This window comes from Myotis nattereri, assembly GCF_964212035.1.
Source record: "Myotis nattereri genome assembly, chromosome: 7".
NCBI lineage: Eukaryota > Metazoa > Chordata > Mammalia > Chiroptera > Vespertilionidae > Myotis > Myotis nattereri.
Window position 1 is genome coordinate 20,563,964 of NC_138082.1, and position 288,358 is coordinate 20,852,321.

Consider the following 288,358-nt stretch of genomic DNA (forward strand, 5'->3'; position numbering starts at 1 on the left):
AGCACACATCAGCGGGTCAGTGAAAACCCAGGATAGAGGGAGTGAAATCTGTTTGAAGGTCAAGACCATGCCTTTTGTCCTTTGCATTTCCCCAGCAGCCCAGTGCCGGCCACACGGGGAGCGTGCAAATTAACTCGCGAACTGAACCGAAAAAGAGACAAAAGCGCCCACTCTTCATTTCCGCGCCAATCCTACTGAAGCCCCCAAGGGTTTCTTACTCTCCGGGAGGCTGAGCCCAGGGTGGAAGGATGTGGTGGGACAGAGCGGACCTACAGAGCGGGACGAAATGGGGGTGGGCCCGCGCGCGGGAGCGTCGGGGGAAAGGGGGTGGTCTCCAGAAGGGGGAGGGGAGAAAGCAGGGGGCGGGGAGAAGCAGGGCCCTTTAGGACGCGGCTGCAGCGCCCCGGACAGAAGCCCAGGAGTCGGTTCCTGTGCTCACGCCCCGCCACCTGCCCGCTCTCTCGCCCCGTCGCGCTCCCCGTGGCCAACATGCTGCCGAAACTGGGTGGCCCCGCGCTGCCGCTGCTCCTGCTCCTGCCGCCGCTGCTGCTGCTGCTGCTGGGCGCCGGCGCGCACGCCGAGGTGCTGTTCCGCTGCCCGCCCTGCTCGCCCGAGCGCCTGGCCGCCTGCAGGACCCCGTCGGCCGGGACCGGGCGTTCCTGCGTCGAGCTGGTCCGCGAGCCGGGCTGCGGCTGCTGCTCCGTGTGCGCCCGTCTGGAAGGCGAGACATGCGGCGTCTACACCCCGCGCTGCGCCCAGGGGCTGCGCTGCTATCCCCACCCCGGCTCCGAGCTGCCCCTGCAGGCGCTGGTCCAGGGCGCCGGCACTTGCGAGAAGGGCCGCGACTCCGAGGGCCCCGAGCAGGGTGCAGGTAACGCGGGGGAGGAGCACTAGTTGGGAGAAGCCAGGAGGGCAGCGTGGGGCCGGGCTGGTGGCTGCTCCGCAGGGCAGGACCTCAGAGACCATGTTAGCGGAGGTAGCGCGGGGTCCTTGGCCAGCTTCGGGGAACTGTTGGGAGCGGGACCTGAAAGCCAAGCCCGCGAGGGGACTGGAGTTGGAGCGCAGGGAGGAGCCTGGCTAGTTATCTGTGGGGAGGAAAGGCACCTCTGTTATAGTGGTTTCCCCGGGTGGAAAGTACCCTGACTTCTATGGGGGGGGGGGGGGGTTACTGGGATGGAGGGGGTTGGTCAGATCCGTAGGAGTAGGGCCTGAGGGTTCTGGAAGGGTCCCGGTGGAAGGCGCTGCTGGGGGGTGGAGGTGGCGGGTGCCCGTGACACAGGGGACCTCACGTGAAAGAGGGGACCTCCCGTGAAAGGGGTGCAAGGAGAAGGCAGTGCAAGGAGAAGGCAGTGCAAGGAGAAGGCAGTGCGCGTGCAGGAACTCCTGCCACTGGAAGTGTGAGGTGGGAAGAAAGGACTTGTTGGTACTTGGCAAAGTGGGCTTCTTAGAGGTAAAAAAAAAAAACCCCGGATGCCGCTGTTTTCTCACATAAACAACGAAAAGGCTCCTACTACTGCTACGTTGGATGGAAAAATACAAGAGGGGCAGGCATTTGGGGGGCGAGGAAGAGACCTCAGCAGTTGAGTCACTGTAACTGAAGCCGGGTCGCCAGGTGCAGTCCTGGCCGGGCAGCCATACTGCCGGGTGTAGCACCTGGGCCCCCACTTGGAAGCTGGAGGCTGCGCGCCTGGGCGGTGGGCGCAGCTGCTCTAACCGGAGGGACGCGTATCCATCGCCCCCCTCCCCACCGCCCCTCATTCTAATTTGACAAGACTTCCTATCCGATAGAATGGGAACCCTGAGATTCTTTGCAAGGGGCCCTCATCTCCCCAAAATGTTTTTGAGGGACACAACCAAACTATAAGGACCTCATTTGTTTTTTGTATGTTTTTAACATTACAACAGCCTCCTGCCACAGTGGTCTGGAGGAAGCTGTAATTATTTTCTTTCCTCTTGGAGACAGTGGTAAAGTGTGTCCACTGCCTGTTGTTTAAAAAGCCAGGGAGTCTGACCAAGTTTCTGAAACTTGAAAAAAGAAAAAAAGAAAAGAAAAAGTGAAAACATTCTTGCTTCGCAGTTTCTGGTCATTGTACAACTGTTCCCCACCCCCACTCAGGCTCACACACACCCTCTCTCCCACCTCCCCCCACTGCCCCTCTAGCCCACTATTGTTTCCCCGTGTTGTCCTTGAGAATGGACTTAGGGGTCAGAGTTGAAATCTTTTCCTATTTCTCTGGCGCTTTTTGACCTTGAGTGCAGAGCAAGTGCGGGCTTCCTCCGAGCAGACTCCAAAGGAAACACCTCGGTCCCTTCCTTCTGCCTCTGGCTCACTTCCCTCGCAGCCTGCTCAGAGTGAGCCCTCCCATCCTGCTTCTCTTAGAAAGTAATACTAAACGGAAAGAGGCTTGGCGAAGCCCCTCTCACTGTGGGCGCCTATCCCTCAGTCCTGCGTTTCTCCCCCATCACCCCCTCGCACCTCGGGGTCCACCGGGGAGATACTGCGGTTTCTGACCTGACTCGGACAAACTGAGCATCTTTCTCAGCAGGGTCAGCTTTGCAAAAGGCCTTCAAGCTTATAGAATCTTTTGGATTTTGACTGTTTTTAATAAAGTGCGTGGCACATGTCCTTCCTAAACGTTTTACTATTTTTCTTTCACGCTTCATACCTCTTACTCTCAGCCTGAAAGCCACCCTCCAGCAGCAGGTTAGGGTCTTCAGAAGGGAACAGATGCAGAGCCTCTCCTGTCCGGCCTCCCTGGAGCCTGGAGCCCGAGGGGGGAGTAGTCAGAGGAGCCGGGGGACAATGAGGTCAGTGAGTTCATGGGAAGAATGCCCCTCTGGATTTTCATCCTGGATATGGTACTCCTCCCCCCGCCCCCCCCCCCATTAGCCCCAGCTGCCTCCTCAGCATGTGCTCCCGACTGGTAAGGGGACAGACGCCATCGTGGGGGTAGAAGCCCAGTGGGCACATTGGGAAGAAATGACAAGAGCAGGGTGCCTGAGGCCTGAGTAGGGCTGGGGGTGATGAGGGCACTGCGGGGAGAAGCCTGGGCCTGCAGGGTGTCAGGAGGAGAGAGGGGCACGTTTTGAGGCTTCTGTGCTCAAGAGGGTCTTGGGCTGGGGCAGGAAGTGGGCACTGCATAGAGAGCGCTGGGGTCTGACTTGGGTGGGGCCGGTGACTGAGCTTGGCCCAGAAGAGACCTGAACGTTGAAGGCTGCTGCCTCCTACTCTCCCCGATCCTTTCTCCTCCCCCATCTGAAGAGTGAGCCTCCCCCTCCCCCACCCCAGCCTGCATTCCTCTTTTGAGCAGGTTGCTTTTGAGAATTTTAAACATACCCTCTCGGTTTTGAGGCAGCAAACCCCAGCAGTTCCGGCTTCACGCTTAGCTCTTTTGTCTTTGTTCCCAGGGCTCAGGGGCTGTGTCGCTGGCTTTCTGGGAGTGGGAGGGATGCAAGGGGGTGGGAGAGGGGAGAGGCACTTCAGCGGGTGCTGAGCCTGCATCCCCTGGGGGTAATGGGCTGGGACTTGATGAGTCAAAGAAACCAGAAGTCAGATTGGGGTATTGGAGTGGGTGATCTGGAAGAAAGATGAGAGAGAGGGACCGTGAGGTCTGTGTGAACCCTGCACTTAAAGGTGTGGGGGGGGGGGTTGGCGGTGGACTGGGCAGAAGTGCCTGCAAACGTTGGAGAAGAGGGTTTGCACCAGGCCAGGTCCTTTCAGAATTCAAGGCCTCCCTCAGCAGCTCCCTGCCTCCTTCCCGACCCTGTACAATGCTGGGGATTATGCCCAGGGGCAGAGCCGCCCAAGTGGCTACATATAAAGGTGCTATAGAACTGAGCAGCCATTCACAGTCCTGGTCTAGGTGAGCAGGCAGGCCTGGGGGGGCGGGGGCGCCACACAGACTCTGCTTCTGCAGTTGCTAGGGGAGGAGAAAGGGGGCAGAGGCAGATACAGATTTACAGTGAGTGGTTCAGTGCAGTTCAAAAAAAGGGACAAAAGCAACGGGACTTCTGGTTCAAAGCACTGCTTTGCATCTTGTCTTGCATAAATTTGCATACTGAGTTCAACATGGTAAAATAAAATAGACTTAGGGAAGGAGTGAGACCCACTGTCACTGATTGCTAACACCACTATCTGCCCCTCCCGCCACCTCCCCCACCCCCACCCCCCTTCTGGACAGGGCACGCAGAACTAACTCTGCTAAAGCTGCTCCCCCTGAGTCACCGCCCCATTGAGGGGAGATGGGGGAGTGAGGGGGCTATTCCTGGATCCCTTTTCTTGGTTATGGGGATCAAGCAGGGGTTGCTCTGTGCTCTCTGGCCTTGGAGGTGGGGCTGGCCTGGAGGCCGTGGTTTGATAGGTCCTGAACCTGCTAGTCTTGGTCTGCCAATTGTGCTAGGCAGTGGTTCTCAACCTTCCTAATGCCGCGACCCTTTAATACAGTTACTCATGTTGTGGTGACCCCCAACCATAAAATTATTTTCGTTGCTACTTCATAACTATAATTTTGCTACTGTTATGAATCGTAATGTAAATATCCGATATGCAGGATGTATCTTCATTGTTACAGATTGAACACAAGTAAAGCCTAGTGATTAATCACAAAAACAATATGTAATTATATATGTGTTTTCCGATGGTCTTAGGCGACCCCTGTGAAAGGGTCATTCGACCCCCAAAGGAGTCGCGACCCACAGGTTGGCGACCCACAGGTTGAGAATGCTGCTCTAGACCCTTCTCCGTGCCTCTCCCAACTGGGACCTGGTCTAAGCCACCTGCCTGAACTTGAGAAAATGGCATGGAAAACATATTGGCCCAGCCTTTCTTGGGATCCAATTAGAGGGAGACCATGTAGGTGATTGGGGACTGGGATGTTTGAAACAAATCGAATCCTTACATGAGGTGGGTGGTTGGCTGGCAGTGCAGGGCCAGGCTTTGTGGGTGCAGGGAGTGACCATTTCCCCCCAAGAGGGTTAGGTCTAGGACTGCTTCTGCTGAAACCAAGCACAGAGGAGTGAGGTTAGTTATCCTTCCAGTCCACCAGGGGAGCTGGCGATCTGTTGGCAGATGCCCCGGGCCCCTCCGCTTCTTCTTGCTATTTCTGGCCAGCATTTTGCTGAGGTGGCAGGCAGCCGCCAGGAGATGGGTTATCCTCCCATCTGTTCTTATCTTGTTATAAACTGGCTTCTTTGCCTGCTTTGCCAACTTCTGTCTCTGGCATCCTTTTGAGGGAGGCTTTTTGCCTCCACTTCGTAGGTGTGGGACTTGAGCTTCGTCAAGAGCACCTTAGCAGGTAAGTAATAGGATGAGAGATAAACCTGGCTGGATACCTTTCCTCTGACTAAGGGGAACTGTTGGCAAAAAAAAAAAAAAAAAAAAAAAGCCTTTGACCCTGTCAGCTAAAAGGTTTGTTCCTGGACACCTGCAGGTGCAGGTGAGTACGAGTCTCGCTTCATCACGGCAGGTTCAGGTTCAGTTATTTGCATGCCCTTGCCTCCTTCACCTGGCCCGAATCCTGGAGCTTGGGGACTTCAGAAATGGAAGTGGCCAGTGTGCAGCTGTCGGGAGAGAAAAAAGGGTCCAAGGTGGGCTCCTGAAGTGAAGAACTGGAGGGCAGGAGGGACCGAGAGAGATGAGGGTGGGAGCATCCTAGCCTGTGCAGGCCTGTCCCTGAGAACCCGAGTGGGGATGGGCGAGGGCCTTCCCCGTTAGTGAAATAGGCATGATTGCATGTCTTTTCTTTCCATTTTAAAATCTATTTGAAACATTTACACTGAGGTATATTTGTAGTACTTGCTTACCCCATCTTTTTTTTTTTTCAATTACAGTTTATATTCAATATTATTTTGTGTTGGTTTCAGGTGTATAGTGGTTAGACAATCATATACTTTATAAAGTGTTCCCCCCAATATTTCCAGGACCCAGCTGGCCCTGTGCATAGTTTTTACAATATTATTGACTATGTTGTGTCTCTTGCATGGAATGCATGTGAGGGCAACTGTGTTAGTGGACAGTGTCTGGCGCATAGCTTCTCACACACGTTGTGCCTTGGTCTTGGCAAGTGACGTCTCCTTTCTGATGCTCAGCTAGTGGGCCTTGAACATGAAGGCCAACTGGCTGTGTCAGGCAGGCCACTCATCACTAAGGTTTTACCATGACATGTATGGGCCCAGTCAGAGATATATTTTCTCTGAGCTTCAGTTTCCTTATCTGTAAATCAGGAATTGATAGAACCAGCTCCATTGGGTCATGCCTGCACATGAGTGTGCGTGTGTGTGTGTGTGTGTGTGTGTGTAAAGAGAAATCATACATAAAAAGCTTAAGCACTTGGTTTTTTTTAAATTTTCTTTTGTAATGAGTCACTTGATTTCTACTTCTTCACCTAGAAAATAGAAACATCCATATCTCTGACCTACTTCACAGGCAGTAGTGAAGCCCTATGCAGAGAGGGTAAGGAAATGATACTCTAAATGAGGATAAACCCAGGCGACCATAAACAATGGTTTGAAGTCAGCAGCCTTGCACTTTTTATGGACCAGTTAGGCAATGCTCTTTGGGGCCCATACGCTAATGTCTGGGACTGACCATTCTTGGTATGGGAGCTTCGCTCAGTAGTGCCCAGATGGGGTGGAGGGACGGTGGGGGGACAGAGTTGGGGATCCTGGGTACTTGTGCTGGCCTTGCTGCTCAGAAACAGGTGACACAGGGCTGGGCCTTGCCTTCCCTGCCAGCCAACCTATAGGATCAGGCCCCCGGCTGCTGTGATCTGGCGACTGGAGGCCACATCTGGGGTGGGAAGCTGCCTTTTCCACAGGAAACCTGCAAGGACTCGGGCTTCGGAACAATGGGGTCATGCTCAGCCGGCCCTAGCACACTTAGGATGTAGGGCACGTGCGAAGGGGGCATTTTATTGAGGTGTCAGAACCAGCGAAGACCCCATGGTGCCCGTTTCCTGCTTCAGGAAAAGGGGCTTTCCGGTCCATCCTGACTGAGCCAAGGGTGCCGGAAAGTTGAACGTGATCCTGGCAAAGAAACTGGATGTTCCCTCCAAAAAAGTGACGTTTTCTTACTAGGAGCCTCCAGAGTTTACCTCACTTTTGGGGGAGGGGGGGCTTAAGGGGGGTTGTTGGGGTGGTAAATGGTCTCAGCGGGGCTGTCGAGAGCAGGAGTGCTTTTGGGATGCTGGAGTTTGTCCGAATGTTTGCTGCATCTGTGTCCCGGGAGCCCTGGGAGGGGCAGCCTGTCTGGGAACAGTGATGGCTGTTCTCAGGCATCGATGGAGGTGAGGCCTCAGGAAGCAGAGGAGATGGATGCTGAGCCTTCATGGGCCAGCGTGTGCTCGTGGGGAGGCCCAGCACAGCGGGGACAAAGCACAGCATTGCGGCTGGGAATCGGGGGTGGCCGGTCCCCTTAGACTCTGGGTCCACTTTGCAGGTGGGTAGTCCATCCAGAGAAATGTCTTTGCTTTCAGGTTCCAGAGTAACTGCCCTCCCCCCACTCCCCTCCCCAAAGAGCAGAGTGTATGGACTATAGGACTCGTTTTTCCACGGACATCCCCCTAGGCCTCTCCCCCACTTGGCTCCTAACCATCGGCCCAGGCCTGTTCCTGAACAAAGCCTGGCTGGGCTCCTGGTGCCAGTCAGGACGCAGGGAAACCTTGCTTAGAAAGCTGCTCCCCCGGAAAGAAGTACAGAGTGGACTGTAGTCCGGAATTGTTTCTCTTTGCTCTTTTTTGTAGGGGGAGGGGGACATTTGGCCGTCTTTCAGGCCCCTCTGGCCGCCAGCCCCACATCTCTTCCTGGCTGTTGGGAGGGAGCAGGAGAGAGATTGGGGAGGGGGGGCTGGCAGGCCTCCAGCTGGGTCCAGGAGAGCTGGCCCACAGGCTCTGGTTAAGTTGGCCAGAGAAGAGCCTGGGGAGGTTTCTAATTAGTGGATGGGTATAGGTGTGTCAGCCTGTGTTCATTCAAGGAACTGAGCTCAGGGAGCCAGGAGGCTGGGGAGGGGAGGGCGCTGAGCCCAGGAAGGCCTATTAATTTGGGGAGGTGGGGGTGGAGATGAGGCATGAGGAGCTTGCTCAGCGTGTCCATTTTGATAGGAGTGAGGAGAGGGGGACCTTCCAGCTGGAGGAATCTGAGTTGGATTGTGGGGGTGCAGTGAGCACAGGGGCAACCTCAAAGGGTAAACGGCAAAGCAATGATAATTAATTTTTTTTTTCTTAGACAAGTCCATTTCTACCAACGTGTCCGTAGGTTTTGTTTTGTTTTTTTTTTCTTTTTCATTTCTGTTTTAGCCTCAGGAATCTCCCCACTTGACAGATGAAGAAATTATGTATGGCTGCATTCAGGTTCAAAGCCAAGGCAAGCACAGACCATCACGTATGGACCAGAATGGAGTCCAGGTCTCCAGCTTCTCATTCCAGGGCTCTGTTCCATCAGAGGCTCACAGGCAAAGAAGCAGTGGATTATATACTGCTGCCTGGAAAAGCTCCCTTTCCCCGGGAGGTAGTAATTAAGGCATAACTTCTCAAAGATGTCCCTCTCTGCAGCTCCCCAGGATATTGCTTTTAGGTCTATTGTCTTGACTTCTGGGTGGAGGTGCCAAGTTGCCTCTGGTTGGTGAGTGCCTGAGGCCAAGATAAAATGTAAATGACAATTCCCTGGTGCCCTGCCCCAGCCACCGATAAGGCTGGGTAGTTTCTATAGCAACAGTGCAGCAGTGGAAGGGGGTGTGTCAGGCAGGATAAAGCTGGAAGGGGATGGAATGGGTTTACTGGAGGCTGTTGAGGAGGGGTTCCTTCACTGGGAAGAGAGGTCCTGTGGAGATGGGGAGCGGGTGAGGTGCTGGGGAACAGGAAATGAAGTGCTGGGGTTAAAAGGTCTGGTTGAAAGTCTGCCTTTAGGTGATGCCAAGTGACCAGAGGCCATTCTGGTTGGTTAAGAGCTATGACGCTAAACAGCCTGGGTTTGGTTTTTGGCTCTGCCATTGCCTACGTGACTTTGTACTGTTGGCCTCAAACCATATGACTTTTTTTTTTTTTTTGTCAAATGTGAGAGCGGATGGAAGTTATCGGCCTCATGCAGTTGATAACACCAAGTTATGTCCACAAACCACTTAACACAAACTCACTGTTAGAGGCTCAGATGTGGTCATGCATGTTCTGATCCCTCCTTCCTTCCCCCTCTGGACTCCACACACAGAGCAGAAGGGGAATCCACATGCCTGGCTTTGGATGTTTTCTGATTGGCCAAGTTTATAAAGAAGAGATACTTAAGAATCCTGGTCCGCAGTGTGGCTTCTCCCACAGATGTGGCTTACGTGGGCGCTGCCTTTTGCCTGGAAAATCCAGAATGGAGTCAGTGGTGGAGGGTTTTCCAGTGGGCAGTCGTGGCCTTCAATGCCACTGTCCCTCGTTACGGTTCTACCAGTGGCTGACGGCTGGCCATGGCCCACGTATGCCCCAGAGGAGAGGACTCTCACTTGGCTCTGCTGGTTGCCTCTGGTTCCGTTTGCTGCCTCGAGACCGGCTGAGCACTACCCAGGGAGACAGCTAATGTGATGCAGTCTTTCATCAGACAAAATCCATGAACTTGTGGTTGAAGAGAAAGGAAAGCATGGTGACCTATTTAAAGGTACTTATTTATATTCAAGATGCTTCTTGTGCTGGCTTAAGAGTGTGGCCGGACATCCTGGACATCTCTGCAGGTTTTTAGTTCCTTTTTGCATCCTCCGGGTTCAATTTGTCAGGCCTGGAGTATCTGACAACAGCCTTATTGGGATGGAGAAGAGGCAGTCGGAAGGGGGAGGGTGGTAGCAGAGAGGTGAGTAGGAGCCAGTTTTTATTCCTCTATGAGAGCTGGTCTGCCAGGTCACACCATTGGAACTGAGCATAGAGACGATTGTTTGGGTCCTGGGAGAGGGAAGTCTCTTTCCTCCCCCATCTCATGCTTCTGTTTGCTCTTTGCCTTTCTGTACTCCTAACCACTCCTGCTGCTCTGGGGCCTAGATGGTCAGGGGAGGGGCCAGGAAAGTGAGCCATGGTGGTACTCTAGGTGGGAGAGTGGTACTCTAGCTAAGATGCTCTCTGGATAGTCAGCTTTCCTGATGTTGAAACATTGATTGAGCACATACTATGTGCAAATTCTGAGACTAACTGCACAAAAATGCAGCTGTCCTTGCACTTGCCTTGTGATCCTGGAGGGCAGTGAGAAAAGCATTTGAAAAAGTTGAATACTATCTAAGAAGAAACCAAGTCAGTGGAGATGTACACAAAGCTAATGCAAGTAAAAGGAAGTTCTTTTTGCCGTTTGACCCAGGCTCTTGGGAAGAGCCTGATGTGAAAAAATGAGAGTCCTTTTTGGAGAATAAAGTCACAGAAGTAAGAGAAGCACATCTAATGGACATTTGCTTCTTTAGTCTGGGAAGAGGAAAAGCACATCCTCCTCCTTCCAAAAAAGGAAATTGAGCGCACAGAACGGCTCCCTTCCTGTACTCCTTTCATTCTCATTCTCATTCTCATTCTCTCTCTCTCTCTCTCTCTCTCTCTCTCTCTCTCTCTCTCTCTCGATCTCTGGAAGTTAAGTCCAAGTTTGTGTCTTCAAGAAGTTTCCATTCTTTGGAGGAGGAAGGAAAAGCATGGACCCACGGCTTTTTGCCAGTGCACTCAGGCTAGGGAGCTGGGAAGGGAGTTGGGTCCAAATACAAGAGTGCTTGGCCCAGGGAGGCCCCTCCTCAACTCAGTCAAGGGCCTTCAGACACTTGGAGTTCCTATTGTCCATCTTCCTTCTTCCTCCAAATGTTCCTCCTAAACTGAACCAGAGGAAGAATGTGCAAATTGTCACTTGTTTTAATTCTTTCCCATGAAACTCTTGGATGGCTTCTAACCTGGATCTCTCCTGTTTCAGTGTAAGGCTGTTTCCTCTTTTGTCCTCAAGGAGCCAGAACAGGTGTCTCCCTTCTACTGGGCATGGCTGGCCCTTCGGCATCCACCTACTGAAAGACTTTTGGGTCCAGTTGCTAGTAGTTTGCTCTAATGAACATTGTTGTGCGTGTGCCCTTGCACACATGTTCAGAGGAGCAGAATTGCTGGGTCAGGCACATTCCCCCTGCTCCCGTAGCCTCCGATCCAGGTTTGCACCGAAGCACACTCTGTCCTCACTTGGGCCTTCAGCAGGTGGGTCACCGTGCCAGGTTCTTGGGTGGCTTTATTTGAACCAGAGGAGCAGTGTTTGGGAACCATGGGAAGGAGTAAGCTGATAGTACTGTTTGCCGTCTTGATATCAATTTCTCTGGCTCTTCAAGGACAGCCTGGCTCGCGGAGTCCTGGAGGACCTTGGCTGAATTTGAGCTTGTTTTTGTTTTCTCAAACTGTCTGTCTTCGCCCTGACCCTCCCCGGGTCTTGGTGATTCCAGGAATGACCCTGGTGTTTATAAAGCAGCCCTGGGGGAGTGCACAGGCAGGGAGGCTCTGCAGAGGCTGCGCTATTTCTGCTCACTCAGGAGACGGCGCTGTGAGGGCATGCCCCAGGAATCCCCACGATGCCTGGCCAAGAAGGGCTCCTCTGCGTGCATCCACGCACACACGTGTGCCTGTTTATGAACCTGCGGGTGAGAGGAACGAGCTTACTTGACTGTGTCTTTGCAAAGTGTGTATGTGAAGCCATGTCTCTGGAAAAGAAGAGGCATCTTTCTCCCATCGCCAAGCAGTTCTTCAGGAAATGGAGGCAGGAGAGAGAATCACAGAGGAACGGGGCCCTGCAAAGCCAGAGTTTGATCTTGGTCTAGGCTGCTGTCTGAAATTCTGAGGCTGGAGTCTAGGACGCCATTTTTAGATAGCTCTTCAGTGGATTTCTGATGAACAGCTATGTTTGGGAACCAGTCAGCTCATCAAGCTCCCGGAATTTGTAGATGAGCACACTGAAGCTCACACATCTTAAATTCCTTGCTGGCATCACTCAGAGTCCAGGCTAGGTAACATCACAAACACAGCCAGCACCGTTCTTCCTACCATACTAGATCCATTGGCCAAGGCTTTGAGTTGGGAACCATTTTTCAGACGTGAGAAGTTAGAGCTCAGGAAAGTTACAGAGCCTGGCCAAAATGATGGTTGGGTCCTAAGTGGCAAATCTAGGACTGGAAGGAATTCAGGGCTCTTGACTCCCAGAGTTCTTTGTCCAGTTGGGCTTATTAATGAATTATCCACTGCCATGGATGTTAATAGAGAAGTTTTCCAGGGGGGAGGGAGATTACAGTATTTATTAATTTGCCCAACATACGTTAAGGTTAAGTGCTTTTTGGGAGAAATCATCAAAGAAGGATGGAGCCGGGAAGGCAGCCAGCATCCTCTTGGCCTGTTAGCCGGAATCCACTGGTGAAGGGCTATGACCTGTTGAAGGAGGTAAACCCATTGGAGGGAACAGCAGATTCATGGCTGCATTAGATCATCTCTATGGTATCACCTGCTCTCAGATGTTCACATAACCATGAGACGGTCTAAGGAGAAAGTTGGGAGATGACTAGGTTTTTTCAGAAGAAAGACAAGAAAGGAGATCTGTTGTGAAGATGTGTGATGGTTCTGGAAAAAGGTCTCCTTTTCTCACCACGCCTCACACTTGAAGCAGGAGGGACTAGGGGTTGGTTGTAGATCCTAAGGTCTCCCATAGATCTGGAGTTGCCCACTGTCCAATGGAGCGCTGAGGTCAGAGCGTCACACTAGGAGAAAATGAGGTTTCCTGAGTGCAAGGATCTGCTGGACACAGGTTCTCATTCATTGAATAAGGCCATCAGCGCTATAAAACCAGGGTATGAAATCTTCAAAGCTCTTTATCCTGGAGCGTCAGCTCCCAGCTCTCCCTCCTTGGCTGGCTTAGTGAGGCTGGGGCAGGGGATAGTGTATGGACCCCTGCCAATAGTGAAGCCCCTCTGATGAGGGCAGAGAGGTTGAGCATGCTCTTATAGACTCAGATGGTAGTCCTGGGTGTGCTATCTGTAAAATGGGGACAACTTGTCCATCTCTACCTATTCCACCAGCCTTTCTCATCTCCAGCTGTCCTCTAGGCGCCTAAGGTGGGAAGGTGTGGCCACACACCTGAAGCAGGATGGGACTTCTCCAGGCTCTGACAGCCCTCCCCAAACAAGACTGGGACTCTGCTCTGCCTCTGTGTCTCCCCCACTTCTCTCTGGAAAAGCTTGACCTTCCGTATATAATCAGTGTTGACCTATTTCCTGGGAATCTGTGTAGAGAACAGCCAATGCTTACTAATCCCCTGGGGACAACCTCTGCACGGGCCTTGGGTGGGGTCCCTCTATGTCATCTCCAAGCCCAAAGCCTTTTCCAGCTATGTGACTTGGCTCACTAAGAACTTTTTTTTGGAGTAACCTTTGCACTGTAGCCCACGGAGCTGCATACATAAGTGGTTACTTAATAAATATTATTCTGACCCTAACTCTCTTAGGCAGAAAAAATGCAACTTGATATTTTTGTGTTGAGCAAATTCCATCTCTAGCTGGAGTTCTGCATCTGGAATGTTTTCCTGAGGACGGCTTCTGTCACCCGTGCGAGTGCATGGGAAGAACTTGGTGATGTGCGGTAATGGCCTTGTCTGCCCGAGTGTGGGAGGCGGTGTGGGCACTCCCTCCCTCAGGGTGGCAGGGAGGGGGGGATGGAAGCAGCTCAGAGCTAGCCTCAGTGCACTGTAAATGCACGCAGCATCTCGGAAGCCTCCTGGCCACCCACTGAAGGTGGCTGCTCTTTGTCTGCATTTTACTGATGAGCGACAGAGGCACAGAGAGCTTAAGCAACTTACCTGGGGCTGCACAGCTAAGTGGTGAAACAGGGACTCAGGCGATTAGAGTTGGAAGTCTGAATTCTTGAACCTCTTTGGCTGGGGATAGCAACAGTCAAGGAATGAGGCTTTCCCAGTCCACAGTGCGTTCTGGTCTCCACCCAGTCAGTTAGTTTATTCCCCTTCCCAGGGCTTTATTTCAAATGTGGAGTGTCAGCATGTGCGGCAGCAAACCAGGCCCGTGGATGTCCTCATCTGATTGGCATGTTCGTTGGCAGGGGTGAGATCAATACAGGAATGGGAGGAAACATGCCTTTGAATCCAGGTGGCCTCTGTGTGGGTGGACAAGCTGATCTTCACCTCAGAGAGGTGGGGGCATCTCGGGACAGCTCCTCCGGGGAGAAGCCTGTCCGAGAGACCCCGTCTTCTGTACCTGGATCCGAGCTTCCTTACTGACTTTTGTGGGCCCGAGACATTTTTGCCTTTGGGGACCCCTTCCTCCATAAGAAATACTCTAAAATCATATTTTATAACTGTGTCTTATGGCTACAAACGTGTCAGTGTTATATATGAAGACATTTTCTTGGAACTAAAAGCTTTTTCCTTCTGATTTTAAAAGATATCGAAACACTCGCTAGACATCTGGGCACTGTGCCTGCTGTGCCTAATGAATGAGCCAGCCCTGCGTAGAGACTGCAGCACACACACTCATCTGGGGCCTCTCTTCATCAAACTTGTTTCCAGGCTCACGGAGGGCCTGGCCTTGTCCTGAGCGCTGACCCCTAGGACTTGTCCGAGGGATGCATCTTCGGCCCCTGCAGTGGTTTGAGCACTGGAGCTGGGCACACAATAGGAGCTTTTCTCTGTTGTTGACTGATGGGCAGTTTAAGAAAGTTGAAAGGGACTTAATGGATGTTCCTTGGACAGATGTCAGGATGCGATAAGGTGAAACATCAAAGTTGAGCAGGTCGTCGTTCCTGTTCTTGGGGCTCCTGGTGCAATGGGGAACAAATCAGGGTACTGGGGTACGACTGTAGCAGCCTCAGGGGACCAACAGGAGGGGCAAACAGGCAAAGAAAGAGTCACAGCAGGGGGTGTTGGAAACTGTAAGTTCTGGTAGTGATGGTTCCACCTCCATGTTTTAAAATTTCACCCAATCCGTGCCCTTTCAGACCACAAATGATGAATTCCCTTATGGGTTAGTGACAGGTGACTCCGGGAGGTCTTTCTACCGGAGAATGATGGACCCCAGGAGGGACTCAAACCCCTTCCACGGTGAGGGCCTTGAAGACGCAGTCCTCCTTCTGTGCTCCACCTCCCAGGATGGAGGCAGAACAGAGCAGGCGTTTAAGGGAGGTGCTCATAGGGCCCACCTAAGAGTTGCTGTGAAGCGGAAATTGATCATCCATGAAGTCATTCAGCACAATTGCTTAGCTGTTAGTTCTCTTCGTCTCCCTTATTGTCAGGGCTCCAGACAGTCCCTGGAGGGCCCATCTCTCTGGAACTTCCTTGCTTCTCTGCAGATGATGACCACCCTGAGGTTGAGGACGGAACCATCGTGGGAGGTGGAGGCAGCGCCGGCCGGAAGGCCTTCACCTCAGGCATGAAGGAGATGGCTGTGCTGCGGGAGAAGGCCAACGACCAGCATCGCCAAATGGGCAAGGCTGGCAAGCACCCACCCGGCCCGGAGGACTCCAAGAAGCTCCGGCCTCCATCTCCCAGGGTCAGAGGGGGTCGGGTCTAGTTGGAGGGGTGGGAGGACATGTAGAGGGAGTCTCACAGTGGGGAGGGCACCCCAATAAGATCCGTGTTGTCAGCAGGCAAACAGGACTTCCCTGTTCTTCCCTTAACACATTCAGTGACTTTGAGGGCAAACAGCAGATCAGCATCTCTTTTGAGGGGCCTTAGTGTCTTTGGCTGTGAAATGGACGGGGCCTATGGTTTCTTGAAATCCCTTCCTTCTGAAACCTCCACATCTCTGCATGGCTTTGGAACATAGGTAGGAACGTGGATGCTAGAGGTGGTGATGGAGCCACCTGAGATTGCTCACTCGTGTTGTGATGTGCTCCCCTCCCTCGGCTTCACCTCCTCCTCTCTCCAGCCCAGCTCTACCTTCTTGGGTCTTGGCCCCCGATGGTTTATGGAAAAGAATGGAGCTTGGGCCATTCCTACTGGGCTAGGGTAGATGGATCCAGAGACAACCACCTGAATTCAGTCTTTGCAAGTAGATTCCATCTTGACCCCTGAGAGTCATTGACGCAGATGGAGGAGAGGAGTGAAAGCTCACAGCCATGCGACTTTCTTTCAGGGGTGGATGGGGCACACAATATGGTAGTGAGCTCACTGGGCCGGGGGTCAGAAGTCCCTCGTTCCACCAACTACCCGTGTGGCCTTGGGGAAGTCCCTTCCCATGCATGAGCTTCTTCCTGGGGTCGCTCCGAGGGCCATCTCTAAGCCTCCTCTGTGCCCGCCTGCACCCACAGACCCCCTGCCAGCAGGAACTGGACCAGGTCCTGGAGCGTATTTCCACCATGCGCCTTCCGGATGAGCGGGGCCCTCTGGAGCACCTCTATTCCCTGCACATCCCCAACTGTGACAAGAACGGCCTGTACAACCTCAAACAGGTGAGAAAGGATCTCCCCAAGCCTCTGATGTGCCTCGGTCCTGCCCCACACACCTGGAACCCTATGAGGTCTGAGAGCTGAGCTCCTAGAGCCAGGCCTCCCTCCCTGGCCTCCAGCCTGGCAGAGGCTGATTCCACTTACCCAGCTACCTGCCAGCCGTGCTCGGTGTCCAGGTTGGGAGGGAGCCTCTTGGAGAAGAGAGGTGGCTTGCACAGTGCTTCTCAGCCTTTATTGAGCATTCCTTACCTGGAGGTCATTCCCGGGCCAGACACCCAGAGACCGCCATTCAGAAGGTTGGGTGGGGACCAAGAGCTTGCATTTCTAGCAAGGTGCTAGGGCCTGCTGATGGCGCATAGACCACACTTCCAGAATCGTCGATTTAAACCGCTGACCAAGTAGCCTCTCTGATTGTTAAGGATCTCAGGGATGGAGGATCAGGATGGAGAAACGCCACTCAAAATATTTCTAAAAACCAGGAATTAGAGAACATTGGGGAAGTGTAAGTAAACCACCGGAAACCTTCTCCTAACCTCCCGCTTCGTTCTGGTGGCTTCTGATCACCGATGTGCACAGTATTTCCCCTGGACATTGTCAGTGTTGTTCACATAGCCACACAGTCTGTAGCGATGACTGTTAGTGGCTGTTCAATATTTGTCACTTGCCTTTTTTCCAGTCCACTCCTTTCCTCTTCCAGCTCATCGCCTGGATGGGGAGAACCAGCACATAGATGTGCTTCTCACTCCAGACAGAGCGAAGGCATGGGGGGGGGGGGGGTGGTTGGGAGGAAGGGGTGAGGAGTGTGGGCTCCACTGGACATCCTATTTTCAAGCAGCGGCAGCTCTGAGCCCTGGTCGCACACGCAGACCTGCTGGGCAGCTTTATAAACACCGGTGCCTGGGCCATACCTCCAGAGTTTCAGATTTTGTGAGTCTGGGTAGTTGCTGGGCACTGGGATTTTCAAAGGTCCCCTGGAGATCCTAGTGGACAGTCAGGACTGAGGGAGAGGTGGATGTGCAGAGCCAGGAGATGGGGTGTGGGGTTCTGCTGATCCTCAGTGGGGGTGTCTCACTTCCCCACCTCCTTGACAGGGCAGGCTCCTTGCCCCTCTCAGTGTCAGTCTAGCGTTTACCGCTATTTGTGCAGGTGCCCTCTGAATGTAAGCCAGCCACCTCATGGGGAGCTCAAGAAGAAATAGTGATCTCTTCTAAGCAAACAAACACACAGGCAGTGTGGGTAACTAAAAGGGTTTGTAAGAGTCATTCGTTTATGGCTAGAGCAGGGACCCCAGGGAGAATGCTAGGGTGGGTATGTCAGCGATGGCTCTGACTAGCTGTGTGATGATGGGCAAGTTCCTTACCCCGCCTGTGCCCCTGTATCATCATCTATAACAGCAGTTCTCAACCTGTGGGTCGCAACCCCTTTGGTGGTCGAACAACCCTTTCACAGGGGTCGCCTAAGACCATCCTGCATATCAGATATTTACATTACGATTCATAACAGTAGCAACTTTACAGTTATGAAGTAGCCGCAAAAATAATTTTATGGTTGGGTCACAACATGAGGAACTGTATTTAAAGGGCCAGAAGGTTGAGAACCACTGATCTATAAAGTGGTGACATAAAGAGCACTCACACAGTGGCTGTGAGAATTACATGAATATACGTGTTAGATATAAATTGTAACGAGCAGCATATAGATTGCTGACATGGTACCTGGCGCCTGGGAACACCTGTGCTAGTGTTGCCTTTGACCATTCAGTGGTTCTCAACCTTCCTAATGCTGCGACCCTTTAATACAGTTCCTCATGTTGTGGTGACCCCCAACCATAAAATTATTTTCATTGCTACTTCATAACTGTAATTTTGCTACTGTTATGGATCGTAATGTAAATATCTGATATGCAGGATGTATTTTCAGGGGTCGCGACCCACAGGTTGAGAACCGCTGTTACGAGCATCTTCATCTCATACTCTGATTAAACTCCATACTGGACCCCCAAGGAGGGACCTCCCTGCCACTAGGGGCTGAGTCCTTTCACCACTGAGTGTCCCCAGCAGCCTTGCACATCCAGTGCAGTGCCAGGGCCAGCAGCTTTAGGGTTAGCTATGCCCAACATGAGACTCATCCCTGCCCCCCTGAACAGGAAGCTGCATTTTAGCAAGTCCCCCTGGCGCACAGTGAAGCGGAGACACACCATGCTGCAGCCTGCTCAGTGCACAGGCTTGAGCGACATAATGAAAGCTGGCAGCTGCAGGGTGTCCTCCATGGCCTCTTCTCTCTCTTCAGTGCAAGATGGCTGTGAATGGGCAGCGTGGGGAGTGCTGGTGCGTGAACCCCAACACCGGGAAGCTGCTTCAGGGATCCCCTACAGTCCGTGGGGACCCGGAGTGTCATCGCTACTACAGTGAGCGGATGCAGTAAACCAGCCGGTGCCTGGCACCCCCCCGCCCCCTCTCCAAACACAGGCAGAGAGGAGAATGCTTGGGTGGTGGGTGGGGGAAGGCTTCCCAGGAGTTAACACATGTATTTATACTGGGAAAGAGACCGGCACAGCCTGGCACACCTGCTGCCTTGCCCCTCCCAGTAGGAGAGGCTGCAGCCCTTCTCCAGCCCCTGCTGGGAGGAAGGGTGCCTGCAGAGCAGAGCTGGGGTCCAGGTTTGGGAGGGGGAAGAAGAAATTTTTATTTTTGAACCCCTGAGTCTCTTTTACTTAAGAATAAAGAAAGGAAAAATAAATTGTGTGTCTTTTGCCTGAGTCTTTGGGGGCCCTCCGACATCTGGGGAAGTGGGAAAGGCCCAGCCTTGGTTTCTCATGAGACTGGAAGGAGAAGGATGGGGCAGGAGGAAGGCAGATCTCCCTCCAATGGTCTCGGCCTGTGGGAATTCAAGGTGTGGAGCCCTCACTTGTAACCCCAGGACCCAGTGTCTGCCTGGACCCCCAGCTGAGTCCCTGGCCCCCCACCTCCCCTGGGGTGGGCACTGGGGGAGGAGAGGTGGAGCAGGCGTCTGTCTTCCTCACGCACATTCAGATGATACTCCAAAGGGAGAAACACTGGAACTGGGGGCCTCTGGCCCCTCACATGAGAGCTCCCTTTTGCGAGGGGAGATGTCTGTTCAGCCCCCAGGGACGGAGTGGGCTGCTGTGGGCCAGTGCTTTCACAGACGTGCTGCCTCCGAATCCAGGGGTGGCTCCCTGAGGGGCCCACGTCACTGGACCCAGAACATCAAATATTAAAGAGCCCAGAAGACTGAGACGCCCCCTTTCTGAAGCAGAATTCCATGCAGGAGCTCTACACACTTCGTTCTGTGGGGCTCAACCCCTGGGTAACTACAGGGGCCTGCTGACTGCAGTGGGCCATGGGGGAAGGCAGACACTGCCCAGCCCTCCTCCCTCCCCCAGCACGTGCAGAGCCCCACTTCCATGTGACCCCCTCTTCTGGGTCAGGGTCTGAGTCCTTCCTGCCACAGGAGGTGACGGGCAGCTCCGGAGAGGCAGAGGACACCTGGTCCTTACCTGGGCGAGATGAGCAGAAAACCAGGTCCCCCAAAGCGACACATCCCCGCCCACCTTTGGTCTCTTAGCTAGTGGCTGGCCACCTGGGAAGTACATTCATTCAGTTAATCTTCATGAATCCACAAATGAGGTGCTATCACTAGCTCTACTTTATAGGTGAGGAAAAGGTCCCTAGCGGTGTCCAAACTCCAGCCCCAGACCTGGAAGTCCCTGACTCCAGAGTGTGCATGCTGCTCAGCCTGGAGTTATACCGCCCCCTGTGGGATAATTGGGGGGCCTGCAGTGCTCTGGGCTCCTGGTTGGATCTTGGGGTCTGGTTTTCTTTTATCCACTTCTGGGTGCTGGCCACCCCTCTCCTGTCCCCTCAGCTACAGTCAGCAGCTCCTGGCTTGGGGTTGGGCACCCCCTGTTGGCTCTCTGGGGAAGTGCAGCGCTTAACCTCGGCTAACGTTTGAATGACTGAGGGTGCCTCACATCAAAGATTTTGATCTGCTTGGTCTGAAGTGAAGCCCAGGCAGGTGTTTTATTTTTTAAAGGTTTCCTGGGTGATTCTAATGCATAGCCAGGAATGAGGCAAGAAAAATGCTGGCGTCAGGAGGCCTGGGTTTGAATCCAGTCACATTGCTTATTATGCCACTGCTCCGGAGCTATGTCACTTGCCTTCTCTGAGCCTCAGCTTTCTTCATCTCTCTAATGGGGACCATTTCCACCTCAAATAACAGGGTGGAATCAACGTGAGATGGCAGATGTGAACGTGCTTTGAAAACTATAGAACTGCCCTAACCGGTTTGGCTCAGTGGATAGAGCGTCGGCCTGCAGACTGAAAGGTCCCAGGTTCGATGCCGGTCAAGGGCATGTACCTTGGTTGCGGGCACATCCCCAGTAGGAGGTGTGCCGGAGGCAGCTGACCGATGTTTCTAACTCTCTATCTCTCTCCCTTCCTTTCTGTAAAAAAATCAATAAAATATATTTTAAAAAAAGAGAAAACTATAGAACTGTATGAAACGGGAGGGATATCATGGGATTATGGCTGGGGTCAGCCCTCGTGTCAGCCCTCATGCCCCATGGTTGCCAGCTTGCTTGGGTCATTTCTGGAACATTTTTGTGAAATGCTCCTGAGGATGCCACCGTCTTCTGCCCAGTTCCATGTCACTTGCCACAGTTTCCTTGTTTGTGCTCTAAGCCCTCTGAAGGGGTGGATTTAGGGGTGGGGTGGGCTGTGGGTGGGGGTGAGCAGCACCACCACGGTGGCCGTAGCTACCAGAACCACACTGATGTATAAATGACCTAGAGACCTTTGCGGAGGGAGGCACAACTGCGCCCGTGTATGAAGATGGTTGGCTGGGCAGGATCTTGGCGATGTCAAGCTATTGCTCACCTTCCAGAACCAGCCTCCTTGTTCAAGTTTAAAAACCTGGCAGTTGAGAGACGCTGGGGTTATACTGTCACCGTGTGGTAGAACAGGGAACTGCAGCTGACTTTACAGGGCCTCCAAGAGTATTTTGCTTAAGAGGGGGTCCCCAGGAGCCCACAATGAGTTAACTGGGAATGCTTGTTACACTTGGGGGATCACAAAACTTATTCCAGAGCTAGAACCTCAGGAAGGGCCTGGCAATAAGCATTAAAACATACCTCTTGGGCTAGTCTAATTTGTAGAATCACCTGATTTCTAGGTGACCTGATTTGTAGGATTCAGGGTAAAATGAAAACACAGAGCTCCTGCTTCAGAAATTATTAAGAATTTTAAGACAGCAGCAGCAGAGCATTAAGCCAAGCACGGGGCCCTGCGTGACTACATAGGTTACACGTCCACAAAGCAGGCCCCGAGCTTGTGCCTCTGAATTTGGAGAATCACCCTGCCGTGACCACATCTGCCAGGTGTGTCTTGAATACTAGCTAACTGTGATGTGGTAGTTGAGAGCATGGGCTTGGAGGGGAGGCAGCCGTTGAGCAGAATTTGGACTCTCCTACTTAATGGCTTATGTGACTGCGGACACCCTTCTGACCTCTGGACCTCATTTATTTCATCGTTAAGTAAGCTTACAGGATGCGCTCAATTTGGGCATGTTGAATTCAAGCTGCCTGGGGGATTTTGGGTGGAGAAGACACCCTTGACTTTCCCGCATCCTCTTCTCAACATCCAATTCATGAACAAGTCCCATTGATTCTAGCTCCAAGACATTGTTCATATCTACCCTTGTCACACCCCTCCTCTGTCACCTGTAGAGAGAGGGGGGGGGGGGTTGGTTGATGGAGGAGGTGGAGCAGCAGGTGGGGGCAGGGAGCAAAGGAAGGGGGCTGATTGGAATCAGGGGGACTGATTGGGGAGGGAGGACGCGCGTCATGGCGCTTTTGTGGCTAACTCCGTAGGATCTGAGATGGGAAGATGAGGATGGTCGCATAAGTGGTGTTGGTTTTCTCTGACAGGGAGAAGGCAGTGTGGGGAGAAGCGTGCCAGAGTGCTTACACCTGAGGGGAATGTGGGAGGGCAACAACTCAGGTAGGAGTCCCTAATAGTTCCCAGGCAGGACTGGAAGCTCACAGGATGTGGGACTTTCTCCCTCAGGGCTCAGCAGGGCTGTGCAGGAGTGAGGAGATTGCCTGGTGAGGTTTCTCCAGGGCAGGCGAAACCCCCCATAAGTGGAAGCTGTCAGTGGAACCACAGGCTTCAGGGTCCTCAGAGAAGGAAGCAGAGCCAGATGGTCGATGGATCAAACAAATAAACAAACAAACAAAACCACAGACCAGAGATTCCATTGTCCCTTAAGTAAAATGCTAACACTGTCTCCTTGCCCCCCATCCCATTCCTCTCACCGTAATAGCAGAGTGTGATTGGAATGGGAGGGTGGGCTTGTCAGATTTTCCATGTGGAACGCTTTAGGTGTCGAGGCTCAGCTCAGAGTGTGGCTTCAGTGGATGGAGGGGAGACCTGGTAGAGGTGAGGAGTGAAATAGAACCATGTTTCTAGAAAAGTCCTATTATAGACACGAGACTCCAGCCCAATCTTCCTGGATCATAGGACCCCAGGTGGATGTGCGATCACCAAGGTGCTTTGTGGGTTGTCCAGGGTGGGGTGGGAGAAGGGGTGGCAGCTGGGAGCCAGAACTCTAGGATTTCCTAGATGAGGGTGTAAGGAGGGGGGGGGGGGCGGACACAGCAATTGAAGAAGAGTCCTGCCCACGCCTCCTTCAGGCAGAATGTGGGTGACAGCAGGGTGAGCAGCTGCTGGTGAAGAGGCCAGTAGACAGTCCCAGGGCAAGTCCTGTGGGGTGACCCAGTCCAGCATGGCCTTCCTGCACCCTACTCTTCCTGTCTCCCCATGGGTCAACACCCATGCAAAGGAAAGTGGGCCAGGCACCAGCCCCTCTCTGCCTCCCAGCCCAGCTTTCACACTCTCACCTTTGCCTTCACTGCTGGGCCTTGGCCGAAGACCGCACGTTTGCAAAGCTGTGTGTGGGTGGAGAGGTCTCAGGGACACAGTGGCGCTTGGGAAGGTGTGGGCCCAATGACCAGCAAACCGCCTGGTCGGGCAGGGGCACTCCCAGTTAGTTCACTTGACATGTGATTCACAAGGGGCAGAGCACAGGGTTCAGGTGGAGTGGAGAGGCCCCTGTAGGGGGCGGTCAGGGACACCCACAGAAGTGTGCTGCTATGGGCTCCACAAAGGAAGAGGGCACCTGGGGCTGGGAGAAGAGCCGAGAGGAGAGGGGTCTAGGGGGACCGCAGCAGGGTGCCTGCGGCAGCAGGACAGGTGGAAACGATGCTCTTTAAACCCCTGAGAGGCTGAAATCAGTCACCAGCCATTTCATAGCTTCTCTCTCCACTGGGCAGAAACAGCAGTGGGCTGGGTAGGAGCGGGAGGTGGGATTTGCCTTGGCCAGAGGTTCCCAGGAGTAAGTGACTGAGGAACATTCTAGAAATGCCTTCCTTAAAATCCTCTCCAAAGAGAAGAGACTCATCATTTGCTTAAGGATAGATTAAGGTCACTTTATGTAATAGCAGGGGCTGAGATTAAATAATAAGAATATCATAGTAATAGCAGTAGCTGAACATGCATTGATTTTGGTATGCATGAACTCATTGAGACAGATTTGAAGGGATGGAGAAGGGGGCCCCCAAGTTCTAGATGGGCCTGGGGTCCCCTGGGTCCTGCCTCTGCCTGGTCATTTGTCCTTCCCTCTGGATGTGGCCCGAGGAGAGTCCTGGGACCCTGAGGAAGCTGACGCAGGCTAACTGAATGCATCACTTTATTAAATAAATGCTTCGTCACGACAAACGACAACGATCAGGAGTAACATAAATTATAAGATGAATAAATAGTATACAGCAATCTTCACCTTTTTAAGAAAACGTGAGATCCTCTGTTGTTGTTTTTTTTCTCATTTTTATTTCCTTAGGTACAAAATGCTAAACAGGAGGCGAGTTCTTCCACATTCAGGCGAATTATTTTTCCTGCATTTTTTTTTTTTCACCACGAAGTGGTTTTGTTTGTTGGTTTGTTTATTCATCCTTTTCACCAGTAAAGATTATGAGCATTTGTTTTCTTAAAAAAAAGTTGAAGACAAAAAATAGGAGAAAATAGAGCTATGGTATGTATGTATGTATGTATCTATGTATGTATGTAAAACTATCGAGAACTACAGTAATATGTGCTGTGGTTACTGCTGTCTAAAAAAAAACAAAACCAAAAACCAAAAACACAAACCGGTAGGCAACTCGGAAGCTGAAGGATCTTGTCTGACAACTGTCTATCCGTGTGGGCTACTGTGTGACGGCGCTGGTGGCGGCAGGCGGGACTCAGGCTGGTGTCCGGGGACCAGAGGAGTGGAGGGAACTCATCCTCCCACCTCCCCTTCCCATTCAGGAGGAGCTGAAGAGAGGAGGCCAGGGTCTGTGGAGATGGCTAAGCCATGTACTCCACTAGGAAACCAAGGAAGTATGTTCCAAAAAAGACACAAAAACCTAAGAGAAAAACAAAGTGGAGGAAAGTGCAAAATACGTCTTGCACTTTAGTGGTTTCAAAAATAAAGACAGTACAACGCCCAGGTTGCTGGCAGGTCAAACCCTCTTCCCTAAGTCCCACCACTTCTTAAAACGTAGCCTCCTTTCTCTTGGAAGCCACAAAAGTCCTCTCTGAGAGCAGAAGGTCCTGCCTCTCCTCGGCCCACTCCTCTCTGAACCCCCATGCTGAGCTGGAGCCCTCTGGGGGCTGAGCCCATGGACAGGGAGATCATTGCCTCTTCGTGAGGGGGCCTGGCGGTTGCCATGGCAGCTGGGTGGCTGCTAGAGAGTTAGGTGGTGGGAGAAGGGAGCGCGTGGTGTACATGGCCCACCTCTCCCAGACCCCAGAGGAGGCTGACCCTGCAGGGGCCCAGTGGAGACCACCAAAGTGGTTATGGGGACATGGGCGAGGGGAGAAGAGGTGGGACCTCCCAGCCTCCGGGCCTCCCTTCCTCCCCGGGTGAGGGTTGAAGTCTCCGGGCCTGTCCAGGCCTGGCTGTCTGAGAAACTTCCTCCCCAGATGCCCTGCCTTGCCAGGGTGGGGAGGGCTCTGGGGGAAGGAGGATTAGTCCTGGCTAGGCCTCCCTCCATCACTGGGACATCAGGTATGGTCTGCACTGCTGGAGTGAGGCCCGAGTCAAAAGGAAGCTGGGGTGAGACCTCCTGTTGAGGAAGGTCAACACTTAGACTTGAGGCCATTGAGAAGCTGGCGCTTCAGGCTGCCAGGAGAGCAGAGGCCAGTAGGCAGCCTGGGATCAAGGAGAAGCCTGCGGTGGGCAGCGCTCCACACCTGCCTCCCCTCCCACATGCCGGGGGATGGCTCTATCGTCCCCAGTGACTTTCTCCTGTGACCTCCCCTGGGAGAGGCTAAGTTCCATCCATCAAGAAGGTCCAGGGTCCTCTAGGGATTGACCAGCTGACCAGGATCACTCCCTGCAAACACTGGGGACTCACAGGTGTGTAGTTGTCATGAATGTTGGAGACCTGAAGAGACTGGTGGAGTTGAGCCAGGACATGGTCCTCACCTTGGGCTGACAGCAAAGAGCTGATGTCAGGAGCCCATTCAAAGTCCAGTAAACAGTGGTGGGGGGCGGTGCAAGGGGAGAGCCCCTCTCAGGAACCAGGTCCAGGCCTAGGGAGGGGTGGGAGTAGGGCATGCAGTTCCTGGCTCAGTCTTTTCTTAGGGGGAATGGCACCCCAGTATCCACTTGGCAGAACCCAGTTAGATGACTGCTCAAGATCCAAAGGAAGGATGGGCAGAAAGAAGAGGGAGGTGGGGAAAGTTCAGGATACTGGCCTACGGCATAGAAATGTGAATTGGGGGTTTGGGGACAGTGGCACAGGGAGATGGGGAACGCTGACACAGCAGGTCAAGTAAGTCCTTGCGGCTGCCATTCCCGTCAGGCCCTTTGTCCTATGAAGATCGACCATCTCTCCCAGCTCCAGCCAACTGTCCTGTCCGGGGGAGCAGGAGACATCCCCCACGTGGCACAGCTGCAAGTTTTCCGCCAGCTGGACTAGATTGGCTTCTTTGCTGTCCCTCTTCATTGCCCTACGTTCGATGTTGGAGTGTCTCCACGGTGTCATGCCATCGGGAAAGAGTGGAGAGGGCTGTGCTCACAGTGAGAAAGGGTGTCCTTGCCATTGTCCAAGCCCCCTTTCCTGGCAGGCTAGCTCCAGCCTCAGGGGACAGCCCCCAGACCACCCACTTATTGGGGAAGTCAGTGGAGAATGGGAGTGTCCTTGGTTCAGAATGTGTCTGCCAAGCGACAGCACCCCAAGCATCCATTCCCTGGCTGTCCTAGGCCTTTTTCTTCCACCCTCACCCCAGGGAGGGAAGCCGAACTGGCCAGAGTGAATGAAAACTCTCTGGCCTCAGTGCCTCACTGCTGGGTGAAGATGGGCATCTGAACACAAAGTCTTGTCCCTTCAAAACATGGCCAGTCTCTACTGCTCCTTGCTGTGGTCTAGCTGCTACATCGAGAACCCTACGGTTACCCACCCTCCCTGGCTCTAAGGCTGAGAGTTAGCTCATTTCTCATTTGTAACCTGTACCCCATCTTCCTCTTGAATCCCAGAGGGCTTATCGGGTGGGGTGCCAGGGAAGTTTCTCTGGCTTTGTCGCCTTTTCTGTTGCTTTGTTTCAAAGCTAGAATGGGGCCATCAGCCCCTTTCCCTTCACTCCATCTATCTGGCCTGAACCACCACTTTACAAGCTTCCCTGTATTGAAACGTGTTCACCTCTACCTCCCTCTTTGCCATCTCTCATTTCCATCTCTCTCCTGCTCTGCCAGCGTGAAGAGTGAGAGAGGCTTTTCAAAATGCAGGCTCTGCCTAGATGGAATGGAAAGGCCCGGTGGGACCAGTAGGTCAAACTTGGGCCTGTTGGGCTCGCTCAGTGTGCGGTTGGAGGTGGTTGCTTCTGGAGGGTCTGAGGAGCGTGGTGGGTGCACACAGAGTGCTCTCATCCACCTGGCTGGGTGGTACGTGTGAAGACGTGTGCACGTGGGAAATCATGAAAAAAATCCAACACTGTCCCACAAAAGGTTGAGTTTGCTGCTCATGGGAGGCAGGCAAGACTGGTGTTATGGGTTGTGTTAGAAGAATATGAGTTGTCTTGGTTTTCCCAGAATGAGGAAGCTCCTCAATGCCCCCATGGAAACTACGTTGAAAAGTTAATAATGCAAATTTTTGAAAGAAAGGAAGGAAGGAAAAAAAAAAAAGAAAGAAAGTAGATTTATATGCCTATATGTGACTACATGGAGCCTTGTAGATAAATACAAGGCCACTTTTTTTTCAGCCTATCCTCCCCCACAGAGACTGTACCAGTTGTGAATCAAATTCATTGAGGGGCTGAAACCACATGCTTCAGCTCGGAGTTCTGGTCAACTGGGAGGAACAAGTCTTCCCACTGTTGAGTGTGTATTAATTTCCAAAAGTTTGCACAGGGAAATGTGCACACATATGTAATACTTATGTATCTGCTTAGGAAAAATCTATCTATCTAATATCACTCGGCTGTTAATTTGTTTTGTTTTGAGGGGAGTGGAATGCCTTTTAGCTTTTATAAATTTGGGGGGAGAGAACATCTAGTGGGGCCAGCAGAGGAAGGAGGGTTCGAGCCGCCCACATTGCTGGCTGCAGGAGGAGTTCGACCCGGGAGAGGCGCTGACACCTTGTCTTTGCCTTGCTCCCTCTGTGACCAACCAAACTGGGAAAGCTCCAAGTGTGTCATCAAATACTACTTCTTGGGCCAAAACTCTAGCGCCCAAACGTCTCCCCAGCCTGGGCCAGGGTTGCACACGAAAGGTGGGACCAGCGGTGAGACCTGGGATCTTTCCTTCCTGCCCACATTCTCCCTTCCTTTCCTAACTCTGTTCAACTTGCCCTCTCTTGTACACATATGCCTTCTTCCCTTCTCTTCCTCTCGTTCTTCCTCTCTTCCCTTCCCTATTCATTCAACTTGCCTCAAAAAGAAAACCATTTGAAAGGGGGGGATCTCCTTAACTTTTTTCATCTCCATTGTTGCCGTTTTCAAAGTTGAGACCTTGCTAGAGATTCTGAGGTCCTCAGTTTCCTCAATTAGATAGATATATGTATGTTTTCCCCTTAAATGAGATGAAATGAGTGGCGTCCTGGGGTGGAGGGAGGCACTGGCTGGAGTTGGGGCTGGGGGTGGAGTGGGGTGGGGAGAGGGGAGGAGGAGGAGGAGGGGACGCATCACTCAACGTTGCTGCTGTCGAAGGTGTGGCACTGGAAGTCCCCCTCGACATACTCCATGCTTGGCAGCTTCATCCCGTACTTGTCCACGCACCAGCAGATGCCACGTTTGCGGCCACGGGAAGGCTTGCACTGGGGGTGCGGACAGGGACAGGCAGTGAGGATGGCTGTGCCCGCAGGAGGCTGCACCCTCTCCTGGCCCTTCGTCTTCCCGCCCCAATATAGACTTTCACCCCCAGAGTTGAGGGGGCTGTACCCCTCCCCGGGGAGGGTCTGGGGAAATGATAGTTTAGGCAGTCTGACCTATAACCTCTGTTTTATGTGACCCTTTTAGGATCCTCCAGAGAGCTACATGGACTGATGATCTGATACTGATGATGGTGATGATAATAATAGTGATAATGTTAATAGGAGGTATCACTTCTGCAGGTTTTTACCATGTACCGGCACTGCTATTTAACACTTACTACATGGTAGGTACTGTTCTAAGTGCTTTACAGAGATGAATCCGTTATTTCTCATAATCGTGTGAAAATAATAAGCACAACTATTCTCCATTTACATGAGGAACCGGAGGCAGAGACTTAAAAAATAACTGGAGTAAGAGGACACAGTTAGTGAGTGGGACAGCCAGGAACGGACCCAAGGCTGCCTGGCCCTGACCCCTCACTTAGATGAGGGTATGCTTAGAGCATCAGGGTCGCACGGGAGGGAACTTGTTAGAAAAATAAAGTTCTCAGAGTCTTTCCAGACCCACCGATCAGACACTGGGCGGGTGGGGGGTGGGGGGGGGGGGTTATTCATTAATGTTTTATCAAACCTGCCCAGTGATGCTGATGCCCAAGGAAGGCTGAGCACTGTTGCCTTAAGGGAATGCAGACCCAATTTAATATGCTAAGCACACTGGTTAGCCAACAGTGGGGCAGCTCAAAGGGCAGCCTGGCTGTGAAGGGGACACGCAGAGATTTCAGGTGGTACATGGTGAAAATATGCTTTAAAGTCATATATAAGCATATATTTATGTGTGTGTAGCAGAAAATAACATACAACATATGATGAGCCACATTGATGTCAAATTTTCTTTTAAAATTCATGTAGCCCTGGCTGGGAAGCTCCGTTGGTTAGTGCATCGTCCCAGGGTTGATCCTCGGTCAGGGCACATAGAATCAACCAATGGATGCATAAGTAAGTGGAACAATGTATCATTGTTTCTCTCTCTCTCTCTCCCTTCCTAATAAAATTCATGTAAATAGGGCGAGTCATTAAAACTTAAGTAGATTGTAGCACAGGGAGGAATGGGAAAAATCACAATTGTGTTATGGATATTTGAGGTTTGAAAAACACATACATTTTAAGCATTTGGAGGTAGAGGTTTCCTGGTGAGTGTCTGTTCAGGAGTCCTTTGAACTTGGGGGCATGGGACGGGGCATACCTGCTTTCTCTTGTAGAATCCCTTGCGGTCACAGTTGGGCAGGTACACGGCACGGGGCACCATCCGAGGGCTGGCTTTGAGCTCCTGCAGGGAAGCCTCCATGTGTCTGCGGCAGGGGCCCTGTGTGTGGACAGGAGGGATGAGAGGCATGGCAGGACCAGGCGGAAACCACCTACATGTGCAGAACACGTGGCCTGGGCGGGGGTGGGAAGGGGTGGGTGGGGGGCGGGGGCTCACAAAGATTCTGTGGGAAAAGCCACCGCCTTTTGTTCCAATTAGCTGCTACCCAAGACCTTTCCTCCCTCCCACCTGTTATGCACCGGGTGTATAAAGTGTGCAAAGCCTGCATTTGACTGGGCACAGAGGCACACTGTCCCATCTGTTCGCTGCTCCCCACCCTCGGCTCTTCCCTGCCTCTGAGTGGTGATGTCTGGAGGTGTTCCTCTGTGGATGCTCTAGGGGAATGGCCGCATCTGCCTAGGTGAGGACACAGCCTCCAGCCGATCACACTCCTGGCACTTGCTCTGTGCTCACGGTGGCTGGCTGGCACTTTCCCTGCATACTGCCTCTGTGTACTGCCTCTACGCCTGCTCACTCAGACAAACCCTGGGTCCTGGTGAATGTAAGCTCGAAAAGCTCTCTATTGTAAATGGCAGGTCCTGCACTAGGTCTAGCATCTCCTCCTGCCACGAATGCTCATTTAGACGCAAGGCAGGGCGGTGGCAGAGGCCGCGGGGTGCGGATGCCGACGCAATCGTGGGGATCCTTGAGACTCACCTGCTCGGATTCCTGTCTCATCTCAGGGGCAGCGTTGGCCCGGGTCTGAGCAGTGTTCTCAGCTCCCCCCACAAACTTGGCCTGGGTCAGCTTCTTTCTGCGGTCCTTCTTCACGGCCTCGGCCTTCAGCTCGGAGATGCGGGAGTGTTTGGGGGGCCGGAAGGTCTTGGGGGCGTAGGTCTCCTCGGCCACCTCAGCGGTGGTTGGGTCCTCGTGCTCCTGGGATTCTCGATCTGCAGGGAGAAGGAAGCGGAGGGTCAGCTTCTGGGGCCGAGACACAGACGTGCAGAGCCCAAGACTCTGAAGCTCCTGTGAAGAGAGGGGGTCTCTGCCCTCCTGGAGCCTAAATGAGAACCAGGGCGTAAGAGTCAGCACTCAGGTACATGGAGGGCAGTTGCCGGCAGGGCTGGAGTCCCATAGCGCGAATCTAGGAAGACTTCATTGAGTTGGGGGTGTGTTGAAAAAGTCAAGCTGATTAGCGAGGGAAGTTTGACAGGAGGGAGAGGACATTCTGGGGGCAGGAAAGAGGAAGAGGAGGGAAGTGGCCTTTGGGAGGGCTCAGGCCTGGTTAGGGGCTTGTTTATGGGGCTAAGGAGATGGTGTGGTGGCTGGAGGTGTGGCTTTGATGTAAGAGCACAACCTGGAGATCTTGGCTGTCGGAGGAAATAGGGAGCAACCAGGGCGTGGACAGGAAAGGCCACATGTAACCGCCTGTGGGGTCTTTATGCTTTCAGAGCTGCTTGGATTTGGGGAACGGGGGGTGGGGGGTGGGGGGCGGGCAGGGGACTCCTGGGGGCCTGGACTAGCAGGAGAAGGGGACCTGGGAAGCCAGAGATGTGGGGCTTGGAGGGGAACAGTGCCGGCGGGTCCAGGGGACGCAGAACCCTGAGGCCTCCCTCCCTGCACTGGCTCAGAGCTGGCTAGGTGCTCTGGGCCCTGGATGGGCTGGAACATAACACAGCTCCAGGCCAAGAGAGGCCGACAGCTGGCTGGGCTGGTGCAGTTATATATAGGGGTGACTTGGTGACAGTCTATACTTAGCTGACTTATGACCTTTAAAGAAGTAGGACTTTGTTCATTTGTTTGTTGACCTGTTAATCCCCCCGCCCCCCCACCAGCCTTTTCTCGGCCCACAGATTTCCATTTAATTCTTATCTTACAGGCACCCTCCTCTGGGTCCCTGTTTCTCATCTCAGTTCCTTAACCCCACCAGCCTATGCAGATGGTGGGGGGAGGGGGGCAGGATGTAGTCAAGAGGCCCAGTGCAGGGGGGCCCTAATCTCCATTGCCCTCTTTTCAAATTCAGAAAAAGAACAAAGGGCTTTGAGGAGACCCTAAAGGACTCAACTTAAGGGCAAGGCACTGCGATGGGAAACAGGAGAGGAATCCGAGCCGGTGGGATGGTGGGATGAGGGGAGGAGTTGGGGGAGAGAAGGTGGGCCGGAAGGCACTGCGTGTGTCCCCAGGGCAGGACTCTCTGCCCAGGGGAAGTTACAGGTGTGTGTTAAGAAAGGCATTTGGAGGCCGGGCCAAACTTGGTCAGGATGGCAGGTGGCAGGAAGCACCTGTTGGCTCGGATTTGTCACATTTAATTGGACAGGTATCCTGTCCTAAAGGCCCTGCAGGGAAGTTCCCCGCCTGCAAGAAGCCTCCGCAGGTTGTCAGGGTTCTGGGCGGTTAGTTGATTTGGGCTACTTATCCCAGGAGAGGAAGAGGACGAGCAGAAAGCAAACAACAAACACAGGGGCAGACTCTCCCTGAACCAAATTCAGCACCAGGATCCCTGACCCCTACTTTTGGCCTTTCAGTCCGACTTCCCACCTCGTCTTGACTTAGTGCTAGAAGTCTACTGTAGCCAAACCTGCTGTGATGATTCATCAACACATGATGCGCCGGGTGGGTGGAATGCAGCCTTCCAGGAATTAGCTGATAGAGTGATGCTCTGGGGTAGACCTACTTTTCTTGGCTGTGGGAGAGCTAGAAAGGGGGTGGGATACAGAGAGGAGCACTGGTGATTTGGAGGACTCTGTACAAATAGAAAGGCTAGGGCTCTCTTATCTAGTAATTAAGGCCCATGCCTGAGGCTCAGGTCTTAGGGAAAGGTGGGGGGTGGGGGAGGGAGAGGAAAAGCCTACTATGGCATGGACGGGTCACTGAGCCAGTCTTACTGGAGACACTTCCTTCAACCTCTCTGGGCAAAACTAAGCATTCTAATCCTCAAAACGCATTTGACCACTGGGGTAGGGGAGAGGGCAAGAGATGTTGCCATTGAAAGGCTGGGGCATTCTGGGGTGCATGGCCACACCCCTCCTCCAATTAAGATTGTAACTAGATGAAGTGAGGGGAGGAGGGAGAGGGGGCTGGGTGCTGACCATGGGAGAGAGAGGAGTGTTTCCTTCAGGGGCTGCTCTGACCTGGCCTGGAGGACCGGCAAATTGTTTCAGGGATGCGTGTGGGATACCTGCGAAGCCAAGCTCAGGGGTCACCTCTCTAATGGGAGAGGCCCCAGGAAGCTGCTCACCACCAGGGGTTTGGACCAGCGCCTGGGATCCTCCCCATAGGCCATCTAGTTTCTCTGAACGTGTTCAAGTTGCTTTGGGCTAAGCAGTGATGACACTGGCAAACAAACTGTATCCACTTTAAGGAGCTCAAAACACTTTTGCAAACCCTCTCTCCTTCCTTCCACTGGCCTCACCAGGGCGGGCCTCCTGGGAGCACCCTCCCCACGATGCTGACTCTTTTGCTGCTCTGAAAGGCAGGCTTAGAGCTTTGATGTGCCTCCTGGTTTTGGGTGCCACTTAACCCCATGGGACCTATTACTTAGGCACCGGGAGAGTCGAGTATCAAAGATACTCATCAGGGTCTTGTGGTCACCGGTAGGCTCCAGAGAGACAGTGGAAAGTTGGAGCGGAGCCAGGGCAACAGCAGGGAGATGAAAGGGCTGGAACGCAGACCCAGAGCTGGAATGCCAGAGCCAGCAGGCCTCACTCAGCTGCTTTGAGTCATAAATAGGCTTTCGATTTGGGAAGGCTTGAAGTCTGAGATAAAGCAGGAAGGCACAAGTAGACTGGCAGCTCCTGAGCTATTTCATCAAGAGAAAGCGGACTGAGGTTGTGGAAGGGATTTAGGTGAGATAGAAGAGGACTTCCTGGTGAGGTGGCCCTGTGCCTGAACAGCAAGGAACAGAAGAGGGCAGTGGGTTCTGGAACCTGCTGGACAAACATGTCAATACCTCCACATGGCCAGTAGGTGGCGACGGAGACTGAAGACCACACAGCATGCCTGGGTGCTTATTGCTAGGGACTGTAAGTGATGTTTAAAATCTGGAATTTGTGTGCCTGTTTCTCTGACAACCACCAAACCCTCTCCTCCTCTGTGTGTGTCTTCAGCACGTATTTAAAGTGTCAGGGAGTTGGACAAGCGAGGACTGGAGAGGACTCACGGCGGGAGGGTGGAGAAGGCAGGTGTGGGAACTGGAGGGGGAGGTGGGCAAGGCTCTATCTGTGCATAACCCTCAGCTGTTTCTTTCATCTGCAATTGAAAAGTGATCAGTGAGACATATCTGGCACCTCCCTTCCCATCTCTAGATGTCATTTCAAAAGGATTCTGCAGAGGATGGGAGATGTGGAATGCTCAGTATTGTTTCCTTCTCTTTTAGTTCCATGATTTTGCCAATGACAGAGCGAGTGAGAGCTATCGTATTGTCCTGATATTTACCTTTGGGGTGGGTTGTGATTCTGCTCTACCCCCAGTCCTGCCAACCAACCAGCTCTCTGATAGCCCAGGCCCTGCCATGTAATGCTGGCCATTGCTACCCATCCACACGGGTGCAGTACCATTCACGGAGGCACAGACGGGTACATGGGCCCTCCCTGTGCTCACATGAACACCTGTCTGAGGAACACCATTCTCATGTCCCAGCAAACACAGAGGCGTCTGGGTGCAGGCCTGGCCACTATGCACCCAGCGGCACCCTAGGGTGGGCAGATCTACTCACAGCACAGGTGCCCAAAGCATACTCCCCATCCAGGCTCCACCACCGTCTCCAATGTGCCCTCTTGCTGCCGCTGTTATCAGGTAGGGACAGGATGCTTTAGCAACATTGACAGGCCTGTGTTCTTAAGAAACGTTTTCATACCACCCCGCTCCCTGGCTACAGAGATGGATGGGTCCAGCCGGGGACCTGCTGCTCCCTGCAATCTGACCCCCCACCCTGGGGCTCTCAGGCCCTCCGTGATGGTAGTTCCCATTCTATCTTAACCTCACAATCTAACTTCAGAGAAAACTGGGTGGCCCAGACCTTGTGACTTTGTTTCGGAAACGGAAGAAACTGAGGCGTACTTGGAATTCACAGCTCAGGAGGAATGTAGGGCCTTGCCAGGCCACCTGGACCTGGAGAGAGGAAAGTCTTTTTCCAGCCAGAAGACAAGATGGGTTCGCCCAGAATCTCTCTACGAGGGATGAAAAGGGAGCCGGGTTTCCACTGGCTCTCATCCTGGTTCCCTCTGTGGAGTTTAAACAATAATTTCAGGGCAGAGGCTCGTCATTTATCTTTGTCTTGCTGGTGAATGGTACTCCATAAATAATCTTTAAATGGAGAGATGCATCGATCTATGCAAGAGAAAGAGTGAAATGGGCCTAGAGGCCTTTCTGTTTGTAAGCGGGGATACCTCAGAGCTCAGTGGATGCCCTGAGAGGCCATCTCACTGGGCCCACTGTCTTTAAGCACAATAACTGCCACAGAGGGAGTGAGGGGGCAGAGCAATGAGCCTCACAGGACAGGGACAGGTGGAGGGGTCCCCTGGATTGGCTGGGCTTCTCTCTGGTCTCAGGCTTCACTGTCCAATACAGCAGCCACTAGCCACATGTGGCTATTTAAATGAATAAAGAGGAAATCAAAGTATAAAGTCAGCTCTGTAGTTGCCCTAGCCACATTTCAAGTACTCAATAGCCACACCTATCACTGCAGAAAATTCTACTGGACAGCTGGCCAGAGGGCACAGATCTATGGCTGGGTATGGCTAGATGCTTCATATCCCCTCCCCTCCGCAACCTGCTCTGTTTCCTAGCCAATGGCAGCCTCCTGCTCTTTGCTATGACCCGAGGCCATAGGAAAATGATGGGCCTGCTGCTCACTGTTTAAAAAACCATAAGGCATGCCTCAGTCTCCGGAAGTCTGTTTCCCAGCTGCAGATGCCAAATGACTCAATTACACTGCATGTGGGTGCCTCTGCATAGAGAGAAAGGGGCGGGGTGCAAGGGAGCGGCTGGGAGCCTTCCAGGGGAGCTGCAGCATCCCCCACCCCCCTCCTGCCCATTCCACCTCTAACCAATGTCTGCCTTGTCCAGTCCCTCTGGAAAGACACTGTTTTCTTTTCCTCTGTGGTCAGTCACAGACGTGTATGTTCTGGGCTCCTTTTAACGAGAATTATGAGCTGAGAAGGAAAAAAGCACTGACTTTCCAAGAGGAAAGCAAACCCAAACAGCCGCCATCCTCAGGCCAGATGGGAGGAGCTGCAAGCGGACGCAGAGGGGAGTCCTGCTGACTTGGGGTGAATGGCAGCTGTGGGAGCAGGTTCCGAGTCATGACTGGACAGTGGGGGCAAAAGGCTTGCCCTGCTGAGCTCCTTTCCAGCCCCCACCCCATTTCAGGCCAGAGACCCAACGTGGGCAGGCACCTGAACCAACAGCAAAGTTGACCAGCGCGGGTGTGTCACATCTCTCTCCTGCGCGGAGAAATAAGGACATCATATAGCAAAGCGGATAAACATAGCCGGGCTACCCATCCTTAACACCCAGCTACCCTCCTGGGGAGGAAGGCAAGGCTGCTGCTGATAGTTCAAAAGCCTCAGTGCAGGTTTACTTTGACCACTCTTAGTCTCTCTCTCTCCTCTCTTTGCCTTGGTTTTCTCATCTGAGTTATGGGAAGTATGTCAACAGCCCCTTCTCCACAGGGCTCTTATGGGGAATAAGTGAGCTGGTATGTGCTAATTACCTCCCAGCACAGGTCTCTGTTGCCTCTCACCTCCCCAGTTCCAATCATCAACTAAAAACGTGGTTGCTTGGCACCTGGCTGACTGGTATCTCCTTGGCTCCCTGGATGCAGACAGCTCTGTATCCAGAAAGTGATGGCTCTATCCTTGTCTCTGGGGAATCGATGGCCAACCCCAGGTGAGAGGGACTTTGCACAAGTGCTTCTGGGAACCAGCCCCCACACAGAGAACTCACCCTGGGAGTTCCTGCCTCTGTCTAATCCCATTCCTTCACGCTGCACTAAGGCACTGGACTTTCCCTGCAGATGGAGAGAGGAAAGGTGGCCAGCCACTCTCCACAGGGTAGAGGTGGCAGCTGTCAAGTTGGTGACACTTCCCCAGATCGAAAGGTGGGGTTGCACTCACATCCAGGGACCAGAGGTAAAGAAAGGATCCTCTTCACACCCCCCCCCCCTCATCCCCCCGGGGCCAAGCCAGGATTCAGGACTGTGGTACACATTTTTTGATCCCTGGGAGACAATTGGTAATAAATTGACACATAAGAAATGCACCTCTAACCAATTACTAATGCACAACTCCCAAGATGAGTGTCTCCAGGCAGGTTTCTCTAGGAGCGGGAAGGTGGAGCATGCTCAGTAGAAACGTCTATCTTTTCCCTACACACCCCACACCGGAAGGAGTGGAAGGGCTAGGTCGGGAGCAGCCTCTCAATGGAAGAATGGGTGATGAGGAGGGGGAGGAAGCTCCGGCTCATTTCTCTGACCTGGCAACACTCCCACTCATGACTCAGCACAGCCCACTCAGAACAGTACAATTAGGCAGCCACATTCCCTGCATGACCTACTTGACCAGAAGGGGGCGGCAGGGAGCAGGTAGTTTGAACTCTCCCTGGTCCCCCTGAGGAGACAGGCTTTGGTATGAGTCAAACAAGGGAATCATTTCCTGTCCATTAATCAAAGCTCAGACTCTTTTCTTCTCTCTTTGCGGGGAGGAGAGTGTGGAGAGAGCAGTTCCCCCTCAGGTGCGGGAGGGGCTTGCTGGTGGCCACCTGTATCTATTAGAAAATGTGACAGATGTGGCTTGTTTTATATTTCAATTGAAAGTGCTGTCCTAAAGGGTCTGGAATGAGGGCCATCTTCGCTGGGGTCAGAGAGACATTACAGGTGTGGTGGGACAATCCAGGTTCGGAATACCAGGAGCCCACATTAAACACCTCTGAGCGCCAGCAGAGGTCAGATGGGGCACCCTCAAGTCTGAGCTCTTATTTCATCTTCACAACCCTCACTATGGGATGATGTCATCAGGTGATATTTGCCAAAGGCCTCATTGCAGGTTAGGCTGGGCCCAGGCCAGAGTGCGCAGCGAAGAAAGCCAGGAATAGCAAAATGGGACCCCCCAAATCACTAGGGAAGAGCTGAATTCTAGTCCTCATTCTACCACTAACCCTGCACCGAGTTGTGGGCAAGTGACTCCGTACACTGGGCCTCAGCGTCCCCATCTGTAAAATGAGGGCCTTGACGTCAAGGATTGTGTGGGTTCCTTGAGCGTTAGCATTCTTTGGCTAATACCCAGACAATTCCTGGAGAGACGCTAGGACCTTGCTAAGCCAAGTGGTTAGGCAGGAAAGGGCACTTTGTCCTGTATAGAGATTTCCACTCACCCCTTTGGATTTATATTTTAAAAAAAGAGACATTGTAACAGAAATCATGGAAAAAATGGAACTTGAAGAAAAAATGTGGGGGATTCTCTGGATATAGGGCAAAGTGGAGTAGATGCTTAGAACTGGCTTCCTTGTTTATTTACTTATTTATTTTCACAAGTATCGAATTAATCGTTGTCTTAGAAAACATATACAGCTGGCAATTTAAGGCTGATCTCTGGGGGTTTGCAACTTTTGGAGCAACTGTAGTAAAACTGCGAAACAAAAATCAAACAAACCCCCTTCAAGTTGCCTCCTTGTCTCTTACCACAGCCATTCCTTCTCCTGGCTGGTTCCTCCTTGGTGCCTGGACGCTTTATGGTGTTCTTCCGGCTTCTGGATGCAGTGGGCTTGGCGTATGGTGATCCTTCTTTAAAGTTTTATTTTTCACACATGAAATAACTCAAAGTTTCAAAGGCATTGCTCAGGTAAAAAGTAAAATCTTTAGACAAGAATCACCTTTTCTTCTCCATAGCTCCTCCCTCCCCTATCAAAGGGACCAGGGCTTCTGTTGGGATTCTTGCTCCCATGCCCTTCGCTGTAACCCTCACGGTGACCTCTGGCTCCTGGGATCAGCCCCTTCTCCCCCTACAGCTGCAAGCCCACCTGCCGGCTCAAATGCAGCCCAAGCCCTGGGACTGACTCACAGCTGCTCTGACTTAAAACTCAGGCCCTTAGGGCAGTGGTTCTCAACCTTGGCTGCACATTAGAATCACCTGGGAACCTTTTTAAAATCCTGATTTCTGGGCCTCATCCTCCGGAAATTCTGTTTCTTTGTTATGGGGTGTGGCCACAACATTAGTAACCAAGAAACAGAATTTCCGGAGGATGAGGCCCAGAAATCAGGATTTTAAAAAGGTTCCCAGGTGATTCTAATGTGCAGCCAAGGTTGAGAACCACTGCCTTAGCGGATCCCTTGGCCGTTGGGGGATGGAGAAAGGGAGGGAGGAGTTGGAGGGAGGGATGTGGAAGGGAAAATTGAAATGGAAAGAAAATGTGGCCAAGTGTGCTGGCTCCTCCAGCCCGCAGAGAGGGGTGGGGGTGGGGCAGGGGAAAGTAAGAAAAGTCAAGTGAAAAGCAGCATCTCTTGTGTTCCCAACCCCGTTTTCCTCGGCGCGGGGTGCAGTCAGCCTCTCACAGACTTGTTTCAAAGGGAGGGGGTGTGGGTGGGAAAGGAATCTGCCTGCATCAGTTTTTCATGATCTTGTTCAACCCAGACACAAATTTGGCCACGAAACCTAACTCTGGAACTGGCCTTCCGCGTGGCATTTGGGCCAGGTTTGGAGTGGAAGCTAGGGTGATGGAGGCCAAACCCCTAAAAGAAGCAAAGGCTTAATTCATTTTTATTGAGGTGTTTTTTTCTTCTTCAGGAGCCTATTTTCTTTCTTTCGCTCTCATTTCTCAATGACGGTACTGAAACCCAGAATCAACTTCTTCCCGCACCCCCAATTTAATGTCTCCCTGGCACAGCAGAGCTCTCCCAGACCAGGGCAAAGATGCGTGCAGCCCTCCCGCCCACAAAGCCACAAGTCCTGCAAACAATGCCCAAGCCAAGCCCGGCCCTTCCTCGACTCCATCGATCCAGCTCACCGATATTACTGAGCTTGGCCCACCCAATAAATAACTCGTCTCCCGCCTCAGACACTCTGCCCTGTGTTTCTATATGTATCTTTGCCCCTCCATTGGGCGAAATAAAATGCAGGGCCCCGCGCGCTCCCAGCCCGGGGCTCGCGGGGCCCACTCCCTCTCGCGTTGCACAGCAACGCGCGGAGCAAACACTGCTTCTCAGCCCGCCCGCCTCCCGCCCTCCGCTCCTCCTCCCAGAAGCTCTGGCCGCCTGCCAGCTCGCTCTCCTCAGCTCCCCATTACTAATGCAAAGATGCGTTCTTTTGGAGGGATTGAAAAAAGACATAGATCTATCTCTCTATATGCATACGTTTTTGGTGTGTGTGCATGTACGTGTGATTGATACCTTTATTTATATTTATATGGAAACCGCGGAAGGGAGGGGCGCACCCACGTTCGCACTGCTGGTGTAGGGGTGGTGGTGTGGTAGTGTGTGTTGGGGAACAGGAATTCTGCTCAAAGGAATGGACACTTTCCTCCATCTCTCTGTTCATTTTCCACTCCTTAAGAAGTGCCTCTGTGTCATCTCCAACTTTTGGGGGATCCATCCAACTGTTTACGAGCCGAAAAGCTACCCACTCCCATTCCATCCGTCTGGGTAGAGTGCAGCTCCCCCCGCTCCGTCCCCCACCCCTCAGCAACTACAGTCCATTAGGCACCTGACTAGGGCGAGGTGGAGTCGTGAGATACGCTGGGGCGGGTGGTGGGGTGGAGGGTGGGGAGAGGGCGGAGAGGCAGCTAGCATTGGCCCAGAGGTACCTTGAAGGTAGGAGTTGGGGAAGGGGATGCAGAGAAATCTAAAGGGCATCTTGCTTGGGACTAAAGCTGGCCTCCTCCTCCTCCCCTCTGTGCGCGCGCGTGTGTGTAGTGGGTTGAACTGGAAAGTTGGATGCTCCTATTTGCTCTCTCAGCAATTGCGCGTCTACACCTCCCACACCGCTACAGCCACACTGTTGGACAAATAAAAGTGGGGCCAGCATGTGGCTGAATGATACCTGGCATACTTTCGATGTTAACCAGGTTGTTAACCGGAGCGCTCCCTTCCAAGCCAGGAAATAGATTCATCTCTTACCCGTCTCTCCTCCAACCCAAGCATTTTTCAAATCTATAACCCCCACGATGAAGGCAGGCGGGACCGCCTTTTAAAAGTGGTTCTTAATAAAAATAACCCCACAAGTTGGCCTGTGGGGCCTCCGGGGTCTGCACGTTGCCTTCCGTCTCTTTTTCGCAGGCAGCTGTACGGAGTGAGACTACCTCTTGCCACGCTGGAGGGGCGACTGCCTGTAACGCAAAGCCTGCAGGGTTTTGGAAGATGTAGGCTGAACCTAGGAAAACTCTCCTGCCTCTCCCCAAGCACCGGCGCACTTCTTTCCGATATGCTAGTGTCTGTATTTGCAGTTTAAGAAAACTCATGTTGGGGTGCTCATAGCGGAAGGGGATAGGAGGGGAGAAGGGCACTGTCCCAGGAAGTAACGACGTAGAATAAGCGTTATTTAGCCAAATCTTAACCCCTTTGGGAGAGAATCAATAACCAGTGTGACGTCTCAGAATGCAGATTTTTGTGTACAGTTCATTAAAATATTAAAAAAACCCTTAAGATCAGGTAGCTCTTTCCATAAAGAAACTCGGATCTAAAGGGAGCAGAACTGTTCTCATTAAACAAGTAGCTTAGTCAACCTTTTAAATCCTAGACTCCGAGCGCTAAGAACTTGGGGGCAGGGCAGTCCGGGGGCGGGGCTACTTGGAGGCGGAGGGGAGCCAACGGGGCGTGGCCGTTCCAGTCTCCGCCCCCTCATTTGGCATTCAATGATTTCAGGGCCCCTCCTATATTTACACCACACCCACTTGTGATCAAGTTTGAGAGATGGGGCGGAGGGGATTAGTACTGACAGGGGAGTTGTGAGTTCTAAATTTGACATCCCCTCTTGCCTCCTGGCTCCACCTTTCGTCCTAGGTAAATCTGAATTGGGGCGGGGAAAAGTAATTAGATTCCGGGACGAACATCCAGCACAGCAACACCACCCCGTTGCTTCTTACTCCTCCCGCCCCCCAGACCACCCGCCCCCCGCCCCCCTGACGCTAACCCACTGACCTCCCCGCCTCCGCCGTGCCTAAAGTAATCTTACCTTTCCTGGGAGGAAAAAAAGGTATTTTGCATTTTAATCTATTTACCAGCAACCGCAATCAATCATGTCGAGTCAAAAGTAATGGGTGTGCACCTGGGAGAGGCATCACAGTCCTCACCCCAAAGGCATTAACCACAAACGGTGCGTGCGAGCGTGTGTGTGTGTGTGTGTGTGTGTGTGTGCGCGCGCGCGCACTCGTGCGTGTGCGTGTGCGTCGGGGTAGAAGGAAAGACACGTCAGAAAGGACTGGTAGGGGGGCAGGGGCTGAGAGAAGGATAAAGATAGAATGAGCACAGAACGCCTCTCTTTCCAGGTCCTCAGTTAAGGCAATATTTTAACGAAGAGATTTTTTTTTTTTTCCAAGTTCAGAAAAGACACACCAACAAACCAGAACGTGTTGAGTGGCTAGCAGGTGGTGGAGGAGGGAGTTGATAATGTACCCGTTCAGACTGGAGACTGAGTACCTGGGGATTTGGACCCTGAGACAGTATTTGGACCTCAGAGTCAGTATTCAGGCGAGGGGGTGGGGTGGAGTGGAGTAGGGTGGGGGCAGGGTGTGGAGCAAGAGCGAAGACCGCCTGAGGCTGGGATGGACAGCAGCCTGGGATAGCTGGATCAGTCAGGACTCCAATTCCTAGGTGCAAAGACCCCCCCTCCCCAACCCCCGCCCTCCTCCTGGGCTGCGCCCCGGCTCTAAGCCACTTTCTGGGCAAAGCGCGCGTGGCCGGCCCGTCCCCTGTCCCCGCTCGTGCGCCGTGTCACTGGCTGGCACACTGAGCGCGCTCACCGATCTTGACTTGCTCGCGGTAGGTCTTTTCGTTCAGGCAAACCCCGCGGCCGTGCAGCAGGGCGTGCAGGGGCTTCTCCTCGTCCTGCCGGGGGAGGCAGCGCAGCCCCTGGGCGCAGCGCTCAGTGTAGACGCCGCACGACTGCCCCTCGGCCAGGGCGCAAGTCATGCAGCAGCCGCAGCCCGGCTCCTTGACCAGCTCGCAGCCCAGGGGGCTGGGGGGACACATGGAGAGGGCTTTCTCATCGCAGGGCTCGCAGTGCACGAAGGAGCCCAGGCCCTGGGCCGGCCCCGCAAAAGCGGCCAACAGCACTAGGACTGCGGTGAGCACCATCTTCAAGTCTCCCTTTGCCTTGGGGCGGGGCAGGAGAGCGAGAGTGCGGGGAGAAAGGGGCTAGGAGGGCGCCGAGGAAATTGAAAAAAAAATTCTGGCAGGTAGAGCAGGCGCCCTCCCCCAGACAACTGCAAAATGTGGGGAGAGTGAGAGGGCTGGGGTGCCTGCAAGCAAGTCCCGATCACAGGGATTCAAGACTTGCAACAGGTTGAGGGCAAAAGAGCAGCGCCAGGTGCACGCACCGGACGAACAGCCCCCAAGCCCGACCTGGTCAGAACTGCAGGGGGAAAAGCCAAAAATTGTTCGCCCCAAAGCAACCACCGGAATAAAGAGCTCGGAGGCTGTGGAGGAGAGGGGTGGGGTGGAGAAAAATAGGTTTGTCTTAAAAAATGTTGTTTAAAATCTAAAGTACACCGCAGCTGCTAGCGGCGCGCGGCTGCCCCGGAACAGGTAGAAGGTGGCGGCTGCAGCTGCAAGGGCAGGGGAAAATATTGAAATCAAGAAAGAAAGAAAGAAAGAAAAAAAAACCCCAACCCTAACCCCTCTTTTCTCCCACTCTGCAACCACCCCTTCGAAATTCGCAGGTTCGGCGCGAATCCCGGAGAAGGGTGCAAACGGAGGAGAGGGAAATTAGAAGGAGCAAAAAAAGAGGAAAAACCCCAAACCGCTTTGCAGCTTTTCCTAGCTCTTTTACCCCCGCAGAAGTTTCCAAAGAGACTACCGACTCCGGTGGAGCAGGCGCTTTTAAACACACGGCCCTGGCTGCCAGCCAGTTTGTAGCTGCAATTTGAGCTCCCCAACACCCAACCCAGGCAAGGATGCCAAAGAGCTTTGCAGTGCGAACTCACACGGAGTGGGGGTGGGGAGAGGCCTTCGAGACACACAGGGGCTCCCCTTCGCTGCACGAACAGCACCCTCCTCCCCCCGGAATGTAAGAAAGGGGCACCGGGGACCAGGCAGGGGCTGTGTGAGGGAGGAGGAGGTGTGTGTGTGTGTGTGTGTGTGTGTGTGTGTGTGTGTGTCTCTCGGGCGGGGGGGTGGGGGGCGAGGAGTTGTGGGGATGAGAGTTCTTCTGTGCAAGGTGGACACAATGAGGAGTAACTCAGTTTCCCCTCCCCTCCCGCCCCTTAACTAGCCCAGACCCAGGCCGGAGGAGAAGTAATTTTTTTTTTTATTATTAGCTAACTGGATATATACAGTGCCCAAGAAATTCTTCCCAAGCTTTGGTAAATGGCTGTCTGCTAGTGTCTAAGTTTGCTGGTGTCTAAGTTACCATGTAAGGTGTGTGTGTGTGTGTGTGTGTGTGTGTGTGTGTGTGTGTGTGTTGTGTGTGTGTGTGTTGGGGTTATTAATATAGGATGGCCAGTGATGGGTGGTGATCTGAATTAAAAAGAAAAAGAAGAAAAACTGGATTTCTCCCCTAAAAGCCTGGGGAAGGGGAATTTAATCAAGAGTTTCTGTTGTTGGTGGAGTGACTGTCTTCAGCCATATGGTCAAGCAAGACCCGGCTACTTTCCTTCTGCTACATTGTTGGCCCAGGGAAGGTGTGTGCGCACGTGTGTGTGTGTGTGTGTGTGTGTGTGTGTGTGTGTGTGTTGTGTGCACCTGCAGAGGCAGTCAGACCACAGCAGTGAGTTACAGAGATGGGCACTTGGAGGAAACGCTCAGTCTGAAAATCTTGCCTGGCCATCTAAAGTGTCCTGGGTGGGATTTTTAGATGGAAGGCAGATTGGAATAATGCTTTCCCTCCACCTCTTTTTAAAGGGGCACTTCTATTGAGCAGGGCCTCATCTTTGGAGGGGATGGGGGACAGTCCAGAAAGACACCCTGTTCTCAGGTTAATTAGCACACACATGAATGTCCCAAGAATATGAGCTGACAGGCCACAGGACTTAATCTGGAGAGATTCTGACCAGGAACATTATTATCCCATTTGAAACACCAGATAGTCTATTCAGACACTGTGGACTCCCTCTCTCCTTCGCAAAATGAAAGAAAGCTAAAGTCTTCAAAGAAGGAACGTGGCAACTTTATTTATTTTTTTTCTGAAATTGACATGAACAGGTTATGGCCCTCACTGCCAGGTCAAAGGAAATCACCCGTCTTTGCAGCCCCATTTGGGAGAAACTGGGGTGGGAGTGTTGCTTCTTACATTTCCCTTGTTCCTTTGGAAGGGGCTGCATTTCATGAAGTTTGCCACTAGACTGCACTCTGATCTATGATAAGAATTCTTTCTGCAGGACTGCTTTTAAGAAAATATTTTTCTTGCTGGTTTGGGTCAGGAACAACTCTCTCTCTAGGCTGTTAACACTCCCAGATTCTGATCTCTCTTCTCACTATCTACTTGCCTAAAGGCACAGCTTAAAAAATGAGGCTAAAGTTTAAAGTCCTGCTTTTGCTTGTATTGCCAGAGGGGTTTTAGATGTTGGCTGGGAGAAGGAGGAGGGTCTATATGTGTAATGATTAAAAAAAAAAGGAGAAAAAAAAAAGGAAAAGAAAAGAAAAAGAAACCCAGTGAGGCTCTTCATCATTTCTTCTCCCCGCTGTCTGGGCGCTTGGTAAGTTAGGAGGGAAAAATTTGGTTGAAATATTTGAGGAGTGAGGGTGGTCATGTGTTATTTTCTTTTTTGTGTCAAGTTCAGACTAGAACAGCGGCCGAACAGTGTGCTGTGTGTTCCACCCCCTGCTCCTATTTCTGCACCCACTCGGCAGCGAAGCCGACCCCAGGCACACTGGTAGCATTTAAGATGAATGGGGAAATTGTGGTGCTCCTTCCAGAGAAACATGAGTTGCCTGGTTCCAACCACCCTCTGTTCTGAGAGAGAAGGCCTCCAGTGACATGTCTTTTTGTCTAGCCAACTTCCAGTGGCTGGAAAATAAAATGTGTGAGGACAGGTAAAAGGAAGAGGGGATGATTCATAGAGAAGACGACAAGGATAGGGAGACAGAAGGGTTGTGGCAGGTCCTTGGGGTAGGGCCGCAGAGGGGGCCATGGAGAGAGGGGACCCTGCAGAAATGTAAATGTTAAGTGCCCACGCCGTGTCCAGACTTCGATGTGGGCTTAGTCATGAGGGGTGAGAGCTGATGGGACATGAACTGCTGTCCAGGGGACCCTCAGGTAGGCTCCCTGGGAGGGCATGAGAAAGAAATTGCAGTAGCCTGGGATTGTCTAAAGTAATTTTGTCCAAAGGTGGGATACTGGTCAGATGGGTTTGCTTTTACAAGTCCATAATTAATGGATGACAGTGGAATGGGAGGTCCTGTTATGGGAAGTTGGGTTTGGGGAATGCCCACGAGCCCTTCTTGATTTCATTCCCCTTGCCCTCCATTCTGAAGACCTAGATCTGCTCACAATCACCTTCAGAAGATTGATTGTGGAAAAAATAGTTTGCACCGATGAATTTCATTGGGAGGGGCTCATTTTTCCTGCCAGATGCACATGTCAGGGGCATGGTTCACTGCCCCCGTGCACGGCCAGTTGCTTCTCAACTCTCTGCTTCCGGACTCTGGCATATTTGAGTTTTGATGCCTTTCAACCACATCTTTCTTGGAGAAGGAAGAAGTCAAATATCATCCACTTGTGGCTGTTCCTCAGAGATCACCCCTCCCCATTCCTTTAAAAAATTAACTGGGTATCAAAACCAAACTCCAACACATGCAACCAAGTAAAAGATTTGTGCTTTTACATGTATTACTTTTCAAAGGGTGCGTAGCACTTCTGTTCTATAAAGTGTGAGTCCTTTCCTCTGGTCATTTTTGAGGCAAGGGTGATGCCTGATAGCTTGGATTGGGAATGCTGGACTTCTAATAGTACATACATATCTTGGGCTTCTCTGTTTGGAAAGGAAAAATGTCTGCTAAGGGCCTTGTCTTCATTCTCTCTTGTCTTCATTGCTCTCACCACTCTCTCAGGCAGATTTGACCACCCTTTTCCACAGTGAGTAATTGTTCTGTTTTAAAGATCTATGTGATGGAATCAGTTTCTTTCCAAGTCCAACGCACAGCAGGCATACTAATGCTGCCGCCTCATCCTGGCCCAGAACCAAGGTGTGGTGACCTTCAAGAAATAAAGTACCTAGCTTCTCGGGTCCCTCCCCAAACAAGGGAAATTCAGCAAGATTGGGAGAAGAGCTGTTTGAGGCAGCTTTGTTGTAATGACCTGGATGAAGGCTAGGTGGCAGAATGGATACATCATTGAATGCACACCTCTCCAGAAGGCTAGAGGCTGAGACTGGTGGAAGTCTTTAACAACCTATGGGATGTGGGAAGCAAAAGCTGGGATGGAGGGCCACACCCACCCTGTGGGCCCACTGTGTGCTGCCCAGCCTCGGCACTGCCCTTTGCCTCCAAGGCTCACCAGAGGCGTTATTCACTTTACCTTATAGTCCAGGTCCACCAGGTTCTGGTAGATCCAGATCTAGGAGGACAGAACATGATCACTTTGGGTTCATAGAATGCCCTAAAGCTTCTCTCATGAATAATTAGGATATAGTCTTTGTCAAAGTGCATAAAAATGTCCTTTTTACATTTTAAAATGTAAATTATGGAATATTTCAAACGTTCAAAGAGCAGGAGATGACATAACAGATATCCTCTACTCACCACACACATTCAACACATGTTAACATTTCACCATTCTCATTTGAGATTTTGTTCAAAAGAAATACAGTGGTATAGAGAACAGCCTACTTCCTGCTCTCGTCCCTGCTTTGCACGCCCGCCCCCCGCCCCCCAGCAACCCCAGAGGTAGTCACATTCCTGAAATAGATTTGTATCTTTTTTGCACAATGCTTTTTTCAGGTTTTCCATGAAGTTTCTTATAGAACAGAGTGAGAACCATTTTTGAGGGCGAAACGACGTGCTACTTTAGAGTTAATTTTGTAGAGGTATTTGCTATGGGTGGCAATTTAATTAGAGTCTGCATTGACCCTCTGGCTGACTTTTGAAGGAGCTGAAGCCAAGTATGACTCAGAGTGATTTATATTTCTGTGAGCAATATATAAGTTAATCGTTTTAAGAATTGATGTTTAGGAGGCTTCTGGAGCCATTCCAGAGAGATATGGCAGAAAAGGGAGGCTCCCTACATAGTTTCTGGTTGGAGGCCTCCTATCTTCTTGAACGATGGGATTCTGGGGTTTCTATAGTGGACAATCCCAGAACTGTGTTTGAATTTTGGAAAAATAAGATGAACCAGGAAAAGTGATCTGTTGTGAATTAGAAGAAGTGTTGGTAGAACCAGATCTAGGGGGATAGAGATGGGCTAGGTAGGAAAGATGGAATCACATGGGATAGGAAAAAAGAGAAAGTGTTAGCCGCTTGAAGCAAGTTTGATAGAATGCATCTGAGCCATGAAAAAGCCAAGCACAATCACAGTGCTTGGAATCTAGGTTTTATTACAGTTCAAGAGGGAGAAGAGATAAGAGTTAGCTTACCACCACTAGCCCATGGGGAAAATTTGTGTGAATTAGGAAATGGGGCCTTCCCTCAAGATACTTTACTTCTATTTGTTAGAATATTGTTATAAAATACAGATTTTGTTAGAACAAGGAACTCTACTAGCCCTTCCAGGAAATTGTCATCATGAGCATACGTATCTATGGTGTCTGCTACATGAACATGGCCACTCGGAGGAGGCTGTTATTGTGCAGGGCACAACCTGCACTGCTGTGGGCCCTGTTTGAGAGAGTTGAGCCTCATTTCCAAGCCATCAGGAAACACTACTTTTCTATGAATGGAAAGGATGGCTCCAGTGACATGGTTTTATCCATTACCAGGGTTCAGAGATGGGCTTAACCCCCTTCAAAACAGCTGACTCTGCCATGTTCTCAGAGGGGCCAACCTATGTCTTGTGTCATTCTTTAGAGAAACCCGGCTTTTCCATGCCCCCAGGTCTTTGCACAAGTTGTTCAATCTGATAGTCATAGTTAAGGACCCAGATGAAATCACATCTACTTTGGATGTTTTTTCCCCTGAAGGCATCTAGGTGGGTAGCAGCATTTACCCCATGTAGTCCTCTGTGTATCATCAATAAAATGGGGGGATGAATTGCCTACCACACTGCATTGTTGTGAACCTTGAATGAGGCAGTCTATGTGAACCTCATTGGTGCATAATCAATCTTACCTATTGTTTCCCTGTCTTCCCCTTCCATTGAAAGTCTTGAAAGACCCAAGATCTTACTCATCTTGGTATCGTATTTCCACTTTTCCTTCTTTCCCTACTGCTTGGTCATGAGCCCCCTAGTTCAGTTCCTAGCACAGAAGGCACTTAAAATTATTTTTGAGTGAAAAATATTTACCATCCCCTAATCATCCCAACATCTTCCTAAACCCCTATTTCTATTTCTGTATTCTTCTGACTGGTGGTAATGTCCATAGTGATGTGTTTCTATTTTATCCCTTTATATACTAGTCTGGTCACCCATTTATGTCTCAAATAAATATTTGTGGACTCTTTTAAGAGAAAATTAAATTACAATATACTCCTATAGTTGAACTTAAAATACATTAATTGGCGTGTAACCTAAATATCTACAAACATATTAAGGTATAAGCTCTGTAAGCTTATCTCAGTGTAAAATCCAAATATGTAAATAAATTCAATCAAAACTACAAATCCAACAAAATGGAAATGACAATAATTAGTTTAGTGTGTTGATTGATGTTTGGTTGATGTGTTGCTGGAAAAAAAATCACTACTCATTGTAATTATGGTTTAACTGTTACAGTGTGAGTTCTTTGAGCTGGCATGCACATGTTTCATGTTCTGCGTGATGATTTAATTCTCCCACTATTTTTTTTAACAAAACTGCAGTGGAGTCATGGCTTATATAGTGGTGAAAGTCAGCGAGAAATACGAACATTTAGGATAATCAAAATTACCCATGAAAACCCCTTAAGTCACTTGCAAAACAAAACAGTACTGCAAAACCTTCACTTTTGTAACATAGCATCATGTCAGCCAGCCTTCACTCAGCAGCTGCATGTTGTCTCAGGACCAAGTCCCTGTCTGCTTTTTAGCCCATTAGCAAATAACAATGAAAATGCTGTTACCTGGCTCTGGTGCCTTTGAAAATGAAAAAATACCTTTTAGAGCTGGATAGAAGGCTGAGATCAGGAACCTGCATCCAACTGAATGACAAGCCTTGGAGAAAACCACAAATTAACAAACAAATAACATGAACAATCTGCACCATATGCCTGGTGTCTGTATGTATGTGTGATTGTGTATGGGTGTGTTCGTTTGTGTGTTTGGGGAGTATATTGGAGGTTGCATGCAGAGATGGCACGAGGCCAGGAGAGTTGGCTACCAATTTTTTGGTAAATGAGGAGGTAGGGGATACTACGTGCAGCATAAACAGCACAACTCACTGGTCTTGCTGCTTGTGTAGACTTAACAGGAAAGGGCACCTATCTGACCACCAAGCAGACAATGGAAGCATCTTAACCATAAGCCAACCAAAGAGACAACCTTTGAAAGATTTAAAACCCTGAGTGGAGAGAGATGTGGTATTTACCCAATGAGGGCAGATTGGGTTTGGAGGCAGGTGTCCCTGAGTCCCAAGCTTTGAGTAGCACTGTTCTTTTCCATTGAAGCAGCTCAACCTTGAGCAAGTGAGTTAACCTGCCTTGGGTTCAATTTATTCTTCTGTAACTTGGGCTGTGGTACTTTTCAATGGGTTTTGTGAGAGTTAAATGAGATAATTTATGTAAATCACTTAGCACACGACCTAGTACATAGTGTATTACTGTGCTAAGGCTGCTATAACAAAGAACCACAAACTGAGAGGCTTAAACAGCAGAAATTTATTGTTTCATAGTTTGGGAGGCTAGAAGTCTGAGCTCAAGGTGTTGGCAAGCTCTAGGGAAGGATCTGTTCCAGGCCTCTCTCCCAGCTTCTGGTAGCTCCCTGGGCTGTGGCAGCATAACTCCAGTCTTCACATGGCACTCTCCCTGAGTGTGTCTGTCTCCAATTTTTCCCTTTTTTGTAAGGGTGCCAGTCATACTGGATTCAAGGTACACTTCACTCCAGTATGACTTCATTTTAACTAATTAATCTGCAATGACCCTATTTTCAAATAAGGTCACATCCTGGGGGTTAGGACTTCAACTTATGAATTTTGGGAGGGGACACACAATTCAATCCAAAGACACTCAAGTGGTAGCTATTATTATTCACAATAGCTTCTTCAACTACCTTTAAATGGGGGTATTTACCATATATAGCCAGAATGTTCAGGTCTCTATTCTATTGTCTTTGCAGACCTGTTTATGTCTAGAGAAAGCCATGAGAGCAAACGATTTCGTGTTGTGAGCCCATTATCTTGCCCAGTGCCTAGAACAGCAGTGGGCACACAGCAGACACTCCATAAATGAACAAAGTCTGTTACTTTCCTCCATTCTCCTTTCCATTTTTTCTTTTTGCTTTCTCAGTAGCCAGCTTCTCTCCTCTCTCAATCTAGTTATCTTCTCTAGATTGCCAAAATATTAAAGGCAAAAGCAATAAAACCAAACACATTTTAATTTCCTTTGTTGATAATTATTACATCCTCCCTAATCACCTGCTTTCCGCAGCCAGTTAGAAACCCAGCCAGATGGCAAAGCGGTTGGGGGGGCGGGGGGTGGAGGGAGGAGGTGCCGGTGGGGGTTGGGGTGAAGATGTGTGTTGGAGACATGTAGAGCGCACTCTGAGCATTTCTGGGGCTTGGCCAGAGCTGGGACTTTGGAGTGAATGGGACCCAATTTTACTCTGAGAGTCTGGGAAGAAACCAGTGAGATCAATATTGCTCTAGAGCAGTGGTTCTCAACCTTCCTAATGCCGCAACCCTTTAATACAGTTCCTCATGTTGTGGTGACCCCCAACCATAAAATTATTTTCGTTGCTACTTCATAATTGTAATTTTGCTACTGTTATGAATCGTAATGTAAATATCTGATATGCAGGATGTATTTTCATTGTTACAAATTGAACATAATTAAAGCATAGTTATTAATCACAAAAGCAATATATATAGTTATATATGTGTTTTCCGGTGGTCTTAGGCGACCCCTGTGAAAGGTTCATTTGACCCCCAAAGGGGTCGTGACCCACAGGTTGGTGACCCAGGTTGAGAACTGCTGCTCTAGAGGTTGAAAGACAAGTCTAAATGAGGAGCCACAGATCTGGAAAGATATCAGGATTTTATTAGGTCCTCAGAAAAGTGTGATGCATGCCTCCTTCATCTGGTATGACAATCCCTTGTCCACAGACCTCCAGTCCAGGCCCAAAAGATGTGACTACCTTTATTATATAGCTCCTGGTTTGAAAACATGCCCCAAGTTGTATAGATCTTGGACTTGGGCAGGAATTGGAGTGTGAAATGTAGGGAGACAATGCTCTGTATTCTAGGGACCCAGAGATGAATTGTTATTGGCTAAAAAGAAATGGCTGCAAACAGAAACACACTCATAATTTAATGATTGATGGCATCATTTATGTACGTATGTATCTATCCATCTACTTAGCTATTTTCTCACAGCTGGAGAACAGATGTCACACATACACACAGCCCCTGGCAAAACACAGGAAGGATGTAGGCCCGGTGGGGACTGGGGAGAAACATGGGTTCAGGAGGGGCAATAGCATTTACTTTCAGCCTATTGTTACCTTTTGTGATGGTGAAAACAGCTTTGGCTCACCCTCATCTGACCCTTTTTCCCCTCTCTTTTCTTCTTCTTCTTTTAAAAAGATTTAATTGGATACTTAATTTTATTTAAAAACCCTTTTTTATTTGTATTGTGGAGAAGAATCTCAAGCATATATAAAAGTAGGTAGAATAGTGTCATAACCTCCTATACGTCCATCCTTCAGCCTGAACAACCATTACTTCAAGGCCATCCTGCCCCATATACATAGCTCTTTCCACTTCCTCCATTTCCACGGATTACATTTTAATATATAATAAAAACATAACTCTTCAGTTTCAGGTACACTATTATGTTTATGGACCTTCTTTCTAACCACACTCTGAAAAGTCACTCAAACATTTCCAAATAATAAGTAGGAAGGTAGATATTTTCTTTCATGTTATGAAGGAAGAATTTGGTGACCAATAAAGAATATTTGAGGAAAGTAGAAGGTAAAGGCCTATGAGTTTTCAGAGTCTGGACACCTGGGAGGATGGGGAGGGAGGTAGATTACTGAGGCAGACAAAGGACTGAAGAGAGGTGGCACAGGGGAGTTGGACATCTGGAGAAGCTATCTCGAGCACAGAGAATACGGGAGGTCTGTGATGAGCAAGACTCGGGGTAGAGATCTGGAGATCACCCACAAACACATGGCTCTATAGTATAGAGTCTATACCCATGAAACCGCAGAGGGAAGGCACTATGCAGAGATTACCTCTGTTACTCAAGTTATTGCCAGAAACCATACTCAGTTTCTCAGGAAGGCAGCGAAATGGTGCTGGGAGGGGATAGAGAGCACCTGTTTGATTTGATCTTGGTAAAAAAGGTCAAGAGCTGGTCCTCATGTTGCGGTGGCAAGAAATTGGGTTGTGTGGAGAGAAATGAGTATTTGAAACAGCTGGAATGGACTGGATGGGAGAGAGGACTCCTAGGAAAGAGGAGGTGGCTGCCTTCTACCCAGAAACCAAGCCCCTCTACCCACACCAAAAGTATCTCTACCTTCAGGGAACACGTAGATCTTTTAAAAAACAGCTCACCTGATAAGGTTAGGACCACCCAGGGTCATTTACCTTTGATTGACTCAAAGTCAACTTCAAACTAATTACGTCTTCAAAAATCCCTTCACCTTTTCCATATAAGGTAACATAATCACAGGAGTGATATTCTATCACCTTTGCCATATACTAGTGGTTAAAAGCAAATTACAGGTCTCACCAACATGGATCATTGGGGGTCATCTTAGGATTCTGTCTACCGTGATGCTTGACAGGTTGATGCCGTTCTTTTTTTTTTTTTTTTTTTAAATATATTTTATTGATTTTTTACAGAGAGGAAGGGAGAGAGATAGAGAGTTAGAAACATCGATGAGAGAGAAACATCGATCAGCTGCCTCCTGCACATCTCCCACTGGGGACGTGCCCGCAACCCAGGTACATGCCCTTGACCGGAATCGAACCTGGGACCCTTCAGTCCGCAGGCCGACGCTCTATCCACTGAGCCAAACCGGTTTTGGCAGGTTGATGCCGTTCTTGTCACAGGTTCCCCACCAGTGAAATAATAGGACTCTGAGTCCTTGGACTCATGGATAGACCCAATTGTCAAGAGAGAAAGGACTTGAGAGGAAGAAACATGAATAGAACTGACAGTTAAGAGAGAAAGGACTTAAGAGAGGAAGAAACATTAGGTTGTTTTTATTCTTCTCAAGTTCTGCAGTGTTTTGAAGAAGTCAGAGGAGGCTACCAGCAAGTGAACTCAAGGCAGCAGACATTGAATGACAGAACTTCAGCACTAGGCATTGTCCTTCACTTTGAGTTATTAGGGTCACAAAGAGGAGTGTGTTTGATGATTGCAGAGAACTTTACAGTTTTCTATGGGAGAAAAGATGCATATGGTTGGTAGAAAATGGCCAAAGGCCATGTCTGAAGAGATGTAGGCAACCAACCTGAGGACCGTAGGACCCACACCTAGGGCATCCCTATAATACACACACCTTCATGGATGTCCTGTGGTTTCTGGTCTTTCTGAGTGCTCTCAGGAGTATGACCAAGTCCAGAGAAGAACATACAAACTCTGTTATTGCCAGGCTGTGCTTCAGCATTGGCTGACATCTGGTTAACCCCAGAGTAATAAAGCTGTACAGACCTGCAGTGCAGAAGGGACTGACAGCCCCAGTGAAAAATTGGGTTTTCCAGTTCTAACTTCCAGAGGTTACTAAAAGTGTCAGGGATGTGAGAAGAGGGGAAGACATGCAAGAAAAAATTGACAAGGAGTGTTTGGGCTGGGAGTGGAATCTGGTTCCATCCTGAGGCTGGCCCACCCCATCCCAGCTCACCCCCAAGTCTTTGAAGTGTGTTACCTGGATGGTGAGCAAAGCCATGCTTGGCAGGAAGGGGAGGGAGGCTGTGTGGTCTGGCAAAGTGCAGAGCAGAGGGCCAGAGGGACTGAGTTTGAGTCTGCAGCTGACTCACAGCACCTCTCATGCCAGGCATTTCACCACTCAGTCCAGCCGGAAAATGAGGAAAAGACCCAAGTCAGGATCTCACAGAGAAATCCAGATGCCTTTCATGAGAATAAACACGGCGGCCGTCCTCTCGCTCTGGTCTCTGTTTCTCTGTTGCTGTGTGAGTGTGTGTATGTATCTGTTTCTGGGTCTGTGTGTGTGTGTTTTTTCTCTTTAATCACTTCTCTCTGTTCCCTGTCCTCCTACTTTCTCTGCAGATTAGCTTTAGGACTTGATTTTGGTCTCAACTTCTATCACTGTCTTCAGGTATAATTGGGCAAAGCTCATAGTACCCCATTCCCCCCCCCCCCACCCCCATGCCTTCCTTGAGCTTTCTTTCTAGTTCAAATGAGGTCTGGGTTTCTGCCACATCTCCTGAGTGGTGTGTCTTGGCAAGCCTCTGTCCTTCCTCTGACAATGGCAATGTTGGGGGTAGGGGCAATAAGAAAAGCTCTTGACCTGGCAAAGGCCTTGCAAGGCTTTGGTTCTGCCTGTTGCTGCAGCAACGGCAGGGATTTTCTTTTATAGCCACTTCTGGTACAAGAACAAAGAACAGCAACAAAAAAATCACTTCTTTAAAGTGAGTTCTTTTCTATGGCCTTGGATTTCATTTTTCTCTGCTACCCCCTGCCTTCCTCCCAGGGTCCTCAGACAGGCCAAACATTTTCTACCTTTCTACCATTTCATCCTTCCTGTTTACTCAGGAAATGCAAATCCATCCTCCTCCCCTCCCTCCCCCCCCCCCTTCCTGTCCTTCCTCTCCCTTCCCATTCTTCCCCATTTAGGGTGATTTTTGAGAATAGATCGCCTTTTATTGTCTGAATTTCATTTGACTCAATGTGCAGAGGGAAAACCTTGTTTGGTGGCTCATTGAATCTGAAAACATACTAGTTAGGAGTCACAGGACAGACCTAAGTTGGACCACAGTGTTTCCACCAATCAGCTGAATACTCTGAGCTTCAGTTTGCCTTACCTGGAATATGGAGATAATTTAGCCTACTGTGCAGGGCTTATGGGAATTCTAAACAGGGTAAAATATGTAAAATTCTTAGCATTAGCCCATTACATGGATGGTTGTTTTTTTTTTTTATTATTAGTTAAGGTATTACACATGTGTCCTCATCCCCCCCATTAACCCCCAACCCCCCCCCCCCCACACACACACAAACTACATGGATGGGTTTTTGACCCGAAGTTCTCATTCTTCATACTCATTGTGGATAGTGGAGAGTGTTTCCTCTGTTAAAGGTGGCTTTTGCTTCCCTTCTCAATGTATTTCTTTTCCCCTTCTGTACCAAGTGTAATAATGATTGTCCCGATTCTGCTCATGGGTAACGAGGCTTGAACCCTCCCTGCCTCATCACAGTGACTGGCTCAGGGTAGGATACCTGACACTATCAGGGCTCCCTCATGGGTAAACCTGAGCCCATTAGATTATCTTTCTTTTAAAAAAATTTATTGAATTTATTAGGGTGACATTGGTTAATAAAATTACATGTTTCAAGTGTACAATTTTATAATACACCATCTGTTTACTGTATTGTGTGTTCACCACCTAAAGTCAAGTCTCTTTCCATCACCATTTTATAAATGTGAATGAACGACAGAAGGAAGAACCATTTGGTGGGGATAGTGGTTGCTGAAAAATCTTAGGAGGCTGGGCTATTCAGACAACAAGATGAACACGTATTCAGTAGCAAGTGAACCAATAAGCTAGAGATGAGTGAATAGCCTTGAACCACCAAGGCTGGCTGGTTTTCTTGTTCCAAGATCCCATGATAATTTCCCCACAATTCCATGACATTCCTGATACCCTTTTAATAACCCCTATTTTCCCTTGAACTAGTTAGAGAGGGTTTCTGTTCTTTGCAAACCAGAGAGCTTTTATTAAAACATCTTCTTGGATATTTAAATTTGGGTGGTCCTAGGCTATCCCTGAAGTTCTCTTCTTCTCCAGTCTTTTTTTTTTTTTAATTTTTTTTTATTGCTAAAGTATCACAAAGAGTATTACATATGTCTCTTTTCCCTCCCGCCCCCTTGACATTCCCCTGGCCCCCCCCCCGCCCAGTGTCTTGTGTTCATTGGTTATGCTTATATGCACGCATACAAGTTCTTCAGTTGATCTCTTATCCCCCCTCCCCCCAAACCCTCCCCGGGCTTCCCGCTGTAGTTTGACAGTCTGTTCAATGCTGCTCTGCCTCTATATCTATTTTTGTTCATCAGTTTATAATGGTTTTTGTTATCCATAAATGAGTGAGATTATGTGGTATTTTTCTTTCATTGACTGGCTTATTTCACTTAGCATAATGCTCTCCAGTTCCATCCATGCTGTTGCAAATGGTAAGAATTCCTTCTTTTTTACAGCAGCATAATATTCCATCGTGTAGATGTACCACAGTTTTCTAATGTAATAAAGGCTTCTGCTGATGGGCACTTAGGCTGTTTCCAAATCTTAGGTATGGTAAATTGTGCTGCTATGAACATAGGGATGCATGTATCCTTTCTGATTGGTGTTTCTGGTTTCTTGGGATATATTCCTAGAAGTGAGATCACTGGGTCAAATGGGAGTTCCATTTTTTAACTTTTTGAGGAAACTCCCTACTGTCTTCCATAGTGGCTGCACCAGTCTGCATTCCCACCAGCAGTGCACGAGTGTTCCCTTTTCTCTGCATCCTCTCCAGCACTTGTCATTTGTTGATTTGTTGATGATAGCCATTCTGACAGGTGTGAGATGGTACCACATTGTTGTTTTGATTTGCATCTCTCAGATGATTAGTGACTTTGAGCATGTTTTCATATGTCTCGTGGCTTTCTGAATGTCCTCTTTTGAAAAGTGTCTATTTAGGTCCTTTGCCCATTTTTTGATTGGATTGTTTATCTTCCTTTTGTTAAGTTGTATGAATTCCCTATAAATGTTGGAGATTAAACCCTTATTGGTGATAACATTGGCAAATATGTTTTCCCATGCAGTGGGCTTTCTTGCTGTTTTGTTGGTGGTTTCTTTTGCTGTGAGAAGCTTTTTATTTTGATGTAGTCCCATTTGTTTATTTTCTCTTTAGTTTCCAATGCCCTAGGAGCTGTATCAGTGAAGAAATTGCTTCGGCATATGTCTGAGATTTTGTTCTTCTCCAGTCTTGAAGAGTGTTGGGATCGAATGCCAACTCTGCAAGATGCTGCATGGTAAGAGTTGACTATTATGTCAATTTTCACATGGAAATCTTTTACTCTTAGGAAACTCCTGAGGTGTCAAACCCTGGTCCTCTTGCTGAAGTTTGAATTTTTCTTCCCATGATTCTCTTTATTCCCTTTGGGAGTCTTGTAGCTCTTTTCCCCCCTCCAAATTATTTGTGTTTCAGGAAACTGTAGATCTTTTATCTGCATCCTAAAGATTCTGAGCTTCTTAGGGGAGGGGTCCTGGAGAAATAAAATCTCTCTCTCTTTTTTTTGAAGGTTGAGAAATTTATTTATTAATTAATATAATGATTGAGTATTTTTCTTTATTTTTATTGTTGACACTATTACAGATGTCCCCCATCACCACCCCTCTCCCCCAGCCCTTTGCTCTGGCGCTCACCACACTGTTGTCCGTGTCTGTGGACTATGCATGTATATTCTTTGGCTAATCCCTTTATCTTCTTTCATCTAGTCCCCACCTCCCCTCTCCTCTCTGACCTCTATCAGTCTGTTCCATGTATCCATGATTCTGTTTCAATTTTGCTTGTCAGTTTATTTTGTTCATTAGAGTCCATATATAAGTGAGATCGTATGGTATTTGTCTTTCTCTGACTGGCTTATTTCACTTAGCATGATAATCTCCAGGTCCCTCCATGCTGTCACAAAAGGTAAGATTTCCTTATTTTTTGAAAGCTTTAAAACATATCTTACCCTTGAAAGATGCCTATGTTTCAGATCTTGACCCTATCCTTCTGAAAAATTTATAAATTCACAGACATCATCTCTTTGGTCCTTCTGACAATATCTGGCTGGTTAAGTGAACCCATTCTACCAACCTGGAAATAGAAGCTCAGAGGAAGGCTGGTAGTATGTGTCTCTGAAGCAAGTCAACCTTGGAAACCTAGGGAGAATGCCTCTTTCCCTCACTCTCCCAGACACACAGCCAAGCTGCCAGCTAGAGACCTGAGCCTTGGGCAGAGCTCATTTCAGGTTGAATCAAAAGCATAAGGGGGCCTTGTCCACACAGGCCCAGCAACAGAAAGGCCCTGATGGAGATATTTCAAGGAGCCTCAAGAGGAGCTTGAGAGATCTTTGCTCTTCTCTACTAGGAGAGAGAGCCCATCTACCTGGGAATTAAACTCTTTACATGAGCCAATACTTTCAGCCTTTTCTCAACTCAGACCAGCACTGTTGTGGAGGGAAAATTTAGAATGAGTGAGTGAATGGCTTTCTGGGATACCACAGATCTTGACATTGGGTGAATTTGGACACCTCTGTCTCTCTACACATTCCCAAGTGAGATCAGGAGTAAGGCAAATTGTAAAGGCCCTGCAAAGAGCCCTCCACTCCCTAGAGCCTCAGCCTTGGTATTTTCAGATGACTATATAAAAATAAGAAAAATTCACAGTGGATCCAGGTTCATGTTCATGGTAGAGTGTCTGTATGGGGCTAGGTGAGAGTACTTCCATGGGGGACTTAGAGGTACATGCCTTAAAGTTAGAGATGCCAGCAAAAATACAAGATGGCTAGTTAAATTGTAATTTCAGATAAACAATGAATAAAGTTAGTATATCTCATGCAGTATTTGAGACATACTTATATTAAAATTTGTCATTTATCTGAAATTTAAATTTAACTGGTTGTTCTGTATTTTTATTTACAAACTCTAAGAACTCTTCCTGGGGTGGTTCCAGGCATCTTCAGGGATTGTGTGGAGATGGTATGTGCATACGTTTGCATGAAGGACGCATGGGTACCAAAGCAAATAGTGCGGGTATATGTGTTAAAAGTGTATTTGTATCTTTGGAAGAAATAATATCTAGGTCAGAGATCATCTTAGTGTTTTTGTGTTTTGAATGATTCCAAAATTAATTTTTTATTTCTAAACATTCCCTAAGAACTTGGAGATCTTGGAGAATTCTAAAGGCTCTACTGAAATTTGAGTGATTGACCTTCTAAATTAAATGGTCCCAGTAGATCATCTTCTATAATAATAAAAGCATAATATGCTAATTAGACCGGACGTCCTTCTGGACATCCTTCCGGATGACCTTCCGGATGAAGCCGGGGCTGTGAGGGAAACCCAGGTTCCGGGTGCCTGCCAGTGACCAGAGGGAAGCCTGGATCCTGGGTGCCAGAGGGAAGCTGGTGCTGGCAGCCGGGGGAAGGAAGGCCTACTCTTGCACAAATTTCATGCATTGGGCCTCTAGTTTGGAATAATGAGCTAGCTAGGATTTGCAGAGTGGTATGTAAATCTTTCTCACTTCTTTTTATTATTATTTAGAATTGCTTTCATCACACTCCTCTTCTCTTTGATGAGCCACTGAGGAGATAAAATATGAAGACAGAAGCTGTAGAACTTAGATATGGTTGGGGAAAAATAAACTCTTCGAGGTTCCAGTATAAGAGAGAGGGGCATCCAGTGAGGGCTCTGTGGGTGGGGTGAGAACATGCCCTGGGCTAGGTCTCTGGGAAATCTGGCAGCGGATGAGTCACTCATGGGGCCTGTCTAGCAGTGGAAGACTCCACACAGCTGGCTTCAGGCTGTACAAAGGGTGTGGCAAGTTAGGCCTTTTAACTCCAGGCTAAATCCTGGAGGAGGAAGGGGAGGGTCGGCCAGCATTACAGGTTGCAACAAACTCCAAAGCATTGCCCAGAGTTGCTTGGTTGCCCTGGAATGGAGGTGTAAGCTCAACTGCCAGTCTGGGTGTCTGGATATTTTTGTTCAAGGCAGAGTTGTCACAGCTCGATGCTGGTCATCAGAGGAGTTGACCAGGATTAAGCAGTGTTAAGTGCAGGGCAGGGGTGAAGAGGTGGGTTTTCAGCTCTGGTGAGCTCTCCACCTTTGCCTGGGTGGGATGCACACTGGAACCAAATGTTCCTGCGCCATCCAGGGTGAGCATCTGCTCCTCTCCTTGGAGATTTTCTCTGGGGATACATTGGTCCCAGCTCTAATACCTGGGAGCACACACCTGTCTCAGTGAGGGGCCACCTGGGCCAGGGGGAGGCTGTTCAGCCCCATCAGTGTCTCATTGCCCAGAACCAGAAAATATACCTGGCTGCAGATCCTGGAAAACTTGGGTTTGGTCAAACTGGACACTCAACCCGTTAGTGTAAGAGGGAGGACAGGATTTCTGCTGGCTTCCTTGTGCCTCCAACTTCCTGGCCAATGCAGGCACCAGTGTCTGACCTACCCAGGCAAACGGGTAAAATGGGTGGCACTTTATCCATCCCCAGCCTCAAATTAGGACAACCGTTTTTTAAGCCTATGATGATGTAGATTAGATATTGAGGTAAGACTCTCTTTGTAAAGGCTATGAGAGTTGCCCCTAACATTTCCATATTCTTAAATTTGGAGATTCATGATCTTGAGAGAGATAATTGTAGGGAATGTATAGGGTTTTCTGCACATCAAAATGTTGATAGTGTGTTATCTCTGGTAGATCTTAAGTATCTTCTTTGTACCTTACCCATGTATTACTTGTAAAGAAGAAATAAACGTAACTTTTAAAGGCTGTCTTGAGAGAGAGAAGTCCAGTTCATTTGTTAACTTTTTTTTGGAGGATGCTGGCAGGTGAGCAGTGATTTTTGTGTAGAAAGGCAGTGATTCCATTCTATGACCCCAGGAAAGTTCTTCCAGCACGTGAGTCTGTGCTCAGTGCCCACAGCCAACTCACATCTATCTGCAGAAACAGAGAAGGAGGAAGATAGAATGGGGATAGGAAAGTGGAGGAGGAGAGAAAAGGGAGAGTAAAAGATAAAACTGCACTGTCACGAAAGCTTGAAACTTCCCTTTCAACCTTTCCCTTATAATTAGTTGGTGTGGCTGGAGGGAAGAACTCTTGGTGAGTTGCAACTTGTTGGGCTCCAGTCCTCAGGATTTTTCAGGCTTGCTCAGTGTTTGGGGAAAGCTTAGCCTTCTCCCTCTCTATCTTTTTATTTTAATTCCCCGCCTGGAGGGGATGGTGTGAAGGGTCCTGGCCAAGAAGTACTCCTCCCTTCTCCTCCCCCCACCCGTCCAGGGCTAGCCTGAAAATACTGGTGAGAACTTGGTTGAAACAGGTTTTTCTCCACCAGTGTTTTAGGGACCAACTCCACAAAGGTCTTGTGGGGAGGAGTGCAGAAGGAAGAAGGGGGTCCAGGGTCCTGCAAGGGCAAGTGCAGTCTAGTTGGTTTCCACCAGACAGGGAGCCTCTTGTGATCCCAGAAATGCCGTGGGAGCCCCAGCCTCTTCTCCTCATTACAGAGACCATGGTCATCATCAAGGCCAATTTTCATGCCTGGGTCCCCAAGGCAGCGTGCCTGCACAGCCTAGTGGAGAAGAGAAGGGCCTCCAAAGTCAGATGACTGCATTTGAATCCTGATTCTATTCTCTACTTACCACTTGAGTAACCTGCAGCCAGTTAGTTACTTAATTACTCTGTGTCTCAGTTTCCTCATCTGTCAAGTGTGTCTAATGGTAATATACTTCCCTAAGAAGGTTGCTTAGCACAGCCCCTGGCACACGATCAGCATAGATATAAGCTATGTCTAATATGTCTACTCTTGCAGGAGACTACATGGGCACATCTGCCTTCTTGTTCTACCCAGTGCCTGATCTCAGCAGGAAGGACTGAGATTTTGTACAACTTCATGAGAGACCCAGAGTCTAAACCACCCAGCTAGGACATGCTCAGAAACTTTGAGATCACACATGTTTATTTTTATCCACTACTTCTTGAAATAGTTTGTTATGCAGCTATATACGACTAATACAAGGCCCAAGTTCTAGAAAGCTGGGTTTTTGCTCTGAGCTCTAGCTACGTCAAAGGAGAAGGTAGTCTGGCTTTGACCCCCTGAAGTCTGTGTTCCATTCCAGCAGGTTAGCTGACCAGCCCTGGACTTGAGGACCCAACAATTCCAAAATGTTCCCCATTCTTGAGCCACTTTCCACAAAGAACAGAAATACTTTTCATCTATTATTCCCCTACTCTAAATCAATGACTCTTTAATGTCCATAAATGCTTCTCTCAAGTCCAGAATCCTTAGTCTGGCACCTTCCCCACTTCACAGCCCTCCAGTCTCATTTCTCCTTGCTCCTCAGGCTGGCCCTTCAAGCCTGGTCAGACCAAGGTGTTCACTGCTGCTATATCTCTTCTTGGTCTGTTTGCTTGCACTGCTCTCTCCTTGTCCGCTGCAAGTGAATGAATGAGTACACACTAAGCATCTGCTAGGAACCAGGAGCCAACGATGATGCTTCTAGCACAACAGTCATTTTTACAGAGAAGGAAACAGGTTAGATGACCTGTGCAAAGTCCCAGGGGAAGTGAGTGATGAAGTCAGGCCCGTCAGCCCTTTGGCTGGAAGTTCAGTGATTTTCCACTACACTGTATTGCATCTGACTCACATTTCTATGGAATTTTACAGTTTATAAAGACCCTGCTTATATTAGATTTTTTATTGAGTTTCACAACAACCCAGTGTGATAGATGGAGCAAGAATTGCTTGCCCCATGTCACAGACAATAAGCCCAACTTGAGGAAGAAAATTTGTCCTCATGGGGACAAGTGTCAGAGTGTTTCCAACTTAATATCTGTCTCCAGACCCACTACTCTTTCTTGCGCTTTCTCTTTGTACCTCTCTCTAAGCCTACAATTGAGTTTTGCATATAATTGATGCCTAGTACATTAATTTGTTGACTGGCTGATTTTTAAATGTATTCTTTAGTAAATGGTGCAAAAGAGGGTTTGGTATCTGGAGAATTATCTATGATGACAGAGACTAACTTTAAAAAAGAACTTAAAAAAAGTGTAGTAGCAAGGTCTGAGGACAGACTTCAGAAAGAACTTTCTGATGAAAAGGGCTGGTAGTAGTCACTGACTATAAACAAAGTGGCTGTGGAATTAACTGTGCTGGGGAATCTTCAAGAATGATCCACCCCTTCCTGGGTCCAAGGAAGTACTGTTTATTTTTAGGGGTGAGGGAAGGACAAAATGAGGCATGGGGGACCCAGGTAGTCAGCATCAGCAGCCATGACTCTGTGATGTGGGTGTCATTGTTATCTGAGTTGCTGGAACAGCTCGAGGAGGAAGAAGACTGGAAATTTCTCATCCCCAATGAAGAAACTGTTCTTCAAAGAAGTCCTTTGAGGATTAAGTCATACAGATTCAGTCTCCCCGGGCTTGTGAGGTCTCACAGGTCATCCTACCTGTTCTTAGATATCCTGAAATACTCCAGTAGGCACCCAGTCAACATTTGCTGAATGATTGAATGAATGTTATATAAATTGATAGCTGTGGCTTTCTCCTGACTCTGCAGGGTTCTTTTTTCTTTTTTTAAAAAATATGTTTTTATTGATTTTTAGAGAGGAAGGAAGAAGGATAGAGAGATAGAAATATCATCATCGATCGGGTGCCTCCTGCACACCCCCTACTGGAGATTGAGCTCACTGTCTGGGCATGGGCCCTGACCAGGAATCAAACTGGCATCTCCTGGTTCATGGGTTGATACTCAATCACTGAACTATACTGGCCGGGCTGAAGGATTCTAATAATATTTCACCTTGACTTGGAAACCCATTCCAGTTCTGATTGTCCTTTATTGTTAGGGATTCCTTTTGCCTCTAACCCTACTCCAAACAATTCCAGTGGACTATTGTTCTGAGGACATAGTCCGTGACTGGTCATCCCCAGATAGTGATCACCTTGACTAGGGTTCTTAAAGCAACTTTACATTCAGATTAAGAATCTATTTGGAATAAGGGATACGGAGAGACTCAAGTACAGCCAGGAATCAAGCTGGCTGCCTTTCCTCGAGCACCGAGCTCTCTGTGGCTAAGCCTCCTCTCAGAGCCTACCCTGGGGTGTGTGCATGGATGAATGGTGGGGGTGAGGGAGCCATTGCCCAGATCACGTGTGCAGTGGCACTAAAGCCTCCATCCAGGAGCCAGGAGAAGTGGGGTGAATTCAGAATCTGCCACACACAAGCTGGTGAGTGTGACCTTGAACACGTTCTTCCTGCTCTGGGTCCTGGGTTCCTCACATGAATGAGAGGGTTGGAGTCCTTCATTCTGTCATCTACTCAAAAATTGTTTCCTGAGCACCTATTATATGCCAGGCACTTTGATGATATAGCAGTGAACAAAATGCAGTTTCTGCAATTACGGGGCATGTGTAGAGGGGGAGGCAGACGAAAACCAAATAAAGCAGCAAGTAGGTAACAGTTGTCAGGTCAGATAAGATCAGAGTGATGGAGGGATGGACCGCAAAGTAAGTGGGGGCAAATGAAGGGGGCCTGCCTTAGATAAGGTGGTCATGGAAGGTGTCCCCCAAGTGGTGACTTTGAGCTGACCCGAATGAAAGGAGGGGGTAGCCCGTGGATGTATCTGGAGCAGTGGAACCTCAGAAAAAGAACAGTAAATGCAAAGGCCTTTAGAGGGAACCCATTTGATGTTTTACAGAAAGAGCAAGGAGGCCAAGTGGGAACAGAGGGCAGAGAAGTAGCCAGGAGCTGGGCATGGTAAGGACCTTGGATTGTATGCCGAGTAACTGGGGAAGCCATGGACACAGAGAATGAGGGACAGGCATGGTCTGACTTGTGTGTTAAAATTCTGATTCATAAGTCATCCCAAGGAATATGGAATTGGGCTTCTTCCAGCCCCAGGCTAAGCAGATCTGGTTTGGTAAGGTAGGGGGCGGGATAGTCCCAAAGCCAGGTCCAGCCCCAGAGGCAGACTTTGTGAGCGGTGCCAGCCCAAACCCATGGTACCTGCCTGCTCATGTCTGATCCTGCTGCTGCACCCAAGCCACAGCCCAGCCCTCGCTGGTGTGCAGGAGCACGGGGCTCACTGACAACACAACCCTCACCCCCAAACGAAAGGGCATGGGAGACTAACTTAGGGGTTATGGTATGTTCTTTTCTCATTAGAAAAGTCCTTCCTCTTTTCCTGCCTCTTCCCTCTACCTTCCCCAGTCTCCATCTTTATTTATTATTTATTATCCTTGTCTTCCTTATCTATCCGTAACCCCAAGGACTGCATAGCATCTCCCAGAGGCCAGCAGCTCATCAAGCAGAACCTGGCCCATAGAATAGCTAAGACACTGAACTTGTGTCTCAGAATTAGAGCTTCATAGAGGCTGTATGAGAAGTCAGAGAGCGAGACTACAACCATGCTGGTACATCTCCATCTTATTGTCTCCCAGGAGGCCCCAGAGAATCACATGCTGTGATAAGACCAATGATGCAGGAAAGTAGGGGAGGGCGGGGGTAAGGGGAAGAGATCAACCGAAGGACTTGTATTCATGTATATAAGCCAGACCAATGGACATGGACAACAGGGGGATGGGAGCATGAGTTTGTGTGTGGGGGGGAGGTTGGGGGTTAATGGGGGGGATGAGGACACATTTGTAATACCTTAACTAATAATAATAATAAAAAGACCAACGATGAAGGCTCTCTGGGGTCAGAGAGGGGAGCAGCGGCCCTGCTCTCAGGGGAGTCTCAGGAGTGGGAGGGGCTCTCAGGGGAGTATTCCTGGGGGAGGGGGTATTTGAAATAGCTTTTGGAAGATGAGTTGGGTTTTTTAAAAAATTACTTTTCAATTACTGTTGACATTTAATATTGTTTTGTATTAGTTTTAGGTGCACAGCATATATTTTACAAAGTGATCCCCACTCTGATGGTTTTAGTACAACTGACACCATACATAGTTATTACAATATTATTGACTATATTCCCTATGCTGCACTTTTCCATCCTAATGACTATTTTGTAACTGCCAAGTTGTACTTCTCAATCTATTCACATTTTTCACTCAACCTCTCAACGCCCCCTCCTCTCTGGCAACCATCATCTGTTCTCTGCATCTATGAGTCTGTTTCTGTTTTGCTTGTTTCTTTTTTGTTCTTTAGCATCCACTATGGAAAACAGTATGAAGGTTCCTCAAAAAATTAAAAATGGGCCCTGCCTGTGTGGCTCAGTGGTTGAGTGTGGACCTATGAACCAGAAAGTCACAATTTGATTCCTGGTCAGGGCACATGCCAGGTTTTGGCTAGATCCCCAGTGTGGGGCACGCAGGAGGCAGCCAATCAATGATTCTGTTGGATCATTGATGTTTCTATCTCTCTCTCCCTTTCTCTCTGAAACCAATAAAAATATTAAAAAAATTAAAAATGGAACTTATAGACATGGTGATTCCCCTCCTGGGTATATATACTCAAAGAAATCCAAAGCACTAATTTGAAAGGATATATGCACCCTTATGTTCATTGCAGCATTATTTACAATAGCCCGAGTGCCCATCAATAAACAAGTGGATAAAAAAGCAGTAGTGCATATATGCAATGGAATATTGCTCAGCTATATATAAAAAAATGAAATCTTACCATTTGCGACAGCATGGATGGACCTAGAGGGTATTATGCTCAATGAAATCAGTCAGAGAAAGACAAATACCATAGGATTTCACTGATATATGGAATCTAAAGATGAGTGGAATTTTTCCTGGCAGAGAAGAGCTTTGGGAGAGGGGGTGGGGGAGTGTGAGGAAGGGCTGAAAGCAAGAGGGCTGGGAAAATCCATGTTTTTTTTTTTTTTTTTTTTGGGAAGCAATCAATGATTATCTAGATTAAATACTAAAAGGGATTACCTCAGTGGAAAAGTCAGGCATGACAGATGGTTGTTTGACTCAATCCTGTAGTTTTTGTTTTATTTTTATGTAACTGTCACTAAATAGAATAAACACAGATAATTTTCAGGTAATAAATGAGATTAAATATTTATATTATGTTCAGGTCAAAGGGTAAATAAGATGTGGGGGGAGACGGAAGGAGAAAGTTGGGGTCAGGGTTGGGAATTTCCTGTTTAGACAGCGTGGTGTCTGGTCAGTGGTGACATTCGATCCTGAGAAGTAGAAAAGATTGTGAAGCTTGGCTGGAAGCATCCAAAACCCTCCGCTCAACAGGAAAACCACCTCTCAAGTCTCCTACTCTCTTTTCCTAGAAATGGCTCATTGCTAGATATTAAGTAAAGGTATTAAGGGTATTACATAAAAAGGGATTTAAAGAGAAGAAATTCTGATTCATAATAATAGTAATAATAATAATAATAATAATAATAATACCTGCTATTTATGCCACACCTTTCTCCCAAGATGCTCAGATCATTATAGGGAATTTACATCATTTATTCCTCACAACCTCATCCCTGCCTCCCTTGCCCCTAAACCTGCCCAACCTGGAGAGAAAGAGGTAGCCCTGAGTACAGTTTCTGTGGCCCTCATTGAGCTCCAATGGGATGTTCCTGGATGTTTAGGCCTTGCCTTCCAGAACTTGGGTCCCAAGGTTCTGCTGTCTTAGCTCCTTTCACTCAAAAACACTAGACATCGGCCCACTTATCCACAGTGATCTCCTCATGCCAGCCATGCTAGAAATCAAGCGGTGTCCACCTTTTCTAAAAAAAACTCCAGAAAAGAAAACACCACAACCTTCTTTGAAAGTGCAACTGAGTCCCAGTAGAGTGAGGAAGCTCTTCTTGATACTTCACTCTCCTCAGTGGTAGTGCAGCCCCATCCCTTTTGGACTCATTGGCAGTTGGCACAAAGGACAGGTATCTTGTCCCCACCACTTTGAGGAGCTTCTTGTGTGCAGATGTGAGATCAATGCTATTTCAGTGAATAAATGTGGCCACCACGCTGCAAAACCTGTAAATAGTGTTGAAACACACAGGTATAAAGGGTATTTCTAATAGTAACATAGAAAAAGAAGATTGGGTTTAACCTTTCTGCTTTACTCCTTACCAGCTACATCATCTTCAAAATGTCTTTATTTCTCTATTACTGTTTTCTTACCTTTGAAGTAAAATAAGGCCAGTCCTTCCTATTTCACAGGGCATTTGTGACAACCAGATGGGATTGCATTAGCTAAAATGCTTTACAATCTGATCAGGATGATGTACATAAAAACAATAGCTGGTATTTCTTCTTCTTTTTTTAAAGTATGTTTTTATTGATTTCAGAGAGGAAGGGAGAAGGAGAGAGAGATAGAAACATCAATGATGAGAGAGAATCATTGATTGGCTGCCTCCTGCATGCCACAAACTGGGGATCAAGCCCCTAGCCTGGGTATGTGCCCTTGACTGGAATCAAACCAGAGACCCTTCAGTCTGCAGGCCGATGCTCTATTCACTGAGCCAAACAGGCTAGGGCAAGCTGCTATTTCTTTTAAACCATGGGGACAACTGTCTGTGGGCTGTAACATCTTCAGTTATTATTATGTGAGTCTCCTTTAGATTTTAAATAGGAAACTGAGGAATGGAAAGTGGAAGGGCAATTTTGAAAGGTCATGAAAAGATCCTTGAGCTTTAAAAATTAGGAGAAAGGTAATTGGTATCACAGTTGGAGAATAGAATTTCTTGTCTAAAACAATAATCTCAAAAAGGAAAGTTGTCCTAGTTTCTTACTAATGTGCAAGATCACTTCTTGGCCTTCCCCATGAGGTCTCTGCCTGGTTATCTCCCTTGCCCATTAACACTCTGCTTCTCTCCCCCTAAGTCCCCCACTCCCCTCCAAGAATTCTTAAGCTGTTCCTACTATTTCTGCAATCACTTCCCTTGTATCTTGGAAAGAATCACCCATTGGTCCTTGATAGTTGTGGATAAAAAGAATGGAACTAAGTTCCAACAGGTTCCCAGAGCTCAGGCCTCTCATTTAAGCCTTTCTTCTACCTGAGATTTCAGCATCCATCATTCTTGACAGTTACTTGCATGGGGAGGCTTTTTCCAAATCTATAAATCCCAGGTGCTCCAACAGGGAGGGCAACTTGCCTGCAGCATCTCAACATGTCTAGATGTCTATCTTGACATATATGCCTGCAACACTGAAGCTACACATAAATTAGACATTACCTATCTAACCTGAAGTTGGTTATTCCAGCAACTCACTCATCATGTCCTTCGCCACCCCCATCCCTATCATCACCACACCAAAAATGAAACACCACAATTTCATACTATGTCACATAGGAAAGATACACTAATAGATGATACCAAACCTTCCAGGCTCCCTCAGTTGTCCTAAAATGTTGATTCTTGTAGGTCTGAAAACAACTAAAGATGTTGCCTCTCTTATTCTATTTCCAGTCAATGCTCCATTCAGATAATCTCAGGAAGGGGTTGGTATATTACTTTTCTTAGAAGTTACCACAGAAGGAGACTTTGTAGTATCCCTGGGTCATTTCTGCAAATGCTTTTCATTCTTAGGAGGCTGAGCCTTTGGGTCCTAAAGGACACCTACTACACAAGGCCACTCTACCAATTCTAGGAGACATTGCAGCTCTAACTAATACATAGAAACAAACACAGGGAAATAACCAAAATGCGAAGACAAAGAAACATGTCACAAATGAAAGAAGAAAAGAAATCTCCAGAAAAAGTACCAAATGAAATGGAATCAAGCAAACAACTAGATACAGAGTTCAAAATGATGGTTATAAGTTTCTTGAAGATCTTAATGAGAGCTTCAAGGAACTTAGTGAGACGTTCAAGGATTTTAGTGAGAATTTCAAAGACATGAAAAAGGACCAATCAGAAAATAAGCATACACTAACTGAAATAAAGAATATTTTATAGGGATTCAATAGTAGAGTAGAGTATTCTGAGAATCAAATCAATAATCTGGAGTATGAGGAAGCAAAACACACCTAATCAGAAGAGCAAAAAGAAAAAATCAATACAAAAATATGAAGATAGTGTAAGGAGCCTCTGAGACAACTTCAAGTATACTAACATCACATTATGGGGTTGCCAGAAGGAGAAAAGAGAGAGAGCAAGATATTGAAAACCTATTTGAAGAAATAATGACAGAAAACTTCCCCTACCTGGCGAAAGAAATAGACTTATAAGTCCAGGAAACCCAGAGAGTCCCAAACAAGAGGAACCCAAAGAGGCCCACACCAAGACACATCATAATTAAAATGCCAAAGGTTAAAGACTAAGAGAGAATCTTAAAAGCAGCAAGAGAAAAGCAGTTAGTAGGAAGAAGAAGAAGAAAAAACCCGATAAAAATATGAACAATAAAATGGCAATAAATACATATCTATCAACAATTGAATCTAAAAATCAAAATAAATAAACAAGGAATCTAATGAACAAATAAACTAATGAATAAAATAGAACCAGAGGCATGGAAACATAGAACAGACTGATGAATCTCAGGGGAATGGGGGAAGGTAGGAAGAGATTAACCAAAGAAGTTATATGCATACTAGAGGCCCAATGCATGAAATTTATACAAGAGTAAGCCTTCTTTCCCTCAGCTGCTGGCACTGGCTTCCCTCTGGCATCCGGGACCTGGTCTTCCCTCACAGCCATGGCTTCATCTGGAAGGTCTTCCGGAAGCATGTCCAGTCTAATTAGCATATTATGCTTTTATTATTATAGATATGCATTACCTATGGAAACAGACAATAGGGTAGTGAAGGCTTGGGATGAGGTGGGACCAGGTGGAGGGGAAAAGTGGGGAGGGGGGAAAAGAGACATCTGTAATATTCTCAACAATAAGATTTAAGAAAAAAGGAATTTTGAAAGCCTCACCTGAAAAAGTCCTGCCTCCCTCCCCGCTCCCCCCCCACCGCCCCCTTAGGGGCCCAGAGCCATGCTTGGTGATGTGCTCCCTGAAGATGTAGCTTGAGTGGGATCTGCACACCTCTCCCTAAGCCACACAGCTGTTGAGAAGGTGGGATCCTCCTCTTAGGGGTCTTGGAACCCTGGCCTTGTTCTGTGTACCTGAAGCCCTGGGCAGCCATCTAGATCTTAATTGCAAATACACCCACTTTTCATGTTTTCAGCATTCGCTAATTGCCAAGGCTATTTTGACCTGGCGCTCAGGTTTGATTCCCACATAAATCCTGAGTATCTTCTCCCTCCCCACATGCAAGAGTAATCATAGGACCATAGGGGTTGCCTCAGAGTTGATATCAGGCAGAGATTGTCTGAATTATTTTCTCATTTTCCAGATGAGGAAATGGAGGGCTAGGAAAGGTTAGAGATTTAATCAAGCCCATGGAGTTAGTAGTGATTCGTCTTATTTGGAAATATGGCTTGAAGAAATGAATCAAGCATCTCAGAGAGCATTGGCTGGTAGGTTTGGGTTATTCTGATGACAGGCTGTGACCCCAGTGGACATTGGGGAGGTCAGGGTTGAGTCTCATGAACTTAATGACTTGGATATCAACCAAGCTCTATATATTAGGATAATTCAGGGTATCTGTCTCTTATGTGATTGATATTTCAGAGAGGTTTACTTATCATCTGACTGAGGATGATTCTGAGAATGGGCTCTTTGGGGTACCAGGGAGATGTGATCAGATGGAGGTTGGAGGGTGGCCAGATGATGAGACTGTAGAAAGGTTTTGCACGTGCACTGGGGAGGGTGATGGGGAGAACCCCCCAAATCCCATAAAATGCCCAGATTCTTGAAACCTCTGTAAGCAGGGACTCAAATCCAGGTCCCTAGTGGTGTTTTGTTACTTGCTTGTTTGTTTTCAATTGGGGCCTTCTGCCTCTGCTCAGGCCGAGAGGGTCATGAAAAGTCGTTGTCATCCCTCCCCTCTTAACCCCTCCAATCTGACCAAGTCCATCACAATGGGAAATAACCTCCAGGGAAGCCAATTCAGTCTCTCTGGAACCCGGAGCTCTGGTTTAACATGCTTTGGAGTTTGGGGCAGTTTTCCTTCTTTGTTGGTGACTTTTGAAAATGAAAATCATATGATCAGTTACTTGAACATTTACTGAGCACTTACCATGTCGCACCGTGCCAAATTAAGGGGGTGCCGAGATGGATAAGCCAGAGACTCACATTCTTTAAGCTCCAACTGTCCACAGGCTGCCAGGCATGATGCTCCGTCTCTGACTCAGCAGGTCCCTAGGCCCCACCTTCTCTCACCCGACACAGGATTCAGTCACAGCTCTGGGCCCCTGACAGAGTTTGTACATTTGGAGGGTAGCATCCCCCCAATTCCCTTCATTCCAGAGGGCTGTTCTTGGGGCCACAGTTGTTGGTGGGCAGTGGGATGACTTCAGAGTACAAAGACGAATTTCCCGTTCCTTGTAACAATTCCCAGCCCGCTTGCTGATGAAAAATCTCCCTCCTTCTGCTCAGGGATTTGGTACTTATTAAAATGGAAGTTCTTTAAAATAGGTCTCATTTATGCTCTGATCAGCTGTAACCATGTTTTTGTCATTGATGATGTAATAAGATCCTTTTATTACTTTCATACAAGTATAAAAGTCACTGCAGAAAATGTGGAACATATAGAAAGTGCATAAGAAACAAAACTGACCATGTTCTTATAACCCAGGGACAACTGTGGGTGAGGTTTTGTTCTAGTTTCTAACAGGCATATTGCTTAATTTACTGAAAAGCATAGTGGCATATGGAGCTAAAAGCCAAATCTCTGAGGCAGGTGCTAAGCCAGTTACTGGCTCTGTGACCTTATACAAGTGACTACTCTCTGCCTCACGGGCTTCATCTGTAAAATGGGGATAACCACGGTGCCTGGGCTTTGAGGCTGCTGTGAAGATTTAGTGAGTTAACACAGGAAAAGTGCCTCAAGTGCTGCCTGGCTCCAGAAATGACAGGTGTTAGTACTGTCATTGTTGTTGTTATTGTTTGTAGCTCACAAATAATGAAGCCCCCTGGGCTGCCTCAGTGGTACTTGTTCCGTTCTATCTGGAGACCAATCATAGTAGTCTCCAATCCTATCCAGTTCCAATTCCCAAAGCACTGTGTGCTTTCGCAAAAGTTTTACTCCTGGTGGAAATTGTCTCATTCTGTCCTCTTCTTTCTCAAGAAATCCTTCCTTGGCCTCTTCAGCCACCTGGCTCTTAAATTGTCCCTTCTACTCCCTGAAAACTCATCAGCTTACGAAGCTATCAGCTGAACTCAGAAAGAACCAAAGAGCCTAGCCCTGGCCAAGCACACCCTGGGACTTCATTTTATCTAGCCATGTATGGGTCAGTTTACACATGTGCATATACTCATGTTAATGCGCATACTGGAACAGTATGTGAACACTTCATATGCTATTTGGTGTCTTGCTTTTTCACTTGCCAATATATGTGATCGCTTACCATTACATTGTGGCACAGCCACATGTAGAGTACTACACAGTCATTAACAATATTTTAATTAATTCTTTTCTGAATGAAGGTTTGTTTTGTGTTTTAATAGAAAGGAAGCTTGAGGTTGCAGGCACTGGAGGCAGGATGACAACATGAAGGCTTCCAGGAAGTCAGCTCCTGTGCCCACTCACAGCCCTCTAGAATCTGGCTTACACACATCTGCTTCGCCATCACTACTCCCTTCCTGAATGCTCTCAAGACCATCGATTGGAACAAGCCTTCTAGGCTTTCTGACAATTCCTCTTCATTGTCCTCTGCCTGTCTTTCCTCTTCTACCACCCCCACCCCCACCTTAAATATGGGTGCCCTTCAGGGTTCTCCCTAGTCCATCTCTTATCTCCTGTCTGTAGAGTCCCCCAGGCCTCCCCCTCAACTGCAGTCATGACTCCCATGCCTAAGACTCCCCAAGCTTTCCTCTCCCGACCTCTCCACTTGGCTGTTTCCCAGGCCCAGTCAAGCTCAACATGTCCAAAGTGGGATTCATTGTTTCTGACCCAAACCTGCTCCCCCGTCTAGGTCTCTATTTCAGTAAACGCCATCCTCCTCCACTAACTTCTCAAGTCAGAGACCATCATGTTTTCTCTCCCTTCTCCTTCAGTATCCAATTAGTGTAGTAAGTTGTTCATAAAAGTTTATGTATTCAATCACAACTACTCCCCTTTATTTTGAAATTGTGTCCATCCAGTGTCTTTGGTATCAAAATGCTTTTTTCTTTAAAGATATGTGGGAGATGGTAGATGACAGTTGTTCTTGGCTATGTGTATGTTTTTAGTATCAGTGAAGGGAGGAGACACTGTTGATTGCTACCAAAACCCAGGCCCTTTTTCCTCCTCCAACAGGATTCAGTTTTGTTCAGATGTTCACTCCCTTCCCCCACCCCCAACCTCAGAGGGTAATTTTGATTAGTCTAAGCCAGCAGTTTGTGTCCAGGAAACCCTTCCATGGCATCTGGGAGGTCAAAACTATTTTCATACTAAACCATTATTTGCCTTTTTCACTTTTATTCTTTTATGAGTATACACTGGGTTTTTCCAGAGGCTAACTGTCATGTGATACTGTAACAGACTGAATGCAGAAGCAGATATGAGAACCCAGCTGTCTTCTATTAAACTAGAAATTAAAGAGATTTGCAAAAACAGGCAACAGTGCCACACTTCTCACTAAACTTTAAAAGATAGTTATTTTTCACAACAAATAGGTTATTTATGCTAACGTGCAACGAGTTCACTATTATTATTTTAAAATAAATTGATAAATAAATATTTAAAAACATCACATATTAATTTATAATGTAATATATACCAATAGATATAACCCACCTAAACAAAAGCTCTCTGGGGTCTTCAAAAAATTTTTAAATCATTTTAAAGGGGTCTCAAGTTGGAAAAGTTTGAGAACTACCGGTTTACTCTGGTGTCAGCTCTTGGTTATTATGTAAGTGACCCAAATTAGTCCAATCAGATTAGATCATGGAAAGATTTATACTCCATGCCTGGGAAAGAGATTTCTCTGCTTTCTCTTGTTAAATGTGGGAGCTCTTAGTCTCCAGTGCCACTGGTAGCCTCTTTCAACCATGAGGAAAAATACAGATCCATGGATAGTAGTTTGGAGAGAAGGAAAGGCTTTGGGACCTTGGTGATGTCATTAGGCTGCTAATGTGACCCTTGTGTGAAGCCACCCTCTGCTCTTCTAGTGACATGAGAAGATTAATCTTTTCATTGATGGATCCAGTTTGCATTGGCTCTCCATCACTTGCCTCTGAAAGCCCCCTTAACTGATATAACTCTTGGAAAATGAGGCATTGGCATTCCCATGTTGACCCCAAGTGTTGGAGGCATTTTATTCTTCTGTACAATCTACAAGCCACCACATTAGATGATCCTCAGAGATTTCTCCAAGCATGAGGAGCCGCCAAGAAAGGGGCTGAGAGGAGGGAGGTAAGGCTGCGCCACATAGAAGCTTCACCATGCACAGACTATCTCGTGCAGAGAGTGAGAGACAGTTTAGAAAGAGAAACCCCATGGAATTGGTAGTGCTGTGCCCTTTGAGAGCCAGGCTCCCTGAGTGGCATCCCTTTCCTTTGCCCCCACTGCTGCCCATCTCTAGCTCTCTTCTTTGTAAACCAAACTGTCAACATCTGTTTGGGTGAATTGACTTAGGAAGACAGCTGGGAAAATTTGCTCCACTGCTTGACAAATGGTGGATTAAACCTCAGAGCCCTGGGACAGAGGAGAGGCTCCTATCCTGATATTCATGCCACCAAATGGAGAACAAAGGAAAGAGGTGGGTGGAGAAGCACCTGTGGCACTTGAGTGACTGTCCCCTATCCTATCCTTCCATTGGCAATTGTGCTAGTCTCTATTAGTCACTTTGTTCAGGACTTTCAACGTGTCTTGTAGATAAATTTGGCTGCAATGAGTGGGATGCAAATATGGTAGAGAAACAGAATTCTTGCCTGTTTCAACAGTGTTCTTTTTAAAAAATATATATATTTTATTGATTTTTTACAGAGAGAAAGGGAGAGGGATAGAGAGTTAGAAACATCTATGAGAGAGAAACATTGATCAGCTGCCTCCTGCACACTCCCTACTGGGGATGTGCCCGCAACCAAGGTACATGCCCTTGACCAGAATCGAACCCGGGACCATTCAGTCTGCAGGCTGACGCTCTATCCACTGAGCCAAACTGGTTAGAGCTCAATAGTGTTCTTACCTGCTTAAAATGAGTTTGGTGTTAAGGGCAATAACTGATGTCTTTCTTTATAGGACAGTCTCTATTCACGGTGGACATTTTCTGGGAGTGCTAAAGCGACTCTATGCAAATTATAGGCATCTTGGGTTGGAAATCTCAAAGTGAGTTTGTAATGAAGCTGAAAAACATTTGTCTGATTTTTGCTTTCTTTTTGGTGGGTAGCAAAGTGGGGGAGGAAGCAGGAAAAAAGCTTGGGGACTTAAAAGGACAAATTAGATTTTTCTTTAATTGCAAGTAGTTATTAAAGGTCTTTCTTGTTAGGAAGAGATCAAAGTGAGATAGAAGCCTTTTGCACTATTTTTTAAAACAAGGAACTGCTATAAAGACACAAAGCACACTAGCCTTGGGATAAGCCCTGGGGAGACATTATGTCCAAGTTAAGATAATCAAAAAGAGTTTAATTTACTCAGTTTTGGAATAAAACCAAGGCTGCATTCAGCAATATTTGAAACCAGTTAAAGATTAGTGAATGGGATGTCCAGTTGTATTTAAATGTTTGCATTTATTTATTCATGTTTGACATTGTAATCTAAATTACATAGCTTCTTTTTAAAACATTTATCTTTATTGTTGAAAGTATTACAGATGTCTCCTTTCCCCCCATTGACTCCCTCCATCCCGTACCCACCAATTGTTGTGGCTAATCATTCTAGCATAATTTTTAATTGTAAAATAAACATAAGAAGTGAAAAAAGAATTTTCTAATCTTCATGATTTACTTCTTCACTCTCAAGGGTTCTCAAAACCAAAGAGAGTGTCTGTTAGTGAATTAGAATAAAACCACAGGGTAATTACTTTCTGGGCTACCAACGTAACATGAGTTACTTTCTGTTGTAAGAATGCTGAAAAGTTGCCATAAAATTAAATCAATTAGGATAATAAGGGGGAAGGAGAAGATTACATTTATTTCCATCTGATTTAACTTATTAATTTCTCAGAGGAGAAGGATTTCCTCACGTTGACCTCCAGTTTAACCCTGGAGCCCCTTCTCTCTTTACAATGTACTTGGGATTTAATTCATACTCAAAAGGCTGAGTCTCTTTGTTTGACTTAAAAGCCTCCAAGAAGGAATGAGAGTCAGTGAACAAGTTAGTTGGAAGAATGAGAGTCAGTGAACAAGTTAGTTAGTACACAAATTTGTTTGGAGATCCTACTATGTGCCAGGCAAGTTTTGCAGTCTGGGGAGTCAATATGAACAAGTCAGGACTCCTGACCTCCAAAAGTTTATGCTCTAAAGGGGGAAAACAAATAATAAATACAGAAACAAAGAAATCAATAAAATAACTGATAAGCGCTGCAAAGATGATAGGATAGGGCGATGTAATAGAAAGTCATGTCCCAGCAGGTCAGTCAGCATGGGCAAAGGCCCTGGGGCAGGAACACAGTTTGGTGTGTATGTGAGAGAGAGAAAGAGAGGAGAGAGAGGAGAGAGAGGAGAGAGAGAAGAGAGAAGAGAGAGAGAGAGAGAGAGAGAGAGAGAGAGAAAGTCCTACATGACTGAGGCTAGGGAGGGAAAACACAGACTTAAATTCATCTCCTCTTCCTTCACTACTTACTTTATCTTGGCCTTGCAGCCAAAACCTTCCAAACATTTCTCTGCTTGGTGAGTGGGAAGGCTCACTATAAAGAAAAACTCCCAGGAAGGAATTTTTTGAATCTCAGAGCTGGCCCTGCTATTGGTGCTGGCTAAGTGATAACGACACTGGTGTCTCCTCCTTCCCAGTACCTTAGAGAACATAGTTTTCCCATAGATGTAAGCTTTGGTTCGGCCATATTTACATTGTTAGGGAGGGTCAGCTCCAGATAGGCTCTTTCACTTCTAGTTTCAGACAATGGAATCCACTCCAGCTGGTGTAGGCCGAAAGGGATCTATTTAAAGCAGTGGTTCTCAGCCTTGGCTGCACATTAGAATCACCTGGGAATCTTTTTAAAATCCTGATTTCTGGGCGTCATCCTCTGGAAATTCTGTTTCTTTGTTACTAATGTTGTGGCCCCACCCCATAACAAAGAAACAGAATTTCCGGAGGATGAGGCCCAGAAATCAGGATTTTAAAAAGATTCCCAGGTGATTCTAATGTGCAGCCAAGGTTGAGAACCACTGATTTAGAGGCATAAATAGAAGGACCTGCTGGGATGGCTGGAGAAATAGATTCTAGGCAGAGCTTCCAGAATGACTTCCCAAAGCTCGCTGCAGAATTGGGCCTCCATGGAAACTTTTGCCTTTGCCATGATCAGAAAGCTATCTGGGAATCAGGAGGCCAAGGCCACTGCTCCAGGCCTGCCTGCCTGTGCTCCAGTCTACTCCAGTTGGATGGACATCCCATACTGGCTTTCTCTTCCTTCATAACTTATTGCAAATCAAAGTATTGAATGAGTGTATCTGCTTCATAGGTCCCAAGTTGCATCCAAAACCTTAACTTTGTGGGTGTCTGAGAAATGTAGTTTTGGGGGTTCCAGCCTCTGCAGTAGAGCTAGAGCTGGAATTGGTGCTGAGCAAGGCAACTGACTGAACCTGTCACCCCGATGACTAAGCTGGATTCATATCATCTGCCTTGTGAACATTGGGGCTCATTCCCGCAACTCTGGCAGCTTTCTCTTCTGTACACAAGGCCAGGACAGTTGGAAAACCGCAAGCAATTTTCCTTTGCAGATCCTACATTCAGGGGCGTGTTGCCCTAGGCGAGACCTGATCTAGGCTGGGCCGGTTTAACCTGATAGAGGCCTGGAGGTGCTTGGAGGAAAAGTTCATCAAAAGAGCTGACTTGTGGACTCCAAGCCCCTAAAGTGTCAGGCCATGGTTGTTTTTGCTCATTTTCACAGCTGCAGTATCAACACAGAGCTTGCCATGGGGTAGGCACCCAATAAATATTTATTAAATAAATAAATGAATGAAAAACAGAATAGGGCGAGGAGCCCTTTGGCATTAAACACTGGACAGATTCATTTGAGCCTCTGTGTGTTTAACAAATACTAATAATACTTGCTATGTGCCAGGTGCTGTTCTAAGTGCTTCACAAATATTAACTTACTTAATTCCCATAACTAACCTAGTATAAACTACAATTAATCCTATCTTTAAACTGAGGTACAGAGAAGTCATGTTACATGCCCAAGGTCACACAGATAAGAAGTGGTGGGCCAAGGAGTCCACTGGACTGGGTTGCCCCAAACATCTGTTGTTATAGGACTTATCTATTATTGATTTGGCCCATATAGACAGTCATACTTGCTTACATGTGATGATATGAAAGTGTATGTGTACCATGAGGTACATAGGTTTTGTTATGAGTATACTGAAACACACCTGCCCATATTCCTCTCTATACTGCCTTCCAGCCTCTTCCAGTCTCCTCCAAGCCATACCTGCTCATGTCTTCTTCCCCATGTCTCTCTGCCAGCCATGTGCAATTACTCTGGGTTTCAGTGCAATTTTGGCTCCCAGATGAGCCTCTCAGGTGCCCCACTGAACCACCAGGAGGCTGTGCTCTCTTGAAGGAATACCAACACAGCCATGGCATCTGGGGCAGCACACACCATCCTTCTGGTTCAGTTCAGAGTTGGAGACCTCTGATTGCCCTGCTTGTGGTGACATCCCAGAACTCTGTGGTTTCTTCTGGAAATGCTGGGGAGTCCACGACAGCAACACAGAGCATCCTGTCTCCTACTGCCGACTCAGTCCAGCTGCCAACCTTTTCCTTGGCTGGTTTATTTTAAGGTAATGGATGTCCAGGAAAGGCAGAGATGGAGCGCTGTCAAAAGTCTTCTGGTGATATTTGCAAAGGATCTGGAGAGCTGGTTCTTCTCACAGGGGCAGCATGGAATATTTGCAAAAATAACAGAGTCCAATGACATTCTCACAGATGACACGGGGCATGGGGAAAGCACCCTCTTTGCCAGCACAAACAATAGGGTGGGCGAGTCAGGGGAAGAAGGGAGGGTGTGCTGTTTCTTCAGAGTTCATTCCATCCATCCCCTGCCTGCCATCAAGACAGCTGTTCCCCAGCTTAGATGGACCTCTTGAGACACCTTCCTTCCATGAAGGCACCTGGCAATGGAGAAGCCCTTTTGATAGCTAACTGCTAGCCCACCTTTCTGCGTCAGGATTACCAGCTCTGTTTTCCATGGAGGTCTAACCCAAAATACTTCAGATGTGAAGGGAAAAGCCAACCATGCATGGATCACTGCACCTGACAAAGGACTTCCCCCATCATGAGGGGATTGAGGCTCCCTGTGCCCCAGTTTGGAAGAGGCCCTCTGCAGACCTAGTGGGTTCTGAGCTGGTTAACTCTTGACCTTCCTCTCTTTGAGTCACAAAACTACATATCCTGCTCCATCCCTTCGCAGCATATTTTTCCCCTTGAATTTTTTTCTCCCTTTGGTGTTTACATGAACTGGTTGAACCCATCATGTGGTGAGTCCGTGTTTGTATTTGCAGAAGTGCTGCCCAGGGAAGTTTTGTTTGTATAGAGGTCACCCCATCTCTTGGGCTTGGCTGCAGTAGCCCAGCACATAGCAAGGCCATCCTCCCCTTTTCTCACTGCTCTCTTCACCTCAGGTTCCAGGCTCTTGGTCTCAATGGCTCCAGGCCTCCTGGAAGAGGAGGAGGAGGTAGACTCTTGGGCAGAATGAGGCCATTTTCCTCCCCCCTCATCCTCAACCTAATCCAGAATTTTTCCAGGACTTGTCTGTCTCCTTTCTTAGAACTTAACTGTCCTCCATGGTCTCAGAGGCAGACGTGGGCTAGTAGAGTAGATGGTAGAGTTTAGAGATGGGCTGCTCTGGGAAAGAGCTCCCTTCTACTGGACTGACTATACAGCCACACAGGACTGGGCTGGAATCATGCCTTTGCCAGTTACTAGCTGTGTGGCCTTGGACAGCACCTCTACAGCTATTTCATCATCTTAAATGAATATAATAGTACTTACCCTTAAGGTTGTTAGGAGGATTAATTTAGGTGATGCATACAAAATGTTTTAAGTGATGACGATAATGATAATAATAATAATAACAATAATAGCAGCCATCTTAGCAGTTAGAATTGGCAACTTCCCCCATCCCTGTTTCTCTCCTCTATTAGAGCAGTGCTTCTTATTTTTTTCCCCACTATCATTCCTCTGAGGCAGTGGTTCTCAACCTTGGCCGCACATTAGAATCACCTGGGAATCTTTTTAAAATCCTGATTTCTGGGCCTCATCCTCCAGAAATTCTGTTTCTTTGTTATGGGGTGGGGCAATAACATTAGTAACAAAGAAACAGAATTTCCGGAGGATGAGGCCCAGAAATCAGGATTTTAAAAAGATTCCCAGGTGATTCTAATGTGCAGCCAAGGTTGAGAACCACTGCTCTAAGGAGCCTTCCTGTGCTGTGTGTCAGGGATGGGGAATATTGGTGAGTCTGGGAGGGCTCACATGCTGGTGCTGTGAATATGGGTCATGCAAAGAACCATAGCTGGATTTAAGACACTGGCTGCAGTCTTGGTTCTGGCCTAACTCGACTTTGGGCAGGCTATTTAGGCTGACTGAACTTGGATGCCTTCATCTGCAGAAGGAAGTCTTTTATTTTATTTTTTTATTTTATTGCTTAAAGTATTACAAAGGGTATTACATATGTGTCCATTTTCCCCCCCCCCCGCCCTAGACAGTCCCCTAGCCTCCCCTATCCCCCAGTGTCTTATGTCCATTGGTTATGCTTATATGCATGCATACAGGTCCTTTGGTTGATCTCTTACCCCCCTACCTCCTGCCCCCCAACCCTCCCCGGCCTAGCAGAAGGAAGTCTTTTTGAGATGATCTTTGAGGTCCTTTTACCAGCTATTGATCTGTTAGGACTTTTAAAAAATTAGTTGAAAGAATCATCAACTCCCTACCCCAACAGTGTCTGTGCCTCAGTTATCAACCATTTAGAATCACAATAGCATCTTTCCAAGTGAGGACTTTAGTTGTCCTGTGAGCTAGAGATGACAAAGGCTTTTCTCTTTCACTTTGGCATGGGCTTTTATTGTAATCACCAGTAGCCCTGCGCATGAATCTGTGTGCCAGTAGCTCGCCAGTAGCTCACTGCCGCCCTCCAGTAGCTCTCCGCCCACTGCCCCACCCTTCTGTAGCTCCCCCCCCCCCCCCCCCGCCCCTGCTCATAACTTGCTGCCCTGCCCCCTCCTGTAGCTCTCCCTTGCCTGCTTATAGCTTGCTGCCCCACCTTCCTGCTGATCGGTGATCTGGTCATTACATGGTCGGTCGTTACACTTCACAGTGTAACAACCATTTGCATATTACACCTTTATTATATAGGATTGGTTGAACGGATGACTGGACACTTAGCTTATTAGGCTTTTATTATATAGATTCTATCCTGCTTCACCCCCTCTCCCCACCTCCTGCCCACTCTTAGTTATGAGGGTACTTCCCCATGAGCAGCTGGGTGAGGGGCCTGAGAACTCAGACATGAAAGGCTGAAGCTGAGTTAGGAATGAGTTCTCTGAAGAAGGCAAGGAGGAGACAATGATCATTAATGGTATCAGAGAGTTCCTGGAACCTCCAAAGATAACTGCATAAGCATGAAAAACTTCTCCATTCTCTTCCCATCCCAGACCTTTGGCAACTAACCTTGGAAAACAAAAAGAATATCTTTTCTTCCAAACTGTGACCACTCATTTTTTCTTTTTTTTTCTTTTTTGTCCATTCAAATATTGAGCCTTCGCTGAGCTCTGTGGGCCATGGCAAAACATCCAAACTGGAGGGTTGCTCCATGAGGACTCCACCGAGTGGGGTCTGTTGTCTTTTTGAACCCAGCTGAAGGTAGCTGATGGCTCTTTGGAAACTGGAGAGAGAGGAAGCGTGGGCTTCTCTCTTGATCTTAGTACGGCCTCCCTGCTCTATGGACCAGAGAAGGAAGTCAAGTGGCAGGATGCATCAACCCTCCAAGCTAAGGTTGGCAGCTTCTCTGCTCCTCCTGCTATGCCGTTTCTCCCACCCCCAAAATCTGAACTGTCACCTCTTGATGGTTATTCTCTCAACAAAGCAATATCTACTCCACCTTTCCTTGTTTATACTTCTGCTTATAATATACTTCTGCTTCAGAAATTGCATCTAATCACTTTCTGGTTATGTCTAGAGAATAAGAAAGTACAGGATATGCAGCCCTTGCTAAAAGTTACATTTGCCAACAAGTCCCCAATTCTATAAGAAAAGCAATTTTGAAAAGTTAAATTTATTGGGGTTAACATTTGTTAATAACACTATATAAATTCCAGGTGTACATCATCTGTATATCACATTATGTGTTCACCACCCAAAGTCGAGTCATCATATATTTAATTCCTTTGACCCTCTTCACCTTCTCCCACCCACTTCCCCTCTGGTAACCACCATACTGTTGTCTGTGTCTATGAGTTTGCTTTGTTTGCTTGTTTGTTGCTAACTTGATATTTTTAGGAGTCCCTCAATACCACCTGTTTGAAACATGCCTAGTCTAGAGAAAGTGAGGAAGAGGCTGTGTAGGTTTAGCAGATGGGAGGGTTTGGTTCTAGGAAATGAGAATGTATGTGAATATATTTTACAGAGGAAAGCAGGAACTGAAGAAAAGATTCATTAGGAATGATTGAATAGCCATGGCAGTGTGCTAAGTGGTTACAGCATTGGTCCAAGCACCTATGGGTCTCAGGTTCTATTCCCAGTCAAGGGCATGTGCCCGGGTTGCAGGCTCGATCTTTGATGAGAGTCATGCAGGAGGCAGCCAATCAATGTTTCAGTCTCACACATGGATGTTTCCCTCTCTTAGTAAAAATCAGTAACAATATTAAAAAAAAGAATCAAATACCCTTTGGTAAGAGGAGTCACATTTTGTGCATCTCTTGGCATGTAGGATGGATTGACCACAAGTTACCCTTGAACAGAAAAATCCAGGGAATTGAAATCCACTTTGGAGTATAATTATCTTAACAGTCAGCAAAATTTCCCTTACAGCTTCAATTTTCATTGCTTCCCTCTTATTTTATTTGGACCATATTGTATTTGGAAGTTGCCTGCTTGAGCTTAAACATGTTAACTCAGGATCACCTTTAGTCTTCGCTTCCCTGTTGTGAATGACTTTGAACCCCTTCAACAATCAGTGCTCCAATGGCCTCCATTCCATAAGAAGGCTGGATGGAAAGAACATGGCAACATGGAAAAATACTTGTGGTATAATATTAGGAAAAAGACATTACAGGACCCAAGAAAGTATGAATTGGCTGATATTATATTTATTTTAAAAGATATGTAGGGGAGGAATTGGCTGATATTATATTTATTTTAAAAGATATGTAGGGGAGGAAACTAGAAGAAATATACCAAAATGCTACCCATGATGAAATTGTGGGTAAGTTTTATTCTCCTCCAATTTCCCCAAAGTTTCAAAATGTACCCTTTTGCAGCGTGTGTATCTGTTGGAGGTGGGGTTGAGTTCTATCAGTCATATAGCTGCCATCTGCTCAGGGTTTGCCTTCTGGATTTAAGAAAGCTGAGTGGGAACCAGGCATTTTTTTCTGAATAGAAGATCTGTGGGGGGTTTTCTGGTTCAATACCTGTCTCCTTTCCTCTGATTTTTCTCTAAGCAACTTGCGTGCGCGCGCGCAAACCACACACACACACACACACACACACACACACACACACACACACACTCCCTTCCACCCCAGGCTACGTGCGCAGAGCACATTGAAGTGTCCCTGGGAGAGGCATTGGTGCACACTCTGTTTAAGGCTAGCCAGCTGGTCTCAGCCTCTCTAGCCACTTGAGATGGTGGGAACTCGGCGGTTGCTGAGTTGGACGTGGGAGAATTGCAGAATCTACTGGGTGAATTGCTCCTTTGTTCTCCTTCTAATCTCCTAATCCTGGGGAACAGAGAAAGGTGTTTTCCTGCGATTTGGGGCTTGGTCTTTCAAATCCTTCTGTTTCTGACCCCACCCTGAGGGTTGGGATCGGGAGGGCAGGTGGGAAGACACCAAGGAGAGGGTGGTGTCCAGACGGTGAAACATTTAGCAATGGCCCACCCCTCACCTTTCTCAAGGAGCTAGGGTTACACTGACCTCCTCTTAGGATCCCTGCCTTTTCTGGTTCTGGGCCATAGCACTATCTCAGAAGTTTCCCCGTGACTCCTTTCCCGCCTCACCTGTCCTCCGCCCCACAGCAAGGCAATGGCTGAGAGCCAGGGAGCAGGAGCAGATCTTTCAAGTGTATGTTTGAATCTGAATTCTCCTCACTTACTGGCCAATCACCATTCCAATTATCAATTTATCCCCTGGTCTATGCATGTTATAAGCACTTGATTTTTTGTATTTATCTGGTTAAAGCCCCAATCCAAGGGGGCCAAATCCATGGTCTAGTAATAAAAACCATTTAGCTTTGCTCAGGTCTGTGGCCGTTGGCTGCTTCTTCCTTAAGCTCGGCAGTGACTTTTGTTAATATGTGCGGCCAGCTGCAATGATAACAATGGCTAATGTTTATTGAGCGCTTGATGTGTGTCAGACACTGTGTTAAGAGCATTGCGTGTGTTAACTCATTCAGTCCACATCTCCACTCTGTGAGGGAGTCTGTTGTTAGCTCCATTTTGCAGTGAGGAAGCTGAGGCATGGAGATGAGAAACTTGCCCAAGATCCCCACGCTGGGGAGCAGCCGAGCCTCCTTAGAATGGAGCAGCGTGGCTCCAGACTCCACTTGCTCCCCTGAGCTACTGGGCCTGCTGCTGCCCTGGTAAAGGAGCAGGATGACTCAGGGAAACCCATCCCTGACCCCTGGAAAGCAGTCACCATGTATGGCAGAAAGGAAAGGGGCTTGCTGGCCTCACTGGCTATGAAGTCACCATCTTGGAGAGGCCACATCTTTCTTTTGTCTGTCCCCAGCTATTACCATGGTGCCAGACACATAGTAAGCATGATACATGTTACTGAATGAATGACTTGTTGAATTATCAAATATGTGTCTGAGTCAGGGATGGTGCTTTACATTTCGTAGAGGCGGAAGCAGAAATGTCTAATAGATTCTACACATACGAGACCCTTTTTGGATAATGTGGAACATGGGAGTTGTGTTCTGTTTGCTGTTTTTTTATACGTCTTCCTGCCTATCTTGCACACACACATTTGTCACCATACTTTACGATTATTTTATCAGATACTGTCTCACTGCTGATCTCTGACTCTCTTCTCCCCGACCTGGGGAAGCTGGCTTTTCCTGAGTTGTTCTCTGGAACTCTGGACCGATCCTTCTGATGTAGCAGCTTGGGGGAACTCTGAGATATTGCTGAGGGCTCATCATACCTGTGTGGTTTTTGGCAAGTTGCTCTTTCTGGGCGCAAGGAGGAAGTTGCTGCACTCTGGAGTTATGAAGGAGGTAGAAAAACTCCCCAAATCTGGATTTTTGAGAAAGTTATCTTGCAGCCCATGGTGGCCATCGGATGCCCTCTTGGGCTGAGGACTGCTGAGCTGGAATGTGAGGGGGCTGTGTTGGTGGATGGACTTGGTGAGCAGCAGCACAGGGACTTTAAACCTGGTCAAATGGCTTTAAAATGATTTCTTAGTGCATCTGCGTTTCTTTTTGCCTTGTGCCAACTTGAACGATGCTAGCAGAAGCCTGTCAGGATATGAGGCTGCAGGTGATGCCACTCATTCCCAATGTTAGCTGGCATGGAAGTAAACGCCTTGCCCTCCGAGGGACATCAGCTCTGCCAACTCCAGGCTTCAAACGCTGGCAACAGCTGTCCACAGTGTCTAATGGCTGTGGCATGGGCCAGCAGGGCATTCTGGGTATTGACATGTAAATGAGTGGGGCAGAATGTGTGTGGGTGGGCAGAGGGATGCCTGCTTGCAGGTTTGGGGAGTTTTTGCCCTAGTGGGATTGTCAATTTCTCTCGAATGAAGTGACTGAAGAGCAGGAGGCGGTGGCAGGAAGAGTTCAAAGAAAAAGGAGAAAGAGGGAGAGTAGGCAGTGGGAAACCAGCTGCAGGGACACAATGCCAGCTCATGTTTCAGAGGCTGCTTGAGAAAGGACTGGGCCAGATCTCAGATGGAGCCTCTGGCTGCCCAGGCTGCCAGCCACGCAGGCCATGCAGGCCACGCAGGCCGCACAGGCTTCCTCTCACCCCTGGCTAGTCCTTCCTTGTTGGGAGCCTAAATCCTTCCATCTTTGTAGCTGCTCTCAGCTGCTCCAGTTGGTCCTTGAATACATAAGTAGCCCTTCTTTGAGGACTCTGAGGCACATCTCCTGTCTCTCTCTGCTCCCAGGTACCAAGATCAACCATCTCTGGCTTCCCCTTCGGCTCCTTGTCAGCTTCCTGTCCTCAAAGTGCAGACTAGTCAGCACCCTACCCTCAGGGTGCATCCAGTCAATGAATGAATGGATGTTGTCTTCTCTGAGCATGCCTGGGAACCACCTCCTGCTGACAGTAAATGTTCCTGCAATATCATTGTTGCTCCAAATATCGCTTTTAAATCAACCATCTATTGAGCACTGTTTTAGTCAGGGTAGGTTAACTGTTTCAGCAGTCTGTACTCAGATCTCGATGGCTTAGCACAACAAGCGTTGATTTCTTGCTCACATATTCAGGGGGAGGAGGGTGAAGTTGTCTGGGGTTGGAGCAGGGTCTCTGTTCTATGAAATCACTCTTCCATCTGGTGGTTCTCTTCATCTATAGCTCCAGCTCCTCCATGAAGCCTCACAGCCACATGGTGTTAGAAGGGAGGGGAGTGGAGGGAAAGACCTTGTAGGTTCCCATGGGAAGTTGTTATTTTGCCTTTAATTTTAAAAAAATCTTTATTGTTGAGATTATTACAGATGTCCTTCTTCCCCCCCCCGCCCCCTCTTCCCTCTGAGAATCGATAGTCTGTTCCATTTCTATACCTCTGATTCTATTTTATTCACCAGTTTATTCTGTTCATTAGATTTCTTATTTGTTTGATTTTTAGATTCAGTTGTTGATAGATATGTATTTGTTGCCATTTTGTTGTTCATATTTCTGATCTTTTTCTTCTTCTTCCTCTTCTTAAAGAATACCCTTCAGCATTTCAAATAATACTGTTTTGGTGGTGATGAACTCCTTTAGCTTTTTTTTTTTTTTTTTTTTTGTCTGTAAGCTCTTTTTCTGACCTTCAATTCTAAATGATAGCTTTGCTGGGTAGAGTAATGTTAGTTGTAGGTCCTTGCTATTCATCACTTTGAATATTTCTTGCCACCCCCTTCTGGCCTGCATAGTTCCTGTTGAGAAATCAGCTGACAGTCATATGGGCACTCCCTTGTAGGTAACAAAATGCTTTCCTGTTGTTGCTTTTAAGATTCTCTCTTTGTCTTTAGCCCTTGGCATTTTAATTATGATGTATCTTGGTGTGGTCCTCTTTGGGTTCCTCTTGTTTGGGGTTTTCTGTGCTTCCTGGACTTGTAAGTCTATTTCTTTCACCAGGTAGGGGAAGTTTTCTGTCATTATTTCTTCAAATAGGCTTTCAATATCTTGCTTTCTCTCTTCTTCTGGCACCCCCATAATTTGGATGTTGGTACGCTTGAAGTCGTCCCAGAGGCTCCTTACACTATTTTCAAATTCTTTTTTTCTTTTTCCTCTTCTGGTTGGGAGTTTTTGCTTCCTCATATTTCAAATCATTGATTTGATTCTTGGGATCCTCTACTCTACTGTTGAATCCCTGTATATTATTTAAAAAATATTTTTATTGATTTCAGAGAGGGAAAGTGAGGGGGAGAGAGATAGAAACATCAATGCTGAGAGAGAATCATTGATTGGCTGCTTCCTCCATGCCCCCTACTGGGGATTGAGCACACAACCCAGGCATGTGCCCTTGACTGGCATCGAACCTGGTTACCCTTCAGTCCACAGGCTGACACTCTATCTACTGAGCCAAACTGGCTAGGGTGTTGTATATTCTTTTTTTTTTTAAATTTTGTTTTATTGCTTAAAGTATTACAAAGAGTATTACATATGTCTCTTGTTGCTTTCCCCCTTGACATTCCCCCAGCCTCCCCAACCCCCCAGTGTCTTGTGTCCATTGGTTATGCTTATATGCATGCATATAATACCTTCAGTTGATCTCTTACCCCTCTCCCCCCCCCCCGCCCCCCAACTCTCCCTGGCCTTCCCTCTGTAGTTTGACAGTCTGTTCGATGCTGCTCTGCTTCTGTATCTATTTTTGTTCATCAGTTTATAATGGTCTCTATTATCCATAAATGAGTGAGATCATGTGGTATTTTTCTTTCATTGACTGGCTTATTTCACTTAGCGTAATGCTCTCCAGTTCCATCCATGCTGTTACAAATGGTAAGAATTCCTTCTTTTTTACAGCAGCGTAGTATTCCATTGTGTAGATGTACCATAGTTTTCTAATCCATTCATCTGCTGATGGGCACTTAGGCTGTGTATATTATTCTTTATTTCAGTCAGTGTATCTTTAATTTCTGACTGATCCTTTAACATTTTTTTTTTTTCATTTTCACTAATATCCTTGAAGTCTCACTAAGTCCCTTGGAGGTTTCTGGAAGATTCTTGAGTAACCTTATAACCATGTTTTTGAACTCTATATCCAGTAGTTTGCTTTCTTCCATTTCTGACATGCTTCTTTGTCTTCACATTTTGGCTGCTTCCCTGTATTTGTTTCTATTGGATAGAGCTGCTAAGTCTCCTTGAGTTGATATGGTGGCCTTGTGTAGTAGGTGTCCTGTAGGGCCCAGTGGCTCAGCCTCCCCAATCACTGAGGTGGACACTCTAGGTGCATCCCTTTGTGGGCTGTGTGCACAGTCTTGTTGTAGTTGATCCTTGATTGTTGTTGGTGTCACTAGGAGGAACTGACCTCCAGGCCAATTGGCTGTGGGGACCAGCTTCGACTACAGTGGGAGAGCTGCTGTGCAGGAGACACCCTTATGGAGCAGGACTTGCTTCAGTGGGGCATTGGTGCTCACTGAGGCTCTTCCTTGAGTGTGTTATTTATGGATGTGTAGAGTTGTAATCTGGTATGGTCTGACACTGACTACTAGGTACACTGGCTCTTGGGTCTCCAGTGAGGTGCAAAGTCAGCTGCTGCCAGGGGCCACCCAGCAGGAGCTACAGGGAGATCTGCAAATTCCTCCTCTATGTATCAGATTTGGAAGTGCCCAGATGAAGCCCAGCTGTGAAGCAAGGTAGGCTGGTGCTGGTGCTTGGTCTTGGGCCTTTTATTGATAGGTTTGAGGCTCCCTGAGTCAGCTGAAGCTTGTTTGGCAGGTTTTATCCTGAGCAAGGACAGGCCATTCATATGAAAAAGCTGCTGCACACAGCTTGAGTGAGGTTATAAATTGGATGGGGCAAAGTCTCAGGGAATCACCAGGGTGGAACAAACAGAAATGGCTGCCAGTCAGCCCTGCGATCCTGGAAGGTCCCAGCACAGGAACAAGGATCCTTGTGAGCACCTTCGTGTGGGAAAAAGCTGTCCCCAAGTTCCTGCTCTGATGTCAGACAGTCCAGTTTCTCCTTGTATGTATCGGTGTCTGCCCAGCACTGGAGCTTAGAGGAAACAGGACCTTGTAAGTTCAGTTCGTGGTACCAGCCTTTTAAGAGGAGCAGTTGGGTCTCCAGCTGCCTCTGTTTTACCGAGCCCCAATTTGCACTGGTTTTTACAGCCCTTAGTTTTTACTGCCTGTAGGGACTTCTTTTCCCAGCTCTGGGATCCTAGGCTGGGCGTCTGGTGTGGGGCTGGGACTACTTGCTCCTCCAGGCAGCCTTCCCAGAGATAATCTACCTCTCAATTAAAAAAGTGGCTTATGTTGGTGCAGGACCAGCCTGTTCTGTGCCTCTGCACCCCCTACCAGTCTCAGTGTGGTTTCTTATTGTCTAGTTGTAGGACTTCTATTCAGCCAGCTTTCTGGTGGTTCTGGATGATGGTTGTTCTGTATTTTAGTTGTAATTTGATGTGGTTGTGGGAGGTGGTGAGTACAGGTATTTGCCTATGCCACCATCTTGGTTCTTCTCTCCTATGGGAAGTGTTTATTTTATTTTTAAAATTTTGTTTTATTGCTTAAAGTATTACAAAGAGTATTACATATGTCTCCTTTTTTTCCTTCTCCCTTTTTTTTTCTCCTCCTATGGGAAGTTTTTAATGGTTAGGGTCTGTAAGTGGTGTTCAAACTCACACCAACACGTGTTAGACTGGACATGTAATACCTGGAGGTCAAGGCCGGTGATTTGGTGAACAGCTTAATGGTCTCTGCCACAAACAGCCAAATGATTCTTAACATCAGAAAGACTTCAGCAGAAAGTTGAGCCCCACCACTGAGTGTGTGTTCAAAAATTTGGAAAAGTGATTAACCACTGGAGTCAAGTGAGGAGGAAGGCGCTCAAACTGAGGCCATTCTGACACCAGAGCTGTGTGACTCTGGTCTGGTTGTTTATTCTCTTTGGGCCTCCATGTCTTTGTTTTTCATCTATAAAGTGAAGCTAATAAGATTCACCAGGGTGGTTGTACATATAAAAAGATGATGTACTTAGGCCCTTAGCATAGGGCCAAACCCATAAAAGCTTGGTAAATGTCATCTGTTACTATTACTAGTACTCAGTGTCATTATAGTTGTTACTCCATAGTCAATCTTGTAATAGGAACTGGGAACAAGAGTTAGGATTTTTTCCCTGCCCTCAAGGATCTCACGGTCTCTTAGGAGTGATAGTAATTTCAGTACATGACATTCCTTTGTGGAGGGGGTGGCCTTGACGTGGAGAGGGACAAGAACCTTATCTTAGTGATTCAAGGGAATTGGTGGCCTTTGAGATGTAGAAAGGATTTTGAGAGGTGGAGAAGTGGACATTTGAAACTGGGGCTTAGGAGGTGGGCAGGACAATGAGAAGGAAGGCACAGGGTGAGGCAGTGCCGAGCAGCCCAAGTTGGGTGATGGAGAAGAGCATAGCCTATGCCCCTGGAGAGGTGCTGGGTCATGATGGAGGATGAAGGATAGGTTAATTGGAGCTGGGTTAGGAAAATGAAACAAAATAATACTTGACTTTGGCCTGTATAGTAATTGGACCTCCTTGGGAGGCTCTGGCCTCCTTGCCTTGTATTTGCCTTGCGACCAGCCTCAGCATGCTGTCACTTTCAAAACTCACAAATCATGCTTCTAGAACAGGGGAGATGCCCAAATAACAGAACTTTTTAAACATCTCCTTTAACCATTTCCAATCTCCCTCTGGTATCTCCCATATGCTCTTTACTTTTCTGAAAACTCTTCCCTTTAGTTTCTATTTCCCTGCCCCAAAGAGGGTTCAAGCCTTTTCCAGCCACTCAGGACTCCCAGACTTCCCCTGAGTCTATTCTTCTCTTACATGGAGAAACTTAGCTGTCATTTGCCTTCTCACGATGAATATCCATGCTCCACTCCCTTTCTGTGAAGCAAGGGTCTTCTTACCCTTATCCTAGCGGGCAAGTAAATGGGGTTTTCCTCCCTGTCAAACAGATTAATTGAGACCAACTTCATGGAAGACACAGTGTATGGTAGTGCTGTTTACACACACAGAGAAGAGTTACTCTTCTCTACCCACTGGAATCAGATGTGGCCAATGGACTGTGAGTGGAAGTGATTTGTCTCACTTCCTGTTACAGGCCTTAGGAGCTACTGTGGGATTGATATTCACCATGCTCTTTCCCCTTTGCCCACTGCCACTGACGGTGACAATGTTTGAAATGATGGCAGCCAGGATTATTTCAGACTGGATCCTGGAGGGAGGAGACTTGGGGCATTGTAGCAGATCTGCAGGGAACATGTGGTATAGAGCAAACCTGTGTTGTTTTAAGCCTCTGAGATTTGGGGGTTATTTGTTACAGAGTATAACTTACCTGTCTGTCCTGACTGATAAGCCTAGTGATTGGCTTGGATACATCATAGACACAAGTTGTCTACTCTCAGAGGATAAAACCCTAGATCACTGTGTCCACGAAATGCTTTCTAATGAAAAGAAGGAAGACTATGAGGGTGATAGTGAGAAACTTCTCCAGCCCCTCATCAGAGAAGACTCCCTAATGTGGGCTCCAGATTGGGGGTTGCTGACAGAGGAAATGAGGTCATGGGCAGCCGAGAATGAGCTGCTCTCCAAAGACCTCAATGTGGAGACCTTTGCCTTTCCTCTGTTTATTACCTTCATTCCTGTAATGTCTGCACAATCTCTCTTCAGCTATTTAACTGTGCTAAGCAACTTTATTAGGGAGCGAAGCCATCTCAGAAACAAACTTTATGTAGTTATGTGGTTTGCTAGGTTAAACCTTTTGTGCTTGGTGGTGGTGGTGGTGGGGGGATGCTGAGGAGAGGATGGGAATTATAAATAACAACTAAAGGGAACAGAGAAAGAAAGAAACCAATGGACAGAGAAGCATCTTGGGGGATAGGTGGCCCCATGAGGTACACAGTGGAGGGGGTAGTGTGGGAGTCTGATTAACTCAAACTTTAGTGTCCCAGAGCTCTCTGAGAGATGATAAATTATATCTAGTTTGAATTGATCTAAGTGCTCATTCATTAATTCAAATGAATACCTATTAAGAGTTGCAGGCACTGTGCATTCAAAGGCAATCAAGACATTCCTCGAAAGGTACATAAATTTTTGATTAAAACACAGTGGATTAGGACTGCTGGTGTGCACAGTTGAGTGAGTATAATAAAGCTCTCAAATTGCTATGGGTCCTGAGAACGGAACAACTGATCCATTTCTCTTCAAGTCTCCAAGTAGTAACTTCTCTTTCCTGTAAAAAGCTATTTGAAATGATCCCCCCATCCGGGTACAGATGACACTGGGACTCTGAGATCTTAATTCTCTGATTAGAGAGAAAACTCCTGCACTGCTTAAGCAGGCCCAGGCTATTCCCAACCCTTGCTACTAAGACAGGGTTTACTTAAAAAAAACCCCCAAACTTAGCAATTTGAGCTTCAGTAAGTAAAAACTGAGGATATAGAGAAAGCTGTGGGATGTGCTGATGAGGACGATGGAACTGTGAGCATGTCTTGGAGGAAAGGACAAGACTGAACAGCCTGCTCCCTAAAGTTTATGGGAGGGGAGACTGGTAGATGCCACAAACACCCTCTGAGCCTGCATTGCATTGGATAGGATAAAGTTACATTTATAGTAAAATGAAGGCAGAACGTATTGCAGAGTTTGGGCTCTATCTGTCTCATCATCCTTTTAGCATGTTAAAAAAAGCTGAGAGTTAAATTATTTCAGGTTTTCAGACTGAGAACCTGCCTTGACAATCCGGCAAGATTCTGGCTCTTAGGGTCGCAACAGCACCCTAAGAAGTGCCCTTTTGGGGGGTTCAGCCTGGGCCCAGCTTGTTTGGATCTGAGAGGGCCGTAGCTGACCCAGGAACTGGAGGGTAAAGTCAGGGGTGGGTCTGAGAATGGGCTGGTTTTCTCCTAGGGGAGGTCAGGGAAGGTCCTCAGGAAAACGAGGCTTGAGTTATATTTTCTGGGTGAATATGGATATTTAAGGCAGAAGAGACTGCTTTTGAAAAGGCAAAGTGGGATGAAACTGCTTGGAGAAGTCAGGAAGCTGGGTTAAACCTTATGTGCTTGGTGGTGGTGGTGGTGGTGGTGATGGGGGGGATGCTGGGGAGAGGATGGGAATTATAAATAACAACTAAAGGGAACAGAGAAAGAAAGTGGATGAGAAAGTGGTTGAGAATGACTAAAGCACCGTGTGCTAAGGCTGAAGGCTTATTTTATCATTTCAAGATAACATGCAGTCTAATAAAATGATCACAATTTGGCAGCCCCAGCCTGCTTTTCCCCAGGGAGGTCAGCTTGATTTTCATCATAGTCATGGGATGTCTATTTTCAATGTTCTAAGTATAGCCCTTGGTTTTAGGGTGAAACTGCCTTACACTCAGCCGCTCACTGATTCCTTCCAACCCAGATCCTATTCCTTCTCAGCATCTCTATAGCAAGACTTTCTTCCTTGGGCCTTTGCTCTCCTGAACCACCTGAGTGCTGGTCATAAGTGATGGCATCATCTGATTATTGGCAGCTTTTTTTTCTTCCTCAGTGGAAGCTAAACTAAGTGGTGCATCTTTCAATAAATGCATTTTTAGGTTTGGTGAATTATTTTTTCATTGGTTGATGTGCTTACTTCTCTAAATCCGCTGAAGCAACACTGTCCTCAGGCTTTAATTTGACTTTTTCTAATTTCCCTTGGTTTCTATTCTTTTTTTTTAAAAAAATTAAATCTTTATTGTTCAGATTATTACAGTTGTTCCTCTTTCCCCCCGCCCCCCATAGCTCCCCTCCATCCAGTTCCCACCCCAACCTCTGCCCTTACCCCCCTGCACTGTCCTCATCCATAGGTGTACAATTTTTGTCCAGTCTCTTCCCGCACCCCCGACACCCCTTTCCCCCTGAGAATTGTCAGTCCACTCCCTTTCTATGCCCCTGATTCTATTGTATTCACCAGTTTATTCTGTTCATCAGATTATTTATTCACTTGATTTTTAGATTCACTTGTTGATAGATATATATTTGTTGTTCATAATTTGTATCTTTACCTTTTTCTTCTTCTTCCTCTTCTTAAAGGACACCTTTCAGCATTTCATATAATACTGGTTTGGTGGTGATGAACTCCTTTAGCTTTTTCTTATCTGTAAAGCTCTTTATCTGACCTTCAATTCTTAATGATAGCTTTGCTGGGTAAAGTAATCTTGGTTGTAGTTTCTTGCTATTCATCACTTTGAATATTTCTTGCCACTCCCTTCTGGCCTGCATAGTTTCTATTGAGAAATCAGCTGACAGTCGTATGGGTACTCCCTTGTAGGTAACTGATTGTTTTTCTCTTGCTGCTTTTAAGATTCTCTCTTTGTCTTTTGCTCTTGGCATTTTAATTATGATGTGTCTTGGTGTGGTCCGCTTTGGATTCCTTTTGTTTGGGGTTCTCTGCGCTTCCTGGACTTGTAAGTCTATTTCTTTCACCAGGTGGGGGAAGTTTTCTGTCATTATTTCTTCAAATAGGTTTTTAATATCTTGCTCTCTCTCTTCTTCTGGTGCCCCTATAATTCGGATGTTGGTTCACTTGAAGTTGTCCCAGAGGCTCCTTACACTATCTTCATATTTTTGAATTCTTTTTTCTTTTTGTTTTTCTGGTTGGTTGTTTTTTGCTTCTTTGTATTTCAAATCTTTGACTTGATTCTTGGGATCTTCTAATCTGCTGTTGGATTTCTATATAATATTCTTTATTTCAGTCAGTGTATGCTTAATTTCTAGTTGGTCCTTCTTCATATCCTTGAGGTTCTCACTAGATTTATGGAGGGTCTCGCTAAATTTATTGGTGGTTTCTAGAAGATTCTTGAGTAACCTCATAACTGTGGTTTTGAACTCTATATCCAGTCATTTGCTTTCCTCCATTTCTTTAATTTGTGACCTGTTTTTTTTGTCTCCTCATTTTGGCTGCTTCCCTGTGTTGATAGAGTGACTTTCTGTGCTAGGTGTCCTATAGGGCCCAGTGGCTCAGCCTCCGCAGTTACCTGAGGTGGACACTCTTGGTGCACCCCTTTGTGGGCTGTGTGAAAAGTCTTGTTATAGTTAAGCCTTGATTGTAGTTGGTATCACTGGGAGGAATTGACCTCCAGGCCAATTGGCTGTGAGAATCAGCTGTGTCTATGGTGGGAGAACTTCTGTGCTGCAGACACCCTTCTGGGGCAAGACTTGCTTCAGTGGGGCTTTGGTGCTCACTGAGTCTGCCCACTGAGTTGTGTCCCTTATGGATCTGAGGAGTTGTAATCTGGATGGTCCCACTCTGATCACTGGGTACACTGGCACTTGGATCTCTAAGGAGGTGCTAATTTAGCCTCTGCCTGAGGCTACCCAGCAGGAGCTATGGAGAGATATGCAGATTCCTCTTCTTTGTTTGGGGTTTGGAGGTGCCCAGATGAGGCCCAGCTGTGAAGCAATGCAAGCTGCTATGGGGCCTTGGGCCTTCTTTTGGATGTTCTGGGTCTTTATGACCCAGCTGAAGTTTGTTAGGTAATTTTTGATTGCAAAGGGCCAGGTCATTCATATGCAAACGCCTCTGCGCACAGCTTGGGTGGGGCGGCGTCTTTGGGAAGCAACAGGGCAGAGCAAACAGCTATGGCTGATCCTCAGCCCTGCCCTAAGAGGCCCCAGGTCTCAGTGTCCTGAGGTAATCGCTGCCAGCACCTCTGAGAGAAAGCTGCCCTCATGTTCTGCCTGATGCCAGACAGTCCAGTTTCTCCCCGTATGAGTCTGGGGCCCCAGAGACTCACCCGGAACTGGAGTCCAGAGCCATCAGGAGCTTGAGACTCCCTCCTGATCGAAAAAGACAACCGCATCCTCAGTTGCCAGCCCTTTCTGAGTGCACCTCCGTACCTCTGCACTTTACTTCCGCACCTCCTCTGAGTCTCAGTGTGCTTTTCTCTTTCCTTCTAGTTGTAGAATTTCCACTCAGCCAGCCTTCCTGTGGTTCTGGATGATGTCCATTTTGTCTTTTAGTTGTATTTTAGTTGTATTTTTGAAGTGGTTGTGCGAGGCAGCAATTTCCGGTGTTTACCTATGCCACCCTCTTGGTTTCTCCTGGTTTCTATTCTTGCTCTGATCACAGTTATCAGCTTAAATAGATTTAAATTAGCTACTTGTCAATAATCATGAAATTAATGCACTAAAGTCTCATTTTTCTTTTGATAACCCTTTGCTTCCTAGTGATTTATAGATTGGGATTCAACAAGCAATAATTTTTAAGAGGATATTTCAAAATAGTGAAAAGATAGAAACAGACTAAATAACCAACAATAAGGGATTTTTAATAAATCATGATATAATAGTCATGCTAGAATTCCACCTACCATGAAAAATTATGTTGGCTAATATCTACACACATGACAGGAGAAAATGTTCATGGCTTATTACTCTATCAAAATAGCAATGAGAAACATGTTAGGTAAATGATTCTGCTAATGTTAAAATATTTACATACAGATACATGCACAAAATATGAGTTTTGTTTTTTGTGTGCTTTTCTCTATTTTCTAAATTAATACAATGAACTGCTATTGTTTTTATAATAGAGAATATGTTAAATTCACTACACATATTTGAGAGGTGGGAAATTCTTTGCCGTGACTTTTTAGGGTCAGTAAGAATTTCATCAACTTTTACTGGGATTTTTTTGGCCCTAAAACCAGAAACTAAGAGTCTTTGCAGACTGTTTCCTGAAGACAGGGCAAGAGCTGTGGCCGAGGAAAGCCAAAATGATGCTGAGCTTTGCAAAAACAGTATTGAAACCAGAAGTCACTGCTCTGCCCTCTTCAAACTGTAGTGCCAACACATTCTACTCACCGGCTCTCAAATAAAAATAATAGAGAGGCTCAGTCACTCATGGACGACATTCTGTCTGTCTTTATAGAGGGTTCCTCCTGCTGAAATATGGAGGCTGAGGAGTTACATGCTACCTAGTTATGAAGTGTCCAGGGGTGAATTGGCTAAACATGGATATGATATTCAACTCCTTCCCCATGAGAAGCAGAGAACTTCCCTAGAAGCACGAAATGGGTAATTTTAGAAAAGAATTTAAAAGGACACACTCTACAGAGCCATTAATTCCTTCTGTAGAGAGTATTATCTTCTGAAGGTGGTACAGGTGGGTCACACAAAAGCTTATGTCAAGTTAGTGGAGTTGGGAGTATGTCTCTAACCTGGTGGCTTCCAACCTTTTTGCCCTTGTGGCAGAATATTGGAAACACACTAGAAATGATTGAAGAGCTCAAGATAGCCCTTACCGAGCCAGCAGTTATTACAATGCAGCCAACAATAGCAGTATGTTGTCTTTTAGATTCTTTCACTGAATATGTGCTCCTTCTTTGAAACTCACCTCTGCTCCTGTTATGGACTGAATGTTTGTGTCTACCCCAAAAGTATACGTCAAAACACTAACCTCTAATGAAGTGTTATTCAGTGGTGGGGACTTTAGTAGGTCCTTAGGTGTAGATGAGATCAGAGAGCTCACAGCCCTGGGCTATGTGCACCTTCGGTCTGACCTGAAGTAACATCTCATATTTTTGCAGAACAAATATTTGTAAAGCAAATGAGTGAAATATTCTTGTCATATCAGAGGTCTCATTGTCAGTAGGATATTTTCTTTGGTTGTATATCTGGAAGTCTCTGGGACTGTGACAATCCATCCATTCTCCTTTCCTATTCCCACTGCCTAACCCCCTGTATAAAATGAGAAAACAGCGGAGGGTGAAGAATGTCACGTTCAGCTGAGAGAGGACATGAGGGGATACCACCAATTAGAGGAGTCTTCAGGTTAGACCAGTGACTTAGGGTTGGCTGCATGCTGAAGCCTAACTAGATACTAAAAACAGTTGATCAAATGCAAAGTGTGTGTGTATGTGTGTATTTGCATCTAGGTTAGGTTTTATATTGATGCCCTCACAGATTATGCTCTCCAGGCTATGGTCCTCATAAAATTATGACAATTCTAATGGAGTAGAATGTGTCTGCTGTGTGTGAGGGTGAGGGTAGAATACATGTATAGGTTGAAAAAAATTCCCTGGGCGATTCTGATTCATGTGTTGCGTGAGAATTACTCCTTTAGAGAATTGTCACCTCACTTTTGCTTCCTCATGAAAGGCTCATTTTGATATCATTTCTCTGGATCTCTTTCATCACGTCCTAGACTCATCACCTTCTGAGATCATTATCAGAGGGAACAAAGCCCAGTTCATTAATATGCTAATGATTCACCAATTACCTGATTTTGCAGAGCAATCTCTGGCTATAAGAGAGGCTGGCAAACATGGGTTTCTGTTAATTAAGTGCTAAATCCCAGTGGACAGACAAGTTCCAAATCTCTAAGCTTCTTTAAGTCTTTTTCATCAATTGGGCTGAGGTTTGGTTTTGTTGGCTGGAGGTTCCCAGAGTCCTTGATGCTCATGGTACAGCCTGAGGAGGGCAGGACAAGACCTAGAGGACCTGGGAAGGGTTCATTGGAAAGGAGCAATAGGCAACTCATTCAAGGAGAAGCTTGAACCTATGGCTGATCAGAAAGTGTGTAGATATATAAAGGAAGACTAGGGGTCTTGGATCAAGCCTGAGAGAAGTCCCATATTCTCTGTTCACTTCATGAGACAAGCCAGTGGACTCTATTCAGGAGCAGGAGTGGTAAACGCTGAAGGTTGAAACCCCCGTAGAGGTCACTTGGTGTGTCAGCTTTCTGTTTGCTACGATAACAAGTTTTCCCCAACTTGGCGGTTTAGCACAAGATGAACTTACTATTTTACAGTTGTGTAGTCAGAGGTCTGACACAGGAGTCACTGGCCTACAAAGACCAGCCCTGTGTATCATTTTTCAGGATATGGGGGAGAACTTATTTCCTTTATTTTCTAGCCTCCAGAAGCCACCCATGTTCCTTGATTCAGAGATGCCTTCCCCCATCTTCAAAACTAGCAACATCAAATCTTTTGGGGTCTTTCTTCCACAGTCACATCATTCTCTGATTCTACTCTTCTGCCTCCCTTTTCTACTTTTAAGGATCCTGCGTTACACAGGGCCACCTGGATCATCCAGGATGCTCTTTTCATCTCAAGGTCAATTGATGAGCAACCATACTTCTACGTGCAACCTTCATTCCTCTTCAGTATGTAACTTAATGTGTTCATAGGCTCTGGGGCTTAGAGCCTGTGCATCTTTGGGGGGTCATTATTCTGCCCACCTTAGTTGGTTTTGCTCTTGGTGCCCCTTCACTATCTGGTGCAGGCACAGGGTGTGTGTTTTGGCAGCAACTCAGCTCTATGAATTGAGGTCTCAAAGCCTCTTCCTTCTCCTTCTGGCTTCTCCTTCTACTTACCTCTCAGCCTGAAACACCTCTACAAGTGTGTAAGGAATAGTTTTAGAGGAGAATTTTAAAAGGTGCACTACTAAACATGCAATTATCGTAGGACCCAGCAATTGACTTCTAGGCATTTACCTCAGGTAAATCAAGGCTTAACTTCACAAAAAAATGACTGTTTATAACAACTTTATTTGTAATAACCCCAAACTGGAAACAACCCAAGTTTTTCAACAGGGGAATGTTTAAACCAATTGTGATATAGCCATTCCATTAAATACTACTTAGCAACAAAAAGGAGCAAGCTATTGATACATAAACTATTTGGATCAATTTCTAGAGAATTTTCAGATTGAAAAATGGCAATCTCAGAAGATTACACACTGTATGATTCTATTTATATAACATTCTTGAAAAACAAAAAGATAGAAATAGCAGAGTGGTGGTTGCAGCAGTTAAGGAGGGGTTTGGGTGGGAAGGAAGTGGGTGTGACTATAGAAGGGCAAGATGAGGGACCCTGTTGGTGATAGGAATATTCTGTATCTTGACTGTATAAATATCAAGATTCTAGTTGTGATTTCATACTACAGTTTTGCAAGAAATTGCCCTGGGGGAATTGAGAAAATACAAGGGATCTCTGTATTATTTCTTACAAATGCATGCGAATCTACAGTTATCTCAAAATAGAAAGTTTAATTAAAAACAAATACAAAAACAAAGGCTTTGACCTATAGAGCCAGCCACAGACTCCAAGCAGCTGGTACCTTCCAAGGAGTGCAGGGGAGTCATGAAAAGCATCCTGTGTGCCGTGAAGGGCAGTGGGTGCATTGAGGGCATGCCTCTAACTCAACTGTGTGACTTTGGAAACATTCCTTTTGCTCAGTTTTGAATATGGGCAACTAATTAATTTCCTCCAATGCCAAGATGTTATTTTTTTATACATAGCACCAAGTGTATGGGGCCACTGAGGCCTGCAGCCAGCAAGAAGGTACATCCCTTGGTAAGGTGTCACCTCCTCTGTATCCTCTGTCCCCTCACCTTCTCTTCTTCCAGGCTTCTCAAATCCTAAACTGGAGATTCACATGCATTTGTAAGAAATAATACAGAGAGATCCCTTGTATTTTCTCAATTCCCCCAGGGCAGAGTGTGCCTGGGTACTGGGGGTCTGTTGGAGGAGTTTGAGAGAAGAGGGGAGGGAGCAGGTAGGTGGGGCTCTTTTTCTTTTTTTCTTGGAAATGTGGATCTCCCTCTCCTCTCCCCACCACCCCCATCCCCACTGGACCAGACACAGCCACGTGCAGGCTGAGGGTGGGACAGCTATGGGGAGATCTGGGAGCTGGGTCAGCAGCCCAAGGCTGCTCCTGGCTGGCTCCCTGGTTGGCTTTGCTCAAGGCCAGAGCTGTCAACTCTGCCCTTTTGAAAAAGAGCAACAAAGGGGAAAAGAAAAGAGAAAGGGAAGTGGGGGAAGCACAGGGTGGGAGTGGGGCAGGCAAGGGCTGAGAGAACAGGTGGGGACTATTTAAACAGAACGCCTGACTCAGCCCTTTCCTTTCACTGAATTTCCAAAGGACTGTTTGTTTTAGTCCTCCAGGCGGATGACAGGAGGGAGACTGGGGGCCCACCCCTGGGGGAGAAGAAGCCTAGGGCTTGGGGGCTGGGAGTGGGAAGCAGTCGTCATCTGGGCTCACAGCAGCTGTCCTTTTTAAGGGACTGGGTTAGGGGTTCCATTTTGCTTACTTTCTGGTTTCTGAGCTCCAGGGCAACAATTTTGTCAAAGGGCTTTCACTTAGGGAAACGGTGGGCCCCGCAGAGCCTGGGGAAGTGGGGATGAGAAGCTTAGGGAAGAGCTATGACTGCCCCCCACCCCTAAAGTGGAAAAGAGAAAATAAATGCCATAAATTGGAGAATCTAGGCATTGATCTAGAAAATGTATAGATGAAAAGAATGATAGAAGATGAGGAAAACAGAATTCTCAATGTCTCCGTCTATTGTTCACTAGAAAGTTACTTTTCTCTTCCCAGAAGAATGCCAACACTTTCTCAGTTCTTAGTTCCACAATTATATTCACAAATAAGACAGAGCTTGGGACTCACAATTAGCTCTTGACAAATGACACCTCCTACAGGAAGGTCTCAGGTCACCTTCACGGGAGTTACATTTGTATTCTGTCTCCTCAAGCTTTCTTTCTCTCAGTGAATTCACCCTGGACCTGCATATGTAAGCTTGGAGATTTGTGACCTGGTCTATCGCAGAGAAGCACAGTTGTATATCCAGGGAGGTGTGCTTTTGGTTAAGCAACCATTTTGGTAGCTACTGGCTTTTAAAAGGTTCAGCCTTATTGAGTCACCATCAGTGCCTATGAATAAATGAAGCAGTTTCAGGATTTGATAACTTTCTCCTGGGGAGTCAAGCTCAACCTGAATTCACGCTTGAAATACATTTGGTAGAGCAAAAAGCTTCACTTAACCCAACAAATAATTAGCATTAAAGGAGACAAACAGGACTCTAATTCACGAATTTGCTAACTCACCTTCACCCCTTGGTGTATTTGGCTTGCTGGCTTGATTGATTTTCAGTCTTTCCTACACCCTCAGACAAGAGGCTCTTTCATTGGGGCTGGGCTCTGCCCTCCATCCCTGACATTCTATCAGGATGTGAGGATGATAAAACTGGGAATTTGGAAGCAGCATATATTCCTGGAAGGAACTCAAGCATTTACATGTAATCCCGCCTTCCAGGGTTGTACCTGATTAGGGAAAAATTGGGTCAGAGCAAGTCCCCAAACATTATTTCTCTGCTCTGGCTGATGTCTTTGGGACCTCTATCCTGTCCTCCCTCTAATTTGTCTCAGATAGTTTTGCAACCCTTGCCTCCTATGTGCTGCACAAATCAGTTTACTTCACCATCTCCCCTGGAAGCCACCAACTTTCAGCTGCCTGTCCAGGCTCCCTGCCAGGGTGCCTCTGACTTTGCAAATGCCACAGGAGACAGTTACATTTTGGATGGCTACCAAAAGAGGCCGCCACCACTGGTGCCTGCCTGCTGTGCACTGGGGGAGATAAGTGTCTTCCAAGAGCTCTGAGCAAAGTGCTTAGAGAGGGCACTTCGAGGTGGGAGAGAAACTTTGGATCTGGGCGTTGGGGACTTCTCACAGGGATACCTTTGATCTGGAGACTGTGTCCTTGGGCGTGGGCAGACACTACTCTGGATAAGACCATCATGGACTTGATGATCCACAAATCTGTCATCTGAGACTATTGAGCTGTGCTTTGTGCAGAGCCCCGAACACAGCAGGGGCTGACCCTGGTTTGTCACCAATTCCAATCTTACCTGAGTGTGCAGGGCTCAGGTGAAGCTCTGCCTCCTCCCACTCTAGCCTGTCTTGGACTTCAGCAACACTTATCATTCACCATCCTGGGAAAATCAGCAAGTGTTTGTTGAGTGCCAGCTGCTTGCCTAGCACTGGCTTCCATTCAATACATAGCAAGAAGCTCTGTCCCAGGCCCCTTGCTTCACTGGAATTGGGTGAGGTGGGGAGGTGAGACAGGACCCTTCTAACCTCCCGAGTCTCCCCTCCTCCCCTCCTCATCACAGGTTGTCAAGGTATTTTCATTTCTTAACATCCTTCCAGGGAAAGGCTGCCATGTCCATCCAACACATGGCCTGAAGCTGGTTTTCTGGGAGCCCAATTTAGATCAGGCGCTTGGAGGTGATGAGACAGAGCATCCGTCTGGCAGCATCCAAATCTCTTCCATCTCAAGGTCCTGAGAGGTATTTGGATTTTTGTGGATGCATATCCGAGTTACTGGCCAAGTTCTTTGGAGGTAAACAAAAAGGAAAAGAAGGAAGAGAGGAGAGACTACTCTCAGACTATAAAGGAGAGAAATCGGAGCAGTTTAACAGCTTCTCCAAAAAGACAGGCAGAGTGAAGGTGGGACTAGACAGAGACCCCAATAACCTGGGACACAGACTCAAGTTCTTATCATGACATATGCTGCTTCTTAGAGTCTGAGATTTCTCTATGCCGCTTACTTGGAATTCTTCAAGAGGACCTGGAGCTCTCCACACACCCGGAGGAGGCCTGCTCACAGGTTTTTAGGCTATGTGACTTCTCACTAGACTAGCAACAAAGGAAACCACATCACAGCCTCATAAACATGGCCACAACCTCAGAGGTGGGACTGTCTGCCTTGAGAGAGATGGTAGGAGCTCCTTAGTATTTGAGAACAAGAGTCAGTTCTTATTTTCTTAAAAGAAGGGTAGAAATAAAGAAAATCAGCTCAGGAATTGGGTGTTTGGAGGGGTAGAATTCCCATCCCATGAGCTTTTGCAAAGGATACGAGTTGTAGCACCTTTAGAGATTTTGGGGAATTCTACATTTTACTGGAAGTGCATGGAAGCTGAGCGGGAGGGGCAGTGAAGCGGTGCCTAAAAATACTCCACGGAGGAAGGGCCCATGAGGTCATCTCCCCAGGGTACTCCATCCACCCTGGCAAGAGTCTGGCTCCAGACCTTTGTCCGGCTCTAAGTACAGTCATTTGAACAGAGCTGGAAGTTAGTAACAGTGTTGATTGACAGGCAGCTTGAAAGGGACATGGGGAACCTGGAGAGGGTTCAGAGGAGAGACCGGGAGGTGATGAAATGGCTGGAGACTAGAGCTCAGCAGCAAGGTCAAGGGAATGGGACGGACTCCACCTGGGCAGGAGCAGGATGGGAGTGAGGGCTGGGGGAAGAGCCATTTTTAGCACCCAGGGTCAGGCAGTGGCTCTGCAGGGCTGAAATCAGAGTCACAGTGTGGCTTTGCTCTTGGGGTGGACTGTGCATTTTCAGAGCATCTGAAACCCTACAGCAAAAGGCAGAGCTGCATTTTCAGGTTATCAGCACAACTGCTCCTTCCGTAAATGAGAGTGACTGAGACTTATAGCCATTGTGGCTAACAGACTCCCCAAGCCCTCCTACCCAGAAAAATGTCTTGTGTGTGGTGTGTTTCAGACAGCTGGCATGGGTGGTGGAGACAGTTTTGAACAGGTGGGGAGCCTGCCTGGTACCCATCAATCATCCTTGGTAAAAGTCCACTCTTACCCTGGCCCCTGAAAGGCAGGACTGAAGTGAGGTCCAAGTGGGTGGGGAAAGACTCTTTTCTCTGGGGGAAGGGAACAAATTCACATTTATGGAGCCCCTACTATGTGCCAAGAGCCTTACATGGGTTTCTCATGTCATTTTTCAATAATCCTATGGGAGAGGAAGGAGAGGGATTATCTTTCATTTTACAGATTGGCAGATGAAGGCAGAAAGAAGTTAAGCAATTTACCCAAACTCATATAATTATAGTGTGAACCAGGTCTAACCCCAGAGCCCATCTGCTGTTGATGAGGGCGATCTGGAGAATGTAGTCAGATGTTCATTTGGCTCCTGTGCTCTTCATTGGTCCACAGGAGAACATCCCCAGGGCAAGCTCACTTCTGACTGAGTCCAGGCCCAAATGATGAGTAGGCCAGTTGAGAGGTTCTTTAGCATCCCCTCCCCATCCCTTAGCTTTGGATCTGCTATAAGTGGAGGGTCCAACTTGGGACATCCTGAGGTCCGTCCTAGGTGTGGGAAGAAAGCTGCGTGGGGCAGAGGAAGGACACAGTTTATGTACCTGGAAGCGATGAAAGAGATACAATCCCCAAGCTTGGATTTACAGTGGGTGTCTGGTTTGCCTCAAACTGGAACCTGAACGGAATCATTTTCCATGGGCAAATTAGCTAAACAATCCAGCCCACAAAAGGAGCAGCTCTGATATGTCAGTTAACAAACTCAGAGGGGTAGGGGCGGGAGGAGGGTGCACCATGTTAGGAAGGGAGGGAGGAGACTGCTGGCGAGAACTTGACCTTCTCTTGTCTTGCTGCCTGGAGTCCAGCCTTTCTGCTTGGGAACCTGGGAGGGAGGCTGGTCTGATTTCCCTGTGGTCTCAACGGTGGGAATTTTTTTTTTTTTTTTTGGTGGCAGATTATATTTTCCTGGGGCGGTTTGAATTACACCTGCCCCATTTCATTTAATTAGGGCTGGTGCTGCTGTCTATTGTGTCCAGTGGGCCTTCCTGCATGAATAAATAGTAGCATGTTTGTTTTCTTTTGGGTGGGGTGTTTGTTAATGATAGGGTTGGCAAAAGAGGGGAGAGCAGAAGCAGTGATGATGATGAAATCATCAGGAAAGAGGATGTCAGAGGGCAAATTCTCACCCCTCACTTCTTCTTGGACCCACTTTTACACAATGTATTCAGAGCCTCCTGTTTTCACTTCTATTCTCTGGCCAGCCTTTCTTTCTTTTTGAGATTTACCTGGGAATCAGGCATTTCCTCCCTGAGGACTATTTGTCTCCCCTGTCTCTTCTCATTTTACTGTAGTTTTCCATCCAATCTCTCTCTCTCTCTCTCTCTCTCTCTCTCTCTCTCTCTCTCTCTCTCTCTCTAATAGCTACTACAAAATCACTAACAAGAAACTTGTTGATAAGCTATGAGACAGCCTTGCCATGGAATGTTATGAAGTGCGGATAAAGAATATAAGAAACTCTAGATAGGCTGACTTGGAATGGTTGTCAAGAGTCATTGTAAAGGAAAAAAGTGTTGTGAATAGTATGTTCCTTTTGTACAATAGAAAGATGCTTATAGGTACACATAATAGTTCTGGAAATATACAAAAGAACCGTGGTTGCTTCTGGAGAAGGAGAATGGAGCCTGGATTTGGATAGAGATCTACTCTTACATTGCATGGCTTTTTGTGCTATTTTATATTTTTTATGATCATGTGCATGTATTACTTTTTCAATAAGGAATTGGTTTATAAAAGGAAAATGTAAAATATGAAAATATAAGACAGTACATGCTTAATCGCCCGGTGAAGCAGTAATTGAGTCATGGCTTAGAGGATCCAGTTTAAATCCCAGTTCCACTAAATATCAAGTGTATGATTGTAGGCAATTTACTTAATCTTTTTAAACCTCAGTTCCATCATTTGTAAAATGGGGATAATAATAATTTTAAATCATATTTTTCAAGGAAAGCTTTTGGTTAAATATATAAGTAAATGGATTTAAGTTTCAATTTCTTTATATAATTTTTCATGTAAGTAAATGCACGAATCACAAAAAAGTTGACCATGATCTTGATTTTCCATTTAGAAGATGATATTGCTAGATTATGAAAGCTTTAAATTCTAAGGAGTGTGACAACATTGTTTACCTCCATGGTGAGGCCATTCCAGTTACAGATAACTGTAAGGTCAAAGGGACCAAGGAAATAATAATGTTGGTGAAACAGTGAGTAAACCAACTTGGCAGGCATAGAAGTTTTCTCTAGAGCACAATACATGGAGACAAGAGGTTGAAATCAGATGGTTGAGGTCCTTGAACGCCAAGCCAAGGATCTCTCACTGTATCTTAGAGGCAGCCGGAGGCATTGGAGGTGTGAATAAGGGAGTGCTCAGGTTGATTATCTCTTGTGTAAGAGATCATCCCCAGACATGGTGGGTAAAATAACCACTTATAGTCATAGAGTCAATGTGTCAAGGATTTGTCCTGGGCATAACAGGTTAGCTCTGCTTCCTAATGTCTGGGGCTTCAGTTGGAAGCTGAAAATTGGTGGTGACTTCATGGCTGAGGCTGGAATCATAGGAAAGTTTGTTTATTCATATGTCTGCAGTGGATACTGGCTGTCAGCTAAGATCTTAGCTGTGTCTGTCTGCCAGAACACATACTCATGGCCTCTCTGTAGGCTGGGCTTCCTCATAACTTGGAGGCTGGGTTCCAAGGATTAGTGTCCCAAGAGGGCCAGGAAGCCTTTTCTATCATAGCTTTAAAAGTCCCACAGCATCCCTCTGAAGAGTCTATTCATCAAGGTAGTTGCAAAGTGTTGTCCGAGTAGAAGGGGAGTGCAAGTAGTGTCTATGTCTTGAAAGAGGAGCAGCTTATGGGACCAGAAATATTGTTGGGGCCATTTTTGCAAAATACAATCTGTTGTAGAGAGTGACTTGGAAAACACCATTTATTCAAAGTAAATATTTATTGAGTATCTGTTATGTCTTAGGTGCCATGCCAGAGGCTAGGAAATAGACTAATGAGCAAAGGCAGACATGATTCCAACCTCCGGGGGGGAGGGGGGATCAGGACATTAGTATAATGCTCTACAAGGAGATATGAAGACAGAGGAGATGGCTAGGGAGAGATACCCAGATGGAGAACAAGAAGGCAGGTTCTGGAAGGATCTGAGAATCCCATTAGGCTTGGCAGCTGAGAGGACTTAACTTTCTCTTGAGCTAGAAAGATGAGCAGCTTGGCCTAATATTCTACCTGGGTCACTGGTGAGCCTGGGCGGTGGGAACTGACTGCCCTGTGTCTGGTCTTGCATGATGTGATGATAGAGTTGTGGGCCATGTGACCTGCCTGCTTCTATGCTTCAACCTTGGCTTCTTTTTCCCCTTGACAAAAGTTACTTTTGCACATTTCAATGTTTCTTGGCTGACCTACAGGGAAAAGGAATTGTGGATGGTGAGGCCGGTTGGGGTGGGATGGTTAGAAGGCTTCACGTGGCTAAGCAGTAGCCAGCCTAGCTTGAGAGGAGACAGATAGATAGACAAAGACTCAGGAGAGGGCAGACCCAGTCAGCTGATCACCAAGTTTTTCCTATTTCAGGCTTTAATTCACAGGATACAGAAGCAGAATAAAATAGCTCATCCTTGACTTCCTGCTGATGTAATGTCACTGGACCAACAAAGCCGTTGCACACATACAGCCACACAATCACAGACTCAGCATGTAGGGCAAAGGAACCTTAATTCAGTTCAAGAAGCAATTATTGATCACCAACCAGCAGAGAAGATACCTTGGGGATACAGAGATAAGTGAAGCAACCAGGTGGAGGAGACAGGAATGTAAATAAAAGTTCAGTGCAATAGGGAAAGTGTCAAATGAGATACAAAGGTTGCCTGTACTAGTTTCCTAGGTTTGCTATTAACTAAGAACCCCAAACTGGGGGCTTAAACAATAGAAATTATTGTCTCACTATTCTGGAGGCCAGAAGTTCAAAATCAAGAACCATGTTCTCTGCAAAGGCTCTAAAGGAAAATCATTCCTTGCCTCTTCTAGCATTTGATGTTCGCCAGCAGTCTTTGGTTTTGCTTGGCTTGTAGATGCGTCACTCCAGTTACATGGCTGTCTCATCCCTATGCCTTCATGTCATCTTTCCTCTGCTTGTGTCTGTCTCTGTTTCCAAATTTCCCCTTTTTAAAAAGAACACCAGTCATACTGGATTAGGGCCCACTCTAATGACCTCATTTTGACATGATTACCTTAGCAAAAACCCTATTTCCAATAAGATCACATTCTGAGTAATGGGAGTTAGATCTTCAACATATTTTTTTTTTGAGGGGTGTGTGTGTGCAAAATTCAACCCTTAACATTGCACTTAGGTGAGAGCCTACTCCACACTGACCTCCCAGGAAGGTCTTGGGCTGACCTCTGAATCTCCAGGAGAACTGACTAACCTCCTAGAGCAGCGGTTCTCAACCTGTGGGTTGCAACCCCTTTGGTGGTCGAACGACCCTTTCACAGGGGTCGCCTAAGACCATCCTGCATATCAGATATTTACATTACGATTCATAACAGTAGCAACATTACAGTTATGAAGTAGCAATGAAAATAATTTTATGTTTGGGTCACAACATGAGGAACTGTATTTAAAGAGCCAGAAAGTTGAGAACCACTGTCCTAGAGGGTTATGGATCCAAGCAACAGCCATGGTGATGGGGCTGAGAGATCACACCCCATTTGCAGAACTTGGCTTGAGTAGCACAAGCCTGGCTCCTGAGGAAAGAACTAACTATCCACTTCCTGTGAGTCTATGGACTTAAGGAAAACAAGAAACAGCCAGGAGGTCTCAATTCTCCTGCCTCTGTGCCTTTCCCAGGTGCTTACCCCCACCGGCTGCCTCTAAAGTCCTAATAAATACTTGGTGAATTGCACTGGACAATCCTAGCTCCCCCAAGATGTAGTGGGGAAATCTCTGCATTTGGAGGTGGAATACTGTGTTTGAACTTGGGTCCTCTCACTTACTGTCCCCTCTTGTCTGTGTCAGGTCTGACCCTCAGTTTCCCCTTCCACACATTGGCATGGTACTGCCTAGCTCACAGGGTTGCAGTGGGTATTGAATAAGACTACGCACATTCTGTTAACATTAAAGTGCTGTGTTTATGCAAGCTATTAGGACTCATCATAGAGCTAAATCAGACAATCTCCCCTGTAATTCTCTCTCCAATAGGACCCTCTAAAACAGGGGTCTACAACTCTGGCCCATGGACCAAATCTGTCTTGTCACCTGTTTTTGAACAGTCCATGAGCTGAGAATGATTTTTACATTTTTAAGTGGTTCATAAAAATAATCAAAAGAAGAGTAATATTTCATGACATGTGAAAACTTTATGAAGTTCAAATTTCCATGTCCATTAATAAAGCTTTATCAGAATATGGCCATACCAATTTGTTTATACCTGTGACAGCTTTCATGCTATAACTGCAGAGGTGAGCAGCTGTGACAGAGACTGCATTGCCTGCAAAGTTCAAAATATTTACCACCTGGCCCTTTCCATAAAAAATATGCAGACCCCATTCTAGAATAACAAAACTAAGCAAATAAAGACTGAGCTAAGCCCCAAAACTGAAGCATTCAAATCTGCTGTGTTCACAGTCCTCAAATCTTTGGGTCCTTGAGATATTCAAGCATACTTGACATTTAAGGGTCTGGGACTGTCGACCTGACTTGCTCATGGCTTGTGCAGGCTTGACAAAGTCCCCCAGGAGAGCCCTTGCTCAGGTGGCTTCTCAGCCTTACTCAGATCTGAGGGACCGAGGAGGAAGGCCTGTCCCTTAGCAGATACACAGCTACCTGAGTCCACAGCCACACAAATCCTATCCTGCCTGCTGCAGTCTAACCATGGAAGTGGCCTCCTGTCAGCTGGTGGAGTGCTTTGCCTGGTGACAGGTCTCCCATGTAGATATAATCACCTTTTTATATCCATGTCACTCCGCACCCGAGCTTTCCCTGATGATTGAAAAGAGCTAAACCAACAATGGCATTATCTCCTTTGAATGGCCTCAGTTTATCACCTGGATAAGCCCAGAAACTTCCACCCTGAGCTTCTCTTTGTTGTAGTTACAGGTGCTCAGGAAGCGGGCGGGGGTGGGCAAGGGGGAGGATGGGTTTAAACAGGGGAATGGGGCCAGAGGAGGAAGGCTGTGGAATGCTCTCAGGGGGAGATCTTTAGAAACAGGCTCATCATCACTGCTCTGGAATGGGCTGGGACAGAATCCTCCAGGACTCAGGAGTGCCAGGTGACACCATAATCTTTCAGGGTTCTGAAAAAGGTCCTATGACAAGTTTGGGCACTCTATAAAAAGTGGGAGTCTAAAGAATTTTCTTAAAATATTATAAAGGGGAAATGATGCCAGGAGAAGATTTGTTTTTCTTGATATTTTTTAGTTCTATATAATAATAAAGACCACATTGTCGAATTGTCCTATCTGACCAGGGCCCAGGTGGGCCCCATACTTCCCCAATGCCAATTTTTTAGAGGTATTAAAATGTTTAAACATACTGTAAAATTTGGTATTGGGGAGTCTGGAGCTAAACTTCAGAGGAAGCAGTAGAGTGTAAGGCAGGGGCCAGCAAACTTCTGGAAAGAGGTAGATAGTAAGTAGTATATGGGGTTGGGAGTCACAAAGTCTTGGCTGCAACTACTGGACTCTGTCACAGTGCAAAAGTAGCCATAGAAAATATGTAAGTGAATGCATGTGGCTGTGCCCCAATAAAGCTTTATTTATAAAAACAGGTAGTGGGTCAGATTTGACTATGGGCTGCAGTTTGCAGATCCCTGGTAAGGCGTTTTAGCCAGCTCTGTATTGGCACTCTCTGCTTTTACCTGTCAGGCCCTAAAGCACAGAGGATGTGCCAATTTATGGTAGGAGAAGTCCCAATAGGCCCTACATGAACTGAAGTTATGAGTAAGTGGAATGCAGCAGAAGAGGGACAAGATGTTGAGAGGGCGGGTGAGATGGTGGGCTGAAGCAAAAAGAGAGTGGGAGCCAGGCAGGGAGGAACGAGGTCCAGCTAAGGGCAGAGCATCAGAATATAGATGCTGAGATTGGGGTGGGCAGTAGGGTGAGACATCTGGTTCCTTGCCCTGCCTCGGACCCTAAACAACCTCCCTCTTCCGGGCCCCACAAAGTTCACTTCCAGCATGGCTCCTGCTCCTTTCGGCCATCTCTGAGGTCTCCTGAGATTTCTGTTTCTTTTATCCCACCTACATTCTTCTTATAAACTCCCAATTTCTGTTCTCACAGAATCCTTCAAAGTTCTCTCATAATAACCTACCTTCCCAGACTCTTTATATTTAGACTGAATTAACCCTCCTCTAAGCTTCCCTGGTCCTGCCTGCTATATACCTTTACCAGGTGTAAACTCCATCACAGTGCAAGTTACATTATGGCTTCCTCATTGCTCAATTGTCAGTTTTTCATGTGTATGCTTTACTACCTTACATTTTGAGTGACTAGTGGGGGAAAAATGCTTATGAGAGAAAGAAGTAGGTGCAAGGAGGAGTTAATTCAAAACGACTCAATGTGGTGCTACCTCACATGACTTTCCAATTGCTTTGTTTATGATGTCTTCTATCCCAGGGATTTATACTGTTTTTGAAAAGGGGGACAGGGTTGTAGTACACAACCAATCCCCGCTAGAAGGGGATTTGTTGGTTCCTGTAACCAAAGCAAGGGAGAGCTGAGTGCAGCTGGCCTCAGGGATATCTAGGAACAGGGAAAAGAGTAGGGGACAGGACTCACTGACCCTCACCTTGGTTACTGCCCATGTGACAGTCATGTTCACTTATACTGGCTCCCTTTTTGAGGGTGTCAGAACCCCTCAAGTTTCACACCTGCCATTATCCCAAGGAGGAACTGCCTCTTTTGCTGAGGTCTAATTAAAAATGTCTTGAGAGAAGCATTGGTCTACTTTGGATCATGTGCCCAACCTGTGATCAGGGAGACAGATGCTCATAATTGGTAGTTTCTAGTGGAATATAACTGGCCTGGGTGGGAGGAAGACACCCCCAAAGGAAGGGGGTGCATTTCATAGAACTAGGGAGGAGTTGTGCCAGGCAGACAAAATAAGAAATGCCACTTCCGTGTCTCCCCTTCCTCAGAGCTTGGGCCCAAACTGGACCTTAACACATGTGGACCCATGGAGTCACTCTTCTCCCTAGGTGCCGCCTCTCACCTCTTGTTCAAAGTTTACTTCCAGTCTGGGACTGCCAGAAATCTTTTCTAGGGTAAACGCATGCCCTCACCCTAATGGGTTAAAAACTCACCTTTTTACAGACTTTGTAGGAAATGCCGTCGACTTTCCTTTTTTTCCCTCTTGTCTTTAAGCATTGAAAAAATGAGTCCCAACCATCTAGCATCCATTCAACACACATTTGTCCAAAATTTTCTTTTTTTAAAAAATTATTTTATTTTTTTAAATTAAAATTTTTTATTGATTTCAGAGAGGAAGGGAGAGATAGAAACATCAATAAGAAAGAATTGTTGATGTGCTGCCTCCTGCATACTCCCCACTAGGGATTGAGCCAGCAATCTGGGCATGTGACCTGACCAGGAATCAAACCATGACTTCCTAGTTCATAGGTAGATGCTTAACCACTGAGCAGCACTGGCCTGGCTCCAACACTTTCTTTTTAAATCCTCATCGGAGGATATTTTTTTTTTTATTGATTTGAGAGAGAGAGAAAGAGAGAGAGAGAGAGAGAAAGAAAGAGAGGAACCTTGATATTGATGTATGAGAGAAACATCAATCGGTTACACTGACTGGGGATTGAACCTGCAACCTAGGTATGTGTCCTGACCAGGAATCAAACCAGCAAACTTTTGGATGTATTGTTTGACATTCCAATCCACTGAGACACCTGGCCAGGGCTATCCAACACTTTAAAAAATAATTAATAAACTTACTATTCTAAGAGCAGTTTTGGGTTCACAGCAAAACTGAGCAGAAAGTTCAGATTCCTTATTTTTCATAAGCTATTGTGTGATGAGCTTTTATTGACTTCATTTCATTTTTTCTACTCAAAAATTCTGTGAAGTAGAAATTTATTCCCATCTTCATTTTCCAGGCAGGAAAACTGAGTCCAAGAAAGGTAAAGGGGTTTGTCCAAGACCTCTCAGCTTTCGAGGGGCCAATCTGGGGTGTTGCTGTGTGTTTTGTTGGGCACTTTCAAAGAGCAGAGGGTTGCAGGCAGGAGGACTGGTTCTTTAATGGCAGACTTCTCCACACTCATCTTAGACATTGGCAGAAATAGTATAGGTCTTGAAAAGTTTCAGAAACCCTGAACTCAGCAAATAGACCAGATTCTGTCAGCCCAAACCTATTCGATTCATCCACCTCGAGTCTCCATTGTGTCCCCAGAAGTAAGTCTGGCAATTCAGTTAAGTGATGGGATCATGGCACTCTGACCCCTCAATGCCCATTTCAATGGCACCAAATGACAAAGTCCCTGGAGCAGAGGGTGCCAGGGATGAGGGGGAGGGTGGCTGGCAGGTTCTCCAGGTGCCTCTAGTTTGTCTCTTCCAGGGCTAGTTCTCATGCCCAAAGTAGTCTGGTGGCTCAGCCCATGAGGCTCACAGGGCTACAGTTCCAGTTTCTTCTTTCTTTGGCTTTAGTACTTCCCAGTTCTGGTCTCTGGGGTTAGGGTGTATATGGCTCAGAAGTGGAGACTGGGGCAAGGGAGGGGGCATTTGAGTGGAGTGGGTGGCTGGTAATATTTTCCAGTTCTTTCTAAAGCGTCTGTCTTCCCTTAATGGATACGGAAGTGAGCCAGCCGACTGCTGCTCCGACTGCAAGATTGGTTACTACTTACATCATCTGGGCAGCCAGACTGGGGACAGGAGTGGGGGGAGATGGGGGAGAAACTGAGTAGGGATTAGTCCAGCCCCAAGGGAATTGATAGACAAAGGCGGTGGTGATCAGGTAACCCTTTTCCCAAGCACAGGCCTTGGGGAGGTGGAGAGGAGCCAGGTAGTCACATTAGAGCATGCCTGGGGTGCTTCGTGGCTGCTCCGCCCTTTACCAACATTTCAGTTCTATTTTGTTCCACTCTATGCTGCTCCATCCTACAAGCTTTGTTGAGAATCTGGAATGTCCCAGGAATATACTCATGGAGGAGTGATAGAGATCTAAGATTGACAGCCCTCTAGGGAGGGAATCATGTGTATCAGTTAGCTTCTGCTGCCTGATAAACCACCCCCAAAGTTAGTGATTTGTGATACCATCCCTTTATTGCTGCTTCTGAGTCTGTAGAAAAGCTGGGCAGTGCTGCTGAATTGGACTGTGCTTCGTGCATCTCCATTGGGCTTGCTCATGTGCTTGGGGGCTGGCCAGTGATGGCCTGAACTCCTGGAACCTTTCTCTACATGCTCTCTCATCCTCTCCTAGGCTTACCTGAGCTTGTTCATGTGCAGGGCAGCCTTCCAAGAAAGCAGGGGTCATCATGCAAAGCCTTTGAAGCCCAGGCTTGGAACACACATGAAGTGGCTTCTGGCCACCTTCTGCTGGCCAAAGCAAGTTCCAGGGCCAGTCTGGATTAGAGGGGTTGGAGAGGAGGCTCCATATCTTGATGTGAGGAGGGGCTGTGTACATTTACACCATGGAATACTATGCAGCTATAAAAAAGAAGGATCTCTTACCCTTTGAGACATCATGGAGGGATCTAGAGATTATGCTAAGTGAAATAAGCTAGTCAGAGAAAGATAAAATTCACACAATCTCAGTTATGTGTGGAATCTAATGAACAAAATAAACTGACAAACAAAATAGATTCAGAGATGAGGAAGCATGCAACCAATAGGATCCTCAGAGGGAGTGGGTGGGGAGGGAACAGATCAACCAAAGAACTTATATATGCATAACCCATGGACACAGATAATAGTGGGATGAAGGCCTGGGGAGGGGATGAGAGTGGGGAAGAGGGGTGTCAATGAGGAAAAAAAGAGGACATCTATAATACTCTAAACAATAAAGGTAAATAAAAGAAGTATAAAAATAAAATCCCAAAAGGAGTAAACTCAGTCTGGGGTGGGTCTCTGGTGAAATCTACTCTTGGCCAGGACTACTTCCTACAGAGCAAGGGGTGGTGCCCTCTAATTATAGATTGTCTTTTCTTTGCCTCTGCTCTGCCTGCAAAGTTCTCAGGGGCCTTGTGCTTAGCTGGATACTGATAACAGAGTGGGATGGGGTGTTTGGTGGGTCTTCTGTTCCCAGTCTGAAAGGTGTGGCCAAGAGTGGGTGTGGGAAATGGGAGCCAGGAAGCCCTAGCTACCTCCATTCATACAGGATGTCAGATCTTCCTCTCTGCAGTTCGTGACATAAGTAATCTGCAAGGAGCAGAAATGTAACTAATTAGCATAGACAAATGAGACATTTGTTCCACACCTGGGCAGGACACTGAAGTGCCTCAGACATAAAGGAAGAGCTGCAGGAATCAGGGCCCCTCCTCATTCCTACCTGCCCACCGCTGCTTCTCTGCGCTTCTCCCTGACTGTTAGTTCATTTTGATCACTTCCTAGAGGCTTTGGTCTCCAGTCTCTGCTCAGCAACCTCTGCAGAAAGAGGTACCCCCCCCCTTTTTCTGCAATATTCTTAGCTTTATCCCATTGAGGGAATCTGAGTTTCCCTACTTGGGTTATGAGTCACTGTTGTCTTTACATGGACCTCAGGCTTCGTGGGCTCTTGGTCATGTGCCCGTCCCTCTAAGTAGGGCTTCGGGGTCTGTCATCGGGAGAGGGTGCTGATGCTTGCTGAACAGACAACAGCCAGTGGATGCCTATAAAACCTAAGGCGAAAGACTCCCTTTCATTGTTGGCAGAGCCCATTGGTGTGGTTGCTGTAAGCTCTTCCTTCTGGGACTCATTAACAAGGAGGCAAGAATTAGTGCTCTGTGAAGTTTAGAGAAAAACAACAACAACACAATTTATTTGGAAAAACTGACAGAAGTGGAAATTTTAGTGATGTTTAAGTTGTGGGAAAAAGATGGTTTGATGCTGTGGGGAGGTGAAGGGATTCCTTGTTTATATCCCTGCTTAGAAGATAGCTAGAGATGTCAGCAGGATGAAAGCATGAAAGGTGTGCATACAACAGGTACTTAAGAGGAATGGAGAAACATGGTGGGGAGAGGTGGGGATTGGGGAACTACTATATTACCTAAGGTAGGACTTCCACATAATTGCACATTTCTGGCATTGTGTTCAATCAATAATAGGATCACTGCTGTGCCAGGCAGGACCCTAACCATCCCATGTACTGACAGATGAGGACAATCCCATAAGGCATCCTCAAAGCCTTGGGGAGTTCTGTTCCCCAGAAAGATGACAGAGTGTTGGGGTCAGTTCTGTGCTGATGAAGGGACCCAGGGCTCAGAGGACAGATGGTGGGCTGGATGAATTAGAGGGACCTAAACATGGCCTGGGTTCATTGTCCCAGAGGAACAGGGTTTGGGCACAGGACCCATCACAGCCTCTGGATGTCTTCTCTGTGCCTTAGGACAATGGAAGAATGAGGCTCCCTCTATCTTGAAGAGACTTTGAAAAGAATGACTAATGGTAAATAAACAGAGGGAAGTAAATAAATAACAGCTACCAGTAATTTACCAAATTACACAAAATTATCTAATTACAAATCAGGAAAGACCAAGAAGAGGCCAGGGAGGTGGGAGGTATAGAAAACATGCCAGTGTGGGCTACAGAGCAAGATTTTATTAGCAGGAGAGACAACCTGCTCTTCTCTCTCTTCTTCTCAACTCCTTCCCAGATAATTGGAGGGAAGGCTGTTTGAGTGGCTCCTTCACTGTGACTTGTGAGGATTTGGCTGACAAACTGTTCTCAAGGGTGTGACCTGCTCTTGTCTATGGGACCTCTCCCTGCACCATCTAAGGCACAAGCAATATCAACAATGCAGAGGCAAGGTCTGAAAAGAAATAACAATTTGGCAGTCACTTGCCAAATGCTCCTGAGCCAGAGAGGAAGGCACTTGACCCCTGGAGGGCCCTGCAGCCTGAAGTCCTTCTCGGGTGCTGCATGTTCCACCCTGAGCAGAGGCTGCATCAGCAATGTGTAGAGAACTGCTGGGGTCACAGTAGTTTGCATTTGGTGTGTGTGTGTTTGTGTGTGTGTGAGGGTGTGTATGTCTCTGAATGTATCTGTGTGCCTGCACATGATGCTGGGCCAGCCAGAGTGGATACCCTCTCAAGCACAAGGCGGGGCCTCGCCTGGCAGCAGGGGATGCACATGTGGGTGAGTCTGAGCTGACCCAGAATCGGGCCCAGGGCCTCCGGGGGGCCTGTCACCGGCAGGGCTCATTATAGAGACCAGGTGCTTGGAGTGTCCCCAAAGTGATACAGAGTGCACTGTCATGAGTTTGAAAAATATTTCTGAGAGAGATATAAATAAAGACTCCAAGCCCAAAGCCAAAGTTTTAGAAAGCCATCCTTAAACACAAGATAATTTATAGCCACTGCTCTCCTGTCCCGTGGATGACTCAGCTCTCCTGGCCCTGGCAGGCCCTGCCTGCTCCAGTAACCTCTGGGTTTGGCTGACAGGGATGAGCTAAAGCTGCTCCAAGGGACCCAGCGAGCTAACCACCATACTACCTGCTCACCATCCTCCTCTTTTCCTTTTGGGCAAACTCCAATGACAAAGTGGATGACCAGGTCCTGGGATCTGAGAAGCAGGATGCTTGAGTCTTCCCAGCTGTCTGGCCCTTCAGGAGCCTGTTAAACTGATCCTGGGCACCTCTGGGGTCTGATGGGCTTTTTGACCCACAAAATGGGCCTGTCTTCCAGCTTCACACTCACCTTTGGGAGGCAGCTGGCTGAGAACACAGACCCACTTAAAGCTACAGAGCTGTTCTTAGCCTCAGAGATCCCGGAGCTCCATAGAAATAATAGAAATGAGAATATTTTTCTCTTTTACTTAAAAAATAATTTACCCAAGTCAAGAGTCAAAAAAGGGCTGAGAGCACTGTGATAAGTTTGCGGTGGGAGGCGGTCTAAAATGGGCAGGATTAGTTTTGTAATCCTCTCTCCCTCTTACCTCCTCCCCCACTTCTTTCATTATATTTTTAGCAGACTCTCTGGCCAACCACATCTAAAAAGATAAATACAAGTACAGTGAGTGCTTATCAAAACCAAAGGATGTTTCTCTTTCTTCTTCTTTCCCCCCTAAAAACTGTCCAGGAGCGTGGAGAGGAGTGGAAGGGCTGGTCGGTCTTTTAAGCCACATGCCTCACCCGAGCTTGGATCTCAGGAACATTTTCATGCCAAGGCCCATGTGTCGGACTGTCCAAGTGTCAGGGAAAAAAAGCACAAACATTGCTCAGGGCTATTTTAAAAATAGTTTAGCTCTTTGATTAAATTGTCAAATAGCCCTGAATCATGTTTTCTCTGCTCTAGCAGATGAATTTGTGCAATTGGCCTAATTTTAACACAGGCCCCTGTACATTATAGCTACTCAACAATTGTTGAATAGCTGAGCAATTCCTTAACTCTGTATCTATCTTCATTTAACATGCATTTATTAAGCTCCTCTCTCTCTCTCTCTCTCTCTCTCTCTCTCTCTCTCTCTCTCTCTTTCTTTCTCTCTCTGTGTGTGTGTGTGTGTGCTCATGCTTCTACAAGTGTGTGTCCACAAAGGGGGTTGTTAAATATTTAAGTGAGGAGGAGCTGGGGTTTGGATGTGAAGTGAAGTCCAGGGTACTCCACACCTCAAAGTAGGGCAGATAAGGGCCCTGACCCCGGGGCAGGGCAGTGACCTTGGTGCCCACTGCTGCCCTGTGCAGGAATTATTGCTAAATTATATTGTCCAGCAGGGGAGGCACTGGGTCGGGCCGACAGGTACCTATTGTTGTGCAAAGAATATGTTTGTGATACATATGTTTGTTTTGTATGTGATAAACACCTTTTAAAGAGAAGAAAATTTCTTCCAAGCAGGAAGTTTCAAGTGAGCCAACTGAAAACACACACACACACACACACACACACACACACACACACACACACCCCAAAGCTGCACAAAGCCACTTCATAAAGGATGGAAAGTAGAGTATCCCGGTAACTGCAGAAATGAAAGCACAAATCCAGCCTGGCCTCACTGGAAGCACATGGGCTCCTTCATCCCTAGAGCTCAGTCTTTGGAAGTCTGTCTTCTGTCTCTGCCTCCTCTTCTTTCTCATCTTTCTCTCCGGGAGTTGTTTCCTGCCTGACATCAGTTTCTAGAGCACCCTGCTCTTCCAGTCACCTGTCTTTTCACATTATCAGAACAAAAAAGGTTGCTACAATTTATTCATTTGCATGGTCTGATCAGCACATATACATTGATTAGACACATGCAAATTGATTCGACCCTGGCATTTTATGGGAAGGAAACAGATGAGTGGAGACGTGACTCTTAAGATCATACAGCTATTGCCCTAACCGGTTTGGCTCAGTGGATAGAGTGTCAGCCTGCAAACTGAAAGGTCCCAGGTTCAATTCCGGCCAAGGGCATGTACCTTGGTTGTGGGCACATCCCCAGTGGGAAGTGTGCAAGAGGCAGCTGATCGATGTTTCTAACTCTCTATCCCTCTCCCTTCCTCTCTGTAAAAAATCAATAAAATATATTTTTTAAAAAACGATCACACAGCTATTGAATAGCAGCAACCTAGCCCTTGATACTGATTGAGAATTGATCTATAATATTTGTTATATCAGAGCTACAGGGAAGATTCCACAAACCCGCCAATCAGAAACTTGAGGTGGAACTGAGGCTGAGTCAAGCCAAGCTTTCTGTCCTTTCGATAGCTGATCAGTCTGCTTGGATCAATACTGTTTGTTTCGGCTTCCAGTGATTTCTTCTACACAGACTGTATGCGGAATTTGTAGACCTAGCTGGGTCCCCGGTGTCATCTGCTCTCTGAGTTCTCAGCCACCAGAGGCAGTCCTGACTGAAGAATATGGGAGCCTTTCGGTAAGAAGACTAGCCTTTTGAAAAGATTTTTTTAAAAATTGATTTTTAGAGAGAGAGGAAGGGAGAGGAAGAGGGAGAGAGAAACATCTATGTGAGAGCAGAACATCCATTGGCTGCCTCCTGCACACCCCTTACCAGGGACCAAGCCTGCAAATCAGGAATCAAACTAGCAACCTTTTGGTGCACGAGGTGATGCCCAACCAAATGAGCTACTACATCCACCAAGGCAAGACCAGGATTTCTGGTTTGCCTGTCACTGAGAAAGGAGAGAGAGAGAGAGAGAGAGAGAGAGAGAGAGAGAGAGAGAGAGAGAGAGAGAGAGAAAGTCAAACTGGAAACCCCTGCTGTTCACAATGACCTCCATCACCCACATTTCTTGGTAAAGATACAGGACATCATTTTGGGTGCAAGAGGAGACTCATAGAGCCACAAATATACAGACTTTCTGTTTTATCTATTAGGGTTGGAAGGAAGAGAAATACAAATGAGTATTTGTTGCTCAAATGCAAGGGACTGTGTATGCACATGGATGACATGGTTGTCTTTGGCCAAAAGCAACACAGTTCTGACCAGAAGGACTTGTAAGATGGTGTGCCCATACTGAGGTCACGGGGTTCTGTACACATGACTACCTTTGGAAAGGAACATCTGTGGTCTCTGGAGAAAATCCAGATGAGTGTAGAAGGAGAGAAGAAGGTAGAGAGCAGAGAGAGAGCTGCCCACCTTTCAAATCCCACCTCCAACCCTCTCCCCGCCTCCCCACCTCCCTCCCCAAGTCAGAATAGCCACAGGCATGCGCCAGACCCAACCCAGCTGCTTCTGTGACCTGTTTATATGCTGTAACCAGAGCCTGCTCTTGCCTAGGCGGCCTAACAGCTGCAGAGATAAGGAGATGGGCCTTTGCTTCCAGAGATTGGATGACCTGTGCTAGCGTCCATCTCGGGGGCAGGTTATCCTGATCGTTTTCCCAAGCCCAGGGTGGGATTGGGAAGAGGTAGGCTAACAACAGCTGCTGTTCAGGTGGCAGGGGTGATCTTCCTGAATCCAAGGTGAAGCTCAGAGCCCTGTACTGCACTTGCTCCTGTGGTCTCTCCAGCACCCCTCTCCCCTCATTGTAGAAAGCAGTGGGGTTGCTTTCTACAGGGTCAAGGAAGGTGAGAGAGGAGTTCTGCATATTTCATTAGTTTGTTTTCCTCCCTCTTTATCTCTGTCATCACAGAAACAGAAAAGAACACGTGGTAAAGCTTTGGGTCAGGCCGAATTCTAGATTCTGCTGCCAAACTCATTTTTCAGGCTAAGCACTTCTTGCCTCTGCCCTACCCGAACCTCCCCTCAGAGTCAGCCTCATCTTCCTTCTCATCTTGCTCCCCTCAGCCTTTCTGAGGTGTGGGAGGGAACCCCTCCACCCAGGCCAGTCTGTACTCCCTGCAAGAAAGCAGGGGTAGTGAGCCCTCCCTGCCAACGGTGAAAGTTCTTCACACCAGGCTCACCCCTGGTCTCTCAGTGAGCTGTGTCCTGACCCCTCACTTTCACATCTATATCGTCCTCACACCCTCCAGACTTCCTTTTTTCCTTCCCATTAGTTGCCTCTCTAGCAGGTTCCTCTGACTGTGAGCAGCCCCTGGTCCAGTGAGTGCACACTGTGCCCTGGCTCTTTGTGTTCACACCTCTCAAGTCCGACTAACAGGTGGTTAGTATGTTCCTTCCTTTGGTCTCCTACTTCTCTGTCACTTTGGCCAGAGGTGGGGGCACAGATGGGACTCTTCCTGGAGCCCAGGACTGACATGACCCATGACCTGGGACATTGAGCTGTCTGCCAAAGAGTTCTGTACTGTCCTGACCTGTCCCTCCTTTAATGGTGATCTTGGCAGGGGTGGGGATGGAGATCATGGCATTGGCAGAGTTGAACAGCTGCCTCAAAGGTGAAGGTATGGGAAAAACAGCAGCAGCAGCAGCAGCAGCAACAATAACAACAACAACAATAACAACAACAACAAAAAAACACACACACACAAGCAAACAAGGCATTTAGTCTTAGATCTGGATTCAAGTCCACACATGGGCAGTGACCAGCTGTGAGACCTCAGACAATTTTCTCATCACTTAAAGTGGGAAATGTGAAACTTCACACTTATTGGGGTAGATGGCAGGTTCAGGGAAACTAATGGAAGGGAATATCCTTGGGAAATTGTTTTCTTAGTTTCTGGCTCATAGTGGGTCAGCAATATTTGCTGCATGAAAAGAAAGAAAAGCAGACACATCAAACTATAAAGCTTAAAACAATCACCAAAGTAAAAAGGCAACCTGTGGCATGAAAGAAAATATTTGCAAGCCATATATTGGATAGAGGGTTAATATCCAAAATATATAAAGAACTCATATAACCCAATAACAAAAAAATCTACACTAATAAAAGAGAAAAATGGTAATTGGCGTACGGCGATACCGTTTTCATTGGCTAATCAGGGCTATATGCAAATTAACTGCCAACTAAGATTGGCAGTTAACTGCCAACTAAGATTGGCAGTTAACTGCCAACAAGATGGCAGCTAATTTGCATATGTAGGCACAATGCAGGGAGGCGAAAGGGAAAGCAGGAAGAAGCCCCCTGCTACTGACAGTGATCAGAAACCCAGGGGGAAGGTAAGAGCTGGGGGGCAGGGCAAAGGTGGCCCTGGGGCCGCCTTTGCCCTGCCCCCCTGCCCCCCAGCCATGATCGGAGAATCAGGCACCTTTGACGCCCTGGCCAGTGATAGCAGGAAGTAGGGGTGGAGCCAGCGATGGGAGCTGGGCACGGTCGAAGCTGGCAGTCCCAGGAGCTAGGGGTCCCTTGCCTGGGCCTAAAGCGAAGCCCACAATCGTGGCGCCCCCCGCTGCCACTGCAGGTCCCCGCTGCCTGGGCCGGACGCCTAGGCCAGAGGCGTTAGGCCTGGGCAGGGGCGGAGCCTGCAACCGCGGGGAGCTGGGGAACCCCTGCCCAGGCCTGACACCTCTGCCAGAGGCCTCAGGCCTGGTCAAGGGGCCGATCCAGTGATTGGTGATCGGAGGGTGATGAGGGTCAACTCCTCTGGCTGAGGCATCAGGCCTGGGTGGGGGGCGGGGCCGGGGGTTGGGGGGATATGATGGTCCCCTTGCCCAGGCCTGAAGCCTGGGCCAGAGGCCTCAGGCCTGGGCGGGGGCCAGAGCCAGTGATCGGGGGGAGGTGGGGGTCCCCTGTCCAAGCCTGACACCTCTGGCGGAGGCGTCAGGCCTGGGCAAGGGGCCGATCAGGCAATCGGAGGGTGATGGGGGTCAACGCCTGAGGGCTCCCAGTATGTGAGAGGGGACAGGCTGGGCTGAGGGACACTCTCCACCCCCCCACCCAGTGCACGAATTTCGTGCACCGGGCCCCTAGTAAATAAATAAACAACTTAATTTGAAAAGCGGCAAAAAAAAGGGAGGGAGGCAGAGGAACTGAATAGACATTTTCCCAAAGAAGACATACAAATGTCTGGCAGGTACATGAGAAGATGCTTACCATCCCTAATAATCAGGGAAAATGCAAATCAAAATCACAATATTATCACCTCACACCTGTCAGAATAGATATCATCGAAAGGACAGGAGATAAGTATTGACAAAAATTTAGAGGAACGGGAACCCTTGTGCACTGTCGGTGGAAATGTAGATTGGTACAGCCGCTAGGGAAAACAGTATGAAAGTTTTTCAAAAAATTCAAAGTAGAACTACCATATGACCCACCAATGTCACTTTTGGTTATATATCTAAATAAAATGAAAACAGGATATAAAGAGATATTTGCACTCCCACATTCATTGCAGCCTTATTCATAATAGCTCATGGAAAAAACCTAAATGTCTGTAAATGAGTAGGTAAAGAAGTGTGCTGTCTACGTATTAGAATGTTATTCAGCCATGAGAAAAAAGGAGCTCCTGCCATTGGTAGACAATATGGATGGACATTGAGGGTGTTACGCTTAGTGAGATAAGTCAGACAGAGAAAGACAAATACTGTATGAAACCACTTTAATGTGGAGTCAGAAAAGCTAAATGGTAGAAACACAGAGAATGATGGTTTCCAGGGGCTTGGGGTAGAGTAAAGGACAGATGTTAAAGGGGATAAACACACAACTGTAAGATGAATAAGTTCTGGGGCTTTAATGCACAGCATGGTGATTATACACAACAATACTGTATTATGTACTTCAGAGTTGATAAGAGACTAGAACTTAAATATTGCCACTGCAAAACAGAAATGATAATTTTGTGACCTGATAGAGGTATTAGCTAAAGCTACAGTGGCAATCACATTGCAATGCATAAATGTATCAAAGCAACATGGTGCATATCTCAAACTTATCCAATGTTTTATGTTGATTATAGCTCAATTAAAAAAAAAACATGAATAAAGGAAGGAGGGAATATGGAGCTTCCTGGAACCCTTGCTTTTTAAAGCGTTGAACTCTAAAGCAAACTGGACTTAGAGGCTGCTGAGCTTGCAGGTTCTGGCTCCAATTTGCTGTGTCTCAACTTTGTAACTGGGCGCTCACTGACGAGGCTTTTTTATCCTTCCCCTTGATCAGAGGCTAAGGGAGCAGGGAGAGCGCCTATTAATATAACTGTTGGTTCATGTTCAGGAGGACTTCCTGGCAAGGAAGGGCTGCCTCACCTACCAAGTCTTACTGCTCCCCAGGAACCCCCGCGCTCTGTCCTCCGATCTCATCGTTCCCCCTTGGTTATCGAACTTCTGCACCCTCCCTCTTTGAGGCCTTTGCAATGTCTCCCCTGTGTCTGGACCACTTTCTGATGTAGGTCACTTCCAGAACTCTCACTTTCCAAGTGAGTGACCTGGTAGGCCAGGTAGGCCTCTGGGTTTCAGTTTCCTTATCTGTACACAGAAAAACTAGACACAACCTTTGGCTTCTTGGGAGAACTAAATGGGATCAAGTAAGGGAAGCTCCTAGCCCAGGGGTGGGCAAACTTTTTGACTCGAGGGCCACAATGGGTTCTTAAACTGGGCCGGAGGGCCGGAACAAAAGCATGGATGGAGTGTTTGTGTGAACTAATATAAATTCAAAGTAAACATCATTACATAAAAGGGTACGGCCTTTTTTTTTTTTTTTTTTTTTTTTTAGTTTTATTCATTTCAAACAGGCCGGATCCGGCCCGCGGGCCATAGTGTGCCCACAGCTGTCCTAGCCCAAGGCCTGGCTCAGGTCCTGGCACTGGTGATGGCAGTTCCTATGATTTTTGTTCATTAGAGTAACTCCCTCCTCTCTCTGTTTGGAGAGCTGTCACCCTCATTCTGTTTCTTGTTCTGCTTTTGCCGCAACAAAGACTGGCTTTAGCCCATTTCCTTACTGTCACCACAGATAAACCCATCACCTCCCACCCTACCTGCCTGCATCTTCGTTTTACTGAATGTGGAAGAAATTATAAAGATTTTAGAACTTCACAAAGTCCTATAAGCAACACCTGTATAATAACTCTCCTGTTGGGATAATAGCTAGAAGCTTGGGTGGGTGCTTGTCTCCTGCTTGACTTCTTTTTCTCCTTCTCCTTCTCCTTCTCCTTCTCCTTCTCCTTCTCCTTCTCCTTCTCCTTCTCCTTCTCCTTCTCCTTCTCCTTCTCCTTCTCCTTCTCCTTCTCCTTCTCCTCCTTCTCCTTCTCCTTCTCCTTCTCCTTCTCCTTCTCCTTCTCCTCCTCCTCCTCCTCCTCCTCCTCCTCCTCCTCCTCCTCCTCCTCCTCCTTCCTCCTCCTCCTCCTCCTCCTCCTCCTCCTCCTCCTCCTCCTCCTCCTTCTCCTTCTCCTCCTCCTCCTCCTCCTCCTCCTCCTCCTCCTCCTCCTCCTCCTCCTTCTCCTCCTCCTCCTCCTTCTTCTCCTCCTCCTCCTCCTCCTCCTCCTCCTCCTCCTCCTCCTTCTCCTTCTCCTTCTTCTTCTTCATAGGTTTATTTACTAACAAAAACACTGATCCTAATTAAACCAACACTTTGAAATAGTGCATGCAAAATGTGGTGGTAAAGATAATTGAATACAATAATGGAAAAAAAAACAGTATGGAGGCTTGAACTGAGCTTGTTTATTCTCACAGCTAATTGCCATAGAAAGTGAGGAGGAAAGTTTCATTCTGCTTTTTCATAGATCTGAGTACAGGTGACATTGTTCATTATGCATCTCACCACTAATTTCCCATCTCCCACTGTTCTTGTTATTTCCCATCCCATTCCTGAAGTTGAACCAGTGCATTGTTTGTGAAGTTGCAGATCTGAGTGTTTCTGCTATCATCTGCAGTTTCTTCAAACTTTTGATCATTGTACCCATTTCTCGCACAGCCATTCCCACTACTATTGCCTTCATGAGTCCATCCAAGCCTATGCTCTCTACCAGGTGTCTTTCCCCAGCTGCTGAATGGTGGCCATGGTGGGCACTTGGACTTTCAGGATGGGCAGACCAGGGTCTGGCTTAGGTAGTGGGCACCAAGTGGCCAATGGGAGGTGCACACTCCTACTTGAATTTTTAATAATGGAATTCACAACCTCTAGCCCCCCCCCCCCTTTCTGACAACTTCTGGATGGCTCTCTCCTCATCAAAAGTAGCCCTAGAGATACAATCAAGCAAAAACTTGCAGATTCACCAACTAGCTATGAACTTTGACCTTGGGGGTGAGGATGGGGAACTGAGAAGAAATTTCCTTAGCATTGGTCCTCAAATTTCAGTGTGCAGAAATCACTGGGGTGCTTTCTAAAAAGTGCCTATTGCCAGCCCCTCCCAATTGATTATGTTTCAGTAGATCTTGGGAGGGGATCAGGAATTTACTCTTTAACAAGCTCATTGGGAAATCTGAGGTCGGTGGTCTAAGAAACCCCACCCACAACTGTGAACACCTGAAGATAACTTTTGCTTACCCTACCGTAACTGTGTTACTCCCAGGTTGTCCTCCCCATCACAGCCAACCTGAGCTCATCTGCTCAAGCACAACTCTTGAGTTCTTTTCGGTGGTTAATGGTAGAGCCAAGGATGCTTGAGTTGGGGGAGGTTAGCTGTTCCTTCTCATTTCTGCCACCACGTTCTAATGAAAGCAAGTCTCAGACCAGATTCACACCTACATTTATCAAATAAGCATTCATGGTCAAGCAGGCAAGATGGCACATCTTCTCTGTTAACTTATATGCCTCCTTCTAGATGCTCTGACTTCCCACGGAAAGTTTATTCAAGGAAGAAACCCCACAGTTCCAAAGGCAGGTTCATGATATGCTGATAATTCAGCATCAGACCATTAGAAACCCTTTTGACCAATGGCTAGACACAGACTTGCTTAGGGGCCAAGTTGCAGAAGCCATTCTAGGCACAGGCCTAGGTCTCCTTGGGTTTTTATACCTCCTCATGCAAGGCAGGGAATGTTCTAAATGACTTTAGCTAAACTATATCTTGTGAATATAAAATTTTACAAAAAGGACCCATTTCCATCATTCTCCATGCTAAATATATGTCACTCATTTCACCAGTAAAAACCCAGCTTGACCAGCAAATTATCAAAGTCTTAGATGTGCTCAAGGTCTTGATATTCGAAAAACTTGGGGTGGCTGACCCTGGGATCATGACTCTGGAGTCTACAGAAGGCCAGGCAGAAGCTACCCTTTGCAGGACTTCTTCTGAGCCCACCCTTTCTCTGTTCCTCCCTTTCTTTCCTGCTCCCCATTTCCTTATTGGTCCTTCCGGGGCACTTACATAATAAATCATTGTGTTAGAGCCCTCCTCTTAGGGTCTGCTTCTGGGGCACCTGATCTAAGGCAGCCAGCTGTGTATTTCTGAAGCTTTGAGATCAAATCGAATCATCAGAGGAGCTTGTGAAAAATGCAGATCTCAAGATCACTCCCCAGAGAATGGCTCTGAAGGGTGGGGACCAGGAATCTGTAATTTAGTGAGTTCTCTGGGGTATCTTGCTGACTGTGGCCCTTGGGCCTCTGGAAGTGCTCCTTCCACCGGACATGGGTTGATTGCTAGCTCAGGCCTCTGCAGACCCCCACTGCCCTGACATCTGCTGACTCCACAACTTCAAGTGACTTGACTTCAACCAGGGATAAGGTGCTGCTGCCTACAATCCAACTGGCAGTCCCCTGGTGTCGAGGCCCCGGGTCATTTACACTCAGCTCCAATCCAGCCAGTTTTTGCATCCTGGTTACTGAGTCATACACACACACACACACACACACACACACACACACACACACACACACTTTTTATCTCAGATCTCAGCAAAATGGGGTGGGACAGAACTCTGAAATAGACATTTCTGGCAGTAAATATAACAGTTACACAAGTGTTATTGTCATACTTGCTGGGTTGTACCTGAGCTCCTTCACTTACTTGATGTGTGACTTTGGGCAACTTATTTAACTGCTCTGTGCCTTAGGTTTTTCTTTTTTATTTGAAAAATGGAAATAACACCAGTAACTACCTCTGACAGTTTATTTGTTGCTGATAAGTCAACTGCTTGGCACATAGCAAGTGCTCATTAAACATCTATTTATTATGCAAGAAGAACAAACTCCCCAAATTCCTAACCTGATGAGTCACCAGGAGATGACAACGTTTTTTATACCCTCAGTACAATGGGCATGTGTCATTCATGAGCCCTTGGGAGGCTCTCACTTCTCTTCAGCCCTTGTGCTCTCTGCAGGGGAGCGCTGGGGAAGTGGCAGGTGAAACAAGTTGAACAGAAGTTTTGTATCTTTGCATGGTTCTATTTTGACTGTTGATAGACACACAGAATTCCGACTGTAAGGATAACCAAGGGGTCAGGAAACTACAAGGTTCATACTGGAAAGCAGCGGTGTCCAACACACATTCACACACTCATGTATACATTCTCACACACTCATATGCACACTCACGATATATTCTCACATACACATTCTCTCACACATTCTTACACTTATACATGCTGACATATATTTGCTTTCACACACACAACATAACCCACATTCTCACACCTACATGCTTACAAATATCTCACACCCTCACACACGTATCCTCACCCACATTTTCACACTGACATGCTCACAAATATCTCATACCTTCACACACATTTGCCATACACTCACACAGGTTTCACACCGACATGCTCACACATTCTCACAGTCTCACACTTACACACAAAACTTCTGCGGAGTCAGCATTTAATGAAGGCTTTGCTGGTGGAGGTGCCGGATCTGAGAGGGTCAGGAAGAATTCAACAGACTGTCACGGGGCCTATTCTGTGCTGGGCCTGGGGAGATGACTGATAATTCAGACTTGATTCCTATGTTTTCTGAGTGAGGTGGCCATGGGCAAAACCAAACCTATAACAGAGTCAAAGAACTGAGCCCCATTCTAGACATTCAGGCAAGATGTGGTTGGAGGCTGCCTGGTAGAGAATAGCACCACCACCAACAACAGTAGAAAGAAACATTTACCTGCCAGGTGCTGTGCTATGTACTTTAATGAAGTATCTTACTCAATCTGCTCAACAACTAGTAGGCAACACTATAAACCCCCTCTGCAGATGAAGAAACTGAGGCACAATGAGGTTCAATAACATTTATGTCCTGCAGCTCGTATGTGTGGGATTTGGCTGTGAACTCTAGTAGCCTGGGTGAGGATAGTAGCCTGCCCCTGGGTTACACGGAAGGGGCAATGATTGAGCTGAACTCTGAAGCCTGTGTGTAGGGTGGGGACATGGGAGGTGGAGAAAATACACAGAAGGGAAAGTGGATGGCGTGTTCCCGGAAAGGGAAGGCAGCTGGGGGGTCAGATTGGGAGTGACTTGAATCCTTGTTTAAAGAGTTTGGCGTTTGTTTTTCCCCTGTGGGCCATGAGGTCTGGAGGAGAGCGATTTGTCTTTTAGGAAGTCGATTCTGATAGGGCAGGGTCAGAGATGGCAGAAAGCAAGCCCGGCTAGGATGCTATGACAGTGAAGGGTCCACGTGAGAAAGATGGGGGTTTGATGAGTCCAGTGGCAGAGTTCAGGCCATGCATGACAAGGGTCTGGGGGCAGGGCTTTCTGATTGATGGCTAAAGGCTGTCTTGGGGGAGAAGGAAAGGAGAGGCCACATTTGACAGGGATGTTTCTAGTGAGAAAGCAGGAAAGGTGTTGGGGCTGGTGACAGTTCCAGGAACGCAGGAGAGAGAACAGACTCCAGCGGGACAGGTGGTGAGGAATATGGTGTGGATATGCTCAGGGAAGTGGGTTCGGGAGTAGACAAGGGAGACACTCAGCCCCAGGCATGTGGGGCAGTGCCCTGAGGAGAATGCCAGCGTGGGAGGCTGGGGAAGCTGCCAGTGCTGGCCACCACAGAGGTCAAGCAGAGAGTATTGCACTGGGAAAGAATGGTCAGTGTGTGGTTCTAGGATTGCCCTTCCTCTTCCCCTCCCTCCTGGGAGTCAGCTCTCCCCCTCAGGGCCTGCTTTTTCCACTTGACCTCTTTCCCATGGTCACTGACAATGCTCCTGTTCTCAACTTGCTCTCTGCACATCTTCCTTGGCTTGGGAGGAAGCCAGTCATCTGTGGGTAAACCCCTCACTTAAGTGTGAACAACTATGACTGAGCCAGAGCCGGGAACCACTCTGACGAGGAAGAGATGGCCTTGACATGGATGAAGGTCTCCACTCTGCCAAGCACTGGATAGAACCCTTGGGGTACAAAGATGAATGAGATCTGCCCCTGCCTTCAAGGGCCTCCAAGATCAGCAAGAAAAAGCCATGCATACCCTGACATACTGAGGGTATAGGTGCTATTATAGAGACTGCAGTGATGGGACCAGAGTAAAGGGACTGGTGGATTCTTTCTGAGAGTGTCATGGAGCATTGCCCCAAAGAAGGAACTTTTGCACTGGACCTTGATTGGTGAGCAGGGTTTTCTAGGTAGAAAAGAGCAGGCAGTAGGATGGATTACAGGGTAGGGAGGGCATTCTTGACAAGGAGACCATACCAACAAAGTCACAAGCCAGTGGAAGTACCAGCCAGAAGAACATGTGGTTTGATGTAGAATATAAGGGAGCAGATGAATGGGTGTGGCAGAAGATGAACCTGCACAGGTAGGTTGGGACCTTGTAACTTAGGAGAGTTTTGAGTATCCTCTTGCAACAGTGTGCAATCAGATTTTCTGTAATGGTGTAAATGTTCTATGTTTGCATTGTTCAATATGGTAGCCACTAGCCTCACATGGCTATTGAGCATTTGAAATGTGGCTTGTGTGGTTAAATAATTGAATTTTTCTTTACTTTATGTATATTTCAACCTAACTAGTCACATGTAGCTAGTGCCTACTGTATGGGACACTATATCTCTAGGTACTGGAAAGCTTAAATGAGGGAAATAGGGGCCAGTGCAGGAGTGTGGTTGATGTGGTGACAAGCATATAGCCAATAACTAACCTTGTACAGTATATAAGGTCATTCATACATAATATAGTCAGAAAGTTTGCAAAATCAACATTTTTTTTTCACAATACCCTCTACCACAATGATAACTTGTATATATACCTTTCTGCACTGTCACATCTGGGAAATGTCATGTGCTCCTCACAATAGTTCTATGAATTTGGCAGGGATCATCTGTTCCTTTTTCAGGCAAGTTGGGGTTCTCTAAGATTATGTGACCTCCCTGCCTCTTCCCTTCCTCCTCCCTTCCCTCCTCCCCTCTTCCTTCCTTTTTACTTCCCTTGCCCTGTTCCTGTTTCCTGGGATAATTTAAAAACTAAGGTTCCCTCCTCCTCCCCCCCTCCCCCCCCGCCTACATTCAAGCCCTTGGCTCAGGCTCTACTCTCAGAAGAGAATCTCAGGTTAAGAGAGGCTTAGGAACTGTCCTGGGGCTTCAGCTGGAAGAAAAAAACTCGATTTCAGAGCTGCAAAGAATTTTAACAAATTTCCACTGAAGTGTCCTGAGAGATCAAATAGCACACCCACTCATTTTACAGATCTGGAAAAAGGCCAGAGACCATCTAAGACCATCCCCCAAACCTATCAGTTCAGGGATAATCTGGAATTTCTGCTCTTCATGAGATGAACTAATCTATATAAAAAGCAGAGTGCTTAACACAGCAGGTGCATGGTAAATGTGAAAATGGAATGACACGGGGAAGGGAGTGGATAAAGGTCCTCTGTGAGATGTACAAAATGTTTCCATATGTCTCTGTGACAAGCCTCTGCCTTTAGGATCATGGCTCTCTCCACCTGTTGCTGCTCCTCTGGGCAGGAGACTGAAGAGGCAAGGATCTGTTGCATCTAGAATTTATATGTATTTTTACCAGGGTTTCTAGTTCACATAATTGTCTGGCAATTTATAGCTCAGGTCTTTGAGGAAGTAAACCCCCAGCATATTTGAGATGCTGAAGTATTTTCTCAGGGCCTCAGTGCAATCACAACGAGAAATGAATAGACACCTGGGTTTGGCTTAAAAACAGGAAGATTCAGAAATCATAGAAACACCCAGGTTTAGGTCCCTGGATTAAACATCTTAATTTGAATCATATAAAATTGCTCCCTTTTTTTAGGTCAGAAATGGTTGAATGTTGGCAATTTTATATAGGTCAGCCTATAACTGACAAATACATATTGCATATTTGTGGGAGAGCCAGAGAATATAAATATCATGGGTGTTACTGAAAAGTGAGTCTAAATGTACCAGAAACAGTCTCCCTGCTGATAAAAATGTGGAAGAAGAAAGCTCTCTTGGGCATCTTTCCAGAGGCTGAACAACAAGATTAGGAGTTCATGGCAGGTCTAGACTCAAGAAGATAAAGGTGGAGGTTGTAGGGACTGGCTCTTAGGATTAGGTGTGTAAGCACACTAGGCACACTGTTGGTCTCTGGAAGTGAGGCACTGGGACCTGGGTTTGATAGTGAGTCACAAGCATTAACTGACTTGGACATGGGTAAAAAGTAAAATAAAAGAGTCAATATTAGGAGAAATTGAACCCAACCTCTTGGGTGGTGGCTTATTCCTTACTCTTTGGCTTGTCTCTTCATTTGTCTTCCCATTATACCTGAAATTCAAAGTGGTAGATGGTAGAGTAGGACTGAGAGACAGGTGTATAGAAAGACATGATTAACATAGGAGAATATGATCAGCTCTGGGAGGTGACATTAGGAGTCTTCACCCCGATCACCTCAGCTAGTCCTTTTCGAAGACAAATACAGCTATAATAATGATGTTTTCTAATTTTCATAATATTTTACAATTTATTAAGCAGTCCACAGATATTATCTCATTTATTTTGATTTTCAAACAACCTGTGAAAAAGGTATTGCAATTTCACTTTTCCAGATTGATTATGGTTCAGAGAGTAATTCTTCAATGATGACAATTGACAGAATCAGGTTCAAATCTGTGTTTTTGGACTCCATATTGATTTTGTTTGATCTTATGGATGGTGGCTAAGACCATCACATAACCAGGAACTCCAAATAAAAGCAATTGTTCAGATATTCATGGAGTCCAGTCAGGTAATAGGCATGAATGAAGCTTGTTAGATATAGGACATTAGGGAGTGGTGGGGACTGTGGCCCAGGAATGGGGAGCCCATACGCTACTGAAGGGGGCAATCATTACTCAGGTCCAGGTGATTCTTGCCAAGAAATGCTGGCCTTATTGTTTTTGAGAAAAGTTGGAAATTCAATTAAATATTTAATGAGTGCCTGCTATGGCATCAGATAACGCAGTGAATTAAATGGATAAAAAAAATTTCTACATTTTAATGTGAACTTGTCCAATTTTTACGTGTTGGGAACTAATAGAAAATTTAGAAAACATTGTATAGGCCAAACAAAACACATTTATGGGCTATGTTTGGCCTGTTGGCTGCCAGTTTGTGACTTCAGTTCAAAGACTTCGATGGACCAAGTGTTCTCCAAAGAGGAGACAGTGAAGAATGGCCCACTAGGACCAGGGAAGAAATTATTAGCACTTTTATTTTTATTGTTTTTTTAAAATCTCATCCTTTAAACGTTCTTACCTTTGTGAATACTGTATCATATACATAATTGATTTATATATAGCACATGTATATTCTAATCAATATTTCAATAAGTATTTTATTGAAATAATATATATTAAAATAACAATATTATTTTAATATTTATTAACTATTTAAATACCTATTGAAATATTTGAATAAATAGTAGCTCAATGTCTATTGATTAATTAAAGTAATATTTAATTATTATTTTAATATATTTAAATGTTGATTAATATTTAAGTATTTGATAGATATTAAGTATTTTAATAGGTATATTGGGAAGACATGATTCAGGTACTCTTATTGATAGGGATGTGGATCAGGAAAGGTTTAAGACCACTGGGATAGTCCTTAAAAAGTAGATATTTGTACACCCCCTGCCTGCCTGAAACATGGCTAAGTGCTCAGAGGGCTTCAGGGAACTGGGTTTGGGCAGAGTATCTACAGTAAGATTGACTCAAGCCAACCCATTTCCCTGTTTCTTCTGCCAGAGCCCTGCAGGTCCTGCTGAGTGACGGAAGAAACAATTGGACGATGGTGCCAGTTCAGCGTAGACCAACATTTCAACCATTCCAGCCAAGCTTATGGGGCTGTTATGGTCATGATTGTTTTTATTTCTTATAAAATGGGGCATGCTGTGACACTATAGCTGTCCTGGAGAAGTAAAGACTAAGGGATAATTTGATCCTTACCCTTTAGTGTCAGGAAGGTTGTTATAGGAAGGCAGGTGATCAGACACTCTTCAACTTTCCTGAGGACAGAACATGAGTAGGTAGATGTAAACTGCTAATAGGAGATTCGGGTTACTGTTACAGAAGACATCTTTGACAGTGAGCTTTGTCTGAGTCCTGTTCTAAAGCCTGTCTTGGACACTGTACTCACCATCTGTCAGTAGAATGGCAAGATGATGTCCCAAAAAGAGCATTGAGCAAGGAGCCAGGAAATCAGTGCTCTAGTCTTACAGGGACCTTTTGGTTGTCATGACCTTGGAGAATTGCTTCAACAATTGCTTTTACTCGGAGTTCCTGGTTATGTGATGGTCTTAGCCACCATCCATAAGATCAAACAAAATCAATATGGAGTCCAAAAACAGATTTGAACCTGATTCTGTCAATTGTCATCATTGAAGAATTACTCTCTGAACCATAATCAATCTGGAAAAGTGAGATTTATTCTTCTCTGGACCTCATTTTCTCCTCTTGAATAAAGAAGGACATGGTCTATGGTCTCTGAGCTTTCTTCTTTAACTTCAACCATTAGTCTCTTGTGAAGAGTCTAAGTGTTGGAAAGTTAATACCATGTGTTGGCAAGTATTTTTCTGGTTTAAAGCAAGTTGTCTCTTTAACCTAGGTCAATGTACTAGCTGCTGTAGCAAACAAATCTCATAATGTATAATGGCCCAGACATAGTAGAAGTTTATCTGTTGTTCACAAAAACTATAAAATGGGTTTTCCTGATTGACAGGCCATTTTCCTCTAAGTGGTGATAAAAAGATCTAGAAGCTTTTGATCTTGAGGCTCCGCCATCTTCAATACATGGCTCCATGCTGGCCATGCTCAATTACATTTAGCTGATAGAAGGGGGAAAAACATGGACAACTGAGCCTGGGATACTTTTGTGGGCCATTCTGGGAAGGATGTGCATTAATCCTGCTCAAATTATATTGACTAGAAATCAGTCTCATAGAAATGCTGATCTATAAGGGAGGCTGGGAAATGTAATTTAACTGTTTTTTTCTCCACAGGGAAAAAGAAGCAATGGACTTGGCTAATAGGAAACAATATATACCATAGAAAAGAGAGCTAAAAAGAGAAAAGATTGTATGGCGTGGAAAAGAATAGGATGAGGATGATATTAATTATCTTCTTAATTATTATCTTCTAAAAAGCTTGGAGCAGTCCTCAGCTGATGAAGAATGGCAGGACCTGGGCTTTAAAAGATTTCCTGACCCACATGGAAGAGCCCTGAGCTAAGACTCAAGATACCCTAGGTTCTAGTTTTGGCTGTGTCTTGACCTCACTATGGGACTGAATAGAATTTACTCAACTATTATGCTTCAGCTTCCTCATCTTTTTCCCTGGTTCCATTCGGATCTTAACTCAGATGTCTCCTTTCTGAGGGGGCTTAGTGCTTCCCCTTTCCACTCCTTTCTAGCCCCTGACCCACTGATCTCTTCCCCTCACCCTTATTATTTCTCTTTAATGCACTTATCACTTTTTGAAACTATTTTCTTGATTTGATTGCTTGTGTATTTTCTGTCTCTACACTAGAATGTTAACTCCATAAGTGAAAGGATTTTTGTGTGTGTGTGTGTTTTTGTACAATCTGTTCCCCATGGCATATATAGTAAGCATTAAATCAATATGAGTTGAATGAATGAATGAATCAATGAAGATAAATTGACCACAGGACCTTTATAGAGACAGCTGCTGCCAGTGGCTAATATTCTTCAGCAAAGGGAGGAGCGCTGAGGTCTTGGGTTGGGGTGAACCTGAGTCAACCTCCCTCAGCCTATGGTGGTGGCACTTGAGCAGGGCACAGGGCAAGAATCTCTGATACTGGAGGCCAGCTGTCTTTGCCCCGTGACCCTGATAAGATCCTGGCCCTCAGAGTTCTTTGCCACCCTCTCCTTTTCTCTTTTTAGGTGGCAATTGGCTGACCTCCCATGGGGTATCTTTGGCTTCTTCTTCAAGCTACTTGCTCTTGCTATTGAGAAATGACTAAGCAAATTCTCCATCTCACAATGGCCAGCTTCCAGCCTGCGAGAGTTGATGCTGCCTGCTCAGACTGGTTTGGAAGGACAGGTCCTCCTCATAAAAAAGCCTTCCCCCCATTTCCTTTGCTCTATGTTCAGAAAAAAAACACTAAACAGATACCATCATCATTGCCTTCTTTGAAATGGCCTTACTCACCTCCTCTTGATGGAGTTCTAGGTTGACTTCCACAAGGAAGAGGAAAGCAGAGATTAAGGATTCCTACTCTCTGGGCTCAATGTCCAAGATTTGCAAAATGACTGGTAGAGATGGTGGTATAATAATAATGACTCCCATTTTCTGCTTACTGAGTGCTTTCTATGTACCAAGCCTGGTGCTAACCTCTTCAGGTACGTTAGCTCATTTGATTCTCGCAGTGAAATTATCGGGTAAGTGTTTCGACTTTATAGAGAAGAAGTTGGAGGTAAAGGAAGCTTAAGTAACTTGCCCAAGGCAACGTGGCACATAAATGGAGAGACTGCATTTAAGCTTTGGTCTCTATATTTCCAAATATGGGTGCTTGCTCATCCCAGCTGATCTACATCATTGGACAGATCATTCCTAGAGCTGAGTACAGTGAGAACACAAGTAATTTTTCCAAATTTCTCTGCTGCCATCCCCTTAGTTCACATCAGAAAAGCCCCTTCTGAGTTCCATGGGAGGTTAACAGGTTTAATGTGGAAAACTGGTTTAGAAGTGAATTAAATTTGGGAACTACTGGGTGAAAATAAAGTTAGAAAAGACGTTGCAGAATCATTAATGTCTTCACATTGATAGCACATCTTCAAGAGAGGGATATCATGCTCCTATTCCTAAATTAATTGACTAAGACACTCTCCCTCTTAGAGTATCTTGGGGTTCTAGATGAACATGGAGTTCTAGATGAAATTTCTGAGCTCTACTAATATACTCACTGATCTATAAAGGTGCTTGGAAATTCTTCTTTTCATCCCCACTTTCCTCATCAGAAATCCATAAATCCATAGAAAACCTACCACTTTCTAGGCACATTGCAAGATGTTCTCTCCCACATCACCTTATTCATTCCTACCACAACCTAATTTTATAGAAAAAGAAGCAGAGAATCAGCAAGACAACTGGGCAGTAAGAGAGCTGACATTAAAACCCAAATTTTCCAATCCAGATTTACTGATTTTCCTCCTATACTTTAGGATTTATTCTTTCAGTTGCTTATCCAAATTCTGGGCATTTATAATGATCCCAACTCAAATCCTACTTCCTTCAGAAGGTCATATGTCCATTGCACCCTACTTGACCTGTGCATAGCTATCTCTCCCTTTCCTAAACTCCCTGCAAAGTCACTATCTCTATCAGGATTTGGTACTCACTTCATCTGATTGCACTTGGTACATATCATCTCACATTTAGGAGTGAGGTACTATCAGATTCATTGTATAAATGAGGAAACTGACATGTAATAAGGTTCAGTCACTTGCCCAAAGACATAAAAGAAGCCAGGTTTCAGGACACACATTCCTTCCACTACTCTGTGTTGCCTCCATCTAGTTCAACTCCTTATTTCATTAGTTGGGGGAACTGAGGCCAGAGAGGGGAAGTGACTAGCCCCAAATCACACAGCTTGTGAGTAGCAGTGCTAGGATCACCTGTAAAGCCTCCACACCAGGCACCTTTCCTCCCAGCAGGCTGCTTCCACAGGTTTGCTGCAGGACTCGGTTATGTCTACCAGTCAGCTCCTGTTACCTGGATGCTGTAGAAATTGTCCTTGGAGCTGCAGAGGCAGCATGAGCCTGGTAGCCTGCTCCCTGGGGAATAACCAAGGAAGGTCAGCCTACTAGCCTGCAGACCCAGCACCTAAAATAAACCAGGCTGCAAGCCCAAGCAAAACCACGTAGCCTTCCAACAGCCCAGGGCCTGACACAGCCTCACACTCCCAGGTTCCCTTGGCACAGTGCCGAGCACAGTATTTAGTGGTTGCTGCTTTCTTATATTTTAAAGAAAATGGGTTCCTATTACTCTGGATCTTAGAATTCGGAACTGACACAAGTTGAGGGAACTAAGACCTAGGAGGCCCTTGGAGCACCATGGGGTGGGGGAGGGGATATTCTTCAGATGGCTCCCAAATTTGAATGCTTATCAGATTCACTGGAAGAGCTTTTAAAAATGACTCAGGCTTCATCCTAGACCTAGAGAATCAGAATCTCTGGGGACAGGGCCAGGGGCTCTATTTGAACAGTTTCCCCAGGTAGTCTCTTCTGGTCCTGGTTTGTAAACCACCATCTCAGTTTGTTCCTTCCATGTGTGTCCCACTTGATTTCCAAACCCCCTCTCCCCACCCATTCTGAACTCAGATTAGTGCACTTTTTTTTCCCACTTGTGAAATTTAAATTCTTTTTTTTTTATTGTTTTATTGCTTAAAGTATTACAAAGGGTATTACATATGTGTCCTTTTTTCCCCCCCGCCCTTGACAATCCCCTGGCCTCCCGAAATTTAAATTCTATATTGTCCATGTCCACAGCATTGTGGATGGTGTGATAAAAACCCTTAGTGGAGTTTCCATTATCTTTTTAAATGAGGGTTTCAAGTTTCCCTTTATATTGAAGTTTAGAAGTTTCTGTTCTATAAGAGGTTTAAATTCTTAGAGGAGTTAGTTCTGAGGAATTTGGTCACCTAAGAAGTCTGTCACCAAGGCCCTGTGTTTCCAAGGCAGTCTGTAAAACTTAGAAGTTACCAGAGAAATTACAGTTGCCAGGAGACATGCCATTGTATTTAAATGTCTTAAAACACCCTTGCCAGCAGCTGGCAATACCCGTTGAAAGAGGACAGTTTCTTTTCTGATTTAAGAAGAGATTGAAAGTTACTTTCCTTTGGTTTTGAGAGAGTCAAAGAGGTTTGAGTTGGGTAAAGAGCTTTTTCTTCCTGACTAAGGAGAAGAAGGACTCAGATGGAATGAGGACTTTCTCAGCTGATCAGAAGACCAGAGAGGAAGAACAAATGAAGACTCTTTCTTCAGTAAGCTAAAGCACAAGTGGCACTCTCTAAGGGGAGAAGAGCCACACTAGCCATGGACCCATGGGAGCCTGGGAGGCAGTTAGCAGCCACTCAGTGGAAAGAACACTGGAGTCCATTCTACATCTTACCTAATGGTGGGGCAACAGAAAGAAGGGGAGAGAGAACTCTAGTTGAATACTTACTACCACATCAGGCATTGTATTAAATGCAGGGAAATAAAAATCACTAAGACATAATTTCTACATGCAAGGAGTTAGTTGTTTAGAAGAAACTTGCAATGAGAGAAGGCAAGGCATTGTAATTTTGTTTGCTGACTAGATTGTTGGGATGGATTGTGTCTGCTGTGTGTGTGTGTGTGTGTGTGTGTGTGTGCAGGGAGGGAGAGACAAACGCCATTTACTACGTCTGGATCTAGATAAACCATAGCTTCATCTTGCTGCTCAAGGGAGCTGTGTGTGCACTGTGGCCTGGCTCAGGGAAGACCTCCAAAGATAGCACTGTTCATGTGGCCCAAAATGGTTGAGGCCTCCAGGGACACAAAATTCGGGAAGCAAGGTTGGACAGAGGTCATGGCCATTTCAGGGTGAGGCAACAGACCCTTATGTGAACTCAGAGAAGTTTCTGTTTTTGTACCCTCACAGTCCTGATGACAGTGCTAGGCCTTAGCAATACATAAAGTGGACCGAGTTTTTCTTGGGGGATTCTCCTGTTTTGAACTCTTTAACCCAGCGGTTCTCAACCTGTGGGTCACAACTCCTTTGGGGGTCGAATGACCCTTTCACAGGGGTCGTCTAAGACCATCGGAAAGCACATATATAATTACATATAGTTTTTGTGATTAATCACTATGCTTTAATTATGTTCAATTTGTAACAATGAAAATACATCCTGCATATCAGATATTTACAGTATGATTCATAACAGTAGCAAAATTACAGTTATGAAGTAGCAACGAAAATAATTTCATGGTTGGGGGTCACCACAACATGAGGAACTGTATTAAAGGGTCGCGGCATTAGGAAGGTTGAGAACCACTGCTTTAATCCCTTTAGAAATTCCTTCCCTTTGTCATTGAACAGGTCCCCTTTTTTTTCGGAGAGAAAAACTGCAAGACAAATACATTATATCACTCAAGATAACTTAAAGCAGTTCTAGAATTATTTCAATTTAAAAAGAAGGGGGGTGGGAAAGAGAGAGAGAGAGAAGCTTAACCCAAGTCCATCAACATTAGAGGTTTAGATTTAGAGAACATTTACCTAACTGGGGAATTCTTTAGTCAGGGATTGGCAAACGTTTTCTGTAAAGGTCCAGATAAGAAGTATTTTCAGCCTTGCGGGTCTTGTAGTCTCTGTTGCAACTATTCAACTTTACCATTGTTCTGCAAAAGCAACCACAGATAATACCAGTAAGTGAACTGGAGTGGCTATGCTCTAATAAAATTTTATTTACAGATATTGAAATTCGAATTTCACCCAAGTTTTCATGTGTAATGAAATATTATTTTTCTTTGCATATTTTTCCAACCATTTAAAAATGTAAAAGAAATTCTCAGCTTATGGATTTGGCCCATGGGCTTTGGTTGGCTAACTCATTATCTCACTTGTCACATCCTAACATAAGATGCATTGTATCTGGGTAAAGCAACTCTGCTTCGACATTCTCTTTGTATAGTCTGGCAATTTATCTATTTATTCAGTCAAATACTTATTGAGGACCTACTAAGTGCTCAGGGCTGTTCTGGGTTTTGAGAGTTCAGAAATGAATAAGACCATGTGCCTGCCTCTGGGTGGTTTATATTTTCCTTTCCATGGAAAGAAGATTTAGGGCTCAGAGGCACAGATTTGAGTTTTGGTCTCAGCCCTTCCTTGCTGCTTTTTAGCCACAGACTTGGGGGCAAAGTGCATTTTCAGTGCTGAGCAGAGGGACCCTGAGCACAGGTCCTCTAGCGATCCACGGGGGAGCCTCATGGCATGCTTAGATCTAAAGCCCTAGGAGAGCTTTAGTGTTCTGAATTTCCAATGAAAAAGTCTAGCTAAAAAATAAAAATGAATAAAACAGCTTAAGACCCAAGACCTTTTGGGCTCAGTGTACTCTGGCAAAGCATCCCAGTGGGGTTCTGGGATGGTTTTCAAGAGCCGTGGCTTCTCTTGGACTTTCCCATGGCCTATTTCAAGACAACCACTGTTTTGCAGATGTTCCCTCAGGACTGGGTCCTGGTGAAGGCCCCTTGCAACAGCAGTGACCACTGCTGCCAGAGCTGTGAGGTCAGTGCTCATGCACACCCTGGCAATGGCCCTCATCCCTCCCATTCCCAGGCAGGTGATTGAAAACTGTGAATTCCATCTCAGAGACAAGAAGGCCCCTCCATGAGGCAGGGAAACACATATGACTACATTAAGACAGAAGAATGGCTCTACAGTGAGTAGGAAATTGCTCCTAGCCCATGGGCCCTCACGATTTATAGTACATCTGCTTCACAGCTAGTCTCTTTGCTGTGTGTTGGGAGGAGGTGCTGGGGAATTGAGCCTGGAAGATCAGGGATGTGGTATGGTTCTTCCTTCTAAATTTTGTATAACTTGCCTCAATGAGAACTTCCAGGAAACCCCAGTAGCAACCCCTTTGTCCCCTCCTAAAACTCAAACTGGCCTTATCACCCATTAGCCATGTGACTTTGATGTCCCCCGGGTTCCTCATGTAGATAATGAGTGACTTCATTATAAGATTACATAACCTCAAAGGTTTATACCTGTTGTCAGAGTCTAAAGTTTGAAACATCCCACCTTCTTTTCTCTTTTATCTCTCTGCCGGGAGCCGGTCCATACTTGCTGTTTCAAGGGACCTGGCATATATGGCATACTGTTTTTAATATGTTTGCTCACCTTCTTGGCACTATGTGTTTTAACCAAGGTCTCTGAGAAAGGTTGTTTCCCCAGGTAGGGATTTTCCCCTGAAGTTAGGGAGGGAATAAAACCTCTTAACTAAGTGCCAGGTGGGAAATTAATCACTTTAACTACGAACAATCATGCTTAAGCTACATAATCTTTACTCCCTGGAATGGAGATAAGAAACGCCCTAACCTTTGAAATAGAGATTGATAGGATTGGAATCAACTGGTATAAATACAGATGTAAGAAGACAGAACCGAGAGAGACAGAAATAGGCACAGAACCCACACAGAACGTTCTCTAGAGACAGAAGAACTTCGCTGGAGAGAACATGGCAAAAGATCCTGGAAAGAAACTGGCCTCAGAACCTAGAGACAGAACCTAGTGAGAGAACATGGCAAAAGATCCTGGACTAAACCTGACTACGGAAATTGGCAAGAGAACCTGACTAGAACCTGGTGACTGAACCTGGCTGGAGAACCTGGGCAGAACCTGGCTGGAGAACCTAGCGAGGGAACTTGGCTACAGAGCCTGGCTGGAGAACCTGGAGAACCTAGCAAGAGAACATGGACACAGAACCTGGCTGGAGATCCTAGCCAGAACTTCGCTGGAGATCCTGGCTAGAGATCCTGGCTAGGCTGCTGATCAACTGAACACTGTCTCCGTGTCCTTCCTTCTTCGCCGACTCCATCAACTGAACGCTGCACCTTGTCATTCCTTCTTCGCCGACTCCATCCACGCCTTTGGGAACCCCTGGACCTGCTGGGGTTGGACCCCGGCATCTCTCTGCCTCTCCTACTCTGATCTGGCTTAGAGGTGTTTAGCATTTGCTCAAATATCACCTGGTTGTCCCAACTCAGGCCTGGTTCCCAGAAAACTAGGGCAGAAGATGTGAAAATGAGTGGAAATGAGGAAGGGAGGAAGGATGTGGCCCCTGGCCTGCTAGGTTTTCATTAGAATCCTCCTCTGTCTACTGCCCTACCCCCAGCCAGATTTTTTAGTAACTATTAATGTGTATGGGTAGTTATTTTCAAGGCTTGATCATATACATCCCATATTATACATTAATTGAAGACAGAGGCATAAGACAGGTCAGTTATTTGTTATGTGACTACAATGTTGGGATAGAAGAGTGGATAAAGTAGATCCAGAATACTCCTAGATGGTGCCTTGTACTCTAGAAGATCATCTCTCTAATTCCCTCATTTTGTAGTTGAGGATTTTGAGGCTCAAAGTGGGACTGTAACTTATCTAAAATGAGTCAAGGGCAGAGCCAGAACAGGAACACAGGCCTCTTAACCTAAGTGAGACCACGCTTCCTCACAACCAGAAAGCAGAAATGGTATTTCCATACATTTGCTTAGCATTTGAAATATACAGAGTATGCCTAATCTCCATCTCCATTTTGGGGAAGGACAGGCATTATAATTATTATTCCTATAATTATGAATAACCTCCATGGTTATTCATTTTCAGATGAATAAACTGAGGCTCAGGAAGTTAAGTATTTGAATAAAGATCAAGTGGCTAGAGGAGGCAGAGCTGTGAGAAGAACTTGGCTCTTCTAATCACCTGCAACACAAATATTCCCACTTGCACCACCCACCCACCCTCCTCTCTCCTCGATGACTCCCTAGTTGCCTCTGATCAAAGAGGAATGAAAAGAAACTCAAGATAGCTCAGTAGTATGCTGCAGTACTGTCAGCATAAAGGAAAGTGGCAGAGACTATTAGGGGAGGGACAAAAACAATTTAGGGAAGGCACAGCATGAAGAGAGGTGAGAGGTACTGGAGAGATTGAAGAAGAAAGAGGCACAAGACAGGTCAGATTAGGGATAATGGACCTTGTCAATAATTTTGACTCCCTCCAAAATAAAAATTGACTTACCTTGTATAGATCAAAACAGTTGTGCTAGTAAGGGAGGTAATGGGCCACACAATGAGGCTTGGACCACTGATAATCATGAGAGTTTAACCCCTGTCAGTGATTTGATTACCTGGGGTCTGATGATCCAGAGTGATGGACTGCCTAACTTCACCCTTGAATTCCTTCTGATCAGCTTTCTCCTCACTACCCATCTCCCACTGGGAACCAAAAACAGTAGGCATGTGACATGCTCCAAGAATTCTGTTTATGCAGGTTAAGTTCTACATGGGGGAGAGTTGGTAAAAGAGGAGAAAACTTCAGGCTCTTTCAACTGTTTTTTAAATGATTTCTCCTGGACTTTTAAGGATCCTTGTGGCATCAGAAGTTCTAGAACTGACTCTACTAGTAACCCATTCATTAAGTCATCAGTTTTTTAATCAAATTTTCTGTCAACTAATCAGTGATTTATAATGAGCATATTCTCTGCAGCCATCTTTGATCAGCTAATTTTGGGTACATGAAAAGAACATACTCCTAAGACTTTTCAACTAGACTATATATATTTATTCACTTATTTGCTTGGTAGACTACTGGGGCTCTTGAAATTAATCTGCCACCTATCATCACACTGTCAGTGGCTCTGTGTTGTATAGAGAGATTATGACTTCTCCATCCATTTGATAAATGTTTATTGGGCATATACTATCTTCTAGATATAGGGATGAAATAGTGGTCAAAGTATTAATGGTCTCTAACTTCAGAGAGCCCATGCTTAGTGAAAGAAAAGAAGCATCAGCCATGAATAATAGCTCAATTATGAGAAATGCTGGGAAGGGAGCAAGAAGGGTGTGAGATAATACAGTAACATTCAGAGTGAGGTGGAACCCAGGATATTTAGGTAGAGTGGGAAAAGAAGTGTGGGTGGCATCTGAAATTTGTGATCCACCATGAAGGACATGAGGGTAGGGGTGGAAGAGAAAGAAGAGTTCCAGAGAAAGACAATGGGTCCTTTAGTTATCTATGCCTACATAACAAACTACCTCAAAACTTAATGGTTTACAACAACAATGTCTTATCATCTCTCACAACTCTGTGGGTTGATTGGGCACTTCTGGGTGTTCTCACTAGGGGGATCTCTCTTGCAGATGTAGTCAGATAACAGTTGGGACTGAAGTTATCTGAAGGCTCAGCTGGACTGGGTATTCAAGCTGGTTTTTCCACTTCTATGGTTCAGGGGCTAGGCTGGCTGGACTAGCTGAAGGTTGCCTATCAATGTTTTCTCTTCCTATGGCTTTTCCATTTGTCTAGCTTGGGCTTCCTCATAGCATGGAGGACTCACGATAGCTGGACTTCTTACATGGAGGCTGGATTTCTTTAGAGTGAGCAGAAGGGGGAAACTGCCCAACTTGTTAAAAACTAGACCTGGATCTGGTTTAGTGTCACTTCTGTAGCATCTTGTTAATGAGAGCAGTCACAGGCCAGCCTAGATTCTAGGACATGGAGTTTTAGATTCCACCACTCAAAGGGAGAATGCCCGATGCATTTAAGGAAGAAATGGATTGATGGTGGCCATCTTGAAGGCAAGCTAAGGCTTTGGGGTATAAGAGGCTTGTATGTTAATGGACCAGAAAGACAACTAGTATTGTTAGAGTGTAGTGAGGGTGGCACAAGATGAATTAGGAGTGATAGGCAGAACAGGGTCCTTATAGCTATGCTGTGGTAAGAAATTTAGATTTTAAAAACTGTCATGAAAGCCTTTAGATATCTTGCTTTCCAAGCTGTCTCCTTTCTTCCTCCTTCCAATTCATCCTCTCTTTCTGCAGGATGGTTATCCTAAAACCTAGCACTTATCATGTACTCCCGTGTATTCAGTGAGTCCCCATCGCCTCCAGCCTGACTTTTCAGGGTTCTTTTCCAAGTTACACACTTAAACATTACTCTCCCATTTTTGCCCAAATTGTTATATTGAGCCTTTTGTTTCCCCCGAGAGGTGCCTTTGGTCTCCTGTCTTCATCCCAAGTCACATCAGTCACTTGCCCATAATACACTCCCATGTCCCCATCTCCATCTGTCAAAATCCTACCCTTCCTTTAAAACTAGCCTCCAATGTCACTTCCTCAAATTGAGTGTGACCCCTCACTCCTGGAAACCTCCTCATTCTTGGTGATTGGAAGGTGCAGCTACTTTTATATCTGTCTAACCATCACTCTCACAGGCCCATCCCCATTGACCCTAAGTCTGTGAGGACAGAACATATAAATTCTTAGCTTCTCCTGCCCCTAAGCCCCATGCCTTGAGCACAGCAATCAGTAAGCTGATGCTTTTTGAATTAAACAGTGGTTTCTCTGGGACACCAGCCTCCAGTGTCTCCTCCTTTCCCATGGAAAACGTCAGCATTCAGCTCCCAGCAACCCCTGGTCCATGGCCCCAAGGTTCCTGGCAGGGCTTTCCCGCAGGACCATGGAGCTGCTATTCCCAGAGAGTCAGGCCTGCATAGGCCAGAGCCGGCTCCCAAGGAGATAGAGAGCTTCTGATTCGCTGGGTCCCCTGGCTCCTCTCTCTCAGCTCCCTTGCGCTTATTTTCCTTGGCAAGAGGAAGCCCTCAGTCACCACTTCATCTTCCATTTATAGGCATATATGCATCTTTGTTATTCTTTTCAGAAAACGACAGTGTTCTCAGCTTAGAAAATGAGAGAAAAAGAGTGGAGGGCCATGCAAAGCAAAGAAGGCATTTGATATAAAGCCTCCATTGATTCCTGCAATATTTCTGACTATATTGGAGAATGGAAGCCACCCTTCCGGCCTCTACTGCTCTCTTATCTCTGCCTCAGCCTATATTACTAGCTCCTCACACTTTATTTATGGGTTATTATGGGTGAAAAGAAAGCCAGGGTATGGGCAATAAATTTGGCAAAGATTCTTATTATCTAGACAAGAAAATGGGCCTGGCTCCCTGACTTGAGTCCATGTCTGCACAGTCTTTGAGTTCTTCTGAAACCAAGTATTCAAGAGTCAGACTCTGTGGGTCCTGTATACAAAAAGGAGCAAAAATAACAACAAATATTTATGTAGTGCTTTCTCTAGGCCAGCCACTATTTGAAGCAATTTTTAAATAGTAAATCTTTCAATAATCCTAAGAAGTAGTACTATTCTTAACCCCATCTTACAGATGAGAGAATGGAGGCAGAGAGAGGTTAAGTCATTTAACCTAAGGTTACCAATGCTCAGTGACACACTTGGGATCTGAGTACAGAAGGCTGATTCTAGACTCTGTGTCTTTAACCACTCATAATGCTGCTTTAATTGCTCATGAAATTATCATGCATGTTTAAATAACCTAACAGGATCACTTACTCCTTCTTATATACCCAAATGCAGTAGAAACAACTGTGTCTGAGGGTTGTGGGCAAGAACTTGGACAGGTCTGAACCAGCTCTCAGCACAGGTAATTCAATTTGGTTCAAATTCTGACTTTCCCACAGATTTATGATTCTCAGTATAGTGTTTCATGCCTGGTGTGATTAGCAAAGGTATTTTCTGATGTATCCAAGAACAACTCACCTCTCTTGGCTCAAACTCATAGACTGAACATTCACTACTAGTAAATTACCAATTAATTCATTTCTTCTTTTCTTCATTTATTCATCAAACTCTGATACTATGTCTTGTATATAAGACACAATATGAGCATGTGAAGGATGACTGGAAAAAAGGAAAACAAAATGAAATAGATGTAGTCCCTGCCCTCAAGCTGTGAGTTTGTGTGCACATGTGTACACTTACAAGTAAACTTGAGAACCCAACTTTATATACCATACTCATTTGGGTCGTTTAGTACTCTATGAAGTGCTCAATGTGATGCATTTTACTGGTTCCCTGGAGTCTAGAACACCACACATAAACAGGTTTTTTAAAGGAAGCTCACTGGGGCATAGTTGCTCTTATTGGCCAGTGAATCTCCATGCTGTCCAAACTGGATGGAATAGTGATGGTAGATTATTGGTTCACACTGTGCACAACACTCTATTCAGTTGTTAAGGAAACAAGAAAAGGACAAAAATGTTAAGAAAATGATAAGACAAGCCATAGACGGGGAGAAGATATTTGCAAAAGACACATCTAATAAAGGACTATTATCCAAAATATGTAAATAACTCTTTTTAAAAATTATTTTTTGTTAATTCTCACCTGAGGATATTTTTCCATTGATTTTTAGGGAGAGTGGAAGAGAGAGAGAAAGACAGAGAAACATCAATGTGAGAAAAACACATCGATGCTGAGCCTGGAAGCCTACAACCAAGGTACGTGCCCTTGACTGGAATCAAACCTGGGACCCTTTGGCCCTGCAACCAAGGTACCTGCCCTTGACCAGAATTGAACCCAGGACCCTTTGGTTCTCAGGCTGATGCTCAATCCACTGAGCCAAACTGGCTAGGGCTGCAAAGAACTCTTAAGGCTCAACAGTAAGAAAACAAACAACCTAATTTAAAAAAAATGGGCCAAAGACATTAACACACACCTCACCAAAGAATATATGTGATGGCAAGTAACCATATGAAAAGATGCTTCACATCATATGTTATCAGGGAAATGCAAATTAAAACAACAATGAGATACCACTCTACACCTATGAGAATGGCAAAATCTAGACTACTGACAAAACCAAATGTTGGTGAGGATGTGGAGCAACAGGACTCTCATTCCTTGCTGGTGGAAATACAAGATGGTACAGACATTTTGGAAGATAATTTGTTATCTTCTTATAAAACTAAACCTACTCTTACCATACAATACAGCAATTGTGCTCCTAGGTATTTATCCAAAAAAGTGAACACTTATGTTCCCACAAAAACTTACATATGCAAGTTCATAACAGCTTTATTCATAATTGTCTAAAGTTTAAAACAATGAAGATATCCTTCAGTAGATAAATGGATAAATACATGGTGGTCCATAAAAGAATATATTTTTCAGCTATCAAGCCATGGAAAGGATAGAGAAATCTTAAATGCATATTACTAAGTAAAAGAAGCCAATTTAAAAGGCTACATACTGGATAATTCCAATTATATGAGAATCTGGAAAAGGAAAATTATAGAGACAATAAAAAGATCAGAGGTTGCTAGGGGTTGGGGGGTTTTGGGTGGGAAAGAGATGAATAGGCAGAGCGCAGAGGACCGTAAGGGTAGTGAAAATATTCTGTATGATTCCATAATGATGGATGATAGTTACATGCCATTATACATTTGTTCAGACTCACAGAATGTACAACACAAAGAGTGAACCATGCTGTAAATCATGAACTTTGAGTAATTATGATGTGTCAATGTAGGTTCATTAATTGTAACAAATGCCCCATTCAAGTGGACGATTTTGATAATGGGGGAGATTCATGTGTGAGCAGAGGTTATATGGAAAATATCTGTACCTTCTTAATATTGCTGTGAACCTAAACCTGCTATAAAAATAAATCAATAAAGAACAAAAAATAAAGCCTTAAAAGCAAGCAAGCAAACAAGCAAGCAAGCAAACAAACCAACCAACCCTGGGGTTCTGAACTTGATAAACCACTTTGCATCTATAGCAGATACTAGTTGGTTATCTTTCCTGCATCCATTTTCCCTTATTCTTTGTCAAAGGTCTCCAGTTTTATTTGGGAATTCAAGTGGTCCAGGGAAGCTGCTTTTGCTGTTGGCTCATTGGTAGCTTAATCAAATAGAATAGCCAATCCCCTGCCAGTAATGATTACTTCTGGTGTGACTTGGGGCTTAAGCTAGCCAAGTCCAAGTATCAGGCCTTTCTTTTTGTGTGTGTGTGAATGCTGGGACAAAGATGCTCCTGCATACCTTCTAGATGTGAATGAGGAAGTTCATGACTCTGGGAGCTGCTGGCTGGCAGCCATTCTTGGGAACAGTAGGGGATGCAGTGTGGACATGAAGTTGAAGTTAGGACAGAGAGATAGAAAGAGAATAAGTTCTAAGTGAAACTATTGAAGCCAGTATACCTTTCATCTTTTTAATTAACTGAGCCAATAAAGTGCTTTTTAGGTTTAATGTATTTGAGTCAGATTTTCTTCTACATGCAGTCAAAAGAGACCACAGGTAAGTGCATTATCTTTTCTGGCACACACTGCTCTGGACATGAGAAAATCACTCAGCCTTTTTGATTATTTTTATGGATGCAGGTGGAGTAAAAAGAATTAAAATGCATTTTTAAAAAGTGAAATCATTTTTTAATTGTTGACAGTATTATAGATGTCTCCCAATTTCCCCCTGCCTCTTAGCCCCCCTCCTCCCAACCCCTGCCCCACCCCAAGTCTTTCTTTTTTGTGTCTCATTTTTGCCTTCTGGAGAACACAAATACCACCATCATGGTAGCCAGACCCTGTTGGTTATTATATTGGATTGTGTGGATGAGTCGAGTCTTCCCAAAGAATAGAACAGAAGGGAGTGGAGGGAAAGATTCTGTATTTAAATTTCACTGTAGCTTTCCTTCCCATTGCTTACTGTCTTTAAGGGAGCAGACTCTCTCTGCCTCATACTTCCTCTTGGTTTTGGGCAGAGGTTTGAAGGGGAGGGTTTGAGGAGACAGTTGTAGAGTGTGGGTAGAAAGAAGCACTTTGGTAAAAATTTAGAGCTGTGTTAGGAGAGGTAGAAATAGAGAAATTTTCCTCTATTTTATAGGAAGATAAGCTGAGACATAGAGTTGGGTCCCAGTCCACATCCCCTGGGTAATCCAGCCATATTACAGAGATTCAAACTCGAGTCTGAACTCCCAACCAGGCCTCTCCTCCAGGTGACCTCTTTGCCTCCTCCTGAGTCTTGTGAGTGACTTACCCTGGAACCAAACCAGATGTTCTGGAGAAAGCACTGTCAGCCTTGTAGGCAGAAGGGTCTGGCTTCCTGAGATACCATTTGCTGGACTCATGGTGCTGGGCTGATTCTGGGCTCAGGTGTTTTCTAAAGTCAGGTGACTGGTTTTTACAGTATCTTGAAGCTTTCTTCAGAGGAACATGGAAGCACATGGGACATGGTCTCATAACAGTTGAAGAGGGGGATGAGGGCTGAGGCATGGCAGTTAGCTGCAGTCAGTAAGAGTCCAAAAGGCGGGAGCAGTTGGTGGCATGCAGCAGCACTGACCCGCTAACCTTCAGCTCCTGGAATTCCAGTAAAGGTCTTGGCTATGCTCAGCGCTGGGACTCTGCATCTCAGTAAGATATTTTCTCTTTTACTGCAGAATTTAAAAGAGCAAGGAATATAGAGGCTTAAGAAAGATCCAGGGGCCTGAATGTATTAGTTATCTATTGTTTCCTAAGGAATTACCCCAAAACTTAGTGGCCTAACTCTGGTCAGGTGGCTTAGTTGGTTGGAGAATTGTCCAGTAAACCAAAAGGTGATGGGTTCAATCCCTAGGCAGGGTGCGTACAGAAGGCAACCAATTGATGTTTCTCTCACATTGATGTTTCTCTCTCTCTAAAGAAATAAATAAAACATATCCTCAGGTGAGGATTAAACAAAACACTTAGCGGCTTAAAACCACAAACACCTGTTGCTTCATAGTTTCTATGGTTCAGGAAATGGGTGTGTCTTCACAAGGCCCTCTGGCTCAGAGTCTCTCATGATGCTGCAATCAAGGTGTTAGGGAGGGCTGTATTCTCATCAGAAGCTTCAACTGGGGAGAGTCTGATTTCAAGTTCACATAACAAGCTCACCTGTTGGGATTCTGTCACCACAGGCTGTTGGACTAAGAACTTAAATTTCCCACTGGCTATGGGTAAGAGGTCTTCCTAATTTCCTTGTTATATGTCTTTTTCCATATGGCAGTTCATGACATGGCAGCTGTGTTCCATCAAAGTGAATAAGTAAGAGAGTAAGAGAAGGTGAGCAAGACAGCAGCCAAGACTTTTTCTAACCTAACCTTGGCAGTGACATAGCATCAGTATTGCCGTATCCCATTCATTGAAGACGCCATTCACAATAGTCACCCATCTTCAGTTCAGGACTGTTTCCACATGAGGCAGAGAAGAAGGGTGTCACATGGTTCATTTGGTTACCTGCTCACAGAAAGAACACAGTGTGCAGCCAGAGTTTCATGAAAGATCATAGGAAAATATTTCAAGCCTCTTGTCCTCAAACTTCTAACCACAGGAGCTCACACCCAGAGTATGTTGCTGCCGGGTGGGCCATGCATGCCCACCATTCCTCTGGGTCCTCCTTCCTTTCTCAGCTAGGACACATGTCCTCAAAACCCGCCTACTATGTACAATCAGCTCCGCTCCGACACAGGGACTCATTAACACAGGGAGTATCCGCCCTCCCAGGCACTTTTCTCCTGGCAACCTCATCTCTTGCACAGAAGTTAGTCTTTACTCTCCATTTATGTCATTAAAACTCTCATTCGGGCAATTTCCTCAGAACAAAGAGACTCTATGCTAAAGGACTGTTGATGTTTTCCATTTCATGCCAGATAAAAATTGCTTGCAGCTTGAAGAAATTAAAAAAAGTTAATTACAGAAGTAATGTGGAATGAAATTTAAACAATATAGATAAATCTTGCTTGTTCACCACTTGATCTTGTGCTTCTTTCCAGAGATGATCACTGTCAACAGTTTGGTGCAAATATTTTTAAAAATCTGCAAAATTATGTGTGTGTGTATGTATATTCATGTGCTTCTCTCTCTCTCTCTCTCTCTCTCTCTCTCTCTCTATATATATATATATATATATATATATATATATATATATATATTGCATACACACACATACAGGATGGGGCAAAAGTAGGTTTCAGTTATTTGTATGGAAAATAATATATAAATATTAATACAAGAGTAAACTCTGTATTTCACATACTCACAATTGTAAACCTACTTTGGCTCCACCCTGTATATGTGTTTATATACACACACTTATTTTTACATATAAAAAGTTCTACCCTGGGGAGAAACTAAGATGGCGGCATAGATAAACACCGGGAAATAGTCGCCTCCCACAACAATTGAGAAATATCCCAAAGGACGGAGCAAACACCGTCCAGAACAACAGGAAGGCTGGCTGAGTGTAATTTCTACAACTAGAAGAAAAGAAAAGCACGCTGAGAGCCAGAGGAGCTGCGGAGGCTGAGTGCAGAGGTACGGCGGCGGCTCGTGCGCTCGGAAAGCGGGTGGCACCTGAGGACGCGGCTGTCTTTTTGAATCACAAGCTCCCGACTGCTCTGAACTCCGGTTCTGGGAAGTCTCTGGGGACCCAGGACTCATACGGGGAGAGGCTGCTCTGTCAGGCGGCAGCGGGCGAACTTGAGGGCGGATTTCCCTCAGAGGTGCTTGCAGCCATTACCGGGACACTGAGACGCACGACTCTGGGCGCGGAGAATGAGCCATAGCTTCTCTCTCCGCCCTTTTGACTCCCTGAGACCCCGCCCCACCCAGGCTGCGGCAGAGGCTTTTGCATATGAATGTACCTAACTACAGCCCAGCCAAGCAGACCCGGAACTTCCAAGAGAAGGCCCCAGGCCCCGCAGCGGCTTGCATTGCTTCACAGCTGAGCCTCTTCGTGGTGGCTCCGGCTGTGTGGCCTCAGGCAGGGGCTGAATTAGCACCTCCTTAGATCCAGGAGCCACTGTACCCAGTGGTCAGAGGGGGACCATTCTCCCACTTCAGACACTGCTGCTTCCCACAGCCAATTGGCCTGGAGGTCAATTCCTCCCAGTGATTCTACAACAACCAAGGCACCAAGAGTGCACCAAGAGTGTCCACCCCAGGTAACTGGGGAGGCTGAGCCACTGGGGCCTACAGGACACCTGGCGCGCAGGGCCACTCTATCAACACAGGGAAGCAGCCAAAATGCAGAGACAAAGAAACAGGTCACAATTGGCAGAAACGGAGGAGGACAGATGACTGGATATAGAGTTCAAGGCCACGTTTATAAGGTTTGTCAAGAATTTTATGAAAACCGCCGATAAATTTAATGAATCCCTCAAGGAGTATAGTGAGACCATGGAGGACATGAAAAAGGACCAACTAGAAATTAAGCATACACTGACTGAAATAAAGAATAATTTACAGAGATCCAACAGCAGACAAGAGGATCCCAAGAATCAAGTCAAAGATTTGAAATACAAAGAAACAAGAAATACCCAACCGAAAAAGAAAAAAGAAAAGAGATTCAAAAAATATGAAGATAGTGTAAGGAACCTCTGGGACAACTTCAAGCGTACCAACATCAGAATTATAGGGGTACCAGAAGGAGAGAGAGGGCAAGATATTGAAAACCTTTTTGAAGAAATAATGACAGAAAACTTCCCCCACCTGGTGAAAGAAATGGACTTACAAGTCCAGGAAGCACAGAGAACCCCAAACAAAAGGAATCCAAAGAGGACCACACCAAGACACATCATAATTAAAATGCCAAGAGCAAAAGATAAAGAGAGAATCTTAAAAGCAGCAAGAGAAAGACAGTCAGTTACCTACAAGGGAGTACCCATCCAACTGTCAGCTGATTTCTCAACAGAAACCATGCAGGCCAGAAGAGAGTGGCAAGAAATATTCAAAGAGATGAATAGCAAGAACCTGCAACCAAGATTACTTTATCCAGCAAAGCTATCATTCAGAATGGAAGGTCAGATAAAGAGCTTCACGGATAAGAAAAAGCTAAAGGAGTTCATCACCACCAAACCAGCATTATATGAAATGCTGAAAGGTATTCTTTAAGAAGAGGAAGAAGAAAAAGGAACTCTTGCCATTTGCCACAGCATCGATGGAACTGGAGAGCAGATAAATACCACAAGATCTCACTTATTTGTGGAATATAATGAACAACATAGACTGATGAACAGGGACTGATCCAGAGATGGAGAGGCTTTGATTGGACTGTCGGGCCTTGGAGGGAGGGTCGGGGAGGGTGGGGGCAAGGGGGAAGGATCAACCAAAGGACTTATATGCAAGCATATAGGCCTAACCAATGGACACGGACAACGGGGGGGGGGGTGAGGGGATGAGTGTGGGGGGGTAGAGGGTACACATATGTAATATCTTAATCAATAAAAAAAATTAAAAAAAAAAAAGTTCTACCCTGTTAAATTTAAAGGATGTCATACTGTATGTATTATCTTGCTAATTTCTTCCCCACATAATAATATGTTTTGGAGAGCTCAGTTTATATCAGTGCACATATATGTATGTGTATATTTCTAACAGCTACAGAATACATAGTGGCATAGATGCATTTTACTTTATTATATAGTTCCCTAGGATGTGCTACAAGAAAGGACACCTGCATGAGGCTTTAGAGCAGGCCCACTGTTATTGCTAAGTCACTCTGTGTGTGAGAGTTTTGTTCACTTTAAATGTGGCAATGACAATTTTGAACACTTCTTGTGTGGCAATGTAAAGATTTCTCTAAAATGTCTAAAGGTAAAATTTCTGAGTCCAAGAATTTGCCCATTTGAATTTTTAATAAATCAGCTTACATTTTTTTTATTTTTTAAAAATATATTTTATTGATTTTTTACAGAGAGGAAGGGAGAGGGATAGAGAGTTAGAAACATCGATGAGAGAGAAACATCGATCAGCTGCCTCCTGCATGCCCCCTACTGGGGATGTGCCCACAACCAAGGTACATGCCCTTGACCAGAGTGGAACTGGGACCCTTGAGTCTGCAGGCTGACGCTCTATCCACTGAGCCAAACCAGTTAGGGCAGCTTACATTTTTTTTTTAACTTCTACCCTTCAAGGTTTCAAAAATCTTAGGGCCTGAGTTTCTGCTTGAACAACAGATATATCCCCGTGGTTCCCTCGCTCTTTATGATTTTCTACATGGCTTGTTGGGTGCATTGTTTATAATTTTCTTTCTCAGACTAGGCCTTAGAACCAGGACCTGACTCCTCACTCATGTTCTAAATATCAAGTCTTCCTTGATAATGGATTAGCCTCATGATACTTCTATCAGTTTTCTGATTAAGCTCAAAATCTCAGTACACAGTCTACATATAGGAGTATAATTTATAGGCACACACCTTGGCACAACTTAACATAGATCAGAATTAAAAATATCAAGTTTATGTTTCACTCTCTGGCTAACCCTGTCACCTTTTAGTCCTGAATCTGGAGGATAGCAGCTTCTTCCCAGTCATATTCTAGGTTTAAACCTTCCCAAAGGGAGGTCCCAACTTTCTTCCAGCTGCCACTCAGCCACAGCCTCAGTCCCACCAGCAGAAACTCTGCATTTCTGTCTTCCCCTGACCTGGGCTATGGAGCACTCCCTCAAGTTTGCTCTCAGCTCAGATTAGTGTTAGCCTGTGATTCAAAAGACACCCCTCCCCCCACCTCATCCTTTTCTAAGTTAGAATCTATTTTGCTCGAACAGCCCTACATGTGCTGGGTCCCCCCCAGCTCTCTAGATCAGAACTCAACCCTCTGCTGTTCTGATCAGCTTTCTCAAATACTAATTGACAGAGTTACAAGGAGCCACTCTAGCCTCCATGAAAAATTTAGCATGTAATTGAGGAAGAATGTATCATCAATAAATTCATGTATTTAATAAATATTTATTATATGATTCAGAAGGTGGTAGGGGATACTATGGTCAGAGAGAAAGAAAACCAAACCAAACCAAACCACGACCTTCAGCTTTATGAAGTTGGCAGACAGGGAATTAATAAGGATGAAACCCAGTATGTGAAAAGTGATATTAAAGAACATGCAAATGTTTGAGAGTATAAAAGAAGGTCTGACTTAGATGAGGTGGGAGAGAGGGGCAAAGATAGCTGCCCTTACAGCGCCTCCTACTAACAGCTCTTTTTTTCTGAGTTTTTGTCAGAACCAGGGTATTCAGGTCTCCCAACACTGGTTCACTGTCCTCTTCCATCCCACCATGTGATCTTGGTCCTCATTTTTTTTTTTTAAATCTAAACCAAGGTTGGTCTAGAAAAACTCTGAATTCCTTTCTATCTGCAATGTTCTTTATTGTCTTCCTTCTCCTTATCAGAGACATATGTGGCCACTTGCCAGCAGCATTGCATCTATCCATTCATTCATCACATGTTTGTTGAGCAACTATTATGTGCCAGGCACTGTATGAGGGGCTAGAAACAAAGTGAAGCATGAAACATCATGCTGCCTGCCCTATGGAGTGGCCAGGCCTTGAGTACCAGTTTGAGTTAATGGAGCGCTCTCTGGCCATATCAGTGCATTTAGAATTGAGTTGTGGTGGTGTGAGCAACATTGGGAACTCCTGGTGTATACTCTGAAGGGCCCAGGACAATGGGTTGCATCTTTTAGGTACTTAACACACCCTTATTGAACCTTGCATAGAACCTGTGGGCACAAACGATAGCAGGGACCTCACTTTCAACATCAAGAGCAGCTGTAGCATAGTGGCCTCTCATCATAAGGTCTATGGCACTGGCTGCTGTCCTGGATAGATGTGGGAAAGCATAAATACACTTCTGGTTCAGAGTAAACAGTCAATAAACCCCACTGGTTCAGCTGGGAGGATATTGTCTCCACCCAGAACCCTGGAGTGAGCAACCTGGATGAAGGGATGATGGTGGTCTGTCTTCAGGGAAATCATGCTCCTTGAGGGCCATGAGAACGCAACCCCATAGCTCTAATATTATTGTAGCCAGTGCGGACTTCCAGAAGGGCAAACACAGTGAGTTGGATACTGAGAGGTGATAAAGCCCATTCTTTTCTGGCTGGGTTGATTCGGAAAAGGTTCTTGGAACCATGTTTTGAAATCTGGGAGGAATGTTAGAGAGGTGATAATGAGAAACAAAAGAGGTCTCTTTCCAGAGGGAAGCTCCCTTTGGGCTCTGGCTCGATTTCCTTGCAATTGAAACCATGGAAAATAAGTAGACCTAGAGGAGAAAGTGCTCATCTCCGGAGTCTTGGGATCTCATCCTTGGGTTTTCCATCTCTTCAGTAGGGGTGAGGAAGCGCAGTGTGTTCTATGGGTAGGGGAATGGGGAAGCAGACCCTGGGCGGGTCCTCTGAGGGCCCTATGACATTTGGAGAGTCTTTCTTTTATATGAGGAAACTGAGGCATGGAATGTGGGACCTCTTTAAGCCCAAATAATTTTTAAAATAAATTTTAATTCATTAAACTACAAGCTGAAAGATATGAGACATCTCTCATTTTCTGAGTCTTTGCTCTTTATCTACACCTGTCCCCACCTCACAGGGCACCTCCCTGGCCCTTGAAACACCCCAGGCTGGGCATCAGGCCAACCTTTCTTAGATGAAATCCAGGCTGCCAGATTACCCCGCCCACCACTGTTCCTGTAGCTGGGGAAGAGGGGCACCCTCCCCTCTCTTGGGAGCTACAAAGGGCTTCTGTGACTCAAGCTAGAGCTCACAATCCTTCTCTGTCTTTCTAGCAACACAGTGAGGCCATGGGGTGCATCTTATGGTGGTAACTGCCAACTGACTTGCTATGTCACAAATAGCATGACGGTTTCCACTCCTCAGCCCCTGGGGCCACCCCTCCAGACTTATACCCTTATTTTACTAAAGTTAGACCTTTTTTTTTTCTTTTTTTTAGCCAAAATTCCAGGGGGTCTAGTTTGGCTCCTGAAGTCAGGGCAGGGGTGGTCTGCAGAGGAATTGATATTTATAGAGTACTCACCATGCACCAGGTATGACGTGCATTGCTTTGCATAGGGATCTTTACAGATCCTTATGGTGACCTTGAAGGGGTTGTTTTCAACCCAGTTTTACACAGCAAGTGACAGCAGCTCAGAGAAGTTGGGTAACTTGTTCAAGGGCATGTAACTTTTAAGTGGTTATGGCAAGATTTGACTCTAGAACTGGCCGATGCCAGAGCCTTTGTTTTTTCTAATTTGTTGCTTAGGGTTTGACTCATGATCCTGCCTTTACCAGAGAGACGACAAATGTTGTCTGTTCCTTTTCCTGTCTGTCTCCCACGCCAAACATTCTACTTCTATCCAAATACCCCTTCACTTTGGAGAAGGACATGGTCTGGTTTTAGGGGTAGTGTGCCTGGGGCAATATGGGACGGGGGACAGCAGAGAATAGAGGTCTGGTTCTGCCTCTGTCACTAACTGGGCGTCTTAAGAACGTTTTTTCCAATCTCAAAGCCTCTGTTCCTCCACCTGTAAAACAAAGGCCACAGTGTCATGGTTAAGCACACAGATGCAGAACTCTAGATAGCCTTGTTCAAATCCCACCTCTACCACTCACCAGCCATTTGACCTTGGATAAATTACTTGATCTTTCTCTTCCTTGGTTTCTTATCTCTAAAACAGAGGTCATAATATTATGTACTTCATGGGGTTATGATGAGTATGAAAGAAGTTAATATGTCTAAAGCTCTTAGGAGAGTATCTAGCATAAGTACATTGCTGTTCTTATTCCTAGATGTAAAAATATCTACAATTCTATTAATTTCAAGTAAATGTATGGAAAACAAAATAGAATTTAAAGCTGAGTGCTACCATCTTGAATTTTTCTCTCTCTACTTTTTGTCTTTGTGAGTGTGGCTGTGAGTTAACAGGTAGATGTGAGTAGATCACTATGATAATTAGATGTCAAGTTATCCCCCATCCTGTGTGTGTGCGCACGCACGCGTGTGCGCACGTGCGTGTATGTGACATATAGAACTTCCTAATATGACAAAAAGAACAAGCATTAAAAACAATTGTATAATTTACATACCAGCCAACTTTGAAACCATTCACTAAAAGTCCAATGTTGTAGAAATTATACAGCAATACAGTGGTGGGCAGTTTTGGCCCTTGACATCTGGAAAGACAATCATATAGGCACATAGGGACAATAAGGATGACCATGGGATTAGCAAGAATAGCACAACAGAACACAGCAACCACTTCCTAAAACTTTAGATCTAAAAGATTAAGTTCATCAAGACATAGGGGGGTATGTGTAGTTGTGTGTGAGGGAGGGTTGGGAAAATTGAAGGTAGATAATGGGGTTTTATTCATCTCTCTGCAGTGCTCACTTAGAACAGGCCCTGATTGGCTCTGCTGTAAATGAAAAGGGCAGACAGTATGGTGGAGGAGGGGATACTGAGCTGTGAAAATCCAGGGGACCCTAGGCTGGCTCTGTCCAATAAAATATAACACCAGTTGCATTTGTGATCCCCAGTATTCTAGTAGCTATATGTCAAAAGGAAAAAAGAAACATATAAAATTAATTCTATTTTATTTAATCAAATATGTCTAAAATATTATTTCAACATACAATCAATGCAAAACAATTATTAATGAGACATGTAACACTCTTTTGCTCATATTAAATCTCTGAAAGCCAGTATTACAGAGTGGGCAAAAGTAGGTTTACAGTTTCATTGTGACCTCCTTTTGAGTTAAGTATTGTAAAATAATCATAACCTGTATGCCTTTTATCATAAGAACAGATGTAGAACTACTTTTTTCCCGCCCCTGTATGTTACAGTGAGAGCACATCCAGCCCCATTTCAAGTGCTCAATAGCTACACAAGGTCAGTGGCTCCCATACTAGATGGTGAAGACTCAGACCCATGGGAGCTAAGTCAGCCAGAACATGTTTTGCTTCTTTTTTCTTAAGACTCAGACAGGGGTGATGGAGTCCCCCTGAGGCCTGGGCCTCCTCAACTCAATGCAAATCTGCATCACTGGACTCTTGATTTTCAGAGATCACAGTCACCCTTTGGATGCTTCCCGAAGCTCCCTGACTCCCAGGCATGTTTACTTTTGCTGAAACATGAGTAGAAAACGTGCCCCTAGCTAATAGGCCTGTCCCTGCCTCCAGCAGCAGCCTGCATGCAGCGCCATGACTCTCCTTGCTTTCCCATTTGCTGTTAACTTTTTCCGTGTGATAATGTTCTCCATGGGGAAAATAAAGTGAGTCGAGAGTAAAGCCAACTTCTGGTTCTGGCAGTGAAAGTAAATTGTATGTTATATGTTCTCAGCAAATTCTCTGTGCTAAGATGGCAGTTTTACAGGAAACACAGCATGTTGGAGGGTGTTCACAGATGCAGCGATGGAAGAATGTGGCTGTTTTGTGCTCAGGATGCTGTTTCTTCCTTACGAAGCGAGTTTCATTCTGTAGTGGACATTGTGCTTGGCTGCCTGGCTTACACCCTCTTTTCTGTGATGGAAGTCCCTCGATTTTCCCTTCAGGGTCAACCCCACCTCACAACAACACAAGCTTGACCATTATTTTCTCTCTCCTGCAACCTTGGATTTTTAGGGGAGTGATGTAAGAATGGAGAACAACTGGAGACATTTCAGTGTGAGGAGAGCACCCTGTCTGCTTCCTACTTGGCTCCCATCACGTGGCCCAGCTGTCTAGCTTTTCCTTGTCTCCCAAGCAATTCCATACCTGCCAATAGACCCCACACCTCCCTCTTTTTTTTTTTTTAAAATATATTTTATTGATTTTTCACAGAGAGGAAGGGAGAGAGATAGAGAGTTAGAAACATCGATGAGAGAGAAACATCCATCAGCCGCCTCCTGCACATCCCCCACTGGGGATGTGCCCGCAACCCAGGTACATGCCCTTGACCGGAATCGAACCTGGAACGCTTCAGTCCGCAGGCCGACGCTCCATCCACTGAGCCAAACCGGTTTCGGCCACACCTCCCTCTTTTAAGTTAGCTGGACTTTGCCTCTGTTGCCCTCAACAAAATACAAACGGATGCATACTTTGAGCAGTAGCAGCTAGGCTGTGAGAGGAGGAAATAGAAAAGAAAAAGGGGATGGATTAAGTGGTTAAACCAGAGATTCCCTTTCTAGCCTCCCATGGTGGCAAGGCTGGGAGAGGCCTCGCTGTGTGCAGAGCTTTTTCTCCTCTCCTCTCTCTTCTCTTTTCTCCTTCTCCTTCTCCAATTCTTTTCCTCCTCCTGCTGTTTCTCCTCTTCCTCCTCCTCCTTCCTATTCTTAATTTTCACCCAAGGATATGTGTTTTTTATTTTATTTTTTAATTGACTTTAGAGAAAGAGGAAGAGATAGATAGAGACACATAGATGTGAGAGAGAAACAATTGGTTGCCTCCCACACATGCCCTGACTGGGGATTGGACCTGTAACCTAGGTATGTGTCCTGACCTGGAGTCAAACCTGCAACCTCTCGGTGTACAGAACAATGCTCCAACCAAACTGAGCCACCCAGCCGGGGCTCTCGCTTCTTTCTTGTGCTATCCCTGGCAAATATGACGGTCCCCATGTTCTGAAGTAATGTGGCCTGTCCACGGTTCAGAGGTGGAAAAGAAAGCCCTTTATCCATACCCTGCAATTCTGCTGGCTTTTATTTCTAGGAGAGAAGTCAGAGAGATGGCTGCTGCTGGGCTATATTTCTTTACTCTCACCCACTAGGACTTCTTTTTTAAGAATCAGAAGAGATTTTAGAACCCCAGAGAGGGCTCTAAGTGAGTTGCCATGGAAGTTTGGGCAAAGCCCAGCTGGGGCCTGCTCTCTGGGCTTCCAGTCCAACATTCATAGTGTGGTTTCTGGACCAGCAGCAGCAGCATCACTGGGGAGCCTTAGAAATGCAGAATCTCAGGCCCACCTGGACCCATCCGAATCAGAATCTGCATTTTGTCAGATTGATCCCAGGTGAAAATTTCCTAACTGTTTTTGTATACCTCTCACAATATTGTTCTGAAGGAAACAGTAAGTCAATAAATCAAGGTCCACTGTCTAGTCCTGTTGAGCTCTCCCTTTCTGAGAGCTTCCATCTGAGGGACTTTAGAGGATGATCTCTGTAAATTGTGATCAGGTTCTTTGTCTTTTCATTAGAAACCACCTGTGTATTAGACCTGAGGGCTTCATAGCTAATTAATTACAGAGACACATGCCTGCTGCTAATGGGAAAAATAAACATGATCCATCAGTGAGTTTATTAATCCATCCTTGGTCCTTTTCACTGACATCAATTATCAGATTTTATTTTTTACAGAACATTAAGAGGTGGATTCATTGATTTGTTTCCCAAGAAACAAAGGCTATTTGTGTGTCCTGATGTGATCCTCTTGCCCCTCACTCAAGGATGGCTTGTCTCTTGCTCCTATGGGTGTGAAGTCTAGTTGGAGAGATAATATCATCCTCAGGTCCATTTTATAAGAGAGCAAAACAAACCACAGGGATGCGTAGGTGCTTCCTGATCTTAAGACCTGGCCTAGGTAAAAGGGTCAGGGGAAATAATGAGGCTCTAGATCACAATGGGGACTCTCTGAAGAGCAGGTAGGCAGCACGGAGGGTATCTGTCCACAGCTTCAGGCTGTAAAGCATCCTGAGGTAAGGCAGCACACAGAATCATGAATCAGGGCCAGACAGTCACAATGATATCTAAAAGGCCAGTCCAGAGGGACAGAGAAGGCAGCCAACTTACTCAAGGCCTATAATTTACCAACATTTGATATTCTTTTTAAAAAATATTTAAAAAATTTTAATTATAGTTGATATATAATATTATATTAGTGTCAGATATACAACTTAGTGATTAACATTCATATAACTTATGAAGTGATCATCTGATAAGTGTAGTAGCCATTTGATATTCTTACAAGCCTCCTGGTGAGGTAGCTATTATGACTGACTTTTTACACATAAGGAAGATGAGGCTAATGGAGATGGGAAAATTCACCAGAGATCAAATGGCTAGTAGAACCAGTGCCCAGAGGAGCCACCCTCCCTGCTGCCTGAGTCAGGCTTGGTTACAGCGATGGTGGGCTGGAGTCATAGTAGGAGATGAAATGGCCACCGCTGCAGGTCAGGAGGTGTGCAAAGGCTGGGAGTAAAGCAGGACTGATGACAGATCAAGGTCACAATGCAGGAGGAGTTGGCGCTGATGGAGTGCAGACCGCCAGGTTTCAGTTCTGGAACCTTTCCCTAGTACTGTGCTGTGTGGAAAGAATTGTCATCTGTACCACTTCTGGGATACTGGGCTCAATTAGAAAGAGGCCTCATGTTTGGGCTGATGAAAGGCTGGAGAGGGAAGGTGGTTTGGGGCTTCAGAAGTGAGGCGAGGCCCTCTCAAAGTGAAACAAACTGCTTCCTGACTCATCAACCCGGAGAGGTGGTCCAGCCTGGCAGCTAAGACCCCATGCTCCTAGCGATGAGGAATTAAGACCCTGTCCCATTTGGTGTTCTCTCAAGAATGGGCCTGGTGAGTGAGTACTGATTGCAGAGCCAGGCTGCTGCTATCCTCTGGTCTCAAAGGACAGAGCCTTTGGGTGAACCCGACACCCGAGTCCCAGTACATGTCTGACTTGCACCAACTACTTTCAGGGCACACAGAGTTCCATCCCAGTTGCCTTCACTCCCTCTGCATAGCCCTGAGCGTTTCTCCAGAATTTCCTGTTTGCCTGTGGCTGCACAGACACGGCCAGTCCCACTCGGGGTCATTTTGTAAGGCCCAGGGCAAGAAGTGGGGACAGATCTGTTCTCCTCATAGCTCCTCTGGGTTCTCTCCACCCACACACGATGCTCTGGGACCACTCCCATCAGACCCTGAGGCTAGTGGAGCAGAAGCCTTGTATCCAAGTCAGCTCACAAGAAGGTCAAGGTGACCCACGAGGGCCGGTGGCCAAGATCCTTAAAACTTTTTTTATTTTTTATTTTTTTGACTTTCCAAAAAGTTCGAGTAAGTGATGACTTCAGGACATAGCGTTCCAGAGCAAACTGGAAGGAGGAACATAGCCCTCTTGGTGGTGGTGATGGAGGAAAAGCACACCAAGGGCGGGGTGTTTGAGCTCCAGCACCGTGAAAGGACCCCAATGCTATCTACCAGTGTGCCTGCCTGGTGGTCGCTGGGCCTACAGGAGCTGTCAACAGAGACACGGAATGAATGTTCCTGGAGGGCAGGGACTAAGTCAACACCAGCATTGGAAAATTTCCAGCATATGAGCCTGGAAAATGTTCTTACTGCAAAACAGTTTTCTGGGTGGTCACCATTCCTTCTCCAACCTGTCCATGAGGGCAAAGACTGCAGTCACCAGGCAAGGGCCTGGCTGTCCTGATGGGCCATTCACCACATGCCCATCCTAGTCACTAATTAGTTTCAGTGTTTAGAGAATTGTTGAAATATAATATTATATTAGAACAGTCTGGGGATATACTTGTCCAGAAAATGACATGAAAACATGCTCTTGAAGCTGAGGGCTCAGGAGCCCTGAGAACTCAATTTGGGGCCTCTCCACAGAAAGGACTTTGTTCTGTGACAACAAATTGGAGAAGACAAACAGGATACTAAAGGAAAAAAGAAATGTTGCCTACAAGGTTGTGTTAGCATTTTTGGTTTTTCAGAGCTATTCTCCAACACTCTGTGCTCCTTGATGTTTCGGGAGGCTAGCCCTTATATTTGGTATCATGGGATCCCCTCCTGCTGACTTCCAGTTCAGTGTGACCTATGCAAGCACGAGGAGGAGATTGGCCAGGGTGTTTCGGTTCTGCTTCGGAGACTCCAGCAGTAGCTATGATCTTCCCCAGTACAGTCTTTACCAAGAGGCCCATCTGCCAAACACACAGTTTTGGCTCTCCTGGGGCTCCATGTAGTTCATTTGACCCTCAGACTCACCATTGTTTGTTTCTAGTTATCTCATTTCTATGAATAGTCCCTTTAGTCAATCTTCATTTGAGCTCTCTGGAGGATCCACTTTCCTGGGGGATCCTGACCAACTTCCTGAGCAGAACGGTTTCTTGAGGGAAGTAAATTTTACACTCAGAACTGTTGCTCTCCTAGTTTCTGAAACTTGCCTTTGTCCTATGGGAGAGGTTGTCTTTGTGTGTACTGTCAATCTGAAAGATGGCAGAGACAAGGCGAAGCAGTGAGCACAGTGTGAAGGGGGAGTTGTGCATGAAAGCACTTGAAGGGAGTGGCAGGAGCAAAAATGGAAAAGGTGGGAAGGAACCCAGGAAATCAGGAAGTATACAGAGATGTGCTGCTCAGATTGTGGGGTGTGCAGTCCAGCAAAGCAGCCCCCAGCTGACACTAACTTTAGGGTCTCCTTAACACAGCAAAGCCTTGACTAAGATCATCCCTTATCAAAGCTTCCTGGCTGGGCTATTTTGGTCCCATGCAGAACTGTTCAACTCCTTCCTCCACACAATCCTCCTTCCCCCTGAGTATTGGTCTCTAATAAACATCTTGCATCCAAACTCCACCTTAGTTTTTGCTTCCTGGATAAGTTTAAAAGAATTTATAGCTGGAGCAGCAAAGACTTGACATTAACTGATTTTATGTGTTTCAAGGACCTTAGTCTTTCTTTACATGAAAACAGAAAAACTCCCAGAGGGCACAAGAGGATACAAGATGGCCATTTCTGATTATAGGAGTCTAGATCGGACTGTTTATAAAGAGCTTTGTGCAGTCATGCTATGAACAAACATTAGCAGGAGGTAAACAAGGCATAATATGGAGGCCGAGGGTTATGGAGTATTTTCTCTATTAAAAGTATAAATTCAATTCAGTGGCTGTGTAACTACTAGAATCTGTTAATCTCCCAATATTCAGTACCGGCATGCCTCACCAATGCTTCATTAAAAATACAACTTGGTCACTTGGTTCCATGTCACAATCCCCACTGTTGGAAACTTCTTGCCTATATCCTTACCATATCCTTTCCTGGTTGCAAGCAACCAAGTGGGTGGCTTGGTTTAAATGAGAGTCTCAATTCCAGCTTGTGCCACCCTGGCAGTGACTCTTAGGCAACAGGAAGCACTCATTAAGAAATATATTACCCCCTGTGAGTGGGTGAATGATGAGAGGAGGTGTCAAGATTCCTGGCTGGACCATATCAGAACCCAAGATCAAGGTAAAGTGACAGTTTGTTTTCCCTGCCAGATTTTTTTTTTCTCCTGCCAGTGATCAACATAGGTCCATCTAGAATAAAGGTAATTGCTACTTCCAGACATGATGTCAATTTATGACCATCATACCATCTGGCTTGAACCTCCCAGGCAATATCCCCAACTTTAGCTTTGTCCATTTCAAGCCCAACATAGCTAAACCTGCGTTTTCTACCTCTGACATATGCCTTTAGCTGAACATGTGGTTTGATGTTCCTCCTTGACTCATTATTGGCGCTCTGATAAAGGTATTTGGGGAGAGACACAGCATATTGAGACCAAGACCCAAGTTGAGGCACATGGGGTGGAAGACAGGACAAATTGCTTTGATATTTCCCAAGTTATGTTTACTGGTTTCATACCAGCCAATTATTCCAAGTCTGCCTAGCTCAGAAACCCTTTTTCAACCAAAGATAAAAATACCTTTTTCAACTAAAGATCAAAATAAACATACTTTTCAGTTTTCAACATTTTATTGAGATGTTGGGGAGAAACAGCCAACATTATACATTCCTCATTTCAATCACGATTGGTATTTTACCCATAGGATAGGTTCTGTGGCTTTGATCTAAACTTCAGGTCTTTTTGGCAATCCCCCTTCTGTTGTCCTCTTGTTGCTGCCTGGTGTTGTTTGAAGTCCACCAGGGCAGAGCCCACTAGTGGAGTCACACGTGGGAGCGGTAATTGCGATTGGCTGTTGGGGAAGGACACGTTTGCAACAGGGACACCAGTTAGAACATACCCATTCATACTGTTCCTGCCCCAAAATGAATTTAAATGGAAATGAAATTCTTAGGCTGAGATTTCAGGGTCCTAGGAGAGCTAACTTCAAGTTCCCCTACGTTCCACTGAGTACTCATCCCTCACTCACCATCATCGCCTCGTTTCCTATTCTTCAGGCTGCCCTTCCGGTATTTTCTTTTGCCGCCACCTCTCTTCACTCCCTTGTGAGGAGATCTGTTCTTGCTCCTTCTCATGCCATGACTCTTTAATTTGCGGCTGGTCGACATTGTAATTTCTGCAAAAATGAGGAGCTTTGCAGAGCCAGGAGGCGGCGAGTCTGGGTATTTAAGGCCTTAGCCATTGTGATTGTAAAGGGGTGTGGCTTAGTAGGTGGGCGGGGCTCCATTGTGCTGTCACTAGCCTTTGTTACACTTAGGTCATCATATATGAGAAATAAAGTGGCCCCTCTTAATGTAGCTCAAATTTTGAGGTCCTTTTTATGTTAATAAAGCCTTCTAGACAGGTGTTATTGAACAACTAAATTCCTGTCCTAAGCTGGGCTTCTGGGAAGTGCAAGAGCCATTAATATAGGTATCTCCTGCCTGTAGAAAATTTAATGGTGTTGAGTGTCTGTGTATGCATGCCTGTTTAAGTCCCTCTAGCATTGGGAGATAATAAATGTGTTTCTCTATGGCCTTGACTCTAGGAAATCCAATTTAATATGGTCAAAACATAAGCATTCCTTCTTTTTCATCTAAATCAAGATTTCTCAGCCTCAGCAGTATGAGCTGAGTAATTTTGTGGAACTGTTCTGTGCATTGTACGATGTTTGGAAACATCCCTGAACTCTAACCCATCAGATGCCAATAAAGTCCCCACACTGTGACAACCAAAAACGCTTCCAAATGTTCCCTTGAGGGGGAGGAGTAAAATCACTCCTGGCTGAGAACCATTGGCTTACCCAATGGTGATAAGAAAATAGCAGTGGGTACAAACATAAACAGACTGTGCTCATGGAGCTTTCAACCTAGTGGGGAAGAAAGCCATTAATCTGACATCTACACAAATCAATGCATAATCACTTCCCAACAGGGTGCAGAATGAGGTTGGAAAGAGAGGCAGAGAATAGCCTAGGCTGAAGTATATTATGAGGCTATGGAAAAATATTTAAGAGGATAATATGATGAGACTAGAGGCTGTTGGGTGGGGGATGAATTAATGGGGAAGCGAAGTGAATAAAGGGAGAAACTATTGCCAATAGTAGAGGTTCAGGAGAGAGAAATACTTGATAATGGCTTAGGCCTGACCAAGGAAATAGTATGAAGAGATATAGACAGGAGACAGTGACTTGGTGATGGATTCGATTTGATTGGCAAGAGAAGCGGGAGTCAAAGGTGTGGCTTTTGTTTCTGTCTAATGCAGCTTTCTGGATGCTGGTGCCACTCACTGAAATCAAGGCCAGGCACAGGGACCTGGGTTATCAGGCATTTTAGTTTTAAGACATTTTGGCTTTGAAGTGCCTTTGAGATTTCCAAATAAAGCTATTGAGTGATGGATATGTAGGTCTAGAGCTCAGAGTAGAAGCCTAAGCTGAAGATAGTCATCATTCCCAACTTCCCTGATAATGGACTTATTATCTAATATTTTCTTCCTCCTTTTTTATGTCTTATATTGAGTCCTTTTGAAAAGAAAAATCAAGGTTACTTAGCTATTCTTTTTTTTCCTCTCCCCTGCCATTATCCTTACTCAAGGACCAAGCACCTGGACTGCAAGAGGTTCTTAGCAAAAATTGGTTGAATAAAACAGAGAATGTAGTTCAAAGTCCACGCCCTGAATTTTTGATGTCTATAGAAAAGATGACAAATCATGTTTTGAAACCCAGTTTCTTTCAAATGACACTATTTTTCTGTTTCCAGGCAGGCCTCTCTAGAGACCCTCTGTCAAAATCTTTTTTTTTTTTTCACCCAAAGAGAGGAGAGCTGTATGAAACAGGCTGCTGCCTTGCCTCTTTGTACTAGGGGGAACTTTTCTGTCCACTCCAGCCTTGTTTTTCTTCCTATGAACAAGCTTCATGAAAGCAGGAATTTAAAAATTGTGTTCACTGCTGTATATTCCCAGGCACTGAACAGTCCTTCCACAGAGTAAGAGCATAATAAGGATTTGTGGAATATTTGAATAAATTAAAAATCCTATTCTATTCCTCCCCATTTTGTCCTACCTTTACAAGGAAGACTTTCCTAAATTTTCACATTTTTACTATCTTTTGAAATTAATTCAAAGTCCACAGTCCTATGACATTGTCCTTAAAGTCTGGACAACCAACATCAATGGTATAAAGCCCTATTTTGTGCCCACATTGTCATGTCACATTAATGAGTGTGATCTCAACAGGCAGCAGTGTGTCTCAGTTTTGGTCCTCACTGTGCCATAAAAATCACTTCTCTGGATTTCATCTCTCTTATTTTGAAAATAGGCTGGGTTAAGTAATCTTTGAGATCATATGGCTACTGTGGCAGGCTTCTTGTAGTTAGGGACTGCATTTTTATTTATATTGCATTTCTCACAGGTTCATTCTAACCATTTTGGTGTTAAGAGGCAGACAGTACAACATAGAGTGACAATGGTGGGAACATTTCTAGAAAGGGAAGGAAAAAAAGACATTTGTCTCCATAATAAACCTTCTGGTGTTCTGTGTTGGCCTCTCATGCCTGACGGTGCTGACTCTGTTGGTCTCTAGTTTGAGACACATTTTCTGGATGGTCCAGGAGACCAGGTAACACAACTTACCTCCAATTCTTTCCATCCCCCAAAGACTCACTCTGCCAAGGAGAAGCTGAGATCACAGGGAAGAAGGAAGCCAGTCTTGAAAACTGATGAAGAAACAAAGAAGCTCCTTTACATAGGGTTAAGGAATTAGTTCTGGCTTCAGACAAAATATTTACAAATGCCAACAGCAGAAAGCCCAATGCTGGGGGCAGTAATTCAAAGACCAGTTTGGGTGGGGCTGTGGAGTGTTTGGGTTGACTTCTGTATCAGACATTCTGCAATGAGATGAGCAGAGTTCAGCACTGGACACCTCTGCCTGTCAGTTTCTCTTTCCATTTCTGCCCCAGTGTTGGTTGTGACAATATAATTTAGATAGAGCACAATGAGTTCATTCCTGACCCTCAGTGAGCCCAGAGCTCAACCTTTCCTTGAGAGCCTTCTGGGAATCCAGTATGCTATCTCCTTACCTTTTCTTCTGCTCTGTTTTGCATCTTCCTTTTTTAAAAATCATTTTTTATTTTTTAATTATAGTAGATATATAATATTATATTAAAGGTGTACAGACCAGTAATTAGATATTATATAACTTACTAAGTGACCATCCTGATAAATCACTTGCACCTAAGTGACACCACATATAGTTATTAGAATATTATTGACTATATTCTCTATGCTGTATTTTACAATCAATTTGTAACTACCAATTTGTACTTCTTCATCCCTTTACCTTTTTCACCCAACCCCCTAACACTCCTTTCATCTGGCAAATATCAAAATGTTCTCTATAGGTATCTATAAGTCTGTTTTTATTTTGCTTGTTAATTTTGTTTTTTAGATTAAATTGTTGGTAGGCATGTATTTATTGCCATCTTATTGTTCATACTTTTGTCATTCTTCATCTTAAAGAAGATCTTTTAACATTTCATGTAATACTGGTTTGGTGGTGATGAACTCCATTTTATTGTCTGGGAAACTCTTTATATACTCTTTGATTCTAAATGATAGCTTTTCTGGGAAATCTTGGTTGTAGTTACTTGCTTTTCATCACTTTGAATATTACTTTCCAATCCCTTTTGGCCTGCAAAGTTTCTGTAGAGAAATAAGCTGACCATCTTAATTGGAAATCCCCTGCAGATAACTGCTTTTTTCTTGCTGATTTTAAAATTCTCTGTCTTTAACTTTTTGCATTTTAATTATGATGTATCTTGGTGAGGGCCTCTTTGGGTTCATTTTGTTTGGGACTCTCTGTGCTTCCTGGACTTGTATGTCTATTTTCTTTACCAGGTTAGGAAGGTTTTCTTTCATTATTTTTTCAAGTAAGTTTGCTTGCTCTTGCTCTTCTCCTTTCACCACCTCTATGATGTGAATGTTGGTACACTTAAAGTTGTCATAGCGGCTCCTTACACTATCCTCATTTTTTAAAATTCTTTTTTCTTTTTGCTGATTGGGTGTTTTTTGCTTTCTATATTTAAATTACTGATTTGATTACCAGCTTCATCTACTCTACTGTTGACTGCCTTCATTTATGACTGGTTATTTTATATGGTTTCCATGTCCTTTTTTATGCTATTAAAGTTCTCTGTAAGTTCATCCACTCTTCCCCTAAGTTCATTAAGTATCTAGTATATTGCTTGCTTTCATTTAGTTTATTTAGTTATTTTTCTGAAGTTTTGTTCTGTTTTCTCATTTTGGATACGTTCCTTTGTCTTTTCATTTTGGCAGACTCCCTGTGTTTGCTTCTATTTATTAGGTAGAGCTTCTATGTCTTCTGGGCTTGGTTGCATGGCCTAATGAGGTAAGTGTCCTATAGGACCAGTGTCACAGCCTCCCTGTTCACCTGAGCTTAGCACTCCAAGAAGGCCCCACTGTATAGGCTGTGTACACTCTCCTGTTGTAGTTGAGCCTTGATTGCTGTTGACATGTCAATGTAGTGATTGGCTGCAAGGACTGTTTGCTACTACTGTGAAGGATCAGCTATGCAGAGCCCACCCTATAGAGCAGGACCTACTTCAATAGGGCTCTGGTGCTCGATGAGCCTGTCCCTGAAGTGTGTCACTTGTGAATGTGGTTGGATGGTGCTACAGTATGGTTTGAATCTGTCGACTGGATTTACTGGCTCTGAGGCTTTTTGGGAGATACAGGACAAGATCAGCCACTACCTGTGTTCTACCTGGCGCTAATCAGCATGAGTTACAAAATAATCTCCAGATGGCTGCTACTAGTGCTGGGCTTGGAGGTGTCTGGGAGAGTCCAAGCTGTGAACCAAGGCCAGATTTCACTAGTGCCATATCTTGGGCTACTTATGAGAGGTATGGGGCATGCTGAGGCCAGATGCCGCTTATTTGAAAGATTTTAGGAAAGTCTGAAGCATAAGCTAAGGCAGGGCATTCTTATGGAAATGCCACTGGAAACAGCTTGGGTGGACCTGCAAGTTGAGTGTGTTAGGCTATAAGGAAATAACCAGGGCAGGGCAAACAGTGATAGCCAGTTTGATAGAGACTCAGATATGGCCCCTGCCTACCAGTTCTGTGGGGGATAGGGTTCAAAAAAGGAATAATGACTTTTACCAGCACTTATATCTGGGAGAAAGCTGCCTGATGTCAGACAATTCAGCTTCTCCCACATGTGCCTAGTGCCTTTTGAGCTGTTGTCCTAAGACTGGAGCTCCAAACGAGTGTATGAGAGTAAATCTGTTCATGGGCCCTTTAAGAAGAATACCTGGACCCTAGCTGGTTTGGCTCAATGGATAGAGTGTCAGCCTGCAGACTGAAAGGTCCCAGGTTCAATTCTGGTCAAGGGCACATACCTTGGTTGCAGGCTCCTTCCCGGCCTGGGCCCTGTTCAGGGCTCATGCAGGAGACAACCAATTGATGTGTTTCACATCGATATTTCTGTCTTTCTCTCTCTCTTCTACTCTGTCTCAAAAAAAAAAAGAGAAAAAAAGAGGAGTGCCTGGGGCTCCTGAAGCCCCCCATCTCATTCAGCCACACTCCCTGCTGGTTTTTTACAGCAGAAACTATGGAGACTTCTTTTCCTGGCATTGAATCCTGGACTGGGCTCCTGGTGTGAAGCTGGGACCCTTCACTCCTCAAGGGGAACCTCTGCAGCGAAGATGTCTCTTCCAATTTTTATGTGCTCCACATGGGTGTGGAACCAGCCCATTCTGTGTCTCTGCCCCTCCTACCAATCTCAAATGGCTTCTTCTTCTTTATATCCTTAGTGTAGGACTTCCATTCAGCTAGATTTCAGGCAGTCCTGAATGATGGTTGTCGTGTAGTTTACTTGTAATTTTGATGTGGTGGTGGGAGGATGTAAGTACTGTGTTTACCTATGTCACAATCTTGATTGGAAGTCCATTTTTCTTTTTGGCTGAATAAACCAAGGCACAGAATGGCTGCATGAGCTAATTCTAATAATTGAGCACAGGAATAGCAGTTACACCCAATAAAACTGTTTTCTCCATATTTTGACTTTCTGGTGGGTCTTAGCTGTTGTTTCTTTGTTGAAAGAAAAGAGATGTCTTCTGAGAGCTATTGGGACAGGAAGAGAGAATGAAATCTTTAGAAGAGGAACCATCAGCTTATTCTCTTTTGGGCTGATATTTATCTTTCCTGGAGACAGGTGGGTGGACAGAATTATATCTTTATCTTCTAGAAGGATGGTCAAATGACACAGCAGGGAAAGGCTTGGAGATTGGTATTCCCACTGGCCTCTTTCTTAGAGTAGGAAGGAACCGACTTTGGGTGTCACTATTTTGGATCTCTAGTTGAGTCTCATCTCCAATTCAAACTCACTCCATTAATTTATCTGAGGAGCCTGATGGATGTCTTCTTCCCAGGGCTGAATCTTCATTGTAGCTCATTAAGAGTGAACATAGAAAAGTTGCTGACAGTCCTTACACATGTTGATGACTCAGTGTGAATCTCTCTCTGAATCATAAGTCTCTCCAGATGTTGACCTCAGCTGGGTAATGGGGACGTTTTATTCTGTTCACATGTACACCCTGTCTTCTTTGCTCTAGATGCTGTTGCTATTCACATAGGCAAAGGGGGTTCACAGGCAGGCTGGGAGATGAGAAATTGGCCTAGAGATGGGTATTCCCAAGAGGAAGAGCTCTCTGAGCTCAGGACTCATCTGGTGTCTTCTGTAGGAAACAAAGATAAAGCAGAGCCCAAGGCCAGTGGATGGTTTTCAGAGAAGAAGGAAGGCGGGACCTCAACTAAATTTGCCTCTTCCCATTCAGTTCTGGGAATTGAGAGAGCATCGTGGTTCTGAGAATGGTTTGGGTTCTATCTGAAGATTTGTTGGAGTTCTTTCCCAATGTTCCCTCCAGGCTTCTTTCCCATTGGTTCTGACTGTATTCCTAAACTGTCTTTCCATAAGCAATTCCTGTTTTCCAGGAAGAGAGAGATTAGGGGACTCAAGGTGGGAGACTCATCACAAGAGCTGAGACCCTGGGAGGTTCCTCAGGAGCCACCTGGACACCCTCCTTTAGAAGGCCAACAGGCTTGTCTAAGGGCTGCACCAGGCAGGTCAAAAGCCATGGTCAGACTCAGGATTGCTGATCCCCAAGCCAAAGACTGCCCACAGCTCCATACTGCTTTCCCTACTTGATTTAAAAATAGATCTGGCCTCGACTCTCTGTTCTACTTATCTTTTCTGTCTCACATGTGCTGCTAGGATCAGAGTGAAGAAATATATTGAAGAGAGAGGGAGAACTGGGAAGAGCTAGTGAGTTCTTAGAGGCAGTGTTGAACTTTGAGGTCCTCTGGGCAAATTTAAAATTCTCATTTGGAGAGAATTCAAACTTTTGTTAGTTTAGTTGTTATTTTTGGATTTATGAATAATTAACTATTTTCATTTCTTTTGTTACCCCTAACAAGAAGGTTAGATGGTACAGAAGTACACAAAGAAAATCTAAAATTTATGCTTCAAAAGGTTTCAAGTGATATTTTCACATTAACCACCCTCCTGCCCCCACTGACCTTAATCCCCATTTATCACATAGTGAAGAAGAATTTGTTTTTTCCCCAAATACACTGGGAATACAGTGCTCTTCAGTCATAAGACAAAAATAGGTCTGCATTCTAAGGTATTAGAAAGGGGATGTTATGGTATGAAAATATCACATATATTCAATCATTTGGCCTTATTTGATCTTAAAATGTGTTTCATCTACCAATTGGAATAAGGAACTTTGAATTCTGAGGGTTGCTAGAGAACAATTTCTTAATAAATAGATCTGGGATGAAGAATAACTTGATCAAAGACACAAATTTTAGGCAAGTTCGGTCTCAAACCCAGATCTCCTACTTCCCAGTCCAGGCTTCTTGTCATTGTGCCATAGGCACTACTGTTGAGATTACTAGTCTCTTTTTTCCTCTGCTCTTCTCTTCTCCCTTCATGTTCTAAGAGACACACACCAGGGGTCCTTGTTCTCTTGAAATCATTCCTCCTATCACTGGCAACCATGTCATTGAATTTGAGGACACTTGGCCCTATGAAAGGGGGCTGAGTTGCCACCAAAAGGGGAAAAGGACCAGAGACACACACTGAAGTTGCCATATATAAAGGTCAGCCGCTTCATAATTGATGCTTTCAAAGCATTGTGACCAATATGCTGGTAGAGTACATTGGCCAGAGGAGATACTCAATATTTCTGGGATTATTTTAAACATAGGTGCCTGTTATAACTGTCCAAGTTGGGCCAAGAGGGAATATCATAATTCAGTAGTATCTCTCTGACTTGACGTGATGAAACTCTACTTTCTACTCTTAGTTGTGATCAATGAAGGGTGAAAAAGAAGAGATATGTTGGAAGCACTTTGCCTCTTGAGTATATTAAAAAGTGGAATTGACAAAGATGATTTGCCTGACAGTCACTGCCTACTTGGTTTTCCCATTGCTCCCTTCGGTAGAATTCTCATATTTGGAAAAGTAGATTTAAAAGATATGGAACAAAGAAACTCTTTCACTGCTCTTTATGGTCCTTGAATTCTGTGGTGTAAAGCTCAAGGCTTTAGGGACACTTTCCCCTTCATATGACCTATGCTGGGACAGCAGGAATGACTTGCTTAATGAAATCTTTAAAACTAAGCCTTCATTTTCAGTAGGGACCAAAGAAAGACCCAGATTCTAGGAGCCTCACAGTTATCAGATTTTATTGATCATGAAGTTCCCAATGCTGAACAGCCTTATTGTTGTTCTGGCAGAGAATGTGGAAGGTAATGTTGCCAAAATGTTTTGGAGTGCTGTTGAGGACTGTGTTACCATGAAGAAATGTTTTATCAGTAGACTACTGTCCTGCAGCAGTGAAAGTGCCACTTTCTTCTTGTTGCAAGGAAACTGACAAAATTGAGGTTATAGAGGTCCATGGTTAGGGTGGAAAAGTCTCAGAAGGCTTCTCAGAAGGCACACAAAGCCAACTTGACATTCTCCAGTATTTCCTTCATGATTATGTTACCCTTTTAGCTGTGGTTTGGCCTAGATTACTTGGAACTTCCTGTCATGCCAACGCCATATAAGTCCTGTCCCCCAAAACTCGATGGGCCCTGGGCAAAGTGAATATGCCAGCCTTTTGTTAAAAAAAAAATAACGTTCAAGATAGTGATAGCAGAGCATAGACCAAGCCTGTAAGTCCCTGAGCACAGAGCCATTTGTGACTGCACAGGTCCTGTGCCTATGGAGCCCACCCTGTTCTTCCTAAGGCACTTTTTATGGTAAAAATCCAGATAACTATATTGAAAGATCTCTATAACATTCATCCTTATAGTTCAGGAGAGTTGGTCAATGTTTGATTCATAATGGGGGCTTGATTGCTGCTTGTGAATGGCTTCTTTCCTACTGAAGCCATGCCATGTGTCTGAGAAGGAATGAAGCTTCTTCAGTAATGGCTCTATCATTACTTCCCCACCCTCCTCCTCACACATATCCTCCAATACTCTTATTTCTCCTACCCAACCTTAGGACCACACATTCAAAAGCTTTGCCAATTGCTGCCCTCTCCGTCTTCCTCCCCCACGCTCTTCTTGGTGGTACTTTCTTTTATGCCCCCGCAGAAAGTCCATCGAGCCTTAGGTGGTTGCACTTAGCCATGGTAGATATTAGAAGTTGATGTGGGCTTTCTATTAATTTACCTGAAGATGATATTTTGAGCCTTTAGATGGGTGTGGGGTACCTCTAAAGAAACTAAGCCACTGTGACTTAGATTTTTCTATTCTGAGATGTCACAAATACCACATGAGGTCAGCAACCAATCTACAGGAGAAGGGACCTGTGATGATTTCTTTCAACATTTATTCAGACTGATTTTCTGGATCCAAGCCTCTTAACTTACTAAACTTGGACAAATTATTTTATTTTTATTGGTCTTAAAAATCTTTTAGTTAAAATTAGAAGGACATAAACTTAATGGCAACCTTATTATTTTACTTATGAGGAAACTCAATGCTCAGTTGGAGATAACTTCCTACAGGCTTAAAGAGATTGCTCAAGGACATAAAATACTAAAGAGCAGAAGTGGGATTTAAATCCGAATCTACTTAATTTTAGTGCTTGTGCACAGTGTCTCCTGATGCATTTGCTGACATGGAAGGGAAGTAGGTGGAGATGGTTAATCAGGTAGGGGTTGACATCTTTTACTTAATGTTTAACCATGAAGAGAATATATGAGCAAAAGACCTGAATATTAAAGCCCTGAGAAGACTGGCTCACATCAGTACTGGGGATGGAGAAGAAGAGATATATTATAAAATATTGAATGATTGATAAGATATGGAGGGCTATGAAGGGAAAGTTTGAAACTAGACTTCTGTCCTGAGATAATGATTGCTAGGTAGATAAAAGGGCGGAAAATATATTTGGACAGTCAGTACTCATTTTTTAGTTTTGCACAGATTGAGATACCTATTGGACAGATAGGATGTTTACTTAGATGACCGTGGATAAATTGGATGTAGGTAACTGTAGCTCAGAAGAGCAATTGGGGCTGGTGATATAGATTTGGGCATTGGTAAAGTACAGTTTTGTGTAGTTGAATCTATGGGAAAAGATAAGATGGACTAGAAACAAAGTTATGGGATTTATCAGCCTTTAAGGTTTTCTTCAGAGGAAAGAGCTGAAGGAGACAGAGAGCAGAAGAAAACTCAGGAAGAGTGGGGCTACAAAGTAACAGTAACAAAGATAGAAGCTGCCAAACTTGCGGTGGTTGTAATGCTTGTTGGGGGACTTAGGTACTACACAGAACATTTGAGGAGTCTCATCCCACTTTTCAGTCTTTACTTATTTGATCTAATAGAGAATTTGGCAATTAGGCGCAGGCAGACACAGAGTAGGGGGTTCTGTCACAAGTGCAGTGAGTATGAGAGAGAGAGAGAGAGAGGGAGAGGGAGAGAGAGAGGAGGTGAGGTAGTAGAGGAGAGGATAGAGGTGGTTTTGAGCAGAGGAAGGTAAGCCTCTCTTTAGCAATCTTCTAAGCTTCTCAAAAGAAGAGGCTTTCTTTAACCATGACTTCTCTGCTATAAAATATGACAGGACTTCTTTTTGTTCTTCCAGTTTCACTTCTGTGTCCTTTACCCCTTCTTGACCTCAACCTCCTCTTTCAGCTATTGATAAGTCCAAAGTTTGGGATGGAAATCCAATCTTGACGGGTCTTTGTTATTTCATCTCTCTGCCTTCTTTTAGGCACCTTACATTCTAGGAGTATAGAAGCAAGATAATAGTGTGTGCTTGAAACAGTGGCAGGGATATGACAAGTATTCTAAAGATATTAACAATGTATTTAATTGTTACATAAACTCTATGAGGTAGGAAGTATTATTGCCCTATTCCAGGATCAGCATGGTTAAGTAACTTGCCCAAGGTCTCACAACTAGTAAATAAAGGACCTGGTCATCTTGTAAAAGAAACGGAAATAACTTCTCAATTAAGATTGTTTCTTGCCATTTTACATTCTCTTTTTAAGTACATAGCACAATGATTAGCACATAAGAAATTCTCAATAAATCCTTGCCAATTGAGAGTGAATCCTTATTATCAAAACAACATTTTAAAATGAGCATATGTTCACAAAGTGAGGATTTATTCAGGTTGTTATATGGGTGAGGAAAATCCATGGTTATACCTAGACTGGTGAGTTTTCAGGCATTTTTTAAAGCTGTAATTTGGGATCTCATGAAAAGATCCCCATCACTTCCTTTGTGCTCATCCTTCACACTGACCCATGACCCCATGCCTGCATAGGAAAGAGTGTAGAAACACAAAGGGCCAGAAGGTGAAATTAGGGAGATAGCTGCAGATTCTCAATACAAATTTCCTGGGGATGAAGCTGTATCTTTGTGAGGTTCGGGGGGATGATTCAGGTAGTAGACCAAGAAGTTGGACTACAGCTTTGAATTCTACATTGTTGGGGATTGAAGTGGGGGCTGAGGAGGGGCAGGAAGGAGAGATTACAAAGGGGACAGGAAAACTTTGGGAGTGAAGAGGATATGCTTATTATCTTGATTTGGGTGTATATATTAATACATGTTGAATTGTACATTTAAAGTATATGCAGTTTATTGTATGTCAATTATACCTCAATAAATTCATTTAAAAAATTCCATATTGTTCAAGTCCTTGTTAAAGAGCTCTTTCTAGAAATAAGACAAAGGAACTAGGAATGTGTAAATGGACCATCAGTTAAAAGCTTTAAAGATGCTTATCTCTGAAAGACTAAAATAATTTTACTTGGTTTGAATCACTTAGGGTGGTTCTTATGAGTTATACTGATGGGTAGCCAGTTGGTTCTAGCAGTTCTAGTACATACTTTCTTGATTTTATCCAAATGTCTCAGTATTTTCCAGCCATCTAAACAAGCCCTCATGTTGACTTTCAGCCATTGTGACAAGGCATCATCATCAATCACCAGGTCTTTTTAACAAGAGTGTCCATGTCATGGTCTCCTGTATCCATATATAAAGGGAGTGAGGAATGGCTCATTTGGAAAATGGACTTGGGGATGAGGAGGGAGTACAGACAGAGGCCGCTATTTCAACAAGAGTCCCTCTGATGGCCAAAGTTGGGGAATATAAGAGAGTGCAGCAATCCTGTGGATGTAGGTGTTCAGCATGTCATCTGAAGGATTCACCACAGAGACAAAAAGCAAAGAAGTCATGCCAGAAAAAGAACAGGAGGATAAGGTATTGGTGCCATTTTCTGAGAAATTGTCATTCTAGCTTGGCAGGTGTTCCAAAATGTCTTGCTTTTGTCAAAGCACAGCTATCCACTTGCCTTCCAAAGACTGTCTACAACTCTTCCCTAGCATTCCCTTTTCCTCCAACAAGCCACCTCTTTCCACCCCCCTGCCCCCACTTTCCTATTAATCCTTCAAAAACCAGATTCTGTATTCATTGTCTTCTTTGCACTATAGAGCCTCTCTCTAAACTTGACCATTCAGTAGAGAGGTTGACATAACTCTTGGACCTACCCTTTGAAACCTTATGCCTAATGAAATCTCTGAGAAGCTGAGCTGGGGAGATCCCTTTATAAAAAATGTCTGGTTTTCCTGAGTGTAAATCTTACTTTTTCTCATTTCTGGTCTCCTTAGTCATCAGCATATGCCAATGCTCCGGTGGAAGAAGCTTCTTGAATCCATGTTTACCCCTGACACACTCTCTCCCACAACCAGTGATGAGATAACCTTCTTTCGGCGCAGGCCCAAGACCACCATAATCATCATTGATTTTTCATCTCTGCCCCAGGTCTCTGAATAAAATTTCTTTCCTTTCACTGACAAATGTTGTTATGTGGTGTGTGTGTGTGTGTGTGTGTGTGTGTGTGTGTGTGTGTGTTTTATTTAGCTGGAGATTGACTTGTGACACCCTGGACTTTCCTCATATTGTGGGATAAGTGAGATGTGATAGGTAGAGGAATAGTCAAGTGAAGCAATTTGAAAATTACCTCTTTTTCTAGCAACATGATCTAAGCCTAGATCATGTAAACATAAAGCCCAGTAATTGTAAACACGAAGAATGTTAAAAACATAACATAGGCTTAGAATGCCATATGTGTATTTGGAATTTTTTGAAGGACAACATCCTCAAGTTTCCTCCAATAGTATACTCTAGATAAAATGTAATGTTGGGCCTCTTTGGAGTAAAATAATTCTGATAGTTGTATGAAATTCCTCATATAATTGAACCTGAAGCTTGTATGATTCACATAAAAGTACCAGGTCATCTACTCCTAACCCATTACCATTAAACTTTAAGAGTTCTGCTAATCTTTGAAAATCATGTGCCAGTAAGACCAAAGCTAATCTACATGGCTGAAGTCTCAAAACTCAATTCTCTTATCTACTTTGCGATATGAAAGATTCAGAAACTGGAAAAGATAGAGGGACTGCCTTTTCATTATTCAGTGAACCTACCTACCTAGTCCTCAGGGCTTTGTCATATTTCCTAGATGTTGATGAGCTTTTTGTTCTTGATAGAAGATGGGTTTCTTTGCTGTTCACTTTGCTCTTGGGTGGTCACAGTTTCTTAGTGTGGAGCTGGGGTGAGATGGTAATTTGAAGATGCTATGACAGATGTCCCTGGGCCCAGAAGAAGAGGCATCTTGCATTAATATTTTAAAGTTGTATCATTAGATATAAGTATATCTAATGGTACATTATAGTCATATGTTATAGTTATACCTCTAGATATATCTTTTAAAAAAAATGTTCACCCAAGGAGTGAGGATATTTTCCCCATTGAGTTTTGGAGAGAGTGGAAGGGTGGGGGGAGGGGGACAGAGAGAGAGACATCAATTGGTTGCCTCCCACTTGCACCACTACTGGGGCTGGGGATTGAACGGATGTAAGTATATCTTGTAATCTGTTGTAGTAACATGTTATACTATATCTTGTGATAGTATATTGTAATAATATGTTGTGCATACCCTGGTGTAGCCTCTGAAAAAAAGGTAAAAGCAAAGGAGGTCAGTAGCCTTCCCTGCTTCATTCTGGTACCAGCATGCATACCACACTCATTATTTTTGCCAGATTTACATAGACCTTGGCCCTGCTCGCATATGTGGGCCCTCCAAGAGCTTAGAGTCTAGAGTCAAAGTAACAGTGCAGGGAGACCTGCTTACTAGGTGTCCAAAGCATAAAATTTAGTGTGGAGAACTTTAAATCGAAGGCTTTATATATTTATTGATAAAAGTCCTGTATGAACTAATAATTCATGACCCAAGTTATATCTTACAGCAGCTTTTGTGAGTTATGTCAGGTGAGAAGGCTACTTGAAAGGGCCATTTGAAAGTAAAGGGCTGGATAGGACATATTTTAGCCTTTGCAGGAAAAAGCAGCCATCATAAGTGAATGGCCATGGCCATGTTCCAATAGGACTCTACAGAAATGTCTAGAGTTGGTGCTATTATTTTATTTATCTCAATTGTACAATTGAGGTAACAATTATCTCAACTTTACAATTGAAACGATCTGAATGACTAACAAAAAACAACAACAAAAAAAAAGAAGAAGAAAAGGTAATAGCATGTTCTTTCTACGCATAGGGGAGAGATTGCCCTGGCTCTGCTTGTTCTAGGATCCACCTTCTTTGGATTTTGTCTAAGTGTCAACTTTACTGTAGTCTTCCTTTTCCGAAGAAGGAAGAGTTTAATGCTTGTGGTAGTTTGTTCCTTTTACTTATAGGTCTTTTTCTCTTTCTGGTTGCCTTTATTCAGTGGGTTATCCTTCTACTTGTCTTTCACTTAGTGTCTCAATATTGTTTAATTTTAACATTTTACATGATTTTATAAATGACAACTGTTTTTATTTATTTTTTAATTTATAGTTTATTACAAATCTATTGAATATTCTTGAATGTATGGGATCAAAGAACAAGATCAAGAAAATAGTTGAATAGCAAAAGTAGAATTTCAATTTATAACTTATTATACTCTTATAAAAGGGTCATTTAGGGGGAGGTTAGAGTAGGGAAGTGGGACTAGGGTACAGAACCTACTAGTCCTAAACCAAATGTTTCTCGGAGTTCAGCCAATGACAGGAAGAAAGTGGGCTAACTGGCTATTTGTAAGGTCAGGGTCTCCTGAAATGCAATGTGGTCATAATGCCACAGTCATCATTATCCTTACAAATTATAAGAGCAGGTATTGAAACTGGCCCAAAATTGAACTTCATAAGCTTATAAATTTGAGTGCAATCCCCCCTTTTCCTTTTACAATTCATTTTCTAAATGTTTTCCCATTATTTCTACTTTTCAAAATTTTATAGTTGTCCTTTACTATGGGCTTTCATTACATTCTCCAATTATAGTAGATTCATTTATTCCAATAATGAAAAGCCAGTTGATGGTTTAGGAGCTCACAGATGTATTTCTTTGACACACAATGCAGGCCAATATGAGGTGGGCAAAAATATCTGAGCTAGTTGTTACCATTGAAGTCAGCAGCATTCATCTAAAATCTATATTTTTTGACTGGTTGCTCTTAAAATTTTGTCTGGCAACACTAGATCCTAACTGTTGACAGTTCAGAAGTACCTTTTAAATGGGGTATGCACTCTTCAATTTGACATTGTCTCCACAATTTCTGCTTGTTTCACTTAAATAACCAGACTGGATCTTAAATACACTGACTTGAAACTTCTGCCTTAAACCTTTGAGATCTACCACTACTGATACTATTGCTTCCACTTCTCTATGACCCACATTTATCAGAGGCCAGTTTGATGTTCTAGGCAGGGGAGCTGAGGATAAGAATCAATCTTTTGGATTCCAATTTTTCAGATTCCTGGAACTTTATATTATAAAGCCCACTTTATTCCTAGTCTCAGAATCTGTATATTTTTTTCCTAAAGTATGGCTTGAAATCCATGAGAAAAAAGAGAGCCAGCTGTCTGTCTAGATGTGACGTGCATTACATAATGGGAATGAAAGACTTGAAAAAAAATCACCCCTGGCACTCAGCATATTTTGGTGGGTATCACACTGTGGTCGCTAAAACATGGTCCTCTTCTTAATAATCTAGAGCAACAAGATAGTTGTGTTAGATGGAAAAATTGCCTTAAACAAGTGCTAGCCCCATGTGTCTCTTCTCAGTGAGATAAATCCCTGACCCGCAGGAGCCCTGTTTAACTTCTGTCTCTGGTGTTTGACAGTAATAATGGCAGTGATGGTGATAATGTTGTGACAGGACAATTAACTGAATTATTAGTTTGTGTGTATCCTTAGCAATCCCCACCATCCTTGTTTGAAGTAGAGATCAACATTTTCATTTTGTTTTCTTGCTTTGTGTGGGGGACCAAATAAATAGGATTTCTTTGAAGATAATTTTCTTCCTGAATTTTTGTACCCAAAAACCTGATCAAGAGGGTGTTATGTTTTGGGGATGACTTAGTTTTACTCACCCTCCAATAAAGCCTGAAATAAAAACTCAAGTGCAGGTTTTATATTGGGAAGTATTCCAGGAAACAGGAGTGAGGGGATTGGGTATGTGGGACAGGGAAGGAAAAGAATAAAGAATGTGTTACTGAGCTGATTACTGCTGTCAGCAATTGGAGTTCAACCCCACTGGAAACTCTCTGAGGAATTACATGAAATGTACCCCAGAATTGTCCCTCAAGATCCTGGGAATTTGGGACATTTATCCATTGGTATTCATCTCCTACTAGTTGAAGGCTTCCCTTGGGAATGTTGACGGCCCCTTTTCTGGGCTGTCTAGGTATATGGAAATGCTTGCTCCCTGTTATTTTCTTCTCTGCTGTTTAGGGCCTTCACAAAAAATGAGACAGAAAATGTATCATTTTAACATTTAATATTGTGTGTATGTAATCCATCTGCATTATAATATCTACATAATATTCTATTATTTGGATTTACATAACTTATTTAATCAACATTTATATTTAGTGCAGTTCCAATTATTTGCTTTTATTCAAAAGTGTATACAAAGATTTATATATTTATGCAGTATTATTACTATTTTTATATTTTCTTAGGATACAACTATAAAAGTGAAATTACAAGGTCAAAGAGGATAACATCCTTAAGACTCTTAATATGTTTTTCCCCAAATTGTTTTTCAGAGAGTTTATTGACTATCATTCCATCAGCAGTGTGAGAGAACATTCAGGGCGGACTTTGGCAATGACCTGAGTGGGTGACTAAGAGAGCTTTTAAAATCTTATTACTTAGAGAACTTTTAGCACAATGGAGACTTCTATTTATTTAGGATATGTTAGGGGGGCTATTCTATTTGAAGAGAAAAAAATGAATGACATTCTCGGTTCTGTGTCTTGCATATTCTGAAAATGCTTCTATACAGCATCTACTGAAAAGAGCACAAACCCACCCATGAGCACACATTTGCACATATAACACACATTGGACAGATTCTTCGAAGGGGATCCCAGTCTGGGGACATTTAATAAAGTTGTCAAAAGTTCTGAATTTATCATCCTTTGTTTACTCTTATTTTCTGTTTATCTATGAAATAAATGCATTACCAGGTGTTTTGTGTTCACATTCCCATGACTATGTGGAAAAGAATAAGCCAGATCAATGTTGGGATTCTTGGAATGTCAATATACATTATTAACTGCTCTTAGAAAGTCCAACAAAGCAAAGGCTTAAGTTATTGATCAATAAAATTGGAAGAGACTTGATTTTCCTTTGTTTCTTCCCAAGAATTCAATGAGTAATCACAAAATATATGTAAAATGGAGATCAAGATAAAGAGGGAAAAACAAAAATCAAGATAATCCAAATTTCGGTTCAACCCCTGGGTTAGTGAGCATGGTCTATTTCTTGATTAGAACTCAGGTAAAGGATGAATACTAGCTGCATATAGACTTTTCACTGCCTTCTCCATCTTCCTGTTTGACCTCCTTGCCTCTCTTGTCATATAGGCTCAGGGAGCATTCATCTGTCACCAACAAAAATGAGCCTAGGGGTCATTGGAAACAAGGAAAACAGAACCTAAGAATTCTCAAAATAAATTCTGACTTCTTTATTTCCTCTGAGGCTTCCCATTAGATATTTAAAAAGTTCTCAGTAGTGAAATAGTTTGTCAGTTTCATGAAAGATTTGGGTAAACAATGAATTTCCTACCTCTTTTGGCACCCCACCAGTTTCCAAGACAGGTTATTTCTCCAAAACAACAGGGGAAGCTGTTGTACTGCCCAGTCCCAGAAGTTAAAAGGAATCCAATTTGAGAGTGGATATAGACATATATAACCAAACCATTAAAACACAAGTTACAAAGGATATACTAGTCACAGAAAGCAGAATGATTGAAATTTAGAGGGTCCTAGAGTTTCTAGAACTGTAGTGTCCAGTGCCCATTGGGGAAAATGAAGCTTCTATGGCATTTGTGTGGATCTCCTTTTACTAGTAATCCCAACCACTTACTGTATTTTGATTCATGATGAGGTCTACAGATAAAATAACTAAAAAATGAAGACCACTTAAAGTAACAGAGAGCATCTTGGAGGGAAAAGATGCAGGTAAAAACATCACCTCCACAGTGTAGCTTACATTCCAAGTTTCTCAGTTCCTGGAATGTTTATTCATTGATATTACCCAAGGTTCTAGATCTGAAGGTGGAATGGTGCATGCTCAATAGATACTTGGTAAATGATTAAAATACTCCAAAACCAGGACTAGTCATGATACTCTCTGACTATTGGTCGCTCTGGGATTTTGTTTCCTTAGCTGTTAATGGGTGCTAGGGTGGGAGGTAAAGGTGAAGTTGTACTAACCAATCACTGGGCTCCTTTCTATTTGGGATGCTCTATAGCTTCCATATTCAAGTGCCTTAAGTAGGGATTTTCTTTATTGTCTCCCAGAATAAACTAACACAAATATTAAAGAAAAATCAGTCCTATTCTTGAGCATACATCCTAGAATGGGCATGTCGAATTAAAACAGTTTTCAGTTTTGGCTCTGTCCTCTGTTAATTTCAAGTTGCCCCTGGAATTCATATGCATTGCAGGTAACATAATTCCAATGTTTCTGTAGGGGAATAAATTTAATCCTCCTCTGAAAGGCAGCCTCCAGTATGGCTCAGCCATGCCACTTCCTGCTGCTCTCTGTTCTTCTATTTGCTTCATGCTCCTATCACTATCACTTAACAATGCCTTTTTACCCTGGCAGATCCTTCCAGTTGCAATCAATACTCCTGTTTGCAATTTTTCCAACATTTGCAGAACCAGGCCCATTGTTTCCCCCCAGAAATGCCATCACCAGTTGGCTGGCATCCCCTTCTCAGGGGTCTGGGTCCCAGCTCTGTGGGCTCCTCCTCCATCAGTTCAGCCCCTTCTCAGAGCACTGAATCTCAGCTCGGTAGGTGTCTTCATCTAAGCTTTGAAGCTTTCATAGTTCTAATATTCCCGTTCTATCCCCCGGACTCAGTGTCAACTGCTTCTTATCACTGTTCCCTCTTTGATGCCTTAATATTCCCTTCGACCTTTTCTGTCCTTAGTACTGAGTTAATTCTTTAATTATTTTTTCTATGTTAAAATAGCTGAGCTGGTGTGGTTTCTGTCTCCTGAGGCTAGATCCTGAATGATATATGCCTTAGGACAAGGAGTGAGGTCATCCCGTGAAGTCACACACTCCGCCAAGTATGCCAGGCTCTCTGGCTGTGTGCAGCTGACATGGCTGCAATAGGCTACAGGTACCCTCCGAAGGTGAATCTTCCATATGGAGCCCTGGCAAAGAAAAGCACACCAAAGCTGGATCTGGTAAGAGATCCAAGAGGGTGTGCACAGAGCTCTGGTGGTTTCTGTTATGTGGACATAGAAAAAGCCAACTTACAATACACAGAAGCTGAGGGGCCAGACGGGACTTCAGGCAACTGGTGTTCTGGAATCTCAGGGAAGGAAAACATTAATCAAGTCAAGGAGAATCAGAAAGTTCTTGGAGAGGTGGGCAGAGAGGTAGATAGGACTTCTCAAGCTGGAAAACTGGTGACAAGAATGGTCAAAGCAAATCTGGGGCACAGACTCTACTTTAAGGAGGGCTCCTACATGAGGCCAAGGAATTTTCTCAGGCCTTCCCTTTGCTCCTCTGTTTTGGCATCATATCACAATGTCATCTTAAAAATTCTCTCTCTCTCTCTCTCTCTCTCTCTCTCTCTCTCTCTCTCTCTCTATATATATATATATATATATATATATATATATATATATATACATATATATATATATATATACATATCCTATATAATAAAAGGCTAATATGCAAATCAACCAAATGGCAGAATGAAGGTCGCTATGAAGCACACTGACCACCAGGGGGGTGGTGCTCAATGCAGGAGCTGCCCCCTGGTGGTTAGTGTGTGCTCATAGGGGGAGCACCGCTCAGCCAGAAGCCAGGCTCATGGCTGGAGAGCACAGCAGCGGTGGTGGGAGCCTTCCCCACCTCTGCAGCTGTGCTAAGGACCCCTCGGGGTGCCAGACTGTGAGAGGGCACAGGCTGGGTGAGCGCCCCCCCCCTCAAGTGCAGAATGTCATGCACTGGCCCTCTAGTATATATATATATATATATATATATATATATGCCTAAGTGACCGTTGCAACTGAATGGACGACTGAACAGGCTGTGTGGGGTGACTAGGCTGGCAGGGGGGTTAGTGAGGGGTGACCAAATGACCGAGCAGCAGACTGCCTAGGGCGACCAGGCCAGCAGGGGGGTCAGTGTGGGGCAACCAAACGACCAAGCAGCAGGCTGCGTGGGGTGACCAGGCTGGCCGGGGGCAGTGTGGGGCAACCAGGCCTGCAGAAGGGGGCAGTGAGGGGTTACCAGGCCAGCAGGGTAGGGGGCATTTGGGGGCAACTAGATTGGCGGGGTGGGGCAATTATGGGCAATCAGGCAGGCAGGCAGGCAGGTGAGCAGTTAGGAGCCAGTGGTCCCGGATTGTGAGAGGGATGTCCGACTGCTGGTTTAGGCCCAATCCCCAGTTGGACATCCCCCGAGGGCTCCTGGATTGGAGAGGGTGCAGGCTGGGCTGAGGGGACCCCCCCCTTGCATGAATTTCATGCACCGGGTCTCTAATATATATATATATATATATATATATATATATATATATATATATATAGAGAGAGAGAGAGAGAGAGAGAGAGAGAGAGAGAGAGAGAGAGAGAGATATGGTCCCAAGAACAAGTCAGAGTTGAAACAAAAAAGATTTGTTTGCTCAAGAAGGGGACCTGGTCCCTGTGCTACCTTTAGATGATCTTGGAATAGTACCCTGTCTGCTGGCTCCTCCTGGAAGAGATGTGATTTAGTTTATTTTGTAGGTAAATCTGCAACTGAGGCCAGAATGTCAGACAGGAGTTTTGACATATGATCAGCAAAAAGGGCTTCTTTCGATTTTCACTCCATGCCATCTTGATTTCTTAGCTAAATATCTAAGCAGTTGGATATCTTGTCTGAACTCCAACTCAGGGTCTCTCTCAGGCCAGGACAGGAATAGTATACATCCTCTTCCATAGGTAGCAATGTTTTCAGAATGCTCCTAAGTGCAAATATATTGGTTTGGGATGTGTGGTCAGTGTCAAAAAGCACAGACCCACCTCTCAAGAAGCCTGTGTTTAGTGGGTGATGCTGCCTTGTCTTGTAATCCAGTGTTTTCATAGCCAATGCACAAAGCCCCCATAGATACCATACAACTACAAGCACATGAGTGGTCCTGATGTCTTTCCTTGGTCCTGGTGTGTAAAGAGGAAAGGGATGGAAAAGGATAAGTGATGTATGCATGGTGGGGTGGGTGTTTTGGAAAAAGAGGTGTTCAGTCCCATACAAGTGGTGATTGGATCTAGCTGGCATGCGCCCTCAGGAGGAAGGAGAACTAACTTTCACACTGAAATCACCTTCTCTGGCTCCTGGCTTCACAGCCAGTTGTGAAGCATCATTACTCTCAGCTCCTACTTGGTATGGATGGAGTTCAGGATCAGGAATCTCACTTGCCCTTGACTGTGAGGAAGCTTGTAGCTCTGAAGGATGGAACAACAAAGGGGGTGGGGCAGGTTGAGGAAGAGAAGCTCCAAAGAGGGAATAGAACAAGGAGTGAGGCAGAAGAGGAGGATGAGAGGAGAAAAGAAAGGGTAGCAGAAGTGAGAGGCAAAGGGATAGGAGGCCTAGAGGAAGGCAGGAGAGGAAAGGCAGGAATGGGCACACCAGGACCTTTGTTCTCTGCCTCCTAGGAGTGGGTCAGGCACCTTCTGCGTGCTCTCTCTCTCTCTCTCTCTCTCTCTCTCTCTCTCTCTCTCAGCATTGAAAGAACTGATCAACCCAGACTTTCCAGGTCCTGGATGGGCAAGAAAGGAGGCTTAGGAAGGGAGAGGGTGGGAGTGTTAGTTCTGGGGCCCAGGAATCACTCCAGCTGTGGGAAGAGGGGTTCCTTGCCCCTTCCTTCCTCACAGAGCGCTACCTGCCAGCCCTGATTGCCCTGTGAGCAGGCGGATTGGATTTCTCCTTTCTACTAGGCACACTCACACACTGGCATATCAGCAAGCCAGTTGTCTGCCCTTTTTTTTTTTTCTTTCCCTCTTAGACCCCCCTCCCCTTCTAATTCTCAGAACTCACTCCCATTGGATTCCAGGAAATGGCTGGTGCAACTTTGTAACCAAATCTCCTCCAATGCTTTAGTATAAGGTTTACACTCCTCTGCCCCTCGGGTGTCCTTCACAGCTGGGTCCGGTTACAGAGAGAGGGACCAGGCCAGGCCTGCCTGAGACTCTCCAGGGATCACGGATCTCTCCCCACTCACAGCTGGCAGCCAGCCCTCCAGAGTGAGTGGGACCTTGGGCTCAGGCCCCAAAGCTCCAGACCTACACCCCTCCACACACACCTCAGGATGATGGATGCTCTACCTTGAGCCTTGACCCTCAGGCTCCCTTCTCAGTGGGCCTCATTTGCCTGCCACTCCCTCCCTCAGTCCTGGGTCCAGGGTTAGCTCATGCTGCCTTTCTTTTTTTAGGGGTTGTGGACTCTGAAATAAGGGTCAGAGGACACATTTCCATTGTCCCCAGAGCAATCTTTGGTGTCTAGCTGGGCTGAGGACTGCAGTTGTCTGTTTCTATGTCTGTTTCTAGTCCATTCCTCTTCTCTGTAGGCATTCCTTTGACCGCCTCTCATTCTATGAGAGCTCAGAGGTTGGCGAGGTTTTCCTGTAAAGGAAAATATAGTAAATATTTTAGACTTTGCAGGGCCACAAGTGGTTACTGTTACATATTACTTGCCTTTTCTCCCTCTCTTCCTGTCCATCAACTCTTTAAAACTGTTAGAAAAAAAAAGATTTCCTACTTCAAAAGCTGGACAAAGATAGGCCACATCTGGATTGGGTCATAGTTTGTCAAGCCCTGGGCCAGGTGATCTCTTGGGCTCTGATCTGCTTAACGACTCAAAAATCACTCCTGGGCCTAGATTGACAGAGCTGTGCTGCTCTCTGATTCCAATGAGCAGCATGTGCCAGAATCCAATCAGGTCGGGAAACAGTCTTTCCTTATAAATGGGAACCAGGGGCCTCCCAAACCAGGAGTTTCCAGTGTTTGTCCATAAAACTCTGTCTTTAAGGAGAAACACCGGTGTTCTGTGAAATTCTCTTGGAGAAACACTTTTATATATGAATCTTCTCCAAGCTCTGCTTTTGACTGAAGAACGTATTTTCATCTGGAGTTTTTATCTTGTTTCCAGGAGCAAGTAACTCAAATGTTAGAAGGGCAGACCTGTTTATTAAGTAAGCTCCTCTAGGCAGGGAGAAGGGGAAGCAAGGGATGCTGCCAGAAGGTGTTTGGGACATTGGGAGTAAAAGATGGGAGGTACCCAAGAGCCTGGAGTATAGCCCTAGGTCCGAGTTGAAGAAATATGGGTGTTTGCTGTTCCCCAGCCAACGGTCTTGGAGAACTCATTCATTATCCCCCATGAAACATGAAGAGGTCCTCACCAGATGCAGGACCACCATGTGGAGACATGCAAGTTGGATCAGTGTTGGGCTACCACCCCAGGGGCCAACTTGCCATGAGGGCATGTATGTCAAGTTCAGGAGACCTGGGCTCCATTCTCAACTCCACTAAGAGTTAGATGGGCAGGTTGGACAAATCTCTTTTCCTCGTGGGATCCCAGCTTCTCTCACCTGCAACACTAGGAGAATGTGCATGGGCTAGCGTCATGACATGCTGGTGACAATCAATGAGAGAAAGCATGTGTGTCTGGTAGGACACCTGCGGAACAGAAGCGAGTATCACCGAGCAGCTTTGTGTGGAGATCTGAAGACCCACGGAGTCCAGCCCTGTAGGGGTCGATGGTCACTGCCCACCTCTCCCCTGTGGGAACTGTAGCTCAGAATTATAACTCATGTCCTCTGAGTTCTCTTCCACATTTCATGGGGAAGGTACAATGGGAGCTAAAAGAGAGAAAATATGGTTTGATGCAGGGCCATCATTGCTCAGGGGAATTTTGAGTTTTGCAAGTTCTTGGTATGAAAACCATAGCTCCCACTAGAAATTCAGAGGGCAGGAATTGGGTTGCCAGAGTTTCTGTCTGTGATTCAGGTTGACATTAGGACTGAGGCAGCAGATGGCTTCCAATACAGCCTGGGTGACTAATAGTGGCTAGGGCAGAATCTGCCAGCCCTATGGGGCAGATGACTGTGGACAAAGTTTTATCCTAAGGGGACCCGAAGGGAAAGGTGCTGAGCTGAGATGTTAAAAACATGGATTCAATATCATTATCAGAATGAATATTCTGCTCAAATCGAAGTTCAGGGAAGACAGCAAAGAGAAAGAGACAGAGAGGTAGAAAGTGGGTGGAAAGCTGACAAGGAGTAAAGGGATGTGGATGTGAGTGGACTGATGGTGTGAAGCTGGGTGTTAAAAACAAAGTCCTCATCTGTTTAATCCAATCAATGTCAGGGTTAATGGAGAAAACAGAACTGGCCTCAGGCACACATGCAGGTGAAGCTGGGCATTCCTTTCCCTTTCAGGGACTTGGGAAACTCTTGTTCAGGAAGGGGGCTGCCTAAGCATTCTTTGGTCCAACCTCCTCACATTATAGATGAGGAAGGTGAGGCCCAGGGAGGTCCCACAGCTCATTAATAACACCTCAGTGCCTAGGCTGCCAGGATTGTGTGGCGAGAGATCATCCCTCTGCCTCTGAGGGCCTTTCTTAGGTGTAGGGTCTCCGATAATATTTGTTTCCTAAAATAGTGAGTGAGAGGGATCTGAGGATGTGGTAGGTTCCCTCCAGGACCTATAGCAGTGGTTCTCAAACCAGCACCATCAATATCACCTGGAAACTGTTAGACATGAAAGTTCCCAGTCCCCCCTGACCTAGTGAATCAAAACCTCTGGGGGCGGGGCCCAGCCACCTGTGTTTTAACTTGCCCTTCAGGTGACCCTGATATTCCCTAGAGATGGAGAGCCTGGTCTAGGGTATCCAGGAGGGGCATGGAGGGAGGCCCCCTGTCCTCAACTTTGATTAGAAACCAGTTGAGACACACAGCAGAGCCACATACGTATGTGGCTTTTAGAGAATTCTCTCTGTTCTCCCCTGTCCTCCCCACCAGCTACAGTGTCCCTTATGTCTCCTTTCCACTGGGTACATCCCATAGTCACCCCTCTGGACCTGCAGCCTTATCTGCTGGTCCCAGATAAAGACTGAATTGGCCTAATCAGTCCGCCTCGCCTGGCTGGCTCCAGGGAGGTCTGCTCTTGGTGCCACTGCCAGAAATGGAGCACTCATGTGGTTGACCACCCCCACTCCACCCCATGGGCCCCTCACTACCACATCTCTCACCCAGAAAACAGCAGTCCTGGATTGGCTCTCCCTCCTTCCCAATCAGCCCCTAGCAACTTTATTCCTGAGAGAGATAAGGGGTGACTATCTAGGGCTTCTGTGAAAATTACAGTGGCAAAGCCTCTCTGTCAAGGTCAGGCTGTCTTATGTGTAGCTTCGGGGGGAGCAAGAGGAATTAGACCGAAACTCTCCCAGCCTGCCACAAAACTAAACAATACGTCTTTGTATCGCTCAGCAGTATTGCAAGAAAACTGACACTTAAATTATTGCTAATGCCCTGCCTTTTTTTGAGGCTTTGGACCATCTTTGAAGCCACTGCTTTGCTTATTATTATAATGCCTGGTGAGGTAAATCAACAGGGCAAGGTCTCCCCACCATGCAAAGAGGTGGAAACAGGCTCAGAGACATTTGTGGGCTTTCCCCAGGCCCCGAGTGAGTCCTTGGCTGGAGCAGGGACCCCAAACCCCATTCCTGGTGTTGTGGTGGGAACCAGGACTAATGCCCATGAAAGGCCCCATCTGTGAGGGAGGTCTGCTAATGGACCAGATGTACCTCCCAGATGTTCCTCCCAGGCTCAGCCTGTGTGGCACGAGAGCTCAACTAAAGGGATTTTTAATCCTGGGGAAAATGGTTGTCATTCATGGCTGGCTCAAAAATTGGCAAAGTCTGCTGTGAGTGAAACCAAGAAGTAGAGCCAAAAAACAGAGGGGTTTCCATGAAATCCTGGGCAGCAGCCTTGGGGCGCAGTGGGGCTGCGCCAGGAATGAGGGCGGACCGGGGCTGTCAGATTGTGTAGAGACTGATGGAGTGCTTGTCTGGGGTGTGCTTGCTCTGTGGCCCACTGTGGTTCTTTCTCCTCTCTGGGCCTGAGTTTTCTCCAAAATCTCCTTACTCCATAACCGAAAGGAAGGTAGACCTGAGTGTGTGATGAGGAACCTGATAAACTGTCAAACTCATGGTAAAGGCAGAGGAGTGTTACTGTGGGAGATGAGTTCAGGATGTGGCTGTCTAGATGTCTGGAAGAAGCAGGGGCAAACTGGGAGCCTGGGGTATGTTGGAAATGTCTTTTTCTTTCTAGGTATCAGATGAGTTTTCTTGTGCAGAGCCTCCTTGGAGCAGAAGGATCTTCCGTAGTTGAGTCAGGGAGAGGCCTGGAGTTCTATTCCTTTAGCTTCTCCATCACCTCTCTCAGTGACTTCTGAGGCATCTTGGAGGAATCCAGGGGTTCTATGGAACCCAGTTTAGAAACCTCTAATTAATTTGCAAGGTATTAGGCAAATGGGTGTATGAGTTCTTAGATGACTCCAATTGCTCCCTCTAAAGTCTGGCCAAGAACAACTGGTTGAAAGGCCTGTTTATTTGTAGAGCCAGGCCTGCTGTTCCACTGTCTAGGGGTCAGTCTGGACCAAGGTGAGAGTTCCTTACCCAGGGCAGCCACCACCAGTGACTGGGGGAGCTATTTCCTTTAGAGGCTGTAAGGGTTGACAATGCAAAGAAGTAAGACCAAGAAGAGCAGCTATTTTTCTGAATCAGCCTTTGCCCTCCTCTGTTTTTTCCTACTTGGCTCTTAATAACCCAGGCTTTGAAGTGGTATTCCCACAGCTGCTTGACAGATCACACCCTTTGGATCTTCACCCTAGTACTCCTACCCACTTCTTTTCCCTTCTACCCACAAAGCAAGTTTGACAAACACCAAAGCCTGTTTCCCCCTACTGGTAACTCGCAGCACCCACAGGATACCCAGGGCCCTGGGAAGTCCTGCATGAAAGAAGCTTGTTTCTGTTTGCATAACCATACCTAACTTTTCTTCTAAAAGAAGCACCAATTAATATCCATAGATATTAGGTTCTGAGTCAAGTTCTTCCATCTATTAAGTCAAGTCTGTTTACTCATAAGCATCCTCTACCACTGGGGTCATTCTTTGTATCCATTGGGTCTCTCTCTTAATAGGACTTAATCTCAAGAGCAGGAACTTGGTTTAATTGAGAGCAGTGATTAGCACACAGTGGACAATCAGTATTTGTTAAATGGGATTTTTAATGAGTGTTCTGGGTGCTAGAGAAGGCAGCTGTCTGTCCCATGCCTTTACTTGTGCTGTTCCTCCTGCCAGGAACATCCTCCCTGTCTTCTTCTCTCCCCATTCCATGCCTATTGCTTCTCTGACAGTCTCTATGGAGTCTTCTTGGCTACCTACCACCTGTCACCATGTGTCCTTGGCCACACTCCCTTTGGACACCTGTTCTACTTTATCACCCCTGCTAACTTGGCTTTCTTCTTTGGGTAAATTAAGGAGAGCAGGTTCAATTCAGGGAGCAGCTTGAACTCTGGTAAGTAACTGGGTCAGCCTGTTACCAGAGTGCTGAAAAAAGAGAGAGGTAATCACAGGCCCTGCTCTCTGGGGCCTGCTGTCCAGCAGGGGTCAGCTCCAATCAGCCCCAAGAGCCCATTGCTAAATTTTTAGGGATTTTTCAAGCTCATTGTCAAACACAGCCCTCTGCTAAATCATGGTTGAACTGCAACCATACACTTGATACACATCCAAGAGTTTGGCAGCAATCTATGAAGCATTCTTTAAGAATCAATCGGCTACATAGAATTTATAATAAAGATTATTTTATATTTTATTATTTATTTGTAAGTTGTTTGCTTTGTATCAACAAACTATTTTATGTATCCTTCCCCTCCCCCCGCACCCCCCCCCCCACCACTCCTCCTCTGGAGAGCCAGATGTTAAACCTGTGTAGCAACCTGTTGGCCAGCACCCTGCAGTGGGACTGTCCTAAGTTCAAGTGCTTTATTAGAGGAGAGCCAAGTACTATGTGATCAAGGGGAAGAGACATTTGCTTGGCCCCTGTTGGGTCGGAAAGCTCTCAGAGTTGGTGAACTGAGTCTCAGAGCTAGATATGAACTTAGAGGACAGGCATGAGGAGAACCCTGGACTTGCTCACAATCATAGACTTTGCCGGTGGCAAAGTAAGTTTTAGAACCCCATTCCCTGGCACATGTCACACTGGCACACTGGCCTTCTTCATAATCTCCTGGCCCCTGGGGTACCCTGTTCTTCTTCCTGGTTCTCATGGGCTCTGCAGATGTTTTCAGCTTCTCAGTCCAGGCCTTTCCCAGGAGGGGGCAGGGAGGAAGGAGGGGGAGGAATGGACAACATCCACATGAGCCTCAATCAGAGGGCATTCTGAGGCAACATCTGCCACAGCTGGGCTCCCAGCCACCCAGACACCCTTCAGTCACGCTCTGACAGATGTATCCTAATAAATCAGTTCACAGCAGGAAAGGACTTGGAGAGTTTCAAGCCTAGTGAAACCAGATCTGGTCTGGATGGATGGAGAGAAACAATGTCTGAGAGCACCAGGAGGAGCAGGTCCCCAGCCAGACCTGGGTGCTAGTGCTCTGAGGAGAGCCTGAGAGCCTGCTCCCCAGTGAGGGTCTTCCTACACACCCCCCCTCCCCCCAGGGTACTCTCTCATCCTCTCCATCCTCACCTGGACTTTTGAGCTGTTGACTCAGATGGGCTGCGTGTGTGACGGCAGGCAGCTGTCCAGTACTTGCCCAGGTTCCTAGACTTGCAGCTTTGAGTCAGTGTGGCAGCCATTGGAAGGCTACAGGGCAGGGTGAGTTGCTATTGATGGGGTTGACAGTTTTGGGCATAGTTCATCTGTTGACTGGCTGGAGGAATTTAAAGCTTACCATTTTTCTCTCACCAGAGTTGGGCATTAAGAAGACCTGTGGTTTTCCAAACAGACATGCACTGGCTTACTTTCATGGCACAAAGAATCCAAATATCTCCTTCTCAAGAGCTTCCCTTCTTGGCCACCATATTTCCTTTTCTTCTGGATCATGACATACAAGGGCTCTTCATTAACCTCTTTTAGTGAGGTGTCCCAGTGTCTCTAGTCCAGGTCCCCACACCATGAGGACAGTGTGTAAGGTTATTTCTATGGTCTTATTCAAATCTCTTTAACTATGGCCACAGAACATGCTTTCTTATGATGGGTTGAAAAGACCACGAGTCTAGGGTACCTTGCCCCTGCTCATATAATTTTTATTTCTCAAATCCAGAGGAAAACTTAAGTCTTATATCCATTCAACCTGAGGACTGCCACTTGTGATGTTTGGAGAGTGGTGCAGGGGAGAGGTGGGTCATTTAGGTCTAGGGGCATGTAAGATGGGACTACTGAGCCTTGGATCTGGAAGGCAGGGCCTGGGGCTCACAGTCTAGGAGTCCAGAGAGATGGCTAGAACATCATTGGAGAGCCAGTTGGGAGCACTCTTTCCTGGGCAGAGCCAGCTCACTGTCTGTCCCCTTATTGATGTGTGGACTCCAAACCACTGCTTTCTAGCCAGGAGCCACATGAAACAAACCTGTCTCGTTACTCACTTCCTCGCCAGCCTACTGGGAGCTGATCGCCGCCAGTGAGAGGCCAGACGCCAGCAGGTGAATGGTGGCCCCAGTGGAGGCTTACCTCACCCAGCTGGCATCAGGACTGACTCAGAGGACAGGGTCTCATATCACTGCTGCCTGTGCTCCCCTTGGCAGTTACCTCTTGGAGGACAGACCAGGCTAAGCTCTGCCACACTGACATAACAAGACCCGATTGTGCCTGGTGTGCCCGCACTGGCAAAGTCCAGGAATAAAGGCTGTTGACTGATAAAGATTTGAAATACAATTTGTGGGGTGGAAAATGGGCAGGTCTGATGGCAGCAGGTATTGCTAATGACAGTAAGGGGCAAGAACTTTGTAAAGGCCACCAAGGCCTTTTCTTCCCTTATCCAGCATTCCCTACATGACTGCTTCCTCTTATCTCTTCCCAGAAGTAATAGCAAATCCCACTTGATGGGCATATATTCCTATATGGTTTTCAAATAAATGTTCCACAGAGCTGTGCTGAGGATCATCTGAGAGTGTGGAAGGGGGTTGGGTGGGTATTGTCATTGCCATTTACATGCTAGGAAGCTGAGACACAGAGGTTCAATGATGGCCCAGTTTGTAAGAGACAGAGAGAGTTCCAGAACGTGGTATTCTGATTCCTAATCTGGAACTATTTCCTCTGCAGCAGGTCTCCTTCCCCTACTCCTCTGTTTTGTGTCTCATGCTTCCTCAGGCATCCACTACTTAGGTTAATGCCTGGTAGACCTGATAAACCAATTCACGACAAGGCTTTATTATATACTAGAGGCCTAGTGCACGAAATTAGTGCATGGGTAGAGTCCCTAGGCCTGGCCGGTGATCAGGGCCTATCAGAGCCTTCCGGTTGTCAGCTGGGGTCTTCCTTCCCCAGCTGCCAGCTGCCAGCCGAGGCCTACCTTCATTCCGCACCATGCCCTGGTGGTCAGTGTATGTCATAGCGAGCAATCAACTCCCAGTCTCCTGGTTGAACTCCCATGGGGACAATTTGCATATTAGGCATATATATATATATATATATATATATATATATATATATATATATGCAATGTGAAGAGTTAGAAAGATATTTTTGAGTGGGTTACAAAATGGTGACTTTTAATGTAGAATTTCCAGATTCAGCAAATAAAAATATGGATGTCTGATTCATATTTTGAATTTCAGATAAATAATGAAAAATTTTTGGTGCAAGTATGTCCCAAATATAGCGCATATTTAGGATAAGACATATACTAAAAATCTGAAATTCAAATTGAACTAGGCATTCTGTATTTTATCTAGTAACCTGATTTTAATGATCACTAAATTATGAGAACATCATTTTCATTATTACTAAGATTGGCTCTATATTGAAATATTGTAATTTGTTAGCCAGGAAGCTATGAGAGCCTACATTATGCGTGGATTCGGAGTTAATTCTGTGGAACTAACTAGGGGCTTGGTGGAGATGGGTTGAACTAAAAGTCAAGGGACCCGGTCCAGTTTATATAGCCACCACATTTCTAGCCATTGGCTTTTATTGTTTGATGGCTCTTGGTCACTCTCTTCTGTTTTTGTTTCATTTTGTTGTGTTTTTCAATCTTTTCTGCTCCTGTGTTTTAGTTTGTTTAATATTGATCAACCTATCTTCAAGTTCACTGATTCTTTCCTCAACTGTGTTGAGTCTATGGATGAGTCTGTCACTGGTTTTCAGTAGCTCTATCAACTCTTTAGAAATGGTTGAGGTCGTAGCTGTGATGGGATGGCCATAAGAAATCAGTTACTATGGTGAAGGATGTGAAGTCCTGGGAGAGAAGACTGAAGGAATTTGATCTCCAAACACAGCTTCTGTGAAGTTCTGTGGGGAGAGAGGCAAGGCTCCAGATGGGTTGAGTATTTTCCAGCCCAAGCATCTCATCTACTGTGGTTTAGAAGCAAAGGGATGGGTTTTCTTGCTATTTTTCCTAAGGGAAATCCCACATGGAAACTGGGTAAAGCCTTGAGATCAATAAAAGGTAAGCAGGAAACAAAAAAAACATTAAAAGGAGAGTCAAGGTGAGAAGATTTCCACCCTTAGGAAAGAGTCAGCTACAAGGGAAGGCTGTATCTGCTGGTTTGAGGCTGGAAGCACATGGCCCCACCATGGTCACAACGCTGGGTCAGGGAGCATTGCAAAGCAAGAAGATACTAGGTACATCCTGGAGATAATTGTCCATATTATAAAGACTACAAACATTTTGTGTGGGACAATGGCAGATGTGCTTTGTCCATATTTATTGAGTGCCTACATTTATTGAGGTAACATAAATGTAGGAAGCTTTTAGTCAAGTAATACCTGGAATCCTTTCCACAGATCTTTGCAGTAACAGGTGTTTTTTTTAAACTTTATTTTTACTTTGGCCATTCAACTTTTAGCTTAAATGTCAACTGCTATGGCAGGCCTTTCCTAAAAGTTTAACCTAGCACACCCCCTTCATCATTTCACATAGTCCTATTGCAGTCATCCAGACCCAATATTGTCCTGTTTATTTGTTGGCTTATTTGCACATGGACTGTCTGTTCCTTCTAGAATGTGAACTCTCCAAGGATCTGTAGCAGGTTTCCTGCCCCCCATTCCCTGCTGTAGTTCCCCTGTCTGGCAAATAATGGACATTCAATAAGTTTATCTAATGAATGGAGTAAAGGAAACAGTTTTGCTGCTATACAGTGAACTAATATTTGACCTAAAGAGGATACCAGAACTCCTTTTAACATTCTGCTCTGTTTTTGTCCGATTTCTTGTTTAACAATCTAACAAGTGTTATGCAAAAGCAGAAGGTGGAATAGTCTCAGGCTGTGAGCTTTCAGAGGACCATGTCTGTGACATTTAGAGGACTGTGTCTGTAATTCTTTTTTTACAGTGAGGACTTAACAAATGCTTTTCTGACTGATTGATTAATTAAGGTTTAAGCTCACGGAGGCTCTATACAGTGGGACATTCCTTTGTGACATGCTATTCCTCTCTCTCCTCCAGTTGTTCTGAACACCAGTTCTGTGTGGTAGAGAAGTGTTTATTTCCTGGAAACCTTAAAAAAACCCCACAAATTCACAAAAGAAATATGCACAGGAATATACTTATTAGATTGAGAAAACCACAATTTCATATTTAAACTAATCCATTTGTGGCAATGCTTTGTGAAGCATATCTGTTACAGGAAATAACTGTGAATTTAGACACCCAAACAAATAATAAAATCCAGTGTTGGCTGTCAGTTCTGTGAAGTCTCTCTCTGAGTGCCTGGCTGAGCTGCCAGAGGAGGCAGGGTCCTTTGCAGCTTGCAGGTCAAAGGTCTTGTGTCTACAGGTGCGAGGGTCACAACAGAATTTGACCTCACATCTTTCTAAGCTAAACAGACCTGACTTTTTGTCCAAAAGTAATAGGACAAAGGAGTGTGGTGGAGGTAGTTGGGGGTGGAGAGCTAGAAGAAATTGATTACTTCATTCAGTTATTTATTCTACTACATTTATTAACCTCTTGCAAGGGCTTGCACATTGCTAAGCCTTATAGAGCCTGGCAAGATAAATCAGGTAAGGTCTCTGACCCTGCATAGTGTGCTTAATAGAGAAAGGACACAGGTGTTGGAGTTGGTTTGGGGGTAGGACTTGGACTGAGATATATTGGTTTTGAGAGGCCAGCAAGACATTGAGTTGGAGGCACCAACCTGTTAGTTGATCAACTATAAACAAGACTTTTCCTAGATTCACAAATCTAATGCCTAGCTAACGTTTTCTCTTGGACAGTTTAAATTCCATGTGTTCAAAGCTGAATTTCACCCCCATATGTACTTCCCTTCAGTTGTTCCCATTTTCTGTGAATTGCGCTGCCATTGAACCCAGCAAAAGCCCAGGAGCCTCCCTGACGCCTTCTTCTCCTTCTTTCTCCATTTCCCACTCACACAACCTCAAGTCCTGTTGATTTTATCTCTAATATGTCTCTTGAATCTCTATCTTCCTTTTTCTTTCTGTTTTAAGACCCAAACTTCCATCACTTCCCATCTGGTCTCCTGCAACAGCCCCTCCTCTCAATAGTCTACTGCCCCTATTCTGGCCCCTGCCTCCATTCTCTCCAGGTTACACAGCAGCCAGTGACCTTTAAAAATATAAATGCCAGCCAGATCATGCCAAGGCCCCCAACTTCCCTGTTTGCAGGCTTGAGTGGCTCCCCTTGCTCCCAGGAAGGTGACAAAATTTCTAACAGTTTCCAAAGCACACCAGGTCTGACCCTTCTGGCCTCGCCTCCTGTTTTGACCACATGTTTTGACCCTCTTTAGCCCCAAATTGTTTATTCTAAAGGCAGGATTTCTTTTTTCTTTTTTTCATCTTTCTTTTTTTTATTATTAGTTAAGGTATTACAAATGTGTCCTCATCCCCCCCATTAACCCCCCCCCCCCACCCCGCACACTCATGCTCCCATCCCCCCGTTGTCCATGTCCATTGGTATGGCTTATATACATGTATACAAGTCCTTCGGTTGATCTCTTCCCCTTACCCCCGCCCTCCCCTACTTTCCTTCTGGGGATTGATAGCCTGATCGCTGTTTCTCAGTCTTTGGGTCTGTCCCTTTTCATCAGTCTATGTTGTTCTCTATAATCCACAAATGAGTGAGATCATGTGGTATTTATCTTTCTCTGACTGGCTTATTTCACTTAGCATAATGTAAAGGCAGGATTTCTGACTGATTTCTTGGGTTGGATAATTCTTTGGTGTGGAGGCTGCCTTGTACATTGTAGGGTGTTTAACAGCATCCCTAGTTTCAATCACCCGATGCTAATAGCACCGTCCCTACGACTTGTGAAACTAAAATGTATCCAGACATTGCCATGTGTGTGTGTGTGTGTGTGTTGGGGGGGGGAGGGGGAGCGGGGGGGGGGGGCAAAATCACCCCCAGTTAAGAACCCTTGTGTGCAACCATCACACCAAATAGCAAATGTAGTGTGGGCGAGCATGTTAGCACAATGCTGTCCTTCGCCTTCACCCCCTTGTCCTGGCAGGTCTCAGAGGTACCTGCTGCACAGAACCCCCAGCAACTTATCTGCAACAGCTCAGCTGCTCTAGGTCTCTGACCTGTGGGAGGGCGATTTATTGTGAGAGGGAGGGTGGGACTGCCCTTCTTAAAGCCACAACATCATCATTTTCTGAAAGCAGGAAGGGTTTATCTCAAAGCAGATAGTTCTTGAACTTTTCAGAAGATAGATTTCCATGCTAATCTAAATGCCAGAAAGATCTGAATAAATGGGATAAAATTTTGGATGAACAGTTGACCTTCATCTTTGGCTTTCTTCATATCAGCTTGGAAGTGAAGGAGCCCATTTATCTCCCTCCCACTTACCCAAGCCCCATGAAGTGGTTCTCTTTAAATTCTGTTTATTCTCAGAAAAGGATTACTTGGGTAAATCCTGACAGATAGGAATTTTCTGTATTGAGGGCAGAAATGGGTGAGTGAAGGGGGTGGTGAGACTCTCCTTTCCAAAGAGTTTTATAGGAGGATTGGAGTGTCCTCTCAACGGATTGCACTTGATAGAGGTGGGGATTAGTCCCGGGAGTCTCTGCTTGTATGTGGCTGGGAGGTTGAGCAGGACAAGGCAATGCCAACTCTTAGGGACTGAAGATCCACATCCCTCTTCATACCACTTCTTACACTGTGACCTGCAGGTCCTTATTCAGTAAAAAAGAAACCTGAAACAGAGAGCTTAAGTGGAAAGTAAAAGAATTCTGACCTCTCCTCTATAAGGGCTTCTTATGGGGGAGTAAATGGAAGAGCAAAGTGAAGGGTGCCCCAAAGAACCACAGGAAAAACCAGTTTCTCCACTTTCTGAGGCAGCTGGAAGGATGAGAGAGCTAAGCTGAAGTTGCCCAGGCAGCTAGGATGAAAGGGGAATCCACACATAGGGCTGAGTCTATTTTTAAAGTGGAGGTGGAGCCAAGTAACACTGTGCCCCCAAGAGAGGCGTGGTGACAGGTTACTGTCCTCAGGGATCATTCTCATAAGTGCGTTTATCACTTCCAAGGAATCCAATAGAAGCCAGCAAAGCAGGAACTAATCTTATCTTCATTTACAGAACTGTGTTTTACACGTACTTTCATGGGGCAAACCCCAGTTAGGGTTTGCTGATGCAGTTTTTCTGTCCTTGCAGACTGGTTCATTGTGGGGGCTGAGAGTTGGGGAGAGTTTATGTGCAAGCCCTTGGACCAGTGCCAAGATGAAATGGAAGAGCTGGATTCAGTGATAAGGGGAATGTGGTAGGAGGGTGAACATGATCTCAAAGGCAAGACCGAGGAGACAAAAGGTGATTCTAAAGGTGATGGGACGTTTTGGGCAGAGAAGCAGGAATGTGACCATGCTGGTAGACTGTGGGATGTGGGAGAAGAACCATGCAGACATGGGGAGAATGTGCAAATGAGGCATGGTGGCAACCATGCCTGGTGGGAATTGCTGTTTAATATTTTAACCCTGCTGACTTGGCTTCTGTCCTTATTTGCTTGTTAAAACAATAGAAAAGTTACCTTGATTTTCTGAGCTTATATATGCTATCCCAATGGATTGAATACTCCATTGTTGGAGGTTTGAATATCCCATTGATTGTGATCTTACTGGTTATCGAAGCACATTCTTCTGTACCTGGAAACCAGGACAGCACAATTACCCTAAATTGCCTCAGTGGCTACAGATAATACGTTCGGGTTGACTCAGTGGTCCCAAGACCAGGACAGCACAACTATTCTAAATTGCCTCAGTGGCTCCAGATAATGTGTTTCCATTGATTCAGTGATCCGAAGACCCAAAACTATAATTAATCTTTACAGATAACTAACTTGCTCAATTTCACTTCTGTAACTGCTTTATGCAAACCAGGTTCTTCATTCCACACCCAAAGATGTAATCAATACCTTTGTTATATTTGCCTATATAAGCCTGATGTTGCCACCATTTCGGGACTGGGAGATTTGGAGCCATAACTCCCTCTTAGTCGCCGGCTTATTAAATGACTCATTAATTTGGTCTTGCATCCTGAGTATTTACTCGCGGGGTACATTACAACACAAATTCCTCACAGGCAGTGGAACTGGCCAGGAATTAATTTTTATTTTCTCGTCAATGTTACAATACAAAGAAGTTGAACAAAATGATGTTATTTGAGGACCTGCTGTACCTGCCCCTGGTCAGACCTCACTTGGAATATCTGATTTACTTCTGGGCACTGCATTTTAAGAGAGACACATTTAGACATTTATAAGGTTGGTTGAAAGAGGAGTTAAAGCAGGAGACTGAAATGCCATCAGGCATGTGGGAGGCGACCCAGGGTTTGTAGACCACTCCCTCCTCTTCAAAGCCTATTATTTTTATAGCTTGATTGTTTTAGTGACACCAAAGTCAGATACTCCTAAAGAGCCTGTTGGAAGTACTGAGACACATTCTTTGCGTCTGGAAATTCAGACGTCACAGGCAAACTTAGAACTTTCAGTAGAAGGGGGATGAAGGGGTTCAGGAGAGCAGAAACCAGGTTGTGATCAGATTCAAGTAAACTCTGTGATCTTTTCTAAATCTGTAACTTTATCCTCTGTTCTCACAACTGTTTACTTCTCCTTTAAATCCAGCTTTTGAGGGTCTTTAGCATTTGATTTTGTCAAGAGGATGCCATAACATCTAGACTTGAATCACTTTTTTTTTTCTCCTCCCTACAGGTTGGTCTTGAACCTCTACCTGCTTGGTCTGGCTTCAGGTTACTAGACCAAGTTTTATTCCCCAAAATACTCTCCCAAGAATTAAGGATACTGGCTATGACTTGCCCTTTACCATATCTCCTTTGTATAGGTATCATCACAAGATATCCTTCAGTAGCCATAAAAGCTGGAAGTGTTGAAGACTTCTCTCTCGACCCATATTTTTCCTCATAGTGTAATCATAAGCTTTAACGTGGTCTGAACAAGGTCTCATCAAAGTGGGACCTTGATCTTTTATCTTCATAAGCTTCTTCAATTTCTGGATGACTTTGATTCATGATCCCAAAGACAGAAATGTATTCTTTTTTTAAAAAAATATTTTATTGATTTTTTAGAGAGGAAGGGAGAGGGATAGAGAGTTAGAAACATTGATGAGAGAGAAACATCGATCAGCTGCCTCCTGTACACCCCTCACTGGGGATGTGCCCACAACCAAGGTACATGCCCTTGACCGGAATCAAACCTGGGACCTTTCAGTCCTCAGGCAGATGCTCTATCCACTGAGCCAAACCGGTTAGGACAGAAATGTATTCTTGTACTCTGGCTCCTTTATCCTCCTCTCTTCATTCCTAATTCTATTCCTCCTTCCACACACCTTCTTTTCCTTTCTATTTCCCTCTCTCCTTCACTTTTTTCTTACTATTTGCATACATTTTTTTTTACTTCCATTAGCTCTAAAAAACCTTTAAAAATATGTACATCAGTAGTATGTAAAAAGATTATCATTGCAGGGGAGAAACCCCATCAGTGATACAGATCTTTAATTCCTTTCCTAGATGTAACTACAGCTATTGGGGTTTGGGGTAAGTCCTCCATACTCTTGCTACTCAAAATGATGTCTGAGGACACTTTTCGAAAGAGGACATACAGAAGGCCGAAAGACATATGAAAACATGCTCAAAGTCACTAATTATACAAGAGATGCAAATCAAAACGACAATGCGTTATCATCTCACACCTGTCAGAATGGCTATCATCAACAAATCAACAAACAACAAGTGTTGGAGAGGATGTGGAGAAAAAGGAACTCTTCTGCACTGCTGGTGGGAATGCAGACTGGTGCAGCCACTGTGGAGAACAGTATGGAGCTACCTCAAAAAACTAAAAATGGAACTCCCATTTGACCCAGTGATCCCACTACTAGGAATATATCCCAAGAAACCAGAAACGCCAATCAGAAAGGATATATGCACCCCTGTGTTCATAGCAGCACAATTCACCATAGCTTAGATCTGGAAACAGCCTAAGTGCCCATCAGCAGATGAATGGATTAGAAAACTGTGGTACATATACACAATGGAATACTATGCTGCGGTAAAAAAAAAAAAAAAAAAAAAAAGGAGTTCTTACCATTTGCAACAGCATGGATGGAACTGGAGAGCATTATGCTAAGTGAAATAAGCCAGTCAGAGAAAGATAAATACCACATGATCTCACTCATTTGTGGATTATAGAGAACAACATAGACTGATGAAAAGGGACAGACCCAAAGACTGAGAAACAGCAATCAGGCTATCAATCCCCAGAAGGAAAGTAGGGGAGGGCGGGGGTAAGGGGAAGAGATCAACCGAAGGACTTGTATACATGTATATAAGCCATACCAATGGACATGGACAACGGGGGGATGGGAGCATGAGTGTGCGGGGCGGGGGGGCGGGGGGAAGGCTGGGGGTTAATGGGGGGTATGAGGACACATTTGTAATACCTTAACTAATAATAAAAAAAATAAAAAAAAGATGTCTGAGGAATGCCAGCATCAATACCCTTGGGGGGTTTTATTGAAATGCAGAATCTCAGCATCTCCTATACTCATTAATTTCAGAATCTGCATCCTAATAAATTCTTTAGATGATTCCTATCCACATTAAAGTTTTAAAAGTGCTTCTGCTCTATATTAGTAGCTTCCAAACATTTTAGATTACTCACGCCCATCTGTAAAAATGATTTTAAGTACATACCTTTAATATGTGCATATATGAATTATATATATGCTTTTCTATCAATATTAATTATCCGTAAAACTTCTAATAGACAACATATACTTGGATCTTATTTTTTAATCCATTCTGATGTCTCTGTCTTTTAAATGGTATATTTGGGCCATTTACATTTAAAGTGATTTTTGCTATAGTTGGACTAATATTTACCTTATTTATAACTATATTCCATTTGTTATTCTTGTTTCTTTTTTTATCTTCTACTTTCCCCCCTCCCTTCTCTGTTTTTAACTGAGTCTTTTATGATTCTATTTTCTCTTTTGCATATCAATTATACTCTAAAAAAGTTTTTAGTGGTTGCCCTGGAATTTTTGATATACATTTATAACTAATCCAAATCCACTTTCAAATGACACTATACCAATTCATGGGTCATGCCAATACTTTCTAATAATGGATTATTCCCAATATTTTCTGCCCTCCCTTATAACATTGCTATTGTTCACTTATCTATATGCTATAATTACTGTACAAGTTGGCATTATTATGTTGAACAAATTGCTACCTGTTATACCAATGAAGAATAAGAAAAAATGAAAGATTTTATTTTGTCTTCATTTACTTCTTCTCTAGTGCTCTTTTTTTTTTTCTTTATGTAGTTCTAAGTTGAACAGAGCACATCTTATAGATTACTGCTCCTGACCAGGCATTCCCAATTTTACTGCACACAATAGAATTCTGAAGTTAAAAGCAAGAAAAAAACAAAAACAGATGCCCAGGACTCACCCCCAGACCAATTTCAGCAGGATCTCTGGGAAGACATTTTATGTTTCAGAATCTCCCTAGGTTATTCTAATATGCAGCTAGAGAGGAGAACCTCTGTTTGGGAGGAGGCTTTCTGATGTTTAATTTGAATCTCTTTTGCTTACAGTGGAAACTCATTCATTCATATTTGTTTTCTAGTATAAGTAGAAAGTTGTTATCAATTTTTATATTCCAAACTGACAGAGAGCTAAAGTTTTAGCCATTAGAATAATAACTGCAAAACAATTTATGGCACACAAGCCACCTTCCACATATCATTTCATTTAAGCCTCACCACAGTGCTGTGAAGTAGGCATTATCTTCTTAACTTCATAAGTGAAGGAGTGAATGTTCAGAGAGTGTAAATCATTCTCCCAAATTCTCGAAGCAAAGGTGGGGCAGAAAGGAAAATGGCTTTCAGGTCTACAATTCCATATGCTATGTTTTCCACTGCCCTACGCTGCCTGGCTTTCTAATTTTATGAACTAATTTTCTTCCATTTCTCCCTGAGATAACAAGCCCATTTGGTTCTATGCCTCTGAGGGGTTTAACACCAGCATCACTCTCATGTCTTTTAAACTAAAGAGCTAGTTAAAAACTATTACCAGTCCATCAAACTAGCCACCTGGTCACCATGTCGCCTGGATTGCATCTCACTTCAAACTGTAGGCATATGTGAGCCATCAGCACAAAACTGTTGCCTTCCTGAATTATACAGGCTTGTTATTGATCAACCATACTCCTGCTTTTTCTTCATTGTGGATGTGTGTGTGTGTGTGTGTGTGTGTGTGTGTGTGTGTGAGTTATTGTGTGTATATATGTGTCCTTATTTCCCTTAAAAAAAGGCAAATTTTATGAAAAAAATAAACACACAAAAACAGAGTAAGAAAATTTACTAATTTACTATTAAGGAGCTTAAGAACTAGAATGAGAGAATTAGGGTGTGGGGTCTGAGGTCATCAGAAATCCACAAAGACCTAAGTAGGGAATAAACATAATCACTGAAATAAAACATGGCGCTTTTTTTTAGTGCTGCCTTTGTGAAAGACAATTCACAAGTCTTCATGGTACAACATATCCATTTAATTTCCATTTCTTTCCCTTGTTTGTGAGAACTTTTCAGGATTTCACTCCCCTGCTGTTTTAATGACAGGCTTGACAGTCATTTTGCTTTGCTGCTGGTAATGAGCATGCTAAAAGGCGGGTTTTCTGCATCTGCTCTCCACACAAATGGCCAATGTGGTTTTGCAACTGGGGATGTTAACTGCAGCCTCTGGAAGCACAGTGGGCCCAGGGCAGCCTGCTAAGATGGAATGTTTGTGTGCTTCAGTTAATTTGCACGGAACTTGCTTAGGAGAGTTCAGTGGGTCTTTCACAAGTCTTCTTCAGGACACATCGGATTTCAAAGTTAGCTCTGTTGAAGGCTTACCCTCCATCCTCCACCAATCAGCTTCCTTCCTCCTAATGCTCACACAGGAGGACTCTAGGAGATTTCATATGGCCCTCAGTGGGCATAAAGTTTCTGTTAAGCAAGGTAAACTAATTGTAAAGATCTGCTCTACAATGTTATAGCTGTGGTTGATAATACTATACTGTACACTTAAAAATTTGTTAAGAGGGTAGATCTCAGGTTAAGTGTTCTTACCACAAAGAAATAAAATGTAAAGAACAAAATAAAATATACTTTGTCCTCAGCCTATGCTCTCTTTTATAATCTCATCACATCATCCTAATGTTCCTGTAGCAATTTTTACCTCCTTTATTTCTCACAAAAACTAATCACTTTTTCTGATTTTCCACAAGAGAGAAACTCACAATTTATGAACATTGGAACTGAGGACCTCATGACTGAGGAAAGCATACATCCCAAAAAGATCCATATACTGCATATTCAAATGCTGCATTAGGGGAACTGGAGGTTTAGAGATAATTAATTTTGGCAAATTATAAAAAAATTCAGCATTTGGTAAATTGTTATAGCTCCCTATGATTTAAATTTCCTATAAACTTCTACACCCCTACAACTATTTTAAGGAGAATTGTTAGAATACACCACATCACAAAATTTAGTCCTGTTACTTGCAAGAATATACTTTGAGATTTGAAAAGATTCAAAACAAGATAGGGTGATACTTTAAATAGAGATTAAATGATTAAGTTCACAGTTGATCTTATTATGATGTTTATATATATTATTGGTAAGAAGAAGGAAAGAGAACAGTGCAAAGAAAAAGCTAGTCTTATGATTTGGGCCCCACCAGCTGAACCACATGGGGCGGTTCCTTGGATCATCTCTGGCATCAGGTTATTTATCTGCAGAATGAGAGAGAATCAGGCACCATGATCCCTTGTATCCATAAGACTCCAAGATCTGGGCTTTGGGGGGAAAGTTGAACAAAACTTAACAATGGGTTCCCTGTCCCCTGGCCCTTCTTGCTTCTCCCTCACCGCATTGGAGAGGGGACATCATTAAACACCAGGATCTGGACTGGCTAACGGAGAGGTGGATTTTACCTGAGAGTTCCTTTCACCTTCCTCTGCTGCTTGACTCTTTTTCATGCCACAGGTCCTGAGCCCCATCCTCCATCCAGCCTCTGGTCAGGCCTGCTCTCCAAAGCACAACCCCTAGTGTTGGCACCATGTTGGGTGAGGGCTGCCCGAGCAGCTGTTGCCCAGGAGGGCTCTGCTCATGCCCTAAGCTGACACATGACAACTTCTATTAGGCTGAGGTCATCCATGGGAAGCCAATGGGCCCTACCAGCCATCTCCCTTCTGTTTACCCATCTGCTAGCTCCCGGGGAGGTGGTGGCAGGTCTTAGGTTAAGAGTGCATCTGGAGCGAGATCATGAGCTGAGAGCTGGAGTGCTTGCACTCTCCCTCTTTGTCACATGCTGGCTGACAGGGGTGGAACCTGTCCCCTAGGAGAAGATGGGGTGACTCAGGCTAGCCTAGCCCCTGCTGAGGGCATCCAGTCTGCCTCCTACCATCCCTGCCAGGAGTCTTGAACAGAAATCAGATTTTCAGCTTGGGTTAAACATGACCAGGCGTTTCACGGAAGGCAGTGCCAGAGGATTCTTGGCATGTCTTTTGCACTTGTTTGAATGTTTGTGCCTCTTCATATTTGCTTTAATTATGATGTGTATGTGTGTGTGTGTGTGTGTGTGTGTGTGTGTGTTGTAGGTCTCTCCCCAGGATCTCCCATACATCATATGTTCTCAATACATTGAACAGGAAGAGCAACCACACGTGTTGGGTGGGGTTGGGGCAGGGCAGGGGCCCTGGGAGGGGCCAGCCATGTGTTCTGCTGGTTAGTGCATTGGGCTGGCAAGGTGGGAGGCTGCTGTGCTGGGACCCCCTTTCTCAGCCAGAGGTCCCACAGACTTCTAGATGCTACAGCTTGAAGGGAGGGGTCTGAGAGATGACATGGTTCAACTTTTTTGTTTTCTGAGGATGAAAATGAGGCCCAGAGAGAGAAGCAGTAGCCTGTGAAAGGCACATCTAGTTCATAATAGCAGCTGAACCAGAAAAATCTAGACTCTGTGGTCATAGTGTTGTTGTCCAGGCAGTGTCTGTTGATTGAATGAATAAGCCAGCCAGGCCTTCTGCATCCCAGGTCTATGCTTACATGAGGCTTCCTTTTCCACCAAGGAAGACATGTGGCTAGGGTGACCATATGTCTCTGCTTCTCTTGTTAGTCCTTTTTCTTATTTCTAAAAAATGTACCAGTTTAGACAAGAAATAATATGGTCTTTTCCTAGAATTTTCTCCTCTTTCTAAAACGTGTCTTCTTCAAACATATGTATTCCTGAAGAAAAAAAGTTGCCACTGGGGCTGCCAGCTCCCAGCTTCATGGAAGACTCTGCCAAGTTTCTGGTTGCAGTAATGGAAGACCTAGAGGACATGTGCATGAATTACATTAACCAAGACAACTTGAGACTGGAGTCAGCCCAACAAAGGGGTTCAAAAGCAATTCTCTAGAATTTGTTTTCCTCATCTGTAAAATGAAGGAACTGTACTGGGTGATCCCTAAGGCTCCTGACAGCTTGAAAATCTGCATCTGTGGGTATCCTTCTTCTCTCCGTATTTGCTCCTTTTCACTAGCTTCTGCATTGATGTGATTGGGGGCACATCTTAAGGCACCTCAGAGCTTGTACCCAGATGTCCCTTTTGAGAGACAGAAGCTAAGCTTTACAGCCAGGAGTACAGATGTCTGTACCCACCTTCCCCATCTTCCTTCTGGTTCCCAATTGCACTGGATTTGAGGAGAGTCCAAGGACATATGGAGAGGCTAGACTTCCATTTCCATGTGGGCAACATCTTGTCCTTTGTCCCTTTTGTTACCTTGCTTGCGAGAAAAATTTGGGGCTCCCTGGAAGGAGAGGCATGGCTATAGGGGAAGCTATTGACTTCCCTGTAGAAGCTGTTCTCTAAATGGTGCTACCTGAAAAAGAGGGGTGCTGAAGGGGTTCCTCATCTTTTAGGCCCTTGGACTGATTTGATGCTTAATCTTGGGAGAACAGTGTCTTTCAGAGGGAGCTTGTTCTTATATCTGATGTGTAAGGCATGGTTTTGTCTTTGCAAACAGGGAGAAGCTGCCTCTAGCTGTGCTTACTGAGACCCGTGGAATACGGGGACCTCACTGAGTGGCAGTTATGAGAGTTAGCCTGCCTGGGTCCCTATCCTAGCTGTGTCACTTTCAGCAAATTTCTTTCTTCATCTCCTTGATTCTAAATTTTCTCATTTGCAAGGAGTGGAGGGTATAAAAACAGTTCTCTTCGGAGGACTATTGTGAAGATTAAGTGAGATAATCTCCATCACAAGCAGAATACAGCGGGTTCTTAGGCTCCCATCTCAATGTCAAAGGAGAGAGACTGGGGGAGGCTGTGAGGGACTATCAAGTTCTTATTATTATGATGTGATTATGGAAGTAAGTAAAATTTGTTGGTCATTTGCAAGCTTTGCTTCCATTCTTACACATTTAGCCAGGCTGTGCATGGCCCAGAAATAATTTGGCACAAGCAGGGACTACTCCTCTTGACTTAGGAGGCGCAGAGAAGAAGGCTAGCAGAGAAATGGCAGGTAAGGCTGATGGTCTATTGTCTTGCCACTTGTACCAACTTTGAGGGGCCTGACTATATTCTTCTCAGGACACAGTCATGGGAATGGAGAACTAGGGTCAGAATAAAACTACTCACCTTGATGATATTTTGAGTCCCAGGTACGTCGGGAGTCTAAATATTCTCACCTTTGATCTTTCCCTTATGCATTCACAAATCTTAATGAAGTTGGGCTCCCTAAAAAGAACATCAATCCACAGAGGACTTTGGGAGAATAATTGTACATAGTTTGTGGTATAAAGGAAGTCACCTCTGGTGGCCCTTGTCCGTTCTACCCTTATGGGATTCTGACAATGCTTTCTTTCCTTGGTTAACTTTACATCCAAATACCCCATGGTACTGGGAGGCAAGGCTTAAGAGTGGTTCTAAGCTTAATGTAAAACAGACCTGGGCTTGATTTTGACTCTGACACAGGCCAGCTGTGGACAGTGAACCTGAGTTCTGTCTGCTACACAATGAGAATAATGACTTTCACAAAAGTCTGTTGGAAAAAGCCAATGAGATAATGTGTTAGGTGCTAAACTCAGTGTCAAATTCAATTTCAGATAACCTCCTCCTTCTTCTCTCTTTCCTTAATTCCTTGTAGTTTTCTGTCTCCATCAAGATTATAGTCCATGGTCAAACAAGGACCACAGGCCAAGCCAATAAGAGAGTGAGCCATGTGGAAGGGGCAGCTGAGCATGACCTTCTCATGTTTGTAGTAGCCACTGGTGATCTACCTCATTAAAGGAAAGTCATCTCAACCAGGCACCTAAGGGACTAGATTCTCCACATGTAAATTACATAAAGGTTATTAGAGAGATAAGCTTAGGAAAGTTGTTCTCTGGTATCAATGAAACCAGGCAGAGGTAAAAAGGGACAAAGTTCAGTGGAACAGATGAAGGTTAGAATCCAGAAAACTTTTCTGATAGGGGTAGATAGTGAAATATGGGCATGGATGTGATCAGAAGAAGTGGTCTCCTTTTCAGGAGGACTATGACAATTGGAGTTTCATGTATATGGGCTGAGAAAAAGGTTTTCCATAGGAGGTGGGGATGGGTGACTTTCCAAGGCCCTTGCCTAACTGAAGAGTCTGTCACCCATTCTTTAAAAGCACCAGGTCATGGCTCTTATCAACTGTGAAACCATTTTAACCCATTGACTTTGCAGATAGGACAGAGGTCCCAGAGGCCTCATGCCCAGAAAATGGCAGAGGCACATCCTGTGACTTCCAGCTTAGTGGTATGTGGAAGGCAGCATCCACAGTGGCCCCCAATGGTCCCTGCCTCCTAGCATTTATACCTTTGGGTAAGCCCCTTGCCTTGGACATGGAATTATCAATTTGTTTTAAGTGAATAAAATATAGCAGAAGCAATGGGACCCTGCTTCTAAAATTAGGTTGCATAAAGACTGAGGCTTCTGTCTTGGGCACCTTCTATCTCTCTTTCTCTTCTTTGTTCTCTCTCTAAGCATTCAGTAAAAATGTGTTAATTGACACAGGAATTGTTCCATCTCTAAACTGGAACTCTGATATGGTAGTGTAAAAATGATGCAGGACTAGAACCCATCTCTGCAGTGGATGTGGCTAGACTTAGATGCTCAGTAAGGAATGACATTTTCTAGATCTGGGATTCTATGGACAGCAACATTCACTTGCACACAGATGACTTCAGTTTCCCCATCCCCACTGTAAGTATGTAAAGTCATCCAACATCTAAGGTGCTCTCCTCATACATGGTATCTCAACTATTTGCTCAGTAGCCAGAATAATCAAAGCAGCCCAGTCCCTGCCATGACTGAATGAGGGAGAAAGACTGGGGTCTAGGTTCACCAGCTGGGAGAGCCATGATTAGATTTTGGCTTTGTGCTCACCCTGAATGACAAAGAACCAGTACTGTGGGCTGCCCCCAGGCATCTGACCTTTTCATCCCCGGGAGTCCATCTTAAGGGGAAGAATAACATAATGGCCCTCTGTTCTTAGTGGACTGGCTGAACTAAGCTGGGCTGGGGGAGGGTGGGGGGAGAGGGAGAGGGTTGTAAAAGCCGAGGGGTGAGCAAGGGTCCTCTAAAGGTCAACCTGTCCATTCTCCTGCCTCCAGGAAGGCAGCTAATTATCAACTTAATAGTCAGAGAGGCAAATGAGGAGAAGGTGAGTTTGACTTTTATTTAGGATGTGCAGGAAACAAGGTACTTCATGTCCTCAGCAGTCAGTCTTCCTGCCTTTATTTTCATCCAGTGATTCCTTGCTTTCAGTCCATGTCTTATTCTGTCCGAGGTTCAGTTGATTCTGGAGACTGAAGCCTTAATACCCATTAAATGATTGCTTTTGGCCTCTGCTACACTCACATTCCTTCAGATGTCTGTTCACCTTAAAGATTTTTACTAAAAATAGAATTTACCTTACTGAAGTCTGGGAAAGGTATAGATGGTGGGGAGGTGATAATAAATAAAGAAGTCAGGAATTATAGGAACTTCAGTGCTTGAGGGTCCTTTGACTTTAAGCATCTTTCTCTGAGGAGTTTGGATGATTACACAAGCTCTGTGAAGGTGAGCCATCTAGAGAAGATCACCCAGGTTAGGGCAGATTAGAGCTCAGTACTGGGACTTTCGTCTTTCTGTCTCATGGTCTTTCTGATGATTTGAGTTTCATGGGCCTGAATCACTATATTGGTATATGACCACTTGCTTTTCCAAAGAGAGAAGAGGGGAGAAAAAATCACATCTCCTTTCTAAAAAGTAAAGGGGGCGGGGGAAAACAACCTCTTTAGGTTTATTAAACAGGCTGTTATAAAGTTTCTTAGACTTCAAATAGCTCTTACCAAATAACATTTTGATGAGTTTATGAGTAAATGAATCAGAAACATATGGATACAATTTCCTTAAAAATACACAAGGATTTTAGAATCAAGGAAAGTCACCCTCACCCTCAGCCCAGCCACCCCTTTTATCTCTGGGCCTGAATGTTGGGAACTCCCCTCCCCTCTTTGGGTTCCCTGGTGGGATTGCTTACCCACTGGCCACCCAGGACGTTCCCAGCTTCTCCTCTGGAAGTCCTCTTCATCTCCTGTGGTTTAGTGGCCAAGTGGCTGGGATGGGCTGAGAGAGGAGATGTCAACTGATGAGAGAGATGAGTGAGCCCATATACATGAAACTTCGATTGTGGGGAACAGACAACCCAAGTGCTTAGAAGACAGGCCATGTGCATTGTGCAGGGAAGGGCAGCATTCTTGACTATAGGCTAACTTCAAATCTGGGGCTCTTTAGAAAGCAGTCCAAGATGTTTCTTTTCTTTCTAAGCAAAATAAAATTACCTTGACCCATGCTCACTGTTTTGTAATTTCCAGGTTGCCAGGGTTTTATGGAGCGTTCTCCTAGGTCTTTGCAGGGTCTAGACAGGCAATGCTGAACTCACCAAGATGAAGTACTTATGAACAGAAATCATGCCTTGGGATGACTTGGCTTCTCAGAGCATCTTTTCCTTGCCTTACACAAAATCACCCTGCCTTCCTGTGCCAGGTAAAGGTGGCCCAGAGTAGATTAAACAATCCCTTGTGTACCTGGGAGTTCTGCAGCCTGACAGAGCTTCCTGGTGAACAGTACTAGAGCTGAACAATGGCCCAGTTCCCTTTCTCTTTTAAGAAGCTCTCCATATCTCTGGCAGTTGGCTGTTGTTCTGGCATAGCCAATAGGTGTGTATAGTAACAGATTTCATTCTGAGGGTGTAAATAACCCCTATACTTAAATTTAAGTCCCATACTATCTTAGTTTATGTTTTCCCAAAACATACCTTGAATCAAAGATTTGAGTGCAAGAGCTGATTTATGAGTGATTCTAGGAAGCAAGGTAAGGAAAAGAAAAAATGGGGCAGGGAAGGTAAGAAAGTCAATAAATGGTGTGTTAATGAGCAGATTGCTGATGTAGACAACTGGGCTCAGTCCTGTCAGGGACCCTCTGAGAGGTGTTCACCTTCTGAGGAAGCCAGGATTTTTATCCACTAACTGCTAGATCAGAATGGTTGCTCCTAGAGCAGTGAGTCTCCAGTACTGTCATCCTGCTCCAGGGATGGGAAAATCATGTTTCTGAAGCCAGAGAAAAGAGGGCATAGAAATGATGGTGGCTGAGACGGAAAGCTGTTGGAGTACAGGTGGTCTCCTATGAGTACTATGGATATAGGTGGGAAAAGGAAGCAAAATAAAGCAATTGCCCACATGCATTTGTTTGTGGGTATCAAAGAGTTAAAGGTCTACATGTGTGCTTGCATTATTTTCGAGGCTGTTGCTGTCTGCTCAAGGTGGCCAGCTCACAATCCCCAAGGATCCATTGCAAAACAGCAGGGGCTGAGCTCTCCCACCTGCCCTTGCTTTCAGCATATCAAGTCTGAAACAATCATCTAAAACTTTGGGTTGAGGTCTTTTTATTTTCCCTCTCACTCTTCCTAGGAACACTGGTCAATTCCAGACCCAAGACTCTAAGAGTTCCAGGGGAAAGGAAGAATACAATAAAACCATGGCCCTCCTCTCTCTGATGGGATCAATAGCACTATGACAAAGGCTGTAATAGACATTCTTCATGTATGGAGAAGACAAGTAATGGAAGAGATGGGATAGCCAGGGTGGAAGCTGGGAGGTTGAAAGATTATCTTTGAAGAGGACCCTGTTCAGATTTGAGGGCTTCTGAGGAGCCTTCTTGTCCTACAAGTATAGTTTCTCAATCATGCAACATTGAAATCCTGCTTTAAGGCTGTCACATTGGCCTACTCTTTACTCCTTCACTATTGTATCATGCTCCTTAGCCTTATAAAAAATAATAGCTTTCAAAGGCAAAAGGCAGTCTCACCCTCTTCTTGAATGTGATTGAGCTGGGTGGGCAGATTGGCAGTGGGTCTTAAAGAGGATTTCCATGAGGGTGAGGAGCAGCCCTTTGGCTCTGGGCCATTGGGACAGAGTAGAAAAAGGAAGTAAAAAGGAGATAACTAAGCGTGGGATGGGAGAAGAAGGAATCATGTCTTGGCCCTCTTCTCTCTCTTTCCAAGATGATTCATGCCGTCATCACTTCCCATCGGATCTCTGGGCTCACGGCCATCCCAGAGCCTTTCCTGCATAGCTTGGCTCATAACAGCTGCAGACTGACAGATGTCTCCTTCAGGAACTGCGACCTCTTCACACCCATCCCAGGGCCGCCACTCCCTTCCTTCCCAGCTCATGGAAAGAAGTGAACTTCTAGCCACTCCAACACTGAGTTTCTTTCTTCTCAGCTCCTGCCTATCACCTGTCATCATTCACCCCCACAATGGCTGCTCCTCCTTTCCCTGGGAAAGTCCCCTTGCCTCCTGCAGTTCCTTCAGAACCATTGACTCTCCAATTACAGTTGGCTGTAATTGTGCAGTCAACTCTCAGTGGATGCTTCTTCACTTCCTGTCAGAGGGTCTCTCAACCTTCTCACTCCTTCTTCCTCTCATTGTGATGATTTGGCTAAGGGGATGCGTGCTTTCAGGGGGCTTCTTCAACTCTCCAGTACTCACATTCTTTGCCTCCATGTCCACCCTACCCAGGCTCTCTCCTCAGCATGCCCTGCTCCTCTGATAGTAACAGTCCCTTTCTGCATCTTAGAGTAGTCTTGAGAACCAAATGGGAAGTACATTGTCAACCACAAGTTACAGAAAACAGGTGAAGCTCACCTGTTCTATGATGGACTCAGGACTAGGCTCTATCTCATCAGAGGTGCTCACACCTAACTGTGCTAAGAATGACTGGATGGCCGGAAGAGCTGGTTCCTGGGACCTTCTCAGGAACTCTGATCCATGGGTCTGAGAAATCTAGATTTAAAACACACATTCCACTTGCTGCTTTTAAGATTCTCTCTTTGTCTTTTGCTCTTGGCATTTTAATTATGATGTGTCTTGGTGTGGTCCTCTTTGGATTCCTTTTGTTTGGGGTTCTCTGCGCTTCCTGGACTTGTAAGTCTATTTCTTTCACCAGGTAGGGGAAGTTTTCTGTCATTATTTCTTCAAATAGGTTTTCAATATCTTGCCCTCTATCTTCTTCTGGTACCCCTATAATTCTGATGTTGGTATGCTTGAAGTGTCCCAGAGGCTCCTTACACTATCTTCCTATTTTTGGAATCTCTTTTCTTTTTTCTTTTTCGGTTGGGTATTTTTTGTTTCTTTGTATTTCAAATCTTTGACTTGATTCTTGGGATCCTCTTGTCTGCTGTTGGATCTCTGTAAATTATTCTTTATTTCAGTCAGTGTATGCTTAATTTCTAGTTGGCAAGAGAAAGACAGTCAGTTACCTACAAGGGAGTACCCATACGACTGTCAGCTGATTTCTCAACAGAAACCATGCAGGCCAGAAGAGAGTGGCATGAAATATTCAAAGTGATGAATAGCAAGAACCTGCAACCAAGATTACTTTATCCAGCAAAGCTATCATTCAGAATAGAAGGTCAGATAAAGAGCTTCACGGATAAGAAAAAGCTAAAGGAGTTCATCACCACCAAACCAGCATTATATGAAATGCTGAAAGGTATTCTTTAAGAAGAGGAAGAAGAAAAAGGAACTCTTACCATTTGCCACAGCATGGATGGAACTGGAGAGCAGATAAATACCACAGGATCTCACTTATTTGTGGAATATAATGAACAACATAAACTGATGAACAAGGACTGATCCAGAGACGGAGAGGCATTGATTGGTCTGTCGGGCCTTGGAGGGAAGGTAGGGGAGGGTGGGGGTAAGGGGGAAAGATCAACCAAAGGACTTACATGCAAGCATATAGGCCTAACCAATGGACACGGACAACGGGGGGGTGAGGGCATGAGGGGGGAGGGGTAGAGGGTAACGTGGGGACAAAGACACATATGTAATATCTTAATCAATAAAAAATATAATAAAAAAAAATAAAACACACATTCCAGAGCATTCTGATGCAGGGAGAGTACTTATTAAAAATAAAAACAACTCACCGAGAGGGTCTGACTCTCGGCCTTTTGTTTGACCATCATTCATTCAATACTACATCACCTTTTTGCTGGATGCCACCAAGGGGCACTGAACTCTCTGCTTTTACATTCCTGATTACATTTTCTATTTTCCAAAGGGCTTGGTTTGGGGCTCAGTCTGAGGGGTTGATAGCAAAGAAGTAGTTGGTTCCTTAAACAGCAGCCTCTGGAATTTTCTTGAGGAAGAAGTCAGAGTTCTCACTGCGGGTAGGGGTGAATGGGAAACATGTTCACCCCCCAACATGGCTAAGGAAGCCCCACTCAGGAACAGAAGACAATGAGAGTCATACACACCCTCCTCCAGACCAGCTGGAGATGGTCTAGGGACCCTGACAGCTGCTTCCTCCCAGTGGAACTTCATCCCTGTTCCCCTCCTCCTGCCTTCCCAGAGTTCACCAGAACTGCCAATTAGCACACATACACCACTCTTCCTGGGTGCTACGTGGTGCCATCTCTTAATCACCTTCAGAGTTTTCCCTGTGAAGACCCCAGGGGCTTCCCAGAGCAGCGGTGGGGCCTGGAAAAACTCCTGCTGTTGAGGGAGGCTGTTTCTGAGACATGTGCAGGGAAGCAGTTGGATGAAGGTGTTGTGAGGTGACACTGACAATGTGACGGGAAACAGCATCGCCAGTCCTCTGAAGGTCAGCAAAGCCCAGGATGGAGGGTCACAGGGCCCTGCACTGAACCTGGAGGGCACCAAGCAGCTGGGAGGACCAGCCACAGGAAGGATAGGACACTGCAGTGGACAGTGATAAGACAGGGGAAGAAAGGGACTTGATCTGGGGTTCTTCTCCCAGCCCTGCAGAGCTGACTATGTGTCTCCCCCAAGTTACCTTTCTTCCATGGCCCTCTGACTGGGGAGCAGGGTGGCAATATCATATGCATCAGCTGCTCAGACCAGTACATCTTTAAAGCAAGCGTACTAGCTGAAATCAGGGGTTCACAACGTGTTTCTGTGAAGAGAGAGTTCTGCTGTATAGCATCCACTCGAGAACCTGACAGGAGGAGTGGGATTTGAACACAGGTACATGCTCTCCTACTTTCAGTTGTTCTGGGGGAATCACTCTCCCTCTTTCTCTCTCTCCTGAACTAAGAAGGACCTTTGACCTGGTCCAGGGTTTTCAGTGAATAACTGCACGTGGCTTTTCCCCAACTGACCATGGTGGGTCAGTGACCCTGGCCATGGGCAGCCATTGGTGATCCAAAGGCCAGAGATGTGGGAGGGGGGTTTCACGGTGAGCCAGGCTTTCAAGTGGGCTTAGAAGGTCGGTGTCTATTTAGACTGTTTCCAAGAGCACAAGAAAATACAACCCCCAAATGCGCATGTTGTGAGATGCTCTGAGTTTTTCACTGCTATGCACTGTAAAATGACTCATAATTTCTTAGTAGATTAGTTAATGAACACATTGATTTATTTACTGGGGCCTAATGGCTTCCATCTTTGAGTCCTCAAAGAAAAACCTTTATGCTGTAAGCTGTTCCATCTGCCGCCTTAGCTGGACTGGACTTTTCTCACCCTTCCAGGCAGCTGGCCACAAGGTTCTGGGGAAGAATGGGTAATGTGTGGTGGGCCGGGGATTTGGGGCAGAAGAATAGTAAGAGGAAGGAACACACTCTTCAGGGAAGGCATTTCCCCTGTATGGACAGCCTGAAGATGGTTACCGAGATGCCCCTCTGGAAAAGACTTGCTGCTCAGCTGCAGAGGTACAGTCGGCAGATGCTGTCCTCCTTCAGGGTCAGCCTCAGCAATGGACAATCACTTCACTCAAGGTCACACCCTTGTTAGGCAGTCCACCTCATGGCAGCACAAGATGAGGCACATAGGCCTGGATGGTTCTGTTTGACCAAGGACTACGCTGAGTAGCAGTTTTCACTCAGACCTGCCCGCCAGCTTGGCCAAAGCTTAATCCCAGCCTTCAGGTAGCTTAATGCACCAAAGATCAATAAGGTGGGTGTGCAGCCCTCCCAAATATATCTTGACAAATCAAATCAGTAGCTGCCAGTGTGTGCTGATTGGTGGGATGATATCAAAGATGGCTGCCTGTCTTTGAACATCCAGAGCCCAGAAAAAACACATCAAGCCTATTCCTGCCTTAGGCCCTTTGCACTTCCTGTTTTCTCTGCTAGCAGTTCCGGAGTTTGTGCCCCAGTGTCACCTCCTCAGAGAGCTCTTCCTTCACCCACAACTTGAAAAAACCCTCTACCCACCTCTGGGTCTTTCTATTATGTCCTGTGCTGTTTATTATTTTCTATTTCCATGGAAATAAAAAATAACTTGGATACCTATTTTTTTGGATAACTTTGAATACTTATTTTTCAGTGCTGTCAAGCCCCACTAGAGCATAAACCTCAGAAAAATAGAGACCTTTCTATCTCATTTGCCTCTGTGCTCCCAAGACCTTGTAGGGTATTTAGAGTCATTACTCGACAGATAACGAATGAATGAATGGAATGGACAAATATTTATTGAGTGAAAATAACAGAAACTAGCTGGAATTTGATAATATTTTGTTTCCAATACATTAATTTTTGCTTTTTCATTTGAGTTAAGTGATACTGGTTTTCACTTAGGGCAGGGATAGACAAACTTTTTCTGCAAAACGTGAGTTGGTAAATATTTTTTCCTTTGCAGGCTATGTCAGGTCTTTATTGCAACTGCTTAACTCTGCTTCAGAGTGCAAAAGCAACCATAGGCAATGAGTAAACATGTGGGTGTGGCTGCATTACAATAACACTTTATTGAAGAAAACAGATGGCTGTCCCTGACTTAGAGTACTAATATAAAATTTCCTATAAAATAAATTTATTGAAGTAAAAAAGGAAATCTATTGAAATAACATTATTAACTAAATAGCTTTACAGAAACCATATGAAAATTCCTGAAGTTCGAAAGAACTCAGTGCTAATTTTTCTTGCATCATCTGTGGCCACAGCTGTGGGGGTGAGGGAGGTTGGAAGGGAGAAACCCCTTTAATTTAATGTGGCAAAACATTGTGGGAGGCTCACACTTAGATATTCCTGAGAGCCTGGAAGGCCAGAGTTCTGCTTGTGCTTCTCCTGCTGTTACTTTTCCTATATCCTTTCCATTCCAACTCTGGTCCCAGAACTCAAGGCTGTTGTAAAATGCTCTTTCTTGGGTAAGCTATCCTTCTATGGGGTTTAATTACCCCCAGGGCTAGGGTTAGTCATGGCCACATTTACGTAGGTCATAAATATACCCTGAACTTACACATAAATAAGACAGAGCAGTGAGAAGGTAGCGGTGGCAGAAGGTGACCAGGTCCATCTGAAATCCCTACATCTTTGGGAACAAGAAAGGCTCAGTTCTACTGTGTGCTTACCAAAACCAGGCATGCTCTAAACACTTCACATGTATTAACTGATTTGATCTTCAATCATCATATAACAATAATATTATCCCCATTTGCAGATGAGTAGTTTGAGGCACAGGAGCCTAAGTAAATTGGCCAAGGTTATTCAATCAGCAAAAGGCAGAGTTAGCATCCTAACCCAGGTGGTCAGCAATAGAGTCCATGCTGCTAATATATACAGCTGTGATGTTACATTTCCCTGTGGAATAGCACTGTTGGGATATCCCAGGAGTACACAGACATATTCACTATTCTTTCTCTATAGCTTTAAAAAATTTATTATTTTTTTATTGAGGTGAAATTAACTTTAATTAATTTTAAAGTGTACAATGAAGTGGATTTAGTGCATTTACATTGTTGTGCAGCCACTACCTCTCTTTAGCTTCAATATTTCTTCATCACTCCAGGAGAACATCAGTACCCATTTGGTAATCACTCCCCATACCCATCTTCCTCGATCCACTGGTAGTCACTAATTTGCTTTCAGTCACTATGGATTTACCTATTCTGGGTATTTCATATAAAAAAATCATACAATATGTGGTGTTTTATGTGTAACTTCTTTTACTTAGCATGTTTTCAAGGTTCATCCAAGTTGTAGCATGTATCAGTACTTCATTCCTTTTTTTAAAAAAATTATGGTTTTATTGATTTTAGAGAGGAAGGGAGAGGTAGAGAGAGATAGAAATGTCAATGAGAGAGAAACATTGATTGGCTGCCCTCTGCATGCTTCAGGCTGGGGATTGAGCCCTGGCCAGGAATCAAACCAGTGACTTCTTGGTGCTTGGGTTGACACTCAACCGCTGAACCACACCAGCTAGGCAATAGTTCATTCCTTTTTATAAATCAACTAGAGGCCCGGTGCACAAAAATTTGTGCAGTTGCAGGGGGGTGGTGGTCCCTCAGCCCGGCCTGTGCCCTCTCGCAGTCTGGGACTCCTCAGGGGATGACCACCTGCTGGCTTAGGCCTGCTCCCCGGGGGATTGGGCCTAAGCTGGCAATCAGACATCTCTCTGGCAGCCTGGCAGCCCTCGGGGGATGTCCACTTGCCAGCGGGGAGCAGACCTAAGCTGCAGTCGGACATCCTTAGCGCTGCTGAGGAGGCAGGAGAGGCTCCCACCACCACTGCTGTACTGGCAGCCGTCAGCCTGGCTTGTGGCTGAGCAGAGCTCCCCCCATGTGGGAGTGCACTGACCACCAGAGGGCAGCTCCTGCATTGAGCGTCTGCCCTCTGTGGTCAGTGTGTGTCATAGTGACCAGTCATTCCCAGTCTTTCTGCTGTTAGGGTCAGTTTGCATATTACCCTTTTACTATATAGGATAGAGGCCTGGTGCACGGATCAGGGCCTGCTGGTTTGCCCTGAAAGGTGTCCCAGATCAGGGTGGGTGTCCTGCTTGGGTGCCTGGCCAGCCTGGGGTGAGGGGCTGATGGCTGTTTGCAGCTGGTCACACCCCCTTCAGGGTGGGGGTCCCCACTGGGATGCCTGGCCAGCCTGAATGAGGGGCTGATGGCTGTTTTCAGGCTGGCCACATCCCCTTTAGGGTGGGGGTCCCCACTGGGGTTCCTGGCCAGTCTGGGTGAGGGGCTGAGGGCCGTTTTCAGGCTGGCCAGCGACTGAAGCTCCCAGCCTCTCCTTTTTTTCTTTTCTTTTTTATTCTGGGATTTATTTACCTTCTATAATTGAAACTTTGTTGCCGTCACTGGAGCTGAGAGCTGGCTCCTACTCGCTCCAGCTCTGAGGCCATGGTCTGCTGAAAGCAGGTAACTGGAGTTTGTTTAGCTTCTATAATTGAAACTTTGTTGCTTTCAGAGCTCAGAGCTGGGCCGCGGCAGGCGGGGAACCTTGGCTTCCTTCATCACTGGAGCAAGCAAGCCTCCTGCTCGCTTCAGCTGCATGGCTGCCGGCCGCCATCTTGGTTGGGTTAATTTGCATATTGTGCTGATTAGCCAATGGGAGGTGTAGCGAAGGTATGGTCAATTACCATGTTTGTCTATTATTCAATAGGATACTACTTTATTGTCTGTATACTCCACAATTTGTTTATCCATTAACGTGTTGACTAGCATTTAGTTGTTTCTACCTTTTCAGCCTTGTGAGTAGTCTTGCTATGAACATTTGTGGATAAGTATTTGTTTGAGCACCTGTTTTTAATTCTTTCAGGTATAGACCTATGAGTAGAATTGCTGGGTCGTATGATAATTTTATGTTTAACTTTTTCAGGAACTCTCAAACTGCTTTCCATTTTACATTCTCATCATCAATGTATGAAGGTTCTTATTTCTCCACATTCTCTCCTACATTTGTTATCTTCTTCTTCTTTTTTCATTATTGTTGTCATCCTAGTGAGTTTGAAGAGGTATCTCATTGTGACTTTGATTTGATTTTCCTTAATGGCCAATGATATTGAATATCTTTCCATGTGCTAATTGGCTGTTTGCAATCATTGGACAAGTATCTATTCAAGGCTTTTGCCCATTTAAAAAAATGAGGTTGTTTTCTTCTTGTAGTTGAGTTGTAAGTATTCTGGATATTTGATGCTCATCAGATATATAATATGCATATATTTCCTCCCATTCTATGGGTTGTATTTTTACTTTCTTGATAATATCCTTTGGTGCCATATGTTTTTAATTTTTATGAAACCCAATTTATTTTTGTTGTTGTTGTTGTTGTGGATGCTTTTGCTGTTAAGTCTAAGAATCCATTGCCAAATCCAAGGTCATGAATATTTACCCCTCTGTTTTCTTCAAATAGTTTTAGTTCTAATGTTTAGATTATTGACCCATCCCCATAGTTTAAATATATTTCCAACACCCCAGCAGGTTCCTGGTGTCAGGACCAGCTTCATGAGTGAGTGATCTCAGCAGTTGCACAGGGTCCCACACCTGAAGAGCTGCATGCTTGATTTAATGCGCTGCTGTCACTGTTTTGAAATTTAAAAAATTTGAGCACAGGGCCTTGCATTTTCATTTTTCATTGGACCCAGGTAATCCTCACTCTCTTTTTCCAAGGGAATACATTTTTTAAGGTTCAACTCAAGTTCTACCTCCTCCAGGAAGCTCTCCTTCCCCCTTCCCACTCTCTAGATAATCTTTTCTTCTCAATTTCCATAGGAGTTAAGGCTTGTATACACCACTCAATACTTAGTCACATTAGTTACACTCTTCCCTTGTGGGTCTTGCCTTATCCTGTGCATGGAATTTTATCTCTCCCATCTGGTTATAAACTCACCGGAACTAGGGGAGATGCCCTTGCAGCTAGGCACTATTATCTGGGATAGTGAGGATTTTGTTTCATCTCTTCTCAGTTGTAAGTTCTTTATTTACCTTGGTGTCCCACTGCACACTAAGCCCTGGGACTCTGTCAAATGACAATTCAATAAATGATGGATGGCTTTTTTCTGCTCTTCCTCCCTGTCTGTCTTTGACTAGGTGGCTTTGCTCCATCCCAGGATGCTAGAAAGTTAAGGTGAGAAGGGATGTGAGAACTCATCTGGTAAAATCCATCTTTGGATGGATAGGTCCCAGAGAGATCTAATGTCTTACTTAAGAGCACACAGTTTGTGGGGGGGCCCAGCAGGGAATGCAGGACACTTTCCTGTGTAGCTGCCTCCACTCCTTTATCCCTTCCTCTTTGGACAGATGTGGATTCTTCCTGTGGTTGCAGGTGGGAAGTCTGGAGCACTGACTGGATTTTCTCTGAGACCAGCAGTCCATCAACCCAATTGAAATGGCTCCCTGGAGTCCCCCTGAGAAGCCCCAGAAACCAGCTGCCTGTCAGCCACCTTGTTAAACTGGTTTCCAGATGTCTCCACTTCAAATATAGGAAGCAGGAGGAGGGAGAGTTTGTCCATTAAATGCAGTCTGCTGGGTCTATAATAAATTATGTTGTGCACCAATGGAGCAGGTTGTATTCTGGAGATGGGGTGATGCAGAAGATGTCCTCACCAAGGCCTTATATGAGGATGACATAGACCAACAGACAGATTAATGAAAATGTTTACAATAAGGACAAGAGGGAAGAGATAGATGGACAGACAGCTGGAAACTGAATGAGGGTAGAGGAGATCATGCAATTCTAAGTGCATCAGAGAGAAAAAGAAAAGGAAGCAGAATAAGAGACATGGGGACTGAGGGCCAAAATTTGCCATTGTGTTGACTTACAGTGTCTGTCTTCTTCAGAACAGCTAATAAAGCCCAGAGCCATTCCTTGAGGATGTCCTCTGTGACAAGCCCTATGTGACGTGATATGCTTTGCAGATGTCAGCCTTGGTAGGAATGGCTGGTAGGCTGGGCTCAGCTGGGGCCCTCTACCTCTCAGGTGTGTAGTATCAGGCCTCACCATGTTGTCTCTGCAATGAAATCATCATGCTTTATTCATGACTAGTAGCCCTGCGCACGGATCCGTGTGCGAGTAGCTCACTGCCGCCCTCCAGTAGCTCTCTGCCTGCTGCCCCGCCCTCCTGTAGCTCCTTCGCCCCTCTTCCCCCCCACCCGCTCCCCCTTAGCTTGCTGCCCTGCCCCCTCCTGTAGCTCTCTGCCGCCTGCTTGTAGCTCACTGCCCCACCCTCCTGCTGATCCTTGATCCAGTTGTTCTGCAGTCGGTCGTTATGCTTCATGGTGTAACGACCATTTGCATATTACATCTTTATTATATAGGGTGGCTCTATGCTCTGAAAGAGAGTGTTCCAAGAAACCTAGGAACAAGCTGCAAGGCTTCTCAAGACCTAGCCTCTGAAGCTGTAGAGTGTTGATTCTGCCATATTTTATTGTCAATCAAGCCATCAGGCCAGTCCAGATTCAATATGAGAGAACTGAGGCCTTCCTTCTCAAATGTGGCCAGCATTAATCAGTCATACATCCTTTCTAGCCATGTAACTTTTTCACGTGGGGTCTTTAACTTTGGGAGCCTTTCCTTCTCGATGAGAGGCTACTCTGGATGTGAGCTTTTACTGCCACGCCCACTGCCAAGTGTCCTAGTTGCTTAGGTCCTGGTGTGGCAGTTTCTGTCTGGAGAGTGAAATAGGTGTCCCTCACAGGACAGAACAAGAGGATCCTGGATGGGGGGGTAATAAGAAGGGAGGGACCCACTCCTGGAAGTGGTAGCTATCAAAAGTCAGGAGTCAATATGATACCTGAAAGGTTTACATGTATTAACTTGCTAAATATTTTTTTAACAACCTGATGATAGAAATGCTGTAAATATGCCCATTTTATAAAATAGAAAACTGAGGCACAAAGAGGTTAAGTAACTTGCCTGGGCTCATACTTCTGGAAAGTGAGGAATTAGTACACAGACCCAGGCAGCCTGGCTCTAGCAGCCATGGGACCCTATCAAGATGATAAAACTAATAACTGCCTTTGTAACACCATGAACCTTATGGCTTACAGTCACCTACATGGTGGTTCACAAGTTTATCATTAGCATTACCAAGTTTATTTGCTTCTGTAGAAAATCAAAAGTATCTGTGAACTTATAAGACTGGTCTAACAAATAATTCTTATCTTCAGCTACCTCTTTACGTCAGGGCAGTGATGGCGAACCTATGACACACGTGTCAGAGGTGACACATTAACTCATTTTTTTGGTTGATATTTTTTTGTTAAATGGCATTTAAATATATAAAATAAATATCAAAAATATAAGTCTTTGTTTTACTATGGCTGCAAAGATCAAAAAATTTCTATATGTGACACGGCACCAGAGTTAAGTTAGGGTTTTTCAAAATGCTGACACGCCGAGCTCAAAAGGTTCGCCATCACTGACTTAGGGTGATACCATTCATCTCCCATTGTGCTCTATGGCTCATATGCAAATTAAGGCAAATAAGTCTGGGTTTCATTATAACTATGTTATTGCAAACCTCAGTTGTCGATGTCAAGTCAAATAAATAATGTTATTGAGGATCCAGTGGGTGTGTGAGGCACGGCTAAGCACCTTATTGTGGAAATCCAAGGTCTGTTTTCTTCTCTGAGTCAGCAGGGACTAGAAACCCCACAAAATCCAGACTTCCCCCAAGTAAAAGCTGCTGTGGGAGTCCCATCAAGGCCTCACATCTCTCCTAATCCCACATCCTGACTCCTTGCTCCTGTCTGCGTGCACTTTGCAGCAGCCCTTCTAAACCAATTTTCTTCTGAGCAGAAACATAAAGCCTCCAGGGAAGAATAGTTGGAATCTTCCAGGCATTTTCTAGGATTGGGTGGTTGAGGCTGCTTGGCCGAGGTGAGCACTACAGCCCTGGCTTCCCGTAGGATCTGTTTATAGCCCTCCAGCCCATTCTTTTCTCCTACCGGGATGGCAGATGGTCTGTATTTTTAATAATTAAAAAAAAAAAAAGTCGGAGAGAAATCAGACTCAGCAGGAGGAATTGGAACCATCCAGGCAGCACAATTGAGCTGTGAGTATGTTTGTTTGGAAATTGTAGATGGTGTCTTCCCATTAAGCATGCCTGAAGCCTCCACCCTCCCAGGAATCTGTGAGGGCCCCTTCTAATGATTCTCATCAGCAGGTCTTGGCTGGGTGGTGGATGAATGAGAGCCACTGATACTCCCAGGCCACCTGTACTCAGAGGACTATACCTCTCAGTGTCGATAACTTGTGGCACCTTTACCTGGAACCCTTCACACCAAACTCTCCTTAGCTTCACAGTAGCCCTGGGAAGCAGAGACCCCAAATGTTTATGCAAATCAGTCTGCAAGACCAGATTTGGGTCATTTTGTGAAAAAGAGGAATGCCCAGCACTAATGGGAAAGATGAAGGACTCCTAGAAGCAATGGCAGAGTCCTACACTCTACGGTGTTGGATTATGCTGTGGAATGTGGAACTGACAGTTTACCCATTTATTCTCCACTTGGTGAAGGCCGGGAGGACCAGAGGAGAAAGAGCTGGGCTAGGGGTCCAGAGCCCCAATCTTGACATGATACCTCCAGGCAAGCAGCCTTTACCTGGTCATCTTCTTTTTCTGGGTCTCAGTTTATTTGTAAAAGTTCAGAACTGAATTATACAGCTGGAAGAGTTTGGAGAAGGAATATTCCTGTATATGACCTGATTCCCTGTGGAGGTACAGAAATATCTCAGAAGCAAAGATGGCTTTAGACCATGGGGAAGTAACCAAAATAGATGGAACACTTTGCCTTGGAAATACTGTTAACATATTAATAAACGTGAGCAGCATGGAATAGGTTGAGTAGGCTCAAATATAGGGGCCCAAAGCCATCCTTTCATCCTAAATGCTCCACTAAAGAGCTGGGGTCTTAGAGAAGATTTACTGGACTTCCCAAATCCCTTTAGCATCCCCATTCTCTTGCTGGATGCTGAGTCAGGGGCTTCTAGAGAGTGGGCCTATGAGGAGCCTCTATCAGCTGAGTAGAAGTGTGATCTATACAGCACTGGGTCTGCCTGCTAAAGACCACAGCATCTCAGAGCCTCTGGCTCTGACAGAAAGGTCTAGGGATGGGCATTTTAGGGGCTGAAGGAGGGAAAAGGCTACCCTCCTCCACCCCTCCCCTCCATCTCTCCCCTAGAATTCTTGCCTTGTCAATGCTGGGTCCCACTGATCAGCTGCCATCAGGGGCGAGTCGGCCCAATAGATGGTGTGAGGCCTGGAGGGGGTCATGTCAGCCATCAGCACAGACTTAGCAGTGACTGTGAATTTGGGACGTTCTGTTCCCAAAGTCTCCTGGCTGGGCTCTCTTCCTCTCCTCCCTCCATGTCTTCATTATTCATCTAGCTTCAGGTACTTTATGCTTTCCATCCACTTCCCAGTTCCCTCTTCTCTACCTTCCCCATTTTCCTCCTTTAAAAAATTATGATCTCTTCTTTTTCCCATTTATTCTCTCATCCTTTTCAGGGATAAAAGTCAGAGATAGGACCCTTCATATAGCCACAGTGTTAAGGAGGAGGACCAGGGCATCAGTTTCTTGGCATCCCATCTTCCTGGCCAGAAGTCACCTGTTGAAGGAGGTGCTTAGCTCCTGGTGAAAACCACACTGAACACCCACTGGTGTGCTGAGAACAATTCCATCAGGAGCAGTGGGGTCAAGGCCACCACTCCCTCAGATACATAATCTACCTGAGGAGGCCAAGGGGAAGCCCAGGGTAAGGGGCCCTCTGGGATCTGGAAGAAAGCCCTCTGGCTTTATTTCCCTTACTCCAGGGCTTTATTCCAGATCCCAGAGGGCCCCTTACCCTGCGCACTCCATCCTTCCTATCCTTTGGAAGGAGATGTGACCTCCCCGCCCCATCATCTCCTTTTTCTGTAAACTCCTTCTGTCAGGACCCTGGCTGGGCTGAGCCTGAGGCCCAGAGTGTTTCTCTGTCTCCCCCTTAGGAGCCCTGGGTCTTTGGGAGATTGGCCAGTACAATGGCAGTGCTAAGGTTTGTCTCAGGTCCTTCCTCTAACTGTGAATTCAGCCTCTCCTGGCATTGCCTATCCTAGAACTCACACCTCACAGAAGCAGGCTGCAGTCTCTATGACCTTGAGCAAGTCCTTTGTCCTTCTTTGGCTTCAATTGACCTCTCTGGGAAAGGGTGGGGGGAGTGCAAATCCCAGGGGTCCTCCTCAGCTCTAAGAGTCCATGGTTCTACTTGGTTCAGTCCACATTGGGCCTCAGGGCTGTCTGTTTAGACTCTGAGAAGAACATTTCATAGTTTGGACCACCATGACCTTTGGTGAAGGCAGTGCAATGAAAAGACGGGTTGCTTTTAGCTGGGGGCATTAGGGAAGGCTCCAGTGACAGGTGGCCTTTGGAAATGTGTCTTGAGGAGAGCTTAGGATATGTATGGGCCATCAGAAATGGGGGGACAGCAGAGGCCACAGAGGCAAGATATCAGGCAAAAGCAGGAGGAGAGCCCATTTGAGAAAGGGGACAGGCACTTGGTGTAAAGATGAGTCTTCTGAAACTTTGTCTGCCACCCTCATAAGTAATGTACCCCCAAGAGCAAGGAGATAGGAGGAAACCCTCAAATAACAAAATGCTAGGATGGGAGACGTCTACTATTTGCTTTGCTTCTGCCAAGTACTTACTGTTTTCTCTCTTCTGAGCTGGCTCAAATATTTCCAGTTCCTCCCCTTCCACCAGCCAGGGGGCAGGGGTTAATCCCTACGGGCCGACAGCACATTAGCCGTGTTCTGCTTAGTCTCTGTGACTTTAAACATGTCCTAGGGCATGGAGCACCCACCCTGCCCTGACTCCAGGCGTGTCCAAGCTGTCATCTAAAATTATCCAGGCAGCATTCTTGGCCTTGACACCCCCACTCCAGGCATTATTCCCTTGGAGCTCCCTCCACCCCTTTCTCACTGGCAGATGCTGACACTATAGAAGTCAAATTGTGACTTCAGCTAGATGCTGTGAATTGGAGTCTGTGCTTTACCATGCAGAACGAGAGATCCTTGAGAGCTTCGTGTGAGCCAGGCACTGTGCACAGCTCTGAGGGGGTATCTTCAAATGAATAAGTAAGGTCTTCCTTCAAGAAGTCTATGGCCCAGGACTGTGTAGATAAGGCGCCTGAACACAAATGCCTAGACATACAGTAGGTGACCTAAGTGGCCCAATGGAGGATTATAGGGAACAGTGGGAATTAGGAGAATTAGGGTCTTGCCCTTACTCACCTAGCTGCAACTTGTTACCACCATGCAAAAATGTGGGCTGAATGTGCTCAATGTTCTTTGTTTTCAAAGAGAAACTGGAATCTGGATTTTAATTAGAAATTTCTCAATTTTTAGAAATGGCACGCTGACCAAATACAATTTATCTGTGGATGAAATCATTCCTGTTTTCTTTTGCACTGATGAATTCCTGAAGACATGCTTACTGAGTGGTTGAAGAAGGGAAGGAATGAGATGAGCTGGTCTCTGGAAGTTGCTGTTCCTGATTTGTGCACTCATTGGTTATTACACTGTTTTCAATCTTCAATATGGGGCCAGGCCTTGTTTGTTCCCAAGCAATTAACCAGATAATTATCCCCTTGGAACATTAGTCACGCAGACCAAGTCAACACAGGAATGATGGACACGTGCATTGTTCCTCTGGAGTTTTCAATGGACTGGATTCCTCTGGCCCCTCCTTTACACCCAGGAGCAGAAAAGGGTACTGTAAATGTTTTCCTTAGATCATAAAGCCTGAAGTGTCTGGACCAAGGCAAAGTTGAGAACAGGGCTTAGGACTCCTCCAACCCTCCATTCATATACATACACTAGCAATTACTTCATGTGAAATGTATATCTTTATAGTACTAATTGTTCATTCGGTGCCCCTATAAGATTGTAGGTACATAGGTGTATTGTGTTGTATTCTTGGCAGGTGTATCAATGTACTCCAAAGAAACAGAACCAATAGGATGTACAGTATATATATATATATCTGTATACATATACACATACATATGCATACATACGAATACACATATACATACATACATATATATATATATATATATATATATATATATATATATATATGAGAGAGAGAGAGAGTTTTAAGGAATTGGCTCATGCAAGTGTTGGGGCTGGCATGTCTGAAATCTTCAGGGAAGGCCAGCAGGCTAGAGACCCTGGGAAGGCAGACTGAAAAAATAATTCTACTCCTTCTGAGGATCTCAGTCTTTTTTCTTAGGGTCTTCAACTGATTAGATGAGGCTCACCCACAAGGGTAATTTATTTCACTCAGAATTTACTGATGTAAATGTTAATCACATCACATCTTCACAGCAACATCTAGACTGGTGTTTGACTAAGCAACTGGGAGCCATAGTGTAGCTAAGCTGACCCATAAAATTAACCAGCACAGCAGACTTACCATCTCAAATTGATTTGTCAGAATGGCTATGACCAATGGTCATACAGACAATTGTCCAGATATTGGCCCTTTCAGTGTTATTGTTTTGTCTGATTTTTTTTTTTTTTTTTTTTGGTCATCAATCACAAATTGACTTAATGATTAGCCCAAATGAGGTATCAAAGAGGTTTCATTTTCTGTGACAATTCTAATTAATTGTTGAAGGCTGCTTGGTGCTGTAAATTTTAAAGAAGCTCAAGGCTGACCTCAGCTTAGTAGGAAAAGTATCGTGTTTAATGACCATGTCTGCAGTGGAAACAGGCAAGGGGTGGGTTGGGTGGTGGTTGTGGTATATGTGCTTCCCTTTTGTTATCCACGATCGGGACCAATTTCCATTAGAGAAGAGGGAGAGAATCAAAGGGAAGAACTTATGTGTATGAACTCACACAACAAGTGTTAATCATGCTGAGGATGGGAAACTAGGAGTTTGGTATCCTAACTCATGGTGCAGAGTCTCCCTATCAAATAAGAAATATCTAATGTACACCTATCAATTGACTAGTTATCCAAATGATTTTTTTAGCTCCCCTATGGCTTACCTTTTTGTAAGGAAAATTTTTATCTCTCCTAAAGGAAACCCATCTACATCCTAATTCTGTACCTTCAAATTTTCTATGTATTTTAATTATATTAAGCTTCAACAAAATTTTATAATCTAGAACCGTGATATCTAATATGTTAGCTAGCATTCCCATGTGACTCTGAACATGTGAAATGTAGCTAGTATAACTGAGTAATTGAATTTAAATGTTATTTGAATAAAAATTAAATTTATATAGCCACATGTGACTAGTAGCACATGTATGGGATAGCACAGATATAGATCATTTTAACTATTTTAGAAAATTCTAGTAAACAACACTAACCTAAACAAATGTCCACTTTTTTTTTTCTTCTTTGCCTTTTTTTGTTCCTACCAGCTAAATTTTCAAAGGCTTGACATAAAGAATACTTTTTTTGTAGCCTTAATTTCCAATTTCTTTTGACCAACTCCTGTTTTATTTTTTTCAATCCTACTCTTTGCTTGTGTCCAAACCAGGTCTGGGCTTGAGGCAGGATTTGAAAAGATATGTTGCAGGCAGCCTTTTCTGTTTGGGGCAGGGGTTGGGAAAGTGGGGCTGCTGGTGTTGGTGGGGAGGGAGCCTTTGGAAAGATAGGCAAAGCCAATGCATCGCTAGCTCTTCAAACTGAATTTTTGTGTCTTCCTGGTTTTAAAACACCAAATCTTAACTCCTGCTCCATTTTTATACTTCAGTTTAAATTTCTTGATTCTTTTTCTCTTTCCCTAAGTCAGCTCAAGCTTTAACAGTCTTCTCTTATTAGTTGTCCACTATCCATCAGAACTCAGCTTTGATATAAGGAAAGGGCTTCTGAGCCTTCTCCTTTGAAATCTTATTGCCCTGTACTTACTTTTCTTTGTGAACTTGGCCATGCAGTAATATTTCCACTCAGTACAATAGCATAAAAACACTGGCTTTCGTCTCCAGCTCTGCTACTCATACCTGAATGATATAGAGAATGTTCCTTAAGCTCTCCATGCCTCAGTTTTCTTGTTTGTAAAATGCAGGTGACATTTTACAATAATAGGACCTACCTCCTAGGACAGCGGTTCTCAACCTGTGGGTCGCGACCCCTCTGGGGGTCAAACGACCCTTTTACAGGGGTCGCCTAAGACCATGGGAAAACACATATATAATTTCATATTGTTTTTGTGATTAATCACTATGCTTTAATTATGTTCAATTTGTAACAATGAAAATACATCCTGCATATCAGATATTTACATTACAATTCATAACAGTAGCAAAATTACAGTTATGAAGTAGCAACGAAAATAATTTTATGGTTGGGGGTCACCACAACATGAGGAACTGTATTAAAGGGTCGCGGCATTAGGAAGGTTGAGAACCACTGTCCTAGGATGTTGGAGGATTAAATGCACATTGCATAGAAGCCTGCCTGGCACCAGCAGATCCTAGGTGAACATGAGATAGAATCACTACTGCAGGTGTCTTCTTACTTATTTCTCTCCCTCAATTGACTGTAAACTTCTTAAGGGCAGGGGTTCAGCGTAATGCCTGGCAGGCAGTAGGATTTCCATAAATATTTGCTTAAAGAACAACTGAGTGAGTGAATGTTTGGGGTCAGATAATCACTTCTCACTTATTTGAAATGTTCCTGCATGAACTTTCAGATCAGCTCTACATGCCACACCTGGCTTCTGGCACTAGCTGCTTCCTGTACTTTGGCCTCTTCTGTCTCTGTTTCTTTCCCTTTTCTGAGTTTCTCTGCTGATGGGGTTCTTTAAATGTCACTGAATCCATCCCCCCCCCTTTTTTTTCCCAGCAAGTTCTGTCACCTAGTCTACCCCTGCTCCAACTTGGAAGCTAGGCCTAGGGAAGACATCCAACACAAAGACTTTAAAATTCCCCCAAACAGGGATTTTCTCTCCCTTTAGGAAAGTCCCAGGGCTGCAGACATGAGGGCATTAGTCTGCCTTCCATGACACACTCCCTGGGCACTGGGGCAACGAAGTGAGTGGGTAAGAGGTGACAGTGTCACTGGCCCCCTCTGGAGGGATGTTGTTGTTGGTTGATGCCATCTTAGCTGTGGACTAAATACAGCTTTGCCTTCCAGGTTTATCATATGACCCTCCACCCCTTCCTCCCACATCCTTTCCTGGCACAGGAGTGGTTTTTGTCTTGTCTTTAGCCCTTTCTGAAATATCAAACCCATTGCATCATGGTGCACTAACCAACAGTTTGTCCATGCCAGGAACTTAGGGACTTTGGCATCTTTTAAAATTCTCCAGAGGTTCCTGTTTCAGAGACAGACGCACAACTATGCAGTGCCAATGTGCCCTTTAAGGTGCAGTATGAACAAGGAATCCCATCAACTCACAGCCCTGTGGGCTCAATGTCCAAACTACCTGTGGCCTGCCTGGTAGCTCCCAGGACACAACTAACGAATTGCAAGTTCCGTTCAGACCTCATCCTTTAAGTTCCTTCCTAGCTGCTTCCCTTTCCCCAGCCTTCTACTATCCCCGTTTTCCTCCCGGAAGCCACAGTTCAGACATGAGGCCTCGCTGAGGGGAGCAGCCAGGGGAAGTCATGCTGGATATCTGGTAAGAGGGCAAATCAGTGTGGGCTTGATTTGACGTGGCTTCGGATACTACTTTCTTGACTGGAATAGGGCTGCTTGGGTCAGGTTGCCCACTCTTAGGGTCTCTTTAAGTTCTAAGAGTTAAAGCCAGAAATACTAGATGTTAGAAAGATTTTGTCTGTGGAAAAATCCAGTTCTATCTTCTTCTCTCCCTTCCTTCCTTCCTTCCTTCCTTCCTTCCTTCCTTCCTTCCTTCCTTCCTTCCTCTTTTCTCCTTTCACAGATATTTATGGCCTGGCTCTCATGTACCAGAAAGGTGCTAAAGAAAAAATAAAAGAAATAGTCTCAATTCTTGTTTTCTAGATCATATGCTAGAGTGGGGGAAACACTCATAAGCAGATAACTATAAATGAATATGAGATATTCAACCATTGAAATAGTCACAGGGTCCTGTGGAGTCCAGAGAGGACCTAAGCTAGGCTGTGCAGAAGGTCACTGGGCTCAAAGGGAAAGTGGTTCCCAAACCTTGCTCTGCAGATCTGTGCCATGCCATGCTAAATTTTCACAGGAAAAGGAGAAATGAGAAAAATGTGGACAATGTAGCATGAGTGCATGAATTCACACTTTATGGAAAATATTGGTTTTATTCTGAGGTTCTGTAACCTTTTGGTGAGATATGATAACATTAGGTGGTAATGACAGTCATGGCAATAGTTGTTATTTTTGCGTCTATGTCTTTATTTGATAAAATAAAAGGGGTCAATACATGTCAGTTCTCCAAAATTCTGGGAAGGTTATTGATCTACAAAATCTGAGTTTAGAAACGTCTGGCTTAAAGCATGAGTAGGAGGTAAACTGACAATGGATGAAGCATTTGCAGCTGAAGGCACTAGAACTGGGCTACTGATGTGATGTTTTTCCCCAGCTCAACACATACACTGTTCTACCTGCAGGAAATGTACAATGTGGCTCTTCTTGTGCAAAGATGGCATCATTGGACCAATACAGAGGATGTGTTTTGTACTATTTTCCTTTTGGAAGTGATGGAATTTTCACTAAGACTTATGTACTTTTAGACTTATTTTTCCTATCAACCAAGGGAATGCATTTGTGAGATGGCTTACTAGGGGAGTGGTACAGTTTGTGGTCATGCAATGGAAAAGGAAAATGGTTCCAATTGAAGATCAAATCCATGACCTTGATTTGTTAGCTAACAAACTGACCTAACCAGTTACATACAAGCTGTTTGTTCTGGGAGCATGGTGGAAGGTGAAAGTGTGTTGGCAAGTATCAGTAGACAGATGACTGATGTGGGAGTCATACACTTGTGCTTGACTTCTGAGACCCACTGTTTCCTGATTTGACTGTGTTGTTTCTGTTGTCTGCCCTGATTTTTCTAATCTACAAAAAGAGTGGGCTGGATAACTTCACCCAGTGCTTCTCTAACTTTAGCATGTATTAGGACCACTCGGAGGGCTTGTTAAAACCCAGATTACTGAGTTCTACCCACAATTTCTGATTCAGTAAATCTGGGTGGGGTCAAGAGTCTGTATTTCTAAACGTTTCCACATGATGCTGATGCTGCTGGTCCAAACACTATACTTTGAGAACCACCGGATTAGACACTCTCTCAAATTCTTCACCCCGAAAGTGCTATTAGTCATTCTTGCCTTTAAAGAGTTTATAATATGATTAGCATTTTTCCTGTGAGAGTGAAGGGAATTGATGACTTATTTTTTTCTGTTTCTAATCAAATATTTATTTGGCATCATTTGTGTATATATGACTGCAAGACCAAGAAGTAGGCTACCACAGTCTTCCCTTCAGTGCTTCCCTGAGAACCTCTGCATTCTGCCAGGGCTCTGATTCCTATAAGGCACAGTGTACAGCCAAATCTACTTTTTGTAGTCCCAGGGACAGGGAGAGTCTGGGAAATGGAAATCAACAGATGGTGGTAAGTCTCTCTTCCTTCCAAGCACATTTTCAAGGCTGACTGGTAGAATATGATGATGCAGAGAGAAACTTGTTTATATATACACATCAGAGTGGATAAAACTGTGCCTGTAGGTCAGTGTGCCCCAATCTGGGTCAACATCACCTCCTCCATGTTCCCAGAACAAAGCTTTGTTGATTAATTTCTTCCCACAGAGTCTAGGTGGGTGCTAGACCAGAGGACAAAGGCAGATGTGGCTCCTGTCACCTGCAGTGCAGCCCCCGAAGCAGATAGCATTGGAGATGAGTGGGGATGAAAAAACAGGGCTTGATGACCCAAGGTAGAAGAGGACAGTATTTAGGCCTTTTGGGATTTGGGGAGTATAGAGGAAAGTGAGGCTATGATACCGGTTTGGAGGGTAAACAAGAGGTGGCTTAGAGTATACATGTGTATATTTATTTTGCCATATATGTTGGTTATCTTTTATTCTCCAGCTCACACCCTCTGAGCCTATATTCCTGCTTTGGACATTGCTTCAACAAACAGCTGTGTGCAGGTGTGGCCTGACGATGCTTCACTTGGCTGCACTTATCTCCTGCCTTCTGCCTCAGGCTTCCCTGTTGTAGTGCAGGAAGCCAGAGTGAGCCTGCTCAGCCAGTCTGAAGTGCTAGGGAATTGATGCTCTCTGGGGAAATGGGGGACCTGAGCTAGGGTATAAATACTCTTCTCTTGTGGTTGCAGAACATTCTGAGGCACATTCTTGCTCATAGGAACTTCAGCAGAACTGAGTTGCAATTGCCCACAGAACCATAAACAGCTCAATTACACATCCTTCATTCAGCTTTTCTTCTTTTCATGTTTCATTCTTCCAGATCCTTCTCTTCTCAACTCTGGGGGTCATTTTCCCCAAGTAAATAACTTGCATGGAAGTCCTTCTCTCAGGCCCTGCATTTTGGGGAGTCCAAAGCTAAATGATCAACACATTTCAGATTTATGGCAGCATTTTAAGAATAGACAGCTAATATTTTTTTGAACACCATTGATATTCAGGTTCTAAATCCTTTTTAAAAATAAAAATTAATTTTAATTTCTATTAAAGTGACACACACACACATATAGTTTAAAAAGTCAAACAGCACAAAATGATATAATGAAATAATAATCCCCTATTATCCTTTGGACCATGACTATCCCACTTCCCAGAGGCAAGTAAGCTTAATTCTTAGCAGTGTCTCTCCATTGTTCTAAGCACCATCAATTGGTCAAGGTCAAGCTTTATTTATTAAATACTTATTATGCTGGATGATATTTTAGTTCTTTTGTACTCCCCATCCCACCCATCCCACTGCTTTAATTATATTGTTATTAAATTATGATTAGTATTTACATTACTATGACCATATAAATGTTATTCATGAGGCTCCAAATAGTCTCCTTTCTTATATATATATTTTCTTTTTCCTGGAGTATATATCCTTTCTCATGACTGTTTTCTATTTCTTAGGTTTTTATATAGTTACTATTATTTCTTCCCTCTCTAAAACATCTCTCAGCCGAAACCAGTTTGGCTCAGTGGATAGAGCGTCGGCCTGCAGACTGAGGTGTCCCGGGTTCGATTCCGGTCAAGGACATGTGCCTGGGTTTGCGGGCACATCCCCAGTAGGAGATGTGCGTGAGGCAGCTGATCGATGTTTCTAACTCTCTATCTCTCTCCCTTCCTCTCTGTGAAAAATAAATAAAATATACTTAAAAAAAATTAAAAAAATAAATAAAACATCTCTCAATACTACCTTCTATGTGACCAAATGTGACCAAATTGATCAGATGACTGTCAATTGCATTTTTATCCTGAAGTCCTAGGTCCTGCCCCAGGCTCAGCAGGGCCTCCTATAGAGCTGTCACTTGGGACATCCTTCCCCCATGTTCTTGGAGCTGTTTCTCTTCACTACTCTCCTGTGGTGTGTTCCCCATTTCCTGGCTTACGTATCCTTCTCTTTCCTAGTTTACCTCCTATGTTTAATCATATTCAGTAACATCTTAAGAAAGGATAGAAGAATGAAGGCCAAATTATTAAGACATTGTTTATCTGAAAATGTCCAGCTATGTATATAAATTCTAGGTAGGAAAAATTTTTATTTAGAAATTTGAAGTGTTGATCTATTGTCTTCTAGCTCCAAGTGTTGTTGTTGAGACTAGTGAGGCCAAGCTGGACACCTTCCTGTGGTAGCGAGAACAGTGAGGCCGACCAATGGCCAGATTGTCTGTCGCATCCGACTTACAGCCGAGGGCTAGCTCAGCTGGGGTTGGGGGCATGGCCCTCTCCCAGGACCAGCCTCAGGGCAATGGTGGACAAGAAGCTGGGGCTGGGGTGAGGCCCAGAGGATGTGTTTTCCCAGCACGCAGCTGGCCCCACCACCCATACTGGGCCTAGCAGGGTTGGGGGGGAGGGGGGCCTGTGGTCAGCTCACCGTTGCTGCCAGCAGGCTTGCTCCATGTTGCAGGCCCTCATCTATGGCCACGACCAGCTGCTGGGCTCCTTCTGAGCCTCCAGACCAGGGCCATTTGCTGATTGTATGGACCAAGTGCTCAAGACTGCACAGGCAGCTTCACCTGCCCAAGCTTCTGCCTGCCTGGCGTCCTGCTAGGTATGACCTGGCCAAGCAGAGGGGCAACGAGGGGTGGTGGTGGGCAGAGGAGGGGCAAGATTTCTATGTTGAAAATAAACAAGAATCTTTTCTTAAAAAAAAAAAATGCCACTGAGACCTGTGGGAGGGAGGGAGGGAGGGAGGGATGGAGTCAGGTTTATTTTACTAACCAGGATGTATATATGGTCTATAAGTATTTGAAATAATGTGCAACCTCATAAGTGATTAGAGATATGTAAATGAAAACCAAAATAACACACTTCAGATCTTCTTATTCTCAGCCTTGATATATGAGCTTTATATACACAGAATGTTTAAAGTCCTCTTCCTAATATTCTGTAACTTCACACCAATGGACTGTTTCATCATGCTGAGTGCTTGATGGGCCCTTTCATTCTGAAAACTCATTTCCACCAAGCTTGGAAAACATTTTGCTATTACTTCTTTGATGAGTTTTTCCTGTCCTTTTCCTCTGTTTTTTTATTCATAATGACTCACCTCTACTAGTGAATGATGATGAACTTCTTAGATTGATTATCTCATAAGCTCATCCTTATCTTCCTGTCATTTTCTTTTTCCTGTCTCTATATTTATTTATTTATTTGGGTGTAGTTTCTAGAGAAGTTCCTTGTCTGTTCTTAACTTTCAATCTTTCTTTTCTTTTTTGTTAACCCTTACCCGAGGATATTTTTCCATTGATTTTTAGAGAGAGTGGAAGGGAGGGGAAGAGAGAGAGAGAAAGAGAAAGAGAGAGAGAGAGAGAGAGAGAGAGAGAGAGAGAGAGAGAGAGAGAGAGAGAAACATCAATGTGAGAGAGACACATAGATTGGTTGCCTCCACATGTGATTGAGCCTGCAACTGAGGTATGTGCCTTTGACCAGAATCAAACCCAGGACCCTTCAGCCCACAGATTGATGCTCTATCCACTGAGCAAAACTGGCTAGGGCGTAGAATATATAAAGATCTATAAGAAAATGACTAACAATGCACTTTTTAAAATGGGCAAATAAAATGAAGAAAAAAACCCACAAACACCCACCACATGTTTATTTTACCAACCAGGATGTATATATGGTCTATAAATATTTGAAATAATGTGCAATCTCATAAGTGATTAGAGATATGTAAATGAAAACCAAAATAACACATGTCACATCTTCCAGACTGGCAACAAAGTAGCAGTACCAGGTGCTGTCGAGAATAGGGAGGTCAGGAGATTCTCATACAGATGGAATGCAAATTGGTCAAATCCACCCATGGGAATTATTTGACATTTTGCAAGTTGAGAATGAGCAACAATGATGTCCCAGCCAATCTTTTTTTTACATATATTCTCTAAAGAGTCCACAACACAGATGCAACTTGTAGGAAATTGGCCAGGGTGTGGCTGTTCACATTAACCAGAAAGCCTAGAAACAACCAGAAAGCCACTCCAAAGAGAAACGATACATAAATTATAGGATTTTCTTATAATATAATTCTATATATCAATGAAAATATTTATTTTCACACACAATTCAATGTGGATGAACCTCAAAATTATAACATTGGGCAAACAAAGTTAGTCATAGAATAAATGCAGTATGATACCGTTTATGTAAAGTTCAAAAGCAGGCAAAACTAAACAATAGATTGTTTAGAGATATGTACATGTGTGGTAAAATTGCAAAGAAAAGCAAATAAAATGATCAAAACAAAATTCAGCTTAGTGGTTCATCAGAGATGGAGAAGGATACAATAGGGCAGGAACACATATGGGGCTCAAAGTTACTGGTGAGGTCCTATTTCCCAAGGCGATTGGGATGTACAAGGTGTTTTTAATATGATTATTTTAATCATATATGGACATTATATATGCTCTTTTCATGTACATTATACTTGACAATGTAAGAAAAACAGTTTGGAATTTGTGTTTTGCTCAGGGTTTTTGATTGTTGGGCTTAACTTTTACTGGGTCCTAGAGTCTGGCCATGAACTGGAGTTTTAACAGGAGGGTCCCCCCAATGCCAATATCATCTGCAGGCTTCTTTTCTGGATCCATTCAGTTTTTCAGAAAATTCTCCAACTTCTTGTCTGGGAGGTGAATGCCTAGCTTCTAGCAATCCAGAGTTATATGGGAGAAGGGATTGGTGTTGGAGGGAGCTGGAGGGTAGGGCATGAGAAAATTCTACTCAGTCTCTATATCTCAGCTTCACCCTCTTTGGAGAGGTAGTTGTCCTTGCTGTGTCGGGTAGAGGAGGGAACCTGGGCTTTGTTTGCTTCTTAGGAAATTCCAAGCAATTGTTGAGTTTTCTGCTCCCTGCTTCCCTTTGCCTTCCACAGTACCTGGTACTCCCATTTCAGAGCCATTCTGATTTCCTGGGGGCCCCATGGATTTTCATATCATCATCCTTCTCCCACTACATTCCCCTTTTGCTGAGCTAGATTTTCATCCTCCATTGGTTTTTCATCTACGAACTTGTGGTTACCCTCTGTGGTTGCTTCTTCTATTCTTTTTCTCCTTTACTCTCATTTTAATGAGGTTTTGAGGATAAATACAGCATGTAGTCAATATGCTGTATTTCACCGGAATTATTGCTATCAACAATCCTTGGACATTGCTTGCTTATCCCCATTTTATAGTTAAAGAAACTGAGAACATAGAGGGAGCACACCACTTGTTGAGCCAAGACCCAACTACAGATGTGAATGACTCTAAGGTGTATACTTGTCCTCTTACTCTGCCTCTCTCTCAGCAAGAAGGTTCCATGGTCTTGTAACCTTTCTGGCTTGAGCTGTGTCCTCTTGTCCAACCCAGAACCCTCCTGCTGAAGGTTCCCATGTGTGCTCTCCACCGGGTGTAATACACAACCCATAGCAGGACACTCAGGACCATAGTGGCTCAGCCTGCAAAGCTGTGCTCCCAGCCAGGTGTGTGAAAAGCCCCAAAGCCTCCCTTGGGTGCAAGCAGAGTGACCTTGATTCTTTATGTGAATGGCTTCACACAGGCAGAGAGTTTCCTTTGGAAGCAGCAGATATTCATCAGGGTCATCAGCCTGGTTCATTCTGAGAAGCATTTGGAATGAAATTTTATCCGGCAGTGGTAGGAGAGAGAGAAAGAGGAGAGAGAGCGATGGGAAAGTTCTATTTTTTTCTTCTTCTTTAACAACCACAAGTTTCCTGCACTCCCTTGAAACCAAATTTCTGTTTTGACTAAATGGAAAGTCTCCAAGGAATGAGGGCTGATGGGGGAGATTTCTCTCAAAGGCACCCTCTGTTGCCTTCCATCAATTTTTTCTCCCCCTCCTACCCTCGCCCCATTTGTACTCCTTTATTTCTGCCCTCTCTGACCCCATCTCCACTATCTCCATCACCTATCCTCTGAAAAAGACACCCTGCACCTTATTCTAGGCATCTCTTGCTGGGTTTTGAGCAGGCCAGGCCCCTAAGGGATTAGTGTGATGAGCCACAAAGTGAGGTGTGGACAATGTAAGACTGATACTACATGTTTGTTGAATTAATGGGAACAGGGATGAATGAATGTTACTGGAATACTTAGTTGACCAAATTTGCATCCATTAGCTTATATATTAATTACTGGGGCTAAGTATGGAGAGTTGCTGGTTAAAAAAAAAAAAGAAAAAGCTTAGACCAACAGTAACCAGAGGTGATGGGTGTGGAGGTGAAGGTGGATTGGAATTTCTTTCCAGTAACCCTTTAAGGCTCTGTCTTTCTGTCCAGGGCACATGGCAGTCATGTGACTTTCTTGGGAGTGCCTGGCAGTAAGCATGACTTTGGGTTGGCCCATTAGATCAAAGGTAGGCACTGGGGGGAAGGAGAGAACACTGAAGGACAGTAAGAGGGACATTAGGAATGTGCTAGCTAAAAGGAAGGCAAGTTGATGGTGAAGAGGAGGGTGTCACTCTGGTAAAGAAGGGTTTGCACCAGGAGTGTCCCTGTCTCAGGGACATAGGCCTAGAGTTCCATTATTTTTCAGGGTGAAATGCATACTGGGGATTTGAGAGAAGGGAAGTGACCAAAAGGAATCTACAGGATTGAAATGGTTGGAGGAGCTGAGAATCATTTGCTTTGGACTAAAGGTAAAAACAGAAGGAAGCAGGCAATGATACAGATTTCTTTTCTTTTTTTTAAAATATATTTTATTGATTTTTTTACAGAGAGGAAGGGAGAGGGATAGAAAGTTAGAAACATCGATGAGAGAGAAACATCAATCAGCTGCCTCCTGCACACCCCCTACTGGGGATGAGCCCGCAGCCAAGGTACATGCCCTTGACTGGAATCGAACCTGGGACCCTTGAGTCCACAGGCTGATGCTCTATCCACTGAGCCAAACCGGTTAGGGCAGATTTCTTGACTGTCCCGGCACAAAGTTAGAAAGGGTTAGAATGTGGGGACTAGGTAGAGGGGATTTCAATGCAGAGTGCTTTCTGAAGAGACTTGTCTCTTAAGCTGGAACATTCTTGTGTGCCTGTGTCTGTGACATGGGCATAGTTTGCATCCCTGTAAATCTCTTTGTCTGGCATGAAAAGTCATTTTGTGGCACTAATGATGACTGTGGGGGCTTGAGTGCAAGACAGGAAGAGTTAGAGGTCATGTATGTAGCGTTGAGCACTTAGAAAGGACTCCCCCAAGTTATTGGGCAGCAAAAGTAGTCTCAAAGGCTGACAATACGCATCTTATGGTTTATTGTGCAACCTGTTCCAATGGCCTCTTGCTTCGTCCTTGCACTTGCCTCCAATCCAACATCACGCCAAATCACACAACTTCCTTATTATTTTATTATATATATGGTATGAGTATGTTCCAGGCATTATTATCTATCTGCAATATAAATTTTAACTCTGAGTGTTGTATTTTATCTGGCATATCTATGTGGGGTGTGGAAAAGAAAGGGAAGAAAAATGAAGTCTCTATTTATACCTAGAGAAAAAATTTTGATGCATTAACAGAACTGTTCCATCCAACCCCTCTTTTCCTGTTATGTTCCCACAGGCCAGACAAGGAAACCTCTCTCTTCAGCTGCAACCTGGCTTCAATAGCTGGGACCAAGCAGCATTTCACTGTAGTAATCCACCCTAGGAAACTGGAGCCTGTGTTTGCTGGTTATGAAGCTTCTCTGTCCTTCATTCCACCCTCCTTTCCCAAATACACAGGCACACAAACACAAAAGCCTTGGCTAGAGGTGGAGAGGTTAAGGGGGAGAAGGGGCGGGGATAGGATTAAAGTGTTATCAGAATAGCATCTGCAGAGATGCTTCTAAGACAGGCATCACTCTGAGCATGTCTGTGGCCAGGGGCCAGGCCTGGGGCAGAAGGGAAAACACCAGCTGTCGAGGGAAGGAGTGGTCCCTTGAGGGAAGAGGCTTGCCAGGTGTGTGTTGGGGAGGGAGAACTGTCCTCTCTTCTCTCACAGAGGCCCCTGCCCTACCCAACTTTTATCCTGGCCTTCCCCCCCACCCCCACCTTTCCGTCAAACTGTTACTTTTTTATGCAGGCAGTCCTTTAGCCAGGATATTAATCTAACTGGGACACTTGCATTTTACAAGGGGTCCACCCATATCTGAGAGAGAGGCTGAAGGCTCTTCTGGGGTGGCAAACCAGAGCACTGCTGCCTTGGGGAGTTATACCTCTTGGAAGTCATCTCATAATGTCCCATGCCATCACCCCAGGCTCACTCTAAATCAATTCAGATAGGACAATAGGGAGAGAATATTTTAGTCTTAAGGTCACAAGTTCCCCTGGCTCTTACACTAACAGTGAGTTCTGTCTAAACTTCACCCACTTCTGCACTGAGAGTTCTCTCCCCAACCCCTTTTGTTCTGAGAGAGTTTTTCTATTTACTTTCTGCTTCTCAAATCTACTTAATCAGTAAAAGAGAACAACAATTAGAGTGGTTCATTTAACAAAAGCCTTTCTTGGGGTATAGAAAGACTTTCTCAGCATGACATCAAAGGAAGAAATCCACAAGGAAGATATTATTAATAGAGGTGATTCCTTAAACATTGAAGACTTTTGTGTGTTTCAAAATACCATAAACACACACATACACACATTTCTGTTACATATAGCCTTTATATAAAGAACTCTTACAAGTCAATGACAAAGAAAAACACACGCAACTAATGAAGAAATTGACATGACTGATAAAATATACATAGACAAAAGGTCAACCTGAGTGGTAACAAAAGAAATTTAAATTGAAATAACCACCAGATTTATTTTCTGTGTGGAAAAAATTTTCTGTTGGCTAAAAAAATGTCAAAAAATACTTTTTAAAAAGGTTGCGCTTAGAGTTGGCATGAATGTAGAGAAGCTGGGACTTACAAGTGCTCTAAATTGCAGTGTTAAATGGTACTGTATTATGGAAGGGTAATGAGGCAACACAAATCAAGAAACAAAAATGTTCCTACCCTTTGGGCCTGTTATTCTACTTCTAGTAACCTTTCTAAGAAAATAATTAACGTTTCATTCAACCATTTAGCTCTGAGGGTGTTCACAATACTGCTTTTAATTAAAAAAGAACTTTAAAAGTTATGTCCCATTGTTTTAATGAAATATGACACATTAATCATTGGACTCAGTAGACATTTAAACGCATGCTGTATGAGAATGGTTTCTAAGAAGTTCTCAGGAGAGTGATCTAGGGTGGGATTAGGGGTTCTAGGCCTCTCATCCCAATGGGCACTTTTCTTTTTTCCATACTAGGCTTCCATGTAAGATTTAATAGGAACCAAAAGAGTCATTTAAAAAATAGTTTAAAAACCACTCTTGGAAAAAAAATAAATTGAGTTGCCAGATTTCTTCTGATTGCCATTTTCTCACCTCCTCTCTTTTGCTTTCTGCCCTGAGCAGATGGCCGATTTGGACCACATCAGTGAATTCCTCATCTTCTCTTTCCTGTTGGGTTCAACCAGTGGGAATCCCCAGCAGAATACTAGAGAGAGATGGAAGGGAAGTGTCTTCTGCCTCCTCCTCCAGTGAAATCACTAGGAGCTGATGCCCCTAAAACTAACCGTCCTTTTGAGAGACCAACTATACCAGCCATGGGCAAACTACGGCCCGCGGGCCGGATCCGGCCCATTCGGCTGTTCTATCCAGCCCACGGAGCCAAAAGAGCAGAGGGTTCTCTTGCTCTCCCCTCCGCTCCTTCACCAGCAGCAGTGTTAACATGTATTAGTTCACACAAACACTCCATCCATGCTTTTGTTCCAGCCCTCCGGTCCAGTTTAAGAACCCATTGTGGCCCTCGAGTCAAAAAGTTTGCCCACTCCTGAACTATACTGTACATGATTCTTCCTCCAAGTTTGTGTAGCCACTTCTCCCCACTCTTTGGTGCTTAGAGGTAGCAACAGCTCAGGTTACTACACTCTCTTGTTCTCTACACCTCATCACCATAAAATTTATTATCATTCTTAAGAGTCAAAGAGGATTACAAAAAGTTTTATAATATTGATGAACTTATAAAATAATTCCAATCAAAAACTGCTTTCAAAAGTAAAGTCCTTTTGAAAAAACTAAAATAGAATATGTGTAGTTATTAAATCAAAATTGTAAAAACTTCTTTAAATTGATTCTTTGATTATTAAAGATTAAATTATCAGAATAATGATTAGTCTCAATATATAATCATGTATTCATTTTCTTTCCTATGGTGTTGCTGGTTTTTTTTGAAAGACTTTTTCTCTTTTACATCGTTGTTTTATTATTTTTAAAATTTTAAAATTACATTTTACAACTTTCTTCAGTGTTGTTTTTTATGATTAAGACATTGGAAGTTGATACCTTCAACATAGACATAATAGTTTTATTTGAGAAAATACTCTCTACAGTACCTGGTTAAATTATGCTAATGTAGGACATTCCCAACTGTAATTGTTTTCCTAGTGAAATGTATAAATATTGCAAACCAAATATTTTCCAAGTTAGTATCTTTTAACCCCTAATCAGATATCTTGTTTTCAACATATGGTTTTATATATAAAAAAGAAAACTCGTCAAATAAGAGGCCTCTAAGTGAATGTTTATGTCAACTTAGATGGCTGTCATTTGTAGTCCTTCTCAATGCTGACTACCATCTTTCCACAAGTTAAGATGTTCCAAAGCTCAATGATAGATTTTCAAAATTAAATCTTTCATCTAAGTTGCTCAGTTTTCCCTTCTTTTAAAAGGCCAAAGACTTCCTGTTCTCAAGCTTTATTTTTTATAATTGCAATTTGCTAAATGCTCCAAAAGTTGAATTTTGGGCACTTTGTTGCTGAATATTTTGATTGAAGATTTCAACTGATTTTGAATAAAATGCAATTAATATTTAGAGGGCTTATTTATGAAAATGTTCACTATAACTGAAGGACACTTATGTTACTTTACAATGTGGTTCTTCATAGTTTCAAACATTTTTAAAATCCAATTAATGACAGCAAAACCAGAGATAGTGCTTGCTGCTATACTAAAGGGCCCCAGCTGCTGGTGCCCAGGTACATTTAAATATATATTAGTGGGTGCGTGGAATCCTTTTCTTGGAAAGGAGACACTAATAGCTTTGGATCTAGAAATGGTAGTGAAAAGAGATAATATTATTACAGGTAGTTTTCCATATCCAACCACATGTTCAATGCACATGCATCTCACAGATGACTAGATGACACCATGGCAGATGCTGAAGTAGAAAAGATATTTTTCTAACCCATCCCATCTGATTTTAGTGCAACAATTCATAATCAGATTTTATTAAAAAAGTGAAGAGTCTGGGAAATATCACACTAGCTATGATTTGGAGACAACAGATATATCCCAGAATTATCCCAGGCAAACCTGGATGCATGGTCACCGATCTACACCACACCCACACTTTTGTTAACAGTACTTTGTGAATAAACCCTGCTGGACTCATCTTATTTGAAGCATGCCATCTGTTTCCTGCTGGGTTCCTGGTGGAAACCATGGGATAAAGGCTGTTTACAATATATTGTTACATGACAAAATAAGATTACAAAGTAAATCTTACAATATGCTTCAAATTAAATGTCCTAGGTAGTTAGGTATATTTAATTGCACAGGAAAAAAAAAATCCTGGAGGCATATTTAGGACTGACTACTGTGGTATGAGGAGTTGGTAGGGGAGAAGGGAGATGCAAGATCATACATGCACATACATATTTTGAGATATATATCTCAAATATCTATATGCAGTTGTTAATGTTGGCTAACTATTTTCACAAGTGTGGGGGGAGAGAACAGAAGTCATTTTTGGAGAGCAAAATGTTTAGATTTCTATAGGGGATGTTGATAAGTGATTTTCATGGTTCTTAGAAGTGAGACTTAGGTAAATTGAAGGTCTAGGATGGGCAGAATGGAGCACAGTCTTCTCAAAAAGAATATGGCAGAAGAGAGTCCAACTGAGAACAGAGGGCTTACAATGGAAGGAAGACCTGACATCCAAGGTTTGAAAAGAGAGAGCTCTGCATGAGGCTAGAGTCGCCTAAAGATAAAACAGGTCAGTGGCCAGAAGTGGCTAATACCTATGAGAAGTTGTTATGCCAAATGGTATGGGTGAATGTTAACGTAATAGTAGAAGTTAGATGCTTGTCCTTCTTCCCAAGGAAGAAGATGGGAATGGAAAATTGATCAAAAAGCAAATGAGAAGGCTGTAGAAACAGGGTCCTATCTAGTAAAAAGAGGAAATATTCCTCTCCTCTTTCTAGTGATGGTGGCCTCTTCAAGGCACATGACATAGTAACAAAGCCCTTACTCACCAAAGCTCTATGTGTCTGTGACAGGACAGAGGAGGAAGAGAAGGAGGGATCCACTGGAAAAAAATAAACCAGTTGCAGACTGTAGCTCTACACCTGCCATTGGAGGATTTTAGAGGTGCTGATTAGAGGCCAGAGAGATGTAAGTCAGGTTGAAGAAGCAAGCTGCCTCATCTAAGAGAGGGCAGTGGAAAGAATCCAGAAATAGAACTTGAAGATCCAGTTCCACCAGGAGGAGCATGAAGGAGACAGATGAAGTGGGGAGTGAAAACCCCTTGGGGAGGTGGGTTGGACATAAGCCAGGCAGGGTGGTGGAAAATAGCTGTTGGTGCCAGGAGAAGAATGAATTGAGTGAGAGGCCATAGGAGGGTGGGAGGGAGAGGGCACAGGGCAGGCCCCGTGGGGATCGGAGACATGGAGTGAAAGATGATGATTATTCCAGCTGTCCAAAACCTGTTCTGTTGATTTTTGTCGTTCTGTTGATTTTGCGCTGGCAGGAGGAGAGTCTGGATGGGAGCTGAGAGTGGCAGTTGAGGGAGGAAGGAATGCTGGGGAGGGGCTGAGGACCAGGGTTTTGGCTGTTATGGGCCAGTATGAATGATAGTACTACCCCACGTGCTCCACAGGAGTGGGGTTCATTTGTATTTTTACAGTTTGTGGACTGCTGATGCTAGCCCAGATTGTGTTCTGAGAAAAGCTGAGGCTCCCTGAAAGAGCGAGTCAGCTTGGGTCCTGTGGACATGGAGTCCTTCTGAAAGGCCTCCCTGAGGAGCACTTTATCTTTGTCAGGGCCTTGGAAAGTGCTAGCAAAAACTGGGGGAGGGGCAGCTTTTTGGTCAGAGTTTGTTAGTGACCTAAGAACTTTGGTGATTCCCAGAGGCCTTACTGCCCTCTTGGCTTCCTCCCTCTCATCCATTTCCCATGGCAGCCTCCAAAAATGTTCTCCATGAAATAGATAGACCTGGGGTAGCTGGCAGAGAAAACTGAGGTAAGCTATGAGCTTCGTCCTCAGACCTTTTTATCTTCCTTCTCAAGCATTGCCTGGAGATGAAAAAGAGGCAGAGTGCGGAAAGTAGAGACAAAAATAAACTATGGCCTTTCATCTCTGAGCCCTGTAACCCAGTTGTAAGATCTGCAAGACTTCATCAATTAAATATCTTTTTAGGTCCCATTGTCAGTCTTTTAAAGCAGTGATTTTCAATCTTTTGAATTACATGGCACACATAAACTAATTACTAAAATTCTGCAGTGCACCAAAATATATATTTTTTAGCAATCTGACAAAAAAAAACCCATATAATTTTGATTGATTTACAAAAATAATAATAGTTTAAATACTCTTTTTGCTCCAAAGTGACTTTAAAAATATCAGGCACCTATTATGAGGATTTTTGGTACCAAGAATAAACCAATCACATAGTACCAAGAGTTAACCAATCAGATGCAACCTTATTATGGATGTGACCAATAAGATGCAACTCTATTGTATGACCTATATATTTATGGTTCAAGATAGAGCATTCACACTGGATGGCTATTGTTGTGTTGGCCATTGTCATTGTTTTATTTGACAATCTAAGGGAAAAGAGGTCAGTTCCACTAAGTAGTCAAGTATTGCATGTTTTAAGAATTCTTTCAACACACAAGTGTGGGTTGAAAATTGCTGTTTTAGAGACTATAATCCACTTAAAAATGTCACATATCAGACCATAAACACCTCATTTTGTCTTGTCTATGTTTATTGTTCATTTGACATTAGTCTATTTCTTCTTTTGTTCTCTGCTGTGGGCAGAGGACAAGCTTCCTTCATGGACAGGACCCAATTCTAAAATGGTTCAAGTGTAGGAGATAGTTGACAAGGTCCATGGCTGATGGTGTTCAGGGAATGATAAATGACAGAAAGCCCCAAGAAAAAAGACTAATGTAAATCCAGAAAAGAGATATAGAATTTGGGATTTCTTTTTTTTAAATTTTATTTATTTTTTATTTTTAAAATCTTTACTATTGAAAGTATTACATATGTCCCCCTTTTCCCCCCATTGACCTATCTAGCCTGTCTCCACCTCCTGTCCCAGGCCTTCACCACCCATTGTCTGTGTTCATGGATTATGCATAGATGCATATAAGTTCTTTGGTTGATCTCTTGAGGTTTCCTTTCTTTCTAAACAATTTTATTAAGATAGACTACATATAGCATACAATTATCCCATTTTGAGTGCATACAATTATCCCATTTTGAGTAATTCTGTGGCTTTTAGTATATTCACAGAGTTATATAGGACATTTTCATTATCCCAAAAAGAAACCCTGTACCCCTTCGCCATCACTCCCCAATCATCCCAACATCCTACCCTAGGCAAGGCAATAACTAATTTTCTTTGTGAGATTTCTTAAAGCAATAGCCACTTGACCCAGGCTGCTGTGGATTTATTGTATGCTTTATAGTCTGTGAAATGCTGTCCTGTAGTTACTTTCATTTCGATTTTTTAATCAATTCATTCAAGTAAGCAAGGCAATAGGTTTTTATCTTGCATTTTTTCAGATCAGAAACCTGGGGTGTCACTGAATGACAACATTCCAGCTTCTATAGAAGAATGAAGTGATGCAGCCCTTCACATCTATGAAAGAAAAACGAAGAGGAGTTTGTGAGTCATATTTCCTTCAGTGCTTCTCAAAATTTAGGAAAATGAAGGCAAAGGACAAGATGAAGAAGCAAGAAGCAAGAGATGAAACTGCATTTGGAAGAATCGAGGTGAAACATCTGTTAGAATGCTCTAAGATTTACGAGCTGCTGGAATGCATTGCCAAAGGTAGCTGCAAGATCTCCTTTTCTTGGGATTAAAAAAAGAAGAAGAAAACACACATAGCAATGTTCTCTGGCAGGATTTATTTCGGGAGGCAGGGGGATGCATTGGGTGGCTGTCCACAGTCTCTCCCATGAAGGCAGGTGGCAGACACATGCCATCCATGCTGACATAGCCCCTATAAAGAGAAGGTCCTATTTATTTTGGGTTCCTCTGTCTGTAAAGTGAGACACTCCATACTCTCGCAGCAGAGGACAAAGCCCTCTATCAGGTACTGTGGAAACTTTAGAGAAAAATGCCAATGTACAATCTCTACCCTTCAGTTCAACTTTTTAATGTTCATTGAACTTTCTAGAGAGGGAAGGGGGAGAGACACACAGAGAGAAACATTGATGTGAGAGAGAAACAGATTGGTTGCCTCCTGTACACACTCTGACTGGGGACTGAACCTGCAATTCGGTGTATGGGATGACACTTCAACCAACTTAGCCATACTGGCCAGGGTCTTTTAGATCAACTCTTATTTGCATAACAGAGTATTCTGGTTGTCTACTGCTGTATAACAAACTACCTCAAAACTTAGTAGCTTAAAACAATAATTTGTCATGATAGTCCACAGTTTTGTGTGTGGACTGGGCTCAGAGCTGGGCAGTTCTTCCTTGGGCACTCTCATGAAGGTGCAGTTAGATGTTGGCTGGGCCTGTAGTTTCAACATGGAATCCTCACATGGCTACAAATTGATGCTGGCTATTGTCTGGGAGCTCAGCTGGGGTTATCAGATGGACTGTATTCATGTGGTTCATGTTGTGGGGCCTTTTCACAGCACAGTGGTTATATTGTTTAGAAGGCCCAAGTTGGCTTCACTCACATTCCTAGCAACTTGATGGAGACAGTTACAAGGCTGGGCTCCTCTGTGCTTCTGCTCTTCCCAGTATGGTCAGAATGTCAGTTCAAGGCTCCCAGAGACCAAGGCAGAAACTGTCAGCCCTACTTAAAGGTCAGGCCTAAACTGGTGTAGTGTCACTTCTGCTATAGTTTATAGGTCAAAATAGTCACTGCTTATCCTAGATTCAAGGGAGAGAAAATAGATCCCACCTTTTAATGGGAAGAGTGATAAAGACTTAGTGACTCTCCTTAATACATCATGCAGTGGAAGGGAATCAGTGATGTACTATGGAGTTATAAAGATGATTGCATAGAGCTCCTCGCGCCCCCCCCCCCCCCAAAAAAATACAAAGGGTGCACTTGAATAAAGCTATGGACAAAAGAATTGACCTAGCATGGTCTAGATTAAAGTTGGAAAGGCCTGAAGTAGTTAATAGAACTGGAGTTAAGTGAGCTACATCTTAGAATAATTCATTGGTTAATCTATTTACATAAAAGACAATAGACATTTATTGAGCCCATAGCTAATGTCAAGCACTCATACCACAAAGATAAATATGACATGACCCCTGCCTTCTAGATACTCAAAGTCTGGTAGTCCATGATTAGATGACTTCCCAAATCCAAAAAAGTAGTTTCTTGTTTATACATCTCTCCTAGCACAAAATATTATAGTTGATATCCAAACCCTACATAGAAAAAAACCCCTTAATGCTGCAAAGCTATAATGATGCTGTTGACATAAGTCTCCTGAATTAGCATGGCATCATGCAAAGAAAAGAAAAAAAATTATTGTTATTAATAAAAATAGATGAAAGATATGGATGTGTCAAAGCAGCCAAGTTAAATAGATTTCTCTGGAAAAATTTCTACTGGTGTGTATATGTGCCTTCATAGAATTTGGAAGAAATAGAATATATTCAAGATTCTTGGGTTCACTTGAAGTTGCTCAGAGGCCTTTAAAAAATAGTGGTTATAATTCATATTTCTGGACTGAGATTTTTTGACAGATCCAAAAGGACTCCCAGTGGGGATATGAGACTGCCTGTTTAAGGAATGCTGCCTTGCTATTGCTCAATGTGTATATTACAGCCCTTTTCTAAAGAGAAGGCACATTTTAAGCAAAAAAGAAGAAACAGGGAGGTAGACAATGACAGAGAGAAGCAATCTAAGATGGAAACAGAGCTGGACAATGACCCTGGAGGTAGAGGAAATAAAAAAGGGGTCCAAGTGGTTTATCCAAGGTTGGATGAGCTAAGGTCAAGAGCTGAATTGATTAGAAGGCAAGTCAGTTGAAAACGGTAGCATTTTTGGCTAATTTGGTTGCTTTATTTATTTTTATTTTCTAAGTTTTATTTTACTGTTTAAAGTTTTACATACAGTATTACATATGTCTCCTTTTCCCCCCAATGACCTCCCCCCGGCCACCCCCACCTCCAGGCACATGCCCTCAATGCCCCTAGTGTCTGTGTCCATTGGTTATGCTTATATGCATGCATACAAGTCCTTTGGTTGATCTCTTACCCCCACCCTCCACCCCTCCCCTGCCTTCCCCTGAAGTTTGACAGTCTGTTCAATGCTTCTTTGTCTCTGTATGTATTTTTGTTCATCAGGTTATAATGTTCATTATATTTCACAAATGAGTGAGATCATGTGATATTTATCTTTCTCTGACTGGCTTATTTCACTTAGCATAATGCTCTCTAGCTCCATCCATGCTGTTGCAAATGGTAGGAGTTCTTTCTTTTTTATAGCAGCATAGTATTCCATTGTGGAGATGTACCACAGCTTTTTAATCCACTCATCTGCTGATAGGCACTTAGGCTGTTTCCAAATCTTAGCTATTGTAAATTGTGCTGCTATGAACATAGGGGTGCATAATTTGGTTGCTTTAAAAGTTGAACTGATTGGTTTTAATAGGAAGATCTACTACTATCTCAGACTGAGAGATAGTATAGAGAAAAGGAAGATGGCCCTTGGACAGATGGTAGAGAAATGAAGACGTCATCTTAAGCACTGCTCTTCTTAGCTTGCCTTGGATCTCAGGCTAGAGGCAGGCTGAAGATCAGGGAGAAATGCTTCAATGAAGGTATGCATCATCATTTTTCCCTTCTCTAATCCATTTTTCACACCACCCTTGACTCAACTTTCTAAAACATTGCTTTCATTTCACCTTTCTCTTGCCTAATGGATTCTAGTAATTCATGTTTTCAGGAGGAAACATGGTCCTTACTTTTGTATTTTAGCCTATCAAGCTGTCCCTACTATTTAACTGTTAAATCTACTAGCACCCAATATCAGCAGAGTGGTTTTCTAGTTCCATACCCAACTACTTCAGTAATTTTTCACTGCCTGCAACATGATCTCTCCTTTTCTTCTAATTTAGACATTCTTAAAACTCTTCCTGCACAATTTTCTGGATCACTCAAAACAAGCTCCCCTTTCTTATCATTTTTATGTTCATTTGTTTAAGAATTCATTTGTTTATTTATTTGCTGAGTTAATATTTATTTGCTTAATATATGTATTAAGCATCTGTTATTTGCCAGACTTCAGATAAATAGGTTTAAGATATTCCCTACCCTCAAGGAATTTGAATGTGGGAAGAAAGAAAGAAAGAAAGAAAGAAAGAAAGAAAGAAAGAAAGAAAGAAAGAAAGAAGAAATTCTAATTCTTATAGTATCCACTCAGTAGCAGTATCATATTTATCTGCATTGCTAATTGTATCTTTTGTGTCTTCTTACTTTTTTAAAAAAATCTGTAAAATATTCTCTTTAAAGGAAGACAACCTGTCTTGCAATTCATTTTGTCCTACAAAGAGCCTTACCTGTATTAAACTCCCTAAAAACATAAAGTAGTTGGGAATACCCAAGAGCAGTGGGCTGGTGGTGGCAAATGAGTGAGTCTAGAGAATGGGAGGAGAAATTTGATTATCTTAAAAGGAAACAAATTACTTTGTATGACAACTGGGGCCTAAACTCTGAGAGAGATCATTGCTTTTCATGTTTAAAATCAACATATCAATGAGAAAGGCAGGCCTCTGGGAAGCTCCCAATCTGTGGGTCCTAACCACATTCCATAGTTCCAGGAACAAGAGGACTTTTTTTTCTGAGAAGCAATGGAGAAAGTCATTGGGACTCAGTTGTCAAGTGAGATAGCCTGTTGGTTGAGTGCCCAATCAGGAGAGAGGATGCCCAGGCTACAACTCGTTGGAGGTGTACTGGGCAGGCAGTGAAGTTAAATCTGAAAAGCCATAGTCGCAAAAATTCTATTCTGGAATTCCAGGTCATTGCTGGAGGAAAGACCCACTTTTCCAGCCCCCTCTTTTTCTTCTGTGGCTTGGTTATGTAGGGTCACCAATACAGGTGCATGGTCTGGAGAATGCAGGGTTCATGCAGAGAAAATAATGAACTAAAAGTCAGGGAAAAGAGTTCTTCTAGCCTTGGCCTTGGCCCTAGTGAGTTGTGTGACTTGGGGCAATCACCTGTGCTCTGGGCCTCAGATTTCCCATCTAAAAAATAAGGGAGCTAAAATAGTTCAGTCATTTTGTTCAGCCTTTTCTTTTTTTAGTAGAACTTTTTAATCAAACAAATTATAACAGAAGTTCAGAATGTGGAGCAACCCAGCCAACAGAACTCGGTGTTGACCTATGAACCAGTGGCTTACAGTTTGATTCCCAGTCAGGATACATGCCTGGGTTGCAGGCTCAATCCCCAGTGTGGAGTGTGCAGGAGGCAGCTGATCAATGATTTGTTTTCATCATTGATGTTCTATCTCTCTCACCCTCTCCCTTCCTCTCTCTGAAATCGCTGAAACTATATATATGTGCTAATAAAAGAGAAACATGGTAATTGGCGTATGAACGCTACCCTTCCTATTGGCTAATCAGCGAGATATGCAAATTAACTGTCAGCCAAGATGGCGGCCCGGCAGTCAGGCAGCTTTGAAACTAACATGAGGCTTGCTTGCTTCAGTGACGGAGGACTCCATCATTCCCTGTTCCCCGCCTGACTTGCTGGCCTCTCAGCTGCAACTCTAAGCAACTACGTTGCAAATGTGGAAGCTAAACAAAACCCCAGAAATCTGCTTTACTCAGCGGGGCTTCAGCCAGCCGGACCGCAACATTGTATCAAATACAGACGGTAAACAAAGGCCAGAAACCTGTTTTCAGCAGCCGAGGCCTCAGAGCTAAAGCTGGCCCAGAATAAAAAAAAAAAAAAGAAAAGAAAAGAGCGGTTGGGAGCTTCAGTCACCCGTCAGCCTGAAAACGGCCCTCAGCCCCTCAGCCAGACTGGTGAGGCACCCCAGTGGGGACTCCCACCCTGATCCAGGACACCCTTCAGGGCAAACCAGCCAGCCCCCACCCATGCACCAGGCCTCTATTCTATATAGTAAAAGGGTAATATGCCTCCCAGCACCAGGATCAGCGGAGCCACGAGGCCTCCCGGCACCAGGATCAGCGTGACAGGGGGCAGCACCCTAACCCCCTGATCAGCCCTGCTCTGTGTGTGACAGGGGGCAGCACCCCAACCCCCTGATCAGCCCTGCTCTGTGGGTGATAGAGGGCGGCACCCCAACCCCCTGATCCGCCCTGCTCTGTGTGTGACAGTGAGGAGCTCCTCAACCCCCTGATCGGCCCTGCTCTGTGCATGACAGGGTGTGGAGCCCCAACCCCCCTGATGGGCCCTGCTCTGTGCATGACAGGGGGTGGCGCCGCAACTTCCCTATCGACCCTGCCTTGAGTGTGACAGGGGGCGGTGCCCCAACCCCCCAATCAGCCGTACCCTGAGCGTGACTGAGGGTGGCATTGCAACCTCCCAATCCGCCCTGCTCTGTGCATGACAGGGGGCTGCGCCCCAACTCCCCAATCGGCCCTGCTCTGAGCCTGACCAGGGGCTGCACCTAGGGATTGGGCCTTCCCTCTGCCACCCGGGAGCAGGCCTAAGCCAGCAGGTAGTTATCTCCCGAGGGGTCCCAGACTGCGAGAAGGCACAGGCCGGGCTGAGGGACCCCCTCTCCCCCCCCCCCCCCGAGTGCACAAATTTTTGTGCACCGGGCCTCTAATATATATATATATATATATATATATATATATATATATATATATATATATTTAAAGAAAGCAGAACTGAATTTTCTAGTGCAGCCCAGAGGGGATTAAGTAGACCCTCATTTACTCAAGATACCCTCTCCCTCCCCAATCCTCAAGCACATATTTTGAAAATCTCTGGACTAGAATGGTGGATTCTATATCTTTTGCTGATCAGCATGCATAACCAAAATTAACTTCAAGAGATTTACATTTAGACCTGGCAAGCTAACTAAGTTGGTTAGAGCGTTGTGACAATATGGCAGGGTTAGAAGTTTGATCCCTGGTAAAGGCACAAATAAGAAACAATCAATTATTGCATAAATATCTCTCTCTTCCTTCCTCTATCTCTCTCTAAAATCAATAACAATATTTAAAAGTCTTATAATTAATATATGCACATTGATAACTTGTGTACCTTCATTATTGTCAACCCTTATGTTAACTATTAATAAAGTTCTTTTTTAGGCACAAAAATACATATAGCTGGAAGGTTTTCTATTTTCTTCTAAGATCCTAATGCATTTTCTTTCTTAATTCCTAAAGTGCACACACCCCAGATTGGGGACCACTGGCCTTAGAGACTCCCAGGTTCTTTTCAGCCCTACTCTTCTAGAAGTTTGTTTCTCTAGTGCAGAAACAGTATTAGTCTTTCCCTGCCCTGTTTATTTCTCATAGAAGAAGTAATGTTTGGGGTGCTTGGGAGAATGAAAGTATAGTGGCCATGTAGGGGGAATAGGTACTCCATTAAAAACTCAAGGCCATGTCCTGTCTCAAATGGTCACAGCTACTCTGCTGGCTCAGGAATCTGCCTGGGGGTCTCCCCTCCTCTCACCTGTAGAGTTTGTACAGCCTTCTGGTAAAATTTCCCAGCATGTGTCTGGAGTTTGCCTCTTCTCAAGTCATAAACCAGTAGCCCTAAACTAGGTTGTACCAGGAGATTGTCTTAACAATCTGCTTATGAACAAAACCCAGCAGCTTGAAACTGCTCCACCACTGTTTAAGAAGTGTTTTGTGAGCAGTAGGGAGCATAAGGGGATGTGCATGATACCCTCCTCTTTCTCCCCATGCTCTGGCTGAGAAGCTGTTTTGTTCCTGGAAAAGAAAGGCAGTTTGGGGGAATTGCTGGGTGACTTTCTTGAGAGGACCACGGGGCTCAGGGGAGCAGTGGCTGAGGCCCAGTCTCCAGTCCCCATCCACTCATAATTCATTTGAGAGATATGCAAACCTGGCAGAACTGCAAACGGCTTCCTTGCCAAGGCTGGCTTCTCTCCAAGTGGGCTTCTATATTTATGTAAAGCAGAAATAAAACACAGCACTCAAAGGCAACAGACACACAATTAGTCAACCACTAGTCAACCATTAGTCAACCATTAGTCATCCACTAGTGCATGTTTAATGAAAGGCAAAACAGTGGGAAGAGGCAGTAAGGAATGATGGCAGAATGATGGCTTGGTAAACCTCAAGGCCTTGACCTAGGGGCTGTCCACAGATGAAGGCCAGGCTAGTCTTAATGCCCCTCTATGGACCTTTCATTAGTTTTCTAACAAAGCCATAACAAAACACCTCAAACTAGGGGGCTTAAAACACAGATATTTTTTCTATCACAGTTCTGGAGGGTATATGTATGAAATCAAGGTATTGACAGCTAGCTGTCTAAAGGAGCTAAATGAGGATCCTTCTTTGTCTCTTCTAGCTTCTTTGGTGTTTCTTAGCTTATAGACATATCACTCCAATCTCTGCCTCTGTCTTCATATAGTTTTCTCCCTTATGTGTCTGTGAATTTTTGTCCAAATTTTCTTCTTCTTATGACACCAATCATTAGATTTAGGGCCCAGTCTAATATATAAGTATCTTATCTTAACGACTGCATCGACAAAGATCCTATTTCCAAATACACATTCACAAGTTCTGGGTGGGCATAAATTTTGGGGGCCTACTATTCAATCCAGTACAGACACTAATTCTCCTTTTGCAAAGAAAGAATGAGTACCCCAAGGGAAACAGTTTTCTTTTCTTTGCTCTTTTCAACTGAGAATATTACACTTATTCTCCAGTTTAGCAAAGTTCTTAGGCAAGTTGATGGTCTTTTCTTCATTAGGTCTACAACAGGTCCCAATGTTTAAACCCCCTTACAATACAACCCAGGCAAATAGAGGTCTCAACACTTTTAAAAAAGATTTTTTAAAATTGATTTTTAGAGAGAAAGAGAGAGGAAGAGAGAAGGAGAGAGAAACATTGATGTAAGAGTGAGATATTGATTGGCTGCCTCCTGCACAACCCTAACAGGGATCAATTCCAAAACCCAGGCATGTGCTCTGATCAGGACCAATAAGCCTCCAGTGCCTGGGAAGATGCCCAACCGACTTAGCCACCCTGGCCAGGGCTCATCACTTTTTTAAGGTCTCCAGGAAAGCATATACACAACTGACATCGTTGGTGGACAGGAGAAAGTTCAAATTTCAAATGTAACTGATCTAACAAAATATCTACTCTGAATTTGAACTTTGAAGATAAACTCTCAAGCTCAGACCAATGATGTTTTTTTTAAAGATAATTTTGACTTGCTTAGTCTATATAGTCTTATATCCTTTTGCTTTCCCCCTTCCCCATCCTTACACTCTCTTTCCCCTCAAAAATTTCCCTTTCTGTCTGCTGTTTTTCTCAATTTTTAGTTTAAATTTTTTTTTAAATTGCTTAATTGCTTTTTTTCTCATCCTTCTCTCAGCTAATCTGCTGAGAGCAGATTGCCAGCTGAGAGCAACTCAGTTTTTCTCATGGGTGCTGACTCATGACCTCACTACACTGACTCCTTTGGAGCCTAAATGTTCCACTCAGTTGATATAGATGGAGTTAGAGAGGAGAAAGAGGAGATTTGAAAAGCTTAGAGGGCATGGAGGAAAAAAATGACACCTCAGAGGAAATAGTGGAAAATGCCAGAAAATTACAGAAATTCAAGCATCGAGTTCAGCCAATACCAATAGCAGAGCAATTGGGAGTGAACATGGAAAGAACCATGAAAACCCAAGCAGACAGTCTTGAGTTGCATGTAGAAAAGGGCAGAGAAGATGATTCAGAAAAATGTGGGGAAAAATAGGAAAGAAAGACAATCAAGGCACAGAAAGAGGCCAGACAAGCAGGAGCAGAGGATTGAAATGACATGGAGAGCTAGCTGAATATTGTGATAGTTGGTTAAGTTGGAAGCTTATAATGTTGGATTCCTGAAAGTGTCCTCCTGTACAAGTCCTGAAATAGTCTCATAATCTGGCCCAATAAGCCTTTGTCTTTTAGCTTCATGTTGCTGGGATGAGGGTACTAACTCACCATACCTTTGCAGTTTCCCAAATGACAGCATTAAGGCCAGGGATTCTTCTGTTTTCCTTAAGCCCCCAGGAAATGGCAGGTGTCCCCCTATTATCTAGACTAGAGCTGGTGGAGTTCCCCCAGAAAATGGTAACCTTTTCACACTGTCTAAATTGGATCTGGTGGGTTTCCACAGGATGCATGGCTGATCTGAAGTCAGCAATGATGAGAGCAAAACTTAGAAGTCCATGTTTTCTGCTGGAATGACCTTCCCCCTTTTTAGCACCTTCCGCCTCCTTTCCAGGGATCCACAGATCCACTTTTCTTCATGACTCTAGTATTCTGGACCGCCCTCTCCCTTTTCATACTGGTCAAGTATGTCTCCATTAATACCTAGCAGAAACTACCTGCTAGCTGCTAGTCCACTGGTTACAGGCATGCTATCAATTGTTTCTATCCCACATGATCCATAGGTAATGATAATTCATTCATCTACAACTCCTGGATACTCTGAGCTTTAACCACATAAAAAGATCCAAGGAAATCTAGCCAAGGGTTAGCTGGTGAGACGAAACATTTAGACCAAGTCACTTAGGTTTGCCAGTATGTCATCAAAATTATTCTTGATGGACTAAAGGAAGTACAATTTCCCACTTTATACTTTCCAAATTATAGCTTGCTGAGTCAAATAATGGGCAGTTACTTATCTTTTTCTCTTTACTTAGGACACATATTCAAATTTATGCAAGTATCAGGCTAGAAGGGGTCAATGGGTGTGTGTGGGGAGGAAGGGGACATATGGAAGATTTTCAACATTAAAGATTTTTTAAAAGTTAAAAAAATGTATGTAAGTAAAAAGTGAGCTTAAAGAACTCTTATCTATCAATGTGCACACCCCTTGGAGAGTGTACGGTAGAGAGAAGGGGTTATAATAACCCTTTCAAGCACCACTGGGAAAGACAGGGCTGGCTTAGAATTAGATGGATGGATATTTTTCCTACCCTCTCCCCTTCTCCAAATAAGCACACACAATGGTGAAAGTAATCCCAGAGATTCAAAATATCTCCCTTTGTGTTTTTGAGTTTTTAACCATCAAACTGAATTATACTCAAACTGGAGCTTCCAAAGTGAGTCAGTGCTTTCTGATAGGAACCCAGCCCCTAGTTGGGCCCCCCTGGGGTAGAGAAATTGGGTGGTACAGAGAATGGTACAGCAGAGGGGAAGGTGAGATCTGCAGCTGGGCAAACAGAGCCGGCATTGTTTCCTAGCCCCCCTTCCTCCCGCAAGTATGGGGCTGCAGCCTGGGAAGGGCGCCTCCATTAGAACGCAGCCAACAAGCACACAGTGCCTGCTGCTCTGTTTAAACAGGTGCCTTCCCTCCCCAGGGAAGCCGGGGCTCTGCAAACAGGCATGACCACTTGCTTCCATAAGATGGATGCTCACATCTGCACGCAGCCACAGGGAGAAACTGAGGCCCAGAGTGGGGCAGGAAGGCTTTCAGCCGGTGCAGGAAGCAGGAAGGGCCAGCAGGTGTTTGGACTCCCCACTGGCCTCTCTGGTTACCAGGCTGCCTTTGTCTTGTCAGGCCCGCTCTTGACAGGGATAAAGCCTTTGGGCTTTTCACTTCAGGAGATTGAAAGAGCTTTCCCAAATACGACTCGGAGCTGAAGCGAAGCTTCAGACTGTCTGTGGTGGGGGCTGGGCCAGTGAGCCCTAACCATACCTGTTAGTGTAGCCCTGTCAGCAGGGAGGTAGGAGAGGGGGCTTCAGAGCTTGGAAAACATTGTCACATGCTTAAAAGATCTCCCCTTGGTGCTAATACCCACCTCACCCTATTAATACAGTTCTCCTCTCCCCTTCTCCAAGACCTCCCAAAAAACAAACTCTGGTGGAAACCAGAGAAACCTAGCCTATTTATTTATTTGTCTATTTTTTTTTAAATTCCAAACCCTCAGCTTAAATGCTCCAGATTACAATGGGTAAATTGTAAGGACATGAAAAAGGTAAAGAGGGAACCACAGATGAAAAGAGATTGAATAGACACACTGCATTTCTAAAAAATGGTCAAGACTAAACTGTGTAATCCGGGAATGCTCACCTGGTGCTAAATCTTTAAAGAGATGCAAAGAAGCAATTACTATGACAATTCAGTGGTCACTTTTGGGGGCAGGAGAAGAGTTAAGAGATGAGACAATTGAGGGGGTCTATTTCTCAAACCTGGTGTTGACTGCACTACAAGGTGCCTTATAATAACCCATCAGGTTAGATATTTCTATACTTTTGTTTTATTTTACATTGGTCTGTTTTCCAGAGGCTAGACAGCTGGATCTGTGTCATGTGCTTCTTCCCAGTTGACATATCCATGTCATTGTAGCAGTTCTTATGGGGCAGCAGTCTCCTGACTCTAATGTCAGGGGGAACCCTTTAAGGGCAGAACAGATGGGGAAGCAAAGCCTGCCCCATCCCTTTGAACTGGAGAGCGACCCCAGTGAGTTTTCTGCTGCTCTGTCTGGAGTAACTCAAAAGCCTTCACAACATTCTGTCTCAGGTAGCTAGCTGACAGGTGACTGATCCACAGACTTATCTGCCTGAGGGCTTTCATGCTCTTCTCCACCAGATGGGTGCTGGTGCCCAGCTTTCTCTTATGAATCCTTTTGGGGTTGTTGCTACTATTAGGCAGAGGGATGCCCTTCCTCTGACTCTTGAAGGGCTAAGATGGTCACGGGGACTGCCTGAGATGCAGCTCTGACTAACTAGGAACTAACTCTTCCAAGCAAGCCATCTGTTGGTCCTAGCAAGGCCATCAGAGACACTCAAATATTATTCCAGTGTCTCTAAGTGCGTGCACACAATTGTATGCATGACTGTTTAGAATAAGACAGCAGGTTGCTAGGCAATGAATTTCCAAAAAGGAGAGTGTGAAGAAAAAAAATAATAAATAAACAGATGACAGGGATGAGATCCAAAGCCTGTTCAGACAAGAGCATTTGGGTCTATTTGGTTTGATGGGGCTATCACGGGGACGTCAGGGTTTGCTCACCTCCAGCATGAGTTTCCAATCTTGCCTTCCAGCTCCTCACCCTCTGTTTTATGTGGTGGGGAAAGCTGAGATGAAATATGTCTCTCTGGAGGGCCATGCCTTTGTGAAAGGCTATTACAGCTGTAACAAAACTTTTGTAATCTGCACCATATCCCATTACATCTCCAAGCTCCTTGGGTCCCTTCCCAGCCTCAAGAAAATATACACACCCTTTCTCTCTCTCTTTCCTTTTCTCTCCCTTTCTTTCTTTCTTTCTTTCTTTCTTTCTTTCTTTCTTTCTTTCTTTCTTTCTTTCTTTCCTTCTTTCTTCCTTCCTTCCTTCCTTCCTTCCTTCCTTCCTTCCTTCCTTCCTTCCTTCCTTTCTTTCTTTCTTTCTTTCTTTCTTTCTTCCCTCCTTCCTTCCTTCCTTCCTTCCTTCCTTCCTTCCTTCCTTCCTTCCTTCCTCCCTCCCTCCCTCTCTCTCTCTCTCTCTCTCTCTCTCTCTTTCTTTCTTTCTTTCTTTCTTTCTTTCTTTCTTTCTTTCTTCTTTCTTTCTTCCTTTTCTTTTCTTTCTTCCTTCCTTCCTTCCTTCCTTCCTTCCTTCCTTCCTTCCTTCCTTCCTTCGTCCTTTCTTTCTCTTTTGCTCCCTCCCTAATTTTCACTCTCTAAAAGTTCACCATAGTTATTCTTTTCACATATGTTTTTCTTTAACCTTTGATAGAAAGTGGCCTGAGATCAGTAGAAAGGCTGGGTGCTATCTGCTTTTGAACTTGTCACATCATTGAGGAAGATGCACAGGCCATGGGATGAAGAGCAGAAGTCACTGCAATTTGTTCTAATAAATAATTCAAAAGGCCTTTTCCAAAGAACTTATATGCACAACTCATGGACACAGACAATAGTGTGATGAAGGCCTGGGAGGGGATAAGGTGTGGGGTGCAGGGATAAATAGGGAATTTCAGATTAAATAAAAATTATTTTCCTAAGGGTTGAGGAATCTTCAAGGTAGGTGGCTTGTGTCATGACCATAAGATAGAGGGCTGGGAGAGTCTAACAAGATCATTTCCCCATTTTCCTATTTTTAGTGAGGTTGTTGTTGTTGTTGTTGTTATCCTCACCTGAGGATAATTTCCCATTGATCCTCAGAGAGTGTGGAAAGGAGAGGGAGAGACACACAGAGAGAAACATCAGTGTGAGAGATACATTGAACAGTTGCCTCCACTCACACTCCCTGACCAGGGCCAGGGATTAAGCCTGCAACCCAGGTACATGCTCTTGACCAGAATGGAACCTAGAACCCTTCAGTCCAAAGGCTGACACTCTATTCACTGAGCCAAATGGACTAGGGCTATATTCAATAAGTTTTGTACAAATATGAGGCTGGTGTACCCATTGCTATAATCTCTAGAGAAGGCAATAATTGGCCTTCAAACCAAACTTTGAATCCTTTGAAAAATTAAGTCAAGGACTGTATAATCTGTAACAAAACAGAGATAAAAACCCAGCCCAGCAGATGCTTCTCCATTTATTTCTACACTCAGGGCTAAACCTTCAGGCATAATCATGGGTAGTACAAGGGGACATGATCTTTCTAGCCTCTCTGGTAGGATCCCTGTCCTCCAACTTAGACACACACACACACACACACACACACACACACACACACACACACACACATTGTGCCCAGATAAAACTGATTATTGAGGTTTGGAAATTTGGATGGAATATATACAGTTGGAAAATAGCATTCAAGTACTTCTTTTTTAAAGAATTCTCAGATAAAAGTGAAATCTCTCTACTCTGTTGAGGTTTAGAAATATGAAACACTCTCCCAACTGCCTGACTTCCCTACATTTTCGCCAATCTTTCTTCCTTTGTCAGTTCTAAGTTGATCTGTCCTCTCTAACACCCTCTGCCTTCACCAGTTTTGGATTGAGTTGGTACTATTTTGCGATGTCACCTACTTTGTACCTGGTGTACTTTGGGATTCAGTTTTAGGAAATTTTGGGTCTATTCACCTCCTTCCTTGTCTTCAGCAGCAGAGATGTCCTAAGGTGGGATGGCATTGGCTGGGTTTACTTTCTGCTTTTCACCTGCTTTTGGCTCTCCCATCATGTTCCTGCACAGCCCTCACATTCTGGACTGAGCACTTTGAAAACTCAGAACCTAGTCTCTCTTCTCCTTGAACTTCCCATCTGTTTTCACTTCAAGGGCTTCTTAATGTGTCAGCCCCCTAATTCATTTTCTCCTATGATCTCCCAGACACTACATCTCTGTATCCTCCCAAATATTTGTCCAACTGTAAATTTTCATCTTAGAGGATTTAATCATCTGAATATTCTCACATATCCTTACTGTAGTTCCTTCATGATCATGCAATGTAGAGCTGCCTTATCAGATCAGCTTCCCTCTGGCCTTCATTACATATCAAAGTTTTTAGTGCCTCAGATTTTGCTTTGGGTGCAGGCCAGTCTGGGTCCTTTTCAGGAGCCTCTCCCTGATATCACTCTTAGGCCAGCAACTACGTTTTGAGGAGTGGGCTGTTTTTATCACCATAAAAGCTCACAATCATCATCATCATCATCATCATCATCATATGATTATAACAACAACAATAACAATAACAACAGCAGTTATAATGATAATAATAATAACAATACCAGGTAATACTTATTAACTATGTCAAACATTGTGCTGAGGGCTTTCTCTTAGTCTCTCATTTATCCTTCACAATAACTCTATGAGGCAGGTACTACTACAGAGGAGGAAACTGAGGCTAGTAGACATTAAATGGGCTCCTTAGGGTTGCCCAGCAAATGGGAGAACCTAGGCAGTTATTCTCAGCCCATGTTCTTGGCCAGGATGCAGGGATTCCCAGAATGTAGCAGTTCTCTCATATCTAGACAGAGCACAGCCAGCCAGGGACATGATGAAAAAGAAGGGGCAGCTAATTCAGAAATGTTCATGGATTACTCATTAGTTCTTAAAGGAAAAGCTAAGGAGACCCAGGATACAGATTGTGAGATAGCAGAGGACACCAACCAGCAAGTGGCTTAGCTCCTCAGAATCACTTTCTCTTCTATGTCAATTGGTTTCTATTTGACCCTGTGCTTCTGTCTCTAGCACAGCTCTGAAGCACAGTTACCATTAGCAGTCCATCAGGCTGTGGTTAATTTGGCTGCCCTCTGTAAGCAAGGGGCTGTGCAAGAAGTCAAGAATTCTTTCCATGGCAGCAGCTTGGGAGTAAATGGTGAGAACCTTCCTTTGGAACATGTTTGACATGCATAGAGCAGACAGCAAGCTTTTATTTAGCTGGATTGGTTTGCAGGCAGAGCTAAGGGGCCATTGTCAGAGGCTCAGACCCTGCATATGGTCATTTAGCTTTGCTGTGTTCTGTGGCCACAGGCCATGCTCTAAATCCTGGCCGGACATCTTGTAACCCATGTGGCATGTTGTTATGGTCTCTGTGGGGATGAAAGAATAAGGTGTGGATGTATTCGTTCAGCTCCAAGTCCCTGACCAGAGGAGCAGCTCAGAACACACATCCAGAGGGCAGTGAAATCATGTGGAGAACCAAACACAGCAGCGTCACTTTCCCATAGGGTATTTTAATTCAGGGTCACATTCCCTTGAAGAATAGCATCAGTTCCTTAGTAGGCATTAAACATGGTTGGTTCTCTTCATTATAAAGAAAGTGAAATTGCGGTCCATGTGATTAAATGACTAAACTGTGCAGTGAATATGAAACTTTTAATTTTCTTGCATTCAGGCAGAACTCCATTTATTCCACAGAAAATTCACAGATCGATGTCCTTCCTATGCTGAATTATCTTTAAATATTTACACTGACTATAGGCCACCTGGAGGCAGAATTATTGGGTCTTCACTGATAGGATTATTCACATGAAGGGGAATTTTGACTCTTGTGAGCACCTACTATGAGCCACATTTGTAAAATATAAGTCATATTTGTAAAATATTTAATTCCTACAGAAGCCCAAAAGGTAGGCATTACCTGGTGTACTTTCTAAATGGGGAAACGAAGATACAAAGAGTTTGAACAATTAAGCCAAGGTCATATAAGAAATTAAGTGGTAAATTTAACATTAAATTTTTTAAATTTTAATGTATTTTTTATTCATTTCAGAGAGGAAGGGAGAGGGAGAGAGAGATAGAAACACAATGATGACAAGCCGCAATCCGGGCACGTGCCCTGACTAGGAATTGAACCATGACCTCCTGGTTCATAGGTCAACGCTCAATCACTGAGCCACCGTGGCCAGACTAAATTTAACATTTAAATCCAGGCTTGTCTTACTTTGCTCTGTGGTACTTCCCCTACCTCAAAGGTCTTCACACTGTGGCCAGAATGCTCCGGCAGACTGCTGGTGCCTCAGGTCCACTTGAGTGTGTAAGTGGGAGGTGGGAGTGGGGAGGGAAATGTGTCAGTTTTCAGTGCTCTAAACTCTACCTTCAACAAGTTTCCTTTCTACTTATTTTTTTATTGGGGTTCTACTTAAAAAACAAAATAAAAAATATTAGTCATGCTTTTCAAGTAAGTTTGTAAATGACTCCACGCTGCCTTTCAGAATGAGGATTTCTTTCATTTTCTTATGGTTAAAGTTCCTGAAGGTTTGGGGTTTTGGTGACTTGTGTAAAATCCTCCAGGTTCCAGGGCAGTGCATGGCACTGGTTCCATTGGGATTCCAATCTGTGCTCTGTCCACCTGCAGGGCCTATTGTCTGGCTGGCTCATGGGGTCACCAGTAAACCTGAAAGCTGCTGGTCCCCCAGGCCAGTGTCCATTCTGACAGCTGAATCTCAGTCCAGATCAACTAACATTGCTGTGGGTAAGGCTGTTCTTCCCAGCATCCAGTGAACCTCTGGACTGTCCCAGCCCTCATGCCTCCTGAGCTTTGGTGACCTCCTGCATTTCACAGGCTGCTTCTCCTAGGCCTCCTCCTTTCTCTGTTCTTCATCTGCCTCACCCTTGGCAGCATCCTAAGAAATTTAGCCTTCTTCATCTCCTCTCAGAAACTGGAAAGATTTTTTCCCCTGAATTCCTAATGCTCTCATCTTTGCCAAAACCCAAAAGCCCAGATCTGCCATGTGCCAACAAGCATCGGGAGAGGTTGTTTGGATGAATACAGAAATGACCTTGAACCTTTGCTCAACACTCAGATGACAGGTTCTCTCCTTCCCCACCACACCCCAACACACATGCTTCTTGTTGGATCAGGAAATGTTTTATAGCTTTTTTTCCTTTTCACTTTCTCTACCACCCTTCTTCATGGATACTTCCTACTTATCCTTTCCCTATCACTTCTATTCTGGAAAATTAATCAGAGCAAAAATCCCAGGATAGAAAGAAGTCTTGGGAAGGCATTTAATCCAAACTCTTGCTTCTAGGTAGCAGCCACATTTGCCTGGGTAAAGGATTCTTTCTCTTGCCCTTAGACTTTCATCAGTTTTTATACTTTATTATTTAAGCATCTCTGAGTTTTGCTCCTTGGAATCTTATTTAATTGCATTTAAAAGTTTTTATTTCCTCCATTCAGGATTATTTCATAGGGACCTACACAGTGTATATAATGTATATATGCTGTCATGACTTAGCCAAAAATGGTGAGCTTTCTTCAAGCAGATGGACAGATACAAACCATTTTCCTGGGTTAGCCAGGATTTCTAGGGAATCAGTCATGATCATGGGCCTCTATGGGTAAAGAGTGGACACTGTCAGTGGTGGTCCAGCTGTGTAATTGACTGACCTGCAGAAATTTTTGCATAATCAGAGGTCAAGAGTAGATGTAACATCAAATCTATGATGGTGTCTACCAGATGCAAAAAGATTTAGAGGCTCATAACCAATATCCTGTTATGAGCCTCTAAATCAGTTCTCAATCCAGCTATGATGGGACAAAATGATTTATATTGGTTATCTGACTGACTGGTTTTGGCTTAAAGAGTCCAGATTGGCTCTGTCATTAGGCAGTTGCCTAATTCTTTGTTGGGCTGAGGATAGATTTCCCAGAGCATAAACATGTGAAATTCCATACTCTCCTTTTTTCCAGGGACTTAAGTGGACAGAAAGGTCAACCCCTCTGTTTTCCTTGACTTGAATATGTTATTGAAAATTCCTTTTCTTCTTTTCTTTCATTTATTTTTTTATACCCTGTACTAGAGGCCCGGTGCATAAAATTTGTGCATGGGGGCCGGGAGGTGTCCTTTAGCCTGGCCTGCACCCTCTCGCAATTGGGACTGCTGACTCCTAACTGCTTGCCTGTCTGCCTGCCTGATCACCCCTAACGACTTGCCTGCCTGCTTGATTGCCCCTAACTCCTCTGCCTGCCTGAATGATTGCCCCTAACTACTCGCCTGCCTGCCTGATTGCCCCTAACCACTCACCTACCTGACTGATCTCCCCTAACCACTCTCCCTACCTGCCTGATCACACCTAATCACTCGCCTGCCTGCCTGATGGCTCCTAACCCCTCTGCCTGCCTGCCTGATCACCGCTAACTGCTCACCTGCCTGCTTGATCACCCCTAACTGCCTCTGCCTCAGCCCCCACTGCTGCGGCTTCATCTGGAAGGTCGTCCGGAAGGATGTCTGGAAGGTTGTTCAACTGTCCAGTCTAATTAGCATATTACACTTTTATTATAAATATCTAAAAGTGGGAAGCTCACCCCACTTAGACCCATATAATATTATAGGTGAAAGAAACAAAGAACTGCCTCCAGCACTTTTAATTTACAGATAGGAAACCAGTGGCTTGGGATCCTACTGATCATTGTCAGAACTGAAATTATAACAGGTGGGGTCTTCTCTAGCATTAAAATGTAAGCCTTTATTCACTGCCCCATGGTGAAAAGGAACTCCGATGTCCTTACAGTATGAGATGGAGAGCCAGGATGTTGAGGAATTACCCAAACAGTTCAGACTTTAATCAGAGACTTCCTGATGCTGTTTTTTAAGTATGAATCACTAACTCCTGAGAAAAGTAAAAAAATCTGGGGAAGGAGGAAAGACGTTCTCTCCTGGACATGGAACCCCTTTGTTTGGAGTGTGACTGCCTTTCATTTCTTGGTTGGGATTTAGTATCCAGCACACACCCAGCCAGCTGCTGTAAAGTTCACAGTGACTTTTATCACCCTAGTTCCCTTCGCTATGTAGCAGATGTGACAACATGGGGCCCTCCAGTAGTGAGTGGTTCAGTTCATGCCAAGGGGCCTGGCTAAAGAGTCTCCTCCAGGTTTTAGTGCCCATATGGACTGCATGCTTACCTGGGGCACCAAACTTATTGTGTACTGCCCTTTCTGTTCACTTGATTCAGTTGTTGACATCAAGTTCGAGGCTCACCTGGTTTCCCAGGCTGCTTTTGTAGGAGAAGCAAGGCTTCAAGTGAAGGCTGCTCTTCTCTTAGACACCAGACCAGTGGTTCTCATACTCAAGTCCACATCAAGGTTCCTGAGGGATCTGCCTACATGAAGAATACTAAGCCCTATTGCTCAGAAAGTGTGATTCAGTAGGTCTAGGGTACACCTACGAACCTGCATTTTTAAGAAATTCTGGAAATGATTCTGGTGGAGGTGGCTCATGGAAGACACTTTGAGAAACTCCATACTTTGTCCCTTGAATTCTGCTTAAGAAACACCCTAAGGCAGCTCTCTGTGCTTTAAGCATGTGACACTCAGCAGTAGTCCCTGATATGAGCCTTCATTAAAACCTCAGCAGAGTTGAGTCCCCTGAACAACCTGTCTTTTTTTCTTGAGGGTTTTTTTTTGTTTGGTTGCTTAATCCCTTCACCTTTTTCACCACTCCCCACAACTCCCACTCTCCTCTGACAGCTGTCCATATGTTCTCTGCATCTATGAGTCTGTTTCTATTTTGTTTGTTAGTTTATTTTGTTCATTAGATTCCGTATATACATGAAATCATATAGTACTTGTCTTTTTTTGGCTTATTTCACTTAGAATGGTTATCTCCAGGTCCATCCATGCTGTCTCAGAATGAAAGATTTTCTTATTTTTATGGTTGATCATATTCCATTGTGTAAATGTACCACAGATATTTTATACACTCATCTACTGATGGGCAGTTGGACTGCTTCCAAATCTTGGCTATTGTAAATAATGCTGCAATAAACATAAGGTGCATACATTCTTTTGAATCAGTGTTTCAGGTTTCTTTGGATGTATTTCCAGAAGTGGAATCACTGGTTCATAAGGCAGTTCCATTTTTAATTTTTTGAGGTAACTCCACGCTGCTTTCCACAGTGGCTGCATCAATCTGTATTCCCACTAACAGTGCATGAGGGTTCCCTTTTCTCCACATCCTCACCAACACTTGTTGTTTGTTGATTTATTGATGATAGCTGTTTTGACAGGTGAGAGGTAATATCTCATTGTGGGTTTAATTTACATTTCTCTGATGATTAATTGTGATGCTGAGCATCTTTTTAAAAATACATTTATTAGCCACATGGAGAAGTGTCTATTTGGGTTCTTTGCCCATTTTTAAATTGTATTGTTTGTTTTTTGGTGTTGAGTTCTTTATCAATTTTAGGTATTAAACTCTTATCAGATGTATTATTAGGGAATATGTTTTTCTATTTACTGGGGTGTCTTTTCATTTTGTTGATGATTTCCTTCACTGTGCAAAAAAATTTTAGTTTGATGTAGTCCCATTTATTTCTTTTTTCTTTTGCGTCCCTTGCCTGAGGAAATATGTCAGAAAAAAATATTGCTATGAGAAATATTTGAGATTTTACTGCCTATATTTTTTTCTAGAATTTTTATGATTTCAAGTCTAACATTTAAGTCTTTAATTCTTTTGAGTTTATTCTTCTGTGTGATGTAAGAAGGTGATCTAGTTTCATTTTTTGCATATATCTGTTTAATTTTCCCAACACAATTTATTGAATAGCGTATCTTCATTCAGTACATTTTATGTTTTTGTTGAATAGACTTGAGTGTGTCAATATCGGTCTTGAGTCCAGTTTGAATTATGTTTTTCCCCCTGTTGAAGGGAGTAGGAAACAGAATTATGAGAGTCTGGGTTGGTGGTGAATGACCTCTAAACCATGAAGCCTTTAGTTCAGAAATGCACATGAGTTAGCCTGCTCTCTGCATACATCCTCCAAATTGCTTCCACCCTCCCATTTGTCACAGTGTCCCTCCCTTCCCTTAAGACATGCTTCAAAATGCTTCCCATGTTAACACCAAATCAGAGAATGTTCTACTTGTCTTTCCCATGTTCACACCCTGCCTAACCCAACATCATATGTGAAAATCTAGCAAAATTGTGCCTATTTTGCACAATGTCTTAAACTTTTATTATTTTTCTCTGCATAAGCTCCTTGGCTACAGAGTTGTCATATTCAAACACACTTCATAACATCCAGCTCTGATGATCTTAGAACTATTCTTTTGGAAATGCCTTAATTAAAAAAAATAGCAAAGAATTTAACCTGTTTGAGTAAGTTTGTTACATACTCATGTAAACTCAGAAGGATGATGTAGAACACTTTATCAATTCCTAACACTATTGGGATAATGGAGACTCAAATACTTGATGGTAAGGATTAAGAAGGATTGAAGGGAGCTATGGCTATTCTAGAGAGGCCTCTATTCATGAACATATTCTCTCCCTCTCCAGGATTTAATAGTGGACACTGAAATTGTCAGGATTCATTGGGTTATAAGTGATGGATTCCCAACTCAAACTATGAAACAGGATATTTAATGGCCACTGAAACTGGAAAGTCCAAGAGTGCAATTGGCTTTGGGCACAGATGACTGTAGTTTCTCAACATTCTTGCTCTGTTTTGTTTTCTTGTGTGTTGGCTCCATTCTCAGGCAGACTATTCAAGTGAAGGCAAGAGTACCTTCTAGCAGTTAAAAAACACTAAGTAGAAAGAGGATGTCTCTTTCCAAGAGGTCCAGCCAAAGTCCTGGGGAGGGACCTCAGTGGCCTATCTTAACCCAGGTGGCCTCCTCTAAAGTATTCGCAGTGGCCAGTAGAATAGGATCTTTTTATTAGCTCAGCCTCATCAAGACACCCGACCCTAGAACAAGGGGTTAGGAACAGCCTCTCCCAAACCGCATGATGGCTCACCTAAGGGAAACAAGGCTGCTCTTTCCAGGGAAGAGGATGCTGGGCAAGCAGAACAGTTGATGTGCATTTCTAACTCATGTGCATTTCTGAACTAAAGGCTTCATGGATTAGTTCAACCAATGGTAGGGGCATGGTTTGAGGAGATTTTTCATTCTGTTCTCAGTGAATTTGGGATCATCCTTTACCTTGGACAAACAAAATAAGTTTGAAGCATACAAATGATGCCAGGGGTTGGCAGAAAGATTTTGGGCATCAGAAGTAAATTGTCACATGAGGATGTTGTTTGGCCTGAATTCAGTCCTCCTCCTCTCCATGGCTCTGTCTATATTTAGATCACACCAGTGACTCCTACTGTACCTGGACATCCTCATGTAGCACATATTCAAGCCCAGTAAGGTGCAAATGAAGCCTTTGGAGTCCATTTCCTGCCTATTGGTTTGTCTCTTCATCCTGGGCAGCAGCATGTTACATTCCATGAGGTTACCATATTTTCTAATACATTGCTTCCCTCTGGATGCCCAGATGTTAGCCTGTAGGAGGGACATGGTTTGCTCCATTGGCTGCTCCCCTCTGCTTGATAGGGGTATTCTTCATTACGAAAATCAGAATAAGGCAGTGAAAGAGAACTGCACAGTGAATCTAAACATTTTGTTTCTAATTTTGGCTCAAAAACTAACCAGCTGGGAGATTTAAAAAAATGTCTACAGGTCAATTTATTCCTCTATATTTAATTATATCTTCTTCACACTAACTGGCCTATAAGTTCTCTTCATGTTCTAGTCTCCTTTAGTCTGAGAATCCACTACACCAGCTTCAAGTTTTTCCTCTGAAAATAAGAGGGAATAATGCTTATCTCCTAAAATAATTTCCAGAGAATGGATATAAGGAGATAGGAAAAAGGTTTGAAACTCAGCTTCTTCACTGAGTAGGCATGCAACTAAGCACAAGTCATTTGCTTCTGTGTGACTCACTTTCTCCATTGCTGTTGCTGTTGTTATATAATATAATATATAAAATAAAAGAAATGTGTTATATTTTAGGAGCTAATATTTGTTGAGTACTTACCAGAAACAAGAACTTATGTCTCATGAGGAAGATCTCATTATTAATTATTATGTAATTACTAGAGGCCTGGTACACAAAAATTTGTGCACTCAGGAGGGTACCTCAGCCTGGCCTGTGCCCTCTCGCAGTCTGGGACCCCTCGGAGGATGACCACATGCTGGCTTAGGCCCGCTCCCTGGGGGATTGGGCCTAAGCTGGCAGTCAGACATCCCTCTGGCAGCCCGGGAGCCCTCAGGGGATGTCCACTTGCCAGCGGGGAGCAGGCCTAGCTGCAGTCGGACATCCTTAGTGCTGCCAAGGGGGCGGGAGAGGCTCCTGCCACCACTGCTGTACTGGCAACCATCAGCCTGGCTTGTGGCTGAGCAGAGCTCCCCCTGTGGGAGCACACTGACCACCAGGGGGCAGCTCCTGCATTGAGCGTCTGCCCCCTAGTGGTCAATGTGTGTCATAGTGACCAGTGATTCCCAGTCGCTCTGCTGTTAGGGTCAATTTGCATATTACCCTTTTATTATATAGGATAGAGGCCTGGTGCATGGGTGGGGGCTGGCTGGTTTGCCCTGAAGGGTGTCCTGGATCAGGGTGGGGGTCCCCGCTGGGGTGTGTGGCTAGCCTGGGTGAGGGGCTGATGGCTGTTTGCAGGTTGGCCACAGCCCCTTCAGGGTAGGGGTCCCCCCCTGGGGTGCCTGGCCAGCCTGGGTGAGGGGCTGATGGCTGTTAGCAGGCTGGCCAAAACCCCAGCAGGGACCCTCACCCCATGAGGGTGTGGCCATCCTGGCTGAGGGGCTGATGGCTGTTTGCAGGCTGGCCACAGCTCCCAGCCACTGAAGCTCCCAGTGGAGGCTGGCTGGAAGCAGGTATCTGGGATTTATTTAGCTTCTATAATTGAAACTTTGTTGCCTTTTGTGGAGGCCATAGCTGGCCAGGGCAGGTGGGAAGCTTGGCTTCTTCCATCGCCGGGGCAACCAAGCCTCCAGCTTGCTCCAGCTCCGTGGCTGCTGCTGCCATCATGGTTGGGTTAATTTGTATATAGTCGCTCTGATTGGCTGGTGGGTGTGGCTTGGGTGTAGTGAAGGTATGGTCAATTAGCATCTTTGTCTTTTATTAGTGTAGACTAGAGGCCCAGTGCAAGGATTTGTGCATATTGAAAGTAAATTAATTAGAAGGTGGCCAGTGGGGTGGGACTGGGCAAGAAGGGCTGGACATGCCCTGGAGCCAACCTCCCATGAGCCCTCCCCAGCCAGCCGCACCTGAGGGAGTGCGGGGGCTCGAAGGGCATCTGTGGAGTGAATGGGCCCCTCTGGCCGGTGGGGTCCCTTGGAATGGCCTGCGGGGATCGGGCTGAAACCAGCAGTTTGATATCCCTTGAGGGATCCCAGAGTGCAAGAGGGCACTCTGCAAAGTTGCTGTTGCTCGGCAGCTCCTTCATTGAGCATCTGCTCCCTGGTGGTCAGTGTGTATCATAGTTACCGGCTGGCCAATTGGCCAGTCGCTTAGGGTTTTATATATATAGACTAGAGGCCCAGTGTATGAAATTCATGCATGGGGGTGGTCCCTCAGCCCGGCCTGCACCCTCTTGCAATCTGGGACCCCTCAGATTGGGTTTAGGCCCAATCCTGAGGGCCTAAACCGGCAGTCAGACATCCCTCTCATAATTCAGGACTGCTGGCTCCTAACTGCTCACCTGTCTCCTGCCTGATCGCCCCTAACCATTCTGTCTGCCTGACCAATCGCTCCTAACCACTTGCCTGCCTGCCTGATTGCCCCCTAACCACTTGCCTATCTGCCTGATCAACCCTAACCACTCGCCTGCCTACCTGATCTTCCCTAACTGCTCAACTGACTGCCTGATCACCCCTAACCACCTCTTCCTCTAATGATGTCCGGAAGGTTGTTTGGCTGTTTGGTCTAATTAGCATATTATGCTTTTATTATTATAGATGAAAATCATACTTAAGAATTTTACATACAACCCATCTCCTTTCCATTGTATTCAATACAATAATAAGACATATACACACATAGATATACAAAGCTTCTATACATCTATACATCTATAATATTTATGTATATATATGTGTATATATAAAAACACCTATATTAAGTTGTGGGTCCCATTCCTCTGAACCTTGAGCATGCAAATATCCTTAATCTGCTCTGTGTCCAACAAACCATCCCCACTACCACCTTCATCTGGGTGCACATGGACCAGAAACCAGAACTGCTTATCACCTATGGCCAAGGCACAGACCTTTACACTTCGGGCTGTAAAAGATGTCTTTCTCTCTATTCATTTGGCATTTATTCAATGAAACCTTACACTAATTATTTTTTATGTGAAATTAGAAATATTCATAACGTTATATTTAGTGTTTAGTTTTTTTTATCTTCCCTAAAGTAACTGGCTCATGTTCTAAAAATGTTTAATTCTAGCCCTAAGATAATAGAATTGATAGAAACCATATATGTTAAACAGAAGCAACAATAATAATAACCAAGACCTATTTGACTGAATTAATTAAAATAACAGGGACCAGGTGTTCTTGAACTTCATTGTAAAAGTTTTCAGTTTCTGTGGATTCAGAGGGATAGGCGATGACTTTTACCATATATTACTTAAGCACCTAGTTTTGGGTGGTGATGGCTTGTTGGAAGGAATGATACAAATGGAACATGGAAAAAATATGAGAAATAAAGGAGGAAAAAGAGAGAGGACAAGGAAAAAGAAAATGTCCAAAATAAGATGAATAAGGAGGGAAGAAGAAAAATAAAGAAGTTATAATTTCACATTCCAAGGAACACACTAGTGAAAAGGAATCTAATGACAAGGCAGAGGGTTTATGATCCATTTATTTAGGCTTGTGGCCTGATTTCACTCTGGATTTCATTGTATACATGGGCCAAGGCAGGTTTTCCAGACCAGTCAGGCTGCTTCCTAACCTGCCGGAATGTCATTCTTGGATGTCATAGAAAGAAGTGTTTTGGCTCCTATATTCCTGTCTAAATGGGTCAAAATATTAATCAACCCACAAAGAAGCATTCGACTCTGCTGGAGATAAAAAGAATACAAGTTAAGGTTTTCTTTCTTTTTTTTTTCTACATGAGGCTCATTAGCCAGATAAATAGATAAAACCTATGCAAAAAAAGAAATACAACCTTTGATCTGTACATAGGGAATGTCCAAGAGGCAACTGTAAAAATTAGAGTCCATCCACACTGATGAGCAGGAATCATGGTGGGACCTTTTATGCAGGTGATGAAGAGGAAACAGCATAGCGGTTGGTGTTGGGATATATAGGTCCAAACCATGATCCTGCCACTTGCCTGTTATGTGACCTTGGCCATGTTGTTTTACTCACAAAAGTTCAGTTTTCGGGTGTGTAAAATGGTACCTATAAAATGTATTTTGCAAAGCTTTTTTCATCTAATTCTCTTGGCAGCACTATAATTTGTGAAGCATTGTACAAAGTTAGCTCTCCTTATCATTATATTGGAAGCCTGCTGGAGAATGTTCTCAGAGGGGAATCCTCGGGGAGACAAGGCTTTCTTGCCTTGAATCCAGTGGAAGCTGTGGCTACTGAAGGAGGCAAGCTTTTCTATCAGACGAGGAGAGGTGAGAAAAGGACACCAGAAGTATAGATCCTTCTGGAGTATGCTGGCATCTAGTCCCACATTAGCTCTTTCCTGAGCTTCCCAGATATATACATGTGCATAGGTATAGACTGGAGGGACAAGCCAAGATGAATTCACAGCTGAGCACATCAGCTGGCTCAGCTCACAGGAAGCACTCTCACCTCAAAGCCAAGGTCTCTGACAGAAATTTCCTTTCACTTACTCCCCCTGGTGTCTTGATATTGGGATGGAGAGTCTAACTTTACGAGTGCAAGACCTGGGTCCAACTTCTTTGGCATAGCCTACTCATAAAGCAAGAGAACTAATTCAGGTGCGTATGGGAGATATTCACAAGAGAAAAATATATGGTTTTATTCCTAAAAATAAGAGGGTACATACCCCTCACCCACTTTTTTAAAAAACGTTTTCTCCTACACCCTTCCTTTCATTCCAGTTTGTGTCTTCCTTCCCTGCTGCCCTTGTTGTATCCCTGGGAAACCCTTTTCAGGCAAAACAAAGTCTCTGTCGGCCATCTACCTCTACCTTCTCGTGCCAAATTTCTTCAGAAACTTGAGCAGGTCAGACCACATTGCCCTGGAGGCTCAGGAAAGAATAAAATAGATTTCCAATTTTGACAGAATAGATAAATAGGATTATGAAATTTAGGCGGCATTTATAGAAAGGTAGTCTGTCTTCATTCTGATAATCATCGACATCATTTTAAGACTTATTGATGATGACAGTACAGTGATGATATGAGTACTAGCTGAAGTCTACTGAGTGGTCATTAGGTGCAGGCACTGTGCCAAGTACTGTACATGAATTATATCATTTATTTCTCACTATATTTTGAGATAGGTTAAATTGTTGCATTTCTATTACTAGTAATGAACATTTGGACACTGAGACTTACAGAGTTCACTTATAATAATATCTAATAAAATATCTAGAACAAACTTTTCAAAGACCTGTAAATGAAAAATTAAAAATAAAGCATTATTGAGAGATATTAAAATAAAGGAACCATTATATTTATGAATTGAAACACTAAATATTTTCAAGATGTCAATTCTTGTCAAATTCATCTATAGATGCAATTCAGTTCCAATCAACATGATAGTAATGTTTTTGTACACCCCAACAAGCTGATCCTCAAATTTATTTGAAAAGGCAAAGTATCTAGACTGCCCAAAACAATTTTGAGGAAGAAGTAGAATGAAATTGGATAATTTATTTTACCTTATTTTAAGAGTTATTGTAAAGATACAGTATTCAAGGCATTGTAGCACTGGCAGAAGAACAGACATAGATCTATGGAACAGATTGATGAGCCCAGAAATGATTACATATATATATATATATATATATATATATATATATATATATATATATATATAGTTGATTTTCAATAAAGGTGTTATAATTCAATGGAGAAAGGATAGTCTTTCAGCAAATGATGCTGCCATTATAAGATATCTATGTAGAAAAGAATAAACATTGACCCTTACTGCATACTACATAAAAACATTAACTTGAAATGAATTGTAGACCTAAATGTAAAAGCTAAAACTTATAAAACTTTTATAAGGAAACAGGAAAAAATGTTTTTCAACCTTGATTTGGGAAAATATAATTAGATAAGGTGCAAAAAGCAAGGATAATAAAATAAAATTAATTAAATTAAAAATTAAAATAGCCTTTTAAAAGAAATAATTAAAAGATGAAGAGG

At 44.9% G+C, this 288,358-nt stretch overlaps 3 protein-coding genes and 1 long non-coding RNA gene across 5 annotated transcripts; 2 read left to right on the plus strand and 2 right to left on the minus strand.

The window, feature by feature from the left end:
- Positions 1–373: 373 nt before the first annotated feature.
- Positions 374–19,142, plus strand: IGFBP2 (insulin like growth factor binding protein 2). The gene is made up of 4 exons (XM_081096054.1): positions 374–871; positions 15,306–15,505; positions 16,266–16,406; positions 18,693–19,142. The coding sequence occupies exons 1-4, from the start codon at positions 490–492 to the stop codon at positions 18,825–18,827; spliced, it is 858 nt and encodes a 285-aa protein (XP_080952180.1). The 5' UTR covers positions 374–489; the 3' UTR covers positions 18,828–19,142.
- A 5,008-nt stretch (positions 19,143–24,150) lies between these two features.
- IGFBP5 (insulin like growth factor binding protein 5) lies at positions 24,151–44,222 on the minus strand (the record flags this gene model as incomplete). Of its 2 annotated transcripts, XM_081096055.1 has the most annotated exons (5): positions 43,082–44,222; positions 30,851–31,083; positions 30,074–30,193; positions 28,651–28,773; positions 24,151–24,882 (listed from the first exon to the last, which is right to left on the minus strand). In XM_081096055.1, the coding sequence occupies exons 1-5, from the start codon at positions 43,413–43,415 to the stop codon at positions 24,841–24,843; spliced, it is 852 nt and encodes a 283-aa protein (XP_080952181.1). In that variant the 5' UTR covers positions 43,416–44,222. The 2 variants fall into 2 exon arrangements, with proteins under 2 accessions (XP_080952181.1, XP_080952182.1); XM_081096056.1 differs by lacking the exon at positions 24,151–24,882 and having other exon boundaries at positions 28,642–28,773.
- A 14,527-nt stretch (positions 44,223–58,749) lies between these two features.
- Positions 58,750–185,031, plus strand: LOC308522592. The gene is made up of 3 exons (XR_013996248.1): positions 58,750–58,760; positions 152,252–152,336; positions 184,912–185,031. It is a non-coding gene; the product is annotated as an uncharacterized lncRNA (long non-coding RNA).
- TNP1 (transition protein 1) lies at positions 171,493–171,847 on the minus strand (the record flags this gene model as incomplete). Its single annotated transcript, XM_081096335.1, has 2 exons — positions 171,493–171,531; positions 171,709–171,847. 2 exons carry the CDS (start codon positions 171,845–171,847, stop codon positions 171,503–171,505), a joined length of 168 nt encoding a protein of 55 aa, XP_080952461.1. The 3' UTR covers positions 171,493–171,502.
- Positions 185,032–288,358: the final 103,327 nt, after the last annotated feature.

What these genes read in the sequence shown, in the direction of transcription:
- IGFBP2 (XM_081096054.1), top strand. Translation starts at nt 490, where the DNA reads ATGCTGCCGAAACTGGGTGGCCCCGCGCTGCCGCTGCTCCTGCTCCTG. An exon ending in GGGCCCCGAGCAGGGTGCAG is followed by an intron (nt 872 to 15,305) that starts GTAACGCGGGGG and finishes GCTTCTCTGCAG; the next exon opens with ATGATGACCACCCTGAGGTT. An exon ending in TCCGGCCTCCATCTCCCAGG is followed by an intron (nt 15,506 to 16,265) that starts GTCAGAGGGGGT and finishes CTGCACCCACAG; the next exon opens with ACCCCCTGCCAGCAGGAACT.